Genomic DNA, 288,358 nt, shown 5'->3' with positions numbered 1-288,358 from the left:
AGGGCATGTCTTGGCTATCCCACAGCCATGCCAGACATGGCTCATTTATCACAACATTGTTATCATGGCCACCATCTTCCTGTCTTCTGCCGGCTATGACAGCTGCCAGTGCTGTGCAATAAGCTCAGGCATGCTCTGCAGAAGAACCGCACACCTCCGAGCAGGGTGACAAGACAAAGCATAGCTCTGTGCTGAGGCAGGCAGACTGCGCTCAGCTCACCAGCTGCAGCTCTTGCCATCAGCAGCACAGAGATGTCTGCCTCACACTCCTCCCAGACATGCCCTTGGGCAGTTCAGTCCTAACATCAGTGACTCTATAGGATCTGGTCCATGGGGCTCATCAGAGTTTTATCTTGGGCTGAGCCTTTAACAGGCTACTCAGTGAGGTACACTATAAAATTTCTACCTAAATAAAAATCCAGCTTCTTATATTGCCCATACTACCTCACACTTGCTTGGTTACATGGAGAAAGAAGTGAATAGTGAAAGGTTTTATGTTCCAGTTGTATGATTGAAGACTTTGTGCTTTAACACAAGCAACAGGGTCACAGGGCAGGAACACAGTGTTTTCTTTCCAGTCAGCATGAAACTGGCATTTATTAGATGAGTGGTTTTGTTATATTTGTTTTAAGTCAACTACATTTTAACCTAGTTCAACAATGCTGGAAAACCTCACAAAATATTCCAGAGTGTTTAATCAACATGAACATAATAGACACATGTTTGAAATGTAAAATAAGATAATATTGCAACAAAAATATGTTCTTTATAGCAGTAGGCCTGTCTTTTTGATTCCAGTCATTGCCAAGCATTAGCCTCTCTGCATCTGGGAAATGTGTTAAACACTTCTCTTATTTGAGAAAAGTCTTCCCCATGCCAGTGTTTCTTGTGATTAATTAGTGAAAAAACTGGCTTTGCTTTTTAATTTAACTGTAGAACTTTTGTCAGACTCATTAAACTGCCAAGTCCTTACCTGTTTAAGAGAACAAGCAACATGGATGTGGAAGAGGAGTCTAGGGCAGCAGAAGAGCGCTGAGGTACACACCAGTAGTATTTATGTACATTTCCTCCATAAGGATCCTATATTTTCCGTATATGTTTTCAGGTTTCATCATATTCAACCCAAACAAAAAAAGCAAAATTAAAAGACTGGCTCTTCTGCAGTCAAACGTGTATCTATATCAGCCACAAATAGGTTAAATGCCAAACTTCTGAATGCATTTCCCTGCATCCTCCCTTGGAGCCCCACTTACTACACAGGAGCAGGCTTCCTCTAGCTCCTTGTAAGCGCATTAGCCCCAGCCCCCCAGTGATTCAGTGCTGCCACCTCCCTCGCCGCAGTGAGGACATGAAAGAGTCCTGCGGCAGCTGAGGCCACCAAAAGTCACACACTTCTGCCAGCACCTGTGTGCAACCTGACTAGGACTAAAGCTCTTGGAGACAGGAGTTGTGGACAGTTTGGCACAGCTCAGAGCTGGCAGGTAGGACTCCAGCCAGACTGAGAGTTGCTCTACCCTACTCATCAACCAACCACATTTGTGACTTTTCTGCATTTAGACACCCATCTTCCCTTTCGTGAATTTTCCCACTGAAGGACAGGAATTCATCAACTACATATTAAAGCTTTGACTTGACTTCCTTTAGCTACAGGTTGTTACTTTTTAACCCCAACAGACGTGTTGCCACAGGTCAAGGAGCATCCTTCTCCATCTCAGAGCAAACTTTGCATTGAAATATCCAGTTTGCTATGGGGATACTAACTTCAGTCTGATCACTGCAGAAAAGACAAAGTCACTCTGAGAATCAATTCCAATGGCTAAGTGACTGTACAACAAAATGAATGTTTCCATTGTCCCTCTGGTCACTATCATTACCAAAAGAAAGCATATGCTTATACCTTTAATATTTTGACAATTCACCAGTTACACAGAAAAGTATTCTGAAGCCCATGGAGCCCTGACTTCATGTTTAAACCAAGGTCCAGAAAAAGTGATATAATCAACAAGCACCAGTTCAGTGAGAACTTCTGCAAAAATTAGAACCACTAAAGAAAATTTCACTAAAAAGAGTATTTTTTTTAATACAAAGCGATTTTAATTCACTTCTCACCTATTATTCAGTATATGACTCTTAACCCATTTACATCTTGTAAAAATACTCCTTACCAAGGAACAGAAAAATAGTTAAAAATTCTGCTTTTTCTGATAAGATTTTTTCATGAGCAGTAAAATATACAGTAGCTTTGTTTGATGGGTAGTATTCCAAAACAGTGAATAAAATTGGATACTTGATTTGCTTATATATACAAGAAAAATGAACCACCTATTAGAAAATATCTTACTTTCCCAGTCAGGACACTAGAAACAAAAACAGTCTCTCCAACATGAGCTTGATTATGTTAACACAAGCAGTATCTATTCATACAGGTAGTATTACCTGAGGGTAAAGCATTTTGCTGGGAAAACAAAACTAACTACTGATGATCCAGAAATTCCCTAGAGAACAAGCCTGGCCTCTTCATTTCAGTCACTGTTCAGGTTGAACAATTCTATCACTAGTTACTCAACACCAACAGATCATCCCTCTCAAAACATTATTCTATTTGCTGAAACTCTGCTGTGCATTGAGTTTGTGGTTTCAAGCTTTACTGCCAGAGACAGGAATTCCAGTGAAAGTCTTGCTTTGATGGTAAGTGGTTAATGTTATGCTCAGACTTCGAGTTAAGGAAAACACATACCTGAGTTAGAGAACGAGTCTCAGGTACAAAAGCTCGTGTTAACTGAAGCACTGGAGGCAGCCTCAAAGCATGGTGACTCAGATTTAATCTGCTGCTTGGGTTATTCTAATGAGAGCTGCACTGTTGCAATTAGATGGCTTCTCATATAAGATGTAGCTCACTTCCACCCAAGTCAGATATTTCTGAACTGCATCAGTTCTGCATGCATTCTCCAAACAGTGACTCAGTCCTGTTCCTACAGAGAAACTGCCCCTCAACATCACCATGCATGTGTGTTTAATGCTTTTAACAAGGATTCTACTGAAAGTAATAAATTCTGGTTTCAAATTTTCATTTCACCATAAGACTGCTGGGATATTCTAGCTAAACATCATACACTTTCCTTTACCAGAGATACTTATGGCTTTGCATTCTGGATCACGTTGCTTTTCTTCCATTGAGTGAACACCTTGTAAGGTTCTGAGTCTCCATTCTGATCATAGTTCACTGTATAATTTTCTTTGCACTTTTCAGAGATAGCCTGTGTTTTTGTTGCCTCTGAAAGGCAACTCTTTAGTCCTCTAAAAGGGACTAAACTCACTGGATGAAATACTAGCTCTCCAAGTGCAGTCACTTTCTTTGCATGTTTCCAGTTTCTTAGTCAAATATGTTTCTCCAAACTGCAGCTCTCAATTACTCAGATGTAAGAGCATTTCTATTTGAGGTGGAAAAGTCTTGTGTCTGGTGTAGGCAGAGTCAATATTCTAGAACTGTTGTGCTTGAAGGTATCAAAGGATGACAAAATCCAGGAAATCATGCTTGAAATACATTATGTTGAAAACTTAACTATGACCAACCCTAATTAAGTTTGTGTGACCACTACAAGGTCCCTAATGGTCTCTGAGCTACTGCCCTTTTCCACTAGTTCTCCCTGAGGGAGACCCAAGTTCCACTGTGATACATTTTAGCTTCTATGTGCAAAAGTTATTCATTTCCTCATGCTTTCAAGCTTGAAAACAGAACTTGATTTTTCTGGAAGGGAGGTTTATACCCCAGGTGGCGGTGGGGGGAAAGCAGCACTTCTTAATTGCCTTAATTATAATCTACTGCTCTAGAACACTAACACATGAGATACCATGCACATCAGATCCGTACACAGGCTATACTTCCACAGGTTTCTATTATACAATTCTCACAGTTCTCAGACATCATTTTGCTGCAAACATTTCAAGTTCAAAAAAGATCTGTAAACCCACTGATCTGATGAAACCAGGAGAAGAAGAGAATTAACTGCCTGACTTTACTCAGCAGGCCTGAGGTCAGATATTGAACAAAGCCTTCCTGACTCAGTTTCAACTACTATACCACCTTGCTTGATGAATCATCCATTAAGAGCTAGCTTTTTTAAGGTCCACTTAAAACATGTATGATTTAAACGCTGTAATAATCACTAATCAATTTGACAAACTTGAGCTTAGAGGGGGAAAGCTAGAAGCTTGGTATAAAAATACCTTTGACCAATCTTTTCCCTAGAGTTACACAAAGAAGTTTATATCTTTAAATTACTATATAAACATATGTAACTCTTGTTCAGAGAGGTCCTCAAAAATGGGTCTTAAACCGAATGTAACACAATATAGGTCAAACTACACCAAACACCACTGAACATGCTCTAGAGAGAAAAAATACCACTGTCTGCCATCCTGAAACAAACGGACAGCCTGTTCATTATTCTCTCTTATAGTGCCATTTCTTACAGTACTAGGTCGTTTTAGGAGGCAGATCCAGAGTTGCCTACCCTAAAAATCAAGTGCCTTCCTGAGCTCCAGTCTATTCTGTGGCACCAAGAGCAATCATTAAGCTCTGAACTATCTATTGTATGAGACAGATCACATTTCACTTGAATTTCAACATGCCAATCTGCATTTCTTCTAGGCAAACATGCTTGTTTTAGACTTAAAGTAATGGAAAATCCACACTGCCCTGTTGGTCACCAGTTCCACTGGTTAACTGTCTTCTTCTGAAGTTTCACTTTTGAACTTGGAAACTGGTCTAAACAAACCAAGTCAGCTTAGCCTGTAAGAAGCACTGTAAAGGTGTCAATTGGTCTGAAAGTCAGATTACATTTGACCTTGAACCTTCTTACACTACAGAACTTCAACATGAATAACCATAAGTCTCACAGGGCTAAACGTCCATTACACCTAAATTTAATTCCAAGGAATCCAAAGCCACAACTAACTGTGTTGAACTACTTTTAAAATAAAGGTATTTTGGCTTAAGTCTTGAATGTTTCCTTTTCCTCTTCTGAAGCTATAGCTTTGGTGGTTGTTTTTGTTATTGTCATTTGTGTTTGGGGTTTGTGTTTTTTATTTGGGTTTTGTTTGTTTGTGTTGGGTTTTTTTTTAATTTGTCTGTTTGGTTTGTTTATTTTTCTTTTAGGCTTTTCAAATGGTAAAAATATTCTGAAAGCAAGAACTTTTTAAATGGGTACCAAATGTAAAGCTACATGGAGCACTGGTAACACACATTGATTTATACTGTGAAAGTGAATGCCATCTACGCCTTCCAAAATTCGGTTTTAAGGTGTAGTTATTAATTTATAAGTGGTCAGATAGACACCTTAGAACAGGAACTTGTCCTTTCCATGCTAGCAGGGACTTAAGGTAAATGAAAGAAGTTACACATGTAAGTTAAGCTACTTTATACACATGTCCAATATGACCGACGTACCAGAATGCACAAATCTCCCATGGCTTTTCCTGCCATGAACATAGCTGAGCTTGATGTAACCTAACCTCAAGTCTTGCCCAAGAGCTGTAGCAAACTGCATCCCACCATCATTATCCTCTGAGCACAGGTAAACACTTGTCTTAGAACATTGTTGGAGGGCTGTTTGCTCTGTACCTGTGAACAAACACAAAGAGAACAGAAGATTACCTTTTTCATGGACTGTTTTCTCCTTTGCACTACTAAGGCTGTAGTAATGCACATGCATGACAAGCGGCAAACGAGCAGCCCAACCTCGCCACAAAGTGACCGTCACGGGGAGCCGCCCGGGGCCGCCAACCGCCGCCGCCCGCGCTTCTGCCTCAGCTAACGGCCGCCATGCCGCGAGCTCCGCCTCAGCCAACCGCCGCCGTCCCGCGAGCTCCGCCTCAGCCAACCGCCGCCGCCCGTGCTTCTGCCTCAGCCAACCGCCGCCGCCCGCGCTTCTGCCTCAGCCAACCGCCGCCGCCCGCGCTTCTGCCTCAGCCAACCGCCGCCGCCCGCGCTTCTGCCTCAGCCAACGGCCGCCGTCCCGCGAGCTCCGCCTCAGCCAACGGCCGCCGTCCCGCGAGCTCCGCCTCAGCCAACCGCCGCCGTCCCGCGAGCTCCGCCTCAGCCAACCGCCGCCGCCCGCGCTTCTGCCTCAGCCAACCGCCGCCGCTCGCGCTTCTGCCTCAGCCAACGGCCGCCGCCCCGCGAGCTCCGCCTCAGCGCTCGCCTCGCGCCGCTCATTAGCACCCGCTAATGAGGGGTCGGCCCCACCCGCCCTGCGGAACCCGTGAGGGGGCGAGTGCAGGTCGCTGTAACCGTTAATATCCCTCATAGCCCGATGCCCTGAGATCGCCCAGAAGCAGTGTGGGGGGCTGCTCCGGGGTGGGCCCGGGCTGAGGCGTGGTGGGGAGGGCGGCCAGGGCTGCCCCAGCTGTGCTGCTGGGGCTCCCTGTCACCCTCTGCCTCGGGCTGGGTTGTGCCCCTCACTGTGGGCAGGCTGCAGTGACACCTCCTTTCTTTTATAATTCTGAAGCACACATTTGCTGAAGTGTATTGAGAGCAGCTTGATCTTCAAAAACAAAGTTGTGGGGTATCTCCCACTCTGTAGACACCACTGGACTTTTCTGAGTGCTGATGATGGACAGGTGGCTTTCTCCTCCGTAAGTCACTCCCAACGCTACAAGTAAACACAAGTCTAGGTTCTGATTTTCCATCATACTCCACAGCATTCCCTTTGAACATATCACGTGCTTTCCTTCTCTAGATGATTTTTCTTTTTTCCTTTTTTTTTTTTAAGTCCATCTCTCTGATTCATTTGTATGCCATCATTGCAGTGGCCATGAAAAAATACTGCAAAGTGTTTTAAGAAAAGCAAAACACAGCTGCAGACTTGGTCTGTGAGGAAACAAATTTGTAATCCCAGGACTGAGGAACATCAGGAAGCGAAGAACCATTTCAAGATGTGAGACGGTCCATGAGGAAGGGAATGTGAAAAATTAACTACCTGCAGGTATGTGAGACTTTTGAATTACTTGAAGATAAAGACATATTTACTGTTGGAAGAGCATGAGAAACAGTAAATTTGCACCTTAATCAAAGAACACATTTCTTCTAACAAACCCAAATAGGAAAAACAGACATACATGCCCATAAGAATGATTTAATTAAAGTTTCCACTGTTCCAGAATAGGTATGTTTCACATCATAAAGAATTTTTCTGTCATGAAAATTATTTTTTTTAAGGGGAGGGAGAATTTTGTTTGCAGCAAGCTGACTTTATTGGTAGGCAATTAAATATTTCCTTGGATTGCTGTTCAAAATTAATTACTCATTGATGTGGAAAAACCAGCTATAGTCTTGCTGTGGATTCAGAGGCTTCCAACTGGGTGCTTCTAATTCCAAGAACAAAAATAATAAAAAGATCTAGAATGAATATTATAATTACTGTCATACGGAAACCTGCTTCAGTGCAGATGTAGAAGCTGATACTACAGAAATGTTAACATCTAGCAGTTTGCTGCTGGGCAATGACAAATGAATCTTACATATGTTTGCAGAATGGACAAATTACATCATCCTTCTAGAATCCCTTGGGTTTGTTTTTCTTTCTTCCAAAGATCCTACAGAAAATGCAAATCTACAATAATCTGAGGTTTTGGACAGTGTCACAGACACTTCTGTATAAAACTTGGATCTTAAACTTGCATGCCTAACCAACGTTGTCAACTCTGTACTCTGGCAAATAATTCCACTGAAAGTAATTACATTAGTGGTGTGAGTAAACGTCAGAGAACTGTTTCCTAATTTCAGGTTTTCCCTTTCAGTGTACAGAAAAAGCTTGTTGCTCTGTGATGACCAAGGGGCTTGCAGTGAGGATTGACAGAAGCATCAGGTGTTAGGAATCACATCTTCAGAAGTTCAGATCTATTTAGCAAGGGAGTTAATCCTCAGAAATCAGAACATTGATGACAAATGCTATGTGCAGAATTGCTACTGCATTCAGTAGCAGCTTGCATGCAAGAAAGATTTCATAAGCGGGTATCATAGCTAACTTTTTTCTCCCCAAGTTTTATGAATTTGACCGAAGTCTATGTGGCTTCAGCCTTAATAAAAACCAATAACTTTCTGGGACGATTTAGGCTGGAACAACCTCTGAGTGACTTGTCTAATCCAAATAATTCCATTTCTATCCAAATTGATTTCATTATCCCTAAGTCACTTATTCAAATAAATGGAGTTAGAAGAGATCACAGAGTTTAATTATTGGAAACACTGGTTGGCACTAACTTTGGAATTAAAATTATTCACTTTGAAGTCCTTAAGTGCATATTATGACAATGCCAGTTGTTAAGGAACATTTTTCCTTGGTTAAAAAGGACAAGCTGAGCATAAAATGGAAAAATGAAACTTTGAATTATTCACAGAACATAATTCTTCCTGTCAACTGGAGAGTCACTCACTTCAATTCTCTAACCAAGTCAGTAACTTTTCCATGCAGGGATAGGTGCAAGAACTTGGGGACAAATTTCCTAAAATGTAAAAATCTGAAATGGCACCAAACAAAGTTTGGCTGATGGATATGATTATGCATACGAAACAGTATTGGCCTCACTATTGATGCTCTAGGAAAGTCAATTGTACCTATTCAACTGTTAAGACTTTAGACTGGGGTAGATGCTGATCATTTCCTTACACAAGGCAATCGGGCTGCTCAGGGTGTCCTTCATGTGTATGGGCATCTACTTTGCCATAGCTGATATGATGTTCTAAAACTGAGTCATATCCTCCTTTAACTTTCTTCTCTGCAGACTGAAGACTCAACTCTAGTCTCCATCTCCTTGTTCAGTTTAGTTGCCTTTCTCTGGCTCTTCTTTAAACTTGCTATATCCCTCTGGAGATGAACACTGGTCTGCAGCAATGCAGTGAGAGAGATCCTACTGGAGTGTCATACCGTCGTTCAAACAGTCAAACTAAAGGCTTTGGTTCACTTACTGAGAGTTCAAAAAGATGGAGGAAAAGGAAAATAAGGAGATGGGCTTGGTAATTCAGAAGCAGTCACTGGCATGGCAAAACAGAGTGAAAGCAGTACTGTATGTGCAGTATATCTACAATGGCTGTGCATTGCAGTCAGTGAAATGGGCTGGAGTCCATCTTGCTTTGAGATTTAAGGAGTAATACAACACTGAATATGACTTTAGAAAAATATCTGGAAGGAACCTATTCAACTGTTCATCTTGCACATTACTATTTCCTTAAATCATTATGTTCTATATATAAAAAGCCCAACCCTCCATCCACAGAGGAAGCTGCTTTGTGGGTGCTGCTGGCATTTCTATTTGTAGATTATTTCATGTTGAGAAGAGCTTTGCTCTATCCAGACACCTTAAAGAATTATCCAGATTTTCTCAAACAGACAGCAGTTTTAGGAGGAGGTTTGGGACATTTCTAGGAGCAGAGAAACTGTTGTAAATCTAGTATAGAACAAGTTGTATATCAGATTATTTGCTATAGATACTTGTGGTTTTCAGTTTTTCCTCTTGGCAGTTCTCAGTTTGCCACTTTCACTTAGTGTCTCCCAAAACCTTGTGTGCTGGAAAGTATTCCAGCAGATCATCTACTACATTAAAAAAATATATATATCAGCTTAGTATTATTTCTTTATATCTTGCATTGAGCAAGTCTGTTACACAGAGCTGTTCAGGGCAACACTAGACATTTGGCTAGAAAAATTAAGTGTAGATATGCAAGCCTCAAATCATCAAAACCATACCAACAATTTAATGTATCTTTTTTAATTATACAAAAGCCTCCCCCTCAATTATTCAAACAGTAACAACCAATCCACTTAATACAAAACCAATTCCTCTAGGCAAAACAGTAATGTACCTTTCATTTTTAATTAAACATTATCATTGAAAATTCTAATATGTATGGATTTGACTAATTACTATTCTAAATGGTGTTTTGTCCTAGTTTCCTAGGCAATCTCTTCATACCTTCCATACGCCATAGTACCCTTCCAATATACATGAATGAGGCTGTCTATGTGAGCCCTTCAGAAACAAATACTACTGTTTAGTTTCCACTGTACTCAGTTAAACAACATTGAAATTATGTATAAACCATCAAGGACATTAAAAATCCTGAAGCCTCTGTGACGTGAAGTGATTCCAAATCAGCCTGTCCCCAACTTGAACAGAAGGTACCCTCAAGGCAGCTCACCCAGAAAACAAAACAGAGGCACTGGATTTGCGTCTGTACCAGCCCTTTCTGCAAATTCCTCCCATGCCCTTCTTGACAAGTCTGCCAAGCACCAACTGTTCCCTTACCCTGCTGAACCCAGTGAATCACATTCTTAGGCAGTCGAGTTAATCAGCAACCCAGACTGTCTTCCCATCCTCTCTGACTGAGTCTTCAGGCTCTACATCACTTAACTCTTCTGTAATACTCAGAACCAGGTTTTCTTTACAGCAAATTGATATACAAACAACACATTTTTGACTACTGTCATGAACATGAGGCGGCCACAGAATGTACATGGTCCAGAGACCTCACTCCAAAGTCAGGGAGCCATCTACCCTCAGCAAAGGAAACAAATTCAGAGTCATAATCATTTGCTGCTGCCACCTGCTAAAGGGGGAAGAGACTTACCATGTCTCTGGTAAACCTCTTTTAGGAACAAGGACTTTACAGTGGTAGGGAGGCAGAGCTGTGAGCCTGGTAGCATTAACGTGATCGCAAAGTGAGGCTGGGGACTAATCCCCTTCTTCTAGCTGTTGTGGCTGCTCAGTGACTAAGTGTCACTCTGCCCTCATATTAACTAACACTCAGTATGCAAATAGTGCTGCCAGCTATTCAGCTCTTTTCCAGCCCATTTACTGTTTAGAATACACAGATTGGTCTCTGCTTGTTTCTTCTGGGGAAGAAGACGGTTGACCAGGTTCACGAAGCACCCCTGAATCCTGACTGTCAGCTTCAGTAGCTGAAATAAAAATGAAGAATAGAAAAATGTCAGAGTTAAACACAAACAAGCAAAAACCCCCAAATGCTGTATTCCAGTTTCCGTTACACTGGCTATCAAACTCATTTCCAGAGGTAAATTCCAGTTTATTTTTCAACCCAGTTAATTCAAAGATGCTTGACATCAAGAGCTGCAGCTCTCTGAACTTCAGGCAGCAGTTGATTGTTTCAGCTGTGCTTAAAGAAATGTAGCAAGAACACTTCAAGGTGGCAAGTGTTGAAGCTGCCCTGGCAGACTGTTTTGCCTGCCTAACTGGAGTGAATCTATGCCATGCCTTTGTAACACTCCTGTGAATTCTCAAAGATCTTGACAGACTGAATAATCCCTTCTTAAAATCCAACCAGGGATTTTTATTTTATAAAGTATTTACTTGCCTATTTGCATGAAAAGCTCCCTCCTTTTCTCACAGGCAACTGGGGTTTTTGTTTTTCTGTAGCTTGCTCTTTTAGAAAGCAAACAATCTACAATCAGGCTCTATCCTCAGATGCTGTACTGGCTGTTTTACTGGACATACCTTGTGTTTATTTTGTCAAATCTCCAGAACATTACTAATCAATACTGCATGAAATTGTGTAACCACATGGCTTACACTTCACCATCGTAAACCTAACTGGCCTCAGTCATTCGACTGCAGCTAACTATTGACTCAAACCTTTCTGGTAGCAGCTTCTAGCCTTGAAAAATCTTTTTCAGATGGGACTTTTGTTTTGTTTTTTGGTGAGGGTTTCTTCATTTGTTTACTTGTTTGTTGTTTTTTATTTGTCTTCATCTTAGATTCCCTTTGGGGCAGAGATCACAGACATTTCGTCTCACTAGTTGTCCCCTGCTAGAGTTTTCCTCCATCCATTTTCCTGCAACAGTTTTGCCAGAAAGACGTTTTCAACTCAATTCTGGAGGTCTCTCTGGAGGAAGGATGTTCTCAAATCTAATTGCAGGTTTGAGTCTGCTCCTTTCTTGGGGCAAAAAGACATGATGCAACCCTAACACATCCCTATGCACTAAATGTTACAGCCTCTGTCTTTTTTCAAGCATCATACAAGAATCAAATAATTATTAGTTTCACTGTATCTTCCCTCTACATCTGCATCTTCTGCTGGCAGGCTATTTTCTACGTGACCTCATGCAGAAGTATCCCCCCTCACTAGGTCACAGTTGCAAATTCCTACATATCCTGGAGCACAAATACTATGTAGTGGAATTAATTTGTACTTTCTCCATAGTACTAAAGCAACTGGGTTGTTCTCTGAGCAGTACAATCCATGATGCATTGTTTCCTATGGCTTTGTGCCTGGGTTGTGATTTTTCTGGTGTGTAATAAAGGCTGAGGTCATTAGATGGCATTTTGCTCTCTGGGATGGGGGGGTGCTCTCATGAACTCTCTTCTCTATCCAGTTGCCTGTTTTCATGATTGTTTGGCCAGTACAACTTCACTCTACCAGTACAGGATGGGTTTTCTCCTGTTTTCCCTGCTCAATACTACCACTTCTCTCCATGTCCCACATGTTTGTCTGCTACTCTTAGTTCCTTCGCATTCTCACACAATTCAACAGAACAGCTGCAGCTCCCTATATGTTCTCTGCCACTGCAGTATCCCCCAGATCTCTTGTACCCTCCAAATCACAAAACCCATTTATCTTCACATACGCTTTCTGGTTTGCCGACAGACCTCATTTTCCTTTCTTCCCCACAAACTCAGTCCATGTTATTTTATCTACAGCACACCAGTATCTCCTACACACTGCATTCAAGTCCTAATGCCTTTGTCAGGATCTTAAAATAACTTTACATTTCTATGATGTCTGTACACCCCCGACACTGCCCTATTCTTCCTGTTCTCCTTGTCCACCACATCTTCTGCTTACTTTTCTTTGGCTCTCCAGCCAGACAAGCAGCAGGTATGCCCTAACTGCCCTATAGATATGTGCCCGCTGCTGGGCTGACTGGCAGGCACTTGGTTGTTGGCCAAGATACACACACGTCAGTCAGGAATTGAGTGCAAGCCGACTACCAGCCAAACACCATGACACGCCTGCAAACAAACCATTTTGTGGGAGGCATCTGCTTCCCTTGCAGATCAATATTATGTAGGCCTGTGATCACAACAGATATGTTTGGCTGAAAATAACTAATGGATTGAAAATTTATGAGAGGACTGACATTAAGAGAAAATGAGACTGCATGAGCCTTATGTTGTCAAGAAACCAGGCCAAAAAACTCCCAACTTATATTTTGTCCCACATAACCACCATCAACATCTCTTCAGTTCAAATGAGATAATTATACGCCTCTATTTCTCCCCCGTCTTATAAAAGAGATTTGATTTTTCACTGGGTGATTATTGTAATCTGTTTCATAAACAGTCAGATTAACACTTTTCCTCATGTTCAAGGAGAGAAATAAAGAAATAAAGTATTTATTTCTCTGCTTTTTCAAAAAGAACTTAAAACTGGCTATTTATTCATGCAGTGCTAGTGGTTCATTCTCTGAGCAGCTCTACCCTCTTGTGGTCACAGCTAGCTGCAGCCAAAGAAGAAACTTGCAAATATAATCACAATTATGTCCACGTGTAGGCACAATACATGAAAGAGACCCAAAAGAGGAGGGCATAAAGGTTTAACCTATGCCAGAAATTTAAATACTGTGAGATTCAATAAAACAACTTGAGATTTTGAAGAGTCAATCTTGCATTTACAGCAATTAAAATGTAGATTTTTCAGATGAACAAAAATTTCATATTATTCACGTTAGTCTGCATTTTTTTAACATTTTAACTAAATTGCAACAGAGTCAAATAATTTCAAACATCTGCATGAGACTGAGGTGCTTGTCAGTGGGAAAGCCCAAGCCTGCCAGGCTACTTCCCCCAAGTCAGCCCTTCCCAAAGCTGTACAAGCTGGCAACCTGTCCTGGGACTTCAGGATCTCAGTCCTGGCTCCATCACAGCGACCTGTGAAACTCTGAAAACCAGCTAGAATCAGGGTCTCTTGGGGGTTCCCCCTCTGTGGTTTGGTATTGAAACCCGGTTAAAACTGGATCTTCCCAGGGCTCATCTCATACTTCCTTACCATGTGCTTCCTTGGTTGTTTCAGCCAACACGTTCAGGGAAAGGGGAGGTGGAATGTAATGAATCCCTGGCAGAAAACTTGGTGGGATGAACTGAGGCAGGGGAGTGTAGTATCCTTGATGGAAATCTCCACTGCCATCTGGAATCTGCAGAAACACACAAAGTAAAGCATCTTCCATATAAAGACTCTCTCCAAGATTCATCTGGAGTATCAAACAATTTATTTTTCAATTTTTAGCAATTAATATAACATTTTTTATCCTTTTTGTGGCCACATGCTACCACTTCCATGCACGTATTAGCACGTGCAAAGCCTGGGCCAAGTGTAACACGCTGAAACTGAAAAGTAGCAGCTTCTGAGACCGTATCTCTGAGACCATATGTCACCTGTTCTGGCATGTCATTAGAGCAGTTGGCTTAAACCAGGAGCAGGTCACCTTCGCCACTGATCCCATGCACTTGCCACTGAACAAGTCTGAAAGTCTTCACGCAACAGAGAGGCAATCTAGGAAAATGCTTCTTGCAACCACCTCCTGGCGAGTTTTGGATTCTCCCCTCAGCCCAGTGAAATGAGTGGCTCTACCTACACTGAGGAGTCCGTGTCCACCACAGGCTGCCCCACAGCCCCAGTCTTCTGTGATCACTAGACCTGTTAGAGCATGCTAAAACTCATTCCATGAGCAAGGAGATATTTCTAGCCGTCAGAAACACTAGTATCGGAGAAACCAAAGCATTTTTCTCTTGGATCTGGCCATGCACCCTGGTACAGATAGAACTAGTAGAAGATCTTTCATTCTGTTTCAGGACAGTTAAAAATTAAGTATAAAACCACATGCAGTGATGTTCTAGACAAAGCATTTCTCAACCTGTGTAAATCCAGCCTACCAGGATAATTTATCAAGACATCAGACTGCTGCCAGCTACTCTCTTTCTCAATAACCCCTAAAATGTGACAAGGAATTTCTATACAAGATAACGAAATAAATCTAGTAGTCTTGAGGCAGCTCACTCTGCCTTAACGTGAACTGATGAACTGTACTCAAGGCAGACAGAATGGTGCATGACAGCTGGAAATCTGATAATGTGCCCAACTGTGGTACAAAAACTGGACACCACCAGTTTAAACCAACATGACTGACAGCACTGAAAGAAACTGAAAGTGCCCACACACACCATTCCAAGTGACAGGCAATTTAGCCTCTCGTTTCTTACCATCTCTGCGTGGTTTGAAGGTGTGGACCCTATGATGCTAAACATCATTTTTCATCTGAAAGTTCTGTTAACCACAAACATTTTCCACTGTTTTTGGAAAACCAAATGTTTCAAACCAGAAATACGTGACCATGCTGATTTGCCTCCCTGTGGGAGCTGACTTCCTTCCCCCTGCAGCTGTGGTGCCTTGGCCAAGCCCTGACACTCTCCTTCCCCATTAAATTTGTTCTGCATGGAAGAAGTGACACTGCCCAATGCCAATTCTGTGCCATCTGTGCTGGTACAATGTGACCGTATTAAGTGTTCAACAGCCATCATTCCCAAAGGCTGTTGCAGATGTTACCAAGATGTGTAAGCCCCAAAACACTTCACAAAATCTGGCCCCTTGCAAGTGCATGGGTTTGCTCCTCTGAGTTCAGGTCAGATTATTAACATCACCATTTGCTGATGTTTTCTTTAGCACAATATATCAAAATGCTGTGATGTAACTGATAAGCAGCATAACTTTTCACAGGTACTTTAACAGCAAGAAGGCAGCTAAAAGGAAAGACAGCAGCATTTGCAGGAGTAATTAAAAGACCACTACTTACTGCCACAGGAGCTGCGTTCCCTGGCCCATAGTTGCTAGGAATGTGTCGCAAACCTCTCTGAAGTGAGATTCCTGAAGGTGATGGTGCTCCTCTACAGCTTGACTGATTGATGGCAAATCCCATGGGAAATGGGTGGTAAGGATATACCCCAGAACACCCAGGGTACACTTTTGGAGGTTCTCTCTCCAGGTATTCTGGGTTGACCACATATTCTGGAGGAAAAGCAGAGTGAGCTAGGAAAACAATGAGAAAAGAACGAATAGAAGTATCCATGTCATTCTGTGGAGTTCAGTACAAGTAGCTGCAGGACCAAATTCCACCCTCAGGCAGGAGAATCTGTCCCTTTGATTTCATGCTTAACTCCTTGTGAACTTATTTTGTGGATTTTTTAGGAACTAAGGAAAGATGCAGCAGATGATATTGTAACACAGAATGATCTGCATTTTTTTCTGCCTTTTGCATTGTGCCTCTAGTCCTTAGTAAAGCACTGGCTGCAGAATCTTATTCTTTCAGTACATCAGCAACAGGAAAACAACCTGTTTTAAGACTCTTAACTCTAGCAGACTTTTAAAAAAATCTACAAAAATAACAGTTCTAATTTTAGTCCTATCTGTCACTTCTTAAGTTAATTTACAGACAAAAGCTCAATTTTAGTGACATACAGAGGTAATTTCAGATGCAGGAATCAGTTACTTCCTTTGTTTTTTATCTTGCATCTGGAATCTTATACAGCTTCTCCGAAGTCTTAAAAAAAAAGAGTGGTTATTTAAATAGGGTCCATCGCATATGCACATCTTCTTTTTGATAGAAAAATGGAAGAATTTGCTTCAAGAGTAGGTCAGCTCTTGGAGTGCTAGAATTATACTATTTGTCACTAACCTTTTTTTTAAACTGGTAAGCAGGTTAAAGATATTATTAAGGTAAGGACTGACAGGCATATGTATAGCTAGTGTCATCCATAAGCATAATTTTCTATGGAAACAAAGCTAAAAAAAAAAAGGGGAACAGTTATTGACAGATGGGTGCGAAGAAGAGATATCTGAAATTACTCTTTCCTCTGAGCTTCCCAGAACAGCATTTTGACTTGTAGGCTGTCCGCTCTCCAGAGCCTTAGACTAATGACTACTGTAGTCAGTATGGATTTCCGTAAAATTACTATAATAAATAGTAATAGTATGAAGTTACTGTAATAAATAGTAATAAACTAGACAAGCCACATGAAAGACTATATTAAGGGAAGCAATTTAAGAGGTGACAGACCATACAACTGTTCCACCTGCAAAATCCATGCTCTGGTCTTAAATACCAAATGCACTTTTACACCAAGTGATCCCAGCCAAGTTTAGTCTTTGCTACAGGAATTAAGGCCAAAAGGTCTCTTTCTTTTACAGTGCTATCATAAAATTCTAGCTTCAGGCAACTGCAGCAGTAACTTCCCCATTTACCTGCCATCTCGTGAGGTTTTTTAGCCTTTTTGTTGCTGGGGGCTTGTGCCTGTTAATTTATGAACAGTGGGACGGAAGTCAGAAACAGGCAGGAGCACCTGCAGTGCACAGTGCATTAGAGGTTGATTTCCCTCCCACACTAATTTCCCTCTCAGAGAAACACCACTTGCTTAATCTTCAACTTTGCAATGAGCGACAAGCCTGACGACATTGCTCCTGCCACCGCAGAACCGTGGGACCCATGCTGCAGATTCTGCAGAAGGAAAAATAAAAGCAGGGTTGCACATTCAAATGTGCAAGCTGAGTACTTGTTTGTGCTGAGCAAGGAAAGAGGGACAGACAGCAGGAATGGCTCTCTGGGGAGCTGGAGCCTGAGGAGCCAATGGGTGCAAACTGCGCAAGTGACAGTGTTAGATGGGAAAGAGGATGAACTCCAAAAGAAAGGCAGTGGGACAGGGGAAGAGTCTGGGGAGAGAGGCAAGGTGCTTACCATAGTCCCAGAAGGGAGGGCTGTTAGGCGGTGGCAGTCCTTTGCATGCTGTGCCTTTGCCATTGCTGCCTGCGGGCTGGGCACCCTTCACCCTGTCATGGCCGCTCTGCTCAGGGCCGCGGGCCACTCCAGGGCCTTCACCTGGGGGAGCCAAACCTGCAGCTGCCCCAGCCGGAGTGTCAGGCACCTGCTGCCTCAGGGCCTTCTGGGCCGCCATGATCTTCTGTCGCTCCGTGATGAGGGCACACTTGTCGCACAGGCAGAGCTTCCAGCGGCAGTGGCCAGCATGGCCCTTCACTGGCACCACAAAGCCGTGGTTACGGCAGCGGGAACACTTGGGTGTCCGCAGCGCCACTTTTGCCGCCACTGCTGCGGCCTCCTCAGCCTCCATAGCAGCCCAGTTCTGGCAACCCACCGTGGCATGGTGGGGTAGGCTCCTCATTGCTCTTATATAGGGTACGGCCACTGCTGCCACAGCATGTAGCAACCTGGGCAGGCGGGGCAGGAGAGCCCATGGCAGCGGGTGGGGAATGCCCCGATCTGGAGAGCTTGTGGCACAGGAGCCACCCTGGCCTCCCTCAGCCATGGCTGTACCTGCCCCCCTTTCCACCTCCCCCTGCAGCCTCTTGGTGCAGGCTGGAGCTGGAGAGACAGAGCAGGGAGGCACATGTCGCACAGTTTAGTACATTTCCCCCTGCTGGTGCATGCAGAGATGGGGAGTATTGGACGGGCGGGGGTGTGCACAGGAGAGAAATGCAGTGTCCTTTGCACTACAGCCTTAAGTTTTCCCTTTCAGCACTTTAACATCCACACTCACTTTCATCCTTCTCATGCATTCGCTTTCAATATGCACAGGATTTCTGTTCCGTTTTGTTTCCAATTTACAGTAGGCTTCTCTTGATCAAGAGGAGAATGACTGCCTCAGCAGAAAAAAAAAAAACAACGTTTCATCACTCTGTTTTTCAAAACAAGGTATTAAGATGAAGGCAGAAAGCATATGTCATTCAAAAGACCTGTCTCCTTTTCTCAAATTCCTTATTCTCTGGAAACAAAGACAGAATTAAGGTTAGAAATATGGGAATGCCCCAGTTCCAGTGTTGCTTAGAAAGCACTTGTTATTTGTTACTGCTGGTAGCTACAAACCCCTGGTTTACACAGTAGCCCATATCTAGGAAAAAACTCTCCACTTTGCAATGTAAGACACAACACTGCTGATTTTTCTCACATATGCAATATATAATTTTGTTGTAAAATCCTGAGATGCCAATAGTTTGTTCTACGTTAAAGAGAATTCCATAAACATAAACCATCAAGTAGCTGTGAAGTTTTTTAGTGAAGTTTTTTACTGGTTAGTTTCAAGAGAATCAGGTAACATCTCTCTTCTGCTGTGAAACAGATTATGCAACAGAGTATGTTCCACAACAGCGTTGTAGGAACCCTTTCTTGGAGCAAACCTTCTCCTGCAAGATTTGGGTGCACCCCTCAACATCTAGGGGGGTGAGGCCCCAGCATAGCAGGCCCTTTAGGAGTTTTGACAACTGTCTGGTTTGCCTTAGCAGTGAGCAGCCAGACCCTCTGCCCTGCAAGGCCCCGAGGCTCAGCCTAGATTCAGGCTTCTCACTTTGCAAAAGACCCAGTAGGATTTTGAGTGTGAGTCCTGCAGGTTTCCAGTAGGATTTTGTCTCCTGGGGAGATGTTTTCCTTAATGCAATGCTGACATACAAACCCAGAGTTGCTCTCAAAGGCAGTTCAGACCCAAATCCTCAAATGCATACAGTCCCTAGACCACCCAGTGCAGCAGCACCCCCAGCCTGCAGATTTTGCTATCCCAGGTGCAGACTGAGTCTTTGATAGCTGCTTTTTTGCTGGAGGGGCTCTCAGCCATGGCTTTGCACCCATGCATTTAGGGATCCTGTGCAGGAGCAAGGCCAAATCTGTGCAGGCAGGGAGTACCGTGGTCTGTAGAAACTGGGTGCTGGACTGCAAGCACAGCAGCTCCCTTTGTGAGCAAAGCACGCATGCAAATGTAATCAGCTCCCGGTCCTCAGTTGCAGGCCATTTTCTCCCAAAAATGCTGTCTAGAAAGCCAGCTTCACGTGCCTGGGCATTTGTGCATTGTGGCTAAATATCTTTGAAAATTTGACCTAAAAATGTTACCAGTTGTTCCTAGTCCAGAAAGCTACTTGGTTAATATGCCTTCAATGGGAGCTGGTCTTAAATGCAGTCTTCACATGCTGCTCATTCATGCCAGTGCCTCGGTGTTCCCCAAATCATTCTAAACATTGACTCTGGATTAAATACAGACAGACAATATACTTCTAATTTTATGCTCCATATTTTTGCTATATGTTGAGGATATGCATATTTAGCTGTAGAATGAAACAGGATGGATGAGACATTTTTAACAACTGTAATTATATCATTCCATAGATACACAATCTGTGTTCATTTGGATACTTAAGCAGTGCAAGAGAAAGGTAGCCTATGTACATTTTCCCCAGTAATTCTCTATTCTGAATCACGTAAAACTACTATTCAAGATATTTACTCAAACATACTTTACTTTATTACTCTTCTCTCTCAAAAAAGGTATTCCAGCCATGGGCTGTAAAAATTTCTCTATTAATGAACCATGTCTTTCAAAGTTATGTGGATTTTTCTTCTGAACATTGAACAGTTTTCTCCTAAGCATTCAGGATTTATTATACTCTTGATATAGTTTGTTTCAAACGTGACTAGACTTCCTTTTTATAGAAAAGTGAAGATTTTATTTTGCTTGTAAGGTAAATAGTTATTTCTGCAGACAGTTCAAAGAATTCTGCTATTCCAATCCTGTTATGTATTTATATATACATTTGAGTTAACTTATCACATACCATTAGCAAGACCATCACATAGAGAAGACAGAAAAATTTCAAAACAAGCTTTTGCAATGAGATGTAGAATTGTATGTGGATGCAGCTTCATGTGTATTATCATTTTCACCTTTACACATATTTGAAAGAAAATGAGGCATAATAAAGACTCTTTTCTCTAAAACTTACTCAGTTTACTCCAGCAATTTATGTAACATATGGTGGGACTGTAACATAAAGTATGTGCAGACACAGTTCTGTATTAAAGTAGCATTTATAAGAATTATTATTTTGACAAAATGAAAGGAAAGCAGCCTGCTGATTTCATGTTATTGAAATCAATAGCAATAATGTCTCTACTTCTTTCCAACTTCTGAATTGTATAAAGTATGTGGTTTTGGTATGCAGTTTGCTTTCTATATGAAACACTGAAGAAAAACAATTATTTTCCTAAAAGGGAACAGATCAAAAGACTGTCTGCCTTTCCACTGAATAGCACAAAACTGGGGTTTGTTTTTTTTCCTCCTTCTCAGACTTTCCAGATAACATTTTATGCAGTAAATATTTTTTTGCAAGGGAATTGTTCTGCTTAGATCTGACATTTCACAGGGCAATAGCAACATAATCAAGAAATTTGTTCAGTCTGAGATCTCCATTAACAAATATTTGCAAACTTGGTTCGAAATTGATGTTTTCGTATGCACAACAATGAAGAATATCTTTTGAATTTTTAAGACATTACATATGAAGAGAAAATCCTCTCTTCAAAACTTATCGTAGTAGTTTGGAAGTGTCCATTATGTACCGCCATAAGTCATTATACAAAAATCAATCTAGGGATAATATTATCAGCTCTTCTGCATTATAAATAATTAGTCCCGTGTTTATGGCTATCAGCTATTGTATAATTGACATGAAGATATTCACAGGCAGAACTTCTGAAGGAGGACTAGCCAGGTTTCAGATGTTCCTGCCACTCCACACCCAGGCCCCTCCTCTCATCCAGTCTTCACAAGTACCTTCACTCCACCTGTGGATTGGTAGCTGATCTCCTGGAATCACTCACCTTGGGGTTTACAGTGGCTTCCTGCACTGCCTGATGAGCTTGTAGATTAACTTCCCATCCCTTACTGATCCGTTACTCAGGTCTGGCCAACAGGCTGGCAAGAAATCTTCTCTAATCTGCCAAGGAATATCAGGACTCCCTTCCCTGTCTTGTTGCTGGAAATAAGCTGTTTTCACCTCTTTACAGGTGCCTTATGGATTTGTTCATTGAAATATAGCTTGGTTATCTCAATGCTGTTCTGCAGTCCTATATGTCTCTTCAGTCCATCCACATGGCTAGAAAAACAGGCTTCCTTCTCCTACTGTCTAAATTAGGTGACTGTAGTGTTCTTTCCTCTGAACTCCACATGTGCAATCTTTTCCCACTCCTGCACACTCAGAAACCTTCAGCAAGGATTGTTTTGGATTATGTCATGCACCCCTTCACCTTCCTCCCACTTCTCTTTTGGATTATTTACATCCTGCTTCCCTTTCACAAGGAAAGAAAAATCCCTTTCACATTTTATCCCCGTCATACCTCTCAGTTCACATTCACTGACAAGATGTGGACACTCACCTTCACCTGGCCCAGAATATCATTTTACTAAGTCACATTGATAACACACCTTCATGCGTTCTTCTGTAGTCACCCTCATATTTAGAAGATCCTTACAAAAAACATCTTCTGACTGACCTGCATGACAAAATGTCCCTTTCACCACTGAGCTAACGTTAGTGCATAACCATCAACGATGTCTGTCACAGAACTGCAAGGTTCAGCTATCTGCTGACACACTTATAAGGTTGTCTGATCCTGCCCAAAGCAAGCCTACGTGACAATGAACAAAGTTCTTTGGGTGGCTTCTGTAGATAGTATTTTTGACCTTTCTAATCACTGTGAAATTTTACTGTAGTAAACATTTTTTTTTTTAAATGTGAGGAAAAGTGCAGTATAGGAACAGCTTAATGTGATTAGATAGTATCTACCTTAAGATTTGAAATAGCTAAAATGTGTTCGGGCTGCACCATTTTTAAACCTGGTCCCAGTTAAGTTGTTCAAATGGATATAAACAAATTCTAATTTTCAATTCTCTGACAGTGTCAATTCCTTTACTTTAAAATGTTTGCTTCAGAAATTCAAACAGGAATGTCACTGAGGTGGATTTTGTTGTTGCTGTTATACAAGTTTTGGATGGAGCACAATTAGATGTTGATTTTCATCTGCTGTATCAAAAAGGTGAAACTCGATGCTGTGATCAGTGAAAACTGGATGGAGTTCATACATAAGTTTAAATCTTAACAATTTATAAAAGTTATATCAGGCACTTCTGGTTTCTTTACCAAACACAACTAAAATAAAGCTTGCATACTTAAAATTGGGGATCTTTTTAATATAGAACAGGAAAAGTTTGTTCTTAAACATTAACAATAGAGACTTTATTACTATGACTGCTGTATGTTTATTGTATCAAGCAATAGTGATTAAACTGGGAAGTCTGTGATCTGGTTACTTCATGAGTACCAGAAGGGCAGAGTGGACCAGGAGAGAAATCAAGCCCAGTAAGGAAAAAAACCACATAACAGTTCTTATCCTGCATTAATGTATCTCCCATATAAGCAGGAAATAAAATGTATTAAGGGGAAAAGAATGAGACAGACATAAATATGCACTCACAAATCTTTTCCCCAAATAAGTCATGGAGTGTTTAAAAATCTCTATCTAGAAAAAGTTGATCTACGCTAAAAACTTCCTGTGGAAGATATTCAGTCAATTCGCAATAAATAATGATCACTGTATCATCAAAATCTGATTGTTTCCTTACATTCCCCTGAGAAACTTAATAATTATTCCTTCAGAAGAAATCTTTTGTTTCTTTAGAAGGTCACCTTTGTAGACATTAATACAAAAGAGAAACTGGAAATCCACAGAATAGCCCACTCTGTTAGTGCTGTGGCAGCTGCAGGGATGCCTTAGTTACAACACCATTTTACTTTAGTAAGCTCCCAAATTTAGCGGGTTTTAGCCTGGATACCACTAGGCTTGTCAATCAGTCTTCTGCCTGGAGAAACAAACACATTTTTAATCCAGAGTCCTCATTCACTTTCCCCTCAGCTATAGTTCTTGTCATATTCTCTTAGACACAAAACCCACAAAATCACATTTGAATTCTTCCAAACAGCAAAAAAGAGATTTTATGCAGAAACAGTCATGCTTGCCACAGTAAGCAGGCGGCCTGTTTAGAGTCATCTTTGCTTAGCACCTATTTTGTACTGAAATTGTCATATTACCTTGTCAGCAAGCCTAAAGCAATTCTAATAGATGGATAAGGCAGGAGACAGCTGAAAGATTACTACAAACATCAAGCGTACTTGCTGTGGGCAGGATTCCATTTGTGATTGTCAGCAGTGGTATATATCCCACATTTTTAACTGCATTTCTCCACCTCACATCTGAATTAGATTTCAGAATATCTGAAGTAGCTTAAACAATGCAAAATAAATAAAAGCAGCTGTTTGCCATAGTTTTTTCCTCTTCAGCCTGGACTCTTCACAGATACTTCAATGAAGAAAATAAAAATGAAATGACCAAATGGTAGTTACTTATTCACACAGCATGAAGACTATCAGCAAAATGTTTACCTTGTAGATAGAACAGACAAGAGCAGTGATGATTAACCTCTGGCAGGCATGCTAGAACTGGTTTCTGGTATTCATACCAATAGCACATCATCTGCTCTTTGCCCATGATTCTCAGAGTTGACAGACTTGCAGTGAGGTGACAAAGCTTCTTCGTAGCTCCTTAATGCCTTATTTCAGAAACAAACTGTGGTTTGTAGTGGGGAAGAGAAAACAAGCACTAGCACTGATGAATTTGCATTAGCTAATTCCAGCCAGGTATACTGAAGGATGCTGTTCAGAAGCATTCCTTCTTTTCTATGTTATTTCCATAAAATTATCCTATGGACAATAACAACAGAATCTTTCCAGTTAACACAACGTAGAAAGTAAAAAATGGAATAGAAAATAAAATGGATTCATTGACAGGGCATCCTCCTCTTCTGCCTCCTTGATGCAGGAAATTAAAAAGTATAGACTTACTCAACAGTGGGCAGCAAATCACCTATGGCAGCACAGATTATAGACAAAGAAAACATGAAAGTTGTGGAGGGCTGACCAGCAGCTTTGACTGGTATAATGATAAGAAGATGCTGGTATGAAGCCATACTTAAGTACTTTCACCATGGAAGCAAGAAGGAAACAAAAAAGGCCCATTTTCTTGGCATTTCATACTTTGTGATCATAAAATCAGACTATTTTTCATCACAATAAATGGAACTAGTTACATGATAAGTTATTATGAAGCATAAAAAAAACAGAATCAGACCACAGGTTGTTAGCAATATTTCCTTGGAATCTAAAACAAAGCTGATTTTCAGTCAGGAAAGTTTAGTTTGATCAACTCCAGAGAACAAATAGAAAAAGACACCAAATCATCTTTTGGTTTCCCTGAAGCTGTGGGACCTAACTGTCACAAAAGGTTGCCTTTTGCTACAGGGCTGTGCTGTTGGAAAGCTTGACCTACACAGCAGTGGCTCCTCTGGGCAGACCCTCTTTAGCTTTTTTCTCAGCAAGGGGCTGCTTCCCTGGGCGGCTGCTCTGCTCCAAAGCACCATGCTCCGGGCAGCCAGAGCAGCCATCAGTGTGCACATGCTCCCAACAACGGCAGCGAGAAACAAAAGGGCAGCTGAATGCCCAGCAGCAGAGCAAGCAGCCTTCACCCACCCAGCATGCTGGTGTAACGTAGCTGCTCAAAAACTTTTCAGACTTAAGCTTATCTCCTATGCCTTTTATGTACAAATATATATACTTATATATAAAATACACATGTAAGGTCACCAGTGCTGAGAAGTCATTCCTACCCGATGGCTGATAGTAATGGTCCCAGTTAATGTCCTAGTTTTGGCTGAACAACAGCAGTCCTTCATCTTTCTACACATGTATCTTTATCTTTAAAACAACACCACCTGTTGTTATTTTGTTTAAAATAAAATACTGAAGGGTTGAGTGTCATCAAAATTACTTCCATTACCTATTTAAACTGATGACAGGAGCTGCTATTCTGGAAGAAGGCAAATAAAACCATCATTATCTATATGAGTTTCCATTATGGTAAAAAATAGAGATTATCATGAATATTTTTGTTGAGACAGGAAATCAAGTATGATATGGGTACTAATGGTTGATCACACAGGGCCAATAATTACACAGCCATCTTCCCAAAATTATATATTTTAGACTTAATTTATTTGCTACATTATCATGACTGCAATCTATCCATCAGTCTTATAATTCAAAATGGTGAACTGGTGAATATTATAGATTGCTATCAACCAGTAATAAGCCTGGGGAAAAAAAAAAGCTTAACTATCTCCATTATCTCAGTAAGACAAGCTTTCTTATTTTTTATAGCAGACTTTTCCACCTGTCCTAGCACTCAAACATGCAGAATAAAAATGAGTATTTGACATACAATTTCAGGAAAGCCTTGTACAATGGTATTAATGTTTTTGTACATCTACTAGCAATACCAAACCCAAAATGTTTTAGGATTATGTCTTCACAGTAGTGACTCATAGGGAACCTGCGTTCAACTAATGTATCTCTTCTTTGTTTGGTTTCCCAGTGCTGAGCTCCTGCTGTTGGTTTTTTGTGCATACATTGTATGCTGTTAAATTTCATTCTATTTCTCTTATTCCGATTGTCACAACATCTATTTCTTTCTTATATGAGCCTTTAATCCTCTTCTGTATTAGTAATATCTCTCAGTGTTTGCTTTCAGCAAAATTTCATTAGCATACTCCTTTTGTGTCACAGTCATTACTAGAAATATTTAATAAGGCAGATTCCAATACCAGTCCTTTAATAATTGTAATAATACCCTTCTTCCAGACCACAGTTCCTCTTCTAGCACAACCAAGGGTTTTTCCTGCTTTAGCATTTTATTCACCACTTACTTTCCAGAAGCCTAATAGATCGTATCTACAGCATTTTCTACTGATTGAAACAGTGGTTTTAATCAACAGAAATAGATTCACTCAACCTGCTTTACCTTTGGCAAACCTAGGTTGCATTTTGTGCCATTTCCCGTTTATATCTACTTCATAGATGTTTTTCTAAAAAATACCTTCTAGAGCTTTGAATATTGTCAAGGTCACTCTGATATTCTCTGATTATTCTTCTATTCCCTTTCTGGAATACAGACAAGAGGTTTGCTTTTCAGTAGTGACATGCTACCAGTTGGCAGCTTTATTCAAAATCCTTGCTGCTGGACATACAATTTCATGTGCCAGTTCTTTCAGAACCCAGGGAGAGAGATTATCCTGTCCCTCCAATTTCAGTGGTTTAAGCTCTTTGAGTTTTTCTTCTACCTCACATATGATAATTTCCATCTCTATGTCCTCATTCCATTTGCATCTTTCATCTCTCTTGCCTGGACAGTGTTATCTTTAATTGCAAAGTGCTTGGCAAAGCAATTCTTATTAGGATTTATTTCATCATAAAGGTCCTTTGATAAATCACAGATCCATGTTAATTATTATACTTTGCCAAAATAAATAAATTAAAATATTTATGGTTTGGAGGTTTGTGGGGGCTTTAACAGCCAATTCTATGTATAAACTTCACTGTGAAAGGAAATAAACAGTTATGCATGCATGCATGTAATAGTGCGATGACAGTGTTACTACTATCAGACCATGTACTGTTTACAATACAAATACATCTGAAAATGTAAAGTGCATATGGCAGAACAGAATAGAAAACATTGCAATTAAATTACTTGCAGGATTAGGGATTTCAGTCTGTTATTAGATTATTTAGTTCAGGAGCCTCCGTCACATCCCTCTGAGCTCTACAGGATGGAGTTAGGTTTTTTGGGAATTAACAGAACTTCACAGACTAGAGTTTAGGATTGTGGGGGACGTCTCCTGGACTAAAGTGAGGTACTTCCCAGGGCAGGATGAGTTCCTGTGGGCTGTTTAGGAAATGGTTATAATTACTCTGAGAATTTTCTACAGTAAGACTCATAAGAGTCACTGGGCTAGGGCTGTGAGTTAGGACAATGTAATGTTTAGCGATTTGTCCTGACAAATGGTCAATTGATAAACAGTCTGTTTCTTTTGTATTTGTCATATGATAACTTGCTTCCACCTTGAGCTACCTGTATAATAGTGCTAGATACTCAGAAAGTGGATGTGGGCAAATGGTTATTCCACCAGCCTTGAGTTATCAGAGAAACCGATGTAAAGAATGTGATGTAAAGAAAAAATGAAATACAGACCTTATAAGGAGATCCTGGGGTATCCTGATTTGTTTTCTCTCAAATTGTGCCTGTATCTGATTTTGTGTGTGCAAATTATTGAGTAGCTATAATGGCATGGACAAAGTTTATATACTGTATACCTGATAATGAGGAAATAAGGAAAAATTGCAAGTCTATGTTGCTTGACAGAAAATTACATATAAGTCTCAAAGTAAAATCTATAGTAATTATATTAAAGAAAAGGAAATATTAATTTTCTCAGTTTGAACTCTGTGCACTTGTGTATGAAAAATGATGAAGCAAAGTGTCTCCCTTTTACACTCATTTCCACGATGAAAGTGGAGTTCATAGGGAGAAAAGCATGAGAACAAGAAGTTGAAGAACAGACCAGAAATTGAATGATTGAGGAATAATTTAGAAAGAAAATGTATACCCGAGAAAAAAATGAAAGAGGGGGAATGAATATGTGTAGGAACAGAAAAAAGAATGGAGATTAGATTCACAAAATGAAAATGAGCGATATTGTACTCAAGGTTTTCAGCCTGATTTTGATCAGTCCTACAGTGGCTGATCAATAGAAAAATGAAATTTATGTGGGGCTCTCAAGGAGGAGAGAATTTTTATTTTTAATTTCTTTATGATCCTAATAAGGCTTTCAGCATATGGCAATGTATTGTTAATCCAGTTACTATAGATGATCTTAATTCGTTGGGCAGAAAGCCTTTGCATTCTTCACATGGAACTGTGTAACTATAGAAGCATTTTAGCAATTCGTGAAAAAAATAGACTTGTTCCTTAGAAAGAACTCCCCTCTACAGCATGTTACCTGGTGTCAAATGAGAGCAATCATCATTTAATTCTATATAGCAGTCCTGGTGCTGTTAATACTTACACATGCAACTGAGGCAGTCTTAAACCAAGCAGAAGCAAGGACAAACTTCTTCCAAGGAAGATTCTAAGTCTGAACTTGTTGATATGCGTCTCTTTCAGTGAAGACTGTTGGAAGCAAAAACAATTGAAGATGAAATCTGGCCTTGTTTATGATCAGTTTAGACTGACATAATGCAGAAGAGTATGCTCTGATTTTTTCATCAGAGGAAAAAAAAAGGAAAACCTCTGCTTATTTAAATGAAATTATGCTAAATTGATATCAGTATAGTCAACAGCACATGAAAACCCATAAAAGGATCATACCAGTGTGTTTTCCAACAGAGCAGAATCTGGCTTACAGATGTTCACGTGCAGGCAGATGGCGTGCATACGTAGTGCATGTGCAAGACAGATATTCAGGCACATACAATGAGTATTAAAAGCATAACTGCATTTCCCAGAAGACTTAAAAGGAGGGTTTCAGTTGGAGGGTTCCAAACTGCTGCATCACTAAATCTTTTCAGATATCAGAGTGACTTGACTGTAAAGACAAGAAATGTCCTGAACTGTGGTGTTTTCTGAAAGAAAAGACTCCTCCTATGTAAACATGGAACTGGAGCATAGATTACCTGGAAATTTTAGTCCAAATGCTGTGGAGGAAACCACAAGGGCAGCTGGCTCCTCCTCAGCTTCAGCACCCCAAAATCATCTGGGACAAGCACAGGTCCTGCCTTTCATGTCGCTGCTTCACCGCCTGGGTCCCCTCACTCCCTGCTGTTCTTTGTGTCTGAACAGTGAAAGCCTGAAGTAAACAAATACAGTATTTCCATTTAAAGAAAACAGCACTGTAGCAGCAGAAAGCTCTGCCCAACACCCTGTGCCCCCATCTCCCTCACAGTGCTCCTTTCAGCAGCCATTTTGCTGTGTAGAAGGAGGTGTGATGATGGTGCACCCACAGCCTTCAGCTGAGTCTCCCTGGTGTCTGGGGACTGGTGTGTTCTTCAGGGCAAAGTGATGGAGATTTTCATGGCCGCTTTCTCGCTCATGTGCAGGCTGGGCTTGCTCAGGGGTCCCTGTATACCTGGTGCCTTGGTACCTGGTGCCCTGCTCCCAATCCTGCCCCTGCACCACAGCAAAGGGGCTGAGGCGGGAAAAATAAAACAACTGCCTCAGCGGGAGCATGGAGCCCAGTACTGCAGTTGGAGAGGATAGCTTTGTGTGGCACCCCCGAAGTGAAAAATGTCGAGGAAGAAAGGAAAAAATAGAAAGAAAAAAGACAGCAAAATATGAGGTAGCTATAGTGCCTCCTTCTTCTTGTCTTTCCCCCTGTGTCTCTGCCCGGTGCAAATGGATCAAGAGAAGGGCACCAAGGGCCACCCTAGCGTGTCAAGCAGCAGCTGCCACTGCTGGAGATGTGTGCAGGAAGTGTGAGTCCATCCTTCATGGAGCTGATGCCCCAGGTAACCACAACATGGCTGTCCCTGGGGTGGCAAGAGAAGAGCTCACCAGCCTGGCAGAGAGTGGAGGGCAGCAGCATACAGCAGGAGCAGGCACAGCGCTCCGAGGATTCCAGGCCTCAAGGACAGAAACTGCTGAGGAAAAGGTTAGTTTTCTTAACTAAGAAGAGTTTGTTTGCTGGCCGTTCTTGCATTACAGAAGTCTCAGATGCAGTTAAGAACTTGGCACTGCCACGGCACCTGGTATTCTTGTAGTACCTGGGGTTGTGGCAGCAGCTGGTGACTCCTGTGGCTCATGCTGAGCAAAACTCAGGGGCAAAAATTAGAGTGAGAGAGGAAGGTGGGCTGAACCTCTCAAAAAATAAGTCTCCTAGAGCCCTCTGCTGCGTAGTCCTTTCTTGAGCCAGGAGTCTACTTCAGCCCCCTTAGCCTACCGCTGCGGAGTTTTTATGTGCTGTGGTTACAAACTTTGCCTCTGTGAAATTAAAAGGGCAGGAGGGCTAACAGGCCTTGGCACCACTAGCCCTACGCGGGAGCCCAGCACTGACAGCTTTGTCCATGGCATTGCTGGATTTTATTTGCCAGCCAGGGCCCTTCCTGGTTGAAACTGATGTGCTGCCACTTGCTGTCTCTTAAAACTCATTACAAAATTTTGCTGTGTTGCGGGTGGATCTAGATAAATCATTCATGAAATGGGTTTTGAGTGTGTGTGTATGTGTGTTTTTTCAACAGAGTGCTGTTTCTAGAAATTCAAATTAAACTAGACAGTTCTGTCAAGAAAATGTTATAAGCTTGTGCTAGGTCTTCTTCCTTTACTTCAGGCATTTATGCATTGTTTCTGTCACAGTGGCATGTGGAAGTTTCATATGGATAAAAGTAGTCTTGGCAAGGACTAATTAGCAGGATATTATGGATTAGGTGGGTGTTTTCTGTGCAAGGGCAGAACTAAAGCAAAATTCGTGATGAGAAAGAAAAGGCTGCAGTGATTAATTTGTCCTACTGCTGGTTCTGTTCTTAGTGTAAAATCAACACAGCTTTTAGTGTTTACGGTGCATCAGGCATATTAATAAAGAAATATGTAAATGCACAATACATGTGGAAAGAATTGAGTTGAAAGCACTCTTTCAGGAAGGGCAGCCAGGTCCAAAACAAGCTGCTGCATTGTGCCTCATGCTGCATGTCCATGGGCCTGATTTTCAGAGTATAGTACATATGCCTGAGGGCCTTCGATTTACTGGGTTCTTGTGATGGCTGAAAATCATCTAGTTAATGTCATTATTGATAGCAAAAGAAACATTCTTAAATTGCTTTTCAGAGAGGATGAAACACATAATTAAACATTTTTCAGACTTCTTTTTAATTATATGGGGTCTACTTTTTATCTTTTACTTGAGCCCCTGGATGTCTTTGTCTCTATAAACAGACAATATGATTTTAATTAATAGCCAATAAAGACCTCAGGATAGAAATAGAATCCCACAAAAAAAAAAGATTTCTATTGTGCTTTATTACATGAACAAATCTCCAAAGGAGACTTACAATGTCCTAGTTTTTCCCTTTAAATATTCTTATTCCTCTGGGTGGAATCCAGTTTGGACAGAGGTTATTACACATGATATCTAGCTGGGTCATTTTGCTGGCAGGTGTCACTGCACTTGCCTGTAGCATTCTTTCTCTTTGTTGGCAAAATGGTGTATTTTTGACCCTGCAAATTCCATTTTGTCTCAGCTGCCAGCAGGCTGTGTGCAGTGCTAGCACAGCCAGAGTAATTCCAGAGGTTTTCCTGCAGTGAATTCCTCATGAAATTCAGAGTCCAGCAGGGCACCCCAGGCTATAAACCCAAGTGTGGCTGCTGTCTCCGTATTATGTACTGCAATGTTCCATATTCCTTTCTAGAGACCACTCTTACTCCGGGAACCGTGTTTAGGATGTGTTAAGTACACTGGGGCACTTTGCTTTATGTAGAGGTCTAGGGGCACAAGCAACGGATTTGCAAAATGAAGCAGCTCTCTGAACTTCTCTAATCAGTGGCAGGTCAGGGGGGTAAAAGTCACATCTCATCCATCTTTTCTCAATAATAGGGAGACAATTTGATAAATTTAGCTTCAAATCCCAATATACACTCATGGGTCTGTTTCTACACAGTTAATTTTACCAAGTGTCTGTTCTGCCTGCACTGTTCCCAGTGTTTGGAATTTCAGATGCAGCCTATTTCCAAGGACCCTGTTTTTCTTCATACAGGTTTAATTTTCCTTGGTCTCGCTGTAAGCTATCTGGCATAGATTATTTGAAAAAAAACAATTCAGTTCTTTTTAAAGTGAGTTGGCATTAAACCTATTTTGAGTGCTTTTCATGCTGAATACCCAATGTGATGGCTTGAGTGACTTCTCTTTTCTAGAACAGAGTGCTGAATAGCTTTTATAAAAATGATAATGGACCAAAGGGCAATGATTTTACTTTGGTATATCTCATTTAGTCCTACTGAAGGTGGAACCGTCTGAGCAAAATTTTAGGCAAAGATACTTGGCTTTCTACAGAAAGAGAATCTATTTGTATTCATTTTCTAAAGATGCATGACAGTACATGACATACATTATTTCAATTTGAATATGCTGAGTCTGTGCAGTGCTTTTCTGTAACCTGGGACAGGGGATGTGCACTAGCCCAAAAGAAGGTTGCCTTCATCCCATAACCTGGGATATTTTCTGAGTTAGTCCCCTCTGTTTCTATACAAAGCCTTGAAAGTAGCTTTACAGTGTGACTAGCAGTGTGGGACTGGGAGGTATGAGAACAGGGCATGTGCAATTGGGGGAAGGGAGCGTTTGTGCTGACACTACAAAGATTGATGCTTGTCAAACTGCAGTATGAATTACCTGCAGCCACAGAATATAGATATAGCCCTGCTATATGCACCAGCAGTTCCCAGACCTGGTTATTTGGCGCTTACAATGGAATTTATTGTGGTTTGAACCAGAGCCAAGATGTGTCTGAAGGCTGAATGGGATGGTTTCTAACACGTTCTGCCACCTTCGAATCAGTAGATGGAGCTCCAAGATAAATCGTTCAAGCCCTGGAGCATTGCACTCAATTACACATACAGCTGTTCAGAGACGACAGTAATTACAAGACTAAATTATATCCTTAAATAATCACTAGGGATTTATATATATAATTCTAAAAATCTTATCATACATACGTAGAGGTTTGTTAGAGAGAGAAAAAAAATATTCATTACTTGCCTCTCTGCCAGATCTCTCAGGTGTCTTTCCAAGTGTTTAGAAGGTTCTGAATGACAGCCAAAGCCGTACCTGTACTCTCGGCTTCAGTGCTTTTTCTTCAAAAACCTCTTACAGTCTAGTTTGCAGAAACCTACTTTTGATAACGTGCTTTAATTTTCACCCTCTTAAATTAATTGCATTTTTCCCATATAATGTGAGCAGTTAGTGCTGACTTCCATGATTTCTTCACTTTACCATTTTGGTCCTTGGTCTCCCTAATTACAGTCTGTATCTAGTGCTGTAATCATTGTTCAAAAATATTACCTTCTACTTTAGTGCACTTTTCATTATTCTTTGAGTTGTCTTTGGCCTATACTGTTCATATATTTGCTAATTGTTCCCACCGTTCAAATGCATCACTGAGAACTTCGAGAAGTGGAGGCTGCTGAGAGCCTGATCAAAAGTGTTTTCAGTAAAACAGAAGAAACATCAACGATAAGAATTGCCCCTAAAATTGTGGTGCCTATAAAAGATGCCGTTTTCCAATAGTATTTTTATTGTGGCAGCAGTAGAATATAAAATGTTAGAGCACAAATAAATGGTCTTAAAGTTATTAATTAAATGATTGAGGATATGATAGGAATGACAATTTGTTTTATGAGAATTTGAGCTTCAGTAAAGTCATTGGCAAAGAGATACAAACTCATTAGGACATAGCAAGAAGATTGCCGTGCAGCTTCTTTCCTGGTAAGTGAAATTGGGAAGGATTAGGAGGTTATGAGAACAAGACCAGCTTTTTGGAGATGAAAGTCAAGATAATGATTGACTCTTGTAGGAAACTTGGATTAAGTCTGAATTAATGTCCTGTTGTTCACAGTGTGGGACGGGAAATGCTGCTGGGTTTTTCTTGTATTTGACTGTCTGGTAACTTGAAGAAGTACCAGTGAAGCCAGGGTTACTGTACTAATTTATTGGGACTTTGGCTGCATCCTGTTAGTTAAATAAATATGTATTTGCTTCTACTGATGTGTGAGAAATCCACAGAGAAGCATTAGCAATATTATATATTAATGTAAAGTGAAATTAATAGTGATGTGAGCTAATAGGCTGGGCTCTGAACGCTGCCTGCAGTAGGGAAGATTTCTTGCTCGTTCTTCCAACTCCGATAGAGGGGTAGTAATCTTCAGGCAGGTAATAGAAAAATACTGGAAAAATTTACTAGCATTGTGAATCCCAGTAAAATGAATTGTCAGAGATGATGAATCACACACCTTGGGGACCTGATTCCATCTTCACTTAGATTCCTCCTGGTGATTTTCCCAAGGCTGCACCTCATGCGCATCCCAGTTTACCTTCTTGTACCCTTAGAAGAATGAAACCCAGCTTCATGAGAAGAGCAGACTGACAGTGAAAATGATCAGGCACAGATTTATCACAGATATTTCTTGGAAAGGGCAATCATTAGAATGCACATCTGACCGTGAAAGTGGAGATAACTTTCCTCCCATGGGAACGATCCTGTGATGCAGAGGACAGAACCCCTCACTTTTCTCTGTGCTCCACCATGCTGCAGGCCCTGCTGCAGGAAAATGCAGATTTGTCGCCTTCTACAAGTCTCTGCTGCAAAATGTTGGTGCTTTAGGGGACCAGCTCCTTCTCCTTCCACTGACGTTGGAGGATGCTGGAGAGTCTGTGAATATAAAGAGCTTGGCATAAGCTATATTATTTGCTAGAGTTTTGCAGTGGAAATTTTCTCTGAGGTTCTGCAATGTTCCCCTGCTGTGACCTCCTTGCAATATTTATGGAAATGTTTGGCTAAGCTTGTGGGGCCCTGTAAATCCTCAAGAGATCTGCATGCAGGATTTCCATTGATGCCCCTCGCAGTTAGCTTTCAGCAAAATCCTCGAGTATCCCTCCCCCTGCCCCACTCCCCCCAAAAAAAAAAGACCTTAAAGGGGAAACTTTTTAAAAAAAGGAAATTAATTAGGTGGAAAAAGCAAAACACCTTCTGCTGTTTGAAAATTTAATTCTAGGTAACTGCAACCCTTGGTACTCAGAGCAGCGACTTTAATCAGAACTGTGGCTGATTGGTTTAGCGATGTTCTGTACTGCAGTCCAGCTTTGCTATTAAAACCCACTCTTCCGTTATGCCTTGAAGGAGAAATGGCTCTGTTGGGAATAACACAAAACATGCATATTCGATTTCTTTTTTTAAAGAAGAGGTTAAAATAGCAATAGCCACCTTGTCACATAGCACTGGCTGGGGAGCAGCTTGTGGAAGCTAATAGCCCTTGACCTTGCCTTCAGTGATACAGTCTCATAGGTGGTTACGATCCTTTGGAAATACTCTCAGTGTTGATTATTATTTCTAATTACTAAGGTAGACATTGTAAATTAGATGAGAGCTAAGAAGTATAGCTTTCCAGTTCAACTCATATCTGAAATACATGGATGGTGAAACATCCATCATCTGAAATCCTTTGGGAATTTTTGAAAGAAAGGAAAGGACAGACATGGAAATGATGGAGTTTAAGCAGAGATGCCATACAGTTTTGATAAGAAAGTGCTATGAAACACAACCTATTCTTAAGCCAGCACTGATGGGAATGAATTTGGCTGTGAACTCCATGATCAGAACTAGTTCAGTCTCCATGTTCCTACTGAACAGCACCAGCAGGGAGAAAAGTAGGTAGTGAGATAGTTTCTGTGTAAAATATTTCATTCCTTCAAGTTGACTGTGGTTGCATAAAGTAGAGAAGTAAGCTGGATGAGAATGATGTGGAGAAGTTTCAGAGGAAAAAAAGGAAATGAAGGATAAATCAGGAGTCTTTGACATTTCCCTTTCTGCCTGGCATAAACCACCAGGTAGCAAGCATTCATTAGGAACAGTGCTCTAGGAGAAATTCTCCTGGAAAGATACTGAATGTTCACTTTTTTTTTCATAGCACCACCTGCCCCAAGGCCAAACCTGTCCAAAATTTTAAACAAGCAACCCCAGCCAAAAGTGTCAAAACCAACTACAGCTTATTTGTTTTTTTCTTTAATTGGTGAGTTTGCTCACAGACACTGAAGTTTCAGGGAGCTTGTTTTCATATGTTTGTTAATGTGAGCAAATATGTAGTACTGAGTCAAAATACAGAAGCAAAAGGAGGGAAAAGCTAAGGGGAGGGGATCCATGTGCTACTGATAGAAGAAAAAATTACACTATATACCATGTCCTTTCTTCTACACCCTATCAGCAGGACCCACAGACATTGGATGCTCTCAGGCCAGAAGGCAAGAGAGGCAAAGAGCTGTAGCACAAAACTACGTAACAGAACCGTCGCTCCTTCTTCGTGCTTTGTTTTTCTGCAGCTTCTGCCTGGGAATCCTAGAGCCCTCTGGTCATTTCCTCATTTATCATCCTTCACGACTGCAGTCTCTCCCTGGAAAGATTTCAAAGAAATTATGGAAGAGCAAAGAAATAAGGAAACAAAGGAAATAAGGAAACAAATCTAGCAACAGAATTCCATCTCCTCTCATAAATTGCTTGCTGGCCTAAGCTTTAGCTGGAATTTCAGGGCAAATGCTAATGGTCTGATAAGATTTATAGGCCTGCGAGTTTTTGTTGTATTTTTTTTTAATAGAATAGCGTAGATAATACAGTGAATGATTCAGGAAATGATCCACTTTAGACTAGAACTTCAAAGATAGACAGGCTAGGCTCATTTACAGGAGAAACTGCCCATGTAAAATAATATGCCTGAAATCCCTCTGACCAAGGAGTCAGCTTATTTCAGAGACAGTCAGCCAAGACCTCAGCCAGTGTAAATCAGCATAGCCTGACTGATTGAATCCTGTGAAAACATAATTGGGTAGTGTATCCCCTCCACTCCTTTTCTTGGAGAGAGGTAAGGACAGGCCCAGTTCTTGTGTCTAAGAGGTAAGAAGCTGTCACAAGTAGAAGTCTGCAGTAGTGACATAATGAAAGAGAAATAAATTTATCTGTGAAAGGATTCAAAACAGTTTGGAACAATAAAAAAATGCAATATAGCTGCTCATTTTCAAGAAGGTGTCATAAAAAGGCTGATCAAAAACTCCATCCTACTGTGCAGTACAAAAGATTAAGTAAAATGATACCATGTTCAGTGGAAAATTGTGGGGAGAAAAAAGCAAAAGGCCTCAGCTCTCGCTCTGTAGAGTAATTACTAAGAGATGTCTAGTAAATAGCTTTGTTCTGTCAGATATCATGATAACATATACAAAGATAAAGCCAGGCAGTCTGTTTGGCTAGACATCATTAATGTTAACCCCATAATTTAGAAAATACCTTTCCAGATTCCCTCTCCAGATAGAAATCTGCTAATGAACCATGATTCGATTATCTTCCTAATCAGGAGAATTTCTTTCGAGCTGTATTCTGACTGGGCAGTATTTTGTTTCATACATCCCAAAGACCAATTAAGCATTTTCTCTGCAGCTATGTTATAGATAATGATTGTACAAGACAAAAATGCTTAACTCAGTTTTGAAGAGAAAATAGCTTATGTTCTGCTCATTTCAGTAAAAAGCCAAACTGAATGCTTTACCTCTCTAAAATGCAGTTCTACAAGGAAGAGAGCTGGGCAATAGTAAGTCTGAGTGGCAGCATGACAGTGAGATGGGCCAGGGAAGAAGTGGGTGCCCAATCTGATTTTGCAGCATGTCAGTCACAGTATGCTAACACCACAGTCTTTAGTGGGCCTCCACCAGAGAGATTTGGCCCGCTTAACTTAGCTAGAAGGTTCGGAAAGGGTAAAGTCCTGTCAGTAACAACTGGAGATAGCTGGGAAGCATAAACTCATCCACTAATAGTAGGCAGGACTTTGTAACACTCTTCTCTCATCACAGCCACATGGATGTACTCTAGGCAGCTTTTTTTTGCCAGGCCTGAACTCTGCATTAAAATCTTCACTGCCCGAGTTTAAATTAAATCCTATCCGTACTTGCAAAGAGAAAATACAGAAGAAATCCTAAAGCAAAAATATCCATATGGTTCAGAATAGGAACAGAATCCTACCTCTGCACCAGACTTCAAACAGTGAACTAGTATTTTAATAAAATAGCATTTTGCAGGAAGATTGGTAAAAAGCTTTCACAAAGGTTCTCTGTCTCTCCTGGCATAAGCATGCAAGCTGTTTCACTTCAGTCAGAGAAGAATCATCATATCAGCACCTTAATATTAGGGCTTAATTGACATCAGACTATTTATCAGTCAGGTTTCTCCCCAAAGATAACTGGTTTTATATCTTTGCCCATTAAAGATTAGAAAGAATGTGTGAAAGACAGAGAAAAAAAAAGCCAACTCTTTGTTTATGCCTGTGAAGATCTTTTGTTGCCAGATATTTTGGAGCATCTTACTTTTTAGGCTGTTTCCTGATGACTTGAATTCTGATTACTTATCCTCAGGAAGTCAGGATGGTATTAGTTCCACTGATCTTGTTGACTTTGCTTTCATGTGCAGCAGGTAACGGTGGGGAAAAGCAAGAAAGATGGAGTCATTATGAATTCTGAAAGAAGTAAAAACAAACATCCACCACAGAGCCCTTCGAAGAACATAGGAGACCCTGCAGCACAGTTCTGCCATAACAACTCACTCATCCCCACAGGCTATATCCTTCTCAGTGGAAAATTTGCATGGCAATGCAGGCAAGCTTGTGTGAGAGGTGCACACTAAGCCTCCAGGTATAGGCAAGTAAGTCAGTGCTTTCCAGCAAAAGAAAAGACAACTAGGAAATGCACAGTGCTGGACAGAAAATCTTTATGGATTCCAGTTCCTTGATCTATCCAGTCTCGAGGGAAATGTCACTCTAGATAAACATTAGTCTCTGTCCCCATGTACTCAGTCCATATTTGAGTTTTATGAAGCAGCTGTAGAATGGGCAAGTTTTGCAGTGGTATTTAGATGCAGGAAGCTGCTGCTAGGTAGATGGTAAATTTTTCTGGATGCCTATGGAGAGGAGATATTTAGTTCCAGTGGAAGTCAGGCACGTCTTTCCTACTAGGAAATCTATGACACTAGATACATATGTCTGTGTTCTGAAATGATTTTGAAAGTCTGATCCTTGTTTTGTTTAGCTCAAGCTGCCAAAACCCTTGTCCTAAACACTGCAGCTCCCAGGCTGGACTGAGTAAAATCTAAGTTAATCAAAACTGATTGGTAAACTGGCCATCAGGAAATAGCAAGCAGACACACTCCCTCCTATTCCCACACCTCTCTTGTCAGATCTGCATGGAGCTTGCCACATACTTAGCTATATTTCTTCCTATATATAAGTGTAAGGCAAGAGGAGATACCTCACCTGGAGATGTCTGGGATTTTTCTTCCTTATTATGCTCTATAGGATGTAGCAAATTTGATCTTTTTCAATTGTGAGCTCAGCACTGCAACTTCTTATTAGGGAACTGTTCCTCTTTCCTGAAGCAGCCAGAGATTTCCTGGCATGAGAAGGTTCCTGTCTGTGATAAGTTTTTTAACAAACTGAGGCTTCTTTCTATTGCAAAGGAAAACCCGTTTCATCCATTTCCTTCTTCAGCTTGTTTGTTACATGGTAGAAAGCTTAGAACACAAGGGAGAGAACAAGAGCTCTGGTTCTTAGGGGAAAGCATGTGGATGACCTTAAATTTGCAGATTTCAAAGATTTTACAGCAAAAAGCATGGCACTAACATATCAATGGATCCAAAGGGGAATAGCCCAACAGTTATTAGATATCTTTCCCATGCAGGAAAAGCTGCTAAAAAGCTAAGGCACTGCTACTGAAAAAACAGCATCGGAAGTCAGAGAGAGAAAACATGCACACACATTTATGCATATATCAGCGGGAGTGGAATATCTTATTCATGGCACATGCTATAATTGCTATTTTACAGCTCTCCAAACTACATGAGGGTTTGCACTGATGCATTTGCATATTGATAGCGTTTTACTGATGTCCTCTAAATGCTGCATTTCCCCCAAAACCTAATATTGCAAAGGAAAGCCTTGCCAAGCTGTGCTAGTAAATAGCTCTGCAACCTCAGATGCTGACATTCGCGTGACCCATTGATGATCTGATTGGCTAAGTGCCATGTTAAGAGATTGTGTGCCGATTTGATAGAACCAGAAGATGAAAACAGGTGTCCAGGCTTTGATACTTGTATTTGACTGCTGCATCATAAGATTTGTCTGGTAAAAGATATGAGTGTCTCGCAGTGAAGAAAAATTCAAAAAGACAAGGGCAGAACTTCTTTTGAGAGGAGAAAGGTGAAGCAAAGACAATAAAATATTTTGCCTGGCTAATGTAACGGATGCAGAATAATTGGATTTGAATTCAGAATGGCACGTCTAAACCCAGGACAGAATGATCAGGTATTTTGGGGGCTTTTTCCATGCCAGCTTGTCAGAAAAGCTGAAGCAGGCAGGCAGGTGCATGGTCATCTCTACCACTGCGGGGAGAGCAGCTATGAGGGGAAAACTGAATTCGTGTTGACTTGTATTTACTAACCCTCCCCTACCTGGCAGGGTTCCTCTGCTGAATGTAACACGAATATTTTTATTTCCTCTGAGACATGATTTAAGGCTCCTGCAGATTTCAGAACAGCTGTACAATGTGAAAAAGAGAAGGGACTGTACAAAATGCAAGGAAAAGGCAGAATAAGTGAAAATAAAGCTGAGTGGGACAATAGTGGTGAATGTAAGGAAATGCAAGCATGACCCTTGCTAAGGCTGCTAAGGCTGTATTATTAATTTCTACGGATATTTTCCCTTATATTCAGTGTTCTTTTAACCAACTCCATGTCTGGGGTTAGGATCAACAGAGCTTCTTTTTACCAGTTTCCCAGTGTATAAACACTACTGGTACTAAGAACCAGAAATTGAGGATGTAATAATATTGTGCCCCACACAGAAGTGTGCTCTGTACCACTGGGAACAGCCCATCAGGCTACTCAATGTGATTTGTAAAGAGGTGTAATGCAGTGTCAGCATAGCTGCATATCAGAGAATGGAAGGACAGTGTGTATTATTGAGACAGACGTGCAAAATTTGCCTGAAGAACTACCTTAACTAGCCACTTACGATTTGTTATATGGCAGATACACTCGTCTGAAAAGACAATCTGGAAGAATACTGATAAATTGCTAAAAGAATGGCTTTTTGATGCACTGTGGATCCCCATATCCTCTACCTTATCCCAGGTACCGGATCATTCTAGATTCCTCTGAAAGATCCATAGAGAACAAATACATAAATCTAGAAACTTTGCCAAGAAAGGACTCATCAGCTTATGTATAGAGGCTTTGTAATTGATTTAAGATCCTTAGCAAAAACAGCACATGCTTTCCTCCCCCTGTCCAGGACATCTTCTCTAGAAGAAACTATCAAAACCAAAGATGATGCCTGATTATTTTCAAATGGATAAATACTATTATTAAAGGGGCCATATAGTTCACAGGCAATGCTATTACTCAATTTTTATATGTCTCAAGAGTAGTTTTTAGCTGCAAGTGTGCAAGTAAAGAATTGCACTTGCAATCCTCTGTGAAAGTAAAGCAACCAAAACAAACAAACAAACAAACAAATAAAAATTGCAATGTTGTCTAGCAGTTCCTAAAGGTCCTGTCACTGTGGTTATAGTCAGACAGGTGGGCTTGCAAAACACCTGGAGCTCGACTTGGATATTAACGTTTCTCTGCTCTGGCACGACAGCAATCCTGGGGCAGAGCCACCTTGAAACATCCATGGCACTGAGTGACAGGAAGGCAGTTGCTGCAGAAATCCCCAGCATGGTTTTCATAGCAGGTCATCTCTTGAGAATCATAGACTGGTTTGAGTTGGAAGGGACCTTCAAAGGTATCTAGTCCAAGAAGCCCCCTGCAATGAGCAGGGACATCTTTACCCAGATCAGGTTGCTGAGGAAATATGCACTCTTACTGTAGGAGTGACTGTGTCGGAGTGCAGTTCCTAGTACTAGCCTCTTTCCACCAGCCTTGCTTTGAAACAAAATAAAAATGACAGACAGCCTAGCTCTGTATTAGAAATTAGTACAGCCAAGGAAATAACGTTTTCTAGAAATTAAAGGGAAGAATAACTAGAAAAGCTGGTCACCAGTCTTGACTATGCTTTTTGCCACCAAAACAGCTTAATGTCTTTCTTTAAGTTCTTCATGTAGTGAGATACAGACACTAGAGAGAGAAAGAGAAGAACTGAAAAATCATTCCAGTTGTGAGACGATGATAGGCTGATAAATCAGTCCATGAGAAGCAGAACCATAGATGTACAGTGCAAAGCTGTGTATGCTACAGACCATCTGAAAGTACATAGGGAGTAGATTTGGCTGTGTTCTGCACAGCAGAGCCTGAAACAGTCAAAAATCTGTTGTAGTTATTCTCTATTTTAGAAGTAGCCATTAAACATTCCGATGTGAGTTTTCACAAGCAGTATTCTGTGAAGGAAAGATCCTTCAGTAGTGGGGAAGGAGGACTTAAACAGTTTTTAAGTCACGTGGCAAAGGCACAAGTGGCTTACGATGCATACGGCTTTTAACTCAGTGCCCCCTCTGCTCATTTCTGGTGTGAGCTTCAAAAAGATGTGACAGACTGCCCTGAGAAACTCTTCTTTGGCTGGTTGTAGCAGTCACTGCTGGAGGTGCTCACATTTACTCCTATCTGCCTCAAGAACAAACTCTGTGAGGTTGGAGCACTCATGGTGTCCACATGCTTTGCGTTCCACAGCAGACCCTGATCTCAGCAGGGGCTTGACGTATCACTGATAGTGAAAACCATAGCCAGTAGATGTGCTGAGTATAAGTAGGAATACTCTGACCTTGTTCCATCCCAAGGCAGAGGTGACATTCAGTACTTTCCTTAAATGCATGTGATAAAATCTGAGGCAAGCAGTAACATGAATTTCCTTTGGGGAGAAGCCTTGATTTTTTTCTTCCCACGAGATGCATGTTTAACAAAATATAGACTCCTCAATCCTGTGTTTGACAAGCTGCAGCAAAAACTGCTAGGACTTTGGTTTCCAGGAAAAAGAGCAGAGGCTGCTTTTAACTGAGACAGACTTGCATGCACAGGAATTTCCAGGGACTCTGTCCCTCCTCCTATATTTTGCAGCCCCTTTTCACTGCTTTGTCTTAGGTTTGCACTGATAGTACCACTGGAGTGGTCCGGGGAGAGTTGGTGTATGTGCAGTCTTTTTACCTGAAAGACCACCATGTCAGCACATCCTTTGCAAATGTTGGTGCGACAAGAATGCCTTGAAAAGCACTCATCTGTATGCTTACAGTGGCTGCTGTGCGCAAATATGTAAGAAATTTTGATCATTGGTATTGAAATGGTGATCCTGAATATAAACTAGGATGCTTCAAAATATGTTGAATTTCTGTTAAATGGGAACCAAGGAAATACTGCATTTTAAAATTATAGTTGTATTACATTTTAAAAAGGGAAATCTTATATTAGTTGGTTCCTCAGGCTAGGTAAAGCCCTTTAGGGAATGTAAAAAATATTTAAATTTGAAAAATAATTGCCTAGGCATAAGCAAGCCTTTTATCATGCATGTGAAGCTTTTAAATCTTCGGATGTTGTTAAGATATTGCAGACATAAAAATGCTTACCCGTGCAATGTCTGTCCATTCTCTGCTCAGGGAATACATTCTCAGATAATTTGATTATCCTAAACAAACAAACAAACAAACATACCCTAAACAGAGAGAGAATGTACTGTACCTGGTTCCACCTACCACCTGTGAGGAATTCGTCTTTACAGCTTGCTTGTTATGGCAGCTCTCTGAAAACTGTTGAACATTGGACATCTTAATCTTCCCCCAACATTAAAGAAGAGAGAATTCCTGTCATCAGGGGTGTAGAAAAGCCAACATCAAATTTTCCTCAATACCTTTTGCACGGTAGCTGAAATGCACCTTCCATTTGTGTTGTCAGCTGTAATCCTGCAAGCAGCTTTTCATAGTCAATATAGAGCCCCACACATGGAAGACACCCAGAATTTTTTCTTTATCAGTCCTCATCTAGCAAACCCTCTTTAATTAACTATCTCTGTATCAGAAGTTTTTAACTCAACCAGTGAGAATTGCTTGGATCAACAGTGCAATCTTTCCGGTTTGTAAACAGTACACTTGTGGTTTTGAAACAAAGGTTTTCTATTCTGAAAGCACCAAGAATTATCTAGCAAGGTCCCGGTGCTTCTCCCGATTTAGGAGCTGTTATTGCCTTCATTCCAAACTGCACTTGAACAGCAAATCTGTGTGTGATATGATTTGCAGTGTGTTCAGTCATGCTCTGTAGCTTCTGTGTGTTTTCCCTGTATGAGAAACACACAGTATGTTAGTACTGCACTTGTTCAGATCACTGTGATGTAAATATTTGATTAGTTATCTGTTCATCTTAAGCTAGCCTGTGCTTAGCACATCAAATACCTATGCTTTAATTGTGGGAAAAAAAAAAAAAAGGCAATGAATAGTAAAAGAAATAATGGGAAAGAGTGTCAAAAATTCAAAATCAGTTTGGAATAGCAGTGCAAAAGGCAAGTACGTTACTGGTAGAATATTATCTCAGTCTCCAAAGTAACACTGGTACAAGATGCCTCTGTGAAATAGAGTCACTATCTTGTGGTGAAACTGTAAGTGTAGCTACTTCAAATATTTATAGTGTAACATTATTTGAAGTGTATTAAGCATGATGTACAGCACTCTGTCCTGCTGCTGTACATTTGGGATTGTGTACAAGCTCAGCTTGTCAAAAATGACTATTGCTTTCTAGTGTTTCCCCATTCTGGAAGCACTGAGTATGTTGAGCATCCATAGAAGCTCAAGATGGGACCACAAACACTAAGAAATCCAACAACTGTAGTTATCCTGACAGTCTCAGATATAGCTCATGGATCTGCTGAAGACTATCCTCTTTGCTTTCAGACATATTCGATATTTAATCCTGGGAGAAGGGGCAGTGAATGTTTTTTCATGCTCTGCTGAGTACACTTTCCTCTTACACTGCATGTTATTGTTGTCATCTACATGTGTTTTCTCTGACTTCCTGCAAACTCACTGTGGCCTGAGCATGTTGTTTGGTGTTCACATATCTTGCCATATGTGCTGCCACATGCCTGTACTGCACACTAAGCAATGCCATTTTGTGTTCCAATACCTCCAACATGCCCCTGTTACAGCTTTTGACTGTGAAATTACAGCAAAAGGGAACTTCTCATTTTCAGTTGCCTCAGAAATCTAGTTGTATAGGTATAATCAATAAAATCAATCAATCAATGACTGACAACTGCCTATCAACTATTTTGGCATCACAAATAGTTTTGAACTATATGGAAAAGAGTGAAATTAGTGCCGTCTTATATACCTTTGACTGTCCTTCTGAACCATCTTCATCAGATTGTATCGGAGACTGTATTTTTGACCTGACATGATCTTCATTTTCTCCCCACCACAGCAAGGTCCAAGCTATGATCCTGACAAACACTCTGTCCTGGCTCCCAGTGCAAACACAGCACCTGAGATAACTCCTTATTTAATTGGTGTAAGTGGAGCAACTCCACAGAAACCAATGAAAGTATGTGAGTGCAGAAGTTGTGCTACATTAAGTCTGAGAGCACTGCAAAAAAAAACCCAAAAGCAATTTTTTCTTAACCTGATACACCTGCTTAACCTCATGTCCTGCTGTATGTGTAGCTATGCCGTTCAATCAGGATTGTTATGTACAGTATCATTTCCGAACAGAAGTCCTTTTAAAATGATGTGTAAATGAATTTTTAATGATATTAATTCTGTTTCGTGATATGGACTCTTATTTCTGGCATGAACTAGACTTCAAATAAGAATTTACCTGGGGCTCTGAGGATTTATCAAGCAGCAATTAAAACCATTATTTTCTGATGCTGAGTATCTGGTCTTTGTGATATTTAACATCCCAATATTTTATGACAATATAGTTCCTCTTTCAAGTCGGAGTATTCAGTTAGAAGAAAAATCAGAAGCCTTTCAAAAGGTGAATTATTTTGGGTGGGTGAAAATCATCCCTCTAAGAGACAAGTACTTAGAAGTGTAAATCCAACTCATGCCTTACTGAAAATAAGGAAACACTGCAGACACTTTGTGCTAGCCCTAGGAGGGCATCTGATATGTATTTCTTTGTGCTTTTTTATTTAATGATGATAATATTTATACAATCAGTAAGCATATATAAGAAGAGAAGGCTTGCAAAAAGTAACGACATTTCAGTGGAATGGCACTTCCACTTGCAGCTGACATAGTTAATGTTTTATTGATAAGATGCAGGTTTTGCTGACTACTATACATATAATTTACTTCATTTCCTTTGAAGGCAGCAGGAAATCTGTCATTCACAGTTTTCTTTTGGCATACACCTGTCTTGGGCAGTATTCTCAGTCTATAGTATTGTAACAGCATCATCTCTCATATTATTAACGTGATGGGTAATTGCCTGATCCTGCTGTTCAAGCCCTTTCAGTGGGCAGAGACTTCCACAAAATTTTGGAGGTCTGTGAATATCAGACTCTTGAGTTAGGAAGGAAAAGGTGCTGATAAGCTGCAAAAGCCATCAATTCCTTTTGTACCCTTTCCCGCTTCTTCCTTACCACAGTGCAAGGGTGAAGGAGGAGACTGAACAGTGATACAGGTGACAGAAATGTTCATGTGCAAAGCAAAGTCCCACTTCTTTCCAAAGTTGATAGGATGGAAATTAAAACGCAATGAAATAGTGTGTTCTCCATTTCCAGTGAGTGAGCATCTGTTCACTTCTGTGCAAAGACCCACACGCTATTTCAGTATTACTTGGGCTCAGTATTGGCCCTTTTGGTAGGAATAAATCTGTTCTTTAGTACACTTTCATTCTCATTTATAATTCATGGACTCAAGTCTCTGGTCACAGTCATCTTTTGTTTCTTTCTGGGCATCAGAACTATGCCTTACTCATATGACACTCCTATTAACTGAATCCTTTTTGCAATAAATATGGAAAACAAGTTATTTTTGATGTGGGTATAAAGAGATGCCTGACTTTAGGTACAACATGGAAACCTAGACTTCTGCCACTGATGGGTAACTTGATGAAACTGCTCGTTGGATTTTTCTATTTGTTTGTATCCCTGTCACTCTAAATCAAAACTGACAATGGGAAATATACATACTCATATCTTGTTTTTTCTTTAATATGTTATAAAGTTATTTACTAATGTTGGGTACTATAACACCATATCCTGTATCTCACACCTAAATTTGATGATGTTAAAAAAAGAACCAACTTCATGATGCATAAAATCAGAAGTAGAAACAGCTCAATAAAATAAAGCAATGATTGCTGCAATGTACAAACATGAAAGCTGCCCTGCAGAGGTCCCTTAAACACATTGTTAGAAGAAATGCTTACAAATTGAGTTTTCCATGTCACTAAAGTCTACTGCTACAAAATATGCTGTCACTCAAAGCAAAACTGGAAAGATGCCTTCTGGCACAGTGGAATCGCTCAATAGTGTGGGGATAGATCGTGCCAGCCAGTAAAAGACAACAAAGAAATGTTTCTGTGTCCATTCTGGGTCACTACTCTTTTCCTATTAGCCAGCAGCTCCAGAACTCTTACTTACTTTTATTAGCCCTGCTTCCACTGTAAATTCTGTCTTTATTCACATGTGTAATTTTAATTCCATATTTGTGAAGTAGATCTGGTGGCTCTTTGCTTTGAAAGCACAGTGCTGAGGTCTTGCCTGGTTGGTGCTCTTTTTTCTCCAGCGTTTACTCATGCAATTATGTGTGAGTGTGTGTGTGTAAGAAAGAGCAAGAGATCAGACAGGGAAGAACAGAATGAACAAGCAAGCATTAGTCCTGTCTTTAAATTACATTCTCAAAGATGCTTTGATTTTTTTTTTTTCAGTAGTGTAGGCCCTTTCTCCAGAGTTTTCACCCTGTTTTACAGGTCAGGGAATCTTATTTTACCCTTCAGAGACAGAAAAATTGAGATACACGCAGTTAATGCCTGAAGTTATTCAGCAATGTCTCTGGTTCTATTAGTTTGTTTGTTTTAATTGTCTTGTTCACCAAAAATATTCCCTTGTCTAATTCATACGTCCTAAAGTTCAATCCCTTCAGTGCAGGGACTGAGTCTATTGCAAAAAAGCAGCCAGGTGAACTGCCAATTCAAGACTCAATATAATAATGCTTTCTGAGGGAGCTTTTGAAAAAAAAAAAAAATATCTTGCTCCTAGATTTCTATTTGAATCTATACATTCTCATCTTTGGGAAGTTCTAGGAATGTTTAGTTATAAGTTTTGCTTTTCTGTTGCACATACCACAAAGTGATATTTTAAAGCAGGCCAGTAAAACTTTGATCTCCAATTTTCTTTTGCCTGACATAGAGTAACATAAAGATATGATTCACGGATGGTGCAGGATCAGCACTTTCAGAAGGCCAAGTCCCCCTCTTGCCTTTCAAGTTGAATGTTCAAAAAGGGAAGAATCCAAAAACATGAGACACATTTTGGAAGTCGAAGTGAATCTTTGCTGTAGCATATTTGGTGTCACTGACTGGTTTACTTTTTCTCCTCTACTTTTTCAGGCATCAAATACAGAGATTGCTAAGACAGAGGTTGTAGCCCAGGTATGCAGAGTAGAATAGGTGGTCCTATAAAAGGAACTCTCACGTTATGTTAATTATTTTCAAGAGCTCAAGCTATTTAGGTTTCCGAAAATAAGCATTGAGCAGAATTAGAAGTTCTCCGTATAGCAAGTCTGTTCCATTACACTGGAGCACCCAGCCTGAAGGAAGATGCCTGATCAAACTATTATCTGCATCTTTCAGACTTCACACCTGCTTGGAGTCAAGACAGCTTTTCATTCATAGACTTTCTCCCCCACATCACGCTGGCCAAAGCAATTCTTAATAGTGGTACTGAGCTGCAACAGCAGGTAATTCATACTTTAAATAAAGGACCAGCTTCTACTGATGCAGATGCATGCAAAACAACACAGTTCTTACACTGAAACCTTTTCACTGCTAATACAGACTCAAAGACAGAGTCTTACTTCCTTCCATAATATGCGTTTACTCATTCCTTTATCATCACAGAGCAAAAGTGGTTTTCACCTGTCACAGAACTACTGGAACTCATCTTCATGTGCCACTAGCATAAGGGTTTCTTTGAACATTTCACGGGAGAGCCATTTGCATGCAGTACGTTGTGGGCGTACTCCAAATGCTGCTGCACCAGAAGCATACAAATGTAGAAGTCTTATAAAACAGGGTTTGTCGTGGCTAGTCCTTGAGAGGCAGCATATTGGAAAGAGAAAAAAAAATTATAAATTGAGACCAAAGCCATTCTTTCCTTATGAGAAGCGTGTCATCTGTCCTCCATTGGTACTGCTAGTCAATGCCAACTTTACAGAAACCTTCACATGAAGAGTCTCTGGAAAGACAAGTGAGAGAGTACGTGGACTTCAGGATTGATATGGAGCAACTGCAAGATTTGCAAATAAAAATTCTAAGACCCTTCTTTATTCAAGACATACAGATGTGCAAATTATCATAGAATCATAGAATGGTTTGGGTTGGAAGGGACCTTCCAAGCTCATCCAGTGCCACTCCTGCCATGAAGCAGGGACATCTTCACCCAGATCAGGTTGCTCAGAGCCCCGTCCAGCCTGGCCTGGGATGTCTCCAGGGATGGGGCATCCACCACCTCTCTGGGCAACCTGGGCCAGGGTTTCACCATCCTCAGTGTAAAAAACTTCTTCCTCATGTCCAGCCTGAATCTCCCCTCCTTTAGTTTAAAACCATCACCTCTTGTCCTGTTGTATTAGGGCATTTATAGCTTAGTTTACATCTAGTAAGTAATGAAGTGGCAACAACGGGCAAAAAAAGGAAAGGTCTTTTGCAACACAGAAAGAACTTGCATAGCATGGTACAGAACACATACAAATGCAGGGATTAATGGACAGAAAGGCATAGAGTTGAAGGGCATACTGTACATTTTCAGCATCTTGCTGTTTTGCTATCACAGACCCTGTAGTTAGCAGAAATAACCAGTAGTGCAATTCATGATTTTGCTGTATAGTATATCTTTTGCTTTTATCTTCTTTAACTGATGTGATATATAAAACTTGGTGATTTCTGGATATTTTATTTTCTATTCAATAAAATATGTTTACTGTAGTCTTAAGGTATGAGCAACTTATAATCAACAATTAAAACATAAGGAACTGACATAGCGGTTCAAAATTAACTTACCAGACAGCAGGAAAGACAAATGTTTGTGGTTTTATCAGTTATCTAACTGGCATAAAAATATATTGAATCTTTCATTGTTTATTCCCTCCCTATTTGATCACAAATTCACTGTGGAACAGCATCAGTGGTTCCACTCTAGGATCTAAGACTCTAATACTGAAAAGAAGACACTATTACAAGTTCATCAGAAGAGAAAAGTCACACATGGGTTGAGAATAGAGCTCTGAGTCAGGATCCTGCAGTATTTCCTGTAGAATATACTTCAAATTGGGAGATGAGAAAGGTAGCTAAAAAAACCCCTTACTATCAGGAAGCTTACATTTACCATACATGAAGCTACATCCCCATGTCAAACAGGGCTACTCAATTTGAAAATATTGTTTAATAACTTCATGAATGATTTTAATGAATGATTAGAGAACATGATAATTAAATTTGCAGATGAACACCAGGATTGAAGGGCTGCAAGCATTTTGGAGGATGGGATTGGTTTTCAAAGCAATGTTTATAAATTAGAGAAATTAACTGGAGAAATATGAAGACAACTTGATATGAACAAGTGCAACACAGGTAGGAAAGATTGCTCCAGCATCAGAAATACAGGATGACTGGCTAGAGAGAGTTCTGCAGAACAGAGTCTAGAGGACCTATGCGGATCAGAAATCAGATTTCAGTCAACAGTGTTGTACTCTTGTGCAAATAATAAACACCATTCGAGCTGTCCAGACTGAAGCACAGCAGATAAGGTGTGTAAATATTTCATTCATGCTTCCTTCACCTCCGCTGGAACAATTTGACTATTTGGCACATTGCATTTAATGAAAGATTTGGACCAGCTAGTCCTGAATGCTGGTAGCCAGAAAGATCACAGGTCTAAAAAGCCATGGCTTTGAGGAAAGACTAGAGAAATTGGGATAGTCCAAGGATGTCAGGGCTGATGGGGGTAGGGAAGAGAGAAAACAAATTGCCATGTAGTAATAACAATCTTCTTTCTTGTATCTGTATTCTGTCAGTAATGTTCTGTTATCATTGAACTTCTAAAGAAATATCTCTAGACAGCAGCATTTAGGGTTTTTTTCTTACCTGCAGTATAAAAATATTTATATCACTTTTCCTAGCTAAATAGATAGGAGGATGTCAAATAAGTCCCATTTTTCTAGGCCAGTTTGACAGAAATAATCATTCTGTGATTCTTTGATTCTGTGAAATATTGTTGTTTATTGTTACCCAGTATGGCTTTAAAGTTGAAATTCAGTAAAAATGACTTTGTGGTGGAAATATCAAAGTTGGAATTAGACTTTGTATTTAGCTGCCTCTAATAAAAGAGGTTTCCCATACTTACTTTCAAGTATCTAGCTCAGCAGGAACAGGAAAATTATTAATGCTGTTAGTATGTGACCTGTTAGCATTTCACATTATTTTAACTGTTTATTTTATTATATTGCTTAGAACATTCTGGGATCCACACCAACTAGGGCATTAGTGATTTTCCTTTTCTTTGTCTTTTCCAGAAGAAGATGGAATTGAGCGTCTTTCGCAGACACCAGAGTGGGAGGCTAGCAAGACACGCTTTGGACACTAGCACTTCATTCTCCCCCTTTAACAAACAAAATATTTTCCTTGGTTTATGTCTCTAAACTAAGTGCAGAATAAAGAAAACAAAAACAACAAAAACCCAAACAAACAAACAAGAAGGGGGAACACCGTTGCTCTACATTTCTGATACCTTGCTAATGCTAATTTTCAGATTAAGAAAAAACATTTCTCTTGGCAGGAGATCATGCCATTCTTCAGACATAGGTGGACTCTTCTCCCAGAGCATTGTAGTCATTCTGCCCTTGAACATTTGTATTGGCACAAGCATGTGGAGACATCTATGATTGTGGAGCTATGTAATTTTAAAAATATTTTTAATGGAGTGATATGTAATTCATTTAACTATTTTTCAAACATCAGCTGTTTCGCCACCAAATCTCTGACACTTATCTAGCATTTAAAGAATCAGCCCAAGCAATGTAGAAGTGCTGCAGAGCCAGCTTCTGTCTGTCAGTGTCTATTGGTGGTCCTCAGCCCCTTCTCTATGCATTCACATTACAGGTGAGTTGTTAGCACAGAGAGAGACAGTGCCCTTCATTGATAAACTAGTCATTTATTTTCCAAGGTCAGCTATTAGGGGCATAGCTAACACTTCTGGGGTATTATATTAAGAACTGTCTGTGTCAAAGTTGTAAGATTCAAACAGCTAGGAATGGATAATACTTTGCAGGGCACCTCCAGTAATTACAGCAGTTTTCACAGAATAACATTCTCTTCCATGAAGTGCATCTGTAATTATTTATCTCATTAATTGGATAATCTGCTTTTATCAGCATGACCATGTGAAAATACATTTGAACATATAATACAATGCTAATGCCTTGTGTATGTTTTTATCAGTATTTCAGCCTTTTACATGTCTCAAAAATGTATCTGTGCAGTGAAGATACTAAAATAATTGTCTATCCCCATACTAGGACTAGTATGCATATCATATTTACAGGTGCATCCAACTTCAGTGTACTATACTGCCTTGATATCTGTCATGCTGTACTTACTTGATGAACCTTTCTCCACCCCAATACTCCTTTTAGGAAAATTATTCTTTTCTTATGTTCTGGTTTGATCTTTTCCCTTTTTTAGTCTTTCATTTTACTCACTAAACTAACTTAATAATCTTCAAGGACAAATGAATCTAGACCTTGATACTGGATTTTGCCTTCCTGTAGCTGAATGAGGTCGGGAAATTTTACATGAGCAATTGCTGGTTCTTCAGTTCTTCCTTGAGAACATGCTCTGATATTTTCATGAACTTAAATGAGGCTGACTGGCCTATATTTCCTTGAATCCTCCTTTTTGTCTTTCACTTTAAGCAGGTTAACTATGTCTTCTCACAGCATGGGGCTCCCCCAGGCCATCCACTACACCAGACCAAACTGGTGCAGGTAGCCACTTGAGCCACTGGACCCCAGGGACCGGCAAAAGAGTATAAGGGAAAAATAATTAAGGAATTGTTCACTCTCCCCTTTCAGCAGTGCTTGCAAGCAGCCCAGACAGGCCTGCATGGGCTCAAATAATGCAACAGCCATTGTACTTCATGTTACTGTAAATACCTCAGCTGCCTTGAACCGGGAGTCAGTGGTGCAGGAGTGGAACCCAGGGCATTTCCTTCCAGCATGATTCCTGCTGTCACACTGCATAAATTTGCTATTCGTCTAAAGAAAGGCTTATAGTGTTCTTGCTAATGACTCAAGAAAGGAACAAAAAGCTGGCTTGAAGTGTTCTACTCTTAAATAGTTAACTGCTGCTTTCTAATATGGGTAAGTTTGAATAAGTAAAAAGTCATTCAACAGGCTATTCAGCAAAGGAATAATATTTGCAAAGAGCATTAAAGCTGTTGTTCGTCTCCAAGAGCTGCTTCTTAGGGAGGCTCTGAGTTTGGATACTGGATGCTTGTCCACTTTGGCACCTTTTCATCTTTCCCTCTTAGCTTTATCTCACAAAACTAATCCTACTTCAAATAAGTTCCTGTAAGACGTATACAAACCTGTCCCAAATAACTCAGGAAGAGGGATTGGTACAGGAGACAAGGAAGCTGCGAGGGTGAATTGAATAGATGTGACATCTCTGCTTCCACTTCTGCATTATGGTTCTTATTTTCCTTGAGGAACGAGACAAATGGGGCTTGTTTCCAAGCTAGTGAGTATAAAGTTGAAGTAATTGCATCCACAAATACGTGGTCATGGTTTATATGGTTGAAATAAGTGACATTGTGTCTCAGTGCTCAATGATGTAGAAAACACAGTTAGAGATGGAAACATTTTTTTTTTTCTTTTTACTTTTTTCTTCTCCCTGATTACCAACATGTCACATCTTTCTTTTATCTGAGCTCTACCTTCTGTGGTGATAATCAACTGTGTGTTCATCAGGCTAGAATCTGCAGCAAAACACCTGTGACATGGTCATTAGCAAGGGATTTTAATGGTGCTCCTCCAACATTAAACATGGTCTGATTGGTTCTTCACTTTGTGAAATCCTGAGTGTACAGCACAAGGAGAAACATATACATTTGTTATGCTTTAGCAAACAGTGCTTGTGAAAGATCCAAAACAAGGCTGCTACTAGCCATGTCTTATGTATAGGTTGTTATCTTAAAAGTATGGAGCTTTCCTTTAGTGGGCTCCTGTAGAGTTTGAGTTAATACTCTAGTAGGTAAATTTTATCAACTTAATATCTAATACATACTTTGACACAGTTCAATTAAGTTAAAATTCAAAGAAAATTTACTGCAGTTTTGTCTGTTATTTTAGATGAAAATTATCCTGGTTTTCAGGAGTCATGTTGCTATACTTGCTATTTGATTCATGGCTGTGTTTTATGAATGAAAACACCATTTCTCTCAAACAATATTTGGGCTGATAATAAAATTTAATCTTGCTGTTGTATTTATGGGAAGGAGCTCTTAGATGCTGTTGTAGTAAGACCAACCTGCCACAGGGCAAGAGCTGCCTGTTGTAATAAAAGGCTGGACTGGTCACATCCGTGTTCTGCAATGGGAAGAGAGTATCCCCTAGTGCAACTGTTCTCAAATCTCCTTGCTTACTTGAAGTGGTGCCTGGGGTCTCCACTGCAGATTCAGGGTTTGCTGGCTGCTTTAAAACACGAAGTGAAAGCACTGTCTGTACCAAAGAAGGACACACATGGGGGAGAATGTACTTGAATACATACAAAGATGCAGTGGTATATCCAAGGATCACTCTACTGGATTGGCAAACTGCTTCTGTAGACAAGTGTGTTCTGGGGGACAGTGGGCAAGAGGTTGGAAGGAGTGGTTTAGAAGGAGGCTCTCGATGGAGAATTGCCAAATCCACATCCCCCTAACAGTAGTAAAAGTGCTGGTAGAGCCTCCTTCATGCTGCTGGCATGTTCGTCTGGTTTGACGAAAGCCAAAAGGGAGAAGACAGCAAAAGAAAGGGTGAACAGAGAACAGGAAAGAACACAGGGTTTGGAAATCACTGACAGAAAAGGCAGGAGGCTTGTTAGAATGTAGAAGACATTCCCAGATTGACAGAGCTTGGCGTGTCAAGAGAAGGTGCCAGGGCCTGGCAGAGAAGTGAGATGGCTTTTCAGAAGAACAAGGAGAAATCATAGGGCGGCTGAGACGTGGTGATGGAGGGGGACATGGAGAAGAAGTGGGGAATTCTCAGCCCAAGAAGGAATGGTGGAGTGCAGCAAAACAGAGGTTGTGGGAATCGATGTGGGAGAAGGAAGGGGAAAGAAGGATTCGCAGGAGAGATTCAGTTTTTCTGTGTGGATCCTGCCTTGCTAGTGTTGAGAAAGCCTCACTAAAACTCAGCAGACATTCTGTGTTACAGGCCTTGCACCCTTCACTTCCTTCTCATCCAATCTGGGAATTTTCTTCAAGCTTCACCAGCCAAGAAACTTTGTGACCTCAATCAAGGAGGCATATAAAAGCTTATGTAGGAGTGATATAATGTTTTACATTAATATTTTGAACCTTTAGGCTGTTTCTTTTCATGAGATGATTTAAACTCTGCCCCAGTCAAAGAAAGGCAGCTGGTGCCATGCAATGGCACGGTCATACTGTGAGGGACACATGTGCATTAGCACATTCTCCCATCAAGGTGACTCCAGATTCACTTCTGTACCCCAGTGGAGCTCACTGCTCCCTTTGTGCTGGACTGAACACTTGCCCCAAACAGTTGCTGCCTGACCAGTGAGGAGGAAAAGTCCTAAGCAGCCAGGATTAATCTTTGAAAACATTTCCTGAGTTGAAGACATTTGCCACGTAACTCAGCCTCCCTGAGTTGTGGGTTTAGCTCTCATGGTCTTTGAGCACCCAGGCTTCAGCCCACGCCTGGAGCAGAGGTCCCCACTGAGGAAAGCACAGGGAGGCTGCACAGCTGGCTGTGTAATGGTTATTTAAATTACTGATTAACACTAAGTCTGGCCAGGGCAACAGAGGTTTAACAGTGAACAGAAGAGGAAACCAGTACTAAAAATACAGATGCTTTTCCTCCTTCTTCCCACCTGCCCTTTTTACAGACCAACAAATGCATCTAAGTCTGCATTCTGGAGACCCCTCTTTCTGCCCCTCTCATTTCCCACACAACAATTCCTCCCACCTGGCCATCTGAGTCTCTATAGTTTTTCTTATGCTAAAGTATACTCCTTTAACTTCAGCTGGAGAAAGAGTACTGCTTCTTCTCAGTCTTAGATTTTGTCAGAGGAAATACAGCCACCATAAATTTATTAAAGTATTCAAGTATGTGCTCAGATTTACTGATATTAGGCAGAGGAGAGTTGTGCACAGGTAACTTCAAAAACCCCTCCTTTTTTAGACTGTTCTCATTTGGCGTGTTATACTGCACACACAGTTTTTATAAGCTCTTACTAACAAAGCTCAATGTAGTCTTGCATGCAGTCTGAAAAGAATCATCATCTCAATAAATGCTGTTTTTCCCTTCACTGCTGTAGCATTATCTAGTGTGTTGGAGGTACTGCCATTGACCACGATGTATCAGCTTCAGAACTATATAATTATTGAACTCAGTGCGGGATTCAGGGAAGGTTGGGCTGAATTGTATTTATTTTTTGGACACAAATTCACCATTAATTCTTGACCCTTATATGGTACACTCTGCTCATTTTATTGAGGATTCTCATCAGAATCCAGATTGCACCATGTACTTAACAAAGGGGATTTCTGGGTCTCAGATAAAGTTGAGGTACAGTTCTAGGTTTATCTGCTTAAAAATGAGTTCTTCAAGAAAATACATATTAGTAGCTAACCACTGCTGATTGCCCTAAGGGTCTCTCCTACCTTCAGGTTATAAACAGACAATTTTTTGGAGAATAGGGAAGAGCATCTCAATGTGGGCACACAGTCCACATCTACACTTCTACAGTTGAAACAGATGAACTGGAGAATCCTTCCATATTCTGTAGGAAGGGTCATGGTGTAGTGGATAAGAGAGAGATGCACAAACAGCAATAGCTACCGTGAAAATACATTCCTCCTCTTTCTTAGCCTATTTGCTAAAGACAGCTGGAGAGAGTGCAGCCTGGGAACCCTGAGCACTTCTGCATAATTTTGCACTTAGTAATGATTAAAAATGTGCTCATTTACTGATTTCTAAGGAGTTAGTTCCAGTTCAGCTGTGGATAAGTTATTTTTCCAGCTGCATCTAAATTATTGTTTTCATATTCAGCACCATGATTAATGATTTCAGAAACAATAAGAAAAAGTATAGTTTTCATAGGCATTTCTCTAATCCTTGTGAATCTGGAAAGTTCCTGTAAATAACGTTGTCTTATCTCTATTTGTGTTGGTTTCTTTTCCTCTTTGTTGCCTTACCTGAACACAGTATAAAGGCTTTGAAATGAGTGTCACATGTTTAAGTAGCCAGTGTCCTAGTTTATACTGCTCATATGATGTAGTTCAAAGCAATCCTGTCTTCAATGCAAATCTGGAGTAATCCCACTATTTTTAATGAAAATACTCCCGAATGATAGCAGTTCAAATGAGAATAGAATATAGTGCTGTGATACAAATCCAAAGCAATCCAGCTGAACTTGGCCCTTCAAGTAACCACCAAAAATATGCTGTAGGGCTATGGCCACACAAAATCACCAGTTCTCAATTGTTGATTTTAGATGTGTTTATTTTTCTTACCAGCAAATCTGAAATTCCAGTAAATTGTAAATAAAATTCCCTCCTCCAGGATGTGACATCTTTAAATACTCAGAATTGCCATTTTGCATTCAAATACTTGATTCCAAATTGTAATTCTTCTTGCACTTTTATGAACAGGTGAAACTAGTCTCATTAATTAAAGCACCAGACTTCGGTCACACATTCCTGGCTTCCCCCCAAGAAGTTCTGTGTCCTTTGCTTCAGCTTGTATTTTGGCCTGGGCTGGAAGACTATAGCAAGCACCTGTGAGGACACTCATATATCTCCTTTGGACTGTTAGATTAGTAGGAGGAGATAGGTATATGAAACCCACCTGGATGTGGTCCGTGTGCGCAGGGCATCATTTCATGTGAACATGGTAGAAGAATTTGGTGCCACCTGGAAGAAGTTTGCCAGCTTTGTGAAAACAGAGGGCAAGACATGCTACCCGCCTTGATTTGTATGAAGGATAGACACGAGGTGCCTCTGGCCTTTGGAAAAATCAGTTCTTTTAGCAGTTTAAACTGACAGGATTCAAGAAGCATTTGGCCAATGCCCTAAGGAAACACGGTGTGAACTGTGGGGTTGTCCTATGCAGGGACAGGAGTTGGATGGATGAGCTTTGTGGGTCCCTTTCAACTCAGGACATTCTATGATTACCAATGAAAACTACTAAGAGTATTTTATTAAAGAATTCCTATTTTTTATGCGTCAGGTTTGCTAAGCGTCTCTCATAAAAGAAAGTGCATTCAAAATGGTGAGCCATCTTGTATGGATTCATTTGCTGAAGTCAGTTTGGATAAATATAAATAGACGTAGGTTCTGATCCAGTGATCCATTGATCCTGTGATCCATTGGCAACTCCACTGAATTTAATCCATAAAAGAACAGAACCCTATATGGCTCCCTGCAGAACACCTTTCTTCCTCATGTTTCAGAAGTTAATTTCAAATGTGTTTCAACAGGCTTTTACCAGATCTGATAACTTCTGTCATGTCTTGTACAAGAGCTTTTCTAGGTATGGAGGATTTGAGCATGAGTTTCATTTCCAGGACTTTCATCCTTGGCTTTTCTGAAGCTAATCTGAGTTCCTAGCACCATATGTGTTTCTGTTGGCATTTGGGGGATAATGTGTTACTTAACACTGCTACTTATTAGGCAGTCATCATTAAAATAACTTGCCTTACTTGGTTTTGTCTTAACAAATGCTTATTAGTAGGTGTGCTAGCATGATAAGTTTTTTTGGCAAGCTGCAAGCTAAATCTTATATCTCAGGCAGCATTTCTGTATTTGAAAGCTGTCCTTGCTGCAGACTGACTCTGTGGGCAGAACCACTTCCTTGAGCACCCCAGATAGAGGAGTTGTGGCTGACAATTTGTTTTCAAAATGTGCTGTTTTCTTTAAGGAGGCTTGTTATAAATAGATCCCTTTAGCACACAGTGAATCTTTTTATTGCCAATTTCCAGTCTGTAAAAATCGCTCACACTTCATCACAGTGATAGTCATCACTACCTTGTAAAGACCTTTTGTTTGCTTCTGTCATGAGCTCATTGTCATCGCACCCATTAATCTGAATAAACTGCATGTTGTTTATCTCCATCATTTCTGCAAGCTGGTGATGAGCTCTGCCAGTCCCACAGATATCGAGATGAATGAGTTTCCTTGGAAAACCAATACCAGGGCAGGGAACAACAATGACAATGGAAAGAACAAAGTGCTGAGGAAAAGAAAGGTAAAACTTTAAAACTGGGTGTAAAATTGAATCTCCTGGATTTAAAAATAAAATCAAAATCTCTTTGGCTAAACCGTTGGTAGGTTGACTTTGAATTCTCTGAAATTAGCAGGAGTTTTGCCTGTCTTCCATTGGAGCACGATCCCATGTGAAAATGGGTAGATATTTCTTACCAGGTAATTTCTCAGCAGAAACAGAGTCCTTTGAGATGACTGAGCCCATTGATTAAGCTAAATATAATGTGAGCCTGCAGACCAGGCAGTTGATAAGACACACATGACAGCCAGCGTGGTGGCATAGAGCCCAGGGCTCTAACCCAGATCTATGTTCATCGTGCAAGCAAAATCAATGTGACCGATCTGCTGGGGAAACTTTTCCATTTCCACAGAATTGTAACGAGGCTGTTTCTTTGAAACTCGGAAGCTATGAGAGAATATACATTTTAACCAGGAAGGGAAACTTCTGTAGCTATGTTTGGTGTGTATTTGGAGAGAAAATGCAAATGAATAAATCATTATGTTAGACTGCCCAAATTATTTCAGTGGGTCACTTTAAGAGGTACGGCATTATTTTTATTGTTACACTGACAGTTCAAAGTGTTTAATGCTGGTGTGGAGTGGCTGTGAAGAGACACCAGTGCTCACATGCTATTCTGAGTCTTGTTGTGCTGAAACACCTTTTAACAAATTGAAGCCCCTTGTAGTCGCTATGGGAGAATCACCATCTTATTGTGTAAAGTGCAGTGCAGGAAAGAATGGAATTGCAGTACAGAAATCCTTTGTCTCTAGCAGCAGAGAGGGAGAAAAGCTTCTTCCAGGTTTATTTTTGAGAACTGAATCATGTGAAAAACTTGATAAAGCTGAAAATCTTTGGATCCAGATAAGCTTTTTCCATATATTTCTTATCTTCCATGGCTGCTGATAATGACTGGCCTTTTCACCTGCAGAACTGCTCAAGAGCACATTAGAATGTCAAGTGCTAGATGAAAGCAGGCGGCACATATTCATGAATGCAAGCGGTAGCTTATGTCCCAATTTCCAATGAGCAGTTTCATTTGATGTGACAGAAAGCATGCAAATTGGGATATTGGCATGGACAAAAAAAAGTTTTTTGTGCATACGGTGTTACAAAAGAAAGCGTCAGTGTCTACTTATATTAAAACTAATCTGCTTTTAAGGTAGCAGTACTGTGGGGAACAGCTCTTCTTGCATTCAGTTTTTCAAAAACAGAATTGGGATTACACAACAATTTACAGGGAGAGTTTTCATACTAAAGAAAATTTAATTCCTGAGGGTGACAATCCACAAATGCTATCAGTGGACAGCCTACAACTGTAACTCCCAAACCACAAGTTATTAATGGATACAATGCTGTCTGGTCATGTACCTAATGCTAATCAAATACTGGGCATTCAGATTTTTCTGACCTAAAACCTTAATTAGTGTTTAAAACACCCAAGCAAACAAACAAGCAAACAAAACCAACCAACCAAACAACCAAAAACAAACAACAAAAACACAAACAAACAAAGAAAACCCACAAACAAACAAAACCACAAATAAACTAAGAAACTCAAAACCTAGAGGTCAGGCAAGTTCAGAAGTTGTTTGATTTTATTTTTTTCTTCTTAAAAGTTTATGTAGATTTAAATAAAAAATGTCACTGTTGGCATGTTTATAGTTTTCTCTTTGGGTTGTGAGGTCATTGAATTTATGTTATAACTGACAAAGCAGAGGAGTGAAAGCTCTGCAGAACATTTTTGCCAAGTATTGGCAGTAAGGAAATACCGAGGAGCAGAAATACAGGCAGATTTGGTAGTCCACTCCTGCTTTTTGCCTCTTTTCCTGCTCTATTTGCTTGGCCTCTTCCTGTCTTCCTTGAGGCACATATTCATCTTGTATGTCGTTGCTTATATTACAAAGCTCCGCATTCCTCTTCAATTATACAGGCAGATCCAAACCCACATGACTGATGTGGCAGTATGTTTGATCCCCTGTATACAGGTCAGCTGCTGGCATGTGTGCTCAGTGCGTTTGTGGTTGTTCTCATCCTTAGTGCTGACACTGCAACAGGGCTTCAGTCCTCTACTAAATGGTCATGTTAAGCAAATTCCATTTCTTGGCCATTTCAGATGTGACTTCTGGAGTGGGACTTGCAATGATAACAGTTTTCTGACGTTGGACTGTCTATATGGTGATACACTCCCCCAAATACCGTCTGCCAACTCCAGCTTCAGACATGCTCAGTTTTCTATATGTTGCTCTGTCTACCTCCAGACATGTGATATCTGCTGATATCCCAAAGGGACCGTGTGAGACTGAAACTCAGCAGTGGTCTTATTGGCAGAAGAAGAAAAAAATCTAATCTTCTACTGGCTATTTGCAAGATGATAGAGTGGAAAATTTGATGTTTTGTCAGTGTTTAAAAGTGGGAGGAGCTGGAGGCAGAATGGAGCTTCAACTTTTGATAGCTTATGTTCTGCAGATGGGTATCTTGGAAAAGGCTAATCTTACATTGTAATGCTGGACTATGGTCCAGATGGAGAGAATAAATTGAGTTGGCAGAAGAGATGAGCTGTACTTTGTTTCTGTAACTAACTTACTGGCCTGAAATGAAAGGCATAAGGGCTGGTATGTGTACCCTGCCAACCTGAGCCTCCAGCAATTTGGAGACACCTACTTCCCTGCAATGACTCTTCAAGTCGTCTGTGCCACGCAGGCAGGGCATCCAGAACTGCCCTTTGTCAGCTGTCTGCAGCCAGTGAAGAGGTTTCCACTCCAAAAAGACAGGCTCTAGCCACGCCACCTGGAATAATTCAGAAAGAAAAAAATGTGGGAAATGTTTTCTTTTCCCATTTATTTTTCACTTAGACTACTGTTCTTGAGGGCTTGATCCATGCCCATAGTCTTTCTCTCATTCCTGGCAGCTTGAAGCTCTTCATGTTTCTGAAATATTTGGCCATCTTCTTGCATCTTAGATTTTTTCCCCCCTTCTTACTCCTTGAATAGTTTGTTTGCAATTTTGACAACCAAATTGTTTTATAGCTAGTGTCTTTTATTAATTTAGCTTCTCACCATATTCAAAAGGCAAGTAAAAATTTTGCAAGAAGTCTGGTATAATACGGCAACCTATAGTCCATCCTGGACAGCAGGACTCGCTTTGCTTTTGTGTTTTTCTCTCTTTAGCTCTTTTACACTTTTAAATGATTCCTTGCTGTCAGCTTCCCTGTTTATGTCCTTTATTTCTCCTGGTTGCTTCTGCCAGCATTCTGGCCTGCCACCTATCGTAAGTTTGGAGATGTCATCACTTCTCCCTAAGCCATGTTTGCACTGAGCACACACATTTAAATATGGATGAGCCTGGAGAGATTCCACTTTGTCTTTTGCCTGGCACTGTTATAAGCTTGTCATAAACACTTCCTAAAGGATTGCCACATTGAAATATTTAAGAAGCTGTTTAATCTAGTCACACTGATTAAAATTATTTAGTTCTTTAATGCACCTCTCTTGCTTGCTTGTATTTGTTATATTTACTGTGCTAGTTTCCAAATTTGCTGAGAAAAAAGATCAACAAATAATGATACTAATCTTAGCAACTTGCACACTTTTCTCATGAAAGGCTTCTCTTTTGCTGCTTTCTGCAAAGGAGGAGTTGGCAGGAAAGAAATACACAAAAGAAATATAAATATAAAATATTTATAAAATATAAAAGAAAAATAGTGGCGGTGGTATTCAATATTTGCTTAGACAGGAAAAAAGCTATAACTGAAAAGACTTTCAAATCATTTGATTCTAGGACTTCAAGCCTGAATTATAGTACCAGTTGCAGTTATGCCACTTCTGTCATTAGGGAAAACTTTTCACTGCCCTTCAATGTCTGGCAAAATCAGCAGTCATCTGAGAAGTGTCAAATTATTTGTGACTTTGGTTTGGAATGCAGTAAGCTCCTGTTTTATGTGTCACTAGTTCAAAGCCAGGAAGGACAACCAGGTTCTGCCTGTTCTTTGTCGGTTATTCGCCTGGATAGCTTGCCATATCTAATTAATGTTTTGTCATCCATCACTACACAAGTCCTCAATGCTGTCTTCCATATGAAATGTTTTAATTTATTTTGCTCTTTGTACCATGTGTTGTAAAACAGGGTCTAGCCAGTAGATAGTAGAAGCAGCTGCCTCTGGTGCTAAAATGTGTGGCAAACATGTCCTGTTCCTTCCTGGGCTGCTTTGAAGCTCAAACCCAATGGTAACGCTCAAAACTCAGAAGCATGAAATAAAAATTAATCTAGAGAGAAAAAAATCTCATCATCACCAGAAAGTATCAAGACTCCATGTTACCTTGTTCCATGTTCTGTGAGTCAACTTATGTATATGTTGTTGGTGCTGAAGAAATAAATAATAGAAAAAAAAAAAAGTTTAAAGTATTTTCACGATACATATTTGTAAAAAGACATAGCTGTAGGTTTCTGGAAGCGTTTATGAGTTTGGAGATAACCAGCAAGCGCTTTTTGAGCCTTAAAGAATTTGTCCAGGAATCTGTGAAGGAATAAGCTGCTTGGGAAAAGTTTAATATTGTTTTTTCTTGATTTTTTTCAGAGATTTATCTACTTCTGCATATCGGCACTTCTCTGGTATCATATGACAGGGGGAAACACAAAACATTACCTTAAATTGTGGGTAAAAGAGCTAACCTTGATCAAGGCTATTGAAATGTGCCCTCTACTAATTTTTTCCACTCTTGTTAAATTGGGCAGCTTCCTCCTCATCCAGAAAATCCCTTCAAATGTCTTCCAAATGCTTTGTGAGATAAGGCTGGGTGCATGAAAGGCAGGTCTGCAAAAGTCATATGATTTAGCGAAGCACTGAGTGACCATCCTTTAAAATTTTTTAAGCTGTCACACATTAGTCTTCTAATTTTTTCTTTACTTTTATTCTAACATGATGGCTATAACTATTCTAAAATTATTGCTAATTTCTGCAAAATCTTGGCTGACATTACTTTGACCTAATAGATTTCTAATTCTTTAAATCTGTTACAGTGTTTATGTGAATATTCCTCATCTACTTCACAGGTTTTAATGCTACTGAGCTTATTACCCTGGTATTTATCTCAGCACTTCCATGTAACTGATATTTTTTGAGCCAAATCCTCTATTTCAGTTGAGAACAGAAAGGCAGAATGATTGGAAACAACTTCCAGAGTATTTTTGCGTTGTCAGGAAGCCTCAATATGCTGTAAAGCATCTCAGCACTGTCTGTGTGCCAGCACTCGCTCTCTGCCTCTGTCATTGCACAGGTGATGGTGCACAGACAGGCTGTACTGACCTCTTAGAATAAGATAATTTATCTTTTTATTTATGTTGCCTACTTTGTGCCCTCCCTTGTAGCACTTTACAGGTGAAGAGATAGAAACTTAACTGACACTGAATTGTCCTTTCCCTATCTCTTTTTTTGGGTTTGCACAAAACGATTGTAGTTTAACAGGAACCTGCATCTGGATGTTCACAGCAAGCTCAGTACTTCTTTCTTTATCCTTTCTTGGGAATCCAAGAGCAGAGCAGGGTAAACCAGAGTGACATTTAGGCCGATGTTGCCTCCAGGGAGCACTTTGCTCAGGGGGGCGCAGTGCAGGTAAGTGCTGGCACATCTGCAGCTGGTTTACTGAGACTCACCTCCATGCATCCAACTCCTGGACTCCCAGTTCCCACGAAGGTGCCAGCATGCCTGGGCTGCCCTCCCTCCTGATGCCTTCCACAGCTGAATCCTGTGCTGTGGAGCTCCTGGTAAGCTGCTCAGCAGGCAGAAGGTTCAGAGGTTGTCTTCCTTGCCTGCCTCTGGCCTACCAGATGCTTATGCAGATGTTCTGCAGCCCCACTGCAGCAGCATTTGGCGCTGAGCTGAGGGACGTGTGGCAAACCAAACCTTAACTGAGCCGGCACAGTGCTAAGTGTGGCGTGGGCATGATCTACCCCATCCTGTGTGCAACTCAGAAGGCATTTCCAGATCCCTCCTCCCTCATTTGATCTGAAGGGATTTTTTATATTTTACTTTTCCTTGGGAGGAAACTTCAGAACTGAAATCCTGGAATATACTGTTTTGCAATCAATATAAATACGCTTATCAGTAGCCTTGGGCTTGAGAGGCACACAGACTGCAGCAGTACCTCTCTATTGACTCTATATCTTCATTCCTGTTGCTCAGAGATATGGATGCTGAAGCATGCAAAAGATGAGAATTTTACCCTTCTAATTAAGCCATCCCCATTTTTCTTTGGCTCTCCAGCCCCATCTCAGCGTGATGTACACCTTCTACCTAACTGGTAAACAGAATTGGAAATTTGTGAAAATAGCTGGATTGTTATAGTAGAAAAGCCTTTCCCTTTCTAGTTGGGGTGTAAGAACTGCAGCCCTTGCTTGCCTCAAGAGCTTTTATTTGGGGAAAGCTACAGTGACAATAAATTCCAGTCTGAGCTTTCATCTAAAGGGGGCTAGAATACCAAATCTGCTGCAAAAGGTGTCAACAGGGCCAGCTGCTCTGATGACCCCAGACTGCTTCTGGTTGATGGACAGAAGCCAAAAATGATCAGGATTTTTTTTAGTTTGTTCTTTGAGGTTCAGGTCATGTTTCCTGTGGATCTTTGGGTCTGAGTTCTATTTTAAGGTATTTCTTTGTAAGGAATCTGTAACAGTGACCTGTGTTATTATTGTATCACAAAAGCTATTGACAGTGGGGCTATAACATGGGTCCTACCATATTTACTGATAGTTGCTGAGTAGGTTAAACATCAATGACACTTTAAAGCAGTCTTTAGCTTTCAAAGGCTTGGATGTCTGTGGGATTGAAGAGGGATTTAAACTTTTAATTAAGTTAGAAGGGAGTGGCAGAACTATTTAAAAAAAATGGACAATAATAATATAAAGGTGAATTGAGCAGGGTAAGGATGTGAGGCTGTTGCATTGGATGAAATAGTGGCATTAAATTATTTCAGTTCTTATACTGAAACATAACTGGCATCTTGGTTCTTTATGTTAGAAGCTGGGGTCTCGCTAGTGCTGGTATATTCATTTTCTGGAATGAATGTAGGGGTCTTTTTCTGAACATAAAGAATCTTTCTTTTGAAGCCCTTTCTTGCTTGACGGACAAGGGCATTTGTTTATGCTTATTAAGCCAGATTTTGCCATGCACACTGCATAAGAAGTCCCACTGAAATCAATTAAAGAATGTATGTCATAAGTGACCATTCTGTATGAGTAAGGATGGTAAAATCTGGTCTTGAGATAAACCACAGAAGGAGAAAAGTCTGGTTTAATACTTTATTTTTATAAATTATGAAGAAAACACAAGACAGATCAGTACAAACATGTTGCAGACATTGAGGTGAGCAGGATTTCTTCGAAACAGCCTGATAGCTGAGTTACACCCCGCAAGGGTGATCTTGTGATGAATACAGAAATAAACTAATTAGCAGCATTTTCTGTGAGAGACTGATACCCTGCTATAGCAGCCCAAAATACTGGGAACCAAAGAAAAAAGAAATGGATGAAAGGATGGGAAATAAAGGCCTTTAAAGGAAAAGACAAAAGGAAAAATAATCTGCCTCTGAGTAGATTCCAAATGGATGATTGACATAAAGGATCCTGGTATTGTCTCCCACCTTCTGTTAGAGCTGTCTTATGGCTTGAACTGAGAAAATCTTAATTTTCTAGACCGGTGTAAAAGGAAAAGCATCTTGAATTCCCTGGCCTGATGCCCCACTGAAGCATCAATTCATATGCAGTTTCAGAATGGGCCTGGCTAACAAGTGTCTCTGTTTGAATCCTGAAAAGCTTTCAAGGACATGCAGGGGCTGTTGCCTGGCAGAGAGGAGCTGTCTGCTGAAACCCAGAGCTGGTGCACATCTGAAGAGCCGGACCAACTGAAAATCATACCTGCTCTACTTACATGTATGAATAGATCAGCAGGTTGATGTGGAAGGGTGCAGTACTCAGACAGAATTCATGTGGTCTGTGAAATTATGGTTAGCAACAGCAAAAGGCTGACAAAGGGATGTGTTCACTTGTCAAGTAACAGCTAAAGGCAGAAAGATTTAACTAATTTATTTCTGATTTAAATTTCTTAAAAGCGACTGCTGTGATTACTGTACATCTGGATGACTTTTAAACAAAAGTACATAGTTGTAACTAATATTACAATATTTAAAAGAGCACTTGTTCTTTTAAGAGTATTCAAATAAAACTAGAGAATGCACATGCCACACTAAGAAGAGAAAGGAGAAAAAGGAAGAAGAAAAAGGTGAAAAAGAAGAAAAAGGAGAAAAAGAAGAAAAGAGAGGGATTTATTCATGGTCCTCAAGACAAACATGAAGGAAGGGCACATGCAGCCATCATCTGGCTCATGGTGACAATGGGCAATTGAAACTGAGGTAGATGGTGGTGGGCACTGAACAGTGCTCACGTGGGACAAACACCAAAAGCTCCAAAAAATCCCAGGCAACCTCAGCCTTTATGTTTTTTGCAGTGAGACAGCAGAGGGGAGTGTGCCATCCTCGTGTGTGCCACGATGAGGTTACCAGCTGTGGCTGTGTAAGGAACAGGTTGTGGAATGTTGAATGAACTGCTTGGCTCTGCTGGCTTCCTGTACCCTGGCAGGGGTACCCACACTTGGCTCATGGTTTATTTACATAGAAGGGTGTACTGAGATGTAAAGATGCCATTTTTTTACAACTACAGGTGACTAAATGTAATAAAGTGCTAGTAGTGCTCTGTTCTAACAATGCCCTTCACATTCAAAGGATCTTGCTTTCAAGAATTTTGAAACATTTCAGATTAATCAAGGGCGATCTTAAATCTGTGCAGTTTTCTGTGATGCTATTTATGCAGTCTTCCATGCTGAAGCCATCTCTGGTTGCTCACTGATGATTCCCTCAGATTTTATTGATCAGGCCATGGCAGAGAACATTTCTCTAGCTACTTTTCTGTATACACTACTTGAAAACTTCAGGCTGCTCTCAGCTCCTGCAGCCACACCAGCAGATGACCAGGGCAAGTAAGCCAGTGTTTTGGAATGCAAAAATGAGTTCTCCCCTTTTCTCGGGGAAGTAGTGCGGAGGAGAGGAAGGAGGAGGGATACATTTCCAATTTACTGGACTTGCAGATGTAGTCATTTCTTTGTAGTTCATAAGCTCTTCTGAGATACCTTTCCATGAATTCATAGGAAAGAGAGCACAGTGATTTTTGCATGATTGATGATAGTGAATACTTCATCCAGAGTTTTAAACACTACAACCTTATGTCCCGAGCAGTTTTTCCATATCACTTTTCATAGGACAGATAAAAATTATCTTGAAGCCTCCTTTGTGTGTTTTATTAGTGTTATTAAGATATTTTGCTGCCATTTCAGTCCCAATAAAGTCATAACTTCAAGCACATTCACTGCTGAATATCTCATCACAGAGCTATATATTTATAATCTCTGTTAAGAGCTTGCCAGTCATATGGTCTTTTTCCCTCCTTCAGAACTCTTTCATTTTTCAGTTTATCAATAGCTCTGACAGTAGAAGTAATGGGTGCTCTATTCCAGACTGTTTGCTTTTACATGACTGCTTCTTAACATGTTATGTGGTGGTTTAATCTTTCTATCTCCTCCATTCCTTTGCTTATGGCATCACTGTAAATGTGTGTTCTGTAACCTATCGTTTTGTACAAGCCTGGGAAAACCACGAGCAATAAAAGTCTCATTCTCTGCTCTTCAGGGGGACAGGCAGGCAAACCATAGCAATTATTAGCACAGAGGACAAAAAGAATTTAGATCTAAGTAGCTGGGTGGGAAGAATAGATACTTTATTATTCCATTAGGTATTTTGTGTGATAGTCATATTGCTTTATCATCCCACTCCTCTATCACTTCTATTAATAATCATGTTTATTTTCTATTAAATTGTTCCTGGAACTTACATCCCTGGAGCCATAAATTGTGCTGAAGTATGTTGAGATTGTGTACTTGTTTATGCATTTTTCTACATCCAAACTGGATAACAATGGCTAAAAGTGATGCTCAGGATTTAGTTCCATTGAATACTTTCTCAAAACCATAAAATAATAGATAGTAATTAAATGGTGTGAGCAACTGATTAAAGCTTTGTGAAGCTGTGTATGTATTCTGCCCTATTGTTGCTGTTTTCAAACAAAGGGCTATGACAGTCCCTCTGTGCTTCATTGACTTGTGTGAAAAAAATGGAACTTGTTATACAGCAAGGCCACTTGCATGGTCATTTCACTGCTGACATCTTGATACAAACCCCTTTGGGGTCCAACAGAGATCAGTCTATCAGTACAGTAATAACCTCATTAAGTGCCAGGGAAATCATAAAGCATTAATGTTATAATGCCTTTGGATCTTAGCCATTATGTTACAAAAGCATTATTAATAATATTTATGCCTCTTTATAGGAATTCTTATGAGCAATTTGAGATGCTGTATGGAAGGTGGATCAGTCGTGCTCTCTTAAATCAGAGAGCTTTTGGATGAGAAGACAGGGACTCTTCCACTCTCTTACCACTGCAGACCTGTGGAGCACGGGACCAGTCCATGTGGTGCCCTGACACTGCGTTACCTTGCAAGGCTCTTGATACACACGTCAGCATTCCTATCTGTCCCAAACACTGTTAAGAACTTCAGCTTTAATCCTTTAAATATAACTATTGAAGACATCTATAGCTGAATATTATTGTCTTGTGGTTCACGTATAGCTCAATTGCGCCATAAGAAAGGTGACTCATCCAAGCTTTCATAAGGTGCTCCTCCCTTGCTATAATCATTTTAACTGCCTCTAAAGCACTGTGACAGGTGAGCTCAGCCTAATGCCAGGTGTCTTAGCTGCAAGTGTGAGGGGCAGCTGTGTATTTGCATCCCCTCAGGAGATGTTATAGCTGGTATTCCTATCTATGGCTGTTATTAACATCTGACGCCACCTGGCACCTCAGCAAATGGTGATCAGCATGAGTTTCTTCAACTCTTTAGGAAAATTGCATAGTGCTTTATGCACAGTAGCTCTTTTTGCAATGTTTCTGGGTGATGGTGATTTCTCCTTAGAAGACACTGGAATATGTCACTAATTCTGTGGAAGATACTTGTTGGAGATTCACAGTGCCCTGTAATTTTACTAATGAAACTGTAAGGCACACAAAAGGCATTTCCAATTGTCTTCTGTAATATAACCTTAGGACATGTCGGAACCATGAGTACTGAGATACTAAACTTTACCTGGACTCCTGATACCCAACCAGACTTTGCATTTTAAAGCACACAAATATGTATGATATTCAGAGGTTTGAAGTTAGACATGCAGGTACCCAGGAGCTAGTCACATCATCAAAGAAGTTTTTTTAGGATAGAATGTAAGTTCTATTTAATCTGCTTTTGGGGCTTGAGGATTTTGTTTGTTTAAAAAAGCAGCTTGGTGTAGAAGGAGGACAGACGCAGGCTCTTCTCACTGGTTCCCAATGACAGAGACAATGAGCACAAATTGAAATGCAGGAAATTCCACAGGGATATAAGAACCCTTTTTACTATGAGCTGGTGGAACACTGGAACATGTAACCAGAGTGTCTGTGGTGTCTCCATCCTTTGAGATACTCGGAACTTGACTGGACATAGCCCAGCACAACCTGCTCTAGCTGGCTCTGATCTGAGCAGAGGGTTGGAACAGGTGACCTCCAGAGGTTCCTTCCCACCTCAACTGTCCTGTGATTCCTCAAAGAACAAAAATTTGGTGCAGATTACATAATGTTGTGGAAATAAGGAAATACTAAATATAGCTATGTGAATACAGGACAGAAGACAGACTCTCCAAAAGGTATAGCAAAAAGAAATTACACACTTATTATCACAGCTGATGTATAAGCTCCCAGAGAGTATGCAGAGCTTCTCTCACCTCTGAGAGGAAGGCCAGGATGTGAGCTAATACACCAGTCAGTGCTTAATTAACCAAGGAAAAAATATCAATAGAGGTGCATCTGAATGTCACAGATAATATGGAAATACAGTTTCTAATTTAATGCAGTAAAGTCTCTTGACATGCCCACCCCATATAAATGAGATCTAGGCCATTATTAAATAGAAATGATGATAAAGCAGGGAAAGAAGGCTAACTGAAACAGCTTGCTGCAACTTTCATCAGAGATGTGCTGATAGGAATCCTCCGTGTTTCTGAACGAGTGTTCTTTCAGTTTAATAAAGAATCGTTTTAAAGGGGTTAATTTGTCATTCAGACTGTTGTTTATAAATCAGTGCTCCACTATGGTTCAAACAAACAAGTCTACCATCCATGAAGCCATTGGATTGGTAATATAGTGTAGCTTGCAGAGCAGGGGCATCTTTTTCAGAGCTGCAGCCAGGCCTGCCGGCCGAATGCCAGCTAAAGAGGGTGCCCAGACGCGGCCTGATATCTGGAGTATCTGAAGCAAACAAGCCCTTGCCTTTTCACTGCAGATCCTGTGCTACTCCATTCCTGAGAGTGGTGCTGGCATATGGATTTGAAAGGTGTCTTCTGTGCCATGGTATTAGGAAACCTGGTATGGCAGCTGACATTGTCATTGGCAAGATGTCCTGTTTTCAGATGGGATAGAGTTAGTTTTCTTCCCAGTAGCTGCTATAGTTCTGTTTTGGATTTAGTATGAGCACAATGTTGAACACACTGGTGTTTTAGTTGTTGCTGTGCAATCAAGGACTTTTCACCTTCAAATACTGACCTGTCAGTTAGAAGGTGGGAAGTGCACAAAAGGTTGGAAGGAGACACAGCCAGGACAGCCGAGCCCAACTGACCAAAGGGATATTCCACACCACATGATGCCATGCTCAGTATATAAAGCTGGGGGAAGAAGGAGGAAGGAGGGGATGTTCAGAGTTATGGCATTTGTCCTCCAAAGTAACCGTTACATGTGATGGAGCCCGGCTGTCCTGGAGATGGCTGAACAGCTGCCTGCCCATGGGAAGCGCTGAATGAATCCCTTGGTTTGTTTTGCTTTTGTGTGTAGCTTTGCTTTACCTATTAACTTGCCTTTATTTCAACCCATAAGTTTTCTCACTTTCACCCCTCTGATTCTCTCCCCATCACACCAGAGGAGGGAGCAAGCAGCTGTGTGGTGCTTAGTTGCCAGCTGAGGTCAAAGCATAACACAAGAGTACCTGTTAACAGCCGAATCATTCAAACTGAGCTAAATCTTGATGTGTGCAATGCAGAACTTCATTTTCTTGGACTGAAATAACTCCAATAAATTGTGTACTGCTGTTTCTTAGCAGGTCTGTAACAGCAGGTTATTCCTAAGTCAGATATGCTTCTGTGGCATGGATTTACACTGAATTTCTGGGATGTCGACACTGCAGTCTGAAAGGAAATGGTTCTAAAGTAATATCCAAGGTATTATGTTTTTCTTTTCTCCTGCTGCCTAAATGATCTATCCTACTTTAGTTGTATCCTTATTTTCCTGCACTTGAGCTCTAAGATTTGCACAGCAGCCACAATGCTTTCTGCACAGCATATCAAATGGCTTGTGTAGTCCATAGCAACATCATCAGTTTCAGTTCTTGCTATAAGCCTCCTGCATTCACCCAACTTCATCCTTCACTGTGACTTTTGGGGACTTGTATGACAACAAAACAGTAAATTGTCTTTGATTTGATAAATCTCTCTGTAAGCATGTGTTCTGTTCATGAATGGTACTGGGAAGTCCTGAAAACTGTACATGCTTTCCTTATCAAACACAGGTAGTACAGACAGTGATGATGGATATTCTTCTCAACCTCTTGCACAGTGGTCCAGAATCTTCCAAAAACAATGTTGTTATTATAATACCAGCTGGGGAGCAAAGACTTTCTGTAGTTCAGGTGCTTTTCTAGTATCAGTTATTATCTAACATTACATAAATCAACAGTTTCTACTTCAAAGTAAATCCACTGGTGGTAGTGCTTATAATGGTCTAGAGAAAACCCGTAGACCCATAATTCCCTGAAGTGTTGTTTCATCAAAGCCTACACCACACAGGATATGTTCTTTCCCCAAGCATCTGCTGCTGACCACAGCTGGAAGGAAGATACTGTGCTATGCAGATTCTTGCCTGGCCCAGTGCAGAAGTGATGTCCTCAAATCAGCTGCCTGCTGAGGATAACTTCTTGTTTCAGGTGATCTAAATTAATTTGAGCCAGCAATATGATTTTTAAACGCTCCTTGTTCCATGGCTCTAACGGATAGTTCTCTGGTTGTGTTAATGATGACTATATTCAGTAAAAAAGAGTATCTAAAAGAAATAACCATGGAGAGTGGAGGGAATGTGTCAGCAAGAAAGCATCAATATTATAGAAAATAATATGATTGTTTAGACTTACTAATAAGAAATACAATAACACAGAGAAGCTTTTGCTCTCTTTTATGAAAAGAGAGGAAATATATAGATGGCTGAATCCATTCTGTTAGGAGAATAAGTAATCATCATTGAGTACCTCTGTCTTTCACAGCATGCAATTGATTTTTAACTAATCCTATGCCGAGAGAAGCTAATCCTTGTGTGGAAAAAAAAAAAAAAATAAAAATAATTGGATCTAAATCAGTTCTTATTTGAACAAGCAGGTCAACATCTGCTCAACCAAATATTGTCCCAGGGAAGCATATACTGTATTACCACTGGACAGGTACGTTAGTCTGCACAGTTTTGAGTAAGGAGTCTGATTGTTCACCACCTCCACGGAAATCATTGCAGTTGTGTAGAGAGCTCAGTCAGGACAAAATCACACATCCTAGGAGAAGCACAAGCAGCAGTTTAAGGAAGCCCAGACCAGGATGTTGCTTTTTGTGCCGCAGTACTTCTTAAGCAACAACACAACCTGCCTATTAAGATGCCCTGCTGTGTGTTCCTTATTGCACTGCATGCCAGCTACTGGCCAGGAATATCGCATCACGGCACGGTAATGTTTCCATTAATGTAAGTGCGATTTCCTGGTGCTCCACATCCCTTTATCGTGTGCTCACATGCACAACTGCCTGTATCTGTGCTGTGCAGAAGGATGCATCCAGAATTCATTTTCTTTCTCATGGAATATGAAAGGTATTTCTGAAAGAGTAACTAGTGAAGTGATGAGAATCCTCCAGGCTTTGAAGTCTAAGCTTTGCTGTTGTGATTAGTTTAAATGACTCATGTGCCATATAGGCAAGGGGTATGGATGGGTTTGGGTTTCTTCTCCCCCCTCTTCTGTTTTGAAACTTCATATCTCTGAACAAGGGCTATTTGGAGCAAGCTCAAAGCTGCTGTTGTGTTTCCCAACAGGAGCCCTCCAATAGATGTGCAAAGAGGAAATTATCTGGCATTTCTGAGCTGTGCTTTGGTTGTCCATGTGCTACTTTATGATGAACTAGTTTGAGACGATGGTGGTGGGTGTATAATACAAGCTTAGTTGGAGGCTTTCCTCTCCAGCAGCCTAGGACACTTCTCAAGATACAAGTTTCTGACTCATAGACCGTGGCAAATGCTTATAAGAGCAGATCCAGGTTCTCTATGCACCCAGCCGTACCTTTTCTGAAAAAGCTATTCAGCTCATCAGATAGTCTCCTACAAGGAGGACTAATCTTGGTGTTTGTTGCATCAGTCTCATCTCCTCCTTGTCAAAATGAGTTCTCAGCCATCATAACCAAGGCACATCTGCCATTTATGCGATCAAAACTTCCCCGTGGCTGGGTATTAAGATGGACTGTATAATGAGAAGACTCACTTATGCTGAAGACTGACTTGATTTACCAACAAGCAAAACAATCTTAGAATTCATAATAAAAAAACATTTTAGTCTCTCAAACCTACTTGTTACTCAGGTACTCTGTTTCTGCTTTCAGCCCAGGAACAGAGAGGACAGCAGGATCCAGAGATAGCTATAAACTGTAGAGGCATTGAGGGACCAGCATATTTCTGGCATCATTCAAAGTCCGGCTGGAGTGTTAGTTTTATGTGTTTGAATTTTCCTGTGGATAATCATCCACATGCTGAGAGCCCAACAACTATACGGATTGGGTCCAAACTGTCTTGCCAGATCATCACTGTTGAAACCTCCTATGACTCTCTGTGCTGTGACCATGGTCTGCTCTAGCTGAGCAGGGTTTAATTGCAATCATAGGATCCTTTAAGTCAACCTGGGCACTCATCCTCGCTCTTTGTCTTACAGTCTGACAACTGCAAAACAAGCTGTCTAACCGAGAGTCTGAGTAAGTAACAGCTGAACCTATGGTTTGTGCTAAAAATGAGCACAGACTTTACATAAATTTGTTTAGAAAAGCTATGACAAAGGAGTGTTAAAATGGCAAAGTTAAGTTCACAGAAGTTGAGCTTTCCTATGTTTCCAGTGCAGTCTTAATTCAGCTATTTTACACAATTGAATTTTGTTAGTCTTCCAAACTAATCTTCTTTGTTAATATTCCACACTATATTTTTTGCTTCACTCTTTGCTTTGCTTCGTTTAAAAAGCAGCATAATGAAGTGTGCTCTGGAGTGAAATCAACAACTATAGTGAAAGAGCATCAAAGCCTTTCCCATTGCAGAAAGTGAAGAGCACACAGCCAGTGATGCAAGGATCTTGTGTACCCAAGTTTAGCTGGTACTTCTTATTCAGTTCATATTCCATAAAAATGGTAAAAACTATAACCTTAACGTCTCAGAAAGTTTATAAAAATGAATGCATTGATGTCTGAAGCATTCATACTATTCTGATAAGCACCACAGAAAAGCCTATGAAGAAATGAATAATTCTGTTTTCAAAGCAGAATCTGAATAGTGTGAAATAAATAATGCCTGGTGAGAGTGAATAATGAAGGGAAAATAAACTATTGAAAGCTACACATTAGTTGAACATTGTTCATTCTGCACACTGAATGAGGTAAGAGTCTTATGGAAAACAGCATATGTGACAGTGTCATTTACAATGCTATCGTGGTGCCTGTGCATGAAGCACATAAATTACTTTTTCACAGGCAACCACACCATTTTATGTGCTTGATTAGCAGCCTTTATAATGTAAGCATAGCATAGTTTTTGTGTGCAATAAATAAGTTACATGGTTTTTGGCCCATTTGAAATCCCAGCTTCAAGATCTGAAGCCTTTTCAGTTAAACGGTACTAGGATTATTCTATTCTTTCATGCGGGCGAACAATACATTCTCCCTGCTTTAGGTCTCTGAAATAAGTGAACTATTTTGTCTGAAACTAAGAAAGAAAATAAAGAGTCGGCCTTGTGCAGGTATCTCACATGATAAATTTTATTAATACTGTAAGTGAAAACAGAATTCAATCATGGAAAATACTGGGCATGGGCTAAGAGATCCGTTGGTGACTTGAGCTTTTCTTGCTGTACCATTGTCACTCAGGAACATGGTGGTGGTTCCTGCACCTCACACCAGCAGTGACTGGAGATGCCAGACTGGTCTTTTCAATGGTGGACTCACCAGTCTTGTTTATATTTACATTCTATGCTGCTGTTACTCAAAAAAATCTGTGTAATTATCCACCTTCAAGGCAAGAAGGGCAGTCTGGTTAGCCTCCAGGTGGTAAGGATGAATTGCCTGGTTTCATAAGTGGTTTTTGTAAACAAATACTGGTTAAAACCGATAGGATTTCAAGGAGACTCGACATGGGCGACATCAATGCAGTGTATAGAGATCTGAGCTAGATGGAAATGAATCGTGATGTGTTCAGGTTCCTCACAAGGCTGTGTGAGGATGCATTTATATCAAGTTCACTGCCTAGATAAATATTAATGCTGATGACACAGGAAGGTGTCAGAAGATGATGGTCAGTCTGATTTCCCATACAGTGGAAGACAGAGAGTTTGGGATCCACTGACAGCCATGAACAGCCTTAGTAAGCAATTACTGCTCACAGCAATAATTTTAAAAAGGTTATAATTCAACTTAAACTTTACTTTTCAGCCTTCTTTAGGGGTACTCTTCAGTTTTTGTCCACTGACAAATTCCCTTTCTGCAGTGCAGGACTCAGACATTGGCTTATTTCAAGATAAATTCTATTAAGTACTGGTATCTCTTATAGCTGAATCCTTGTGCACTTGGTTAAAAAAATCCAAAACAACAAACCACACCCTCCACCCCCAACCAATCAACCAACCAACCAAAGCCAACAACAAAACAAAAACACAAACCCACCATGTTCTCCTGTGTTCATTGTTTGCTCTTGCATTTAATCACAGGAACGCTGTCTTGTCTTTTGAGTTTCCTTTGAAGATGGATGAATTCCCAGAGATGTCTAAAGCAAACATGGGGGCTTTAACTTAACATCAGAACAATGACAATTTAAAAATTTTATAAGAGTGCCAAGCGTGCTGGTTTAATTTTTGATAAGGGATGATACTATGTTTCTGCATTTTTAATAAAGAGACTGAGTAAAGAGTCGTTTAAGCTACCTAGAGAGACAAACTTTTCCAGCAGGACTGTAACCAGTTCAGATGTTAATGGTAAGGACATCAGGATCATCTGTCTGAAAATATTGCCATACAATGCTCACTAGTGTTGCTGCATCAAAATCAAAAGATTAGTTTTGATTTGCAGACACATAATATGATGCTTTCAGATTTGGAAATAATTTTGATATTGCAAAAAACTGATGCAATAAAATCCATTAAATTACCACCCCACACTGCAGGTTAAACAAGAGAGAAATTTATTGGATTTCTGTTTGTTAAGGGAAAACTTTGATTTTGTATTACCACAATTTTTTATGTTTCAGAAAGATAAGTAACCTCAGGTTACTAAATTCTTAAGAATATACAAGAAAATATTTCATTTTCAAGTGTATGCTGATCAGTAGATCATAACACAAGCATATAAAGCACAATAATTTTTTGTTTGTTTGTTTGCACAGCCTAGCTTTACAGATTATCCCTGCTTGAGAGCGATGTTTATCCATGAACCTTTTATACTATGACTACCACTGCAAGAAACATGACTGAACACTTTTTCTCAAGGTTGCATTTGTGCACTTTGGCTATTTTAGGGGGAAGTGAGTAATGAATTGAGACCTCTCACCATCCATGCATTAGATATGCTGGGTGGACTGAATGGTAAGAAAAAGATCTCAGTTGATGGGGAACAGGGCTGTTGATGGTGCTTCAGTGCACACAGGACCTGATACGCTCCCTAGTTGTAAGGCAGTGCCATGGCCTATATACCATGTGTTCTCTGCAGTGTGTGTGACCACAGATGGAGAGAGAGGTCACAGGGCAGAGCTGCGTGTGGGTTTGATATGAGCCTCACTGTGGGCACCGTGCAACAGGAGATAACTGCATTGCTCTCAGCTCTCTGGGTGAAGAATAGAATAGAATAGAATAGAATAGAATAGAATAGAATAGAATAGAATAGAATAGAATAGAATAGAATAGAATAGAATAGAATAGAATAGAATAGAATATTTTAGTTGGAAGGGTCCCACAATGATAATCTAATCCAACTGCTTAGTTGTACAAAGCTGTTGGTTGCCTTTTGTGGGCCTGTTCAGGCCTGTCTCATTTTCCCTCCCTCTCTAAAATGGATCCTGCCTGTGTTTTCCTGGCCTGGCAAATTTTTGAGAGGCTAATAATGCTGTTAGACCCTAGATGAACATGAATAATAGCCTGTTTGCACAGCTGATAGCTGAGCTGTAAAAACGAATCTGCTCCCAGATGAAACTTTTGACATACAAAATTTAAGCTTGGGGAGCAATTCTTCATACAAATTCTGAAAACAAAAAGGCTTAGAGTGCTTAATTTTTATTCATCCTTAAAATAAAATAAAAAAAACCCTACAGGAGGGTCAGCAGAGAAAGCTTCTGTGTTTTGACATAGCCCTTGGAATTAGCTTTAAGCATAAAATACAGCAAATATTTAATCTGTAATGAAGTTGAATCTGCTTATTTTGGAGAACAATGGCTGAAGGTCGAAGCTTTGGGTTCTGCAGTTGCCAGATGGGATCATTTCCAAAAGGGAATTTGGATGGTAATCAGTGTCCTCTGGGATCCATGCCCACCGCTCCGAGTCCGCGTGCCACAAAGGAGAGATTAGGGGCAGAATGAGAATGTGCAGGGCTGGCATGAATCAAAGGGACTCCCTGTAAAACCTATTACATCTGCGCTTTAAAAAATGCATAGAGAAACTGACAGTCAGGAAAATGCAGTTTTGATTGTGCTTTGATGGCTGGGAAGCTAAAATTGTGTGGGTGGGTGGCTAAGTGTAACTTCATGTCCATGCCAGCTTTATTTGACTGAGACAGCCAGAGTCAGGCCAGTTTCCATTGTCCTGTCAGGACTTTCAGAGCAGCAGGATAAATAAAGGAATGAAATGGGGAAATGAATTTATAGACTTAGGTTGTCAAATGATTAACAAAAGGCCCAAATCTTGGTGTTTTGTTCTATTGATTGTGTTTTGGCAAGGCAAAGATAAGATTGTGAACCGGTACAAAGGGAGGTGGCCTTTACTTCCCTCTGTGTCTTTGTGATGGCTGGGTGATTTGCTGAATTGAAGTTTTACTTTCAGACTGAAAGCAGGTGTTACTCTACTCTGAATTATGAGCTACAAACACTATGCCATGCTTTTGGGACTCACAGAGCTGGCTAATATTAAATCAAAACAGACTCCAAATGTTTGGATGGGAATATCTGAATGTCTCTGAGGTCTGTTTTGTAATGGCAAAGAAAACAATCCACTTCACAAAGCAAGCTTCAGGTGAACTACAAAGGACTTGTCATGATCTTTGGGAACCCACTTTATCCCTCGAGGCCTACACCCTCTAGCAGGGTTCTAGCCTTCTAAACCAGCTGAAAAACATGAGCTGCTTGAACCTGATGTGGCCATGGGATGTATGATTTTCCAGGGCAGAGGGAGCAGCTGTGCAGGACTGTGATGTTGGCTGCAGCCCCACAGTGCTCTCCAGTGCTTTGTGTTGGCCTGGTGCTGCCCTTGTGTCCTCCTAGAGATCATGGGCCTCCTTCACAAGTACCAAGACCAGCCTTTGATGACTAGTGGGCAACAAGTATGTGGCAATTGTACTGAGTGGCACAGCTTATATTGAAACAGAAAAGTTATTTTAAAAAAATAACTCTGAGATTAGCTTGGACATGTTTAAGCTTTCTAAAGAATGAATGCAAGGGAGACAGGGTCTATCGGAGACAACAGCAGGAGTGTCATGAGTGAAAATTAAAGTGCTTTAACCAAATGCTGTGGGAAGTGCTTGTGGAGGTTCAAACTGCATAAGCCTGACAAGATCTGTGCAGACATACAAATGCATAAATACTGTACTTTATTAGAGCCATAGGAGAACCCAGGGCTGAAGCACAAGAGGTGCAGCAAATCAAGGACCAGCTGAATTAGTAGGAGTTGGTTTAGATGACATGCATCTGTCTGTTTGTATTCTTTCAGGCTTGGTCCATCTTGGTTAGAATTTAACATCTGTGGAACTGAGAGACATTTCTGCTTTTGAAAGAAGAACTGGGGATGGAGGAATATTTTGAAGAGTGTACTACTACGGGTAGGACAAGAGCTGTTTTGTGCTTCTGGAAACTATGTCTCTAGGACATGTTATTCTGAAATGCATCTATCACTTGGTGCTTTATGTGATATGACAAAATGCCACAGGGATTGATCCATCAACTGGTGCTGTTGCAACATGGTATAGTAGGCAGGAAATCTGAAAGGACATGTTTTCTGAAACTGTTTAAAAGATCTGTAGCTCTGGGAGTGCACACACACACGTCTGTCACTTATACAAGCACGGATTCTACACGTCGTCAGCTCTGTCCTAACATTTGTGAGAAAAGGTTTCTCGACTTCAAAAAACCAAGTTTTTCACAGCTCAGTTACATTGATAACTCTTCTCAAATGTATGGACAAATGTAAACACGGCTGCATTTATGTGACTGTCGTGTATCTCTAATGAAGCTGTGCACAGAGACACCCAGAAGTATTTAATCATTGAATAAGCAAAACACTTTGCAAAGTGAAGGCATATTTGAGCATCAGGCCTACATTTGCAAAATAATAATTGGATTATTTTTCTCTCCTGGAAAAACATATCTCCCAGTGTTTCCCTTCTCTTCCATCTGGTTCTATTTTGGGGAGATTTTTAAGATTAATTTCTTTCTTATCCACTTTGAAAAAGAAATAATACCTCTCTGGCCAAGCTCATATGTTTTGGTTATGCACAATACTCCATTCATTCTCTTGTTATTTAAGAAATGAAGGTGATGAGATGACAATATCTAACAGGATAAAAAAAAAATATTAAAGACCAGCTAGTAAATCAAAAGAGAAAGCAAGAAAAAATATTCATAATCCAACCTTGAAAAATTTGCTTTTAATAAGCTCTCAAATAAAAAAGGAAAACAAATATTTAGTTCATATTCCTTCATAAAGAAAGACAACCTTGTGTAGCAGCTATAAGTATTTACAAATTAGATGCTTTTTTAATTTTTAAATTTTAGACAAATTTATTAATTTACAGATTAGACTCTGCCTGCTGCTTAGCACAAATGCATAGATTCAGCACTAGCTTGAAAGCAAGATGGGTTTTAAAGTGTTCTGCTGTCATACAAAATCCATACAAATATAATGAGAGACATTCCATGCAGACATCATCCTAAATTCCCATTTGGGTATTATTTTCTCATTGATGTTGTAATTAATGCTAAAATAATTTGTCTGCGAGCCTTCAAGATGCTTAGAGCTTTCCAGAGGGCTGCCAGGAGCTGAGGGAATTTTGCACCTCACAGAACCAAACCTTGTCTCTGTTTCTGCCATCCACACACAATACACCACTTCTTTGTAGCACTGATGCCTAAACAAATAAGGTGTGGGAGACAAATGGAGTGTCTAGCTTACAGAATTTTTGTAAAGAAAAGAAAAATCCAGGCTTGGTGCTGCTACTATGTTTCACTGTTTGTGTCTGAGCCCTTTGGGAGCTATAGAGCAAACAGCGGTCTGTGGTACTAATCTGCTACTTTACAGCATTGGTATATGGTCACTGTAGAGCTACACGAGACACTGTCAACTTCAGTTTTGCTCCAGTTCATGATTCCTTTGTTAGTAGTAATAGGATAAATAGTTTGAAGTGAAACATCTTGAAAAAATCCCACTGTACTTGTTACTCACTATAGCCTCGACTCTGCATTTCTGTTCACTTTCACAGTCATTAGTCACTGTACAACAGCAAAGAGCAGATCGGTCTATGGCAGCGCTCCTCCAGCATGCAAAAGATCTTGCCAGACACCTAATCCTCATTTTTTTTCTTCTTGGTCCCTTCATTTCTATGCTCATTAAAATTAATGGGAAAAGTCCCTATAGTGCTTGTAGGTTTGGTTGCACTCAAAGATCTATTGTCTAGGGATACTGCTATGGCTGGGTGTTCAGCCTTGGGATGGGAGAGAAGGGCAGAAGCCTTCTGTGTTAACTCCTCTCTAGCTGAATAAAAACTTTACCGAAGGACTGCAAAGCATCTCTTCTCTTCCCTCTACACCCTTGAAAGAGCTTCTTTAGAGGGGCGGGAGCAAGAGCGTGAAGTGGAAAAAGATGGATTTGAAGCCACACTGGAAAAGCCTTGTGAGTAACACAGCTCTCTTCTGGAAGCCACGTTCCCAGGGAGCTGCTCTTCCCAGTTACTTTTACACAGCCAGAATACTGCTGAATGGCACTGGGTAATATTTAACTTCATTTGCTAAGGAAAACCAGGAGGTGGTAGTCAAGGTGGACTAACTTAGGTTCACAGTTAGCTACATATATATATATATATATATATATATATATATAAGTTTAAGAGAGTAGCTCTAAGTCAGAATTGCTCTGAAGACAAGAATCCTTGAGTGTGAGATACGGCCTGTTATCTGTGCATGTGTAAATGCAGTTAGTGAATGTGTGATGCAGTGTGGTTTACATTTATGTGGAAGCTTTGGTCTCTGAATGTTTCAGTCTCATACCTGGAAAATAAGCACCACTAAGATTTTGTTTGGCCAGCAGTGTGGCAGTGTTGTACCATAGTGCTTCTCATGCTTGAACAAAGTAGAACTGAGTGACAGTTTTAGGACAAAGAATTACGGCTATGGAAGTGAGAGATTCTGACTTGTAGGAGAGAGAATTTTTGGATTATAAACTGATGGGGTTTGTACTTTGATTTGAGTCTGATTATGCGATGTCTTCCTTTCTTTAGCAGGCCATAAGCTAACTGAAAATAAGGATGTCATCACAAGACTTAGAGTGTGCTAAAGGAGTTAAATTGACCTTTTAGGCATGAAACAAGTAAACAAGCAAACAAGTAGAAACAAGTGAAAGGAAAGTCCCAGTGGCTGTCCATAGAATGTGAAAGGGGAAGATGGATCCAATAGACAAAGTAGTACGAAGCATGGATTTAAATAAGAGATACGAAAAGCAAATCAGCAAACAGCTGAGTTAGTGGATTGGAGTCATCTGGAAAGAAGTCAAAGTTAAAAGAGATAAAAATTAAGCTAAGTAACGAAAGAGATTGTAGAAGATATTGAACAAAGCATTTTAAAACAATAAAAATTGCAAAAATAAAAGCATAGAAAAGGAACCTAATGTGTAGACACCACATAGTCAGATACAGATAAAAATAAGAATTGGAAAAAAGCATTAAGACTTAGAGCCCTAAGTTGCTTTCACACACACGAAAGAGGATTTGTGCAAATGAAAAGTAATAATACCTGCCATGAAGACTCCCTTAACGAAGAGAGAGATGGGGATTGTCACAATGATGTAACGGGGCTGGAGGGTAAAATGTGAATGAACACTGATGCTACAGTAACAGTGGTCAGGTGCATGAATTTGGGTGAAATTCCTATGGCCACATGGACTAGAGTGGAAGTTTTTAAGGAAGTTAGTAAGGGAACATTTTTAATTGGGAGAAATCAGTCTCAGTAAATCTATGAAAACAGGGGAAATAGAAGAAAATTTTCTGTGCAGTTTAAAATGGAAAAATTTTGAAGAATTAATTAAAAGCAAAAGACTGACGTGTCTTAACAGAGAAAAACAGTACACAGAACATTTTTAGAAATGAGTATTAAACAAGATACAAACAAAAGTAGTTTTGTTAATCTCAAACATAAGAAGACAGGCTGTGAAAAGTGTTAGTAATTTTGAGGACAGTAGGTAAAAAACAGAAGCTGTGTAAATGTCTCAGGGACAAGTCCTGATCAGAAGTGAACCTGTATTTATACTCCACTGAGTTTGAGGCTGGATTTGTGCCTCACTTGATAGAAGCAGCAGAAAATACATTTTAGTCTTAAATGTAATATACGATACTATGTATAGCTGAAAACTCACAGTAGTAATGTAAGTAATATTCCAGGCACCTACATATCAGTTGTCAGTTTAAGGGATGTGGCTGCTAGTGCATTGGTTCAACTAACTTTTAATCAAAGTTTAATTAAAATATCTCTTTGCAAAATATATTGCATTAGCATATCTAAAAGCTATGGGGGAACTGAAGGAATTAGATTTGTCTGGTTGAAAGACAAGACTGAAAAAGTCAGCCTAATGGACAGGGGATATTTTCAAAGGTTATTCTACAAATAGAGGAGGGCAGTTTTTTAAACGTCCATTTGAAAGACAAAAAAAGATTGTAGAAGGACATTACGTTGTTTGGAGGAAAATAAGGCAGGGGGATGGTGTTAGTACAAATAGCTTGAGAAACTTGGTCTCTATGGTTTGAAGGGTTTCAGCAGACAGACTGGAGACTTCTCAGTGGAAGTACATGGACACTAGTCCTGTTCTTTTTCTTCCCTGACAGTTTTGTTGGTGTATTTTTTTTTTTTTAAGCAAAGATTTTATTGAAAAAAAAAAAATGAAACACCTGCCATTCTTCCGTACTTCAGCTGTCTTTGGATGTCAGTCTGTGTCTCAGACAGTGGTCACAGGGCAGGGACGTCCACAGCTTGCTGGCATTCTCAACTGCCAGTGGCAGTAAAGAAGCCAGGGTAACTCTGATACTTCTCTAATCTGGCACCATCATGCTCAGGTTCTCAGTGTTAAGCTACATGAAACCTGTTGCCCATCTTTATGTCATTGTGGTTGGTGCTGGTCACCTTATCTTGCACAGGTCACTTTGTCTTGCACAGGTAGTCTGTGGCCTCTTCAGCTGTAATGTGGTGAACACTGAAATGCGCCTGGGTATTGTACACCAGGTGGAAGTGCTTGCAGCATATTGCTCTAGATGGACTTTCGGTCTGAACCTGTGTAGTGTTCTTCTGCAAAACATGGGCAAGTGTATGTACAGTGGACAAAAGCTGGAAACATCAGATAAAGCCGCATTAAAATAAGTTCAGTGCATTGCTTTTTACATCCTTCTGAATGACATTTCCAGTTCCAGACTAATCTGTGGCTGGGAGGGTTGTAGATGCACACTGGTGTGAGTAAACAACAAAAGAACCCAGTATACTAATGCAAACCTGCAGAAAATCCAGTGTGCAGAACACCAGTTATTCATCACAACACTGGAGAGACTTCCCTGATCTATAAACTGTAGCTATCATGAGATACTTATGGATCTAAGCAACCAATTGTTGCAAAATGTATGGAAAAAAAAGATCTGGATTCTGTGCTAGGGGAAAAAAAAGTTATCTAGCTATAAATCTCTGTAAAATAGATCAAATAAATTGTATGGATGATGAAAGACACAGAGCTAGCTGATGTTAAGCTCCATCTGGATGGAACTCTATAGATGTACTTCCTTGCTCTGTCAGTGGCAGGCTAGTGCTAGTTTATGTTTTAAAAAAATGCAGAGGTATGTGACCAGAAGCAGAAGCAAATTAGGAAATTACACATAGAGCAGGTCAGTGACCTGCCCCTTCCTTCACAGCACTTTGACACGGTCTGAGCGCCTCCTGCCCTTGTCTTCTTTGTGCCTTGGGACTGAGGCCGTCCCATTGCTGGTTGGTCTGCTGGAACTTTTTGGATGACCTTGAATGTTTATTTAGTAGATAGAAGTAGAACATACCAGTCACTTGAAGAGAAAAAAGAGTTGGCACAGCAGCCTGAGGCTAATTCCTAATAAAAACTATACATATTATAACACCCACCAGAGAAACAGTCTGCTACAGCAGGAGCCCTGTACTAGGCAGAGAAGTGTTGAATAAAGCTGGTCACCCTTATGCTACAGGTCAAGCAAAAATAAGGAACATGTAGTTCAACTCTGTGCTGGTCTTCTAAAAATCATTAGGATGGCACTGTCTTCCTAAGTTTACTCATGTTACTTCTAAGCTGAAATCGTTCCACGCATGGCAAGAACACACTATATACATGGAGTCACTAAGGACCAAGCAGGGGCAGAGCAACGTGAAGCAGAGGTCCTTCACACAACCTGTAGAAATCGGGAACTCCCTGCTTCAGGCTGTGATGCCTGCTAAAACTTTTACTTACATTATGTTTGAAAAGGAACTGATATTAATGAAAACTTTTTCGGGACTATTTTAATACAAAACCACTACCACTGGCTTAGGAAGTTCTCAAGCCACTGATGGGTGGAATTGTCTTCTAGGCAAACGTTGCTGTAGCTGGCTCTAGTCTCACAGTCATTCTCAGACATCTATCAGCTGCAGTGTGGGTCAGAATGAGCTCAAGAGACCTGTGGTCTCATCTACCATAACCAGTCTTGTGATTAGGAGCACACTGGTTTATCAGTTTCCAATCTACAAGCAAATTCAATTGCCAACCAGCAAATGGCTATTAGAATGTATTTTGTATATGAGGGTTACTAAACATTGCATATTAGGTGTTGGAGTCTGTTTGGCCCAATATGTCTGTGCTGTTGCTTTACAGGTTTCCATACAGTCTGAATAAACAAAGCATGAATTCCTTTTCTAGTTTCTGACTCAAGAGGTGAGCACCTTGGGAGGAAAATTAAGAGCTTTAATTAACTATTGGAATATCATGGATAAAATTAGATTTCTCTTAATACCAAATGGTTGCCCTTGCCCAATTTACTTCCTCTTTAGCACCTCTAGTTTCCTTCTTGCCTCTGCAATTCCTGGGAGACATATATGTCCACAAGATGGTACTAGGCTACAAGTAGCCCTACAATGGCTGGTCAGTGAAGGCTGGTGAAATTACAGTTGGTCAGGTGTCATCATAGCAATTTACTCAAAAAAAGCTTATTGTTTTCTGTGGGAGGCATTCAGGCCAAAATAATTGGTGTGATTTTTTTGGTTGGTTGGTTTTGGTTACTTTTATTTATTTATTTATTTATTTATTTATTTATTTATTTATTTATTTATTTAACTGATACACAGTTCTGTTAGGAATCAGAGCAAATCATTGCTGTGACTGATGCTCTACACACTCGCACCTGTTTCATATTGGGTAGCTTCATTATTGCCTTTGGAGCCGCTTCCAATTTAAATTAATTTAGAAAAGACAAGAATGAGGCCAGGAATTATAGTAGCTTTATGAATCTGTGTTTTGGCACATTAAAAAAAGGGAAATTTGACCTAATGTATTATAAATACCTCATTTGCTTTAAGCAATTACTGTAATCTATCACATTGAACCAAACAACACAAACATGCACCACATTTTGCATGCTAAAAAAATTGTTCAAAAAGGCTTGAATAAATTGTTAATACTCCATAAGCTGCTAGGGAAATAGCTCAATGATTAGCTCTTCTCCTCTTCACATGATTCATACGCAATAGTGACACTACTAATGACTTGCAAAATTTTTGTTAAAGGCACAGACACATTTTTAAGTGGTGGACCAGTGCTGAAATTAATGGCATTTCAGGGTTTGAAATGGAAAAGTTTTAGTACATTGGTTTATGTAAAACTAGTGCTTGATTTTCCTTTCTAATAACACTCCACCTATATAATAATGCTAATCCTGTTGTGATGTTAAATGCAAGTTACTCCCGAAAAATATCTTTTCATAATAAGATTACTGAAACACTCTTAATCCTGACCGTATGAACAACACTGTGGTGTTAATAAAAGACAGTGAACCGCTGTCTCATTAGCACTGTACAAATGGAGCGATGAACACAGCCCCTGAGAGCTTATAAAGTATTTCCTTTGTAGTCACTGATCAAACTGCATCTGCTTAGGCAAGAGCAAGGACGAGCTGCTCCTGTGCAGGGTGGTTGCCACGTTTCCGATACTTTGTTTCATTAATTTGAACACAATTAATTGGAGATGACCACATCAGTGTGCTCGTAATCAAATCCCTCTGTGGGAGATCTATAGTAATGAGAGGAGGACACAATTTGTGATGCAGGTTCCATTTAAAAGAGTCCATGTGTTTAATCGACTTAATAAAATTAAGATCATGAACTATCATTGCAGCAGGGCATATGGAGGGGGATTCATAACGGAAGGGCCGGCCCTAAGTGCCAAAGCGGCGCAGGCCCGGGCCCCGTTAAGAGCTCCGGGATTTATCACGGCGGGGCCCGGGCCTGCGCCGCTATCCCAGCGCCCCTTGCGAGGCGGCAGCAGGTGAGCTCGGCCGCCGCCATCCCGACAGCCGACGCGGCGAAGGCCATCGGCCTCCGCACACAGGCCTGGAGCGCGGCGTGTGCCACCCGCTGCGCGGCCGCTCGCACAGCCGTGCCGGGAGCGCTGTTCCGCAGGTGTCCCCCCGGGTACGGCGCCAGGCGGGCGGGGCGGGGGCCGCGCTCTCCAGGGCGGCGGCAGCGGGGGCCGTGCCGAGCGGTGCGCGCGGGGCCCGCCCAGCGGGGCGCGTCACGGCGCGGCGGCGGCGCGCGGCGGGGCGGGGGCGGCGCCGGCCGCAGTCGGCACGGGGCAGCGAGCGGCGCGCCGGCTGCGCGCACCCCGCACACGGCGCGCTGCCTCGGAGGGAGCGAGCACCATGTGCCGGCCAGCGCTCGCCCGGCTGCTGCTCCTCCAGCTGCTGCTGCTGAAGCTGCACCTCGGCAAAGGTGGGTCTGGCGCGGCGCGGTCCGGCGGCTTTTCCCTCCCTGCTGGGGCGGCCGCGGCATGTGGCAAGTGCACGCCGCTCCCGGGGAGCGGGTGAGCGTCCTGCCTGCCTGGGCACCTAGGGGTGCGGGGCCGCGGGCAGACACTCGCCGCGGTGTCCCGCGGGAGGGCTGGACCTGCAGAGGGTCGGGTACGCTCGGGGCTTGCGACCTGCGGGGGCCGGGCACGCTCTGCAGCGAGCGAATGCAACGCGACCGCTGGTGACAGGAGCTGCCACCTTTAATCCCTTTCTGAGGAGATTTGTGCCTCATGAAAGCAGTGTTGTACTGTGTCTGCAAAGCAGATTTGCTCCATGTCCCCCCCGCCCTCAACTTTAGTTGGGTCAGTTCCCTTTTCCCGGGACGGCACTGGTGCGCGTTGCCGCCCGCGTCCCCGGGTATCTGTGCGTTTTGCACCCGTAAAGGATGCGGAGGAGGTCCCAGCATCGGTGTCCTTTATAATTTTTCTTTGTCTTTTGCGTTTCGAGTTTAACTGTCTTCAATTCCCAGGCTCCTTTCCCCTCTGTCTTTAAAACAATGCGGGGAAGCACGGGAACGGTCCCTTTTATCCCCGCACAAAGCGGCTTCGGGATCATCGCCGTCTTCCCGCGGAGGCGCGTCTCCCCCCGCTCCGCACCGAGCCGCTCTGCCCTGGCGAGCCCAGCCCCAGCCCACACCCTCGGCCGCCGGCTCCCGGCGCCCTGCCCGGCTTGTGCGGGGCCGGTTGGGGAGGCGGCCTCGGGGTGTCCCCGCCACCCCGTTGTGGGAGCGCGCCCCGCTGACCCAAGCGCGGTCCCGTGTCTCGCAGGCGCCGTCAAGGAGTGCGAGAAGGACCAGTTCCAGTGCCGGAACGGGCGATGCATCCCCGCCATCTGGAAATGCGACGAGGACGACGACTGCTCGGATAACAGCGACGAGGCGGATTGCCGTGAGTGTCCGTGCGCTGGCACGGTGGGGCGGGGACCGGGGCCCTCCCCGCGCCCAGCCTGGCAGGGCGCGCTTCCCAGCTGCGCTGCGTTTCTTTTTTATGAATGAATGAATGAAGTCGCGCCGGCTCCGGCTCCGGCGCCGATTGGCTGCCGGGAGCAGCCGATCAGTGACGCGGCGGCCGGGCCCGCCGTGGGCAGAGCTCCGCGCCGCGTGTAGCGGCTCCTCGCTGCCGTCCTGGCCGGGCTAACCCGGCCGGGGACACCCGGAGAACGATGCGGAAAGGCGAGTCCCGCGGAAGGGAGCACCTGGCAGCTCCCTGCCCGCTCCCTCTCCGCCCTGAGGTTCCACCCTCGCCTCCGGCAGCGTTTCTGCTGTGAGCGCCTAAAGGGAGCGGCACAGTTTGTGTTCTCAGGGGAGTTGGGAGAGATGTTTGGCCCCGAGGGAGTCCCTTCGTAGGGTCATTAACAGGTGCTCATGTGAAACGCTGCTTACTTTTAAGCATCACCACAAGATGTGGAATTGGTGTGAATTTTGTGTTTAAATATATGTTTGCAGTCATGGTGAGGAGAAGGGAAATGAACAAGTAGCACTGCTTGGCAGTGTCAGCCACATAACACTGACTGATTCCCTGGTAGTGCAAGGGAAGAGAGAGCAGGGAGACATGTATCCTGGGAAAACAGCAGCCTTGCCTTCTCCTGTGGTGTGGCCCTCGTGCATGTGAGTGGCACTTAATAAACTTTGGGTAGTTTGTGGAGTTGTGCTGTTGTTATATCTATCTCTGTTATCTTGCTGACCGTTTCTGACAGCCTAGGAGAATTTAGCTCAACTATGGAGAAGCATCTGTAAAAGAAGTTATGGAGCTTAAGTCTTAGAAAAGTATCTTTGATTTGGAGTTTTAAGTTGCAGATATTTTAGCAAGTACCATGTCTCTTGAATTATCTCTGTAGGATAAAAGACATTGAATGTGCATCAGGTTATAATTCACTGAAGCTCTTGAAAGTTCATAGACATGGGGGATACATCAAGAAAAGAAGAGTCACTGGTTATGCATTTTCCAGTGTGCGATTGTCCTGTTACCAGCTTCACTGATAAATCTGTTTCAGGTGATACTCAGAGTGATGTCATAAGTAGATTAGTTTAAGGAGAGGAGGCATACCCAATCTCTTGTTCACGGGAAACATTGTGGTGTTACAAGATAAAACATAAACCCCTTATTTCTGGTGCTTTTATATTCAGAGGGCTTGCTAGGCTTTATATAGGCCTAAGGTTATGATCTGGGGAGTTAGCAGCATTACTTAATTCAGATATAAAAATGGTTTATGCAGGAAATATACCGGCACTAGGTAGAGGCAACTTAGATTTGGAATGTTTCAAATTACGGAAGGCTCAGGGAAGCCAGGGCTGACTGAGAACCAGTTTGGACATGTGTTTAGTCGTAACTGGGCAAGTTTTCTCAGAAGTGTAAGAGTTTCCAGAGACAGACACTAATCTGTGGAAATGCTGGCAATCTCTGAGCAGGCCGATAATTGAAATAGAAGGCTTCAATAATACAAAGTCTCTCTGTGTGCTGTTGTACAAAGGCTTGTTGAGCTGCAGGTGACATATGGGCTGTGCTTTGGGAGCGGCTGTTTTGGAGGCTGGGATCATGGCTGGAGCAGCATCTTTTTCTAACAGATTCTGCAGCCTGCACTCCACAGGTTTGTGCCTGAGCTCCTTGCCTAGTGTGAGTGAATGGGTCAGTATCTGGGCTGCTTTTTTGTCTTTCCGTTTTTCTTGTGATCCACCCTCTAAGCATTTTGTCAGAAAAAGTGTAAAACAACATCGTGTTGCATAACAACTCTATGTGAATTGTGCTGTATTACAATGGCTAGACGGATAATTGAATCTGATGTAGTTTTATTTTAGAGGGTTTTTACAGTTGTTGGGTTGGGGGTGGTGAAAATACGATCGCTAAATTGTCATAGAATGGTGACTTTTGAGATGTTAGGAAAGAGCATTTTTGGATGTGGGGGTGAAGAGCTTGTTGCTTTATTCTGAATTTGGCAATTATTATTGACAGGGGTGTGTACTACAGAAATGACTCATGGGCTGTTAATTTAGTTCATAGAATGATTGGGGTTGGAAGGGACCTCTGGAGATCATCTAGTCCAACCCACCATATGTATATTGACTTAGCAGTTGCTTCTCCAAGCAGCCTGAGAGACGTTTAAATGGCATTTTTCACACAGTTTTTTTCCCCTCACTTATATTGTTCTGAACACTGTTTTCTTTTAAAATGCACACTACTTTTCAGCATATGTGATGTTTAGAGTTATATCCACTAGGTGAAATAATATGTTCCATGTGGTTTCGCTTCCAGATATCACCTCTGTTGTCACTGCTGTAATAAACAGATATTTATTTAAAAACTATTTTATAAACATATACAATGGAAGAAACTGTTCCAGAAAACTCATCATGCTGGGGTGGTGATGGAGAGGGAAAAGAAAATGCAGGTAGCCTGCTGGCAATGAGTACTGATATGGGACCTAGTCACCCCTGTAATTACTTGCTGATGCTTTTTCCAGAGTTGATAACAGGTTTGTAATAGCTCATTGCTGCTTATATGTATCCTCCTGTGTTGAAGGGAGAGGATAGTCTTTATCTGCTTTAAGAATTGGTTTATGAAACAAACTTGTCCTTGTGGTAGATCATGGGTGTCAAACTCATTTTCGCCAGGGGCCACATCAGCCTCACAGTTGCCTTCAAAGGGCTGAATGTCATTTAAAGACTGTATAAATATAACTGCTCCTACAGTCTTAAAATTCCATTCAGCCCTTTGAAGGTACCCTGAGGCTGATGTGGCCTCCAGTGAAAATGAGTTTAACACCCCTGTTGTATGATGGTCTATAAACCTGGGAAGATTTTGTAACCAAGGTAATCTTAGGCAGTTCTGGAAGAAGTTAAGTTTTGTTTGTGCAAAACAGGGACTTTATAACCTGGCAGTTTGTGTGCTTCATGTTGGAAGCTAGCTTTGCATAAAAACTGATGTTGGGTTTTTTTGGGGGGGAGGGATTGTTTTTTGTGTGTGGGTTTTGTGGTTGGTTGGTTGGTTGTGGGTTGGTGTTGGTTGTTGTTGTTTGTTTGGGGGTTGGTTTGTTTGTTTGTTTTGTTTTGTTTTTCCTTATCCCTCCTCTAGAGCTTTCCTGATATGATGTTGGCTTTTTTAAAGGAGCTTTAGACTCTTAAGGAGAACATCTCAGTAGTCACCCTGTATGGTCTCCATGGAACTTGCTTTCCATTCAATAGTTCTTTTCTGTAGTGGCTGCTAGTTCAAGTTATCTGCCATAGGATTGATGTGTGAGTGAAAATGGAACTGGAGCATGTAAAAGTAATGATCTCAGCGCTCACACAAATCAGATTACCCAGCAGTGGTCTGTAAGGTATGTCAAGTTTATCTTAGGTTGCTCAATAACCTTTTTGTGTATCACAAGGCCAAATTCTTTCTTGGTATGTGGCAGTTGACTTTAGAGGTTTTACTTGTGGGAAATGAATGAAATGAAAGGAATCCAGTTAGGTTTTTTCTTTAAGAAAAAAAGGTGTTTAACTTTTTTTTTTTACTTCGACTGATGTTACTGACGAAGGCAGAATTTATGAGCTCTCTGACCACCTAGTTCACTTGTGATAGCATGCAGTAGAGACTAGGGGCACGGCAGAGAAATGGGGTTTGTTGCTTGCGCTACTTGGGTTATCATTTGTGAGATACACACTGCAGTAAGGACTAGACTGTGTATGTTGCTTTGGTTCAATTTAAATTATCTTTACAATTTTAGCATATTCCAAGAAGCATCTCTAGAGTTGAAACTTCATGCCTCTGCTTGTCCTCATTTGAGCAAGTATCAGTTCTGCATATGGTGCGTATTTCATGTTGCATATTTCAATGTTATCAAGTCCTTTTAGTACTGTTGATGATTTAAAAAAGTCGAATGGCCACTATAAAAAAAAATAGATGACTTATCACAGTATGAAGATAAAAGTGCTGAGGATTTAGGGAAGAGCAGGAAAATAGGGATTGCAGAAAGTGCCTCACCCATTGGGGAAAGGTAAGAAAAGAACCAAATAGATGTGTAGGTAGCAAGTAAGAATGAATGTAGTTACTGCCTTACAAGAAGCAAAAGGAAACAAATCCTGGTGGCAAAGAACTGTAGCAAAGGAGGCTGCCAGGAAGAACAGAGACAGTGCTCATTTGTCTGTAGGCATGGGGCTTGTGAAGCTGTAACAAGAGAGGAGATACTAATTTGTGTGCATGATGCAAATACATAAAGCTGTATACAAATTGCTGAAATATGAAGATGCCTTCTTCCTGTCGTGTTTTTAAAAAGTTACAGCATTTTATGGGAGAGAAAACAAAAAGGGAGAAGTTCCTTAAAACGTTACTGTGTATCTACTAAAAGGCAACTAAACACCCAAGAGAAATATAGTGCAAGTGACTTTGGACTGCTGGGGAAACTAAGTCTTAAGCCCTAGAATTAGAAATCGTAGGTAACTCTTGCAGACTTTAAATCTGTATAAGACTATTGATGCTGCTCTATGCAAAAATGTGTTTTCAGCTCAATCCACTCTGCCTAGGCTTGAGAAGACAGAAACCCAGTCGCAATTTACAGTTTGCACCGTCATGATCTGTACTAAATGTGATGCACTCAGTGAGGATGGGGCTTCAGGATGGTTTTGAACATGATTTTTAGATGCATTTTACTCCTTCCCTATACAAGCAATGCTTTTTCCTCTTGGGAATCTCTGGAAAGTCAAGGCTGAATGTTTGCAGGTACAGAGTCATTGAGGCTTTCCCTTAACGGTGTAGCAGCAACATTATAAAGCACCAAAGCTATTTTTTATAATGGGGGAAGATGTCCATTTTCTGAGGCACAGTGTTTTGGCAAAGGATCACTTGTTGCTGAAATACTCAGAATGTGGGATACTGGGTTTTGTTCTATGTCTCCCTTGGGACAGGTGGACACTGCAGGGCCAGGTTGGCCCCAGGGCCCACAAACCGTGTGCCTGGGGTCCCTGCTGCTGTGGGACACGTTCCCAGAATGGAAAATCCTAGAGAGCTGCTGTGATGGGGGAGCGGCTCTCGGAGACTTTTTGCCCAGTTTTGCAAGTTTCTCCTTGCTTGCCACTGCAGCCAGCAGAAAACAAGGAAGAACTTGCAAATTGCAGCCAGACATGATACAGTTGACACAAGGTAAGAGCTCTGAGTTTGATGGTTGTGTTTGGTAGGATTTTATTTTTTCACTGTAAGTAGGGTTCACATTATCTTAACCCAGGCCTGAGGGTGGGTCAAAGAGCCTGGAAGACCTCTGCTTGAGTGTTTCTCTGGTGGTAGATCCTTAAACACGGCAAAGAGTATAGTTGCAAAAAGCTTAATGATTTTCCTAAAATGAAACACAAGCTTCAATGCCGTTTCAGCAGAGGGACGCAGACAAATGCAGAGTTACTATTCTCTTTCAAAGCTCTCTTTTCCATGTATTTGGATCCTTTCTGGTAAGTACTATTGATAGGGATGTTTTATACTGGACAGGATTGAGGTTGCCTCAGGTATGAAATGCAGTGTGTAAGGAGTTGCTGTTTCACAGACTATTACTGCATGTCCAGAATTAAGGGTAAACAGGTAGTATAAGCAGACTTTTCCGTACCTCAGCCCTTGTCCTGCCTTGGGGCAACAGTATGTGACTGTAGAGCTGGGAAAACTTCCCTTGCTGTCTGGAGGAAGCAAGACAGCACTACTGGCGTTGTGCTAGAGAATCTCCAGAGTTTGATTCCTGCCGCCTATGTGAAAGCCCAGGAGGTAGCCTGATATTCTCCTTGCTTTTCAGTTCAAGTTTCAGTAGAGCTGGAATTTGGGAATAAAAATATATCAAAAGCCTATCTGAGAATTAAAATCTAGATCCTCTGAAGAGTTAAATATGGCCCAAGTGGCTTTGAAACACAGGAGTATAATGGTGTGCCCTGCTTGCAGGTTTTGGGACATGAGAAAGGGAAACAGCAGGCAGTCACAATTGCCGCATATATTCTGTGACTTTTTTGTCCTCTGTTATCTGTTGCTTCAATTTTTCTTCATGTTCAGTGTTGAAACAGTATTCTCTGTGCTGAGTGATAGATGTGTCTTACTGTGGAGGTGCCTGCATGTCGTCGATATGTGCACATGACCGTGGAGTGAGTTTTAGGTTTTCTTGACATGTGCATGGTCATATGCTCTTGATTACGTCAGTGAGCTTGCATGCTGGAAGCACTGGGAAGAGTGCTGGCCATTTGCTTGCCTGTTGCCTGCCTGTCCTGGTTGGTACTGTGTTAATATGAAAACCAGGCTCAAAAACAGTTTACTGTTCTCTTGTGTTCCACACTGAATGTTATTTGCTTATCTTTCATTTTTTCATTATATTCTCATTGTCTGTTCTGAGAAAACTAACTTGCATGTGGTTTGGGTTATCTTCCCTGTGCTGCATCCTTTGTGCAGAAAATCAAGCACTAAGTACATGTGGGAAACATGCTGTTCTCCATTTCCCCGTTTCCTGGCACATTTGCTTAAGGAGTTTCATTAGATACAAACTGTTTTCCAGGAGGTAGTGTTTTTCTATCAGTCCTGCTCATGGTTTGGGAAAGAAAGAGAGATAGAACTGGAATAGGACCACTGGAAAGACAGGAGAGGGAGCTCAGGTATATGAGATAGCCGGGGACATTATGGCTACAGAGGGAAGAGAACTTGATTTTTATGGAGCACTGCTGTGCTATAGCAAGAAAGCACATGGGTTGCTCTAGATACAGTTACAGGAACAAGCTGTGATCTGAAAAGCTTCCCTAAGGTCAAGAAGAATGGGAAGATTGAAAATAATGATGAAGTTCAAGGAGGAAAGTGCAGTCAAAACTGTCAGTATCTTGGATTGTTTATCAAAGAGCTCAGAGGTCTCATTTCAGAGGATATGAAAATGTTCTATATTTTGAGCCAAGGCAGGCAAGCTTCATCCAGAGCATTTTCATGTATGAAAAGGTAAAACAAAAGTCAATGTAGACCAGTTCTCTTTCATCTGCAGTGTTATAGACCTGGGATTAGCACAGGTTTGAGGTGTGATTTCTTACTGGTTGATTTTAGAGTGGAAGATACTTAAGATAATTTAATCTTAATCAGAAGATGTGTAGAGAACTTCAAATGAACAAATTACAATTATGAGACTGGACGAACCAAGTGTAATGTTTTTATCTGACACATTTAGACTAAGAGATTGACAGTGCTAGAAATGGTGAGTTTTGACTTCCATGTCTACCTAAAGGGCCATTAAACACTTGGTAAAGACTGAAAATGTCTGATAATTATTGATTCTCAGCTGTTCCTAATAGAGTAGGCACTCAGATTTGTTTCTGCTGGCTTTTTTAATGGCACCAACTTTTTTAATTCACTGGCAAATTTACTATGTCTTTGGTGTGCCTTAGAGACTGTGATGTTGTATTAGAGATGTGTTTGTGGTCGATTTGATTTGGTGTGAAATTCTCCTGGTCTCTCTACTATTTTCCTGATGGCCTTTTCCTCTCTACACCTTTCCCATTTACCAGCAGCTTTCCCCAGGTAATTCCAAAGATGTTCCCAAAGCATTTTACTTTACTGCTCAGCTCTGCTTTTCTGTGTCATTTCATGCCTTATAAAATGCCATAAGATGTCATTGTTTTCTTTCTTTGCTTTTCCCAAGAAGACAAATCAGTAAGCTGAGTTTGAGGGATGGGGATGAAGATTTGTGTTGCTGCTTGTTTTCTTGTGCCGTGGCACATCCTTGGTAGAAACGCAGACTGGCTGCTCCAGTGCATTCAGCTGCCAGTGACCAGCTGGTTCTAGCCACAGGGAACCCAATGCTATTTCTCTCTGTTCCTCTCTATTTCCTGTTAAAATTATTAATGCTTGACCACAAGGGAACGGAAGAGGGTAAAAGGCCCTGTGATAAAATTAATGCAGATTTTCTGCTCTGTGAAAAAATTCTGGTTGAAAGCCAAGAGATAGCAAACTGATTAGACTTTAGAAGTTATAATAATGCTGTAAGATAGATGAAAAATAAAACTAAACCTGTCCAGACTGAAAAAGCCAGATTTTAACCAAAGAGAAGCCAGAAGAATTTTAAAGCAGGCACGTGAGCTCCATCTCTGACGGTCTCTCAGGGTGAGAGAAACTCTATGTCTTGCCCTAGTAATGATGCCCTGGTAGACTGTGGTTCTCTGTGCCTGGCAAGAGCAGTGACTTTTTACGCCGAGCTGAGGCTAATCTGGTAGCCCTACGCCTTGCTCCTCATTAAGAGGTGAATAAATGGTCTTAGAGCTCTTGTACAGGTGGGACCTGGCCCCGAGGGACCTGTGGCTGTACAGGTAGTCGGCAGCAGAGCCAAGAACAGAAATGAGGACTCATACCTACCGCTCCAGCGCTCAATCCGTACAACCATGTTGCTTACTGCAGAGGGGCACATCACACTGGTGGAACTGTTTTGATTTTTCCTCCAGGTTTCCTGGCTTTTTTCAGTCTAAAACCAAGGCCTGACGCTAAGTTTAACCTTACAGTTAATGCCAAGAACAAGTGTTAGAAACTAGGAGAGACCAGGCTTTACAGTTGGCTTAGCGTAAGGCTAGCAGTCTTTGGGCTGCAGCCATGTAAAGTGAGCTTTATTGCCTTTTTTTTTTCTTAGATGTTCTGTTTCTGATACATCCATATTATTTTTTCATTATTAATATTTATTAAGTGCTTGAGAGCATGTGTGGCACTGTACCAGGACCAGAGCAGCCAGGGACTCAGTTTCCATGGCAGCAGGAGCACAGTCCTGTACTTGCCCAACTAGAAGGGCTCTTTTTGGCAACTGCTTTCTGTGCTGTGATTACTTTTTCTTCTTAAATAAGGATATATAATTTAAAATATAATTCGTTAGTGCTGCAGAATCTTGTCCATCCTGAGTGAGAATTTTGCCTGCTGTAAGTTTCTTTATCTTTTCTGGAGTTCTGGCTTGGTTTCTGTAGCTTCTGTGGGTGTGATTTCTTTTACTTGCAAAACACTGGAAGGGGGGGAAAAATGTGTTTAAAATCAATTGAAATAATTGGAAATTTCCTCTTGATTTTGTTAAAATTTGGAATATGTTATGTTGTTGTAGATTTATCTCCCTTTCCAAGTAGCCTATAGCACAATTTTATCGATTTTAAAAAACTAATTGTTGAAGAAACTAGTGTTTACAACTGACAAGAAACTCTTAACTGTACTTGTTATCTGTAGTATGGTGTACATTGAGGTGACATTTTTCTTCATTTCAAAAGGTGAATTAAAATTTTCTTTTGATCCCAGGTCTTTGTTCAGCTGTGTGTTACCCAGTAGAGGTTTTCTGTCTGTCTTTGCTTTCTGTGTATAAAGTTAATGCAACAAATTTATTTGGTGACTTTTCAGGCTTATTCTGGTTTTGTTGATCTAGATGAGTAAGGCTGTACATATCTTTCCAGATGTGTTGGGTCTCCTCTGACACCAGCTGATTGGCTTGCTGATTTAGCAGTGACTGTTTCAGTAAAGTTTGCTGGACCTGTTCCATCCAGATAGGATGCTGCTCTGTGTGATCCGGTGGGTAGTTAAGAGCACAAAAATCAGCAATAGCAGGAGTAGTGAATATACTTGCACTGAGAATAAGAATTTCACATGTAAGCTTACAACTGTTCCTGTAGCCTTCTCATCCTCAATCACAATTGCATCTATGCAGCTACTTATAAAGAAATGCCCTGGTTTCTTTGATAACAAATGTCAGTGTTGACTGATATAGGCCAAGAAATGTACCTCCTGTCTCTGAGTGGTTTTGGTCTTGTTAGTGTGGTTGTGTTACGCTTACTACGCATTTGTCATCCAGTGGCTGGTTAGCTGTGTAGCTTTCTGTAAATCTTCACCATTCGAGTAGACTAAATATTATATTGTGCTGGTTTGAAAACTCGTGCTTAGAGAAGTTATCCATTGCCCAAGGCTACAGAGTGATTCAGCGAGTCATTGTCAACATTGGTGACTCATAAAGAATGTTCCCAATTTCTTGTTTTCTCATCCATTATCGCATTGTTTTCCACAGATAATCATGTTCCTTGGATTAAGCGACTGCTCAAGGGTTTAGACTTTGTCATATACAGTTTGTAAAATATTTAGGAAAATCTCAATGTTTAGATAACTCATTGTTTCAAAATTTTAGTGTTGGGTCAAGTGCAAGAAGTACTTCAAATGGATCACTTCTTATAATCAGACATACAAAATGCAGGTGTTTAAGGGGGAACATAGTTTTGCTTTTCAAAACTGACTTATTTTTGTACATTCTAATATATCCTAAACAATAATAGAGTGCAGCCTATCTGCAGGCAGTCACCACTGCAGCCACCTTTTCAGCAGGCCAAAAGTCCTGGCTTTGGGACTGTACATGACTGACTCTTTTTTAATTGCTAAAGAGGCTCTTTCCAGTTCACATGGGGACACTGTCTCTCGACCTCCTTTGCCTACATGCCTATACATTGCTGTTATCTGAGCACTAACTACTGAAGTCATTTATCACTAGTGCCTCCTTGCCTTGATAAATTATTTGTAATGTAGCCTTGGCTGACAAGAACCAAGGAGACTAGGGAAGTATAATTTGCAGTTATATATTTTATTGCTGCCTTTCTTTTCCCTTTTCCTCTGTAAAACAATAGAGATACAATGTAGGTTGCACAACTCTAAAGTTTGTGCAACAATATTAATTTCTGCTCACTTGATAAGCAAAGCTGCAGTGGCAGTAACAGGTAGTATTTAAATTAGCTGGGTCCTACTGGGTGATCCCATTGGGCTTGTTATACAATTTAAAAGGCGTGCCTATATGGGCACAAATGTTTGGTGGGTGATAAATAACAAGTTTCAAAGGGAAGCTCTGGAGCAGTCTCTGCCAGGATCATATTGGTGCATTGAAATTGCAAGTGATACTTCAAGGAATTGCTCTTTTTGCTGTAATTTGTGTTCCTCTTTACACAAGAGCTCTTTAACACAGAATTTTGTCCTATTTTTTATAAAATAATATGTTATGTATGTTTGCCTAAGGTGCCAGTGCACGCTGATCCCTGGAGTTAAATCAAGATTAAGGAGCTGCATTGACAGGTGCTGTAAAGAATTGCATCTGTCCGGCTCTTGACTGGAGGGACTCTGATTGTGGCTTGGCACTTCAGAGGGTGAGTGCAGAGCAGGGGAGAAGCCCTGGGGCTTGCAGCATAAACCCAGGCACCCTCTTCTAGAGGGAAATGCCAAGTAACATAGTTAATTTTTCTCTGTGGTTATGGATGAACACCTGCCTGAGCAATGTGGAGCCTTTCCCAGGCTTGCATACAGCATCTCATTGCCTTGCTAGAATCCTTTTCCTTCAGGTCCTGCATGAGTTTAGCCGTTAATTCCCTTGACCCTGTTTCGCAGAGTGCCTGTCCGCAACAGCAATGCACAAAGCCGTTGTTAACACCGTCTCTCGCTCGGGCATTGAAGGAGACTCTGCAAAGCTTGGCTGAGAGCAGCATGCATTTCTTCACATCTGATTATGCACACAATCATGTGAATGCTGTCAGGCTTATTGTGTGCAAATACTTGTAGGAAGGATTAATAGCTCCTGCACAAATGCTGTACTTCAGCTGGCTAGAAACTGCTAAGTTCACCCTGCCCAGACCTATTTAGTTTGCTTACAGTATTTTTAAACTTTGAGGCTGAAATGCAGGTTGAAGCTGCCAGGGTGACAGTGCTGGAGAGACCGGAGCTGACATGGAGCTTCACACCTACCCACTCCTGACTCTAATTCAATTTGGGGCAGTTGTGCACCAAATTGTTGGGCATATTGTGAAGTGTATTGGCAAACAAAACCCAGAAGATGTGTGTTTGCAGAACAGAAGCCATCACCTGTTACCAAGCGCTTCTGATGCTCCAGTTTTCAAGGTCAGGACTGAGATATTCAGCACCATGGGAAACGTTGCATTCCTGCAGCAGGAGTCAGATTTGTGCTGGGGTTCACAGGGTCCTTGGCTCAGAGGACTGTTGCCCTGGCAGCTTCATCTCTGCCCGCTCACCGTACTGTAGAAGTATTTCAAGAAAACTTGAAACCAAAATATCTTTCAGGAGACTGGTTGTTTTTTTTTTTCTTTCACTGTGCAAGCAGTCAGTGGGTTGTCCATAATAGTAAGGGTTGAGCAGTCAGTGACCTTTATTACTTACAGGTTCCTTTTCTGTACTGTGTTGTGCAGGCTTCATTTTCATATCACAGGGGTAATTTTAGAGTGCAAAAAAGATGCTTCTCTGGCAGTGAGAGGCAGAGGGGGCGAAAGGCAGCCACCTACTGGACCTACTTTGCCCCTTTCCCACAAGATTTTTTTTTTTTCTCTTTCTGTGGGGGAGTGTGAGTTTGAATGTGGCATTAGAAACGTATTCAATTACTGGTTTAGGGCAGAATCTTGCTGTATCATTTTTGAATAGGGTTTTTTCCCTGCTGCTTGTTTTTACTGAAATATTGTGAGATTAGGCTTCTTGGGGGGAAGAAACAAGCTTGATGAAACCTAGAACAACAAACCAAAATTCTCTAAAGCTTTTCTTTAAAAATGATGATCGATTTTTGTGACTCTGGTACACCTGATAGCTGGTGTCATCGTTCCTTGAGCTGGTTGGAGGTGAATTTCCTGTAGAGGAAGCTTTTTGGTGCATTGGCTTGACCTTTAAGATAGAAAAAGGGCATATGTAAATGTCATTTTTCTACAGTAATCGGCTGGGATTATCTGTTACTGGGTTTTGCATTGTTTTTTTTTTCCTCTGCCTTTTTAATAGTAGAGACTTTTATATCAGTTTGACATACAAGGATGATGCAGGTTTCACTGTCTTACATTGGATAAATTCTGATCAGTAGATGGAAAGGAAAAGATTCATACCTGTTAGCACTGTGTGTGTGAGACTTATCTTTCTCGTTGGATATTAATTGGAAAATTGAGGATCTCATTTCATTCTGAAGCATTAGAAATCAAAATATTAAACAATGAGTATCTCAGGATTTGGGGAAGATATTTGCTGTGCATTCTGCTCTAATTATTTGTGGCGTTTTGTGGGGTTTCCTTATTACTTCACTCCATGGACAGCACTGTTCCTTGATGCTGGAATTTGAAGAAAACTTGTTGTCTGTGTGGCCTCAGCCTGATCTTGCCGCTGCAGAAGCCTCTGAGGAAACGTGGATCCGTTATTACACATTGCTGACTAAACTTGGTCCTGTATCTTCATAGCATGTGCCAGACCTTGCTGGTTTAGCTGTTGAGATTGATGCCTCTTAGCTGGACAAACGGCTGCTGTGGGCCCAGAAAGGCTGAAAGGAGACAGGTTTGTATGGAGTGTGAGGCTCTGTTTTTAAGTGATGTTTCAAGGGTTCTTTTCTCCTCCACAGTGATACAGTCACAGCTGAAAATGAAGAACCTTTCCAGATTAAAAAAATCGATGGTTTCAGTCCTGTTTTGTTCACAGAAAAATGTTTTCTGCAGTAGTTTTCACTAGGGTATTGCCTTGTTTTCTTTTAGCCTCCAGAAGTACATGGGGCATCATTGTGGATACTCAAAAAAAAAAATCAAGGTCCAGTCCTGGTTTCTGATGTGTGCTTTGCAGTACAGACTGAAGTACTGCAAACAGGAGGAACGGTGTGCAGGAAGAAGAGCAGGTTTGCTGGGGAGATACCATGTTTGATGGTAACTCCTTGGCCACCGTCAACTTGTCATTTCCCACCTAGTTACGTGCAGAGTGGACTCGACAAAGCAGGCAGCAGTTTCTGGGCTTGGCCCACTGTTTTGTTCCAAGTGACGTTTAACTCCTCTGTAATTCTGTCTTGGAATATAGAGTTTCATTACGTTCCTGATCATGTGCGTTCCTCAGCTACACTGCTGTATGAAGACTTGCCATAGGCAAGCTGTGAAAATAGAAACCATCCTTATTTTATTAACTGTTAATTCAGTCTGTATCCAGTATATCTTTTGTCTGTGTTTTCCAGTGTCCTGCTGAAGGGAAGATCAGTCACAGGTATATTTTATATTGTGATATCCCTGTTTGAAGGATGATCTTGCTTTCAATTTGGAGACTGTAAAATTGCCCCATCACCTGCTGGTAGGCTGTGTAGTCTGCATTTACAGCTCTGCCCTTTTGTGGAAGGGACCAAGCTGACTCTAACATATGGTATGTTATTCCTACAGCTAAAACACATTTTTCATGTACTAAACCTCAGGTTGCTCTGCTTTTTGGAGCAGAAAGACCTAGAGTTCTCAGTGTGGTATAGGTGTGCATAGCTCTGAACTTTGAGACAGGAACGCTAGAAGAGCAGGAAATCATGAGGGCTGGTCGTATTGAGAGTAAAATCCTCACAGTTGCTTTGACTTGCCAGTGTCTCTGGTGTTCACCCTGCCCTAGACAGTGAACACTGCAGCAGCTGAGGTGTCTCCAGGCTTGGCCCACAGTTTGAAGCTTTATCTGTCGCAGCAGGGATGGACCTCAGGGAAGCGAGCAGCATTTCTCGGTCCTACAAGGTGGTGTGCAGGCTACGCTCCTACCACCACTTGGGTTGAGTATCCCCAGTCAAAGCTCCTTGTCCTTCCTGATGGTCTTATACCTGGCCTTAATATGGTTTGGAAAGCCTTAATATGAATGCTTTAATTCAATTACTTATGAAAAACCTTTATGTTCTGGATATTGTGCAATATATTCAACTGACAAAAAGACCCACACCAAACTAAAAAAGCCCCCAAAAAACCCAACTCAAGACAAACAAACAAAAACCCACCAAAAAACCGAAACCCGAACCATTGGAGAGGCAGTTTCTCTTGCTAAGCTGCACGCTATTACATTGCACAGCAGAACTCTTGGTGAGTTCAAAGTGAGTTTATTGTTGCTGTGTGTTTAGTGAGTCATTGTAAAACTCTCTAGTTGTGTTATGTCAGTATTTTAACTTACATCCTGCTTTTTCAGTACCCATTCCTCAGCTATAACATTAATAGCACTTTCCTGTAATACACAGATACTAAACCACTTCCAGAGTATTAGATTTTTAGTTCGACTGCAGAAAATGGCCAGGCACAATTGCCAAATGTGAGAGTGCACTCTGCATTTCTATCCCTGATGTGCACTTGTTTATATGTGTATAAATTTGATGGAGATTTGTTTTGATGAGCTTTTGCCAGCTTGGAATTTTGTTCAAACAGCATTATACCTGAATGAGTGAGGCAAATAAACTTCCTTGGTGTTTTGCAGCACGCTGGATGAAGAGCAGGTAACTGTGATTGACTCCTGCTGAATCTATTGTATTGCAAAGCTTTTCTAGGAGGATGACTAGACAGCAAAATTGTGCTGCTCTTGCAAGGATCCTTGAGTCAGGGGATGCTGCGCACCAAGGCTTCATGCAGCCCCATGGGACAACAGTTCTGGGGGAGGATGCCAGTGAGATCCAGGCCTGCCCAAGGGTTCCAGAGCAGCCCCTGGCTGTGGAATTTGGCTGCTTGGGACGGTTTTGTCTGCTGTTCTGCACTGTGCTTGTAGTGTAAGCCTGCCTGATTGGGCTCAGACACTGGAAGACAAGGAAAACTTAAAGAGAAATAAAATGTCACTAGGGCTAAGAATGAAACCCTTGTGCAAATTCTGGTGAGCTACCCGGAAACTCAGCCTTACCTGAACTTTGTGGTTTTGATAAACAGAGCTTTTGTGATGCCTGTTGAGAAAATATGTCTGATTTGTAAAACCCATAAAAGGCAGAAAGAGGATGTGATGGGGAAGGCATGCTGAATGCATGACAAAACATGCCTGTGCTTCAACAGGCTCTGTGGCATGCTCTCCCCTCCTCAACCGAAAAAACTGTGTAAACTTAAACTCAGATGTCATCAGAGGACATCGTCATCTGGAAATGAACAACTGCTTGTGCTCAGGCATGTTAATTCCTTGGCCTCAGACTGCTGACAATAATTGTGATGGTGTGTTCTGCATCATGCAGAGCTCACCACTTCTTTGGGAGGGGGTAACTCCCTTCCAGCATCAGATGGTGATGGTTTGATTGCAGCTGCCGTGCTCTAAAGGTGAGTGGCTTTCCCCAGCTCCTGACTGAGTCTGGGGTGATGGTGCAGTTACTGAAACTTGCCATGCAGCAGATACACAACAGGAAAGCAGGAGACCTTTGAATTGATTTATTGTGGCTATTTCCTGTGGAAATGGCTTTGTGTACAGAAAACTATTGCTGTCAATGCAGAGAACTGGAAAGGTGCAACTGCACGTCAGTGAAGTGTTTTTCTGCTGCAATAAGTAGCAATAGGAAAATAAAAATGTCTACCTTACTCATTTGGGGCAGATAGGCCCCAAAAGTAATATTTGGGTTATTCACTAAATGCCCTGTTTTTTAAAATGAAAACAAGAAGTCTCATTATAACCATCAAGAGATGCAGGGTACTTAGGTCTATTAAAATGTGGGCTATTTATTCAGGCAGGGGCAGGTACTTGGTATAAAACACCTTTTTATTTTATATTGGTGCCTTTCCGAGTTTGCATTGACAAGCCCTTTCAGCTGTCATTTTCCCAATTTACCTTCTCATAAGATGGGGAAATGGTTTGTCTTTATTTTTGTAGAATAGTGCAGTTGATAATGGTCAAAAGAGTGGAATAGGATCTTGGTGTTGGTGTTAAATGTGTGTGCTTGCAAACAAAATCAGTGCATTGGCACTTGGTCAAGAGAAGCAGCTTTCAAGTTTAGAGGGACGGACTTCTGAATCCAGAAAGAATATTGAATGCAACCCAGATGGCATCCTGGAGGGAAGTTTTGTGGCATCAATTAGCTTGTAGGTGACGGTGCTTCCAGCCAACTGCGAGTTCTTTGGCAGCTTGCCACTTGACTCTTAGTGAAAATTCAAGAGCAATGAGATGAAATAGAGTTCCTGAGAGACAAAGAGGAAGATGTCTTCACTTGAGAAAATAGATTTGTGGATACTGTTTCTTAAATGATTTAAGCTGTCTGCTCCTACACAGCCGCATATCTCAGCCTCTTTTATACACGTTTACTTGCCACATGTATATAAATAAACCTGTTTAAAACTTCTCTCAAATTTCACATGTAATCTGTTCTCAGGAAGGAATCTGCAAAAAAAGGGCCACCCGTAGCTAGACCAGTGCCCTTGTACCTGTTATCAGGTGAACTTAATTTAACATTTCTTTCAGGAAATGATGTTTTTTTATCTAGATTTTAGAACTGGGTATTTCTATGGCAGGTTAAGACTAAATGTTGTTGCACTCTGGACTCAAAAGGAGCTGCCAAATCCCTGAAAAACTGGCTGCATTGTAGTAGATTGTAGTACCACAGTAGAAACCACAGTTTCATATCATCCCACTGAGAACTTAGTCTAAAGAGCAGTAAGAGTCATCACTTGTTATGGGGCAGCTGTGGGAATGTGTTGTATCTCATAGTACAATAGAACGAAATGAGACCAGTTTTTATTGACTTACAGGATGTGCAGCAGCTTACAGAAATATCTTTTTTCTTTTTTTTTTTTTTTAAAGTCCATCTTAAAAGGACTTAAAATCATCTCTGTGTCTCAGGTGATAACATTTTGGATGACTTTTGCGTCTGTGCAATGAGGGATAATTAGGTTTGTAGAGCAGCTGTTCTGGAAGCCAGCACTGCAATATGCTGAGCTCTTGCTGGCTACAGAGATTTACTCCTGGGTGCACTTGTTTCCTTTTTATGTAGGAGAACTGCAAATTCCCAAACACTCTTCTGTATCCAGTAAGGACTTAAAGATCTCATACCAGATTTGATCAGTATATGCTTTGCTAAGAGCTTTAGAAAGGAACAGTTTTGCTCCCAATAATTTATTTCAGCTGCTTAATACTGAGTTTTTGCTCTGTGCTGAAATGTGTTATGGCTTTTTCAAAATGAGCAGAAGTGTTTGCAAAGAAGTAATGATGGTGAGATTTTTTTTTTCATTCCATTCTCCTGAGGCATAGCAATTAAAAAAAAGCAAGCCCCCAGGGAAAGGAGAATGAGACCATTATCTCAGAATTGCATTCTGTTGTGTGCTACATTGTGCTGTGCTGCCTGTTGGAGGAAGAAATGGTATTTTGTAAATAGCCAGATAGGAACAAGGATGTGAATGGTGAATACGGATGTGTGCTAAGAGTTACCTAGGACTAGCTTTATGAAATAAAAAATGTTCTTCATGGCACTTTTAGGTATAGAGATGTGGTTTTGCTCAGTTTTATCACATCACACAAGGTTGCATACTTCTCCCAGTGTAGCTGTTAAGAACAAAACAGTGTTTTGCCTTTGAAGAGGATTAAATGCAAAAAAGCTATTAAATTGAGTTAACCTTTTTTTTTTCAAAAAGTTAATCTGACTTTTTACTGTACAGATATTATATGCACATGTGCCTTTCTTCATAATTTTGTCAGGTATTCCTGCTTTCTATAGACAAAGGCTTAGGCAGCTGATGTGCTTTTCAAAGGCCACCAGTTTGCTTCCATTCCAGAGGGGACAGTTCTCTTTCAAAAACGGCTTTGCTAGGTCATTCCTTCTGGCATTAGTCCAATACAGCACACGCATTTGGTTTTACAACTTCAAAAAAGTGTGGCATGAGAAACACAAATAGCTTCAAGGAAGGACCTGGAGACACAGCACTGGAGTTGGGGTCAGTGACGTTGCAATTCTGAGCAAACTCATCTCCAGTTCGAAGTCAATGTAAGTCGCAGGGATTTCCTCTATCTAGTTCATGTGTTTCACAGTGACTGCTGAGGAAACATGGGCATGCACTCTCAGGCATTTCACAAGTAAAGCCAAAGCATAATGTTGTTTTTAGATCTGATTTTTTAAATAATGCCTGCTGAAAGAGCTTTCTCTCTCTGCTTTGCATAAGAATGAACCTGGCAATCAGATCCTTATGTAAATAAAACTTGCGGCTCAGTCAATCAATATTTTGTTCTTTTCTTGGCTCATATAGAATATAAATCACAGAAGACCTAGTTAATTTTCACAATTAATGCTGATCTTGCAACAGCAGTCACAATTTTAAGAGTTACCTGAAATCTAAGTCTGTGCAAAAACCTGATCAGAGAACTTTTTTCTTTCTCCAGAGCTTGCATTGTCACAGCACTCTTCTGTTCTGAGCCCTCTAATTTTCCTATCACTTTTGGCAGACTCACGTTCAAGAGCTGCACGTTTCCTCTCTTTAAATACTGCAATAATTAGGAAGACATCCTGACAACTGTGTCATCTGAGTGACTCCCCCCTCATCTTCAATGCAGGATGAATCCTCCTTGTTCCTGATGCACAGGAAGGTTAAATTCCTTCCTCTCAATTACTTCCAGTAGTTTATGCAGTGATCTATCAGCTGCTGCTGCAACAGAGAGGAAGCAATAAATATGGCAGAGGGTTGCTATGTATATACAATTTCTGTTGCTGGCACAGTTCAAAGTCTGTTTCGATCTTCCCTTGATTCCTTCCAAAGAATCCCTCCAAAGTGTTCTAATATCTTGTCAGGGCTGCGCTCCAAGGATGCTGGATGAACTGTCAAAACCCAAAGTGCTACAACGCTTCCCGTATGCTGCAGCAGCTGCTGCAAGGAGGAGAGGGAACAGTTCACCGTTCCCTTCTGCTGGCAACAGCAGGAAAATCTTGTAAGGGGCACTGTAATATTGTAGTACCTGCTGGGACAGTTTATTTTCTTTTTATCTCGGAGGCAGAAAAGTCTCACCAAGCTGTGAGGCACTTATAATTTGGAAAGTCAGCTGCTGGTCATCAGCACTGAGAGCTGAACTTTAAATCTGATGCAGCCAAAGGTGTCTGAGGCCAACACAGTCATTTTGAAGGCAGTGGGATGTTTCCAGACACAAGATTGTTAATCTTCAGAGCAGACAAGACCTTGACTTAGCCTCTGGGCCCTCTGCAGTGTCTGTTGTTGTGTTGATATGTTGTTGGTCAGTAGAAGTCCAGTTGGATGCTCAGTCAAAATTTGAACTTGCATGGCTTTCATGGTTTGAAGTCGGCACTGCTGCCCGTATGGGATCATGTGGTTGTGGGTTTACGCAGGAGTTGTGAGGACATTAGTTTTTCCACTAACACATGGCATATGCTCTCCTCTCCCTCCTCAAGGCTTTTGGCATGGGACTGCATTCCTATCAAGTCATTTTAGGCTCCTGACTTTCCTATACTCATGGGTCGTGTTAAATTTAGTTTTTCCATTTCATCATGGTGGGTACTACTTGGGCGTTTTGTTGGATGTCTCATCTGATTATTTTTTTAATGCTTTTCATATTTTGTAGAAATTACAAAAGGACTTGCCTCTTCCCCTTCGGTCTTGTGGTGACTCAGCAACCTAACAGGTTTACACACCTGCCGGGAATTCAGCTCAAGTGGCCCAGGGTGGTTTGTGCTGGTAGTCCCAGGTATAGCCAGACCAGAAAAGATAACGAGTGTGTGGCCTGAAGGAGGACAGCTGTGTTCCTGCTCCCTTCCTGTGTTTAGGATTTTTTGGCCTTTGTACCATCTTCACCTTTATGTCTACAAACAAAGTGGTGACAAAAATCTTCTTTACAGACTTGTTTTGACAGCACCAAAACTGAAGGGGAAAAAAAGGTTTGTTTTCTTTGCTTTTAAGATCCTCCTGCAGAAAGGGTGTAAACATTGTGGCAGAACTTACAAAATAAACAGCTGTTGGGTGAATTCAGACCCTGATGATTTCCCTCCCAAGTAGGAATAATATTTTGTGGTCACTATTTATGTTGACTTGAGATGAAGCAGCATTTTAGGGGCAAAATACTTCACAGGTATTTACTGAACCAAAGCTATCCACCTTTTGGGTGTTAAGTCTTCAACTGGATCCCCGTCTTTCTGGTCCAAGCCCTATCACCCACAGAAAGGTTGCTTTTAGGATTCCTAACCGTTTTCTCTTCTATTTGCCTTTTGTATTTTGCAATAAATTGTACAAACCTTCGGTCTGATGCCTCATCTGATTACCTCCTGTTCACTATCCTTCTGAGATGAGTACCTGAAAAGCGTAACCATCCATGATACTAATGAATTATGGCTAATGAGTGTTTTTTAAAACATTCTCACAAGCAAATGCAAACACAGCCTAGCAAAGTTTCAAGCTACTGCTTGTTTTTTTTAATTGCTTTTTATTTTTTTATTAAGTTTTAAAATTAAATGTTTCAAAGTTTGGCCATAGACATCAGATTTTCCTTAGGTCTCTGAGCCCCCTGTCCTTGCCTGGAAGCATAAAGTCTTTAAGTCACACATGAACACAGAGTGAATCTTTTCCATTTCACAAAATTAAATAAATTGTCTGAGTTTCTGCTCTCATTGTAGGTTTGTGTCTCATTGTCTGTTTTTGCTTGGTTTGTTTGGCTTGGTCATATAGAGGTCTAACAGACAAAGCACCAGCATGATCCTGTAATCATTTTGTCTTTAAGATACCAGTCTACAAACAGAGTAGATGTTTCCCTGACTGGAGTTCCAGCTTTGTCTCTGCCAGTACTGGGGTAAATTACAGATATATAACACAGACATCTAGTGGCTGAACGCTGTACTGTGAATAGAGGCACCACTGCCAGATCCTGGCTCTGTGGGTGCCGTACAGAGAAGATATTTCCAAAATGTGAGTCCTATCAATGCTCACAGCTCCAGAATAATGAAAAATTGAAGCTGCTTCATAGGTGCAGTTGGTTGCACTCCGAAGAGTGGGAATCAAGGCAGAAATCTCCTAATTTAGTTTTGAAAAAAGGCCAGATTGATTGTGGTGTTGGGTAGCTTGGGTCCGGGGATGTGCCTGCCTGCTGCCAGGCTACGTCTAAGGGGGCTGTTAACTCTATGCTGGGATTTTCTGGTGTCTGTCAGTGCTGCAATGTGTTCATTAAAGGAGATGGTGATGGTGTCAGACATCCACGTGCAGGGTTGTCAGAGTCTGGTTATTCTGCAAAGATTAGTTCTTTTACTGACTTTTTGTGAAGATTGGCATGCATTTCCTAAGGAAAATCTGGACACCCAGCCCTAAAAATAGCCGAAGACAACTGGTTTCTGAGTAGTTTGCAGCCAGTCTGTGGCCTTAGAGGAAACAAATCTGTTCATGAGCTTCTGGTGAGCCAACCCAAACTGTGACTCTGTCCAGTCTTCTACATGTTGTCTTAGCCCAAAGCTTTGACCAGTTCAAAAAATCACCCAAAGTGCAACCTCTCAAATTTGGGTAGGATTTAGGAGGTCAGTGTGGCACTGTGCCCTTGTGCTGGATATGGCTGCTCCAGGTAAATCTCACGGCTGGATTTAGGATATGGAACTTTGAGTAGCCCATGGCTTGGTCTGAGCTGTCAAAGCAGTTGAAGCTCTGCTGGACTGGGCTGTGTTCACAAAATTATGATGTGTCTATGTAATCAATGAGAAAAATCAACAGGACTTAGTGTGTGTACACAAGTGGATGGGATTGATGGTTGTATAACTCGCTCTCCTGTTACAGGTCTGCATGCCAGGGAAAGGTACTAAGTAGCAGCACATCCAGATGTAGAGGGAGGTGTAAATCGTTTGCAACCTCTCCTAGCTTTTGGAAGAAGGGAGACTCCAACTGAGTGGGAATGGTTGTGATGGCAGAGCTTTCAGTGATTTGAGGCAAAGTATCTGGGCTTCGCTGCTTTTCAGAAATTGTTCTGTCCTTGGCTTCAGCTTCAGTTTTAATGTGACACTGGACAAATTGCTTAACCTCTCTGGGCATTGTTGCTTAAAATGGAAACATCAATATTCTTGCCAACCTTTGCGAGTTATCACTGGATTAATGGATAAAAAATGCTGTATAAAGTGTAAGCATCATTTATGATGTGCTTTATCTTGTTTGCTTGCAAAGCAGCTGGGCTACCTTGAAGTGTCACAACTGCCAGTAGTGTGAGAGGGGACGTACCATGTTTGCCTGAGTCAAGATAGCCCCAAACTAAGATTACCTACACATTCTTGAGACTGGCGTAGAAGTATATTTTAAATAGGGTTTATTTAGTGTTCCAAACTGACATAATACAGAACTTCACTTTCTCTAATGGACTCTCTGAGCTCCATGCTTTCAAAAATTGTTTAGGAAGATGACAGCATAGCCACTGGCAACCATAGCTAACAAGAGCAAACCTGTGTAGGCAGAGGAAGAGAAAATACGTTGTTGTACTTCCAAATAACCCATTTTCTGCTTTATTCATTGAATTCCTTGGATTTTTGTCTTTAGCCTCTTATTTTTAAGCAAGCTCTTCCTGTGCATTTTCGTGATAATTACAATACTTAGAATTACAATAAGTATAATATCTAACTACTTTTTGGCTGCCTTTGCTGAGAAAAATAACCTTAGTTTGAAAAATAACAAATTGTTGCAAGGAAAGAAAAAGTATTTTAAAGGGAAGGTAATTCAGATTACTTCACATAGGAGGAGCAGCATACATGGACAGTTACTGAAGATCAGTTGATGTGATGGCATTTCCCTGTGATGAAGTGTTTCTTCACCCGCCTCCAACATAGACATTTAAGACAGTGTTTAGATTTAGACCACTAAGAATTGGGGAGGGGGGGAGTAATCTTGGATTCTGTTCAAGATCTTTGGTTATGCACACATGTACTTAGAATTAGCAGTCCACACTGAACCCTGCCCATTGGACTTGTTTGTTTCTGAGGGTGCCCCTACCCTGTTTTTCTGGCATGTAACTGTCCTCTTGCTTTGCTGCTGTGGAACCATCACCCGGCCCTCCTGCTTACAGCTGCTCTGCTTCCACCCCTGAGCTGATGTTCAGCCCCCAGACAGTTCTTGGAAGCAATAGATTGGGTTGTTTCATGTCTACAGAATTTGTACTGAAATGGTGGTTTGCTGTGCTGTCAGACATACCTTGCCATATCAGACAGTCACTGTTTCAGAGTGACTTGAAGATGTTGCAGCATTGTTCTGGGGGGCAGTTACACCAGAAAAACACGTGGCCTGCAATTCTCGGCTGTTCTCAGCCAAAACAGTCCGTGGAAATAAGGAGCCCATGAGGGAGAGTAGTGAACACGAGTCGGGGCAACATGTCTGAGAAATCTGGCTCATATGGTACCGCTTGGCAGCTCTGCATTGAACAGGGGCACCATGGGTTTCAGCACTTTGCAAATGCAAAGTGAAGACCTGTCTCTGAGGTTTGAGGCTGATAGCCCAAAAGTGAGAAGAGGCACAAAGACACAGTGTCTTGCAGGAGCGGGGTACAACGAGAGCAGCACAAATACCTGTTAATCTCAGTCCATCTCCTTGTCTGTGTCACCGTTTGCTATTTCTTCATCAAGCCTCTTGGAAGTACTGGTAGAATCATGTTTGTTCACTGCTGGAAAAACTTAGTGTGGCAAATGTGGTGTAACTCAAGCTGTGATTGGCAAGGACTGTCTGAGATCGCCCTTCAAAAGCTTGTTGAGGGTCGCCTGGGACTCAGAAGTGAAGAACAGGAAGGGCTGAGGCAGGAAAGAATCTGTAGCTGGCAGTGTTGTCTTAGGCCAAGCACTGTTACAGTAAAAGCCTCGCACTAAGCTGGGAGGAAGATGTTGGGGTGTTCATTTTGCTTCCTTAGGCCACAACGGCTGTCTGCTTTTGTTAGCAGGCCTCCCTGTTATCCCGTAATCCCTTCAGACACTTGAATTTGTCTGCTTTTCTGCCTGGATGGTGGGGGGTGTTGGGAGACTTCTTGTTTCAGAGGCAGTTGTGGTCTTTGAATGCAACTTTTTACCCTAATGTGACAAAAAGGAGGCACAAAGCCAGAAATAGCATGCTGTGCTGTTTATTGCTTGATTTATTTGTGGCCATGTCTGTCACACAGATGCCAACATGTTTTATCTTCATTTACAGTAGCCCAAAATGTTTCACCTGGGCTGATATACAGTCGTAGTCCAGACAGGAAGGTTCCATAGGGAGATTTTTCTTAGCATGTAGCTTGTTGCTGTGATTTTTTTTTATTTTTTTATTTTTTTATTAACCCCTGCTTGTTTCTCTGACCGTAAGTTCTCTTGTAAAGCTGTGCATGTTTTCAGTGCACAGTTTGGATAATTAAAAATAGCTGCTTGCAGCGCTTGGCTTCTGTGCAGTCTTTTATCAATAGTGCCTCTGAGAATACCTTGTGTTTGGTTGAATGGTTTTAAATAGAGTGGTGAGAACTGCATGGCAGACAAATCAAAAAGGCCTCTTGCACAGCAATCTTTTTCACTTTCCAATGCCTAGAAATGATTTTTAAACTCGAAACAAAATATACCAATATTTGAAATTTAATGTATCCTTGTTAATCTTTATTTCTAATTATTATTAGATTATTTTATTTTAAGTGTGGAAAAGTTGTGATAACAGAAATTAGTCATCAGTGGGTCATCCTAGGAGTGGTGCAGGACATGCAGGACTTGTCACAGCAAGTCTGCCGCAGGGGCTCATCCTCTATTATGCCCTGTGAAGAAAGAGCCCAGGATGGTGGGCTTAAAGGGACGGTGCCAGAAGCCAGTTAGCAACTTTCACTGGTGGTTTTCTATCTAATCTCCTTCAGTGATTATCTGAGGCTCTGAAACTGAAGACATGATATCCTATTAAAACTAGAATTCCTATCGAAAACTTACAAAAGTACTTATGGTCAATATAACCATCTAATTTCTTTTCACCCTTTCCACAGAAACCTCCTCCTTCCTCTTACATCAAATCTTGGAGATACGTGGTCATGATTTCTTCTGGAAATCCACATGATGTTTAAAATCTTTCACTGATTTATTTGTGGCTCTTCAGCTTCATAGTCTGCTGTGATCCACCCATTGTAAGAGCCTGCAGAGTTCCTAATTTTCTTTGTTTTCTGTGCCATTTACTTTATTAAAGTACTTTCCCATGCTTTCCCTTCTTAATCTCCCTTCTACAGTAAACAGTTCAGGCTCGCTGGAGGAAATGCGGAGATGTATGAATTGCTGTTGTCTGCGGTGTACTTAGCCTGGGAAGTTAAATTTTCAAAACCCTGGTTCTGGTCCGTTTCATGAACGCTGCATACTCTTCTGAGCATGCAGAACATTGCATGAATGTTTGTGTGGAGTTTTTTGTGCTTTCTTAAAAGAAAACAAACAAAAATCCCAAACAGATAACACAAAACCAAACCAAACACACGCAACTTCCCACCACTACCCCCCCAAAAAAACCAACAAAAACCACCAAAAACAGATAGCCTCCTAATAGAGGTAGGATAAACCTGTACCCAGTAAGGTTACATTGTAATCATGACTTGCAAATTTGCACATGCAACCTGGCCCAGGGCAAAGCAAACTGACTTTCTAGGAAGTGTCTGTCCTGAGGAGCTTGAAATCAAAGGTTGCAGGTTTTCTTTAAGTATGTACACACTTGAAAGTAAACAACAGCACTGAGGGGGTGTGTGCCTTTGTTATGACAGGTAGTTACGTGTTACTACAATATTGATTTTTCATCATTGACAGTGATGTCTGAGCCATTGATATTTCGAGTCCTGGAGTTATAGCTGGATAACACCACAGGTTTGATGCTGTCCTAAGTCATCATGAAAATGCTTTAATTTTACCTCCGGTTAATTTGTGATGCTGACTTTGTTGACTTATACTTTGGGGGAGACAGGTAACCAAAAAGTGAAAGCATGAAAGGGAAAAAAATAATGAAGCCTAGTATCTTGGTGACTTTTTTCTGCATTTTTCTTCCATGTCCTCTGTTTTGCAGTCATACTCTGAAGTGAAATGAGAATTTGGTTGTTGGTGAACAACTGCAGAAATAAATTCTCAGGGAGGACAAAGTCTTCATGTGTGTGTACAGATACATGTGAGGATGTGGACCGGGTTGTCTCCAAAACTTTGCTTCCTAGAGAGAAGCTCACTGAAGTATATACATACTCACTGATGGTATAGGGGTTTCTTTTAGATGGATGAGCTTCCCAGCACTGCTTACACTCAGGAGCAGACAGCAGAGTCTCAAGATACCTCTGTGGTGACTCTTGTGCATGTGTTAATTAGCAGGTAACCATCAGTCTGGTGTGGATGTGGTTTTCAATGTTGGTCTTTCTGGCTTCACTGTTTATCTTGAATTTGAAAGGGAATTCAATATATAATCGAGACCTAAAACCTGCTAAGCGCTGACATAGCAGCAATGCCCAGCTCTTCTGATCTGACCAGCAGTATATAAAAGCTAAATGAATATTAATGCATTCCGGTCGACTAGCAGCTTGGTTTACTTGTCCTTTTCATCTTCTGCAATGAAGTATGAGATTTCTGGCTGGGTCATTAATAGAACAGCTAGTGGGTGATTTATTTCACCCAGAGTACTAGTTGGCCGTTGTGTCTCCAGTGTCAGCAGTGAATGGCTTTTCTGCTGTTGTCATGGTCCCTCCCCTAGCAATTGCAAGGATTCAGGAGAATGCGAAGGACTAGTATCGAGGGGAACTTGCTTACCACATGTCTTGTTCCTATTGTTTCCATTGTGTAGTTTTCAACAGAATGTAAATCCTCTTTTCCTGGGAGACACCAAGACCTCCTAGGCCTCTTGGTAAGAATGCAGGGGCCTTGTCACTTCCCTCATGGTGCAGGGCAGATTAAACAGCTGTAGCTCCTACAGAAGAATATATATCTTTCTCCAGACTGCTGAAGATAGATGGTGTCTGTCCTTCTTCCTGATCTGGAGCCTGTCTTACCAACCATCTCTGCATGTCTGATGTCTTCATGGCTCCAAGTCTTGGCTTTGTTTGGGCTGCCATGGAAAAAAGTGCTGCTTACCTGTCAGTCTTAGAAAAATATATTACGTAGAGGAACAAACTTGCTATATAGTCTCATACAAGTGTAAACCAGATGATTTTGATGCAGCGAGCAGAAGAACTTGATCCACCTACTCTGAATGAAGATCCATTGAGGAGAGGGAATCTTTCTCTAGAGAGTGTCAGAAATGGGCCAAAGTTAATTGTTCTGGATTTGGACCACTGTTCAGCTCAGTTAGCAGGCCTTAGTTAGCAGAAGAATTTGGTTCAAAGCTAAGTAGCTCAGCAGTGAGCTATGATGTGGCAAAAACTGCCCCGGCACATCTAGACACATAAACTTGTGAAACAGAGCTGAGGATTGTAACATATGTATGGCTTAGACCAGCAGATTTTATTAGGAAAATAAATGGGCTCCCCTTCTCTGCTGATTTTGGTATGTAAGAATGTTTACCGCTTTTTTGAAGCCATTAGAGAAATCTGGATCAAGCACATTCATTCCCTCTCCTGTCATTTTAGTGGAAGCCGTACCATGGATTTGCTGGTTACTGCTGAACTAGGCAACAGAGTTGCGCAAATTCCTGCTCCTGGATACCCTCTTGCAAGCAGCTGATCACAGGTCTGAAGGGACAAGTCTATACTCTCAAAGGCTTCTGTACAATGTGCATTTCTATGAATGCAGATAAATTTTTCTCTTTCCTGTGGTTCCTTCTCCTCTCCCAATTTTTTGTTTATAATTTATTTATCTATTTTTACCTCCCAGGCATAGTTTTGGCATGCTGTCAAAAAAATGTGCCCATTCATTAAGATACCAACTTTAAAAGACACTGGAATGCTCAAATAATCATCTTAGCTGGTATAAGCAATTACAGATATTTCCATACAGCAAAATGACAACATCAGTGAAGCTTGGACAATTGCTACATAGAAGTTAATCAAGAGGGACACCAGCAGATTCCTGAATCATTAAAAATGCAGTAATGTTTCTGAAGTCTTGATATGCCCTGATGAACCACGCTTAGGGAACAGATTTTGCCCATCTTAAGTTCTCTTATGTGGTACAGCAGAGTAAGAACTGAGCAGCCTCCTCTCGTTGCCTTTCATCAGTTGAAGCATCTTTTCAGCTTTGAATTTCTGAGGCTGTTTCATTGCTTGTGCTGCCATCCCCCCTCCCACCCTTCCGCTTTGTTTGCTTGACAAGAAGAAAAGACAGAAAATGAAGCACACAGCAACATTTCCATAAGCTTAAACAAACTAGTTCTTTCTTTTTCTTTCTGCCCCAGACAGGGTGCTTATAATTAGCCATCCCTGCTGTGGTTGAAGCAGAGTTTTGAGAAGAAAGCTTCAGTGGTTTCTTACCAGCAAGAGCAACAAATAAAATGAATACTGTTCATGATTGATTTGGGGAATACTTGTTGGCCTCATAATCCAGGCAAATAATTTTCTTCAGCCATGTTTGTTATAAATACCGGAGCAGAGACCTAGTGGTACTTTTCTCTGTCATGCTGAGTTCAGACAGTGCTGGCTGCATTTGCTGTCTTGAAGCTGAATGCAGAATTAAAAGCTTCTTTAAAAAAGCAGGCTATTAAAGTGGCGCTAAGAAAACTCGTTACACTGCTTAGTGGTTGAGTGGGATAATCTGAGCGTCTGCTTTTAATTAAAAGTGGACCCATGATGCAGAATGCAGGCCAGGGTTGAGAGCGTGTTTTTTGTGTGTATTTTGCGTTCTCCTGAAACTGGCAGTATTGAGCTCTGGGGTTTGGCCAATGAGCAGTTCTAGTGCAGAAACTGAGAAGAGAGAGAAATTATGAAATAAAACTTAAAGGAAATTTTTCTTCCTACTAGGCAAGTCTACAGTGTTAATGGTATTGCAGACGCTTCCTCGTAAGAATTTTAAAGCAACTCTTTGGTGGTAAGATCTGAAATACATGATTATTAACCTTTCAGTCTGTCACTGTTTTTAATAGTTGCTGTGTCACTATCCCATCTTGGAAGGAGCGAAGATGTGATCCCATCTTCTCTCACCCTGCAAAACTTATTCTCTCATCCTTTTTTGTAGAAAAGGAAATACACATTGAAAAATATGTACATAGGCCCTGGTTGTGACAGTCATGTTGTGTTGGAGCAGCTAAAGGGACCAGGCCTTGTAACTAATGCGCAAAATTTCCCTTTGATTTCATTTAGACAGTTGAGTGCACAAAGCTTGTTGGTGTACAAAGTTGGATGTACAAAGGTGAGCTGCAAATACAACTCCGATGAAGTGTGAATTCGGGACTTGTTTGCACATAACAGCAAGGACTGGCATACTAGAACGTAATCTATTTGTGCAAAAATTGGGCCCTCGCTACTATTTTTGCCATGCAATAGATTCTTAGAACTGTTGATTCCCTTTTAATAGACATAATATGAACACCAATTCATTAAATCTGTCATATTTTCTTTTTTGGTAATCAGAGATAAGTTTGGTTATTTACTGCCGTAAACATGAAATTGCATTTTAAAGTTCTATGTTAATTATTATGGAAAACCAATTCTTTCTGGAAACTTATACCACTGTTGAACTGAGAAATGGTTCAGAATTGCTTGATCATTCTTGGGGGAGGAACAGGGATGTAAAAAAGGAGTAGACTTTTTTTAAGCAATAGAGATTCAAACTTTGGGCAGGTAACCAGTGCTATGCTCAGTATTAGTTTTTATTGAAGTAACTGAAATTTTCTTTTAAAGTCAGTCTACTACAAAAAGATTTACCACTTAACTGAGTTTTAATTGACCCTTTTATTATTATAATGAGGGGGATACTGCTCTGGTAAATGTATTTTCCAGTTGGTGATTTTGGTAATAAAACCAGCTCTAGATTGCAAAAGCGAGAGAAACTCAGTTTCATGGAAATAGGGTGCCTTTCCATTTGAAGATAACAGGGTCTTCTTTTGACCTCGGCTGGCACTCCCTAACTTGTTTCCTGTCTTTTCTTCATTATGTTGGCTCCTTGCCTTGAAGAGGAGATGGCTTTTTAATACAGCCACTAAATTCCACCGACTCAGAATCTTTCAATCCAATTACTATGGTAGATTAGTTCTTGACTGTCTCCCTCTCCAACTATAGCACTTGTGAATCAAGTGTTTGTTTTTCATTGCAAGTTTTCTGCTATAATCAAAAGATTTTCTTCTTTTTCCTGATGACTTAGCTCGCATTGTTAGCACGGCTCTCAAATGTTAATGATAATGGTTTTACATAAAACATCAGCTAGGCCCTGGCTGCTGTGTTTTGTAAGATAAAGCTTACTGTGAAGTTGTGCTCCGAGGCAAAGCAAAGGTTCACACCCTGGAGCTGTGAACATGGCTGGAAAACGGGTAATCATTGCTGGTGTTCAGTGCTGCCCCAGAGAACAACCCTGCCACTTTTTTCACCCTAGGAATGTAGTGTTAGTAGAGTACAAGATTTTGTAGCATATTCACCAGTTTGAGGACAAAGCTCAGAATGATAAACATAACAATGGGGAGTCTTAGCTGTATTCTAGGGAATGGGCCATAAATTCTGAGGAAAATAATCTTCTTGTCTGGAAAGGTTAAGAATCCTTTATTCTAAAATGCCAGTTGGGCTTGGGCTGACATAGCTTGTTGGTGAACAAAAGATATGTATTAGAAATTATTGTGGGATTTGCTTTTGAATTCTGACCTCTCAGTGTATTCCACTGAGTGCCTTATATTAGATTTACAGCACTTTTCTCTGGCTCTGGGAAGGGAGGGTTTAGCCTTTACATTACACTCATCCTCAAGCGGCATCAGAGCCTCCTGGCTCCTGCTGGGCCTTTAGGTGAGGGCTGCTCCACTCTGCCATCTGGAAAAGTCAGTTGTCTGTCCAGAAATCACTGTAGAGCTGTCTAATGTCATCCCTGCACATCTCTGGTGTACTTGGTCTTCTCCTTCCCTTCCCCAGTTGCTCCCCTGCCCCCAGCAGGACTTCACAGCCATTGCTGTATTACACATCAGCCCCAAAATTATTGAGCTCTTCTTGGTCATGACCACTTTTGAGATGTAATACTTGCTTTCTGTGACCCATTCTAATTTAATCTCTCTAGTCTAGCAGAGAAAACTGTAGTTATGAAAACATGTTTACCTGCCTAGGTATTTCTTTTAGTGCAAAACATGGTTTTTGTTTAAGTATACAGATTTTTGCCTCTAAAGTACCTTGCTCTGTGCTATCTTCCAAATAGGAACTTGTTTTCTAAGGCAGTTTGTGCTGCAATTTATACTGAAAAGTCTCGGAAGTAGTTGGGGCTGGATGTGCTGTGAATACATTAAAGCAAATCCTGTATTTGTGCTCCATTCCCTGGTACAGGAATTGAGCATCTGTTTTGACTGGCGAGTGTCCCTCAGCTATATTCACACATAACATAACATGGGAGTTTGTGGACAAAAGTGATGCAGACGAGATCTCTTGTACATTCAACAACTTATAAATATCCTTACTGCTGGTAATAGAAAGAAATGAACAAAATATGCCAAAAGATATAGAGTAAATTCCAGGTATTATGGCATTTTTAGCATGAGCAATATATCAAATTTATAGCCTGCTGACTATAAATTGAAAGTTTTGAAAACCTCTTTTGTTATATAAATTTAATGAGGATTAAATACTAAATGAAAGGTAAGTGATTTGCAGGCGATCAGAACAGAGCTAGGCTGGTTACTGGTGGTGCCACAGGCAGTTAATGTGATTTAGCTGAAGATGTTGAGAGGCTTTATAGATAACCCTTTTCACAGTCTTTTTAAAAAGAATTCAGTTATCAGAGTGCTGTTACCGTTCTCTTTATAACTGCTCTTAGGAATATCAAAATAATGAAAGTTACAGATGAAGGGTCTGGGAGAGGACTCTGGTTCCAAGGGACAGGCCGTTCTGGTAGCTGCTCCACGTCCGTCGGGCCTCACGCAGCGGCCGTGCTTGTCAGCACTGCGGGACTGCTGGAGACTTCACCTGCTTCAAAGGGGAGCCTTGGAATCCTTCATGGATTCTGCAGTGGATTATACCATGAAAAATGTAATGGGAATAAACACTCTTAATCCTTCAAACCAGTAGTATGTCTTTGAATTACTAAGCAGCAGCTAGATATTAAAAAAGTCTAGAAACATCTTGGAAAAAACTGTATAAAGTTGGTGCTTGTATTTTAAATGTACAGCAGAAGTTTCAGGAAAATATTGTAAAGAATTAATTTAAAACTAAAAGAGTTTTTAAAAAGACTGTATTTAACAAAATTTGAACTTTGAATGTAACAAAATGCAAATTTGAGGGAACTCAACACTGTTATTCTGAGACCTTAAGTGTTATTTAATTTCTGCACTTTACACACATTTAATGGATTTAGTACAGCTGGAGTTTTATACACTTATAGCGTTCACTGTTCTCAAGCAGGATGCTGCTGGTTTTTGGATAAACTAAAGCACACTTTGTTTGCACACTTCCAATAAGTAACCTGCCTGAGCAGGCCTCCCTGAGTTTCCTTTGAGGCAGATTACAGCTTTGTACAGTCTTTTACTCTGTGGCTGCATCACAGCTGCAGAAAAGTGGGATTTTTTAAATTTTTTGGTAGTCTTTTATTTTTATTTTTATTTTTTTTATGCAACAAGACACGATTTATTTTTGTAGGTAGGCAAGCTTTATGCATATACTCAGTCTAGCACATGGGAAAACCAAGCCCTTCTACATTTTACAATGAAACGTGTTGTGTGTTAACCGTCTTGCCTTGCAAGGAAGAAAATATTCTGACCACCTTGCCTTTTCTTCAGGTTTTTTTAATTGTATTTATCCTGTGGATTAAATTCCCATTTAAGCTTGACTTTCTGTGTTCCACTGTTTAATTCAAATTAAAAGTATCATATACTTCAAGTACTGATGTCAAACTGTCCTACCTTTATAAGGGAGAAGACTATCCATATGTATGTACATACACACAAACATACTAATTACCTAATCAGTCTGTTTTCAGAGTGATTTTGAATATATGCTTTTCCTTGTTTTGCTTTATTTTAAGTTGTGTTTTCTTCTGGATATTGATCTGTACTGTGATTTTCATTATTTTGGTGTTCCTAAGAGCAGTTATAAGGAGAACGGCAACAGCACACTGATAATTGAATTCTTTTTGAAAAGAAGAACCATGAAAAGAAAGAAGAGCAAATTAATGTTTTCTCATTAAGTGTGTTTTGCAGATTTTTCCAGGTTTTTAAGACCAGTTCAGCTCCATCACTTTCTCCCGAATTGGGAATTTTGATGTACCCATTGTTTCTATTGTACTACTTACCTAATCTTGTTGCTCGATGCTTAGTATAATAAGAGGGAGCTGGTACATTAAGGCTTTCAACATTACTAACTTGGAATTTTGACACCAAAGAACAAGTTGCACAATTTTCCCAGGTTTAGTTAAGAGTATGAAAGGAAGTGTGTTTTAAAATAACGGTAAGTAAAGCAAATACATGTTGGAGAGAAATGTGCTCTTTAGATAGGATTTTATTCACCACTTTGCAGTAAAGATCGAAGGGTATGCAAAATCTCTGAACAAGTATCTCGCCAGGTTCTGTGTCATGCTCACATTTCTTTACCTTAGGGCATAAGCTGTCAATGCAGCATACAGAACGTATTCTAATTTGAAAACATCTAGGAAAGAAAAACTTCTTTGGATGCATCACTATGCAGTTGTCTTTATAATTTATGCCTCTTTCTAGCTTCATTTCAAGCTGCCGTCAGCTCTGGTGGTGGCAGGGAGCTGAATCCCATTTCGTTCCTCCTGTCTCATTTGAGGCTCTGCTTTCAGCACGCGGTGACGGGGTGACCCAGATTCCCAGGGGTGTCTCGTGAATGAAATGCTGATGCACAGCTTTCAATGTCCTTGCTTGGCAAGCCTTATCCCAGCTAGACAATGTTATTTTCTTTCCAGCTCATCACTTTCTGATAGGTGCATCTAGCAGTAGTGGCTTAATATAGTTAGTATTAACTAGCAGCATGTGTGCTTGGATACTTGTATGAATACAAATGGCAGTAACAGTTGGATGAAGAGGCACACAGGTGTGTTTAATAAAATAGATCAGTGGGAGGGGGTGGAGAGAAAGGGAAAAAAAGCCCACAGGCATAGGAGCCTCATGGTGAAGCCTGAGAAGTCACAAACCGGGTAAGCTGGGGAGGGCTGGAAAAGCCAAGTGGAAATAAGGTGAGGATGGCGGATGGTTTCTCCCTGGCCATGAGCAAAAGGGTGTGGGAACAGATGGCTCTAAAGTGTATAGCCCCCCAATGCTCTGTGCCTTTCTGGGATCAAACTGTGATTTATGTCTTATTTGAAGGTGGAACTGAAGCTTTTACAGTTGATCTCTAGCAAAATCAGATCTTTAAAAGGCAAACCTACAATTTTGGTAGTTCCTGAGAAGAAGCTCATGAGTGTGTGCCTTTGTTGCAACAGAGTGAGGCAGAAACAGTCATGAGCCTTTTCTGATGCATCATCATATTTAAAAGACACCAATTTGTTCATCTTAGATGGTTGTAGTTCATTGTGCCTTCCCCACCCCCCTGTTTTAGTAACAATAAAAGCAAGGTAGATTGAGGGATTGTTTTCAGCAGCTTTCTCATGTTAGACACTGTTCTAGAGCTGTTTTACCAGGAGTCCTTACTGCTGCCTGTATGCTCAGTATGTTTAAACTTGTTTTTTGTTGTTGGGTTGGTTTGTTTTTAAAAATACTTGAATCCTACAACAGACATATAATGATGTTGCCTGTTAATGCAGCAGGCTGTAGCTTACCGGAGGAATGCCACGTGAGTGGGGCACTGCAGGGACACCAATGAAACTCGAGATCCTAAACTAGATTTTAGTTTTTCTTTTCTGTGAAATAAATCATTGGTGCTTTTAGGAAAGCCCAGTCTGAGTCAAGAGAGAGGGTAAAGGTGCCTCCCAGTTTATACCAGGCAAGCAACGAGCAGAAATGGAAAAATGAAACCTGTATGAAATCTCCCATGACTGAGATCCAGGGATCCCGATGCACAGTGTATAGTGTGGTCTTTCTTTTCTGTGTGCTGCTTTTTTTCTGTTAACTGAAAGGACAACTTTTAGCAACTAGATTGATTCCTGGCTGTCCATTAGGCAGAAAATCTTTTGCTGTGTGATGTATTTTTTACTGCATGATGTACTGCTCTCTGGGGACGCTGCAAAACACTCTTCAGGTCTAAAAAGCTTTTAATAAGGAGGGAAACTACTAGAAAAAATGAATAGCTTTGAGTGAGAGTCTGGAACACTACTACATTTTCTGTCACTTCTCAGGTATTTGGGTTTTTTTGTGTGTATTCAGAAGAATGTTGGTTGTTTTTTTTTAAGTTTCAAGATTCTTTCTGCTCAGTGTCAGACATATACCTACTCGTTGTACTGTATGAATTTAGAGGCTGTTTAAGTCTTGGAAGCACTGTTCTTTGCTTTACAATCTTGTTCCCTTTTGTAAGTGAGTGCTTCAAAACCTGCCAGTAACTACTGAATTTGGTTTCAAAAGAATTATTAAAGGGTCCCCCATTTTTTTTTTAATTATACCTTCTATGGCCAGATCTTCATCTCTACGTTGTATATCCTGTGCTGCTCCGAAATGTTTAATTCACTTGGTTCACTTTTGTTGTTTATTGTCAAGACTGTAGTCAAGCCAAGAGTTTGTTGAGAAAAAACAAGCCATGGATCTTCAAACCCTGCTGGTTTGAATGCACTTGGCCAAAGGGGCTGAAAATCTTACTGCTGTGCAAGCAGCGTGTGTTTGCAGCTGCACAGGAATGTGGGTGTGCAAGTTCTGAACTCTCAGGCTGGAAGACAATCCCGTATCTTCAGCCTGTGCTGGGCTTGGTTGGCATAACCCAACTGAAATGTTGCTTTAGGATGGGCAGTTTTATAGTCTGTTTGCAGGGCTGCTGGTCTCTGTTGGGTTTTCTTTCCCTTGGCTGTCTTACTCTGTTGGCCCTTCAGGGAGGATAAATGTACATCTGTCATGATAATTGGAGCCATGAGAAATACTGAGGGAATTTCATGTCCTTTTTCACTACCTCCTGCTTTTGGAGATAGCAGCAGCTTTCTGGGCATCCCTGGGATGCAATCTGGAATCTGACTGTTTTGGCTCAGCCTAGTTGTTGGGAATAGGATAATTATGGTTTTGGGAGAGCAGCATGAGAGGACATAAAGTGCAGCTTGGTAAAAAGTTAAGAGGACACCTTGGTTTCAGTTTGTGGAGTCCATCCCGTTGGATTGGTGACAGATGGAGTGAATGGAAATTGGCTGTGTCAGGAGACTGCTTTGGCAACCAGAAAGAAATCTGAGGAGACAGACACAGCAAGATAGGAGCTGGGACAAGAGCAGAGGGTGTTTAATGTTGGAGAAGAGGGGACAGGTGGAGGACTATGGTGTCTGCAGCTTTAGTTACACATCTTGATGTTCCACCTTCTTATGCAGTTCCTTGAGAATCAGAAAAATTGCATGTTTGGTACAACTCGTGACCAAAAGTATCAAATTAGCTGTTAAAGGCAAAAGAGAACCTGCTTGCTGTGGCATTTCTGGAACCGAGTTATTGTTCGCTGTCAGATCACAGCCCAGCCTTAGGATTTACTGCAAGGAGTTCATTCTGGGAAAACCCAGCCAGGTGAAGGCAGTAGCAGTGGGAGCGTGGAACACCTGATGATTCTGGGTTGCCTGGTGTAGCATGTCTCTGGCCGTGGCCTGCAGAGAGCTGTCTGCTGCTGAACTGGAAGAGCAGAGAAGGAAAAACTCTTGTGGCAGCAGGACAAAGAAGCTGCAGAACATTGCAAGTCTGCTGTAGGAAGCCCAGCAGAAGTTCCTCTGTTCTGAACGCCTAATGCTTTTCAATTTAATTTAAAAGATTCCCATGGTTTGTGGGAAGGGTGCTAATGACCTTTCCCTCTTCCTCTGTTTGTGGTAGGCATTTGAAATCTAACAGGAAGAAAGCCTGCAGACCGAAAAAGTCCAACTATAAAATTCTTTTCAAGTTTTGTTGAGATAAAAAATTGTATTTTCCTTTTGTTGTGTTTTTTTATAAGACTAGCAGGATGTTTCTCAAATGCTGGCCTATGTTGCTGCCAAAGGAACAAACACATATGCAAGAATGTCTGTGTGCTTGTGAATACTCTTGCAATTACATGTTCTCCTATTCTGGTATTATTATATTCTTCAATTATATGATGCGTCTTGATCTGTCCCATAAAATTCCTGTGTTTGCTGGTGAATGTATTGGACACCCAAGAGGACAGAACTAAGATTGTATAAGTCTTGTGTGTTGCTTGATGCTGCAATACAACTTTAAAAAAATATATATATAGTCTAGATAATGCAGTGTGTACTATTTATGGCTGCACATATTTCAAGATTATGCCCAGGCAATAGGAGTAGGAAGAGTTATAAGAATTTGCAGATTGTAGTATGCAAAGCTAAAAGATACAGTCATATCTATGACGCTTAGGGGAAGTCTCTTTGCTGTCAGAGAGCTGAAAATGATGGGGACAAAATAGGGGTGGACTCTGAAATGCCTTGAAATTGGCACTTGAAAGCAGTTATGTGCTAAAGAGAAAGTTTCCTGCATCCTTGCCAGGAATGACAAAATGGGCAAACTCTTCACTGCCCCTGGCAGATCTGGAGGGTACTGGTTGATTATGAGGGAGGATGTGGTTAGAGGTGAGTAACAGCTACATGTGCTATATCTTAAAGTTCAATTCAGTTTTACATTAATATTAAGCAACTGCTTCTATCAGTGGTGAGGATCTGTCTTGTAACTTCATTGGTCTAAGAGAAAGCTGTAGATAGTTCAGTTTGTATTCTCCGGTTAGACAGAAGTTCTGTTCTCTCTGGCATGAAAACTGCCTGAAGAAAGCAGAAAGATGTGAAGATGTGAATAGGTATCTTTTTCTCCATCTTCCTGTGCAGCCTTGAGGCTGGGTGAAAGTTACAGCTGGGTGGAAGAAAATGCTGTTGGTTTCCATACTATGAATCCTGAATGCTATAAAAATAAACTTGAACAAATATATGCTCTTCTAACTGTCAAAAATTGCAAAAACATGCGCTGGGTTTGATGAGTACTTGTCTAGGCATTGTAAATATATTCCTAAGAAATTGGGTTTGACAGACAGGGGAGGACATGCAAGCTGCAGGATTTCAGCAGTTTTGAAATCTTATTTTCATTTCTGGACTCTTTCTTCTTTTGTGTGCACGCTCACAAATACCCATGAAGGCAATGTTGTCATTGCAAACTAGTTTCCAACTTCGATGGTTTAGAAGTCTAAAATGGTGCTGTTTGCATTTCAAACAATATCAGATTTTCTGTAGCATAGGGATACCCTGTGCAACAGCATCCCCAGAGGGATATCTGTTGACTGCTGTCTCTAGAAGAGGCAAGTTTTTGAAGTAACCCAGAGTTTGTCCAGTTAAGGGGCAGGTTGTGTTTTAAAAAATCTGTGATAGTTTTTCTGGAATAAGTATTTTGAGAGAACTGTTTTGGTAAACTTCCAAGTGCAGATTACTTCTGGGTATCTTATTTTCCTTCTTCACTAATTGCCTTAGGCTCCTGCTAACAATTGCCCATCCCTTGCATATGAGAGGGCAGCTGGGGGTGATGGGACGGACAGTGACAGATCTGGTGGGTGTTACAGCCCGGCTGCCGTGCAGCTCTGCAGAAGGGCTGGGGTGGGAAGCTCCATGGGGTGCAGGCAATGCTTTGCCATCCAATTCAAGGGATTAATACTGCTTTTTGTTCCTTGGACGCTGCAGCCAGTTGGCCTAGTGCTCATATTCAGTTGGCCCACTTCTTGAGTGCACTTACTTGTGTAAATCTGCTCAAGCATTTTAGTCCGAAAGAGCAAACAAACAGGGAAATGAACAGACGGCTCTGGAGGGGTTGCTTGCTTCTCTTTCCTTGTTTCCATGAATGTGGCCCCTTGCAGTACATACAATGCCGTCTGCCAGCTCTCCTTTCCCAGAGGAGGGCTTTGCCGTGAAGTGTAAAGCGCCGTCTGTGCGCCCAGCATCTCTGCTCCCTTACAAATGCTTGTAGGAAACTGGACGCACACTTGTTCCTCTTCTCCAACGCTCAGTTCCTCTGCTGCTGCCTGTTTGTGCCACGGTACCAGGGGCAGGATGGATGATGGAGCCCCCAGGATGTGTCTTGAAACACTCGCATAGAGGAGGGTACACGTGGGAAGAGATTGTGTGCTTTGTACAAAATGGCATGTGGGGTTATACTGAGGGAGGTCAGAGGCCTTTGGCCACGCATTTTCAAACACTGTGGCTTGTCCCATAAGTGATGGACCTCTACTTTATTAAGCAACGTGCTGAGGATTGGCCTGTTTCATATGCTGATCATACCACACAGCTATTAATTAAGTCAGGCTTGTGTCATCTAATAGATTTTCTCTCACAAAAGTGCCAGTGCTGTTTTATTGTAGGTTATGGCTTGGTTCGATACATGCATACACACATATTACTGAATAAATCTGACCATGTTTGAGATTCTCGAGATTAAATGGTTTTGTTAATCTCTCGCTGGTCATCCACTGAATATTGATTGTTTTGGATGTTTTGATCTCCCAAGTTATTGCAGGGGTTCTTAGAAACACCTTGCTCTTGCAGAGATCCTGTGCTAGATTTTAGCATATACAGTATTGCACCTTCTGCATTTTGGCATGTGCTTTCTCTCTACTACCCTGCATGCGTTGTTGTTTGTATTCTCTTAACCTTTGTGGTTTTTGGTCTTGCACTGAATGCCTAGCTCCTGATTTGAGTAAGCTGGACAAAGCAAACTTTCTGAGCAAATTCTGGTCAGGGTTTCACGCTGCTGGATTTCTCATGGGTAATTTAATTTTGCCTGCTTTAAGTCTCCATGCAACCACCTCAGATGTGACACATATTCCAGCATCTAACTCTTCTCTGGCAATGTCTGTACTGTTTTTGAAGGCTGCCACAGTCCATCCTGGAGTATCTGGTGTTACAAAGGTTAAAGGACTGACTTAAGAGTGCAAACAGGTCCTGGCAGTATATTCTCAATGGAAGGAAAGCTGTAATGATGGTAATTATGTCATGGAAATTCTGTGGTCTTGTTGTCAAACAAAGGAATGTCGTCAGGCAAAACAGAAAAATATCTAAGGTCTGCAATGTGCTTTAATAGTAATTAGTAATTAAGCCTGCTTTACTCAGTTTAGTGCTACATAATGTATTTTGGACATTTGATGACAGTTTCCCAGGAAGATTGTGGTTCATATCCTTTGGTGCCAGCCAGATGTGATAGGGATCCCAGACAGCAGTGTAAGAAAGTGAACTGAGCAGGTTCTGGACTCTTCTGTATAGAGAGTCTGTTTCCTCTGTGCTGCTCTGTAAGTATCTGGTTTGGTGTGCCATCCATTTCAACATATGTTTCCCTAAGCTGTCTGGTTCATTTAAAATCCAATGCTTTGTTGGAAAGCCAGTTCTCCAGGCATTTTGCAGTCTATTGTGTTTCAAAAGCTGATGGACTTTTTGCTTTTTTATTTGAGCTATGATCGTTTTTTCAGTGGAAGATTTGTACGAATGTGGCTCTCAAACTCCTTGGCTTGTGTCTCCATTTTCTGTTGCAAACTCTTGTACTGCAGTTGAATTTCATCTGACTTGTGATCCAACCTGGGATTCTTGCCCCTGTTTGAGGAGCTACTTGCCTAGACATTCATAAAAGTATATTACTTTCTGCAGGCTCCAGCTGCTGCTCAAATCCTGACAGGCATTTTGGTGATACTTACTCTTGCTTTAGGTGCAGAATGTTGGGCCAAAATTGTGCCTGGCATATGTGCATCAAAAGCAGGGCCTTACTTGCCCTATTACTGCTGATTTTATTGTTATCGCAGAGTGTTTGGCTTTAGTTTAAAACGTCAGCCTTAATCAAACACAGATATTCCCTGTTGACCATATCTAAGGTTTCCTACAAGTGTTGTTTATTTATAAATGATATCTGACCTTCCTCTTCAAGTCCTGCGTGAACTCCAGTGAAGATATCACACCACTGATTATTCTCTTTATCTGCTCTTTCAACAAAATATTTTCTCTGTTTTTTTAAAAGTGCTGTTAGACTCAGTCCTCCATCCAGGCAATGTGCCCTGCTGCTTTGTGTTCATCCAGGTTTCTATCCCTTGCTATTAAACAGATGTTTAAAATGTCACAGAACTCACCAGCCTGCCTTTTGCACAGTTCATTTCTGATTATTTATTTGCCTCCTGGTGACAACCTGCTGCAAGACTGGAGAGGAAGGGAAGCGGGTGAATCGTGTGAGACCTGAGGTCACCTCCCAGATGGAAGGTCACTAGCAGAGCAAGAGCATTGAGAGAGTCTTACTGGTGGGAGCTGCTGCAGAACCGTGCTGGTGTGTAGACTTGTCTGTATGTCTCTCGCTGAAGGGGACTAATGTCCGTTGAGGCAGACTGGCTCCATGGACAGAGGCTTGTCCTGTGAAGATTCGCCATGTGTAAGACAGCCAGGTAGAGACATATATTATGGGACACCAGGGAGCCTTGTCACAGAAGCTTTATGGGACAGGGTAGGACGAGAAAGAAGGGGGAAGATTTCAGGAACTACCAGTGTGGTAATGGTTCTGTGCTAGAATAAATGTACTTCTTAAGCCCTTGTAGCTCTCTAGAGGGTAACAAGAGTGTAGGAGCCTGGGACAAAGAGACTGATGGTTCGTTCTGCTCTGACCATTTGTCTCTTCTTGGTTGTCTTTGCTGTGTTAAATTCAGTGACTAATTGCACTAGCAATACGTCCTGTTCCAGATCAGGGAATTCCCTTGTGCTAATACGTTGCTTGACATATGAGTCATGTTATCTTTTTCTCTGAAACAGAGTAGAATTTTACATCCCCATCAAATGGGTTGCCAAATCCAAACTTGCAGTAAGCCAGAGCTTTGACTAAATTCTGCCATCGATCTTGGGTCTTGACTTGCAGTATCCAAGTTCCAGTCCAGACACCATGTTCGGTGTGCTGCAGAAGTGGCCTAGATTGCCTTTCCTGCACACCTTTGAGATATCTGGAAATACATCATTGCTTACCTGCCCTGGACTGTGTCTTTGGGAGATATGCCATGGTACTGTGCTCCCCTCCTTGGCGTTTGAGCAGATCTCTTGATCTTGTGCATGGGTCTTGGATCTCACTTGTGTTGAAAAGCCAATGTCCTTCTGAGTTGGGACACTTTGGACAAAAGTAAAGAGATGGCAGCATTAAAGCAGCTCAATTAATTTGCATTTTACCTCAAATGCAGGTTTCTTTCCATCTGGGGAAGGGATGAGAGAAGCAGAGCTGATTCCTGGGAGCCCTTAGGAAAAAAATATTGTGCCTTGTAAAAATGAGTGATTTTACTTATTGCAATTGAGGAGTCAATTACTGGCTAATTAAAGCAATTTCTCATTACATAATTGAATTCTAGTTCATCACTGTTTCTACTGCAAGCCTGCCCCAGAGAGCAAAGCCATTTCTGAGTGCCCTGCGTCACAAACAGCAGAAACAACCTCTCAGCATTAAGATGCGGCACAGAGCTACTTGTGAATCCGGGAAAGGGAAAGGTGGTTGGGTGGGACTTCCCTTGATTGCTTGTGGAAAAAAGCAGCGGGATATCATCCAGGTGGTTAAGAAAAAGGCAGTTTTCTCAGACATGTTTCTAGTGCCAAATATACATGAAGAAAGGAGGTGACAAATACTGGAGACCTAGTGGTAGCGCAGAAAACATAAGGTTTACGATGTCCAGGATTGTGGGACTCAAGGTTACACTCTAGAATATGCAGAATGTCTCAGGCTCAAAGCATTATGCTGGGTTTGGATGTGCCAGTGCTCATCAAATATACTCTTAAATTGGCTGAGAGGAGAGTGAGCTTTTAAATTCTGGCAGCTTCATCCCGTGCAGAAAGATAGACTCAAGATGGAGTTATTTTTTAATGAAGGATAAATTAGAAAAGTGTTGATATATTGAAATATTGTATGGTAATGGAAGGTATATGGAAAAAATGAACGATAAGAATTTGAAATCTACGGTACGGTATTTTAGTGGACATACCTAAAAGCAAGCGTGGTGTCATGCCATCTGAAGAAGAGGAGGGAGGGCAGGTTAATGACACTTGTTGCTGCTGAGCCATGATTTGACAATGAGGGATTGTGGCAGAGATATTTTTGAAGTTGGGATAAAAGTACTTCAAAGCTTTGGAGAAATTGCATTTGGCAGCTGATGTGGACTTTGAAGACTGAATGAGACAAAATTAAAAGAGCTGTATTTAACGTGTTCAGCTTCCCTTGCTAGTGTAGTACCCAGCGACTCCGAATGCCCTGATCATGCTCTACCTTGGAAATCGAACTCAGGTGGAGCAGAAAGCATCTTCTTGCTGAAGGGGGAAACTAGCTACAATTAGTGAATGATGTGGATTTAATTAGAATTCAGGTATTTTAACTGGTGTCTTATTAGTGAACACAAGATGCTTGAGAGAAAATTATTCTGTGAATGTTTTTTGAAATGATTTGGTTTTGTTTTAAATATTATTTTCAGACTACAAACCTGGACTCCTTCCTGTATGAGACATCAATCAGATACCTCGTTCCCTGACCCCAAATTCCTCATTTAGAAACAGCATACTTTAAAAATATTTAGCCAGAAGCTGGATTCTAAAAAGCCCTCAGATGTGTTGTGGGGAGCTGCCTAGCACTGGTAGAAATAAATCACCTGTAGAAATAAATCTTCTATGGGTTTAATTTAGATGCATTTTGTTGTGGGTTGAATGTGAAGGGGTTTGGTTTTGTTTTGTGGCTTGGGTTTGTTTGTTTGTTTGTTTGTTTGTTTTTCCTATGGCTGGTGTATTTTTATTTTTTAATACATGATATTTCAGTTCCAGCTAGCACCGCTTGGTATCATGACCCTGGTGAAGCTTAATTCCCACCCTTGACCAATGGCATCAGCCTCCATATGTTCCTGATGTCACGGGTGAAATGAGCATTCCTGATTTTGCACGGTCTGCCAGATGCTGGTTTTTACAGTGGCAGTCGTTTCCTTTTCCGATCAAGTTATTAGTGTCATTGTTGTGAAGCACTCAACATCTTTCAGCCCTTAGGGAAGAGCAGCCCAGTTTGGAACAGGAACCTGTGCCTCCTGACAGCACACATTGAAGCACTGTGGAGTTAAAATGTACTTGTGTTCCTTGTCCCTTTGGAAGCAGCCTAATTCCCAGGCTGATGCTTCTGACATAGCTCAATTATGGAATCATAAATAAACAATTGACATAGGCCAGGGAACTTCAAAGCAATCAGTACTGTCATAATAGGTTCTAGCTTGATAAATAAACCATGCTGAAACAGTCTAAAGGATTTTTTTTTCCCTGTCTTAGATCAAAGCTTTGTCCTTGAACTGCAACCTGGCAACTCTCCCGCACCTTTCCTTCCCCACCTCCCCTGCTGATCGCTCCGTACAGGCATCGCTAGCCATGGGGCTGTTTTCTTTGCAAGGTGTACTCAGTCTCCTAAATTAATTTGATCCTGATACACACTTGCATGCAAAGTAGTTCTTGGAGAATGATTCTTAACCAGCTTTTTTGGGTATTTTTTGTTGTTGATTTGACGTGCACAGCCTGGCTTCTTAGGTAATGAGGGTCACTTTTCTGTTGACCATAACAGTTAGGTCCGTGTTGTGTACTCTTTTAGTTGCCTGTGTTGCAGTTTGTACCCACATAGTGGGCTTTTGTTCCCAACAAGACCAGGGCACAGGTAGGTGGTGGCTGAGATGGTGTTGCTTTTGCAGCTTGAAGGGGTTGCCAGCACAATTTCCCCAGACCATTTATTACACTTAGAGGCAGTTGGTTGATGCATCTCTCCTTCACTGAGCCCAAGGCCGTCTTTGATCTATCTCATCTTCCAGTAACAGACTGAAAACATCATGAGACCATCTGAATGTCCTGTGAATCGCTGGCAAGCCTTGTGATCGATTGGCCCCGGGTCCAACGCCCTCTTTTTGTGCTACCCCTTTTCTTTGCGCGTGGGCTGTCAGCAGCAAGCCGACTGCAGGAAGGTGTGGAGGGGAGCAGGTTCCTACGTGGGCTCTGCGGACTTTGCAGCGAGCATGTGTTATGTAAAAATGTCCAGTCTAATATATGATGACTCATGTCTGATTTCATAGTGTTAACTTTATTCACAAAGTGCAAACCCAGTCAGTGAAATATATCCATAACACCTTTCCTGTTTGTCCTCAGCAGCGGCGTGGCACTGACTCCAAGAAAAAGGTGGCTTTTCATTCTGTGTCATGGTGCTGAATCCAGTGCTGCCTCTGGGATGGTGAGGGGGACAAAGGGACGGGGGAGGGCAGCAGGCACAAACAGGCTCCTGCCATAAGCGTTTAAATGCTGATGTGTCAGAACTGGGAAACTGCGAGAGACCTGGATCCAGAGAGCTTAAGGAGGTCTGACTTTTTTTTTTTTTTTTTAAAAAAAAAACCAAGTTGATGCATTAATAAAAAGCCTATTGTGTGCATATGTGGGAGGGTGGCAGGCTTTTGCATGCGAAGATCTGACTTTGAGAAATTCCATGTGATACCTGGGCGTTGACACACAATACCACATATTACTGTCCTGCCTCTTGTCGGCAGGAGGAAATTGCGAGAATTTTCTGAGAAGAAATGAAACACCCCCTTCCCTCTAACTCCAAATAAAAAGGGAAGAAGTCGCTAGTGTTGTTAGGTTTCTAACAGCTGCATTTACAATGAATCTCATCAGTGAGGACAAATAAAATCTTGAGTTTTGCATTAACAAGAAGAGCTCAATCTATGATGAGCTGATGATTTCAGATGTATCAAGAACTCCGCAGTCTTCTGCAAGAGACCCATGTCAAAATAGTGCAGAGCCCTTGTGTGGGTCTTTGGCCTAAAATTGCTTGATAAATATTTTAGTGGTTTGCATGTTGTGTTGCCGAGAATTCAGAGTCTGTCTTCTAGGGAAAGGGATCTTTATGCGTGCTCATGTCTGACTCAAGCACTTGCTCTTACTGTGTGTGGTACAAAAAGGCAAGCTTTAAAATCAGTTCTCTACTCCATTAGCATCCTCAAAGGATGTTTCTGGTCACATCAGAGACAATCCGCTCTCTCTTTTATATTATTATTTGTTTTGTTTAAAACTTCATTGCCTATGAAATCAGCTGTCGCCCTCTGCAGAGGCCTGTCAGGGCATTGTATATATCTGCCTGGGAATAACACAGGATTTTCTGTTGCAGGCTGCCTGTCTGCCACCCCCTCAGCTGTTGGAGAAGTGATTTTGCTGAAATTTCGTGGCCCATTTGGTCCTTGGCCTCTTTGCTCTCGCTGCCATCAAGGATGCCAATTAATGTTAGTCTGAAGGTACACGCTTCTGTACGAGATCCTGGAATAATGCCATCAGCTAGTCTCCTGTGGGTCACCAAGCAGCTACCAAGCAATAATACTTATTGCATTTTTACTTCATATCCTTCACTTCATGATTGATCACCGTGGCTTACATAAAGCTAAGAAAATTGACAAAAATTTAAACTATTCTGAAAGCAAGTAAGGGAAATGTGGTCAGAGAGCAGAGAGTTTCTAGCTAGTAGCTTTTGTACAGTTGTTGAGAATACCGAGGAAGGAGAGACAGAGAAAATTAAGTGCAAATAAGGGGGTGTTTTGTTTAGATTTCACTGAGGAACTTTGGAAATTTTCCTTGTCGTGTAAGGACATGATGTTCAGTAGCACACTTCTAATTAGTGTATTTTTCCTTGTCCTTAACGATGCTGTATTTTCTGTCTGCCCTTGCATCCTCACCACCAGATAGGAACAACTGTCAGGGTGATATTTGGCTGTCTTGGGAACAGTAAGATACAGCATCCTATTTATGCTGATCCTCATGGGATTTATATTTGTTTAACCAGTGAGCTGGACAAGTTGAATCCAGTGCTGGTTAATTGCTGCCACGTACTAAGTTACCTTATTTGTCCTGTAATACTTCTGCTAAGGGTTAGCTTGGCATACAGGAGCTGTGCTACGGTGCTGACGAGCTCTCCAGCACATCTCTGCAGCGTGTGCCCGGCTGTGAGCGGAGCTGTGGCCATGGAGCCTGCCGTGCCTCAGATGGAGTGCTCTGCTAGACTCAATCCACAGGCCTCTTTTTGGTTGTTTACAGTCGAGTAAATCAGGCCTGTCCCCATGGAAGTTAATGGGATCAATCCTGGCGTGACAGCAGAGTGAAACCTTGCATGCTTGAATCTTGCATGCTCAATACAGTCCATTTTTTCCTGGTTCAGGTCCTTTACTCTTTCTCACGTGTCTTGCTTCATAAATGCATTTCTTTAAACGTGTCATGGATCAAGACTGTAAAATACCATCTGTCAGCATGGGTGCAATCTGTAATCCCTGTGCTGTTCAGGTAACCAGCAAATTGACATTAGTTTATTTGGAAGTGGGTCACTGAACCGTTTTACTAATGTTATGGATTTTTTTTGTTGTTGTGGGTTTTTTTTTTTTCCCTCCAGATTATTACTTACATAACGCATGGACTAATAGTTGCTGTATGGTTTACATGTAGGTTGCTTTCTAGAAGCCATGTATAGGCAGGGAGCTCAAGATGGCATAATGTAGGATTAAGTAATTGTGATATCATGTTGTGGTGCAAAAAAGGGGGGTGATACGTGAATGATACTGTTGTTAAACTGTGTCCAGGCAGAATGGGGAGGAGTGGTACAGATGGATGGGTCCTGCTTGGCTTGTGTTGTCAGCAACTAGAATCCTTCCTGCTGTTTGTTGGATAGATTGGGGAGGACAGAGCTTTCCTAGTGATGCCACTGTAAACTGAGACTGAAATTATCCTAGTGTCACTGAGCTCTGAGCCTAGACCATTGTACTGGTATTTACTAGAGCCTCGTGATTGTGCATAGCTTAGTTTGGTATCCCCCATCAGTAAATATTGGTAATATTCCACAGATTAAAAATGTTTTGACTCCATTATCCCCCTACTCAGCACCAGCTCTTTAGATCAACAGTTTGTAGCTTTAAATAAGCATCTGAGATTTTGTTGTTGACTTCGGTTGTTTATCTTTTTTTATTCTGTTTGGAACTGTTTGTGCCTGAACTCCCTGTGACGCAGCATGGGGTCTTGCTGCCTTTGCTCAGAAATGCACATTTGCTGAATGCAGCTGAAAGAGATTTTTGTCAATAGAGAATGGAAAGGTAAAGAGAGGTGCTGGAAAAATTCACTTAACACTTCATTGCAGTGCTTATAGCCCAGCTATTACCATGTCTTAGGAATGTGAAAATGAGTGTAGAATATAAACACAGTTTTGTAATATCCAAGATGAACCAAAAAGAAGCTAAAACCATAGATGTGGGCTGGTATGTTACAATTGAAAATAATTTCCCTTACAGATAACCAGAAGTTCCTACTAAATACAACAAAGGTGGGTTTTTTCTTTTTTCAAGGAATATATATTTTCATTTATTTATTTACCCAGGGAAACCCTTAAAGAACTGTGCCATGTCTTAGTTTCCATGAGGGCAGCAAGTTTCTGCTGAGGACTAGAAAAGGTCAAGCCTAAGCCTAAGCCTCAACACAAATGTATAAGAACAAATATGTGAGCAGAGACACAGGTGTGCTCTGTCTCCAGAAGTGTCTGCAGGCTTTCCTGATACTCCAGGACAGTTGCCTGTCATTGTATGCCATGAAGTAATATGTTTGCTATCAAACTAAAGTGGTTGGAGTGGCAGAGCCTTTGGGCTCATTATCCTTTGCAGACAATGCAGTGTGACAGTGAAATGGCTGATGAAATCTAATGCTGTCTTTTCAGTTAAAAGACAGTGTGATGATGGCAGATGTTAATTTCCTGAAGGGAAGGCAGGGATTAAGGAGGACAAGGCAACTGTACTACATCTAATGACCAAGGGTTGTTCTGTAGTGTGGAACCCACTTTCCCCGAAGCAGCCAGACAGGCCTTGGCCTCAGCCCACAGGGTTTGGGGTGGCCTGCGTGTTGCTGTGATCATTGAGGTCTGAGATAAATTCAAAGAAAAATGTATGCAGAAGGCAATTAGGTTAACAGCACAGGATGATGAGTAGATGAATGTGTGTGGTCAGTGTGACTGTTTATTCAGGCTGGGTACTACCTTGTGAGCTTCTGTGTGTGCAAGAATGGTGAAGTTTCCCTGAGCTCTTGATGCTTGTGTTGCTCTGCAAACCAGAGAATGCTGCTTTTGTATGGGTTGTGGCTGCTGTTTCATGCATGGAAGTGTCTTGTCTTTTCTTGGGAACTAGGAGGGTTAGTTATAAACATCGGTGGCCGTTAGAAGACCAGCTGAAGGTCTTGGGGAGAGCCTTGGCTTGGTGCTGTGATTGTGTGGTGGGAGAGGTGCTTAATAAGGTCCACCTGGAGGCAAGATTGAATTTTATCTGCATTTGGTTTCAGACCAGCTGCCTGTGCTGTTGGAGGGAGTAGATCATTCGTGTCAGCCTAAGTCATGTTCTTTTCTTAGTGCAGACTTTCCTGTGCATTGATCTGCTGTAGGATGTATTGCCAAACTGCAAATGTCACTGTCTGTAGGAATGATCAGACACTTCACTGTCACTGGGAACAGGCAGGTGAAGCTTCAGTCAGCTCAAGTCTTGAGTTAGGACTTCTCAGACTTGCTGTTGAGCATCCTCTGCTGATGTCCTGGGGATCTGGCTTTGTCACTGGTTCTTTGCCAGGTGGTTACAGGCAGTGTCTCTTACGCTTGGAGCAATTCGGTCTTTCGTGATTTTAAGGATACTTGTGCAGTCCAGTGGAGATGCACCTTAACTCCCCATCCAGCCCTGCCAGGGCATGCTTTGGTGAGCCTATGCTGACATCTCCAAACAGCGAAGCATTTGCATAGCTGCTGCATCGCCTGGTGCTGCTATGCTGTCAGCCAAGGGGGTGCTGACTGCTGAAATTAATGCTGCCCATCTAATTAGTATGCATAGCAGCAGAAGGTTTTAATTATATGGTTAAATACACAGAAATATAGGATTGTCACATGGGATCAGTCTACTGGCCCTTTGTGGCTGACACCCTGCCTCCAGCAGTAGCCAGTGCTGGATATATTAGTGCAAAACATATTTCTTTTTGCCCTTGGAGTAATATGCACAGACTGTTACAGAAAAATTTCCCCTCGTGCTTTGTTGAAGCTATTTTGTGTCCAGAAGAATGATTTCTCCTCTGTGAACCCTTTCACTCCACTGTGGTTCATGTTAACCCATGGACTATATTTTATGTTTTCTAGGCAAAGTATGTAAGATGAATGAGCTCTTTTTTATATATATATATATATATATATTCTTGGCTTTAACAGGAGACTTGGTCTCTGCAGAATTTCCTGAAGTTTGTGGTTTCTCCAGATCTTTCAGTGCTTTCTTGTGCCTAGTGGAAATTCATTTATTAGATGACCAAATGGCGAGTTTCCAGAGTATTTACACTCATGTTATTCTTTCCTTATCATTTTTTCTTGTGAATATTTTTCATCCAAATCAATGTTGCAAATTTTGTTAGTAATTATAGGTTGGTTTAGGTTGTTAGGTCTTTTTCTTATGATTTTTTTTTTTTTTTTTTAATTAGGCATTGAATGCTGGCAACTAATTATACAGATCTGATCTTGAGATGCATAAAATGGTAAACTTAAAATTGTATTTTGGTTCACATGGGATGTGATGTGTGGTCTCTCTCTCAGTTTGAGCAGGTGAGTATGAGAAGGATGAAGAGAGCCAAGCATCCTTCCTGGTGGTAATGCAGGGGATGCTCCACCACGTGGATGCTGTGTGATGGGGAGAGCTTCTGCTCCTTTAGCATTGTGACTATTCTACCTGCCTGGCATACAGGAGGAGAGGTGTGAAGCAGCTATTGCCACATGATGTAGAAGGATCCCAGCCCACTGAATTTTTATTTTTCCTCCATGTTTCTTTTCTGTCATATGGAAAGCTTGTTCATTCAGCTATGTTGGAGTTAGCATTCATGGTAAACTCTCTCACTGGGAGTCAAAAGGTCTCCAGATTTCATTCACAGAGGTCACTGAGTGTGTGAATACCAGTCTGCATAACAAATTTTAATCTGTGGCCATCTGGGAGCCTCAGACCAAGGCTCTGTGGAGTCAGAATGACTCATTGCTGAGCCCGGGCAACCTTTGGTACCGATGCAGCTGATGTCAGCAAAGGAGTATTATTGCTTCTGCAGTGTTTTCTGATATCACGCCAAGAGAAATCAGTAACACCCGCAAAAGCTGCAGTCTTACGTGAATTTAAGTGACACAAGGGTTTTTCCAGAATGCAAATATTATCATAAAGCCCCCATGGCCTTGGCAGTTTGTGTTTCTCAAGCTATAGACCAATAACACATTTACCTTGAAGAGCGCAGGTGGGGGAGGGGGTGTGTGTCATACACCAGTGGATGAAATGCAGATTATAACAAGGGTCACTGAAGGTCTCTGGAAACTGTTAGATGCTGTTGGTCCTCTGGATGCTTATGTGCAAAATTCAGCACAGTGACGGTGCAGGAAGATTCCTTGGAAACTGCGTTACTGCAAGATGTAAATTCCAGTCTCTCAGTGAATGCATATTAGAATATGTCATAATCTGGGCTAAACAAGTGTGGGTGTTATCTTATTTTTCATTGTGAATGCTGGTAAATGATTTAGAGATCCCACTGGACTGAGAGATAAGCCTAACAGGAATTTTCCTGATCACTCATTACTCTTTTGACACTAACTAAATTGGAAGGGGGAGGGTGGAAAGACATGGCTCTGATGGTTTCTAGATATGATTGGTTTAGACGTGGTTGTGGGGGCTCATTTCCCCTAATTTGGGAGATGCTGTGTGGGACTTGAAGTAATGGATGTTCTCTGTATGTGAAATACACTGGAGGCTAAATGGTTATGGGCAATTTAAATGTTACATTTTCACAGGTGGAAAAAATTACCTTAAGTTTCTGTCCCACCAGATTCCCACCAGCTGCGCAAACCCCACACCTGGGCCCACAGCACTTTTGTTTGGGCTGTTGCGGCAGAGTTAGAACCACATCACCACAATGAATGTGTTTTGGGGTTTTGTGGGTTGTTTGGTATGGTATGTTTTTGATGGGCTGTGTGTGGTTTTTTGTTTGCTTGGTTTTTTTTTTTGTTTGTTTTTTTTTTTTTTTAAAAAGGCAGTGGAGAAAGTGTAATAATGTAATGCAAGACCCTACTCTTGGCTGCATGAGTTTATATGAGGTCTCTGATAACAGTGTTTGGACTGTAGATTATGTGAATGAAGTAATCATCCAATACTGCAAAAAGCATACTGCTGTACTAGGCTAAGGTAAGAGGAGCAGTAGTGTTGAGGAGTTGTAGTTTGCAGTCTGAGAATAAAGGAGTACAAGGGGTTGATACATGTCTGTCTTTCTGGGCATAGTGACTTTTCCTAGGTGGTTTACGCTATGCGTATGGGTATTGTTTATTTAATGATCCTGCTGGGTATTTACAGCAGCCCATGGAACACACTGCTGCCTGTGTAAGGTTTTCTGTGCAGTCTGCGTCCAGCTCTCCTGCCTGCCCCCAAAGGAAGGGAATGAGGAGAATGAGTATAATGAAGGTAGCTGGGTACTGTTCTTATTCTGTCATGACCCTGTCTTTGTGTTGAGGATGTGCTTTTAATAGCCCCATTAAAATCTGGATGGGCATGGACCTTTGTGCAAGTCTCTGTAGATGTATGTTTAGCTTGCATCCTGGAATTGTAATTTTTCTGTCTGATTTTTTCTTTTCTTTACAAAACCTGAGAATAATCTTCAAGTATTTCTATTAAAAGAACATTGAAGACATAGTCAAGCGCTTAAAAATTACGTATTGTCAGAACTGACAATAGGAGCTGTTTTTTGCAGCCTCCAATACTATTTTAATCTAAGTCTTTATCTGCACGTTAGGTATCTTACATGTGATCTGAACCTGGAGACAGAGTTGCACAATTTCTGGCTCCTTAAAAGGAATTGTACTTTGCTAGAATAGAGTATGACAGATGATTTAGGGGGAAAAAATAGACAGAATTTTTTTGTGACATTTACTTGAAAAACTAGACTGTAAAAAGAAACATCTCTCTAGCTTGTGGTAGCACATGATGGGAACAAGCAAGCAGCTCCTGCTTCTGGTCTGGCAATGAGCTCAGAGTCCAAAAGCCTGTGAGTGAGTTGAAATTGTAACAAAAATTTAGCAATTCAGTAGACATCTTTTGGTTTTTTAATAATGGATGATGTTATTGAAAATCTCAAGTATAGAACACATTGAACATCACCTTTATATAATTTTGACTGGTAATTGTTCACGAAGGATATATCTAAACAAAGCTATTGTGTTATTTAGCTGGTTTTTTGTTTTGTTTTTTGGTTGTTTTTTTTTAAAAAAACTACAATATCTGGGTGTGTTCTTTTTTTTGAGAAGCGCTCAGACAGTTATTGTTAAGATTTTGTGCAGCACCTGCTAAAGGGTATCATTTACTGCCAACAGAAGCGATTGTTTGCTGTACCTCCCATTGTAAGTGCAGAGACTGCCATAAATCTCGAAACAAAATAAGATAGAGCAGCACAGCAAATGTTGTTCCTGTTGATTCACAGGTAGCGCAAACCTGATTCTGTTATTAACACTTTTTTCTTGCAGTGTGATTACTCTGATTCCACTGTAACTTTTTATATCACTGTAGTTGAGAACAAATCAGGCCCCCTGTGTTTACTGATTATATAATGATTCCAGAATACAGCTTTTTGGCTCTGCTGGTATCTCCACAGTTATCCGTATTCCAGTTGTTTAGGAAATGCCATTGCTTTCACATGTGTTTCTGTGCATCCCTGTTGTTGCTGTACTGTGAGACAGGACCACACTAAAATCTGCTTCATAGTTCCATCTGCTGCAGGAGCTGCTGGACGCATCTGTCACACAGTGAGGATTTCTCGTCTGCACTCACATTAAAAGAGCGGCTCTAGCTGTGCATGATGCTTAAATGTCACATCTGGCTGCCAGCAGCAATTGGCTTTGTCTTTTTTAGTTTTCATTACAATAACAGGTTAATTTGTATATCTTATGTACTATGATTAATTTGTTCCACACTATATTTAATTTTCACGTGGGATACTAGAAGTAATAAACCTTGCTAAGAGAAGCATTTCCACAGCAGGAGAGCTGAAGCAGTAGGATGGACTTGGGCTACAGAGGCGTTTTTGTAGAAAAATTTTCTAGAAATTATGTGTTCTGAAGTAGCAAGGGAGAAATTTCCTTCAGCAAATGCTGCCTGGTCGCAGAACTTGATTTTGAAGGTGGATTGTGTTTGCATGCTGCGGCGTTCATGGTCAGATGATTTGGATTTGGGTTCGGGAAAGCAGCTTAAGTGCGGCTTGAATTGTGAGTCCAGGATCATGTGTCTGCAGGGCTGGTGTGTGTGTGAGCCGCTGGAAGTGCTGGTACACGGGGGACTTGGGTGAACTTGAGGAAAAGAGAATGTAGTTTATGCAAGTGGAAGTGAACAGCTCTGTCAGTGCAGGAACAGCTGAGGAAATGTTGCCAGAAACAGAGTGAATACAGACTGTATAACCCAAATTTAGTATTATCTAAGATAATTCTCTGGAAGGTGGAAGAGGAGAAAAGGGGTTGAGATTTTTGCTTGTCCCCATGGAGCGGGATTATAGAGGACTAGAGAGCTGGGGTAAAGCAATAAAAACCGTGTTGGGTGAAATTGGATCATTGCGATTTTCAAGAAGGCAGCGGAGTATGTTGTGGACATCAAGGGGCTTTGTGAAAGAGCGGGAAGAAAAAAAAACTTGAAAAGAAATGTTAATCTTCTGAACATTGAATTTAATCTAAAACCAGCCTTCCAGACTTTGAAGCCAAGGGATCATAAAGAGTGAGCTTTAGTCTGAATATAATAAATCCTTTCCTCCACAAAGAAACCACCAGGTTTTGTGTTGGATCATGGAAAGCTGCCCGCTGTGCCCACTGCAGAGTCCCAGCATTATTTGGGCTGTAATGACTAATCAGCCACTTCATTAGCCATGGACTTTGGAGGGTCTCCTGTCACGTTATGTCTCCCTTACACTGCCCTCCAGGTTTGTTTGCTGCTTCTTGCTTTTGCTGCTTTGCACTCTCTTTGTGGGGGGCTGGAAATAAAGGGAGAGTGATCTTCTGACTTGGTTCTTGAGACAGCTGGACTTGCCTTTCCCCAGTAATGGGGCTTTGAAATGTGCTACTTTCACACTGCTTTAAGTGACTTGATGACAACAAAGCCCAGGAACCACAATGAGCATCTCTCCTCAAAGCAGAGGCTCATATGGCTGAATTGCAGTTCTTGTTGCTGCTTTAGGTGCCATCCAGACTTCATGAAATCATGTCACGGGAGTGTTTAAAAGGTAGAAATTGTCAGCTTGCTATGAAGTTTCACTGAAAGTAGAAATAATAGGCTAAAAATGCATTATTAATACTGAGATTCCTGGATACAAATGGAAAACATTTGACAGATTTCTAGTGTTCTGTGAGTTTCAGGTAGAGGAAAGGAGTAGAAAGCTGCCAGGGAGGGAAGTGGGGGGAGACAGCACAGGTTGTGGTGGTTACTGTGAGACAGAATTAAAGATATGCTCATTGCTTTGGGTGACAAGGTGGAAGATTTGTGTTAATGCTCTTGTGCCATGGGCAGCGGCCCTTTCCTCCTCCCAGCTTTCCTCTTCCTGCCAAGGAGGTCACAGCAAAACACACCCAGCAGGTCCACCCCGCTGCAGGGGACACAGCAGATCTGCGGGCAGGTGAGATGGAAGGGCAGCGTTGCAATATACATGCTGGGAGAAAAGGACTTGAGCTTACTGAAGATAACAGCAGGTCTCTATATGGAGAGCAAGCGTGGACCATACCATAAAGTGTTGGTTACCTCCCCAGCAGCCTCCATTTGGAATCCATCCTTTGGAGATCTCCACAAAATGTATACATGATTAGCTATTGCCATTGCTGTGTGCAGAAAGGAGGGCAGTGGTTTTGGCCAGGGAGGTAAATACAGTCATTGTCTCTTGGCACCAGAAACAGGTATCTTCCACCCAAGCTGGTAAAGCCCTGACCTATAGGTATGTCTTTCTCTTTCATTGTTATGGCAATTCTTTACCCTTTTATTATCTTTAAGACTCCACTAAAAGTGCAAAGATCCCAGTGAAAGTTTATTGCTGAGTTCCTGGTAAATGAAAGTTCCTTGCTGTGTTCCTGGTACGCTAACAGCTCTCCTGAGGTTCCCTTCACCCAGTTCACATGCTCTGTTCCAAGCTTTTGTTTTAATGTGGATCAAGGTTGCATGTGTGTGGTGTGTTTTGTTTTTTTTTTCCTTTTCTCTTGGTGTACATTTTGACCTAATAATTTCCAATATGAATGGAAGGCCAATCTCTTGAATGGATAAGTTAAGTTTTCATTGTAACATCTGAGTTGGCATTTAGTGAATGCTGAGTATCCTTAGAAACTGAGAGCTGGATTCGTTTTTCGTTGGGGTATCACTATTGTCTTCATTGGAGCTTGTTCCTGATTTACCCTGCAGCAAGAATGGCCCCCAGCCCAGCAAAGCAAGCTGAGCGAAAACCACAGCAAGAGAAAGAAACCCCGAGAGAAAAATGCTAATTATATATTTTGACCTTGTTATGTTAGAGATGGCATCACCCACATTAGCCACTGTTCATGATCACTCCTCAGGGCTTGAATTGCTTCTGGAGAAGGAGAGAAGTCTGGGGCTTTTATTGTGCCTGCCTCCTTAAGTTACAGAATGAAATAGATACCATGTAATGCTTTTGGACAAATTCAGTGGTTCTTAGCTGCTTTTGCCTGCTATTTGTCTTCTGTAGCTGTAAGTATCTCCTGTAGCAGACAACAATTACAAGACAAAAATAAAATCCTGGGCAGGGGATGGGAGTGAGCTGCCCAAAGAGGGCAGGGATGGAGCACAGTGTTCCTTTTGTGGAGGAGGAGGGAAGTTAGTCAGTAAATTCACAATTTGTTCTACCCATTTGCTTTAAGTGTTGGCAGGTGGCTTAGTTGTCTGCGTGCATGACTGAGAGCCAGAATTTGTGTCGCAATGTTGTCCTGCTCAGGGATCCGATTAAAAGGTTCCTGAGCCCCCAGCTCTTGCTCTTTGGTATTATACCTTGTACAAGGCAAGATTTCTCCCAAATGAGAGCCGGTGATAGATCGAGTTAAGTCTGCTCGTGCTCTAAGGGTAGGAAGGGAGTGGGCAGAGGCAAGTGGGAAAAGAGACACTCTGTGAAGGAAGGCGAGAACAAGTTATTTTCTATAAACCTGCTTAGATTAAATCAGTGCTGTGTTTGAGAGAGGCAGAACTTAGTGCCTAGACATGGACATAGCTGGCATCATCTGACTGACCCAGTACACACTACAGCTTCCCTTCCTGGGAGTGGTGGCCTGTCTACAATTAATCTGATTAGGATTATGTCCAGTTTGTCACAAGGTGTCTTCAGCTGCTTTACTTTGTTTTCTTGTGAAATCAAGACTTGCGTACGCTCACTCTTGGCATGTAGGTGTCTGACTTCTTTTATTTGTGGACTGATTTTAAAGGCATTTGAATGAGAGTTGGAGCTCTCACAGATGTAAGGAAGTAGGTCTCCTGCCTCTCTTTTTTAAGTTTCTTGAGTTTTTAGGGGGTTGGAGAAAAGGATCTTATGTAACTGCATAAAACATCACAGAATCTGCACAAAGGGGTTATATTCTGGTCTTTGTTCCTTTCTTGAACACCTTTTCCACATTTAAAATGGAGCTTCAAGAAGTACAGGAAACTGATTTGCTTTCTACACCTGAAACCAAAGTTCTTGTTCCTGGGCAAGGACCGGTGCCCCAGTGGTGAGCAGTCAGCTTTACCTCAGTCAGATGCCTGCTCACTTTGCAGTCAGCAATGACGAGACTCACCGTGCTGGCCAGTCCTTCAGCTCTACTTCACAAGCCACAACCTGAATGAGCAGAACAGGTAGTAACACACAAAATAGGATGCTGGGCTATTTCCTTTGGGACTGCCTGTCTTGGGCTTCCCAGACTTTGGAAAAGAAATGCACGCTTTAAAGTAAAACATTAGCTGTATGGATTAGATCTACCTTTATCTTTTGGGTGTTCCCATTTAATCTTCTTACATTAAGCATGCATCATCCATCTCTGGATCCAGTCTCTTTAAAAGTACTGATGATGTCTTTCCTGCCTGTAGAACAAGTTGCCTCAGTGTGCCCTCATCTAATTTGTCATCACTTCACCTAATTTTTGGAGACTATATTTTATATTGCGTTGTTTTCAAACCTGGACAAAGGACAGATATTCTAAGCCAATGCCTCATTTTTATTTATTTAAGTCCCATGCTGCCAATTTGACCCTTTTTTTTTTTTTAAAATTTTTTTTTCCATTCTACCGACTGTTCAGATCTCACAGATTAATTAGTCAAGGAAGGCACAGCTGATCCTGGAGCGAAATCCATACCCACACATTCTGCCTTTCTGTGATCCAACAGTCTTGATTTTTGTGTGTTTGGTTGTTGTGTTTGGTTTTTTGTTTGGTTTTGGTTTTTTTTTTTCCTGATTCTGGGATGTAGGCTGTCAGTATTACACTGTGCTGTAATAGACCTGACTAGCCATTATCATTAGCAGTGGGTACCAGCTTAAAAACCCAGTCATCAAAGAACAAAAATGCTGGCAGCTAAATTGAGAAATCCAGCCAGGAGGAAAACAACCCCAAGCATGAGCCAGACGGTGCTGCTCCCTGTACAGAAGAGAAGGACCATGCAAGACAAGTCAACTAAATGTTGCCTGACATTTAAAATCAACTGTTCTGTTGTATTTGACAACATTGTTAAGAAACCCCAACCCAATGCAAATTGCTGTCAGTGCACCTAAAATGACCACAAACTGGCTGAACCCCCTTTCCTCTGTGTGTATTTGTGTGTATATATAGGCAGCCAGTTCTTTCACATATTGTATGGGGGCCATGTCTCTTATTTATTCAAGCCCTAGGATGTCTCTAAGCTTGCTTTCTCAAACCTTGGCAAATCTTGTTATACCTGAGAGCCATTGTGCTCCCTATTTGTGTTCACATACTACTGAATTTATATTTTTCTCTTTTTTTCTCCACTTCCCCCCACCTTTTTTTTCTTTTCTTTGAAAATGTTATTAACTAGAGCATTAAATGCTGGCCTCCGGCAGGGCGTCTCCATATGTTTACAACAAATGTTTCCTCCATAGAGGGAGGATGTATGTGTGTGAGAGAGGATGCAGATATAATGGGGCAGCTCTCAGATACAGTCTCCCTGGGAGGCGAAACTCAGGCACTTGAAAATGCTTATCAGTTCAAGTAATTCAGATGGAAACAGATTGTAACATCTCCGATGCACCTTTCACCCGTGGCAAGGAGAGGACTGCAAGCACGGCGACCAGATTTGTCTCCCTTGCGATGCATGAAGATCGGCCTCTCCTGGGGGAACACAAAGCATTATTTGGTGTGGCAGAAACTGCTTTATCAGGCAGGTCAGACTTCAAAGCCAGTTGGACTGACTTGCCCCTCTCCACTCGTCTTTCAATCCAAGTTTTGTGCATAAAACGTGTTTCTTATCAAACTGTGTCTAGCTCCCCCTGTGAGCAGCTGGGAGGATGTTGAACATCTGCCTCCAGCGTTCCTGAACATCTCTCTGAGATGCTGGCTGGTACAGCATGGAGGGCTGGGGCTTATGTGGCTGCTGCACGGCGTGAGCTGCAGCATTCCCCAAAAACAGCCCCTTCGTGTCAGAGGCAGGTTAGAGATGCTGCTGAAAGTTACTTTTGTAATGCAAATCCCATGGTTATTGCTTGGACTGGCCACCACCATGTTGTTACCTAGTGTCACTACTGTGTAGATTAACCACTCAGGTAATAGCAAAGACAGAGTTAATTGCAGCCACTTTGACCTGAAAATAGCAAGTAATATTTATCAGTCATATCCCTGTTTTGGTTTGTAAATAATTCATAAGCTGACCATTATTTTACACACGTTTGTGGTGTTCACAGGCATGTGCTTTGAAGGTCTTACTCATTGCATGCTCATCAGCTCCTTCACCTTCATAATTTGTTCTACTGTGGTGAAGGTTTTGTTTCGGCTTCCTGCTCAGCAATTGAAATTTAAATGGGGAGAAGCAAATAGAGTAACAAATAATACGCTTTCGTACACATTTTCATGAGGAATAATTGTTTGAACTAAAAGCTTTCAGGATTCATTAACTACTGGGTATTTGTGAAAATGCTTTCAGAGCATTTATGAATAATGGAACTTGAGTGACTATTGCACACTGAACTCTGCCCTTTTAGATTATGCAAATATTTGTGACACAACTGTGTATATTGTTACTTCTCTTGAATTGGCCCCTCATTATTGCAAGGAGAGGAGTGGAAGCAAAGTCTGGTTTTCATCCTTAGTTTGTTCATAAGTACTTGTAAAAACACAGAAAATAGTTGTTAAAATTGAATTTGAAACGTTAATTTTAAAACTTTTTTTAACTGGGAGAACCCCACTTCTTCTGACTTTACAGACTAATGTGGCAAAATTGTAAATGGTGGGAAGTCCAGACCACAATACATACACTACAGGTGATGAAACATCAAGGTTTTATCAACATCCCTTTGGGGAAGCTGCAATAGTTACTACATTAGCCATAAGTTATGTATGGCATTTCAAACAAGTTCAAGTAAAAATAACTCTGTACTGTAAGATACCCACTCGTGTTCGCAAGTTTTTATATATGTTACAGAGAAACTGCATTAATGTTCCAAACACATGGAAAGATGAGGCAAAATGTAACCTAAAGCTAGCAATGCCTCAAACATGCCTTTGGCCGTATTTCTGTTTATTGGGGCACTATTGATACCTATAGGTAGCTTTATTTCATATTTCCTCAGAAATTCTTTAGTGTTACCTGGTTAGTATTTTACAAAGGCTGCTCAGTAGTTCTGGAGCCGCCGTGGCCTGATTCTGGTAAAAACACCTCTGAATTCTGCTAGTATTGGTGTCTGAGGGCATTTTGCAGCATACCTGGTGCATAGACAAATATTCTGGACATCTTCAAGGAGTTTGAAGCTGAAAGAGGGGCAGCAGAGCAGCTGAGAGGTGGTACAGGGGGAATAGCTTTTGCTTGTGTCCCACTACAACACACGCTCACTGTCGTCTTTGTAAGTGGATGGGAGACGCGATATTCTCTGATAATGTTTGCGAGCCTTTCCACACGAAAATCAATGGCAAATACTCTGGTGACTTCAGTGGAAGCGAAAATGGGCCAGTCCTTTGGAAACTTGTGTTCTTTAAGGATATTCCTGAAAGTGTAACTAGGTTAATTGCGTAATCTTTTGAATTACTGTCAGATATTAACAATTAAATATTTTCCTTATATTAACAGCATCTTCCACTTGTTGTCCCAAAACAGTCTCAGCCCCATCTCCCCCAGCTGTGTTGCTCCCTGTGCACTGGCCTGCGAGTATCTGAAGAGGTTTCATGTCACTCAGGGCGTGATGCTTTTCGAGCTGGATTCACTCAGTTGGGTTGATGTTTTATGCTCTGCTGCAGGGGCTTTCTGTCTTGTGCCCAGCCTAGTGTGACACTAGCACTGTCGCTTCTGCCTTTCTAAACATCGCGGGGTCTATCAGTGCTGCTCTGCTTGATAGCGTTTGATGGCAAGTACTGTGGTTATGCCTGTTACATGTGATGCCCGTGGAGATGCATTTTCACCTATTTATTTTCCATCTCGGGTTTCCTGGGCATTTTGATGTGATAGACGGTGAGTTTTGCTCGACGAGGCTGGCTGGTCACTGCTTTGCCTAATTGGGGCCTGGGCTCAACAGTTGGTTCGTTTATCTTCCAGTAATCATTCCCTGACTACTTTGATAGTGACCTCACTACATCTTGATATTTAATGGCTTATGAAGCACGTGAAATTTTGTAATAACTTCCAGATTCATTTTCATAATATCAATTTGCCATAACTAGATAACTATTCATTTTCATTTTATTGCTTTAATAATTGTTCTAGAAGGCTAATACCAGTAGTCTGGCAGCACTAGTGGTGCATTAGCATCTGTTTCTCATTGAAGCGCGTGTCCTGTCTGTGGGGGCCTGTTCTTGCTCTCGATCTGGGCATGAACAACCTAAGGAGGAAGCACATGTGGAAATATAAATCTTTCTTGAACGCTTATATTTTGAAATGGGTTTGGGCACAGGTGAGAGCAGAGCTGTCATATGTCATTGCCCAGGATTTGCTCTTTGCTTCATGGACAGGTAGTTCCCCTTGCTTCACCTTTCCATCCCTTCAAAAATCTGAATTTCATTTAACAGGTTATTGCTGCAGAACCAGTAGTGGACTCTGCAACACTGTTCTGAGATTTATTAGCTCCTAGAAATGATGTTGTACTTCCAGCCTGAACTTACCTTCAACCTAAAGTCACTGGACCATGGTAGACTTGCCTGCTAGGCCTAATGAACCTTCTAATACCCCAGTTTTGTTTGCCAGGCAGTAATCAAATCACTTTTAATGTCTGCTTTGATAAGCTGGAAAAACAAAAAAAGTTATTTCTGTAGTGCTTGTAGCCCTCTAAGGAAAACAACTGGTTAATTTGACAGATCTAAGTTTTATAAACTTATGTTGGTTGTCTTAAAACTAAAGATGAATGTAATTCACTTCCTAGACTAGCTAGAACTGATATTAGGTTGACAGGTTGATAAGCACTCATTCATTGTGTTTAAATTCTGACATAGCATTAGCTTACCTTGAGTCTCCTGGAATAACATGAGTATTCTAAGATTTAATGAAAATAAACGGTATTTTTATTGCCTTCCCACAGCCAGTTCTCTTAAATTTGTGAGTGCAGGTTACTGGCCTTAAAGGTCTAAATTTAATAACTACTGTTTAACAGCTTTGTGTTACTTGTTAAAATTCATGTATTTTGTTATCTTTTGCTGTTGAGCACTTTCTATGTTATTACTGTCACTTTTAGCATATTTTAAAGTGTCTTTAGTCTTGAGTTTTGCTGCTGGGAGTATTTCTTCTTGTATCATATTGTTCGAATGTTGCTTTCAGGAGTTCCTGCCCTGTATTTATTGCTATCAGCTTTGCTTTTTGGTTTTCCTCTCTTTCTGTATAGGTTAAGGGTTTTAAAAAAAAAAAATGAAAAAAATATCCTCGTTCTGCATTTTTATTGACTATAGAATGTGTATCAGAAAAATGCTGTAGCCTTTCAGTGTGAGGCAAAGATTTCAGTTCATCTCTGCTTTCTAAGTAGTTTTCAAGCGAAGTGTCCTGTGTGCTCTGAAGCAAGTTAATATGCATTTACTGAGTTAGCTGTCTGAGGGATAAGGACCACTTTATTATCAAAAACATGCTGAGGATGGCATGTATGTCCAAGGGCTGCTAATAACTATTTCATTATTATTAATTTTCCAGGGAAGTGATTTACTAACAGACCTTTACCACAAAATAATTGAGCTCCTAAATTGTATTTAAATTACATGTGCACTTCCACTCTGTACACAGCCTATTACCACTTCTGTTGAAAACAGATAAAGTTGGAATACATATTATAAGGGAAAGCACATTATAGAACAGAAATTAGTTTAATTCTGCTTGTGACTGGGGAAAAAAATAAACCACAAAGAAAAAACAAACCCAAATAAACAAAACAAAAAAACCCCACCACACCAACCTTTTAAATATTTTATAAGTTTTTTTCTTTTTAATTTTCATTGTCTAACTTTTGCAGTTTCACCCCCCACGGCACCTTGAACTAGCTGGGCTGTTGCTGGTTCATCTTTTCTTTGTGGGAGGGTTTCTTTGTGTCATCCATGGTTATGGATTAGGAGCTTTCAGTGCATTACTGATGACGCAGTGCTGCTGAATAGTGAGCAACAAGCTGCTTCTCTCGAGTGTTTTTAATGAAACAGAAGTTTTTTGTTGCCATCCAATAGGTTTAAATACTATTAAAAAGAAGTCCTCTCCATTTCAGTTAATCATATTTTGTTTGCTACCCATGATAAGATAAGCTTTCTAATTCTGACATGTTCAGAGTGAGATGAGACTTGAACGTTTCATTTGAAAAAGAAAGGCGGAAAAAAATGGGCTTTGTGTGATAAAACTTCCTTTTGTGGTTCATAAAAGCAAGAAGAGGGAGAAAAAGGTTGCGGCAATACATTTTCTTCCTTTAAAGTTCATCTTTAAGCAGAATGCATGGAAAAAAAAATCTTCTAAATTTGTAAACTGTAATGTGATTATATTGTCACAACAGTATGATTTTACTTCAAAATTTATTACAGAAATTTGCTTTCTGATTTATTTTTTTTTGAAGACCTATAGCAAGAATATTGTTTGCCAAACACACTCTCCAAGGGTTATCATATCGCTGACCTCAGCAAAAAATAGAGAGCACAAAGAAATGTATTTGCAATCAAGGCAGTGAGAGAAGAACGAATCCCAAGTGGCTGTGGGAGCTGCTGACACTGGATTGCTCGGAAACGTGTTGTTTGGTGCATTTTGGGTTTGAGTGCAGAGCCTGTCGCATCTCCTCGGCAAAAGCTGGAATTGTCTCTGCCTCAAGTCTCACAGGTCATCATTTTTTAAAATTGCACATAGTTGGTAGTAGTTTTATAACAAGGACTTGCCTGATGCTTCTGATTTATACAATGAACTTTCTTGTGTTTCAACATTTGCCAAACTCTGACCTTTTAGTCTGACCTTTTCCGTGTGTGCAGTTGATGTGTTTTTTCAAGCATTTTATTATTTATTTGTTACATATAAATTTTGAGTTGAAATGAGTTAAAGGGTTCTGGGAGAGCACTAGAAAATGTCTCAAGGGAATTGGCAGCTTTGCATTCAGTGGAGAGGTTGGATATTTCCTGAAGATTGAATAACCAGGTATAAAATTAAAATGGTGAAGATAAATATTCAGTAACTCCCTGCTCTGTAAATGAGGCATGGCTGATAGGGAAATAAAATAGCTCACAGAAGTCTGTGTTATACTGTAAATACACAAGGGAGCTCAATTAAGGTTGTTCAGGAACTCTTGCTTGACAGTTTGCTTTGAATGTGTGATTTTTATAAACTTAATGTGCTTTTAGAACAGTAGTTTCTAAACTACTGTGTGTTTTCTAAAGAAATGTATAATGTACTTGCTTCAGGGGGAACCTGCAAGCAAGAACTGTGAGATGTGGGCAGATCTCACGAGACACTGATGTTGCGCTAGGGAAGTCTGAGTTGTGCTGGAGGCTGGTACGTCCAGTGCCAGTCCTGGCATGTGCAGGTCTCTGGCTGTCGGGAGAGGACCCATCGTGTGGTCCCTGATCGTACCTGGGTCCTGCTGAGCAGGGAAATCTCAGCACTGAATTTATTCAAGTGGTTTGCTCTTGCAAACCTGTGTGTTGTAGTAATGGGAGTGGAAAGGGGCTATGTAGAGCTTTGGTGGTAGCAGCAATTGGGTGGTTTGTGTAGCCCAGCCACTGCTGCTGCCACCGCTGCTTCATCCACGGGGTATTTTAAAACCTTGTGTGCGTGAAAGGTGGTGGCCTGGATCTTCCCTACCCCTGTGAAGGCAGCAGATTAAGGCATTCAATGTCATGCCTTTAGCAAGACCTGGCTGTTGGCATCCAGCTCCCTGGTAGGAGCATCTCTGGATGGCAAACGAGGACTCTGGCCCGTTTGTTTTCCAAGGCGTTGCAGTGACAGGTATGTTGGGCTGTGTCTGTCATAGCTGCAACTGTGTGCATTGCTTAAAGGTGACCCTGTCCTCCCTTTATGGATTTCCTTCACCTGGAAGGGCAGTGAGGGGTGACACCCTTCAAATCGTTAATAACACAGAGTTCTGTTATCGCGGAATAATACAAAATACCAAACAAGTATTGCACCAGCAAGTGTTGTCCTATTGTGTATTTTGAACACAGGATTAGTGAAATGTCCATATTTCTGACTTTTGTATTCAGTCCCTGAGGTCACAAAGGGGAAGTACCTACATGTGTGGATTCTTACATATTTATACACGTGTGTTTTACAAAAGTAGGTGGTTGCTTCCATTAACTACAGTAGAGTGTTTCTCCTCTCACATTTCTGCAGAGAAAAGTAGTGTGCTTGTGATCCAGTTATGGGCAATGTAGCCTTTCAAATGCTTGATTTCTTTATTCTTATTTTTGTTTGCTTTTTAAACTGGCATTTTGAAACCGGGTGCCAGTTGGCATTCTGCATAGGGGAGCAGAATCAACTGCTTTGTCAATATTTTACCTTGATGTATCTCATTCAATGTAAGTTGAAATTAATTGTTGCCTCCTTTCCTTCACAAAACCAATTATAGTTGTGTCATCTATTTAGAATTAATACAGCTAAATGTTTCCCTTTTTTTCCAGATAAATATTCCACTTAGCACAGAAGTATTCTACTTACCCTAGGCTTATGCATAGGCAGAAGTTACATCCATTTCAATTAAATCCCTCTAGCCAATTGTTTTAGAAGTTTGTGTTTATGTCCGTAATTGGAATTAAATGTGGCTTATATTGATGTAGTTTAAATAATTTCCTCACTGAACATAATTAAAATACTGCAAAATCAAGATTACAAGTGTCCAGTTGAGTGGGCTTTTTCCCCACTGAATTTTATGCTGAGATATTCATACTAGATTCATTTACACATTTTAAATGCGTTAAGACAGCACAAGAGTGAGAACCTTCGATAAAACTGATGGTGGTGAGGATGGGAGGAAAGAGGGATCAGGGATCTACTCATGCAAAGATGCTCCTACCTGGGTTTTGAATAACAGTTACTGTTTGAATACTTTGGGCATTTCAAGTGGACTGACTTTACTGATGGTGGGAGTGACAGGTTGAATATACTTCAGGTTTTTTGTTGTGTTTGGGTTGGTTTGGTTTTGTTTATTATTTTTATTTTTTTTTCCACACTTTGGGAGGAATGGGGGTGCGATAGGAAAGTAAAGTTAAGCAATGGCCATTGAAACCAGACACAGATTTCAAATGTCACTCGACTCTGAGGATGCTTGGCTTTTCCAAACAATAGGGGATATATATGTGAGTCCCAGGATTTATCACTTCCCGAGGTATCACAGCTTGTCAGAACTGCCACTAATTGTTGTCCCCTTGTACCTCTGCCTGCTGTCCTGTCTCACCCCAGGACCTCTTCTGGCCTCAAGAGACACATAGAGTGCTGAGCAAGAATTTGTCCTGATTATGCACTATTGATTCACACAAGCAGGTAAAATGGAAAATGCTGAAGGCTTTTGCAAGGACTCAAGTCTGTCAAACTCTGTAGGGTTCTGTGATTCATTCTGTTGTAGTTTTGACTGAGTTTAGCCCTTTGATAGGTCATCATTTTGTTTTGAATTCACTAAGTACAAGATTTGGCCTTCAGCCCTGAGTACTTTCCATCCACATGGAGTATGGTTTTTACAGGGCTGTGATGTAAACTCCCCAATAATTGGTCTCACCAATATGGAAGATTTTTTTTTATTCCCCCCTGCCATGCTGTGGATGTCAAACCTGGAGATTTTCCTTTTGTTTTTAGTGTGGTCAAACAAAATGTGGGTAAAGTTTGCATGAAAATAGAAATATATAAATTATCTGTCTGCTCCCAAAGTGATCAAAAGTGATCTAATACTGTTGTGGGGGAAAAAACCAAAAGTATTCTCTAATCTATGTGCACATTGAAGAATACTTTTATTTGGCTCAGGAAAGCACTCAGCATGAACTCCATCCTACCCAAATACTCCAAGAGCTGGTGTTACACCGAACCATTCATGTGGCAAATTAAAAAGTCTGGTGGACGGATGATACGGTTCTGAGAACTCAATAAAACTTACTACCTACGAGACTGATCTTTCTATTCCAGTGACATATGTGCTGGTAGTTTTGCAACAGCAGGAATAATTAAGGAAAAAAATACAATTTTAGTATTTTGAGGCTTCATTTTAATAGAGCAAAAGAACTAATTTCTACCTCAATATGTGCAGGATTAAGTGGAAATCACCCTTCCATTGCCATCACAAAAAGTGCAGAGCTTCCTAATCAAAGTCGTATTTGTTAAGCTCAAATGGCGATGGAGGTAGGAATATATTAAGATAAAACCTTGAGAGGGCTGAAGTAAACAGGATTGATTTGACTTGCATCTTCAGGGATATGAATTTATCAGTTTAATCTGGAAAAGAGCATCATTTCATTTAGATGCAATGGCAGTAGAGAAACACACAGCTGGTCTTTCCTGTGAGTTAGCTGACCTTATAAAAATTCTCTGTAAGGTCATTTAAAAACAAAGCAGGTGGTATCATGCATCAGTTTGGTCCACGAACTGGTTGATGTTTGCTAGTGATTCTTCAGCATAGGAAACAATAAGGAGAACCTTCAAATCCAGCATCCAAAGTAAGGCAGACCCCTGAATAAGAGTTGTTTTAAACATAAGTATAATGAGAGATAATGTAGTAAATCACAGCTACACTTCAAGAGTGCTTGTCTGCTGCTTCTGCCAACCTGTCTTCCATGTGGCCCAGAGGTACCAGTGAGAGCTGCAGAGGTGATGCTCTCTTTTCCATTTTGAGAGTGTATTTGGAAGTTCAGTCTGGAATAGGAACAGCAACTGAAGCACTAAAATCACTTGGGTGCCTGCTTGGTCAGTCACTGTCTGAGCAGTAAGAATTGTGTGTAAGGTTGGGAACCGAAACCACCATGTTTCTTTCTATACTCTTTTCACAAGTGAATGTCAGATAACTCCTGAAGTTGAACGAGTGGGCTATCTGTAGTGGAAACGTGCAGAAGCCAGCTGGCAGCGTCACAAGTATTATAAGCATCCTCCTGTTTCTGGGATAGTATCAAATCATTTTAGTTCCATCTCCTTTTAATTTGGGGCTGGGGAGGGGGTAGATTATCAGTGCTCTGAACCAGAAATCTTACTTGGATAGTCCTATGGTTTCGTGTCAGAATTGCAGTATACTTTCAGATCCTAGTGAAAAAAGCACTATTTTTTGTCATATTAATATAGATTTAGGCCTATGCCGGAGCATATGCTTCTCCACGAGTCAATTGAAAACAATTGCCATTATTTGGTATAGGCCTTAAAATCAATAGGTAATTCAAACTCTAGGCAGAATTCTTTTTATTTCCATTTCCCCTTACAGCAGTGTCGTGAGAAATCCTCATTATATACTAGTTCTATTTCAGCATTTTGATGCCAGCGGCACAGCTGCGTGGGTCCTTGATCTTCTTTTTCTTCCCTCTGAGCCAAGGAACCACAAGCACCATTTTGAGCTAATGATGACCGTGCAGTAACAGTGACTGTGCAGTTCTGGTAGCTCGCAGTTTTACATGTGAAATCAGGAGGTAGACTGTAAGAAGTATTTTGGGATGTTCCTTTTGTTCTGTTGCCTTAGCTTTCTCCCCTCATTTGCTTATATTGTCTTTGGAAGGATGTGTTTCCTTCATTTGACTAGTAGGAAGGGCCTTCGTTGCTGGATGTGATTCTTTCTGTAGTCAGTTGTGCTCTTCAGCAGGATTTGCAGGTGGAGTAGTTGCTGTGCACGTGGCACCGACTGCCTTTGTTACTGCCCTGACAGGTTGCTTTTCAGTTGACTTTGAAGTTCTGAGTTCTCGTTTCGAAGAAATTTGTTGCAGATTTTTGGCATTATTTCTTGTATGTTTACGAAGCCTTCCATTCACATTCACTTCTTGTCACTGCCTTTGCACTGGCTGGTTATGAGGGAGATTTGAGGTGTTATAAGTAATAAAACAGAATGAGAGAGTTCTGTTCCTTGTTCTGTTCAGCAAAGCTCTTGGGAAGCAGCATTCTTATTAATTTTCATCTTTTTGCTGGTGACACAAGAAAGGAGATGGACATGCATGGTTAAGTGGATGGCATTGTTGTGTTTTCATCTGTTTTGTCTCAATGTGTGCTTGTGTTGGGCAGAGATTGGCGTGAGTTTTCCAGCTCTGACACAAGATCATTGTGGAAGCAGTTCATGTCTGTTAGTTGTGAACAGATGGTAATGCATTATTTTTGGCATGGGGAAGGAAAAGGAGACCTCACATTGCATATGAATAGACATCTCTGGGGATAGTCCTACCAAAATGAGGATGTAAAAGTAAAAGCAGAATGAAATGTACCCTGCATTTCATGCCCCATGGTATTGGACTTCAGTCAGTCTTGGCTTTAGCTGTTGCTTCTGGAATTTCTTCATACTCATGGTGGATGCAGACATAGACTGATAAGCATATTTATTTTAGTTAGTCAAAAAGATATTACAATTTTTGGAGAAGTATTAGAAATGGGTAGATAGATGGGCCAGCAGTAAAGATCAGAGATTTGGTTTAGACATACAAACTCCATGGTGAAAACCTGAACGTGTGCAAGGAGGAACAAAGAAACAAGGCTTATTCTTCACCATAGGAAGCTTTGTGATTCCTCCGTCTCCACACACACCACACTTGCTCCATTTCCCACCATGTTCAGTCACTGTTCAACTTTGCATCTAGCTCTCAGGCCGTGTGAGGACTGTAACACAGCTGCCTAATTACCTCCAAAATAATTTGCAGAAAGCTCCATAGTGAGGAGCAAACCTAGGGTGTGAAAGGATAAGACCAGGGGATTTGAAATTGGGGTTGCTGGGCATTTAGGATGGGTGCTGAAAGGGCCACATCTTAGGAGGAAAGTGCTGTCAGCAGATGGAGGAAAATCTCAGGAGCTAGGGATCTTCAAGAAGGAAGGCACCCCTAGTGAGATGTGGCCCCATTGGTTCATGTCATCCGTCACTGGACTCTGAGCGGAAGGTAACCATCCTCTGCCGTATCTGCTGATATCCATGGAAACAAGGCGTGAACCAAGACAGAAAACAGAGTTATTAGAAACTTTTGTTTTCTTTGTGTTTAATAACTTGTATTTGGCTTCAAATGCCAATCACTGAAGCTCCCAACAGCATTCTCCCAGGTTGGGGAATTAAGGATTTGTGTGGGAAGTGCAAAGCTCTTTGTATTCCTGTGCAGAGTCCAGCCTGGGCTTTCAGAGTGAGTGATTGCTCAGCAGCACAAAGCCTGCAAGACTGAGATGTGAGTGCTGCCTGGTTCCCTTTAGTTTCTTAGTTGTCTGGCTTTTAACTTGTTTAAATAAAACTTGACTTGCAAGCATGAGAAAATTGCTTCTTGAATGCATTTTTAATGAGCTCTTCTGCAGCTGGTGGGACCCAAAGGTAGTTCAGTGGCTTCTGCTCAGTGCTGCTGATCCTTGTTGGAAATGTGTATTTGGCAACGCTTGGTGATTTTAAAAACAATTGAAACACTGATATATTTTATTTTTCATTCTGAATGTTTTGCAATGATAGGTTTGGTTTGGGTCACTGCCACTTTGGCTTTTGGCCATGCATTCTTTCACAGGGCTGATGTGATAGCAAATGTTTTCAGGTCAGATCAGACTAATTAAATACTAAGACACAATCGTACGTGAGTGTCTGGGCAGGTCAACTCTGAGGTTTGCCTTTAGTCTTCTCCCGAGAGAGTAATTATATCGTATCTCACCCTTTGGGCTAAAGAGAGCTGCTCTATTCCCGAGCCCAGTCAAGTTAATCGTGCTGCTCCGAACAGACACGTAAACAAGGGTTGTACTGTGTATAAAGAAGATGTGGCTCTTCTTGTGAAGACCACTTAAATATAACAGCACTTAGTATGTGCAGATGTCTATATTAGCTTTTGACACAACTGTGCTATTGCCTTTTAATTCTCTTGCTGTTAATGTAATGGATCATCACAAGGCATCGATATGCTGAGATGATAAAAAATGACGCTTTTATATTTTACTACAGTGTGAGTAATAAACAGCTATAAAACAACTTTTGGTTTAAGTTCTTTGTATAAATGACCAAAACTGTGCACTCTAAAAATAATCAAAGTTACGGCACTGTAAGTTTACAGGGCCGAGGAGCTAGGGACATGTTTTAACCACTTGATGAATGCAGCTTGCATTTTAGTTTCAGTCCAAGTGATTTAGAAGCTGAAATACAGATTTGATTCAGCTTGATTTCTTTGTAGCAGGTGTAACTTGATGTGATCTTAGAGCGGTGGGTAGAGTGTTCATTTGGAACCAGGGGCAAAAATATTTTTGGACCAAAAAGACTAATTTGGGAGTAATATTGGAAGAGATGAGAGAAGAGCTTTCTTTGGCTTCACAATGTCTTAACTGATCAAGACTTGCTGGCAGTCAGCTGGGCTGAAAACCACCCAACTCTCTGACCTGCCATTTAAAGTACTTTTGCACATCGAAATTGATATATCTTTAATTACTTGCTGTTGCTTATGGTGAGCTTGTTTCTTCCCTCCTTTCTAAGTAGCATGGGATCAAGAGGCAGGGGCTGCATGGTGGTGGTTCCTGGTGATTTTAAAGCTCTGTGAGAAAGCTGGAAATCTCTAGGATGCTGCAGTTTAAATAAACACTGCCCCTTTGCTAGCTGTGATAAACTTGTGAACCTGGTGTCTTCATAGAGTATGAATTCTGTGTGAAAAGTGATTATTATCTGCCTAAATTAACTCTATAAGCAAGCATCCTGTTTTAACAAGTGTGGTTTCTGCTGAAATACAGATGCTGTATTTGAGGAGAGAAAAGGTTTTATTTTATGGATTGAAAACATACAGGAATTTACTTTCCTAGTGTATATACTCCATCATATTTAACAGTAAGTAGGTATTACATATCTTAGTCTAGTAACTGTAAGGAAACAGAACATGCTACCAGCAGCAATGGATCTGGCAAAGCTTATGTCGCTTGTGGCTTTGATGATAAATTTCCTATCTCAGACTTACTCTCAAGTCAAAAGGGACAGGAGATAGTTTGCTATGGTTGCATCCTAACAGCTGAAATGCCACTTGGGGCCGGAGCGAGGGGGAAACAGCCACAAACATCTCAAAGTTTAAGAGGGCTCTATGTCTGATTGCTGATGTGCAGGTTGAATTTACACTGACATATACTGCTTTCAGAAAACATCTAACATTTCAAAGCAGTATCACTTCCGTGTAGATTTTGTTCACCTGTTTTTGGGTCTGCATTTGGCTCAGGTCTGAATTTTGTACAAAATCTGCCTGCTGTTTTCTGTATTTTATTTAAGTGGTTGTGGTTCTATGGCTGTCACTGGCACTGTCCAGACAGAGGTATGTTTATAATTTGTCCCTTTTTTCTATGATAAATGTGACAAATATAGATATTTTTTTTTTTTCAGGAGGGGAGTTGGTTGTTTTTAAGCAGAAATTCAGCTCATTTGGCCAACTGGAAATACCAGGAGAGCCAAGGTGCACAGATCTGTTTTGCAGACTCAGGAGCAAAAGCTCTGTGCTTTTGTCTTACCATTAGGTAAGGAAAGAGTCAAATTCTCACCTGGTGTATGTTGACACAGGCTCTGAAGTCAGTGAACCTTTCCAGTGATCTCTGGTTCATACAGTGTGACCCTGTAATAACCATAGGCAAACACAGATGGTTGTCATTACTTCCAGGGGTCACAACATCTAAGCTCATCAAAGAGCGGAATGATAAAGCTGTTTCTTGATTTCTGGGTCCTAACGGATGACAGGACTAATGACTGTCTCTGCACCCCCTGTGACAGTGGAGAGCTGTACAGCATTGAAAAGCTGGATGGATGTACCTATGGCTTTGTGCTTTCACCAGCAGAATTGAATGCTATTTATATCTGTAGCAAAAAAGACACTGACGTCTTTGTTGTGAAGACCTTGGATTCTAGGAATGTGAAGTGAATGAAATAAATAAGAAAATAAAAATGATGCAAATATAAGCTGATGTGATTGGAATTGACCTTAAGAAGATAAAACCCCTGTTTTATTTACATGAAAATACAGAGACCAGTCACTGAGAGCATTTGTCATGTCTAGTGCCATATTTATATCAGAAGGCGATACGATGACTTGTCATGAGTGCCCCAAGCGCATCTCTGATGCTGAGTTTGGCTTCAGTGTTGGTAGTTTGCTGTTTGCAATGAAAACTCTTGTTTGGTATGACCTCTACCAGGTTTTTGTTCAGTGCTATGATACATCAATGGCTTTTGGAGGGATTTGAATGGGAATACTAGAGCAGGCATAAACTTAATGGAGGCTTTCTGAGAATGGGGAAACACAGAAAATAGTACCCGAGATCCTTAGATTTGTTGGCAGATTGGAGCAGATAAGAGAGATCAGGAGACTCCAGTAAGCAGTCTGATAGCTGAACATTAAAGGAAGGGCAGGAAACTTTTGGTTGGTGCAAAAATGCAGTTAAAGGATGATTTAGCAAGACTCATGTGGAGGCATTGGGGCTGCATTCAGCATGGTTCAAAGACAGAGTAGAAAGGAAAAGGCTCTGTGTCACCTGGGGTGAAAAATAACATGATCCAGTACATTTGCTCTAGAGAAAATCTTCCCAAGGAGCCAGGATGTTCCTTTGGAAATTTCCTCTTCAAATCTGGAAGCATCAGCTCTGTGTGCGTTGCACGTTTGCAGACCAGCCCTGGCTGTGCTGCCTCTTGCAAGTGGCTTCTTGATTCTGTGGGAGACATTAATGGAAAAAGACTTGGAGGAATAGTTGTGCTTGGGATTTGCAGGAGATTTTAAGGTGGCCAACTACATTGCAGAGGTGACTTTCTGAAGGCAGGTGGAGGAACAAAGGCCAGTTAGTAGTGGCTGTGCTGGAGTAGATGCAGTTCTGCTCTTGTCAGCAGTCTCAGCTCTAGGTGCAAGGATGTGAAACAGCATTCTGCAAAAACCTCCGCAGTGCATCACTTGGCAGGTTCACGTGCTTCCTCTGAGTAGTTCTGCTCTCACTAAGCCCAGACTGACAGTTCCAGCTATTTTTTTAATGCTGTGCAAATAGTCTTTGTGTTTCAAAGTGGGTTTTAGATTTTGACAACAGTGCTTTCTGCAAGAGCTAATATTTCTCAGTGTTCGCACAGCATCCAAAATGTCAGGACCCTTGGGAAACAGCAAGCCTAATGTACAGTGGTCAGCGCTAATTAAACTTCTAAATATTTCCTCTTGTGTCAGGGTGTTGAAAATTCTTTGCTTTTGTTTCACTTGCTTTGTGATTTCCATGCTCTGATTATTTTTCCCCTCCCCCCACCTTGCTGGTTAGTGCCTTCCATAACCAGAACACTTGTTTCTCTGTCTAGAAAACATACTATTTCTCGGGGAGGGGGGAGATGCAGAACTTGTAACCAAAGTGCTTGCCTCTTCTTAATTAGATTTGTCTTTTATTCTAACTATTGTTGTCTCTGCTGATAATTGTCAGGTGGTCTCAACACTCACTGTTTAAATAGTGAGCTTTTTTTAGTGTTGTTAGAGAGGGTTGCTTAACACAAACAGAAAAGTAATTCTTTGTAATCTGGTGTTAGCTTTGGAGTCTGTGCTTGTGGAACTGGCAGACTGACTTACAGCTTTCTATTGCTTCTTTTTGGCACTTTGGCAAAGAACATGTCTCTGGCACACTGGGTACCCTCTCCTTCCTGTACAGGAGGCTGATCTTCCTGAGAAATAGACCTTCTTCTATTTTTCTCTACAACTGCTCTCAGCCCGAGTTGCTCTTAAAGTTGTGGAGGCTCTTTCAAAGAGCCGGTTGTGTTACTCTGAGCCAGCGGCATGGGGGGTAAGGTCACCCATCGCCCTGGCCCTCTGCTCAGGAGTGCTGCTGCTTTTCCATGCCTCGGATTCCCGTGTGTGTCTGGGGGATGTACAGGTTTCCTTGTTGCACCATAAGGATGCAAGTACTAGAGCCTGGCCAGGTTTGTCTCTCCCTTTGGAAACTTCGAGGATTCAAGGGCACTGGAACTGCACATCTGTGTGTTGGTGCTGTGGGATGATTTCTGGTGTGTGTATGCCTTCTCTGCAATAAACAAGAAATAAAACATTGGCTGAAGTGTCAGCAAAGGAGCCCTAAGAACCAGCAGTGAATTTTAGTACATTAAGACAGCTGCTGTGACTGTTAGCTGAAGCTATGTATATGATGGGTAATTTTCACAAGGATTTTTAAAAGGTTTTCAAAGGCTGTTTATATAGCCCCAAGCAGCCTTTACTAAAGTTGTGTTTCTTCACCCAACTTTGTTTCGGATAAGAGGATGATTCCTTTTAGGGTGACTATCAGCCAGCGCTTGTTGGGAAACTCCTGTCCTGTTGCAACACAGGATCGTCCTCTGGGCCTTTGCATTTTATTCCTGGTAGGTATTATAGTATAAACTGGCACTGAAGAGAGGGAGCAACAGTGAGTGCAGTTTGTTGGTGTAAAGCCTGCCATCCGAAGTGTGAAGGTTGGCAGAAAAGGCACTGAAGTAGGAAGCTAGAGAGCAATTGGATCTCCAGAAGTGGTGTTCATGGAAATTAGGTAGAAATAATGAAGCTCTTTTAGGATTGTAGTGAAACAAGGTAAAGATACAGTGATTCAACAGGCTGTTGCTCATCTAACAAGCAGAAATGGTATCTTTATGCTAACTTGACCTATCCAGTTAGGTAGAGAAATACTCTGGCATAACACACTATGAAAAGAGTCTGTGTTTCAGCTTGTGAGTCTGCATTGTCTGAGCAGTTATTAATATTATTGTTCTTTATTTCTGTCCTTTAAAAGGTATGACTTAATTTATAGGCTCTGTCTCTCAGTTGCTTATGTCTGATACATAAACATACATGTGTTTGAAGCAAAAAGAAAAGGGCAAATGTCTGACTTTCATGTTCATGTCTGACTTTCAGCAGCGCGCTCTGTCATAACCCAGCACAAACAGCAACAGCCTTGGCCTTGTCATGGCTTTTTTAGTATTTTTTAATTGGTCCTTGAAACTCTTGAATATGATTGCTAAACAAAATTTTTCTGGGCCCTTTATGCATGTCACTTAATCTCCATCTGTTTCAGTTCAAAAGTATGGAAATCCATTCCAAATACACAAATGGTATGGGGGCCTACAAAATCTTTTTAGGGAAGGGGATATGTTTGAGTGTGGAAGCTTGACTGCTCTTTTAAGTCCCTGAGTAGCTGCTAGGAAATTTGTCAGTGCCACTTCTTTAAACCGGAGGAGAACAGTCTGTATTTTCTGGGACTCGGTGACTCCAGAAGATCGGCACTCTTCCTTCTCTTTATCAGGGAACTGATGCAACATTATTCCAAACAAGACAAGCAGTGCAAGCAAAACCTAATCAAGATCCCAGTAAAAGTCATTAAAATCCTTTTGCATCTCAGCATCTCCTTTACTGTTGTCTGTTTGCACAGTGCTTATTCCTTTATAATGGCAGCGAGAAGGAAAACTATTCTGCTCTGGGACTGAGTCTGTAGGCAGCACCATCCTAGTTGGTAGGTGTTTCTGTCCTCATTCCTTTTCATCTCACTGTTGTGCATATGACCCTGTGATATTTGCATATGGCAGGAGTCAGAGAAAATATGGTGAAGGCTTTAGCCTGAAGGAAAATAGACTTTGATAAGAAAATGTGGCTTTCATCCTGGGCTATGTGCACACAGTCTGATGGGGTGAGACTGGCTGGCTCTAGTTATTAGTCACTGTGGACACACGTGACACTGAAGTGATGGTCCCTGTCTCATGGCAGTGACAATGTAGATGGTCGCTGAAAGGCTGGGAGGTTTCTGGCATAACATACTTCCCATTGCTGCTTCCAACTCTCATTTCCTATAAAGCAGGACATTTTATTGCCCCCCCCCCCCCCCCCCCCCCCAACTCCTGCATTTTTCATGGGATGAGAAGATATCTCAGGTGTTAGACTTGTTCAGATAAAGGCTCGGTGCCTCTATACTTCTGGTTTCCAATAGTTTCCTTCAAATAATTCAGACAGCATCCTTCTTAGTGTTACGCTGTCAAGGTCCCCTCGGGCTTGCTGAAGTCTCATGTACTGTTTTCTGGGCTCTGAGTCAGTAGTGCAGTTCTTTATCTTTTCATCTTCAGCACTTCCTTCTTAAATTCTATGATTTAGACTTTAACGTTTTCTGCAAGACAGACTCCGTGACATTGCTAGGGTTCACTTAGGTGCAAAACGACACTATATATTAGAAGAAAGAATTGGGAAAAGGATTAAAACTAAGAAGAGTTGACATGTTTGCATTCCTTGATCTTTTGTCTTAGTGCTGCCCAGACAAACAGAAATGTCGCCAGTGGCTGTGTCTCAGCAAGGAACAAAATCAGGAAATGTTTTTCTTGGAGTCTTTCTCTTTGTATATGCATATGTGGCCATATACACATATGTGGCCATACACATGAGATCTAGAAGCCTAATAGATTTGTTGGTGATTAATAACTGTTAATTTTTATGGATGCAGCCTCCAAGGGAACTGTTGTGAGGGATGAGGGCCCTGTAGTTCAGGGCTTTGTGCAGACATGTGATAAGGGTGAACGTGTCCCCCAGCCGTGACCGTGCTGGGTGAGACAGGGTGCAGGGACCCAATGATTTGGGCAAAGGGGGTGCTGGAGTGGGGGGGGGCAGTGAGGAACAGAAGAGAACAGAGGATGAGATGATCACATTAAAACTGAGCTCCCTCCCAGTCCCTGCAGAACTTGTGTTTCTATATTGGTATTTCTGAGGGCTTTAGAGATAATGCAGACATTGCTAATTTTAAGCCTTTCCATGTAAAGGTGGCAGCTGGAAGAAGAATCCGCAGCTAGGTTGATCTTTCTAATAACCTGTAATGGCTTTTCCTTCTAATAGCAGCTGTTAATCTTCCAGATTCAACAATGCAGCTGTTTTTTGAAGCATTTATGCACTGCTATATTGTGCTAATACGTTTTTCCTCCTCCATAATATCCCTATTACATAATATAACCATCCATCAATTTGGTGGTGAAAAGAAGCAGAATTGCATTATGTTTCCATGTTTGGTGCAGAAACCTAGTTTAACTTAAATAGATGTAGCCAATATATCTTTGTCTTTAAATTGTCTATTACCAGTCAACTTAATACCTGACACAAATAATCATTAAAGCAAAACTACAGGATAAACTCTTTGTGTAAGCAAAGAATGGAAAGTATTCCAACTGTTTAATGAATTAACCTGTTTAAAGAATAATTTCCAGAACGTTATGGCATATTAGGAAGGGCTTTGAAGTGAATAATAGTGCTGCATATTTGAGAGAATGTGTTTCATTGCATCAGGGCTGCATGCGCGATAGAATTTCTTGACGTGAGTATGAACACAGGACTGCTATAAGGGAACATAGTTCAACTTAGATTTCTAGAAGTGCACCTGCCACAGTGGATTCGATCCATTGCATCTCCACTAATGTGCTTTTAACTTTATTTCTCATCCCAGCCCTTCTCGTGAGTGGCATTCAGGGCTCTACCAGGTACCTTGTTATTGTCCTAGAAGTATGTCTAGGTCTCAAAAGCATTTTTTTAATGCTGGAAGGGACCCTGGCATCTAGACTGAACTTCACTTATTTTTGCTTGCTCTTCTGTTCTAAACAGGGAGAAATTTTGTTTGGGATTTTCCTTTCTCAACCAGCCCCAAAAACAGTTTCCACAGCAGTAGAAGAGGAGGAATCCCATCTTCCCCAAGAAAAGACTTATGTTCTCCTTGCCTCTGAATGGTTTTAGGGATAAAAGAACTGGATCCTAAAATAACAATATCGACCTGGAGATATTCCGTAGCGCTATTGCATTTTCAGAATGAATTTTAAATCCTTGTTCTGATGCTTAGTACTTTGTCCCAGCCTTAGATGCAGCATTGCAGAAAAGGTCAAATGGGAGGAGACATGTGAAAGGGAGAAAAATGTGAGCCTTTGTTCCTACTCTCTTTTCTTACATATTTCACTTAAACATGAAAAATAGGTCCCTTTTTTGCTTTAAAGGTCTTCCTGCAAAGCTGTGAGTCCGTGACCAAGCTCAAGTACTTTGGCTAATAATCCAGTGAATCGCTCTCAGACTTGAGATGGAGCATGAGACGCAAGAAGTGGCAGGGAGAGGTGACCAGGCTGGTTATGCATGAAATCGGGTAGTCAGGAACTGATGCCTCAGAAGTTCTCAAAGTGACACAGTTGATGTCAAAGGCTGAAATGACTGTTGTGATAGAGATAACAATGCTTTGGGAAAAAAGGAAAGAGTGTTAGGGACAAGACTATTGAAGGAGAATTAACATCCTGTGAGATGTGAGAGCCACTCAGGTTACCGGGTGTGAAGTGTGTTTCTCTGCTCAACTTGCCCTGGTGTGACTTCTGTCGTTGCTGAGCTGTGGTTGATCTTACAAATACACCTGATAACAGCACATATAATACACACGCTCATTATTTATAAGCTTACAACGTTCACATATTGCTTTTGTGTGAATGGTACTGGTTGATGATTGTATTGGAAGATTTTGTGGTGACTGTTTTAAAGCTTGTACAGTAATAAGCAAACACAAATCCTGCAGAGCTATATGTTTTTAAATCCCTGGTCTCAAACTGATGTGATGTTGAAGGACTGAATTGTTAGCAGCAGTGAACGTAAACAGCTGTGTTGATCTCCGTAAAGCTACGCTAGTTTACGTCAACTAGGGTTGCGCTCTAAACTACTTAGGTATGTTTAACACAGTGCATTTGTCCAAGAATATAATGACAAGTCTCTCGGCAGTGCCAAGAAAATTGTCCCACAAGCAGTGGAGCGCACTCAGTACATCATGCCAGTTCGGTCAAGGCTGAATAGCAAACAACAAGCCCCAGAACTGGGTAAATGCCTCTGTAATTTGTCTTCTGACATTGTACTGCTTGCAGCTTTGCCAAGGAAATGGAAAAATGTAGAGAGCCCAGAGCAACCCATCACAACACAATGAATCCAGCTTCCAAAACTATTGTAACTGGGATGCTGCTCTCCTCACACATGCCAGCAGCTACAACAAATTAAACAAAACAAAAGCAAATCCTCTATTTGAAAGAAAGAGATGGGATAAAAAGAAAAATCACATGATGTCATATTTTGTGGTAGTAGCATAAACTTGGCAGTTTGTACAGCGGGATTGGGTCAGTGTATGGAAACAACAGGCAAGTCTAAATCCTTGTAGCCTCCTTGCTTCAGGCCCCAGCTGTCATATGCCTCTGACCTGCAAGAAGTCAAGGAAGCATACAAGATATTCCTTTTGGCCACATTCTGTAGCATGCACTTTATTATGGCAATATGTACTGATGCAACTTTGAAGTGGAACCCACTTAAAGAGCAAGAACTGCTCATCCAGATAGAAAAATCTCTCTTGACACAAGTAGGTGAGGTTCTGACTTCACAGGGAAGATCTGCTATGTTATTGGCCTAAGTATGAAGTGAGGAGAACTAAGCAAAAAGCAAGTAGTTCTTGATGCTTGGGACCCTGAGGTTTGATGCAATACAGTTGCCTGCTCTGGCTGTTGTCGTGGCTATGTTGGATCACTCCAGGGATCCCCTAAATCTCCAGGGTGCTTTGGAGAGACAATGCAGCTTTCTGAACCTGCCAACATTCCTGTTGTGACATGTTTCCTCCTTTTTTTTTTTTTTTTTTTTTTTTTAAGACATGTTAAATACAATTCTTTGTATAAAATAGATTTTTCTCTAGATAAGTACATTCTTCAAACAGAACTCAATGGCAGAAATTTCCCCAGCAAAAATAAACAACATCTCTCTGTTGAAGTTGTGCTAGTGACAAAACTTACCCCTTTTCATCTTCAAAGCACCACGCAAACTTTGAATAATGGAATAATGGACTCTTTTTTTTTTTTCTTTTTTTCTTTTTTTTTTTTTTAAGTCAGGACTGTGAAGTATATATTAATCCTCCAGATGAAAGATGGGAAACCACGAAGAAAGGTTAAGTGATTCAGTTAAAGTTGTTGGGATCAGGGCCAGCTTAGAGTGCAGACTCTCTGGACTGTCTGGACCCAGAACATGACATTTGTGCCTGTTCACACTTCTGCCAGTCTGAGATCTGGATGTAATAAACTTAGTGAAGTCAGTGGAGATGCCCTAGGTATAAGTTTTAGTCTTATCCTTGTGCTGAGGTGCTGCACCATTGAGCAAATGGTCTTAATTATTCAAGGGTAGGTAATAAAATGAAGCTTTCTACTTACTAGAAAGAAGGTAAAACACAGAAGCTTCCTGTATGCCTCACACTACAACCTGAGACAATCTGTGCAATCATAGAACCATTTTGGTTGGAAAAGACCTTTGAGATCATCCAATCCAACCGTTAACAGAACACTGCCAAGTGCACCTCTAAACAATGTCCCTAAGAACCTCATCTGTGTGTCTTTTAAACCCCTCCAGGGACAGTGACTCAACCACTGCTCCAGAATTTCATGGTGGTTTATGTGTTATAGATTCTTGTGGTTGTATTATGAACTCTGCTGCTTATAGCTCTGTACAATATCATACAGCTCTCAGTGGCTGTGCATAGTGTGTACTATACATGCTGTGTGGCAAGGGAGTTGGAGAGAGAGGTGAGTGGCTCCAAACTTGAGCCAATATGCATCAATAAGGCTAGATCATAGTGGGGGGTGATCTTTTCTGTGAAATGTGTTTATTTGCTTGATTTCATTGAGAAAATACTTTTATTGTTTTGACATTAGATGCTGTGCTGTCCTTCTCTACAGCAAAGGCATGAATGTAGCCTTGATGCTACATTAATGATTGATTTGCAGAATTACAAGTACAGACCAGTGAACATGATACATTGTAAGTGAACGAGAACTCATAATTGATGTTAGTAGAACATGAAAGTCTAAACATTGCTCAGTTCTGATAGAGACAGACGTTTCTGGCAGTGTGTCCATCACACTGTTACTCAGAATGTCCTGTGAGTTAGAGGGGGCAGTTGAGTAAATGTTTTCAATAAATGTCTTAGAAGCAGAGAGTGTTCTTAGGAGTAGAGTTAAACTTGTTTGGCTTCACCATTAGTATTGACTGTTCATAGGAAGTGTTCACAGGATAATGACATCTCAAGGGATGTTAAAAAAAAATGTGTATTGAGAGTTTTCAGGCTTTGAAGAAACCTCAGCCTGTACCCTTAGGAAGGGATGTGTGATAGTGCAGTATGGTGAGTTTATGGAGTGCCGATGGCTGTTAGGGTGGCTCAGCCTGTTGTGATGGTAAGGTCTATTTGTTCCAAGCACAGTAACAGAAGCAGTACTGTGACTGAACGGGTCTTTTTCATGATTTGTTCTTGCAAATGAGAAGGAAATATAATATTAGGATAAGACCTGGGGTGTCTGAAGTGAGAGCCTTTTAGTCCCAAATACTATGCGGATGCTGGGTAAATATGAAAGCTTTTGAACCAAATGAAAATATTATTTGGATAAGTGACTGTTGTTTATACACAGGTCACAAAAGGAGCACATTATGGAAATAGGCAATAAATTAAGATGAGCTGAAAGCAGGAGATGGGTTGAAAGGGTTGAGCCTACCACAATAGTTCAAGCACAACCCAGCTGAAAGGTCACATTACTGAGTGGTAGCTACTGTTCCCATGAGATGAGGGTAGGGGAAGGCAGACCAGATGCTTCCCAGTTCCTCATTATTGCCAGAAAGATTTCTTACTAAGGAGCAGGATTCCCATCTGCAATTTCAAATGGATGAGAGGGTGATCAAAATGCAGGGCATGGTCTGAACCCAGCTTCAGATATTATTTATTTTCATAAAGATATTATTCACTTTCATCAAGCGGGGCTCAGCAGTCCGTGCCCTCAGTGCTGTACCAGCGTGTCAGTTTGTGGGAGCAGGGGAGGAAGAAGCACTAACCTCAGGTCTCTGAATTCCCCAGACTTCCAGTGAAATCTGGTTTCTTCAGTGCTCAGATACCTGCTGCCATTAGCATCAGGCTGAGGCTTCTGGCAGCTCTTCTAAATAGTATATTTTAAAAGAGTAATCTGTTACTTGGGTGATTTGAATTGTTGAGAAAGACCCCTGCAAAGTTTCTAATGGCGTGTCACAAAGACTGAATATTCCTACATCCTCAGTCCTGCCTTGTTTTGTGTATAGTTGTTTGAGTGACTTTTGACAACTCAAAGTGGAGCCCAGGTTTCCATTCATCAGAGCATGACGTTCCAGAAGTGACAAGGAGGGGCTGCCAAGGCACAGGAGCCGGGAGGTTCTCTGCATATGTCATATCTGCATCCTTTGGTTGTAAGGTTGCAGTTCTGGTCACTCAACTTTTGAATCAATAAGGAGTAACAGGTGCTTGAGTGTTATAAACGGTGACAAGATATATGTTTATTGGCTCATAAGTAGACCATATCTCCTGGAAAACAAGGAGATAAAACCACCTAAGTAATATTTTGGAGTTTAAGGATGCTTGGAAGGGTGTATTTCTGCTAAATAGGTGGTTGTAGCAGTTAGGAGTTGCATACTTTCCAAATAACTGAGGATGGGCAGTGAATACCATAATAAATATGTATATGTATATTTATGCACGTGTGCAAGCACACATGTACTAGATGATTGATTTCCAGCAAGCAGGTTAGAACTTTTCAGGAAGTATTGTGTTTTCTGCTAATGCGTTGTTCCCCTTTTAAGGTGTGGACTGTGCTGTCACACAAAATAGTGACCAACCTCAGTCCTAAAGTTTGCAGCATTTTGTACTTGTTAGCAGCTGTGAAATGCTGTTTGGATAAGACATTGCTTGAAAAGTTGGTGCTTTTTTTAAATTTTTATTTTTACTTTTTTTTTTTCTTTTGAATTCAACATCTGATTTGCCACACTGCCTTCTGGTGTGTTTTGAATTAAATCTTTCAAACTAATCAGGAACGAACTAGTTATTAATCTCTTTTTTAAAAAAAATAAGCTTTAGGAATTGCTGTTAAATATTGTTTATGTGTCTCCATTTTTCTTATCCTTTCTCCTGGGGAAAAATCAATATTGTTTTGTACTGACAAAAGAGAGTAAAGCTATGTCAGGTGTTGAATCTCCAATACATATAGCTGATGGGGGAAAGAGAAGTGACAATTTGGGATCGATCTTTTCTCAGTTTCAGATGAATGCTGGATTATTCCATCTGCATGGGCTGTTTGGTGCTTTGGTATCTCATAAAAAATTCAGCTGGTTCTAATCTATTTACACAGGTAGATTGATTTCTTGCTTGTTCCTTACAATTCACATGGGAAGATTTCTGGAGCATCTTAATACTTTTGGATAGAGGGTCGTATGTGTTAAAATGAGAGATTACAATGTTAGTTGTATAATGTAGACAAATTTAAATAAAAATGGTTATTTTAGGGCTAAAATAGAAATATAAGGCATTGCCTTATTTAGCATCTTTTTCTTCTATGCTTGACTTTGAATTGTTGCCCTTGACACAGAATATATAATAATTCCCTATGTAGCATGCTGCCCTTGCTGCCCAGCCCTGTGGGAGGGCCTGGAGCAAGTAGGTGATTCCTAAAAACTTCTAATAATGTATTAATAACATTAAAGTAAATGCAGGTAAAGTTTTAACCTTTTGAATCTGTAAAATTACAGATGCACACATTCTAGAAGAGGGGTTGTGATTTATAGGTGCCCTGGGGGCAGGCAGGGGGCATTATCACTGTTTTAACGTGATGTTACGACACTCCTGATTTATTATCTTGTCATAATATAAATTGCAAAGCACTACAGTGTGGGAATGGCATCTCATCCTGATTCTGTCCAGCACCACGCAGTATTTGGTTGGGACCTGGGAGCTGCTGAGTGTGGCTGTTTGCAGAGTGGTCAGCTTGGTGACACCTGTGATGTGGCTCTCCAGAGGAGGTTTGTCCCTGCAACATATATATTTATATAACAATACACAACCAACAGGTTATATATGAATCCTGGCAAGGAAAGGTGTCTGGGGAATGTGCAGACTGGCTTGACTCATTCCTTTCCACCTCTCCCAGCTTATTTTGGAGCTGGCAACACATTGCTCTGGAACAGTAGAGGTTGTGGGCAGATGTGTGTGTGCTCACATGCCTGTTCCATCTTACACTGAGATTTCTTCCTGAGGACACTTGGGGTCCAGAGAAGGAAGGCAGCCATAGGACAGTTAGCCACAGAATGGGCATTCCGCTGAATGTGATGCACCCCAGGTGTCACTATTTAGGATTCTGCTGTTTCCTACCAAGGTTAGGAAGAGGTTTTCATTTTTTGTTTCTTTTTCACTTTCATTGTTATAAAATATTTTATGGATTTTTATAAAATAAGATCACAAGAATACAGACTAATAATAAGAGGACTAGGCTTAAAACTAAAGCTCTTTCCTGTCAGCCTCTTTGCTGCATGAATAAAAAAAGATTCTGCAGTGTGGCAAGTTGTAGAGTAAAATCACCCTGCGAAACAGCAGTGAAAACAACTAATAAAAACTGACATAAATATCCAGTTTTAAGAATGAATTCAAATAAAGCAGAAAACAATACATATCTTTCAAAGTGGTGATTCGGAAGGGGATGGAAATATCACTGCAGGCTGAACATTTTCCACAATTTTATGTTTACATAAATCAAATTGAAGTAGTCTCATTGCTGACTATGGAAAAATATTTCAAGTTGTACTTTTGTTGTGTTTGTTCTGAATGTTTTTATTAGTTTTTAGATAATACTGAATCTCAAAGGACAAGCCCGAAGCTAAAATAACTGCAGATTTTCCATTTCTATGCTATTTAAAAACCTGTCAACTGTTTGGGTCTCAAAGGAGAAAAGCTGGTGCAGAGGAAATCTGGCCTGTGACTACAAGGGCAACAGCAGGCATCTTTTTTCTTGTTTTACTGCAGCTGGAACATAGAAGACCAGATTTTGCTCTCTGTTTGAGCTGGCGTAAATTTGGATTAACCCATTAGGAGAGCTTTTGCAGGCTTTGTTTGGAAGCAGCGCTCGACTTGGGGAAGCAGGAGGTTTTTGTCTTCTGATTTAGATTTTAATCTGTGAGGATTTCTGGAGAGGATATAATTTTGAACTTGTTCTCTAAGCAGCCAGTAGCCATCATCAGTTATGTTTTAAATATTAATGACTGGTCTCCATTTGGTCTTGGATGACTTGTGGAAGAGATGATGAGGGTTTGATCTAAATCTTGAGCCTGTGTTTGAATTTGTTAGTAAAGGACTTGCTGTTTTCACAGAAAACTGGCATGAGCCTGAAGATTTCTAAGCAACTAGTTATAAAATTGTCTGTCTCCAAAATAACTTTGTACTCTTGTACATGGTGCATCTGCCTTTAGCAGAGAGTCAAATTTAGTCTTCAGGAGACTGCCAACAAACCAGTAAATCTTTGCTGTGCTGGACAGGCCACTCTAAGTCCTTAATGTGGATTTGGGCGCTTCTGTGTGTTGTAGCCTTAGACCTGTGGCTGGTCCTTGCTCACCATGCAACATCCTTGTAGGGACCGTGAGCAGCTTCTGTCCTGCACATGCAAAGGAACACAACCCCTGTGGGTGCAGGACCCAGAGGGTGTGGTTCTTGCAGTCTACCCTATTTCCAGGCATTATATACATTCACCCATCTTAGCCCTTGATAGACAGCTATGCCCCTGTTAGCAAACCTTGACTTTGTTGCTTCCATGGAAAAAAATAAAAAATAAGTGTAAGGCAGCTCAATTGCATAATGAAGGTTACCTGGAGACACAGATACTCTGAAAGTCCCCTTTGTTCTTTCCTATTCCCAGGGACCATCAGCTTATTTTCATTTTAGCAACTTACTATCAGTTCTGACCCATTTAAAATTCACCTGCCAATTGAATTTTATGACAGGACCTCCCTGACCCAGGAACAAAGTGAGACATCCACAACTTCATAATGAACTGCCACGGACCGAGACCTGAGAAGTAAAAACGAAAAGAATGGAACCAGATCTATGAGAAACAAAACTTCCCCCCTCCCCCCCTCCCCAAGGCAGGGCATGAAAGCTTTCTTACTAAAATATTGTAAGTGGTTTTGCTCTGCTACGTGTTGGCAGTTTCACATCCTTGAGTCGTTTATTTTTTCACGAGGAAGGAAGTTTTCAAGGTGGTGTATGTGCACATGTAGGCCCCTTCCCGTACCTCATAATTATTTTACCACCTCTGTCCCAGTGAAGAGCCGAAGGCAGAGGAGGAGGACGGGTCAGCCTGTGTGTTACCTGCTTCTACTGACGCACTTTTGAGCTGTATTTGCTCTATATTTGATTTCAGTCAGAGTTGGGTTTTTTGTTAGCTTCTTGAGGGGGAGGGGTGTGTGGTTGGTTTTTAGACATCTGTCCTCATTAATAATTCATTTCATGATAAAGTCCCACATGCATGGCCAGGGATACCTGTTAGGTGATTACCTGAGCTGGGATTGAGCTGCTATTGCCTTGGCAAGGGGTTTAACTACGTATTGATTATTTTGCTCAGCAAATTTGGCCTGAAACATCCATTTGTCTCTCCTAGCTCTGGTGATCACACAAGGTGAGGCACAGACTGGAGTAACTGTGGGATTTGCAGAGGAAGGTCTGCATGGCATGGCCAGTTCAGCACATTGTCATTAAGATTGATGATTGTCATACTCAGTTGTGTTCCTTCTCTCCAGTTTCACTTTACTTAGTATTCAAGTTATACTGTGCTCATGTAGCCCAGCATGGTAGTTAGATCTCATTTTTATCTTCTCTTTTCACTAAAAACCTGGGTTTCCATCAGATCCACCATTTCTGTCATGGTGACCACTGTGTGCTGGCACAGCTGCCTTTCCTGGCTCCTCACACAAGCAGTGAAGGCTTCAGAGTTTACAGAATTTGGGGAAATATAGTCTGTTTCTTTTACTGTCAAGTTGAGTATCGAGTTGGATTTTAACTGAAAACTCATTTTTTAGTGTCTGTGACATCTCTTTGACAAAAAAAATATCAGAGATTTCCTGATGACTGTGTGCTTTGACCCCTTGGAACCCTCTCTATTTAGCATACTTTGGGCAAGGCAATGTCATATGTGGTAGGCTCTAAAAATATTTTTCAGAATCTTAATATACTATAAAACATGAGGATTTTTTAATGCATAGACACGAAGAGAGTTCTTGATTTTTGAAGTAAACTCTTCTGGGATTTAATCAATTGCTCCCAGCTGGGCAAGGAAAGGCCTGTAATGGGAGGTCATATTCCATGTCATCTTCTATGGAATGATCAATGTCTCAAGTGATTGTAGCTGCCCAGAGGGTCCCACCAGGCAGATTGTTATACTTCAACAGAAGCTCCTGCTTGGTCATACAGACTATCCAACAGTAATTTAAGCTGTCAGGAGAATGAGAATTTTTACTTGAAAGCTGCACTTTATTAATTTGGTAGAGAGAACTTTACCTCAGCAAAAGGAAAGGTGAAACAAAGCGGTCAGACTCGCATTGCCTTGCTTTTGCCTCTGCAGTTGAGCTGCTTGCACTTCATCCTTTAATCAGTAAATCCTCTTGTAGCCAAGTGCTTGATAAAGTGTCACTGTAGGAGGAAAAATACAGGAGTGTGAACACTTCAGCAGCACCCAAGCAGCTACATGAGTGGCGGACAGCAGGACTTGTGAGCTGGCTTCCGTTTGTCTGGGGATCTGCAAAGCTGCCAGAAGGTCCAGACCTCCTGTCAGGAATATTTTAAGAGTCTTACCGGAGCAATATGGAGCCTAATAATAAATCTTATTTATTCTATATATTTAACATAACAAGTAACAACTTAAATGGCTGTTGATGCTGTGGTAGCTGAGTAGTTTGTTTCACTTATCTGTCTTTCTCATTCGTATTGCCCCACTGTTTGCTCTTGAGGGATGGATCCAGTTTAGCATGCTCTCACCAGAATGCAGGACTTTGGGGTTTTCACTGTCTTTTTTTGATGGTTTTTGTTTCTTTGTTACACTCTGCATGAAGATGGGATGGAAGGGTAAGGAGGGAGTTACCCAGAACTCCCCTGAGTCTCTTTGGTCATGAGAGGCATCAGGTGAAGTTACCTTCTGATGGAAACCTAAAATTAAGGGCACCACCAATCTCCTCCTGAAAATCTGGCTGTAACTATTCTGCTTGTAAAGTGTTCGTGACTTTCCAATGAAAATTATTTTGACAGGATAAAAAAATTACTGTATGTTACTCAGCTTTAATGGGAGTGCAGCTTTTAGTGTTTCCCATCCCTCTCTCGATCTCATATTTCAGTCTCTGAGCTTGTCACGCATCTTAAAATTCTTGGTTATGTTGCCTAGGTCCTTAGAATTGCACTCAGTGAAGCTATTTACTAACTTAATTTTTCAGGCCAGTAACGTAACTACCGCTGAGCTTGGTTTGTCAGCATTTCTGCAGTACAACTAGTGCATCCAGAGCATTTCTTTAACACTCTTGGGTTTTAAGATTGCTTCACACTTCAGTGCCAAAGGCAAAAGAAGGTATATTTATTTTTTGCCATTTTCCCTTTTTTTGTTGTTGCCTTTTGTTTGTTTGTTTTTGTTGTTTTGTTTTGGTGGCATTTTTGTTTGTTTGTTTGTTTTCCCGTTATCGGAAATAGAGCAATTGAATTGCATAGCTCCAGGGTTCTTTATAATCAGACATCTCTCAACAGCTTGCTTACGCATAAAGTTTTGCCCCAACATCGGGACTTATTTATGGTCGATATCCAGGACAAGAAGAAGTCAAAGAAAAAGTGATGTTTCCTAGGGAATGAGAAGCCCTTGCCTGGCACCCATGAATTACAAGGCTGAACTTTTTTATGTGTGTGTCTCCTCCTCCTTTTGCTCTGTTTTGTTGCTGCCTCCAGTAACATTTTTCCTGACTATAGTACCATTGACTCCTGTGATAGTTTAATAGTTTCTGCTGTTTACACAGTTGTCATTTAAATTGTTGTGATTTAAATTTGTATGCAGAGTTGCTAAGCCCTGGAGTTTACCTTTGGTACCCCAAAGGTAATTTGTATTCTGGTTGCTGGAGTTGTCTTGGTAACACTTAGGTGACTGGAAACCATTTGCAGAGGGGAAGTTTTAATTCTGATATTGCTCACTGGTCCCAAGTCTGGTGGTGACAAGCTGGACAGTATTTAGTAGTTACAAAACCTTTTAACTTTGCCTTGTGGCCACAGTCTTCATATAGGGTCTTACCTGTGCTGCTATTTGGAGAACACATGAAAATGGTTCTTCTGCTAGTTTCTTAATTTCTGACATGCTGAGTTTGGGGACGCTGCCCTTCCTACTGGAGACAGAATTCTCAGCCCTGAATCTTACTTTTTTGTTCTGCTACTTTTCAGTTTCTGGAGGGTATTGATTAGCTGGGGGCTAGAGATCATTTGCTGTACTGCAGTGGTAGCCACAGTTAACTTGAAAAAAAAATCTTGTTGAATTAAAATTGTACACGTAGATTAATGTTTTTAGTGTATGTTATGGCTGGTGACCCAGAAAATTACTGAAGGTACTGCAAGCTTAGGACTCCATACGCTAAGAGCTAGGCTCTTAGAAAATTCTCTTTTGAACAGTCTAAAAACATATTGCTGACTTTCTTGTTAGAAGGTGTCTGACGTTTCATTCTGTCTGCCCTGAACAGAAGACGTTGATACTTTATTTTATCCTTTTACTACTTTTATCCTTGTAGTCCTTTACTACAAGGACCCAGTACAGAATGGGCAATGCTGGAAAAGAGAGAAAACAGTTACCTGGGGACATTTTCATGGTCACTGATCTCCTATAAATCCATTCATAGCTGTTCTTATGAAAATCACAGTAACAAAAGACTTAATCAGGTGCCAAATAGTAATATAAAGTCCTGTGTTTCTGGGCTTCTTGTGGTTTAAAATAAACAAACAAACAACAAAAAAAACCCCACCTCTTCTGTAGTACATTTAACTCTGGACTTAACACCAATTCACCATTGCAATACATCTTGGTGAAATAGGCTTTTAGAGCTAATCTGCATTAGAGAAGCTACAGTGACTTCAGAAAAGATAAGCCATTTCTCACACCAGCTAAGGGTCTGATGCAGGCAGGTGGGTTATTTGGAATTACAGACTGAAATCTGCAGAGCTGCTTCTGCATCATGCAAGAAATGCTTTCTCCACTTTTTGCTGCCTTTCCTATTGTGAATATACCAGCAGAGAATGAGGCCGAAATCCACTTTTATATTGCTGAAAGACAGCTATTAGGCTTTGATAGTGGCTTATTTTCACAGAGTTTTTTGCTTTTTATGTCTCATTGAAGATGATTTCTATAGGTTTTACATAGGTAATTCACTGACCTCATAAAAAAAAAAGTTAAAAACACATGGACGAGGGAAAGTAATAATCATTGGGGAATTATATGTTTGTGTGTCTTGGGCTTATGGTGCTTGATCTTTCACCATTGTTCATGTGGGACTCTTTAAGCAATAAATAGTTCATTGTTCAATAGAACTTTATGTTCCCTTTATTCTCATAAAACACCTTTGGAAATCAGTTCAAAGACATAGTAGACTTTGTTATGCTTGTCAGTCATATCTTGTAATGTATGTTTTAAGATGCTTTTTTCTTACCAAGACAAGGGAATTGCTGATTAGCGTGACTACTTAATAATGGAGTAAAAAAAGAAAATCTCCTTCTGAAAGTAAAGATCTGCCTGCAGCTGATGGTGTGGTATGAGTGACATGGGGATTGCTTATTAAGTAAGTTAAACTACCCATCCTCCAGTTTGCTTTGGGATCAACTCGTTACCGATGTTTCACCACAAATGACTAATGGATGGACAGCTATGTAGGACTGCAGGTAGGATTCTCCATCTACCCAGCCTGGTTGCACTTGGCTGGAAGGGCTCAGTTTCTTAAATGAGGAGAACACTCGATTCATCAACATCTCCTTGCACAAAGAGAGTGGGTCCCTCACTGAAGGTGAGGGACTTGCGGTTCTTCTGTTGGCTCCTACTCCTTTCTGGGGCAGCCGATCTTGCTGTGGCTGCTCCAGGCCAAATGGTACCTTGGGGAAGAAAATAGCCAAGTGTGAGAGCAGAGGAGAGCAAGAATGGATCCTGTCGCTAGGACTGACTATGTAATTGCATAAATTCCATCAAGTGCATCCCATGGTTTCAAGCTCCTGAAAGCTGTAAATAATGCGTTTTTAATTAATGGGTTGTCAGGAGCTTTAAAGAAAATCAGATTGGATCGAGTGCTGCAGAATTCAGCAGATAGAGCAGACGTGCAGTTTGACTAACTGCTGGTGGTTCATTTTATTTTAATTAAATGACTTCCAGAGCTGAAAGCTCCTGCCATCCTCACCTGGGTACCGTTGAAATCCACGAGGTATGGAGCTGGGGAACTGGGCAGAACTGGTTGACAGTAAGCGCAGAAAAGACTGTCTGAAGACTGTGCAGGGCTGTTTCTTCAAAGTCATAAAAATTCACAGTGTTTCCTGTATTGTATTTCTTTGTGTGATCCTTCTGGTTTGGGTTTTACATGTGCTATGCATCCAGTGTGATTGGTGGTAAACCAGAAGGCCTTCATTCCTGTCCTGTGTTAACTGAGCAAGTAAGAAGCATCAGAGGAACAGTCGCTCTTTCCAAATGTATAAAATACTTTGGAATGACATGTTCTGTAGCTGCACTGTGCAAGTGAATCATATGGTGTTTGGTAACTCATTTGACTGCAGAAATGAGCAGAATGACCAGTGCAATGGCCACTCAAGGTGTATTTTTAATGCCTTTCCCTGTCAGCATCTCCCAGCACAACCAGGGTTAGAGACTGTCTGTCTCTCTTTGCCTCAGTTTCCCTCTGTGTGCAGTGAAGTTAATGGTGCTGCCCTGTGGCGTGGGGATGTGGTGGAGAGAAGGTGTTGAAAGATGGGAGCTATGCCAGTAGAGGTGGGAACACACAGGTACCTTGGATGGGTGGATAAAAGGGTAACATTGGTCCCTGGTGTGGTCTGGGCTATCGGCAACCTGCCTGCTGCTCCCTACTGACCTCAGTTCACAGCAACTCGAGAGTAAGAGGAAATGTGCCCACTAAAGATGTTGACATGGTTCCGCCATCTGCTTCTACTGTATTAACTTTCCTGACTAATTGCATGTGTGATGCTGTGCCACATGGTAGCTTTGTTCTTTACATCAAAAGACAAAGCCGCTTTATGTTTCTTATGGACCTTTTAACCACACTTGCCTGAAGGTCCTGCTTGAAGGTCCTGTCAGTGTGACACAGTAGCTGTTGATGTCTTCTTGCCTTGGTGATCAGAGAGCTCGGAATAAGTAAGCTTCGTCATACTTGTTAATAGGTTAAAGGCTATTATTGCATGCATCATAATTTCCATGTTGTGCCTATTCATTTCCCATCCCCAGGGTACTAGTATTTAATATTGCAACACACAAAAGCATTTGACAACACACAGTGATGGGTGAAGAGGAGAAACCGTATGACCAATGCCTAACTCTTAACCTGACCACTTCCCTTAATGTAATGCAAGAGCCCATCCGCTCTTGCTTCCTGGCAGAATATTAATAGACGTTTGTTTGGCGCTGTTCCGCCTTAACAGACTTGGATCAGAGGATGAACCTGCTGTTCAGTCTGAAACGATTCTGGCTTTGGAGACATTTTTGAAAATGCTTTTGTGTGCAATCCCTTACAATTCGCAGAGCTCTGATTCAGTGGTCTTAAAAAGCAAGATTCCTGGCAAATTAGTCATTGGATGCAATTCATGTCTTCTTTACAGAGCACTAACAGAGCTGTAGAAAATACATCTTCACAGGTACATAACGCAGGGACATCTGTGGCACTGGTTTCTCTAAAGATCATTAAGAGCCAGGATCTAAATCATTTTTATCACGTTGGACATTCCTGATGTGTTGTTACCAAGTTAATTTGATGAAAGTTCCTATACCATACGTATTGGTGTGACATAAGAATGCTTTATGGTAGTGTTTATTATGGCACAGGGGTTTTCTGTGTATATTTTTTTTCTTCTGTGGTATACCAATTATTACTTTCCATTTTCTATTCCAAATGTTGGTGTCTGAAGCAGGTAAAGAATGCAGGACAATGAATGCATGGTCAGAAAGGGGATCTTCCAATAATCCTAGCAATGAATTTTGACTACAAAAAGGACCATAATTTTGCTAAAAATAAAATGGAAAAAGAGGATAAAGCTGAAAACACTGGATTAAGTCTTCAGAAAAATCCGCACTCCTTTCATTGCTATTGACTCTTCATTCTTCCAAGACTATGCAGTGGTTATTTTAATTGTAGTATTTTAGCCTCCCAGAGAAGTAAACCATTCCATGTGGGTTTTTTTTAACTGCATAGAGCATTTCTTGCATTTTTCACCCTGCAACTTATTGATTTAAGGAAGAATAGGAGAAAAAGAACAAACATTGATCCAATACTAAGCAACTGGACCATGTATAGAAGTGACATAAAAAGCAGTGTTGCTTCTAATGAAAAAATAAATGCAGCAGAGCCAAGTATAGTAGCAGCTTCATTTCCACTGTTATTGGCTGCCAAACAGAAAGCTCAGGTGTGTTGCTACACATGTAATTCCCTAACTGGGAGTGCAGACCTGGGTTGCCTTTCCCTGCTGGCCACCCACATGGATTTTTGCTCAGAAACGGCAATATATGATCAGTCATCCCACATCTGTTGTGCTTCTCTTGTCCCCTCTCCAAAGTTCCTACCAACAGAAAGCATCCTCTTGCTACTGAAAGGGTTGAGTCTTCAAGTATGTGATTTAGGTCATTCATCCTGATTCTTGAAGAGCCTTTGCTTTTTTCCTTTCCTGTCCCCTTATTTTGTTACAGACTGTAAGTTTTGCACTGAGTTCCGTTGGGTTCCTGGTGCATCATTGGATTTGGGAAATTTATATTACAGGTCAGAGATACCTGGGTTGTTAGCAGCTAATGCATTTTGGGGAATGTATAATGCTTGTTCATAGGAATGGGGTATGCATGTGTTGTACCACAGTTACACAGAGCTTGCAGGTGCAAGTTGTCAGGTTACTGTTTTCCGCGCAGTTGCAGTATGCAACCTGGACCCATGCCAAGTTCTGCAAAAACGGCTTTAAATGGTATATATTTCCCTTCTGGCTGTGTTAAGGCTGAGATGCAGGGGAAGGGACTTTGCCTGCAATTTTGGAGACTCCTGGTGTGTAATCACACGGTCGGCTGTCGGTGGCAAAGGTGACGGGTAAAATTGCGCTGTGTCCCAGCAGATGTGTTTTACATGCGCAGCTGTGTGAGGGCAGAGTCTGGCGGTGAAGCGGCAAACACAGCCAGGGCCTGAGGGCTGCCAGGGATGCCTCGTGCTGATTTTGACCCCAAACACAGCATAATGTTGTGCAACTACAGCTGGAGCATAACACGATTGTTGCCACACAATCTGAGCAGAGCTTAGCACTTCTGGATTTACCTGCCATGCGCAAACTTAAGTTTCGTCAAACTTAGCACGAAATTCTGCTGAAGGTGCTATGTTTTACTGTGATGTGCTTTAACCTTGCAAGTTTGTATACTAAATTCAGGCAATGAGAACTTAAGTGTTGTGTCCAAGCTGTGAAAGACAACTTCTGCAATGTGGTGTCTCAGCTACGAACTCTGGTGTTTTAACATTCCAATACAACAGCATAACCTAGGCAAGAAATTGTAGCCTTTCAGGCTTTGGGGTTGTTCTTTGCTGTCCTCTCCACTGGTCTTGGATATTTTGTTACCATCACCTGTGCAAACATGAAATAGAGCAGAAATCTTCAATGGTGACAATGTGGGGAGGCTCTCCTTTTCCTTGTAGCCCTTCTCAGTATCACTTAGTGAAAGGATCTCTGTTCCCATGTCTTAGTCTCTTACTTTCTCTTATTTTCTGAATAACTGAAGGCGAATTCAACCTTAAAGTATGGCTCTGCTGTTTCCCTGCTGCCTATCTGATGAGCTATGGGCACATTTGTAGGTAGGAAGCAAAATGGCTTCATGAACTTGAATTAACAGCTTCTGCTTTTCTGCTTTAATATAGTTTCTCATAGAAATGTCCTTCAATATGTTTTGTCCTTGGGAAGCCTGGCTTTGTTCATCAGGAGGTTGATTGTTTAGCCTCTCTAAGGAGAGTGTTAGCCATTGATAACTTGGGTGTATCGAGAGTTTTCAGGTTCCAGGACCTGGCTGGAGAGTCCAATGCTTGTGATCACTCCCAAGTTTCAAAGTCCAGGGAGTTTTTCTCTATTTTCACCTTTCTGTCTGGGAATGTTTTTGTATCTCTGTGACCATCCTGTTGAGCAGCAGTATTTAAAGCTGCCTCTCTGAGGCCCATAGTTCTGACTTAGGTGAGGGTTATAAAACCTACATTGAAAACAGACATCATAGAGTGTCATAAAAACATCTGCATCCAATTTTGCACAAAGACCACTGAGGCCAATAATTATTCATGGGCTCTGGTTGTGTTTCATGAGGGTAGAATATGGCCCCTAGTGTTTAATTCCCAGAAACAGAAAGACAGAATAACGTCAAGTGCCTCTTGGGGAGTTTGCAGACATCTCTCATTGCGAAATAACACACATGTAGGTGCCACCCAAGAGCCTGTGCCCGCAATGATGTCTTGGTGCTTCTTAAGAGAAAACAAAACAAAATCCAGAACAGGCAGACAAAGCTGCATATTCTGTCAGCAAAAGACAGTGTGGATGAGTTTTAGTCAAAGAAACATTTAGAAACAAACTGGAAGCTCAGATCATACCAAATCCTTTCAAGGGGTCTTGACTGCAGCAATATGGAGTTCTGGAAAGATGTTTCACTTCCACAGCAGAGTGATGGCTGCTCTTTTCTGTAAAGAAGAAATTTTGATGTGAGCTTAAGGTACCTCACTAGCAGATGTGGCCGAAAGATGCGGGTCAGGTCCTTGCCTGTGCCACAGATTTGCAGCGTGACTTTTGGCATGCCATTTAATCTCTCTGCGTTCATGTACCTGTAACCAAGAACATGAGTGCCTTGTGCATGTCAAGTCCTCATGTCCCTTAAGTAAGAGGAGCAAGCTTTTTGATAGTCCTTTTGCACAGCGCTTTTGTATTCATATAATCTTTGCTGTGATAAGGATTACATTTGCTGAAGCCTGACCCTGTCTGTACACTTGCCAGCCTCCTTGTCACTGTTGCTGCTGTATGAGTGTCAGTGAGATTTTGTTGGTGGGCATGTTTTGACACTGAATGGCAGGTACTTTTTTGCACCTGCCAACTTGCCACATTGCAGCAAGGTTGATCCAGAGGTGACTGCTGGCTGGACAGGGTTGTCAGCCTATTTCTGAGCAAAGCTGGGGGTGTATTTTAGATACTGGTAGGAAAATCTGTCCCTTCTTTCCCTTTCCTCTTCAGAAGGGCACGATTTTCTCGTTTACAAGCAGAATAGGTGGGAGCTTGGTTGGTTTTCTTTTGGGTTCGTTTTTTGTTTTTAAACACCACAGACTCGAATGCTGAGGTGATGTGGCTTCTTGGAGAACTGCAGTAAGAAAATTGTCACAAAACCTGCTTTTGCACAGACTAGAAGATCCCTGATGCTTTATGAGTAGAACTTAACAAACTTGAGAAAGCTAAAGGAAAAGTGGAGAGAGCGTTGCCTGAAGGAGCGTGGAGCACATTCCTGTGGCCGGGCAGTGCTGGAGCTCTGCACGGGCTGTTCCCAGCTGCCAGGCTCCCTGAGATAAAGGATAAAAGCCGTGCTGGAGCCTCAAAGGAGAACTTCTCTTAAACACCCACAAAGTACACTTCACAGAACTCTCATGCCCTCAAAGGAGCATGCCAGTCCAAGCGGTAATTTTGCCCTTGGATTCTTGTCTGGGATTCCTGCTTTTCTTACTGATGAAACATGTTTTGTAAGGACAAATGCTGCATTCATTGGACCAACTTGTATATTCGGAAAAAAACAGAGCGACTTTTGAGTGTACAGCCCCTTCATTAAAGTCTGAAATGGCAGCAGCAAACAGAGGACAGGTTGGGGAAAAAATTTGTTCAGTTTTGCTTTGATTACATGACTAAATTTAGCAATGAAGGCAAGTATTTGTTAGTTGAAGTCATTCATTTCATACATGAGAACAAAACTTGCAATTAGGTGCTGTCATTTTCCTCACGTTAAACTCAGCATTAAACATGAAAATGTTAAACATTTTTAAATGTTTAGATGTTAAACATAATTTAAAATTGTTTAAATAATTCTAAATAGGGGGCTTACACCTATTATCATTTAAAATGCAGAAAGGTGCATACCTTTGATACTAATGAAAATTGCAGGTGCTATCTCTTTTACACCCTTTAACTGATTGGATTTGGTTTGATTTGATTTGGTGGATGAGAGGGGCTAGTTTAGGCTCAGCAGCTTCATGTTTATGTTTTGGTTACTGTAATAGCAGCCTCAAGCAGTCCCAAGCCCTCAGTTGAGTGTTGTTTACTGGGGCTGGTTCAGAGGGTCTTGGGGAGAAGTTTCTTTAAAATATATTTCTGGTGGAGTATCAAAGGGACCATGGTCTGTGTCTGAGCATCGGCTGTTTGAGGGGATCTGATTGATCTTGCTTTATAAATGTAATTGCCTACTGAGATGGCAGCATGAAAAAAAAGTGGCCAGATTCAGAGAGCGGTTAAATATTCCCTTTCATAACTTCAAGGTGTCCCTTTTGAAGCGCAGGGACACTGACAAGGTACTTGGTTAGGGCTCAGTCTCCTGCTCCAGGAGTTTTTCGTGTTTGGGAGTACATACCAAGTTTGCAGTGAACATAATGTAATATTTCAAAAATAACTTGCTTTCTTGTATTGCTGGGAATTGTTGTTTGGGAGTGACATTTGTAGCCCAGAACCTCTCTCAAGAGCTGAATAACGAGCCCAGCCCCTACCTTTCTCTTGGTAAGCAAAAACCTTATTGCCCAAGCAAATTATTCAGCTAGGGTATATTTTGCTCTCTGCAAGACTGGATTAATTGGGGTCCTTAAGCAGTGCAGAGTGAGCCACAATGATGATGTATTTTGTTCTGGGACGAGCTCACTTGTGTCCCATGTTACACTTCAAGCTGCCGTTGGCACCTCGGGGCTGAGCGATGGCGATGGTCTGTGTTAAGCTCCTGAACTCGTGTGATGCTACTTTTCTTCTTCTCATATGGAGTCTTGTCAGCGGCTCTGATAAGCCACTGATCAAAGTTGCCATTGAAGTTTCCCAGCATGAAATGAAACCCTGTTTTACAAATTTCAATTTCTCTTTCTGGCCTACCATTATCTCCCCATTCTCTCATCCTACAGGGTTGTGCTATGTAACTGCTGCAGAAGGATCATAGCAAAAAGTCCATTTTATGGTCTTTTAGTGTATTTTATTTTATTTTTAAAGCAGCTTGTGTGAAACTGTTTTCTGCAAGAGTGCTGAATACTGGCTGCAAATGAGAATAGTTTGACGGGAGGTTTGGTGTTGATTCAAAAGTTGAAATAGGAGCAGGACCTGTGTAAAGGGATGAGGGTAGCATAACAAATGAAACCGAAGTTTCCAATGGTTTTAGTGTCTGGGGTTTTTTGCTTATTTGTTTTTCAGTCTAATTGCCTTCTTCCCTCTACAGTAAACCTGCCTTGAGTATATGAGGTGCAGAAGCTGCGCAGCCCCAACTGGCAGCACGTGCCAGAGACCAGCCCAATGGCCACTTTCTGCCCTCATCTCCCTCTGCAAAGCTGCAATTTTGACTGTTCTCCATTCAGCTACCAATTCTGTGAAACTTGTAGGAGTAGGCTTGTTTTTCACATCCTTTCGTCCCCTTTTAGAATTGGTGGAAATTGGACGACAGTTACTGAAGGGAGAAAACAGGGAGAGAGCACTGTCTGTGGGGTCTTCATGGTTTAACGTTCGAGGATGCTCTTGTCAGCCTGGTTTTCTGTTTGGATACAGATGCAGAGATTGAGCAAAACTCTTAACCTAAAAGTCCTGCATTTAGAGTCTGTTATTACTACAAAGAAGTTCATTTGGAGTGGGGGGGACAGGGAATCTTTGTATTAATTGTCCTTTACAGGCGAGTTGTAAACAGAAAATGTGCTTTTGCATGTGCTTTTATATTGCCACTGCTGTTGAACAACTACAGCTTTGTTCACAGAACTGTTGATGATAAGAGAGGAAACATATTCAATCTGCTCGTCAGCTGTGTTGGTCTGGAAAAATTAGGAGTAGCAATAAAAGAAGCTATTGTAGAGTGCTTAATGTTACAGATGTGCAAAATAGGAATAAACAGGAGGCATGAAGTGGAAATTGAATCCCAGAGGTCCTGGTATCTTCTAAAGAGTAACTGTAACGATATTCCTGGCCCATAAAGCCTCTAGAGCTGAGGCAAAAGTTAAGTGAGGTTAAATGAAGTGACCGAAGGGTTGTGAGGGTGGTAGGAGGATGTTGGGTTTTATTAGAAAAAGGAGGAAAGAATAAATCCTGGACCATTCTATTAGATTCAAATACCTATTTGGCTTTAGGGTCAGGGATCTGACCCTTCAAAGAGAGGTATTTTTGGAAGCTAGAAGTCACATTTAGATCATCCGTTCCCTGTTCCTAGCCAGTACAAGATTTGTTCCTTTCAATATATATTTATTTTCTCCAGTCTAATTATACATATCCCCAGTGACTGCTTTTTTATGAATTTCCTCTATAAATGTTCATATTCCTAACCAGTCTCCCTGGGTTCTCTGCTTTTAATTTGCTGCAGGGATGAACCCTGAATCCTTACTTGCAGTTCAGGATAAGAGATGTGAGTAATGGAAAGGAAAAGGACATTTTTGCAAAATGAGACGCTACACTGGTGTGATGCAGTTTAGTTTAAAATTCAGTGTATTAGGGTATTTTTCTGTTATGGCTGGATAAATTTGAAACCTGCGTTCTCCCCCTTGCCTTTCTTTCTGAGAGAAGCAGGAATGTAGCCCCACGGTTGCACAGTCACCAGCTTCCACCCTGGAGTTTCTGACACATCTGTCCAGCTGCAGATGTGAGAGAGGAAAAGCAGGTACCAAAGGCAAATCGAGCAAGAGTCAAAAGAAAGACAGTCCCTTTGGTGTCACTCTCTGCATCCACGCAGGAGAGGAGATGAAAGGCTCTGTGAACGCTTGGGTAGCCGCCTCTTTCCTTGTTCCAGGTACGGGTTTACCCCCCAGGAGCAGAGACACAGGGATGCTGTGACTACTTACTCTTGTTTGTTTATGTTCATTTTGAGGAGACATGGGAGCGGAGCTGCCTGGGCTGCTTACAGCAAAGGAAATGGATCTCAGGGGAACAATAAATTTTGCTTGGCTGTTTCGGAGCCAGGTGAAACCGTAAAATTGAACCTTTGTCCTCCCCATTGTCTAAAAGGGATGTATTTATTTATTTTACATTTTACTGCATCACTGAGAATTTATGGTGTGAGCCTCAATGAATTTTTAATAGAGAATTGATAGAAGAAAGGTGTATAACATGGGAGATTAATAGAAAAGGTTATCAGACTTGAAAGAGAAAAAGGAAGAAAAAGACAGAGAGCTGATATTTTAATTAACTGCTCCCTGCCTGCATTGTGATGCCAGAGACATGACAATTGAGTGCCAGAAGGTAAGTCTGGTTAGAAATAAAGTGATTCCAGTCTTGCGTTAGAGGTGAGAAATAAGGTAGTGCTTCAGTGTCCTCGCAGTTTGAATAATACGAGGCGCTATTTGTAACACAAAGCAGAATTTATTGGAATTAAGACAGTCTCCAAAGCTGTGACCTGATGTGTTGGAGAGTAGTAGTAAAAAGTAATAACAAATAGAGTATAGTATATATAATATAAATGATAAAAAGTAGAAACCATAAAAACAAAGAAAGAAATAGTAGAGGTAAATACAAAAAAAGCACATAGGTTTGAGCTTCCCTTGTCTTCCTTAATGCTGCTCCTTTAAGAGATTAGACAGCTTAGATTCAAACAAAGGACCAAATGTGTTTGCATCCTGCTGCTCTATCTGTTGATCTGGCAGGGGACTGTTGGACCTTTGGGTGGGCATGTGGATGGGGATGACACTTTTCCGATGGGCCGCAGTCGAGGAGCACATTAACACCTTCCAAATGATGCCCTGGGACTGTCAGTAATGCTTTTCTCCCCCTTTTGTGAATCTTGGCAATCTATTAATTGTGCTGCAGCGTCAGGGGAACAAAGCTATCGGTGCCACCATCTGCTGTGAGCAGGTTGGCTATGCTGAAGGGAATGCCTGTTAGGCTCCCTTCTCCTGCTGACCCCCTCGCTCGAGCTTCTGTCCACATGTCCTGGAAATATCAGTGATTAGGGAAAAAGGGGACATTTATTTTGAGGTGGGAAAGTAGTTGTGTTGCTCTCTGGATCTCTAGAAAATAAGTCAGGGGGCAGTTTTGCTATGGAAAACATGATATTAAGACATTGAGAGAGCTAGCATAAATCTAGATACATTTTAAAATTTACGTTTCTTATGTCTTCAGTGTTAAACTAGTCTCTGCTTTCTGGATGAAGATTTGATTATTTCATTTGTAGATGCCATAATCTTCCTCTAAGAGCAGACACCAATATTTTACCCAGTCAGCCTCATTGTGAGCTGTGGAGTGCTCTGACTTTGCTTATGTGTGCATATCCCATCTGTATCTGGTCAGAGTTTCTGACTGTTATATATATCAGATTGATTAAATCAGAAGTGACACTCGATAGCCATTTTCACAAGTTTTGGTGTTCTCACCAGAGATGTTCAGGAGAAGGTCTGTTCCCTCTGATAACGGATGTGCAACATCTTTGGAAGATCAGACTGGATTCTTAGTATGACTGATCTCTTGTAAAACTCTTGGTCTATATGGGATTGGGGTTTATTTTTCTATATTAGTTCATAATATCTGGTTCTGAATGACTGAAGGAAAATTTTCTTTTTCTTTTTTTTTTTTTTTTTCTAAATAGAATCTGGCTCATTTAGCAACAGAAGCAGAGTAAATGTATGTTCTCTTTATAAAGTGCATCCTGATAGCTTGTACAGCTGCTTAGCGATGCTTTGCAGTGTTTTCCTGCTGGATGCCTGTTCAGGGAAGCTGCATATTTTGTGCATTAGGACATGAATACTTGATTTGTGCCATGTAGACCTCTCCAGTACCTCAGCCAGTAATGCTCTTTGTTTCCTGCATGGGCATGTGATCGATGTCTGACACGGCTCCCTCCCTGACAGCAGCTCATGTAAGAAGAAAAGAAAGGAAAAAAGATCAAAACGTGGACACTTTCTTTGTTTAATGCTTTGAAAATGTTTGCTGGAAGAAACATTGATGTAGCAGTGGTGTGTGCACATGACTTACGTTAGAGAATAGATATGAAGTTGACACCTCGCTGTGAGAGGGCAGCTAAGCGGTGGAACAGATTGCCATGGGAGGTTGTGCTGTCTCCATCTAGAGGCTTTTTAAGACCAGACTAAATAAAACCCAAAGTAACCTGGTCTGACCTCAGAGCTGACCCTGTCCTGAGCAGGAGGTTGGACTTGATGACCTCCTGAGGTCCATTGCTACCTGAATTTTCCTGTGATCTTATTAAGTTGTGAGCAGCTTTGCAGAGGGAAGAAACAAATTTCACCACCACCACCACTTCCTATGTAAATTGATGGCTAACAAAGATAGAGAGCAGTTAGTCACAGGGTCTTGTACTTCGAGGGTGCTTACACTGAGCCATTGCTCGTGACTCCCATGGCATGGTGGTCCCATCCAGTTCCTGGCAGAAAGGCCATGGAATTCACTGTTGCAAAAGCAGTGAGTGATGGGTAATCACACTGAGGCCATGGACTGAAGGGGACAAATATCTGTAGATCACTCACTTTCTGCTGCAGTGGAAAGATGCTGATTTGTAGTACAGGGCACTGGTGGTGCTGCGCCACTGGCACAGAAGAACTGACTAATTAGTTGCTTGAGTTCATGTCTTGCATCTTTTTCAAGCCGTACATTAGTGCAAGCAAAGCAAAAAGCACCGAGTGGTTGACATTTAATGAAATGATTTTTAGTGTTTGGAGGACTGCTTTATGATCATCTACTATAGTGACAGATGTACTAAAAAGCCATGAATAGATTGCATAGATAAAAAACATTATTGCATAGATTACAGTACTCCAAAGGTGAGACTTGTTTATCTTACTGGTCTGTGAATCATGCAGAATGCTTTCTGCTCCACCTAGGCAGCAACTTTTTGTAGTAAAAGCCTTAGAAAATTATTTCGGAAAAGAACATCCCTGTCTTTGAATGTCTGGAAAGAGACATAGAAAAGTAAATCTGTTTTAAATAATAGAGGGATAAGAGTTCTAGCAAGAAGAAACACCCATCTTTTATACCTGTTTGACTGTCACGAAGAAGCAATATTGAACATGGGATGAATCCTCTCAATACAGGGTAGTCGGTATGGTACTTAGTGGGAACGCGTGCAGTGGAGGTCTTCTGCAGTGCTTATATTCATGCTAAGTACTTATTTTTTTATTCTTGCAGCAAAGAAAACTTGTGCCGAGTCAGATTTCACTTGTGACAACGGCCACTGCATCCCAGCCAGGTGGAAATGCGATGGTGAAGAAGAATGTCCCGATGGCTCAGATGAATCAGAAGCAGCATGCAGTGAGTAGCACACAAAAGTGTCATTCAAATCAGATGTTTTCTAAACTTTCAAATGTACTAGTTTTTCAGACTATGGTACAGGCAGCACTTTCTAGTGTGTACTTCTGTCTGTAATGGAATTGAAACATCTCTAGTTCTGTTGCAGTTTGTCTGGTTGTAAAGCCCATGATCAGCAGCAGTGCACAAAGATCCACAGTCACCTGGGGTCAGGGCTTTTGGAAACTCAGATTTGCAGTGTTTACATGGTAGCATATTGAGACCTGTCATCACTGCAGACAGCACTTCTGTCATTACAGAGGAACTTTGCAATGTTAGAGTATTGCTCTTTCTTTTTTTTGCCTTTGAGAACAGATGAAAGATGAACAATGTAATATAACTAAAGCTGAGAGTAAGTATGACAGATGTTAACTGCAGGTAACACCTTTTAAAAACCCATTGATTCAGTCAGTAAAAGGACATGCTTGATTTTTGTGTAGTGCATTTTATCTTGTTCTTTTGACTCTCTGAGGAGGTCTGTTTGGGCTCTGTTGTTCTAGAACTGTGAAGGGTTGTCTGATGTTGAGTTGAAGGGAATCCCAGGAATATTTTAATGAAAACACTAACTGAAATGTAGACTTCTATTTATGTGCTTACTTACATCTGCAGATTTGTTCTTAGACCAACAAACTAGTACAAACCATTCTATTGAATTTCCAGTCATTTACTTAACAAATACATCCCCATGAGCCAGAAGTGATAGTGGAAGAAGTATTTTAGTAGATTTCACCAGAGTGGGGCACATAGGGGACTTAAAATTTAACCATACTTGTATTTTTAAGACTAGTGCCAGTCCTGCTTTCTCGTTAATTAAGAAAGATGAATGCTCTTCTCTTGCATAAAATGAATGGAATCATTTTTGCAGCCATATATGGGCTACAGAAAAAATGACTTCAGTAACTACATTAACATATTTCTGTACTGTATGTGTTGGTCTTTCACCCTGCATCCTCCTTAGTCAAGAACTATCTTATTAATGCTGCTTCCACTACCTGATTGCCTGGAGGAGGGCTGCATAACGAAGCAGCTCCATTCCCTGCAGGTTCTGTCTACAAATCTATTGTCAGAGCACATAGCCTGGACCGTGCAGAGCTAAAATCCCCAACAATTTCTCTTAATCATCCTTCATTCCTTTTCTAGCCATTTTACCTTCAATTTTGCCCCCATTTTTATTCACCCTCTGGGGAAATCATCCTTAAAACTTAAGTATGTTGACCTGTGCCTCTGATTGTTGCAGCACGGGACTCCCATCCTGTGAGGAAAGTAATTTCTTCAGTTTTGTATGATTTTGCTGCTTGAAACCTTCTGAGAGACTGAAGTCTGCATTTCTGTGGTGGTTGTTCACCTTTTCAAAAAAATAGAGGGTCCTTGAAAATCTCCTTGGTGCTAATGGGAGTGGGCCAGTGTCACCTTGACCCAGGGGGAAGTTTGTTCCCATTCTGTAGTATATGCCTAACAGGTGAACTGGGAATTCCTTGTGAAACTAGCAGTACCTGTATGGACCAATTCTTAATTTGTTTTTTAAATAGAAGGACCTTGAAACCAGGTCAAAGACTATGGCATATGACATGTCATATTTTGTTTGTTTATAGCTGTCTCAAGCAAATCTACTATGCTTTGCCTCAGTATAAGATATTTAGGTTTTGTTGTGAGTTTTAGCCAAAATAGATCACTTTTTGTGTGATGGATGCTTGAACTTGTGTTTGACATTCACAGGATACTTATACAAGCCTTTGTCTGACTTGTGGCTAGCTCACAGGAGAAGCCAACGTTTCTGTGCCAGTTAAAAGCTTGCCTTCAAATCTTAAACATTTCTGCAACTAGAACTTGGAAGATTACTTGTTTTATAGGATTATTCAGATTTGAAGTTCATGCTTAATCAGATGAATATCAAGTAGTTTTAATCTTATGATTGTTGATAGATATAGGCTTTAATTTGCATGTTGAGGACATTCTTTCCAGATGTTTTGTGTCCTAGTCAAAGTACATGTCATCTCAAAGGCTGATCTCATCTGCTCTGCGAGGAAACAGAATCAACCTGGTAATACATAATCCCAGTGCTGGTTGTGAGTTTAATTCACATGTGTTTGGTGGTTTTCATTCCATCACTGGTCAAGACAGCAGTGAGTCATAAACCTGGTGGACTATTAATCAAGAAACTGGAGTGTTATGCTTTGCTCTTAGTTTGTGCCCTTAACGTAAAATGCTTAGTTCTTTGTGTGTGTAAATATTATTTAAGGACAAAGAAGAGGCTGTAATGACAGAAAATGTAGCGAGAGGCAAAATGTATAGTCGGACATTCCTGCATGGTCACTTCCTCCAGTCCCATGTTCTCTGTCCCTGGTGAAAGCAAGGCTGAGCTCCCTCCGTGTGGCTGAGAAACCACTGCAGGCCCTCAGGACTCTCTCATTTTCTGCTTTGAAGGAGTCTGCACTTGCAGACTTTCCCTGGGGAAGGGGCAGGTTGGGAAATAGAGATTTCTCACCTCTGGCAAGATCAAACTGCTTTATGAAATCAATTCATTTCAGACAGGCCATATAATTGCCAGAACTTCTGCCAGGATCTAGGGTTATTCCTCGATTAATGCAACACTGGGACACTGTCCATAGTCCATTCAAACCGGGGAGGTTAAGAGCATTGATAATGCTTACTGTTGCATTTTAGGAGTATTTCCAGCATAGAATGTGATGAAAACAAGGCAGTTCCTTGCAGCCTTTAGCCATCTGCTAAATGTCTTCTTATTTTCTGAATGTTTTGTAGTGTGTGTTTAAATATGCTCTCTGATTGGTAGTTAGGGATCTTTTATCTCCATCTCTAGTGCACAGTTAAAGGTAACAGTTTGTGGGTTTTGTTGGTTTTATTTGGGGTTTATTGGTGTGGTGGTTTTTGTGTATGTGTTTTGTTGTGGTTTTGTTTGCTTGTTTGGGGGTTTTTGTTGTTGTTGGTTGGTTTGGGGTTTTTGTTGTTATTTGTTTTAGATAAACCTGCCATAAAACCGAAACAGGACTTTGCATTTTCTGTTTCCCAGATCACTGAAGTTGCTCAGCTTTGTACCTAACAATATCCTCTCTAGGGATGTTACCGATTCCCAGGTATTTGAGACAACACGCCCTGTCTCCTGTTGGATACATTAGACAGCATCACAGCAGGCCTGACTTCTGTTGGACCTGTGATGTCTATGGCGTTTTCTGCTATTCGTGCAATTGTGTTTTTCAGACTGCATTTTCCTCAAGCCACTGACTCTGGCTGAGAGTGGTTGCTGTTCAATTCTCAACTGATGAGACTTGTCCCTGTTGTGAGTGCTGGTGCTAGTTGAAGGTTGGTTAATTTCTAGCATGGGCCGATTTTGGAAAAGTTGGTTACCCAGGCTTTTGGTTTGAAATGGGTTGTTATGAGTAAGAAACTGCTTGTATTTCTTTATTTTTCTTCAAGGCAGATCCTTAACCTAAACATGCTCTCGTATCCATAGGTTTGTCCAAGTGAATTATTCATGTAACATGTGAGTGTCACCACTAAACCTCAGTGTTCTGCCATCTGTCAGTTTTCAGTGCTATTATCTGGCTGCTAAATTTATTTTGTCTCATTTAATTTATTTTAAGGTTTCAAAGAAATGTGTCCCCTTTTTCTATGAGATGATCTATTCAGGGGCATCTTGTGGGCTGGATCTGTTGTCTCTGAAGTCACCATTAGAGATATTGTCTGTTTGAGGGGGGAAATGTGGTGGGTTTTTTTTCTGTGTAGAAGCAGAATGAGCCCCTAAATCAAGTGAAGCAAAACTGTGTGAACTCAGAAATTAGTGCTGTGTACAAGGCACAGAAGGGACTGAATTCACAATTTACGAAGTTGTGTTGACTGAGCCTAGGGAATGAAGGAGAGGTGAGGAGGAATTTAATATTGAAGAGAAGAAAGTTATTTCGAGAAACATACTTAATAAATGAAAAGAAATGGAATTGTGGGTGAGAGGGAACAAAGAAACACCATTTAGCTGCCCTGCAGCGGTGCTGCTGGTGGGGAAGGGGAAGAATTAGTACTTGGACATGCTAGCTTCCAGCTTTGTCTTCCTTGAGAAAGCCTTTTTGGATTCAGTGATTGCCTGACCCAAGCCTCTGTTGAGGACAGGTTGGCTGCTTGCGTGTAGAGCAAATGGCCCTGCAGGTTACATGCCGTGCAAATAGCCGGGGGAGAAGCAGGCTTGTCCTGACTGACATCGACCATGGCTGCTTCTTCTGCCTGCCAGGAGGAATTGTGCACAGCGGGTGCAAAACTGCCGTCGTTGGAAGGTGCTCGGAAATGATAATGGATTTAATCTTCCTCGTGCCAGCTTGTTAGTATGCAAGGAGCTCCCCACAAATCCTCAAAAAGGAGAGCAAAGTATCTGGAAGTAGTGGGAGTAGAGTTAGTGCCTCTGTCAGCCCAACACCTGTGACTCCCACGTACCTCACCAGCAGCTGTTTTGAGATACAGAAAATATTCTTGACCTCAGCGTAGGCTCAAACGCTGCGAATCTTATAATTGTTTGCTGCAGGGTTATACAGCAGTGAAGTGCCAGCTGCAGGGAGATCTTTCATAGCCTACATGTACTGTGCCATCGGAGAGTCCTCCATGGCCAGGGCCCCAGACTTATTTGTCATTGCTCTCACTAAAAGCAACTCAGTGTGACTTGGTGATCACGCACTGCTGATCTCCACAGGCTTTGCTTATGCATATGTAAAGATTCCTCACTATTTTCCTATCTAGTTTATTGAAGCTGAGGGAGGGGGAAGGGAAGTCATTTTCCTTACTGAGCTAACAGATACCTCCAGCAAAATGAATGGTATCCACCCAATGCTGTTACAGCACAGGTACTGAATCATTCTGCTTTTCTACAAGAAATTAACTTTAAATTTCCCTCTGAAGTACTTTGATTATTTAACCAGAGAAAAATAAAAACAAATGCTAACAAACAGTAACAGCACTGATGGGAACACAAATTAAAGGGATAGAGCAAGTGAAAATCTGGGCTGGCAAACTCTTGCCTTAGGACATTGTACGTATAATGAGATAGAGGAATGCAGGCAGCATAAACTCACCGCTTATTTCTTTATCAGATATGTGACATTTTCCTAGTTAAGAGCAGAAATTATTACACAGAAAGGTGTAGCAGAGTGTTATGAGGAAGAAAAAGAGAAGGAGAGACCTGAATTCATATTGCATTTAATAGAGGAATGATTTAGTAGGGCAGGTTTAATAAGCAGCAGTCCTGGAAACAGATTTTTAAATGGAAATGGAATATAAAAATCAAATCCTGAGTGTTGGTTTGAAATATACTGCCAGTTCATGCAGTCCCTTTTATTTTGAAGTACTTGTCACGAGTTCTTCAGGAAGATGTATCCAAACTCGACAATTGTATTTTTTTAATGGGTTATTTTCCATAGTCCTAGGTACTATATATGCTGATCTCTCACAGTGGTAATCAGTTATGCCCTCATTTTCTACTAAGTTGCCCAAATGCAAAATTCTGTAATTGTTGGTATTGCTCACCCTTCAATGCACAGCCCTCTCCTAGCTCCACGTTCACCCCAAAGGATATTATATCTCCATTATTCTTCTTTGATCCAGATCTCCTGCATGACTGAATTTGGTGACATTACTTCACTTTTGTGGAAAGTGACTTAATAAACTGTTCCTTGCCCTTGGATGATTTTTTTCTGGAGAAGGGTGCACTGTCTCATTCAGGGCATCACAGACACTGGGCCACTGAACTTCAAGAAACAAAATTAAAAAAAACAATTGGCCAAATCAACCAGGCACAGCCAAATCTCACGTTCTAGGACGTGGGGCAGTAACAGAGAGGATTCTTTTTTTTCTTATTTTTTTCCCCCCTAACGTTAAGAGCGGATTCGTTTGTGTATATGTGTTAAGATGGTGGGAGATCTGTAAATTAAAGACCATTCTGATGGATTAATTTGTTACAGATCATTCAGGGGATTGAATAAGGTGGTGATAATGTCAGATGTATAGCTGTGCATTTTAACAACACTCTCACTACACTAACTGGCTATTGCCAGTATAGAATACAGCAGCTTTGATAGCATTGTCACTGTCCCCCTGCAATTGTCCCCTCATCACTGTCCGTGACAGGAGGGTGGGAGCACTGCCAAATAAATATAGGACAAGGTACAGGATGTGGGGACACTTCTAGAGCTACTGGTGACAAGGCACAAAAGAGGCAATCTCATTTTCCAGATGCCCAGACTGGTTTGTAGGGCTAATAATGAACGCTTTGTTTTGTCGAGGTAATCAAATTTATCGAGACAGAATAAAATTAAAACACCCCACGATCATCTCTCCATGAAGTCATGGAATAATTTAAGATGGAAGGAACCTCTGGTGTTCATCTAGTCCAATTCCCTGGTCAAAGTGGACCCCTGTCTTCATGTTTGACTAACCTTGTTAATGGTAAAAAAAATATCCCAGTGTCTCACCAGAACTTCCTTTATGGCAGGACGTGTCTGTCACCTCCCATGCTGTCAGTATGCACCTCTGAGAACAGCCTGGCTCCTTCTTCTCTAGTCTCTCTCATTTTGTAGCTGAAGGCAGCAATGAAATCTTCCTTTAGTCTTCTCTTCTGATGGCTGAACAAATGTTGTTCCCTTAAACTCTCCTTCTATGTAGTCTTTCTTTTCAGATTATTTTGTCAGATAATTGGCAATGACACTGCTACAACCAGGATACAGTTTTTGCATTGTTCACTCACCTCTGTTAAAGCTTTAGCATATGCAAAATATAACTTAATTAATTTTATGCCTCTCGTATGCTCCTTAACTTCCAGGTTTGCTTAGCAGAGGGTTTGTCCTGGTTTTGTTAAAAAACAAGTTTCTCTTTCAGTGAATTTTGCCTGTCAGCTAAAGCCTTCATATTAACTGCATTTTCCTGGAGAACCAGACACATGTTTTGGTAAACCTAGCAATGGAATGCAAACTTATTGATAAGCATGGATGAACATCTCGCGAGAGGGGCGACGAGAAACAACTGACCAACTGTGTATAACATTCCATTCACGTGAATACTTCATATAAAATGGGAGATCACGAGGATCTCGTCCCTTTTTCCTCTTTTCCCTATGGCCGACATTAGGAGAGGACCTTGCTAGTCGTCCCTGCGAACTGAGGCCTAGTGACAGACTGAATCCAGCTCTGGTTGGCTGTGGAGTCTAATCCAGGACTTTGGGTGCTGGCTCTGCAGTTGCTGAGACTTTCAAGATTGGTTTTGTATATTTTGTATTATTTTCTCTATTCTTATTAGTAGCATTAGTAAAACATCTTTAATTTTTTCCAACTCTCTTCTCTCTGTCCTTCTTTTTCTCTCCCGATCACCTGTCCTGAGTGGAAGGGGGGAGAGGGAGGGGCAAAAGGGGGAAGTGGGGGGAAGAGGGGGTTAACAATACATCTGCCAGGGTTTTATTGTCACCCCGCAATCTTAACCCTCGACAGAGTTCCAGACTCTTGAAAACCCCTTTCCATGGAAGTGTTGAACAGGACACTAGAGATGGATAAGACTTGTTGAGGCCTGTTAGCAGACTAGTAATTCCCTACAGATTTTGGTTTATAGTCCAGTGCATATTTTTAAAATCCTTTTTATCCTAAGTGTATATCACTCTTTAAATTCTCACAAACGTACCTTTATCTGTGATTTAATCATCCTATCTCAGCCAGTGTACACTTGCTTCCCAAGTGCCTCTGATTCCTTAACCACTGAAACTGCATTGCATGCCTCCAGGTGTGTCCTTGTTGAGCAACCCCAAAGTGACCTCAGTGTCCCAAAGGATGCAAAAACATAGGGACTGACACAAGCAGTCCTTGTCAGGGTAAGGAACCAAATCCATTTTTTTTCCTGCATCCTGTTCCTTTTCTTGAAGCATGAAATTATCCTTTTACATCAAAGGAAATGCAGCGAACTCAAAGCCTAGCTGTTTATCCCTAGCCGTCAGACAACTTGATCTGTGGCTCATGGGCAGTGAACTACATCTCCTTTTTGATGATTATATTGCTTTGGTGGTCTCAGCATTTTAAATACCTAGAGATGTAAATTAATTTAGGGTATGTAATGATTGTGCTCCAATTCTACCAGTGCTAAAGAGTTTTAAGTAATACTTGTTCAAAACAAAATGTATTTTTCCTTCAAGGGAAGATGTTTAGAGCTTACATCTCAGAAGTGACCTTTTTAGAGGGCTCAGTTCTATAAGAAAACCAATAGAAAATAGCTATTGAGTCCTTTCTAACATTTTTATTGTTCTTTTCCTAAGCAATGTTACCTTGTGGGAAAGTCACTTTTTCATGTAGCATGGCAACATTTGCAGTGTTCCTGTACCTCAGAATGACTTTGACCTTTTGCTAGTTGACTGCTACAAATATTTAATCACTAGCATTTAAATATTTTCCCGATTGGTCTAATGCATTCATGAAGTTCATAAACAGGAACGGTCATAAAAGAGTTTGATGCTGCCTTTTTATGGCTATCATTAGTCTTGCAGTTATTTCAATAGGAGAGAATAGCAGGAAGATGAAAGTTGAGTATGTGAAGTTCTTGTATGTGTAATTATTTAATAGGCCATAAATACTGAACTAGTAAAAAATGAAGAGATACTCAAACATCTTTTCATTGCCTCACGCTTTCATTTTATCCATTCTCTTGCTGCTTGCTTTCTGAAATTCAGATTATCTGATTTTTACATTTATGTTTTTGCTTGTTTATTGGGGGCAGGGAGGGAGGGGATGGGATCACATTCAGTTTACTTACTATGGCTGGTGTGGAAAGGAAGTAATTTCTGGGAATAAAAAGCAATATAATTTGAAAATGTTTTGCAAACCGAATGAAGCACTGCAAAGCAAACCTTTTCTCCTTTCTTAAATGGGTAAATTATGGTGTGAGGAAAGTAGGTTAGTATCAAATGGCATTATTTTAACACGTTTCACATTTAAGTACCTTTTGTGTTTTAGTATCAATGAATTGTATGTTGAAGCTGTGATTCCTAGTTCCATCACCTTATCCTTGATAGGTATTTTTCTTCTCTTTCTGTTTGTGTTTTCATTCAAGACAAACTCCCACTGAAATCATTTGCAGTTTTAATAAGGGTCTCGTGATAACGCCATTCTGCTTCCTTGAGGATTAGGATCATGATTAAGACTGGTTTAATATGCAGTCTCTGCATGCTTTGGTAGATAATTTATGTAATTTAAACCTTGCACTGGAGATGTTTAATTCTCTGAAATGCTTCCAGTCAGATTGCTCTCTGGGGTGAGGAATGGTCGCTGACGGTGCGATCTGCACATGTGAGGGTGGTGGGGATCTTCACCCCGTGCATTTGTGGGACGCAATGAGCTTCCATTGCTGCCGAGGGCCTTAATGAGGGCTTTGCTTTAGCAACAGCTTCTGGCCTCCTTTCCAGGGACACTGTATTCGATGGCTGTATTTGAAGTGACAGATTTCAGCTCACCCTTTCCGACCTGTATTTTAACATATTAAAACATGTTAAGAGTCCTTTCCATTAAAATGCAGAGGACTTTGCTTAGTAGCTTTATTAGACCACATGCTTATGTGTTCCCATCTGAATGGACTGATGCCAGTTATTGCACCATGTTTCTGGCTTATACTGCTGGGTTAGTCATCTTACTGTGTCATTTGAGTTCTCTAAGTGTGCTGTTGTACAAGATTCAAGTTACTGTATGAAGACTGAATTCTCTGATTTGGCATAGAGGTTGCAAACACTAGTTGTTTTAGCACAAACATAACCATGCTTCTCCCCCTTTTCCTTTTTTGTATAGGGAGGAACATGTCTACCATGTTTGACAATCAGCAATTTCATCTCTAGTCATTGTGTGTGTGTTTATATAGGTAAAATTATACATGTGTATTTAGAAATGCACATACACACACAAAAAAAATTAAAGGTGTGCTGTTCAAGCATTTCAGCAAGTATATTGGGCCTCTATGGACTGTGAATGAGAAATAGTGCTTAACATACTGAATTCTGCTAGAATTTGTTTCTGCGTCAGTTCCTGCCTCTAGACATGTTGCAAGTGTGAAACTTGGAGCTGAGCTGTGTGAACCAGCAGGGATATTTGTAATGAAGTAAAGGTGTAGGTGGTAGGGGAAAGCCTTTTCTTCTCCGCCACAGGTCTGCACACCACTGTTCTTGTGCAACAGCCTGAACACGTTCAATTAAATCTGCCATCTAAGCTGCCTGCTCCGTCCTCTGAAAAAGAAAACAGGTGGGGGTTTCTTTATGTGTATATAAAAGATGAAATGCTCACTCCAAGATAAGAAACACAATTATTTAATAGCAGCGGAGCCTTTTCAGGCTTACTTTTGCACACATAAGAATGAGGACATATTAGAAATTATTAAGTCTGCCTTTGTCTACTGAAACCTTTTCTTTTTCTTTTTTTTTTTTTTCATTGAGTTCTTGATGTTCTTTTGGTCCCTTAGAGCAGCAATTCATTTATTGATACTTTTAACGCCTCAGAAAAGTTGTCACCTTAGTGAGAAAAAGCAGCGTCTTCCCTTGGTGTGAGCTGGGCTCTCCACAAAGCCCCTGCCCCTCTGTGGCCGTGCAAGGTGGCTTCCCCTCGGCCGCAGTGCTTGCTGGAGGTGGCACAACACGGGGTGTGACACTGCTCTCCATTTTTCCTCTACAGCATGAATTATTGAAAAGTCCTGGATGCTGCTTGGTATACTTGATACTTTGATAGAACAGAGAACATATATTGTAATGGCAGATACAAGGTGAAATACCAATGTGCTTACCTGTGTAAGCTTTTCATTTGGATTTTTAAAAGGGCAGACTTCAAGTAGCAGGAAAAAAAGTGTTTAAAATTAATTCTGACAGTTTCCTGGAGACCTGTATAGTTTTTCTTTCTGAGTGATAATTTTTATCACTCATCTTGGTAGCTTTCGTCATGTTTGCTCATCTAGGGACCTTTTGTGCCTTTATTTTCCCTACTGGTAAGAAGCACTTTTGCAACAATAATCTCTTTTACAAATGGACATGGTCTCAATGCTACTCGACTCCTTTATCCTTTGCATTATTTTGTCCCCCTAGTGTTTTGTGGAGCTTTTTCCTTCCTGTTTTGATTAGAATAGGAGTAATCTCTGTGAACGACAAAAAGAAAAGAGCCTGGAAAGAGGGAAAATGAAAGAGCAGCTGCTGATGCAGAGGCTCAGAGAGCCCCACGGGTGAGTGCTGGACTCCTCGCCACAGCTGAGAGACTTCTGAAGAGGCTGTGTTTTCATCACTGCTTGTAACCGGCGGGCTCTCAGTGAAGCCTGGCGTGTGGTCTGTGAGCATTCCTTCTGCCCAGCAGCCAGGGCACAGAATTGCTTCTTGATTAGCCAGAGAAAGCAAGGGCAGGAGCCGGCAGGCACACGTGCACTTGTACATGACCCCCCCCAGTCTCTTTTGTACTTGAGCATCTGCAGAAGTGGCGCCGCCTCCCCTGGATTCCATCTCCCCTGAAATATTGACACATATGTGGCTGCCCTGGGCTGGTATCAACGGCAGAGCTCCTGCTCCACTGACAAAACAGATGTGTTTGGGGAAAAGGTGGTGACTTTTCAATTATAATGGTAGCCTGACACGGTAGATAACTCCAGTTACAGACTCCTCCCTATGAGTGACCTCTCTGGCCAAGTGCTTAATGTTATTCCAGCTTTGCCGAGCAGGAACTGAAAAGTTGCTCTGCTTATCACGTACCTGTAAGTGCAACTACTGATGTTTCACTTTTAAAATATTTGATTGCTGGCATGCTTGAAAACAGCACGTTAATCAAACAGGTTGCTTCAGCTGAAAATGCCTGGGAAAAAATAAAGATAAAAAGCTATTGTTAAAATTAGTTGTCTAGATTTCTCAGAGTACACTAAGCTTTTATATAGTTTATGTAAAATGAAAAAAAACCACCTTGTAATAGTAGATTTAATTAAATTAATCTGTGAGGAAAAATTAAAATGGGCTTTGGAAGAGGTAATTCAAATTTCTCAATCAGTCAGATACAACATTTTGTTTTTTACAAAGGAAAAACATGTCTAAGTTTCTAGTAGGGCTTTTCATTATTTTAATCAATAATTTCTTCCAAGCTTGCACAATATGTTCAGTTACAAGTAACAGCAATGCTGTTGAAGATCACAATAGAACTCTCTATGGTTTTCCCCATAATTAAAGCTCCATTCTGTTTCCATAATTACCTAAATGCTTATCTGATGTGAAATTTGGAGAAACAGTTCCTGATTCACTACATTCAAGCCAGATGGCAAACTGAACTGCTTTTAAGGGATTAAAGAAACATTGTCAACCTTAAAATCATATTTTAAAATCCTTTTTGCACTTAACTACGCTACTATGTGCCCCTTCTGAATTGTGCTTGAATCCAATAACCACCAAGCACTTTACAAACCATGATTAAACTTGGTGGTTATTTCAACACCAAGAGGTGCATGAGGCACTTCAGAAAAGATCAAATGTTTGTCCTGTAATAATGTTCACCATTTCCTTTATAATTAAGTAATTATTCTACATTTGCAGCAGAGCATTGCTGAAGCCAGTGGGGTTCTGCCCAGCCCTGTGCAGCTGCCTTCTAGCGCGGAGCTTGCAGCTGTGGTGAAGTTATCGATACAGGCACTTACAGAGTGGATTTGTATCAGAACAGACCCAAGTGAAGCAAGAAGACTAATGAAACAGTAATAGCAGAAGGAGTGGAATGAAGATTATAGTAATAATATCAAAGGGGTCCCTCATCTGAGGCCAAGCATGGTTTGCCATATACATTTTATATACATATATATCTATGTATCTATTATATATCTAATTCTATTAACAAGACTATTATAGATTTGGCAAAAGGAGCCTGTGAGGATGGATTTGAGAAAGAGCAGGAGCAAGTACGAGAGGATGCTCTCTGCAAAGGGGTGAAAGGATGGGGTGGGAGAAACAGGAGTCTGGTGCCAGCAGTGGAGCACAACTACTGCTTTCCGCACTGAGCTAATGGTAGGAAATTAAGATTGGTATGTGCTTCTTAGGGGACTTGCCTGACTTTGCTCAGGAAAGTTGGTGAAATGTGGGCCTGGCAGTCAAGAAAGCCGGGTTTGAGTTTTGGCTCTGCTTCTGCCTCACGGTGAAGCCATAGGTGAGTGAAGTGACTCGAAGTGTCACCATCTGCAAAAACAGAGTGGTGTAATTTTGGTGAAGCTGCTCACTGGGGTGCTCTGTATCTTAGGAGGTGGCTAGAGTAAGTCTCTTGACTGTATTCCTGTTTGAACAGGCACCAGTTAATAACAGGGCTATGAATTGTGGTTCAATTTTATCACGGGGTTAAAAGCTTTTAACTTCAGTACTCTTCTTGGTCTAATTTCTTGCCAGTTTTTTTAATTAACTGAGTAAAAATTGAGAACGTGGGGACATTTTTAATATTGCTCTCTCACAATCCCTTACTTACTTTTTCTTCATACATCTTTAGTAAGGTTTTTTTTAAAATTTATTTTCTAAGAAATGAAGTCAAGGAGTAAAGCCTAGACTTGCAGAAGTGTGCAAGAAAATATCTGTAGGCTCTGAGCCTTTGGAAAAGATTACCATTTTTTAAATGCACCTTTTTTGGATGTTTCAGTGCAGGCAGTTTCTTCTAAGCTGAATGCCCTCCATTAATGGCTTCTAGGAAGCAATTTATTTTGCAGAGTTTACCTCTGTAGTGCTAGTGGGAAGTGGGGCATCTGGCCATGCCCAGGCTTTAATATCATGTGTACACACATCAGTAGTTTAGTGAAGGCAGTGAGATGCACAGGCTCTGACAAAAACTGAGCTTAAGCAACTTCTTCAAAACCATCCGTGTGAAAGGTTTGGGGATTTTTTGTGGTGCATGTGGTGTTTTTTTGAAGTAGAATTTTCAATCTGTGTGACCTTCAGGCACAGATCATCCCATCCATATGTGTTCTCAGATTTTGCATCTCGCTGGGCTACTGCTTGCTGTAGCTGGACTTTATTTGCTGAAATTTAAAGGTCATTATTGCAACTTCCAACTGCTGTTGGACTGAGAGTATGGATTTTTGGGTCGTCTGGAACCCAGCACGTCATTGCAAAATAGCAGTATGGTGTTGTCTAAGTACCAATCCTATGCCATTGTTTAGTGTGCTTTGAACTATTCCTTTTTACTTGTCATGAGCCAGTAATTTTGGCTGTGAAGGTTTATGGAGAAATGTTTAAGCAGTATTGTATGTCAAGATTATGGAGGAAAGGCAGAATGTTGATTGTTCTTTTTCCTTCCTTTCATTGCCAGACTGTGCTGGTGTAAACATTACACCTTGTTTTATGTGAGATGCAGAATTATCCTTTTAGATGATACTTGCAATGAAAAAGAGGAAAAAGTAGCAGATCTAAACTGTTGGTAGCCTCAGATCACTGGTGGCCTGAACTCTGAGCACAGTTTGAGTCTAATGAGTCTGTTTATCTAATAGTGGTGATTGTATTGTGCTTATGCATACCAACTTATATCCATGTGTGTGTCTAAGTTCTGCATTACAGTTTCTTTCCACAGACTAGTCAGCAAGCAGTTTCCATGTGCGTGACTGTTTTCTTTATGAGATGGGAGTCTGTGATACTTTCATCATATGGTTTAAAATATTTATTATTGTTCTTATAGGTCAACTAGGAGACAGTCTGTGATGGGACTGTACTTAGTAACAGAAATTAAAGTCCTTTTCTTTTTGCATACCTTTAAGAAGCTGCGAGAAGTTAGACATGGCGATTTCTAAATATCAGGGAGACGGCTGCTGTGAAAACATTTCAAAGGGAAATAGCTTGAAGCTGTAGAATGATGTTTAGAAAAGGCCAATTTAAACTAAATAAAAAAGTAATCCCCGATATATGTAATAAATGGAGGAGAGATCTCAAAAATTGTGCAAAAGAATTTAAAAAAAAAAAAGTGTTTGGGTTCCTGAGAAAAGTGTGTTCTAATAATTGTGCAAAAATCAGGAACTTTGCAATTGTGGGATCAGTTCTTGCCCTTTTGTAGCTGAACAACAATTCTGCATATTCTTCTGCATCACTTGGATGCTCTCATTCATCTCCTATAGTCCTGGCTTGGAAGAAGTGTGTTTTTCTGGAGTGTAAAGCAGCTGCCACTGGAAGCTGTTGTGTAACATATGTCCCAGAAGGAGTGAATACATCCCTATCTGCTCATCAAATATTATGAGAACTTGGGCTGATGTTTCTGGCTTTCAACACACATTTTCTCTCCCTACTGAGCCAAAAGAAAGATTTTGATAGTTCAAACCTGCATATGTGATGACTTATTTCCTCCGTAATGTAATTACTTAACCACTTTGCCAAACCCCAGAGATCTTTAGAGATCAAAACTGTCTGGATGGAGACAATGGAGACGTTTGAGAGGAGGAGAAGGCAGAACAGTAACATGCAGTCCTTGAGTGTGATTATTCAGTTCACAATTATGGTAGCCATGGATGACACATATCAATATATGCAAACATAGATGCATGACTCTGTCTTTTAAAAAATATTTGTTCCTGCACGTCATGTAGTCCGTAGGTGTTGTCAGCTAAAACCATATTATGAACTGGACCTACACAGCAGAGAGGCTGGACAGAGCAAGTCAGGTTATTCTGTTGATTTAAAATAAAAAAAAAAAAAGTGTGTTATATTCTCTTCTTGAATATGCTCACAGAATTTAGATTTTGTTTTCTGGCTCATTGAGACTAGGTGCTATTCCAAAACAGTGCTGGACTCTGGGTACTGGGGCAACTGGTAGGTTTGTTGTTTTCTGTTCTGTGGCCTCACAGTGTTACCTTCATTGGAAAGGCTGATGGAGCCACAAACCAATTTGAACACTGTTATGAGCGTGCTTCCCCATGCATAGTCAATCAAGATACTGGGGTTATTTCAAACAGCAAGAAATCGATATTTCGTTTTGCTGATTTCACGTGGCTGCTGTGATATGGTTTGTTTTATTTTTAACCCAACAGAATAAAGTAGGTATTCCATTTAGGTTTAGGTATTCAGACAGTTTTTGTACTTCCAGTTGCTTTTTAGGGGGAAATGTAAGATATTATTTCCTTTACATTTTGAAGGTTATACTGGTTGAGCTCAGCCTTTGTTATTAACTCTAGCCTGGGATGATCACAGTTGTGTGTTGTTCCAGAACTACACTGTAACTGTGACACATCAAAATCTCTGCCAGGCTATTCTTTCCCTCTTCTAAAAGCAGATTTAGCTGACTGGCATCTGTGTTCTTTGGGAGAGATGGCACAGATGCCTGTATTGCAGAGGAGCTGACTCAGTGGTACAGCTGACCTTTCTGCAAGGTGTGGGATGGTTGATGGAAGGTGTGTGTGTGTCTGCCAGTCATCCCGTGTCCCTGATGTCAGCAGACAGGGGTATGGTGGCTTCTTGCCGCTCCTGCCTTCAGTGTGAAGCAGGGCTTCACACTCAGGTGCTCTGAGTCTCACAGCAAAGCTCTTAGAGTCTGCCAGACCCTTGCCCCTTGAGCTCCATGTGTCTTCTGCAGTTGGCAGATGGAAAAACCTACATAAAGAGAACTCTGTCTTGTCGTCAGAGAAGGTTTTGGGAAGGTTAGACACTGCGAGGGCACTGAGTTATTTAAAGTTCTGACATCAGACTCCCTCAAGTCTCAGGTGGCTGTGTAGGAAATTATAGCTGACCTGCATAGGAAATGAGGTGTACTTTCAACTTGAAAGTCATAAAAATTACTTTATCTAGACCAAATGCAATCTTAACTACTCTACAGGCAACAGAACATTGTTTCGGAGACCTATTCTACCTCTTTTAGTTAAGCTAGGGCTCAAAAATGTCTTGCTGCTGGAAAAGTTCAAAAGCCATGTACCAGCCTTTAAGAACCAGTGCATTGACCTGTATTTCTGAGAGCTTTTCCCCCCTTGCTGTGTGGGTGGGATTCTTGCAAATAAAGATAATCCAGTCACAGGACAGCAGCTTCAGGAGCCACCAAAACTAGGGAAGTTTGATTTTTTTTCTCCCCTCCCCGCTCATTTACATCCTGGGCTTGATTGACTTTTTGATGCATAAGACAGTAAGAATTCCAGTTAATAGTTTTCCTCAGTTTCCTCCTGCATGGATTCTTTGTCTTCCACTATAGACTGAGCTCAGATGGTTGAGCTCGTTCTGTCAGAGTATTCTGCCCAGTCATGTATTTTCATTGACCTTATAGGAGCTTTCCCTGATACCTCTTACCTTTTTGTTATTTTCTTTGATTTGGCCACTGCATTTAAAATCTGTGAGGGCAGAGAAATAGATTCTTGTGGGTTTTTTTAAAAATCATGTATGGAAGCTTTGTTTCCATAGGAAATCAGTATAAGAACCTGTAGGGGAAACAGGGGTTATCTCACTTCTCAGTATCTCTATATTGAATCATGACCTTGTGAATAAGATATTCTGTGTGTTAATAAGCTACTGTGTTTATTTTGTGCTATGCAACTTAAGCATAAAGGTTATAAAAATGTAGTTAACAGAATAATTAGAGGCCATACTAAACACATTGAAGACCAGGTGACTGAGAGGTGGTAAAAGACATGGGTAACTGCTATAAAATGGAAAGGATATTAGACAAGGGCTTGTGAACAATCTTACAAGGCTCATATTATTGTAGAGCTGCAAAATATGCCTTATTAGAAGGGTATTAGATTTATTGGAGAGGGTTGAGAGTTGTTTTTATCAGCTTACACCTGTCTCCTTAGATAAGAGGTTTCATCACACAGTTATTTCTTTATCTTAGCAATAAACAGTGTAATTTGATCCAATAAAGAGAAGATGCAACTAGATGAAAGACTAGAGATAAGATACAGCTCTTAACAGTAGTGGTAAATGAACAGGTGGATTCAATGGATTAACTTCTCCAAATATCATTACGAATTAAATTCTTTAAATCAAAAGGCATACCTGTCTTAAAGATATGCTGTCTTTTAAATGAGATGTTGGTATAGAAATGCCAACCTTTTGCTGTGCAAACATTCAGCTGATTTTACTGGTCCTGTAGCTTTTAAACTTGGTTAAGTTCTCTCAGCTGGGGCAAACAAATGTCGGCTAATCTGCACAGTTTTTACGTAAAGACGTTTGGCCCAGGTGCTGCAAGCCAGCTAAGCTCTGTCACTGGGAGGTATTCCAGCTGGGAATAATTAGCTGGGAATCCAGATCATGGGGAAGGAATTTTCAGGGCAAAAATAACCTTGTTTAGTTAAGAGAAAATAGTTTGCTCATGGGTGTAAGGGAGGGCTGCTCTCCTTCTGCCTCCCCAGCCATGGATCATTTGGAGATCTCCATAGACAGCCATGGGTATCAGGAAACCTGTTTTCTGTTCTGTGCTCCTTGGGAGATTGGACTTCCCTCAATAAATGGAAACTGGGAGGAACCTCTGAGAGAGGACACAGCACATGGATGGAAAATGCAGTTGCTGAGATTTTGCACAGCTTACTGCCTGTTAGACAGATTGATGGCAGACTTTTCATGGAGTTAATTATTCTTCACCAAGCAGAAGCTATCTACTATGTATCTTTATATACTCTCTTCTATATACCATCTATATCTAATATATCCATATATATTTCTTTTCATCTCTGATCTGCACAGAATATCCCCAGAGATAGACAGACACTATGTTTTAGATAGGGGAAGGTGTTTTCTGCCGCTGGCAGGTTTTGCTGCTTGAAACAGGCTTGCTGCCGTTCAGGATTGGGCCTGCTGGGAAGCTGACAGCCACACTTAAAGCAGGCTCTGTTGTCTGAACAAACTGTAGCTCATTTTCTTCTGATCAAAAGCACTTGGTGAAAGGTGCAGCTTGGATTCTTTAAGGCGTCTCATTACAGGTTATATTTAGAAGTGGGGAGAATATATTATTAATTACAAGGATGCTCTAGAGCAGAGAAGCTATTTAATCTATGCCCTTGATGAACAGAAAAGTTGCTGTACTAAAGGAAGTTTACGCAATTAAGAGTATGTTCATCAGATACCAAACTATGCTTATCTTCAGGATAGTAGTAGAATATCTGACAATTTCCTAGTTATTTCTTAAGAGATAAGAGAGAGATACAGGAACCACCACAGGAAAATTTATATAATAGAGTTTATATATCTTTTAATCGGTCAGTTTATATATTATTCTACATCTCAGTTTACAGGCTAAATACTTTCCTCTTGCCCTGGTGGAAGTGGGGTCTACTGGGAGGAACTCAAGATGCATGTTGGCACCACATGTTTCTTGGCATATGTGGTTCTTAAATGGGAACAGTATACAGCTATTTACTATGAGGATCATGACAGGGTTTTTTCTATCTTTTGTTGCCAGAACACCCCTTTTACCAAGCTAGCTGGTCAGTGGGTTCATCCCAGTCTCATTCTGGATGTTTGCTTTGATCTGTTTAGCATTCTCAACTCCAGTCTATGTACTGGCCCTGTAAAGCAGGGCGACCTTTGCAGCAGCATTTCTCTAACTTAAGTGATTTTAATTTTTTTTTAATTACTTTCAGTATTTACCAAACATGGTATTTTTTCTGTGTTCAAGTTCACACTGACATCTGGTAACAGATTTTTGCCGATTGTGTGATATATTCTGGTGATCTGTTGTTTCAAATGTGCTTAAAAACCTAATTTTGAGTTAGGCATTAAATTGTTTCAAAAGAAGTGGAGAAGTCAAGAGCTTAAATGTGCCAGAATTAGTATGAAATAAGCCGCCTTCTGGAATTTGTTTCTGGATTTGCTGTAATAGGAATGGATGCATATTATGGGGAATCAAGAAATAAATATATGGGGAGAGGAGTAGATAAATCAGCCCTGCTGCTGTTCTCGATTGCTGGTATAATAATTTGACAAGTGACCAAGGTGATTGTGGCTGGTAGGTTTGTGCTAAGCAAGATTACTACTAGTGAAAATAATCAGTTCTTTTTAGAAACTAATTTTAAGAGGGTCACAGTGCCACAGATTTGAAGAGCGTCTCCATTTGTATCGGTAAACCAAAACCAGTCAAATAAAGTTTGATTCAATAAAAAGTGTGTCTCTTGTCTACAAGTATCTGTGTAGAAATTGTTCCAAGATTCTTTCAAACTGCTGACTTACAAATCACACAGGGAGGTATGATTGATTTATTGTGTGCTGCAATCTGGAGTATTTTATCACTGAATCTTCAGTGAAGAAGGTTGATGTTAATAAAGCTGTAGTGTATGAAGAAGACCAAAAGCCTAGGAATAAAGAAAGAAGCATTACTGTATTACTACCAATCAGGAGAATATAGTTATTGCCCATGTTTCTGTAGAGAGCAGCTCATCCTGTGCTCTCTGCTATGTCAGGCCCTGAGGGTTGTGCTTCAGGGCTTGAGAGTGGGGTCTGGAGTGCCCATGGGATGCTCAGGTAATGGGAATTAAGTTGTGCTGCTTCGGCACATGGCTGACATGGCCAGGCTGACACCTGAATCGATGACAAAAGACTTGTAGTAAGTCACACTTAGGTGGAGGAAGGCTCAGGCAGTTGTTCCGCAGCTGTGCACTTTTGCTCAGCGAGGCCATCGCAGGCCCCGCGAGCTGCATTTGGCAGCTCAGTGCATCAATTTGTCGGATGTGTGGCTGCGTGAGAAAGTTGGAAAGCTGTTTAAGTAAATCTGTTTGTCCACAGGGCTTCGGATTCACCGATGTGGGGCAGTGAACAAGTTTTCCTTTCAAAACTTGCATTTCTCAGGGTTAATTAGCTGACTTCCATTCAAGCCTAGCTTGTGCCGCCTTAACCTCCTGACTCTCATTTCTTCCTTGACACTCTTCTTTCTTCCCACAGCGTGTCTGTGTTTGAACTTCGCTGCTTCCCAGCTACGTTGCTGCCAGTGTGTGCTGGGTCAGCTGTTACCTTTGAGTGTTTTATTCTCTTAAGGCTTGTCTGAATCAGAATTGCCTTGAAAGCATCATGCATCACTAATCATGGGGGAACACACTGGATCATGATAGATTTTAAAGGCTGGCTGTAGCCAGACTTCGCTTTTCACAGGAGGCGTCCCTGGATATAAGCAGAGGTTGAGGAATAGAGCTCTCAACCATGCCAAAGACTGGAGATCAGTTAAATTTCTGGGTGACAGGAAAGGCGGAAAGGCTTTCCCTCTTCTTTTTCTTCTTCTTTTTTTTTTCTTTTCTTTTTTTTTCTTTCTTTCACCTTACTCATTACTGTTAATGTGAGAAGGGAGGGAGACTGAACTGCATTACAACTGACAATGTGTACACAGACCGACAGGGTAATTATTGATGTAGACAGTGGTGGGATAGGAGGTTTAACAGGACAATGTTGTACATCACTCACTCTCAAACTAGCTCTAAAAGCAATACAGCTTAAAGTTATGTCAAGGATAGAAAAAAAAGGAGAGTAGTTTAACTGACCTTCTTAAACAAAGCCATGTCATAGTTGGATTTTTTTGTCTTTGTTTTCAAGCATGAAAGATGCCTCTCACAAGAGGGAATATTTAATAGCTTTGCTATTAGAAAACTATCTCTAAAGAAAATTGTGAGTCCTGGGTTTTGCTAACAGGCCTATGTATTTGCTAACTAACAAAGTCAACTATCGGTTTATTAAATTATTAAACTGTTTGAGATCAGCATTGCACATTGCTGCTTTAGATATACCAAGAACAAGTGGTTCTTCAGCTGTTCTTGTTTCTTACTTGGATGTCTCAAGTTTTTCCCCTGTATTTATTACTAATATCTTTTCTCCTTTCCTCTGCACCAAGATGAGGGCATGACCAGCTGATCTTTGAGATCAGAGGTGCTCATCAGTGAAGAGAAAATAAAATTTTAAGTAGTGCAAAATGGTCTGAAGAACTGTAATCTGGAATCTCGGGTTTCCAGTAGCTAGAATAATGGCTTAGTGTCACAATTTGAACTTGTCTTTTGAAGACAAGTTCTGCCCTGGTGTACAGGTGGAGCAGAGACAAGAGCAAAAGGTTTGGTGGTTTCACAGGGAGGGACCACATTGGGGTGTCAGTGGGACAGAGTGAAGCATCCAGCTACTGAGACTCTTGCCCATTCCTCCTGCTTGGCTACGTGATGGGCTTCAGTGGCATTTGTAGCACCAACCTGTTTCAAGTCTCTGGCATTGCACTTTTTTGCCTGTGAATACCAACAGAGGCTACTTTTGTGCTGATTTAAATGAGAACCTTGAACTCTTCCTGGAAGCAGATATAAGTTAGGGTTTTATCCTGCTTCAGTTTAAAAGGGTAGTCTGCCTTATGACTGCTGATAAAAGTACAAAACTAATCTTCTGTATAGCTACTCTCCTATTAAAAATCACCATAGCAGTAATATCCTTTTGTGACTTAATATAAGGAAGTAAATAGCATAATTGGCAAGGGTATATTTTGTTTGGTGTCCATATTTAATGTTTGCCTTCAGGACACTGGCTACGATGGAGCATTTACTGGATACATTTCGGCAAATGCTCAATGTGATCTGCGATGTGATTCCTGATTCAGTTGAAGTCAGCAGCTGATTCCTTGGGCCAGGCTTTTTCTGTTGATGCTTGAACATTTCTCCATTTTAAGTCCAGGGAAAATCATGGGTTTGTCTGATCCATAGAGAAGGCATGCAAAGGGCCAAAGTTGGTAGAAATATGGGGGGAAAGTTGGCAGATGGCTTCAGATTTCAGTTTGTCAAAATCCCAGTTTTGTTCCCCTAAACAATGAGGGCTGTGCTTCATAGTGATTAAGCTAGGCATTTGCCTGGCATTACTTACAGGGCTGTATTAATTTCTTCTCTGGATTAATCTGAGTAAATGTTTCTAGTGACCATATGGCTGGGGTGTCAGGAAAGATATAAAACTCTGCAGAGTTAAAGGACTTTAGTTGTCAGCAGCAGGGCCTGTTGGGCATATCAGGTAGAGAACAGAAGTGTCATCAAAACAGTATCTTTCAAAGCTATGAAATGAATTAGGTGAGACATTCCCACAACTGCAGTGAATGAGCATTTGCTGTGTTTGCAGAAAGACAGAATCAGCTGAAGTCCTGCCAGTCTGAGGGAAGGAAATGCTTTTCTTATCCAAGTTTGATGGGCATTTTTATTTTCAAAATGGGTGAGATATAGCAGTCAGGAATCTAAGAAAAATTACATACTGGAGCCCAAGAGTACTGGTATTTTCTGTCCAGCATGCTATCGTGAGCTGTACCAATATTCAGTATTCTGAGAAAGGTTTGACAACAAACCAGGATAGCTCTGAACTTGGCTAAAGAATCCCTTCCTGACCCATGTGGGTGACTCAGGTTATGGGACATGAAGCCTAGTTATTCATAGAATTATAGAATAGTTTGGGTTGAAAGGGACCTTCAAAGGTCATCTAGTCCAGCCTCCTGCAATGAGCAGGGACACCTTCAACTATATTCATTACTATAAAACCTGATGCCATTTGTCTTTTCAGCCTACTATGGAAATATCTTACCTCTTTATACTGCATTCAAATACAGTTTATATTGCCTGTTGAAACTATTGGCACTACCCTGAAAATAATTTTCTTTATTGAGGTTGTTTGTAGTGTCTGTGTTTGAAACATGCTTTTCCTAGAAAAGCTGCCTTTTATTCTGACAGTGAGCCTATATTTCAGTAATTAGAATTAGTTCTGGGATTTTTGAATTCCTGATTATTTCATTCTGATCTCAGAGGTGATGATCACCAACTTGGTAATCTGCACAAAAGCCAGGTACATGTCAGACCCGCTGAATCCTTTGTATACTAAGCTTATTTTATCCCTCCAGTTTCTAGGTAGAGGAGTTGGATATTAATTGAAGCCTCCTAACCTATGGTGTTGTAAAGAAGCCTTTCTTACAGGCACGTGAGAAAGGACTTAATAAGGGCTGTACTATGCAGTGCAATGGCGTTAAATCTGTGTAAATCCTTTTCCATTTCCCTGGGAACTTCTGAACATAAGTCGCCATCAAACAAATCACACCACATAATCTAACTTTTTATCAGATGTATCAACTGTTAACACTGTTTATGACATGACTTCTTGACCTTTATATAGTGTAGTTTCTTAATAGTCTTTCCTAATCTGTCTTTTTAGTCACTTCTAGTAATTTATGTTCAGAGTTTAATGGTAACGGCCATAAGTTAATGATATTTTTGTGCAGAAAGAACAAATTTTCACTATTTCTCTGCCTTTACGTGCTCGCAGAAAGGTTATTGAACATGAGTGTGTACTTACTCAAAAATGTAGAGTCAGGTAGCAGCAATCCAAGCTCCCAGGTCCTGGGAAACAGTGTTGTCAGCATGTCCCAGTTCTGACCTGGACAGGCCATCCTGTGCAAGCAGATGGATGAGTCGGCCTCCTCTGTCAACAAAGGCATCAATTGTGGTGGTGGTTTGGTCTCATTCCAAGTCTCCGGGTGCTGTAATCTTAATTCACTTAAGCCACTAACCATGACATTCATTTTGGACTGGGCTGGTTTCAATTGGAAATGTAAAATTGCCTTTATTTTCTCAGTGATCTCAAGTATATGCATAATACAGAAATGGTGAGTAAACCAAATACTGCTACTGAATGCAGTTGCACCAGCTTTAGAAGGTACAAGTTTGTGTAAAGCCTGCTATCCCAGCAGGCTGGTGCTTGTAGCGTGTTGCTTTACATGATGGAAAGGGAAGTTCACTGCAGAATCCTAACCTTTGTGGAAACAATTGTTTGATTAACGTTCCCTGTAACGTGTTCTGTCTTTGTATTGCTAACACAAGTGAAGCTGGGGGCTCAGGGGAGTCCCTCTGTAGTCACAGTGTGTGTGCTCCGTACTCTGGTGCCAATGAAATTCCTGAGACGCATCCACTGTGGATGTTGCTGCCTCCATGCAAACGCTTCACACTGTAAATGAGGCTTTTGTTTGGTTTGGCCTCGGCTTGGCACAAGGAGGAGCTGAGGGAGATTAACTAAATATAACAAATATGATTATATAACGCTCCTTAGCAGAAAATCTGATGTATCTTGGAGGGTTAAATGAAGCAAACTAAGGCAACAGCAACCTGCCCTGAGCTACGGGGTGAACTAGTGGGTGAATAGTGCAGAAACCAGTGTTCCCAGCACTGCACTGGGGTGGGAGAAGAGGCAAGGGGAGGAAAATACCAGTGCAGACACACCTTCAGCTCTGATAGTAATTTAAGTCACAAGATGGATTTTGAAACGCGTTTCTTATGCACTCTAAATACTTCAGTGCAAAAGTATCAGATAGAAGGCAGTAGTGAATGTAGGCTGGGTTATACATTCATATATATACACACACACACACATATATATAAATGACTATATATGCAAACTTGTGACTGAGGCATTTTTCTTAATTGCAAATCTCCAGGAACTGGGTATTCTGAGTTCTGAATTTCGCTAAGGAACCTCTCTACCTGTCAGCTCCCTTTCTCTTTTGAACAGTTGCTCATTTAACAATTATGCCTGTTTTGGCTGGAAATATAAATGTAGTAGTCCTGTACGTGGACAGGTATGAACATTTATTTTGTTCTTGGTACATCTCTGAGACAGGACTGCCAGCTATGACAAAAGAAGATTTAAGGGCAATATTTGAGGAGGAGAGTTCTTGTTAAAAAACATGCCTTTAAAAAAAAAAAAAATATGATGAGTAAACCATTGCTGGAGAAAAGAGAGAGGTAGGAATTTTAAGTTCCATAATAAAGGTAGTAGTGGAAGTTTTGCAGGAACAATTTATTGGCATGTAAGAAATGAATTAAACCATATTACTATGGCATTGTCTGTGTCTCAGGATGAAGTTTTGGGTTGGAATTTTTCTTCTGAAGAACCTGGGAAAAACACGGGGTCATTCTGGAGAGAATAGGGAGCTATTTCAGCAGAGATAGAGAAACTGTTCAGACCTGTAAGATGATGTATTTTCACAAAGGGCATTCTTTTCAGTCTGCTCATGAAAAGTTTTGAGGGTTTCCCACCAGTAGAAGCTGCTTAATTACATTTTGTGTATGCTCTTAGAGTACCTGTTTGGTGAGAACCTGACAAATGGCCTTCTGAAAGTAAATCAATTCTGTTTTCTTGGGCTTTCTTGAATATACATGATGTCTGGAGCATGAAAAGCACAGCAGTGGCACAAGAGGAAGCAAACAGTGGGGCGCCAGTTAGGCTCTATGGTTCTCTGAAAGACTTTGTAGCCTCCTGTAAAGAGAAAGAAGAATGTGCCATTGGCGGTAGTGAGTAAATGGAACCTTCTTGTCTTCTTTGCTCTTGTCTCCATATAAATAAACCATTGTTGTCCATCCTTGGCATTTGCAGTTCATTGTGATAAATTGGTCTTGATGTGTCTGACATTACAACCAAGTTGTTTAATGGTGCCTTCCTGAAAAGGCAAATCTTGCTATAACTTGCATTGGTCCAGAATACATCCAGGGCAAGAGCAGTCACCATCATGTACAGCGCTAACTCTTTCCTTTCTGGGTTGATGACAAGGAAAGTAAGAAGTAAACATTTTGGTCACAGAAGCCCAAAAGACATGGATTTGTGTAAGCAGCATGCAGAAAAAGAAACATTAAGTCTGGATTGCAGTTGCTAAAAGTCTGTTTCGTAGCATGGACAACACTATCAAGTCCACTTGCAATGCTGCAGCATCTTGAAGGGGAAGGTAAAAAAAGCCCCGACTTTCTGAAATAAAGCAGAAGTATTTTCATCAAAATCTTTCTTTGAGTTTTATGCAAGATCCTCTACCTGTTTTCAGCCAGTGCTTACAAGTTGCTGGCTTCCTTGCAACGACGGCTTGGTTGTGGAAACCACTGTAACGCAGAGATTTGATGAACCGTGACCAACAGCAGCTTCTCTTGCTGCTTCCCTGCGAGTTCAAGCTTTGATTTACATTTTTTTAAATGTCTGTAGTTACTCTGTCAGCAAGATGATTAACACAGAGATTGCTTTCCATAAACAGGAGTCTTCTGTCCATACTTTTCCAAACCTTTCAGCTTCCTAAAGCTATTAAGCATCTGTGCCCACAGCAGCCAAGTGAAAGTAATGCCTATACTTAAACTGTGCCCAATAAATAACCTTTTTGCTGGTTAATGATCTCGCTGGTTTATGATACCAATTTACAATTATATTTCACCTTCTTCAAAATCAGGTGTGTGGAAAGTGTTCTCACCTGTCTTGACACACTTAGTTCTTAATGGAGATGTACTGTGAGAATAAAAAAACTGGTCCTACTTGCCATCAAAACAAATATTTCTTTCCATCACCATAGCCTGAGCAAGAAGAACAAGAACAATTTTGTGAGGATGTGGACCAATAAGCTGATGAACAAATGTCTCGGTGACTATTTTTCATCTCCCAGTTTTCCCAGTACACTTGTCCAGTACAAACCTTGTCCTTGAACGCACAGCACAAATGCAGTCAGGGGACAAACTTTTGAAGTGCAAAAGCATGGAAATCTATATGGAGTAATGAATCTGGTGAGGAAAGTTATTTTTGTCTTGTGTGCTTATGGTAAAAACTTGGTTTAGGGCATGGGGTGGCCTAGAAGCAAACCTCATCACAGGGCCCAACCTTGGATTGAATGGGGAGAGTAGAGGGGTGCAGGGTGTGCAAGTGCTCTGCCTCACACAACCAGGTGCAGCGGGGGAGCAGCCACCTCCTTCCCCCAGCAGCAAAGTCCCATCTACCCAACCCTCTGAAGTGGCTCCTCAGCAGCCAGGGCTTGGAAGTGAAGACATTTGGGAGGGGACAGCTGGCTTTTGGTGGCCATGGAGCTGTGCACCTCAGAGCTGGGAGGCTATGGAAGCCTTGATGGAGGAATGCAAAGCCCAGGTAGCTTCTGGAGACCCTAGTCGCATCACCTCTCTGTCCACTGTTTGTGGCAAAAAGCCCTGTTTTCACTGATGCTGCTTGATGGGTATTTCAAAAAACAAGGCAGCCTCTGTGCTGAGGGGTTGTGGGGCTTCTAGGCCAAATGGGCCGTTTTAGCTCCATTTTTTTCTTGAGGGAGCTGCTGTTTTCCAGTCAGCAGCCACAGAATTTGTTTTTCCCTCTGTATCTGTGAATTATTTTGGCACATTGAAAGATGATATGCCCTGTCACACAGCTCTGGGGATGGTGTCCAGAGCTGCTTGGCTGCAATGAGGCAATGCCAGCTTCCTTGAGAGTGAGGGAAAGCACCTTATTTGGTGCCATTTTGCCCAGCTGGCAAGCGACCTGTTTTTCAGATGTGCTGTCTGACTTCTGTGGAAGGACACAAGTGCTCAGTGCCACCAAGTGTCCCTGTGGTCATGCATTATAAACCTGCAGCTTAGAGGGGCAGGGGCTGAGGGGAGAATGCAGGACATGGGTCCCGGCCTGGGGCAGAGCAGCCGCCTGAGCTGGCAGACATGTTGATCCTGGTGGGGTGGTGTTGTGGAGCCTTTCCAATATCAGGTGATTTTTATTACTGACCTGCTGGTAAAATTATCAAAAACCTAAGTAAGGATCTGTTTTTCCCCCCACTCAATAGATTGTGTAACATTCATAAATGTTATTTAGGTATGCAGTGAGCAAATTTCAACAAAAATGCTGTCTTGCCTCAGGGTTATAAAACTTCATTGCATCTATTTATTAACTGTCTGTGGCAGGACCTAATTTTTCTTGATATATTGGTTGCCCACAGCTTCTAGAAACTGCTTCTTATAGCTCTTCAAGGGGCTAAGTCAGAGCAATCTTGAGATTAAATGGTACTGCTTCCTAAGTGTCTGATTGATGCTCTGGGGCTGTAAGATGTCCCTCTGCAGCCTTCTTGTGCGGGTGGAAATGGAGGGCTGTAATTTTCATCTGCTTTTGCTCAGCCCTTGGGAAGCTGAGTGACTTTGTGTTAAGCACCTTCACCAGAGCAGGCTAATGTGAAAGTTTGAATATAGAATTTAGGTTCCTCCCTTTTCAGTAGATCTGCAGCCACATAGAGCATTATCATCATTAATACCAATGAAAGAACTATTTGAAAACATCTACTTTTTTTAAAGAGAGAAATTGGTCTGTGTAATAAGCAAATCCTGCCAAACCGAATGATGATTTCCAGAATACTAAACAATTGTTTAAACTCTGGAACATTATGCATTCGAGCAGCCTTGTCACAATAAATGTAGTTCTGTTGCTCTTTACACTAGTATGACGAAAAAAAATTGGCAATGCACAACAGTTATGAGAGAACTAGCTTCACAGCTTATTTGCTTCCAGATAAATTTGGCAGATTTTTTTTTTTCCATAGTTGTATTCTTGCACATGCTGGGGGTTTTGCTTCTGTGGGTCTTCCTGTGTCTCCGTGTCTTAGATCACAGTTGTATTTAATTTAGGCAGTTAAAGTTTGTTCGAGATGTGTGAGTTCATGCTTATGCTTGCCACTTTTTCCCCAAGTTTACTGACCCTAATCTGCCTAGATGATTGAATTGAGAAGTTTCCTTGCAGTACCAAACATGAAGTAAACCCTTATACTAAAATTAGGCAGTTCATTTTTCCTGACTGAATTTGAGATCGTATTTTGAGGGTAGTTTGTCCAGTACTGCTGCTCCTGTGTGCAGGGTGACAGTGTTTTAATAGCAAAAGCACAGTTTTGGGGAGTTGAGGCGGTCACAGACAGGTGAGATATTAGTTTTATTTGCACGTTCCTGTAGTTACATTCCTGGAAGGGACTGGCCGAGTCAGGCACAGGCAGGAAGGACAGAAGGTCCTTGGTCCTGGAGAAGCCTGTGCAAGGAGAGTCAAGAGGCAGCAGCCCAAAGCTGGCACCTCTAGCCCAGGTACATGAGGTGCCAAGAGAAAGTGGGAAAGGGCCACCAGCCCCCAAGAGTGTGTGAAGAGCCATGGGGCCTGTGCGCAGTTTGTTGCAACTTGAGGTCACTGAGGTGGCCAGAGAGAAGCAGGAGCCTGCCTGCAGGGAAATGCTAGCTAGAAGTTGCATACGAATGTGCTTTCTGTTCTTCTCCCTTAATTTCTTTGAGTTTAAAGTTAACTTTCTGGGATTTTGTTGAAATAAACAGTGATGCTGCCTTTTTTTTTCTTTTTCTTTTTTCTTTTTTTTTTTTTTTTTTTAAATGTATAAGCATTGTGATCTCTTTGGGGATCTCATATGGGACATGTAATCAGCCATACCTTAACATCAGTCTTGACTTGGGATTTCATTGCCATATGTCTCAGGATTGAGCCACACAAAATAAAAGTAACTTTAAAAGTATAAATGATGTTAGTAATGTCTAGAATTATGTTTAACTTGTTTGGGGTTTTTTTTTGTGTTTATTTTATTCTTCCAGCCAAGCAAGTATGTCCAGCTGAAAAAATTAGCTGTGGAGACTTGAGCAACAAATGTATCCCATTGTCCTGGAGATGTGATGGACAGAAGAATTGTGAAAGTGGTATCGATGAAGCTGGTTGCACTCCTGGTGAGTTAGAATAATACTTTAATACATATGCAACATCTCCCTTTAAAACTATAAAAGTTCTAGAGCAAATGTTACAAATTGCATGTCAAGGGATGAGTTTACCTGCCAACAAACTCATTCACTCTATCCTTGCAGCACTAAGTAGTGAATTTTAGAAAAAGGAAAGAAGGATTCCCCAGTTGGAGCTGGCTGGAGAATAGAAACTGAGCTCTATGGAGAATTAAGTATTCTTTTACTACTGTAGCAGAATAGTCAGTTTGAAATGTGATTATCAGGGTAAAAACCCAGACGATGCAGTAAGGACTTAAATAACTGTTCAAATCTTCCTCTGATAGCTCAGCAGCTTATGGCCTTGTCCTTCCTCCTGGAAAGTGCAGCCTCAGAGACCAAGGCTAGTTTCTCTTGGGATATAGGCCATTTCTTTATTAATAGCTTGTTGGTTTCTCTGGACAGAGAGAAAATAATATACTATTTACTGTAACTGTTTTAAATTCAGTCCCTAAATGGCCATTGCCTTTTATTAGGCTTATCTCTGCTGAATGAGAAAGCTCTTTAACAGTGTTTTCACTCTGTGAAAACTCCTACACTGTGTAATCAAGCTGTTTCTCAAATTGTCTTTTTGACAGACTAAACATATTTAGTTCTTTATGCTTCTTGTTGTCAAATATTTTGTTTTGAATGGATACTCAACTCGTTTTTTGTTGCTCCCTTGGGTATTCCAGATGATTTTCAAATTCTTATTTTATACAGACCACCAGAACATAAGGAATATCAGTCTTACCAGTCTGTGCAGAAGTAAAATCACCTTTTTTACTGCTGTTCTTATGTAGCTCTGTCATTATTAAATTATTTGTGTGCAAACAGTCTCAGGCTATTAAGAACCTATCTCATGCTCCGTGTAGTTATTCACCCATCCATCAATATTTCTAGTGTTGCACATGATATCAACAATGTTATTTTTACTTCCAGATCAGTGGTGAAAGGGTTGACTGATCACATGCAAGCACGCATTGATGCTTCTTCACTTGAAAACTGAATTTTAGTCTCTAATACCTAGTCAGTTCTTAATCCATATTATGTCTTTTCATTGAGGTTGTGTAACGAAATATGTTTTATGTGAACATTTTGTGGTTCTGAGTAGCACCCTGTAGGTAGGTTTATTTCTTTGCAGTCAGCTAGATCAAACAAAATATTACCAAATATTTTACTGTCTGAGCAACCTGTTACAGTGTTTAACCACTCACTGTAATTATATTTTTTTACTTTTTCCTTTGTCATAACTTGTGCCCATTGTCCCTTCTCCTTTTTCTGTGCACTTCTGAGAAGAGTTTGTCTCCAGCTTCACTGTATCACCCCTTTAGATATCGGAACATCGCAACAAGATTTCCTTCTAACCTTGTCCACGTTAACCAGACTTGTTTCCCTCAGCCCCGCCCTGTATATCATGTGCAGCAGCACCATAACCATCTTGCTAATGAAAGCCAGTGTGCAGTTCGTTAGGTATGAAGCTCAACGTGAAGGTTCCATGCAACTCACTAATTCAGTTAACTACAGATAAGACACAAAGTTTTACAAAGCATTTCCATTCCATACTGCACGTGAGTCAGAGGTCCAGGGCTGATCTGGGGCTGATGGTAACAGGTTACTGTGCTTGCGCTGAGCCTGCACAGCATAGTTCCATTTAGGCTGGCTCACAAGGAGGAGGCATAAATTGCCTTATGTTACCTCCTGTTTCATGGGGAATTAAGTGCACGTGCATGGAGAATTCCTGAGTAATAAATTATTGTGATGTGGTAAGTTGCTGATGTGCTTAGACCCCTGGTCTTGTGTCCTTTACACTCATCATGTTTTGGCAGTTTTCAAAAGTCTTTGTTTTCTGTATGAAACTCTTAATGTTCTCGCTTTAGCATATGCATTTTTTTTTCCTTTGAATAGGAGGCTTGAATTAGAGACAAGTTTGGAAGGTAATTGTAACTGCTATTGAAAAAATTATTCTTTTCCCAATATGAGTTAGTGAAATGAAAACAATTTTTACATTGATGGCTTCCTCCACTTATCTAATACTGCTGCTGCTTATACCAGTAGAAGTTGTCTCAGAGTCTTTTATTTATAATAAAAGTCTACTTGAAATTGCTTTGAACTTTTTTCAAGGCTCTAGGTAACCCCCAAAATTGATGTAAATATGTTCTGAGTGCCACATAATTTTAGCATAATGATGTCCTTAATGGATTTAGAAACAGCTGAGTGCTTCTCTTCTGTATGTTTCAGTGTCTCTAGTCTTGCTTATCTTCCACATTTTTAGCACACATGCAGGTTTTTAAAATGGAAATTTAATCCAAGGACATTTTACCGTCTTCTGATTGTTGTTGGGTAAGTCGTGTGACATGAATTAATGATTTTCATCTAGTTCCTTATGACTGAATGTTGTCCCCACAGAGGCTGCACCTCGGTGGGTGCAAGTTGGCAATTTCTGCTGCTGAGTCTGGATGTGGGATGGGCTGTTCTCTGGCCAGTGGACCAGGCAGAAAGGCACTGACAGGCAAACGTGGAGCTTTCTGGGGGGTGCAGACATCGGAACCTTTCAGTCCTAAAATCTGTTGCCTCTTCACCTTTCAGAGGCATTGAACTCACTTTGAGGAGGAGACAGGAGGCACTGCTGAATGGCTGTAGTGGGAGCGTTTTTAGTGTGGTTGCTTGTCAAATTAAAGTGTTTTCCTCTTGGATGAGAACAAACGTGTTGGCCGTTTAAACTCTGAGAGCTTGTGGAGGATTGATAGCTATCCTCTCTTTTATCCAAATCTGATAAACTTCACTAAGCCTATCCACTGATACTCTGTTAACATTCCCATTTCTTCTCTGTTTAGAATCCTCCTTTACCTGTTTTCTTTTCTCTCAGCAGCACACAGTATCCTGATCAAAAAAAAAAAAAAAAAAAGTCTGTTCCTAGGTTCACACCTTTTTTTTTTTTTTTTAACCTCTGCACTTGCATGTTTTTTCCCATTTTGAAAGAAGCTACAGCACCACTTTTCACCTGCAGCCCCTTGCCAGAGCTGAGGCTGCACTTCTCACAGAGCTGACCAGCTTGTCTATATATAACACATCTTCCTGGATAAATGTTTGGAAGGGAGTTTGTTTGTGCTCAGGATAATTTCTGTGTTGAGAGCCAGCGTGTGCAATAAACTAGTGGAATATGACTTGAAGCTATTGTGAGGGCATCCAGAAGAAAAACCCTAAGCTCTTTCTAAATCTACATTGATCAAGCTATTACTTCAAGCTATTATAACACTTTAAACCTATTTTAACTACAGGTACTCTTATTTCTAGATAGGAATAACTGTCTCTTTGTATTATAATTCTTCAAAATAACTTAATATGGAGTTTATTCATGTTATTTGAGCCTGCATTTCTGCATCGGTAGTTTGTACCACTAACAATATCGTGCTGGTATGAAGATACAGGAGCAGGGCTTGGTTGTGCTGAGGCTGTGCAAGCGCCTGTCCCTATGTCAAAATATTCACAGTCCAAGTTAAGAGAGGCTCTACTGCAGGAGAGTGCAGGGGAGGAAAACAGTGGTTATAGTAGCAGAATCATCCAAGACTGTACGAACAGTGCAAGTGTATTATGAGGCTTCCTCCTATGTCCGCTTCTGGCCTCCAAGAGCTTGCTTTTCAGATGCTATTCTGGATTTTGTAATTTTTGATGGATTTTTCTTCTCTGAATTATGTAATTGTTTTTGGAATCAATGTGTAATTTAACAAGCGTAGTCAGTGTAGGCACTGGCATGGCCAGCTAGAGGGAGAAAGCTGCTGTTCAGAAATTTGGGGACAAAAGTATAGAATATGAATAAGAGAATCTTCTCTTTAGGTTGGGTTCACCCTTGTGCTTTGTATCAGCCACATCCCTGGTGCATCCTCTTGCACAAATGGAAACAGAGTGATGCTCTGTATCCCTCTCCTTTGCTTTTGGTCACTGTTGAAGATGTGCTGTTTTGATTGGCACACTGTGTGACCTGAAAAAGGTTTATCACAGCAGTGCTCAGAGGATCTTTCCTTCAAGGAAGCAGAGAATTTGCAGTCTCGTACGCTGTCCTTGTGTAAACTCCTTTAGACAAAGGGTTCCGCTGCAGTTTGCAACCTCTGGAATTACATGAGTGTAGCTGTACTGAAAAAAAGAATACATCATCTCAAACAATGGATAAGTCAAATATATCTTCTGAGTTTCTCATCTCTCCCTGCACAATCTAGCCCTATCATACTCTAATGTTAGGAGTAAGCAAAGCATCTGAAATAAGGGTCCCGTTTGCCATGTCTGAAGTGAGAAACAATAATTTGATGGGGGAAGTCCATTAAAATAAAACTTCCAGAGAGGTGTATAAAACTGCCTTTGCTGGCCTGTTAGGCCTGGTCTGGTACCAGTATTAAGAAAGCAGTTATTCTCATAAGCAGTCCAGGCACTGGCCCCATCATACTGCTTGGAAGCCGTTATCAATGGATAGTAAGGCACTTTATTGTTGTTCACCCATGAACAAGGCAGAAAAATGTGATTTACACCCTGTGGAAAAACTTCCCAAGGAAGCAATGGAAGCTGTGAATTATTTAACCTGCAGTGGTTAAAGCACCAGCGATTAGGCATCCAGATTTGTGTCTGCACAGGCTGTAATTGCACCAGGGATTAATTGTGGGTTTTAATCCTTGCGTATAGGTAGCTAAGCACCTGTCTGCCTAAATAATTTGCTTCCAGCAAGTAGGCTTTAAGTCCACTGCAAACCTCTAGTGCACAAATGATTTTTGAAAATGCAAATGTCTGCCTTTTAAAAAATAAATGAGTATATAAAAACAAAAATAACTTATTTTTCAGTTCTTTGGAGCAAAAATAATTTGTGTCTTTACTAAGTGTTTTGCAGTCATAGGTCAGGTTTAGTCCTCAAAAATAGATATCACCCGTTAATAATGTAAGAGCAGTCTTGAATTTGCTGGCTTGGTAGTGCTGGCTTCCTTTTTCTTACTCCCCTGGTTGAGGTTTTGTGCTCCCAGTGTACCTAACCTTCGTCACAATTGATTGGACAAGCTTAGAAATGCATTTACTGAGACTAAAAAGAGAAATTTAATATGGGAGACTCTAATTAAAGCGTCACAACTCAGGGTCAGTCTGGGCTTTACTAACTACTGCAGAACTTGTTAAATCTCTGCCAACAGAGAGATTTTCTAACAAGTGTTTTTTCAGCCGCTTGGGAATGCGGAGAGCATTTCATCCTGGCTTTAAAACAGAAGAGCTACCATCCTGGAAAAGCCGAAATGGGCATTGCTTGGCTTCAATGTGCACATGGCTTGTTCCCTCTGGTGGGACTCTGGGATGGTCAACAGAGAGCGCAACACTCTGGCCCTGTCTCAGAATTCTGACTGTGTTACTGGTGCTCACCTGGACCGCTTCTTGCACCTGGTATGAAAATTGTGTCCTGCAGATGAGGAGTTGCAGGTGCACAATTTTCCCCTTCCCAATAGTGAGACACATTGAAATTATGTATTCATTGATACAATGATGGCACAAGAAGTTATTTTCCCATACCATTATTTATTCTGCTTAACTGTGGTACAGAGACAGCGATCGGTGGGAACCTGTGCAGGTAACAGACATACTTACACTGATCTCATACAGTTGTCCAAGAGTGAGAGCCAGTAAATTCTGCAGAAGCCCCATGACAGTGACAGCCTCATTAGCGAGAGCATCTTCTTTTGGACCCTCATCTTCCAGCTTTTCATTGCTGACCATATATCTCAGAATTAGTTCTAGATTTTCAGCCCTATGATACAATATGCCAGATTAAAACAGACTGGTAAAGTTCTTTTTAAATTAATAAGGGAAACAACAGTAAGCACAGTCTTGCTCAGCTGTAAGCCACATGTCCTTGCTGTCATAGCTCACAGCCTTCAAATATCCATAGTGTATATATCACTTACAAGATCCTCAGGGCAGGAGCTTTTCACTTTTTCCTGGCAAAGCTCCAGGCACAGATGTGATTCTCCATAAAAACCATCAGTGAGGGGTCCTTTTCTTGTAAGGTCCAAGCGCAGAAAACTTTTGGAGGCAACTGTTTCCAGTGCCTTCCTCAATAGCCCTCAAGTCACCCCAGAACTATTGGCAGAAAGCAGAATTTAAAGAAGGCTAAAGCTGGTCTGATCCCTCTGGCAGATCCACCTGATGATGAGCCAGCTGAAGTGGGGAAATTACAAAGCTGATTTAAAGTCACCTTCCTCCACGCTGCTCCTGCACCTACACCCACAGGAAGTGACCTTTCTGTTGACAGTTAAATTCTTTTACCATCTTTTATCCTTGTCCTGTAGCAATGAGGAGCATCATGTTGTCTCAGCCTCATTCTCTTCTTCATGCCGTAAAAGGTACCTGTGTTTTGCATGAGTTGCACTTCAAGTGCTACCTATGGGGAGCTGACCATGCTGATTCTGTTGATTTCAAATCTCCACAGATCCTACTGAGAGATTTTTACTTGGTGATAATGTAGCACTAATTTTATCTTCCTTTGCAGCCTAATACATGTTTTCATCAGTTACAAATTCTGTTCATTACCTTCATTAGCAGGCCAGGTGCACAATGATGTGCTGTTTCTCAGTCAACTCAGACAGAAATCAAACCCAAAGGCTCAGATTTTGCCATGTGTTCTTCCTGAGATTGGGGTTAAAGCCCATAGTATTGCATTTGTGCCTGTACAGAAAATATTTTTGTGCTATCGCTATTCATTATTATTTCAGCATGTGATGAAAAGATGTGGCTAGCCTGAAATTCCTGTCATTTTATAGAAGGTAGCTGTAACTTGAGTACACTTGCCACGGTGGAGGAATCTGCAATTTTTTCCAAGAATGGAAAGAAAATGACCGTAGATTTAACAAATGAAAGTCCTTCATAAGTAAGATAAGGTAGCACAGCAATGATATCCTCTGGGCTTTACATGATGTTTAATTACTGGACAGCTGGAGGGATTAGTGCTTGTGCATTATGCCCTGGCTCTCAGAAATTAAACATGTACAGCTGCCACTTTATCACTGCTTAAAGTATTAGAGCTCCTTCGAAAGCAGTAGTAATTGCAGAAAAATCCCCATTGTTATTTTGGAAAAATCTCAGCCCATCATCATATTTGTTCTGAGTTCCTTCAGAATGAAACAGCAAGGAAAATGAGATTGATAGTTAACCTTTAATTGCACTCTTACAGGGAAAATGAAGGTATTTGCATTTTTAATATATTGCATGCTTGTACTACTTAAATGTAAAATACTGCATGAATTTATGGTTAGAGGTGAGATAGTCATTGTTTAAGTCAAGAATTAAATCCTAAAGCCACAACTTAAGCTCTGTCAGAGCTCTACCTGCAGAAGGTTATGGCAAAATGGCTTGGATTTCCCTCCTGCTGTCTCTTGAGCTTACGTTTAAAAAAGAACAGACACACAGACACACACACGAATCCTACCCACCCCAAATGATAATTTTTCAGAGAGTTGTGGAAAAGTGGTATGAAAGAACTGTTTTTATACAAAGATTTGTGGATAATTAACACAAGCCTAGTAGTGCTGGACTGCATGTTACCTGTGCACACACACAAAAGCTTTACCCTGCTGTTCTTTCTGTACTTTAGCTGGAGAAGTTGTCTCTGATTCTTCTTTCCAGTTTCCCATGTTGTACTGTCAAAGGAGCAAAAATTGGCCCGTAGTAATGTTTATCTTCTGGGCAGTCTACCTTTCAACAGTTAGAGCTCTTTGCATTGAAATAGTCAATAAATTGCATCTTTTATTGCCAAATATGATTGTATTTCATGTCCCTGAAGTGCTTTCTTAATAAGAATGGAGCTATAATTCTGAGCCTATTCATCCAAAAAGCAAGGATCTGTATAGTTTTAGTAAGAGAAATCTTCTGCAGCCGTCAGTGCCAATGATTGTGTTACAATGGCAGATACGTGGGTAGGAGTTCCATCCTTCAGTGGCCACGAGTACATATGCGTTACGCTAATTAACGAGTGCTTAACAGTTATGCTTCCTGAGCATGTGATCTGAAGACTGAATCAAAATCAATTCACTTGAACTCAGTGCAGTCCTACGCAGGAGAGGACCGCGTAATGCTTGATGCACAATCAACAAAAAAATCTGTTTTATGAGTCATGTTAATGGATAAAACACCATCTGAAAGTTATCTTAGTGTCTGAGACACGTTATTTTCGTACAGAGGAAAATATAATGGTTTGATTAACTTTGCTCATATGCTGCAAATAAATTATTTTATTTGATAAAATCTAACTGGGAAGGTTTAGGTCACAATAAAATGCACTTCAATACACTTCGTTTTTTACCGCAAGTTTAAAATAATTGCTCATGTCATACAATTGATTCTTCATCTCAGCCCAGATCTAGCAAAGTGCTGCTTTCTGTTTCAAAGCTGTAGAAACTGAAGGGCAGATCCTAATGCCATAGAAATCTCACTACTAATAAAATGAGTGCACTTAAGACACGACCCTTACACTTTTAATTACAGTGACTGTCACTCAGTGCTTAAATTTTCTGTTTGATTTGGAAATCTAAAGCATTTTTTCTAAAAATTATTGTCATTCTTTTGTGGAATTGTGGCTACATTATGTGGGTACATTTTTTACAACAAATAATAGTTGTACCCCTTCATATCACGTAACTGAAAATAATTAGGGGCTCTTTGTTTCCTGAAAAGTCTGTCAGTCTCTCCCCCTCCCAAAACCACCACAGTGCTCTTGTCTTTATAGACTTGGTCAATATAGTATGTGCTTATATTTGTAACCCTGAATCTACACTGAATTCTGCAGGTTGTCTCATTGTATCCTTGATGCTTCTTTTTTAAGGTACTTCTCCCTTCAGATCAGTTGCCTTGCAAACTGTTTTATTTCAAAAGCATCTTCTTCATTGTTACTGAACCTACATTCAAATTCACTTTGGATAGGTGTTCCTACAGAAATGTGATAAACAGTTGGGTAAACTAGAGGAAGCAAGGAGAGATGTGACAGCTCTCAGTGTTGCTTTGTCTTGTCTGTGCTCCAGAAGAGTTGATAGTGCCGTGTTCTAAATGTAATGAACATTTAACTCTAGTAGTGAAGCAAACTGCAATAAGAGGAAATCTCTCCTCTTACAGAGAATTCCCATCAAGCACAGTAAATTAGTGGAAGTGGAAATTTTATGGGGCAGTGACCGCATTGTTTGCAATGTGAGCACTGCTTTGTCCCTTGTAACTCAGCTGAGTTAAAACCCGAGAGCCCTCGGCTGCTGTAGCTGTGAGATAATCACGCTGCAGCCCGGCTTTTCTCTCTGCCTTACCTCTTTGGCCCATTGGTTCAGAAACATATCCTAAGGGTGGCCAGTGTGGGTTTTCTTTGCTCTATTTTTCACAGATGGGCCTGTGCAGTGATTCCATCAACATAGAATTTTACTTAATTCTGAGATTTTTTTTCTTCCTATGAGTGTATTTGAGGTATGTGCAGTTTTCATGATATAAGAGTAGCTGCACAAGTATTAGCAGTGCATGTAGCTTTGTTGTGTGACTTGCTGCTCCCTAGTCCCTTACCTGTGTTCAATAAAGTATTGTAGGTTGTTACAAAACTCCAGGATTCCCTTCTTAGTTATGGCAGTGTAAAAGACCTGATTGATACTGGTGCAATGGTTGAGCTTTCCAGCTGGTTAAACTGGGGCCATCCCTGTAGCTTTTAAGATTTTGATGAAGTCTCTCTCCTGAGCTGGACATAAGAAACCAGAAAGTGATGGAAGGTGACATATATGGAACAGGCTTTTCCTAGCAAAGTGTCTGTGCTTTAAACTCTGCAATGGCAAAATTAGCTCCTGGTCATGCCGAAAGTTCTGTTCAGGCAATCCTCATAACCGCAGGGAGTCCCGCTGGATCCGAGAGGTCTGTGTACACAGTAATGTGGGGTTTGTGTATGCTGTCACAGGACCAAGGCCCTCCTCAGTGATGTTTGTATATTCCTCAGAAATACAGAATCTTGTGTGTTAATATTAGAGCAGCTGTTAGTTTTATGGATGTTATCAGATGTTTCTGAGGGATTTGCCAAATTGGTATAATTTGTAAAATTGCCATTTTAATAAGCAAGTCATGTCGAAGGGAATAGGACTGATCTAGTCCCATACAGGTTCCAATTTTCAGTCAGAAAAGAAACCCACTGAACACATCCCAGCATACTTTTTTTCTATTTAAATTCTGGCTAGTACCAAACGTCTCCAATCTGATTCAGCTGATTATATTCCTATCAGGATATAAAAGACTAATAATGATGTCTTTATCCCCACAAGATCCCCATGGGGTGTCTTGGATTTTATCAAAAAGCAGCACAGTATCAACTTTAGGCATTCTGACCAGACTCTTTTTTTCTCCCAAGCTGCTTTATTTTACCTCTAAACCCACTACACTGCACTCACTCGTTCTTATTTTGAGGTCATTTTCAGTCACCTGCAATAAACTTCATAACACTTTCCTGGTATGAAGAAAATTAAGGAGACTGCAAGTATGAGTTAGCAACCTTATTGCACATAATTAAGATTAAAGACAGCAAAGAAATTCAGAGCGTGCATACCTTTTGTACAGAAGCTGCTTCTCTCCATAAATTGTGGGGTAATAATTAATTAGATTTTCAGAAAATTAAACCACTTTGAATGAATATGTGATTCTCAGGAAATATATTCTAAATCAGTAAATACACTTTTGAACCAACTATTATTTGTCAGCAGGGTCTTTGGCATCTGGTGGCTCCATTATAATTAACTAATATTATGCAAATACTACTGCAGAGAATGGAAAAATAACTCATTTTTGTTTGAGGGGAGCAGTGTGGCAAAGGCAGTGAGCACATGCAAATACTAATTTGCAAAAGTGCGTGAGGTGGCTCCTTAGCTACATTAGTGATTCGAACAATATCAGGAATTACTATTCCTTCTGCAGTCTTCATCTGTATGGGCTTTTCAGAATCAATCACCATAGCAACAACCACTGTTAGTAGTGAGACTGCAGTTCAGCTGCATTATTCCCTCCATGGGAGGCCTGTCATTTTTTCAGAGCAATATGCTTCAAGGTCATCTTCATTTACCTCCATCCCTTTTGCTGTCACAGAATCACAGAATGTCAGGGATTGGAAGGGACCTCGAAAGATCATCCAGTCCAATCCCCCTGCCAGAGCAGGAACACACGTATGAGGTTACACAGGAAGGTGTCCAGACGGGTTTTGAATGTCTCCAGAGAAGGAGACTCCACAACCTCCCTGGGCAGCCTGTTCCAGGCTCTGTCACCCTTACTGAGAAGAAGTTTCTTCTCATATTTAAGTGGAACTTAAAGTGGATCTTTGCTGTCCTTCCTGGAGGGCAGCTTTCTGTGGGGAAACTTGTCCTTCTAGGCATGAATTCATGCCTTAAAGACTGGCATTTGACTGAAGAGCTGTATGAAATATTCAGGTATTTGGTAAGCACACCAATTGTCTGCAGACAAAACAAATCATTTAGATATCATTAAACCTCATAATAAATACTAGTTAAATAAAACCAACATGATGACAGCAGTGGTAACTAGCCTGTGAGTTCCAGCTTAATTTAGCTTGTCTGGACTTTGTGACCTCCTTATCCATAGTCCAGCTCAGGGATTAATGTATGTGGGCTGTGGTGGCTGGGTTTGCACTTGGTGCAGAATACCTGGGCAGCTGGAGCTCAGGCATTCCGCTCCTGCAGCCACGCGGAGGTCAGATACTAAACCCCGCAGCTGAGGTGATTTCTGAAGTGCACCAGCATCTCCTGGCAGCATTGAAGGGGTGATAATTTGGCAGATCTCTCCCTCCCCAATGCAAATGTTAGTATGAGCAGATCATCCTTTGCCTTCTTTAGATGATCCATTATCAGATTTAAGCAAACAAGAAATTTTGAGCCACGCGTTTTTTTTAAGTTGCTTTGGGGAGTGTCTCAGAAAAATGCAGAGTAATAATTCATCTTCTTGTCTTCAGCATCAATAATTGCTGTTATCCACCTCACCACAGATTTTACCACAAATTAGCATTCTTTAAGCCATTTATGTAATTTCAAGTGGAACTGACTTTTTTTGGAGAAGAGAGATGAATTAAATATCCAACTCTTATGGGAAAGCTAGAAAATCTTTAATTAAAGATTAGCAGTGGCAGCAGTTACAGTCCATTGTACATAATTCCCAACTCCTATTAATGATGGATATCCTGTTTAATGAATATTTTGTGATTTATCCAGATTTAAGGATCCATGCTTGGTAGAAATGTTCATTGTAGAAACGTTGTTATGTACAAATATATATTTTTTGGAATTACGATTCTCAAAGACTGCCCTGTATCTTTAGAGTGTTCTACTTTTCTCTATAAGCACTTAAAAAGCATGTGGTAGAATTATCTTAGCTCAGGCACTGCACCAAAAAATTACGATTGTCCCTGCTGCACCAGACTGCTCACTAAAGCCTCTGGTTAAATCCTGGCTTCAGGCAGAAGAGAACCAGCCAGTTCTGAAACGCCAACTCCACAACTGCAGTATATCCCCCCTTTTTTTTTTAACTTCCTCCATCCACAGTCTGCTTCTGCTCCGCTCTCCTCAAGACATGTGACAAGATTGCAGCTGGAAGCTATGAGGCAAAAGCTGACATTTGTGCTCTATGTTTTGGCATATAGTACAAAGCAAAAATTAATGCAGAGCACCTGTGGTATATATTGTCTATAGGCCAAAGCACATGTATGGTATCATTTAGATGTGATATTTTGCTTCCTAAAACTGTGAAGAACCCTAACAGGTTACAGTACTCTGCAAATCTGCTTTTTGTAATTATTCTTGTTTACCTCTTTGAAGCCTGTTGGTTAAATACTTCTTCCTGACAAGCATTTCCAGGATTTCTACTGGGATAACTTTGTATTTGAAGTAGGTTTTGCACCTTAGAGTACAACTTTTATTAATTTCTTTGGCACTAGGGAAAACAAGCTAATATTTGTTTCCTTTGTTTTGCACAAAAAAGCTTACAATAGGACAGGTAGCAAAATCAGAGAATGCAAACAAATTGCTGAAGTCAAAGAAGAAATACCCCAGTGATCATTTGATTGCTATTCACACATTTTGTACTGAAATGCTCTAAAGGCAGCAAAATGCTGTAGTGATGGGAGTACGTAGGTACGCTGACAGATTTATGAAAGGAGAAGTGAAGTAAACTGTCCCTGGGACTCTACTTCTCCATCCTCATCTCTCCAGGTGCTACGAAAGATAATTTGTTGTGCTGCTTTTTATTAGATTCTTCAAACCAGCACCAAACCGTGCAGCAGGGATTCTGATGAGCACGATTGTGCTGGCTCTTGCCTAGGTACAGGGGGATTGTAAGCAGCTTTTCTCCTCTCTTGCCTGCCTGTGCCAGAGCAAGTCCCTGCGTGGCTGGAAGCTGCAGACTTTGCTTTATCCTGGCATGCCCCACGGATTTTAGCTGTTAGAGAGGATAATGGAAGGGTGAGAGGAATTGGGACGTTATCTGCCTTCCCATGGCCATCAGGACAGCCAGCTGCCCATGGAGACGGAAGCCTCTCCTGTAAGCACGTGTGACCCAGAAGGAACTGTCCCATTTGAGCTGGCCTAAAGATGGTCATTAGGTCTGTAAATGAAGAAAAGGGCATTTTTATTTCTTGAGTTCACCAGGAGGTGCTTTGAGCAGCCTTCTGTAGTGAGGGACCACTATTTGGCACTGCCACTGTCTGCCAGTGCACGCACTGCAGTAGCCCCTGACAGCTGTGGTGGTTGTCCAGTGGCCTCCTTGTCATGGCCCAGTGGTAGCTGCCCATCAGTCTTACTGGTTGCCCCAGCAGCGTATGGCTGCTGTAATTGCAGGCAGGAAGACCTGAGCACAAATAGTTGCTCTTGTCCCAGTGACAGTGATGTCCCATCGGTGTCGGTGCCGCTGCCCCTGGCTTTAGCTGCTCAAGTGAGTTGCAAATTGATCCCACCTGAGGGCTGCAGTGGTGGGAAGGGGGAGTTAGCAATAGCCAGACTGCTGTGCGTGTTCAGCAGAGAGAACTTGTATTCTCTAGTGCTGTCATCACACTAAATTTAATTTTTAAAAAGAAATAAAATAATCATGACCACACGATTTTTCTAGCTAGTAATTCACAAGCTTCACTGAGAAAGTCCTCGTGAGAGGTTACAAAAGCTGAACTGCTTCTATTTTCTGGCTGCGATTATCAGTAATTTTATATCTGTACTGGGATTAGTAGGTGCAGAGGAGGAGCTTTTCGCAAACTTGCATTGTCTGGATCCCACACATATGTTTGTCAGTCACTAATTTGCCAATGCAGCAGATTTCTGAAAAGGAATGCCTACAGACAGAAGGAGGGGTGGAGGTGGGACCAGGGGAACAACAAGGGAGAAAACGATGGGCTCATTACAGTTGGGAGAAAGGAAATTAATGCACATTTGGAGTGTGCATTTCATTACAGCCTTGCCCAAAAATTAGGCATCAAAGGACTATGCAAAATTTTGCTCACCGATCTGTTTCTGAGTTTCATCAAAATAATGCCAGAAAAGCAATTTTGTCTCAGCCTTGATCTGTTACAGAAAATGTACATAGCCTTAGAAATATTCCTGTTTCTCACTTACTTTTTAAAATAGATTGGTAAGATTACAACTGTTCTCTACTTGGCAGTTCCATATTGTGCATCATCTGAAGAAAGTGTGAGGTTATACAGCTGTGTACTTATCAGTAGGGTTAATAGATTATATCTAGTTATTAGGATAAGGTTAGAAAATTATGCTCAATGCAGAAAAAATAGCAGAATTTCTATAAAAACCAGAACATCTAAATGGTCTCAATTCTGCCATGCAAAAGTGGGGTTTTTTAGATGCTCCTCCACCAGACTGCTTGTATTTCAGGTCATAATGAGAGGTATTTATCACCTAATATTAGTTGTCTGATCTCAGTTCCCTCTCTTTGGAGAGCAGAAACATTAGCCCCTCCAAGGGACAGTTCTTATCCCAAGGCAGGTGGCAGGAGTTGCCTGCTGAGAGCATCTCTCTCGTTCCAAAATACTCTACCTAGTACAGAGGGAGCCTGAGTAACCCACCTGGACCAGACTATACTTTGCTGTCTAACACTAGGTGCTCCTTCAATGACCACACTCTGTTGCATTTAATTGTTGATGTCAAGTTGGGCACAGAGGAGTGTGCACCTGAGATTTCTTATTGACATTTATCCCTTTTGGAGGGAGCTTGGGTTGTAGCCAGTTCATGGTAGTATTGTACCAAGAAAGGCAAACCTCTCTTCTAATTTGGCAGATTGTTACTTTGGTAGACAGAGTAATATCTGGGAAACAGAGCACAGGCCCAGGGCAGGGGAGAAGTATGTATATTGTCACACTGATGTAAAACTACAGGCTGCTTAGGTTAACAGATAGAGCCCAGAAAGTTTGCAAGCTAGAATGTAAATAAGTATCCATGTACAAGTGAACATATTCGTAACTGCTAGGTAACTAGGGTTTCATTCCCAGGTATAAAACAGACATCATATTTTGGTAGAATACCACTGTGTTCCTGGTTGGCTGAAAGCTGGGATATGACAACTCCTTTACAGAAATTCTGCTGTTTTCCCTTTGAACTGTGTGGTTTGTCATAGCAGCTCTGCAGATCTGACAGTAAATATTTCTGCTTCTGAAGACAAAAAGACTCCCAAGGGCAATGGAAAAAAAAAAAGTAATTTATTTGTATATATTTATTGTAATTTATTAAAGCCTTCAGTTTCCTGTAGATAACTGAAACTGCAGAAGCAGGATTCTTTTTTAAGTAACTACTTAAAAGTGGTTATGGAGAATTTCTTCCTGGGCTTTGGTTCCCCCACACCTTGATGAAATCAAGGGACCATGAACTGCATATTGTTGGAGTACCTGAAAGCTTCATTTGAGCAGGCTTCTCTGGTTCAGCTGTCCATTAGGCTTGCAGAGGAGAGTACTCCACTCAGCTTCCAATCTGATAAACGCCTCATTTGTATGTTAATGCTGAGTTGTGATTTCCAGGGAAGGCATTCAGTGTGTTGTAAAGGGCCTTACTGGCAGATTGCAGCTAAATTGATGCTTGTCTCACTAAATATTTACCCTACACATCCCACTTAATATGTCCAAAACCAGGCACACTGTGAAATCCTGAAACCTGATTCTGTGCTTGTGAAAGTCAGGAAAGCTGGTAATGTCAGCGCGGAGCAAAGCAAAGCGCTATGCGAGACCCCCAGCGTGTGCCAGCACCTCCAGCACGCACTGCGATCTCTCCGCTCTTTCCGTGCCGTCACCCCGTGCACTGGGCCTTGCCTGGCTGCTCTTGCCCCAACACCAGCAGCAGCTGGCCCCCTGCTTTTCCTGCCTGCAGTTTTCACAGCCCTGCTGCCCCTTCTTCTTTAGGGCTGCCCATGGCCCATAGAGGTTGCATACTCTGGCGCAGCAGTGAGAAAACCACTGTGTCTCCACCTGCTTCTTGCCATGTAGTTTACTGTTGGGAAAAATGTTTTGGGTTAGGACAGCCAAGGTAATGCTTTTATGCCCTCGCCCTCCTCCTGTCTCAGTCATGCCTGAAGCTGGCATGGTGGGGATGGGGAGATTGGAGACCTCACAGCTCACCTGTTTGTTTTTATTCCCAAGCTTGTTCTCCCAATGAGTTCCAGTGCAGCAACAAGTCATGCATCTCCATCATCTTCGTGTGTGATGGTGACAATGACTGCGGGGATGGCAGCGATGAAAGAAAATGCTCTCCTCTGACCTGCAACCCCAATGAGTTCCAGTGCAACAACAGCGTGTGCATCCCAGAGCTGTGGGTCTGCGATAACCAGCCGGACTGTGAGGATCAGTCAGACGAGTCCGTAGAGAAATGTGGCTACGATGCCAAGGCCCTCAACACCTGCGCGGCTCATGAGTTCCAGTGCAGCAATGGTGAATGCATCCATCTGAACTGGAAGTGTGATGGGGACGAAGACTGCAAGGACAAGTCTGATGAGCAGGATTGCTGTGAGTGTCTGCAGGGGCAGGGCTGAGGGCTCTCCTTTTGGGGGGAGAGGGGCCAGAAGGCTGCTGTGGGCTGTGTTTTAAGGCAAGTCTTCAATGTCTATGCAGCACCTCTGCACCTGACAAGGAGCGTTTTTTTCCCAAATGGCACAGCTGGGTGCCCAACCAGCAGGGTCAGGTATATTCCAGACTCCTCTTATGATTTTTCCTTATAGGATTCAGAGAGGAGGTGTGAGAGTTGTTGGATGGTACCATGCCTCAGATGAGATCTGTTTCACTAGAAAGACAAGGAATGGAAAATGGGAAAAATGTTCAAAGCCCTCAGGCTGCATGGTGGGGTCACAACCTGGAGGCTGGGAGCTGCAATGCTAAAGGGAATATATGATCAGCAGAAAAAAAATAATGAATTTTCTGCCTCTGAAGTTAGAGTATACTGAACAAGGCAGCCAAGAGCAGCACCTCTGAAGAATCCAGTTTGAAATGTGCTTTGAGCTTGGCTTGATAAAGGCACAGAACTAATAAATAATGGATTTCTTTTCAGCTGGTTTTATGCATTTAACATGGTAGTGTTGGTGTGCTTGGCGTTTTGAATGTTTCATCCATTTTTAGCCACTAAACTGTTCAAGCTGGTCACTTATCTGAGGAGGGGGAGAGAGAGAAAGACAAGAAAATAAGAGCAAAATGTTTTGCTAAAATATTCATAATCATAAGATTGAAATGAAATAAAATATTTACATAGCTGTGTATACTTAGCAGCTCTGACATTAGGCCACCTCTGGGGAGAAAGGCACTAACCAGCTGCAGAAACCAGACATTTTTGCAAAGGTACCTAAAAAAATTTACCACTTCAGGCAGCACTGTCTTTTCATACCCATGACAACACTGAGTCTGGACTGGTGAGCAGCTGTGTGGGAATACCCTTCAAAGAGCAGATGATCAGAATCTTTCCCAGGCAGAGAGAGACAGATGTAAATTCAGTGGCTTGTTTATCAAGAGGAGGAGGATTCGGTAAGTTCTGGACACCACTGGTTACACTGCAGGAGAGCAGGGGGATGAGCCACAGGTAACCTTGGATCTGCTGTGCCTTTAGTAGGGCCAAGGAGTCTTTTAAAAAAGAGAGCTGAGAGCAGAGTAGGAGAAGCCAAACATGTTTTGTTAGGAAGAGAGCAGTGTTGACTTCTAGGTATAAGGATATCATCGCTGTCAGCCTCCTTCCAAGTAGGGATGGATTAGGTAGGATGTCTTTTTCTTCATCTCCAAGGTGATACAGGAGCTGACAGAGCTCTTGGGCAGCAGGTGCCCAGGCAGTACTCCCAGGGTCGGAAGCATTGCAGGAAGAGTGAAGCCAGGAGACAAAGTTGGCTCCTGGCATCCGTTTCAGTGTGTCTTTAAGAAAGACGGGCAGGAGCATGTTTGGTGGAGATGTTCAGCACTGCCTGGGGCAGCCCCTGTTGTTTGGTGCCTGTTTTTATTCTGAGACCTCCTGTACTCAATCCTGTACTTGTGTCCCCTCTGAAACAGAAGGCTGTGGCTAAACCCACATTTCAAATACAGGTGAAGAACCAGTGTCTGGCGCAGGGGATTCTCTGTCCCGCAGGTTGCTTTCCCTGCAGTGATGGCAACCTGGCAGGATGGCTGAGCTTAGACAACTCAGGAGAGGGAAAGGTGAGCTCCCTTCTGCTTCCAAGTGATGGAAGAGGGTAGCAGCTTACAGGTAGCACTTTCAGATGAAATGTCTCTAAAATTTCAACCCCCGTTGTTCAACTTGAAAGGAATTTTTTGAAGTCTTTTACATGCTCGGTTTACTTCGACACTCTGCTGGGTGAGAGAAGTGGGACTGTGCCCATGTACCTTGCTGAGGCAGAGGGAGCATCTGTTCCCCAGCTTCTTTCCTTGATCTGACATGCACCAGCAATATCCAGCCGAGCTCAAACTGCAGAGATGTGAGGCCCAAAAGAAGCACGGCTCTGACAGCATCCCTCAGCTACAGAGCAGCTTCACCAAGTAGCACCTCCAGATACACCAAGGGCAGCCTCCCTGGGGCAGAGGACGCAGCTGGACACCACTGCAGCACAGCACAGTGCTGACAACCACTGGAGGAAGGAGGAAGTGTGGCAGAAGTGACTTGAGGCAATTATATCTCTGACTAGCAGAGATTTAGCACCCCGAGTGTTTTTTCCAGTAAGTCTCACTACAGCACAATGTGCAGATTATCTACCCGGGAAAAACAAGCACATGAGCTGCTTCTGCTTCTTTCAGTTCTGTGGGTCAGGTAACAGTGGGATTCAAAGCCCTGTGTTTTAGCTACCGCAGTGCTGCTCCGTCAGAGTGCCTGGTTCTGCCCTTTAAACCTGTGCAAACTAGGAGTCACCCCGTTGTCACAGAGGTGTGTAAGCTTGCTGCTGTTTACACTGCTGGGAGGGGAATGTGTAAGGTAGTAGCCAGGAGAGGACTTGTGGCACTGAGCACTCGTGTAGCTGATGGGTTGACTAGGTCAGAGTCAAAAATGATGTTGCTTCCTGATCCTAAATGCAGCTGCTGCTCGGGTGCACATGCCTGCAGTAAGAAAGTGACATTTGAGAGCTCTGGAAACTCAACATCACTGTTCATCTGTTGGACTGAAGCATTTAGGGATTGACCTTTATTATTGTTTTTCCTCTCCAGAAATTCTCCTTTTGAGATCAGTATCGCACGGCACTCAGGGAGTTACAGGTGCATGGCACTGCTCCATCCCCTTAGCAACAGGGGTGGCACAAGTACAACTAGGTTTGACTTGATTAAAACCGCAGATATCAGCACTGTGTCTTCTCTTGCAAATGGGAATTGTGTGGGGTTTGCCTTGTATAAAATAGAGGGATGGGAGCTAATGCTTTAAAGGAAAAATGTCATGAGGCTATCACCAGTCCTTTGTTATAATCATTTTGGGGTGATAAGCAAATAAAGCAGAAATAAAGGGTGACAACTGATGAACAGGTTTTGGCAGCAAGACAGAAAATAAATAGGAAGGAATGAGTCATTTCAGGAAAGCTGTGTGAGAACACCGAGTGGTTGGGTTTTTTTCCCTAGCATATATATTCAAATATGTATATATATTTATAAAATGAACATTAGGTTAATTAGTCTCCAAATCTGGAATGGTTATATTTTAAAAGGTCCTTTGCAACTCACATTACAGCATCCAGGAAGGAAAATAAATAATGCCTACAACTGTCAGTCAGAAAACAGATCGCTTGGGACCTGACCTCACGCTTTTGTGCCTCTGCCTCCCCATCTATAAAGTGGGATTGATGCATTTTGCAAATGCTGGGGTTTTCTTGAGATTAAGTTCATTTAAGGGGGGCGGGGTGGGAGGGGAAACAAGAAGAAGATAGACTCAGACTTGGCATCTGGAATATTGCTGCTGAATTCGAGCTATACTGCTTTGTGCCCAGTATTTGTAAATGGGAAGTGTTTCTGTTTGAGCGTGTCTGTTAATTTAGCAGGGCTTTGGTAAATTGTTTCATATTTGATTTGCGGAACAGGGGAGCTGGCTATAAAACTGCTAAGATTTCACTGATTTAAACCCTCCAAAATAGCACAGCAGTTTTCTGAACATCTTGTGCAAATAAACAGCACAGCTCTTCTCTGTCCTTGGGATATTGCTCTGCTTTGGGAAGGGCCCTGATGGCAGCCTGCTCTCGGCTCTGCCAGCGCCGCTGAGATGGGTTTGTGTCCCGGCTTCAGGATAACAAAGTTCCTAGCCCTCTCCCCTCAAACTTATGCTCTCCAGGCCAGGTATAAATACAGCATTCTCTCTCTTCCTACTGAAAAATGCACACTGAAAAAACAGAAATGCGATATATGCATTTGAATTATCTTTGTGATCAGTAAGAGTTCTTACTGTATCTGCTCTTTTAAAATGTCTCAGGCGGGTCAGTGGCCATTTCTCAAAGGTCTGAAGTTCCACAGCTCTGCTGGAGTTTGAAGTGAGCCAGGAAACCAAGCCAGGTCTCCAAACTTCTCTCTCTTGAAGCAAAAGCGTTGTGCAATGATGTTGTACAGTCCCACACCTGTGTTTTGCAGTCCCTGTAGCAACCAAGCTAAGGGCTGTGCTGTCATTTTTTCCTCAGTCTTATGGTGCTTGTGCAACATTGTCTTTTCAGTTCCTGCAAAATTCTCCTTCATTTCTATTTGTTTTAGGATTAGAAACCTTTCTATTCTTAGCATCTAGCTATAACTGCTTTTTAGAAGAGCTGTGAAGGTTATAATTGAGGACAATTAGTAGGTTTTGTCACAGCTGCCTTCCAAATATGTAGCTGTCGTAAAGCAGATTTATTTGATAAACTGGAGACCTGTTTCTGCTCAAGGAAAACAAGATCCCCATTGGCTTTAATACATGTTACCGTTTTTGGGGGCATTAATACTTATAGTCAGCAATGGACGACAATCCTTTCCTGTCTCCACATATGAAAGTTCCTACAGAAAAGGTGAAGTAAAACTGTTTTCCATGTTGGGGGTGAAGACAAGAAATAATTGCAGCAAGGGATTTTTCCGGTAGACAGTAGCAGAAGGTTTGCAATGGCCAAGGTTTAGCCTGGAAGAGGTCAAGATTGCCTGGGGGGAAGGTGGTCTCTCCATCGTCAGGGCTTCTCCAAGCGGGTGGTTGTAGGTGGCAGGAAGAGTTCAAGCAGGAGCACCTATGCCTCCCTGCAGGAGCTCTCAGAGCCACTTCCAGATCGGTGCTTGGTGATTCTCACAGACCACAGCTTGCTTTCTTCCTCTCCTTCATTTTTCTCCTTTGGAAGCAGCAGTTCCTGCATGCTCAGTTGTGGTCCCAGATGTCCCACTGAGGTTTCCCATTTCTGTGCCTGGGTTTATTAGCTGAAATGTGGCGACACAGCTGGTCCCATAACTAAGTTTATTGCTTGGGATTTTTTTCTGACTTTGTTGCTTTTTATGAATATAGTGCACATGGTTTTCCTCTCAGAGGAGCAGTGCTATTTCCAAACTTTCCTCATGTGAATACTGTATATTGCTAAAGGCAAGATTTCCCCCTTGCCCCACCAGCCCTGCAGTTGTGGCTTTTCCTGTCTCTTGTGCCCTTCGCCAGCTGAAGATGCACTAGAGCTAAGTCCAATGAAGCAGTCATGAATCTGGATCCTACATCCTGTGGGATGCAGTCACCAGTAATGCTGAGCCTTTGTGCAGCTAATACTTTTTGGTATCGATACTAACTCACTTCATGTCTGTGGCTCTTCCTGGGTCATCTGAAAGTCGTAATTTTTATATTAGAACCATTTTGTCAAATTGTCAGGGAAGGTTTGCCACATAGCTCTCATCTCCCATGTAGTAACATCAGTGCTGACCTCCTCTAGCTATTCAGAGGCAGTGATTTTATGTTGTATGATACTAGGATGCAATCAGCAAGATGGAAAGGCTAGAATCAAGAGCTCTCCAGGGCATGCTGTCTTAATAGGATTTTAAGAAAACATCTGTAAGACGGTCCCCTCAGCAGTAAGCTACACAATGTCTCCCAGGAATGAGAAGCCTGTATAACCAGTGAATACAGGCTGCAGCCCAGTGCCTATGCCCTTTGTCAGCACAAGGCTGGTCCCAGCTAGGGAGGCCTCTTCCTCACTGTGGCCTTGGCAAGGGAAACATGACTGCTTTTAGTATGGGCAGTGCAGCTGGCTTATCTTTTTCCCCAGCTTTGGTGTTCATCAGATCTGTATCTTTAATAATTTGACCTGGGCAAATGAGCTTCAGGCTTGAAACCTGGCCTGACACTGTGGAGGTGTTTTTGGCCAGTAATCCCAAGAAACACCGAGCCACAGTGCAGTGAAACTCTTCTGTCTTCCTGTGGGCTGTTAGATCATGGGCATTTAGTAATCCAGTGATCATGTCTGTGTTGCTAGTGTTCTCCCTGTTGTGACCACACTGGCTTTAGTAGAGAGGGTCAATACATGTCTCTTGCCCGTGCCCTTAGCATGGACATGTTTTGAAATATATCTGAAAATATATATTTCTGAAGGAAGGAGAGCTGGGAAGCACTTGCCTTTGCCTACCCAGTGCCACTCTGCATGCCTAGTTGGAAAGCAGCCTGGCCTCCTACATAAGACTGAAGACGCAGAGGGGCTCCACTGCTGATTGTTTGCTGCCTGCTTGCTTTCTTGTCTCATCTGAGAAGCTTCACTGCCTGCACCAATTCTGTTTGGACTAATTCTGCTCATATGAGCTTTAGGGTGCTTTTCCCAAGGACACAGAGGGTGATCTGGGATGCCACAGGACACGGGAGCACAGTGGCTGAGGCAGCTGCTGCCACTGTTGCTTTGGTGGAAGCAGCCAGAGCTCTGTGCCATTTGCTGACAGAGGATGCGAAACTCCAGCAGTGTCAGCGGTATGTGGCTAAAAGGGACTGCACAGAAGATTCAAGTCCTTTGTGGCTAATGCTTGAATGTGTTGTCTTAAAGCTCTGGTAACCTGCCGGCCAGATGAATTCCAGTGTGGTGATGGGACCTGTATCCATGGAGCAAAGCAGTGTGACAAGGTGCACGACTGTCCTGACAACAGCGACGAGGCAGGCTGCGTCCAAGGTGCGTACAGACAGCTTTGCACTCCTCATGCTCCATGGTAGAAGCCTGCGAGAGCTGGAAAGGGCAGAGGCCTGTTCTACTCCTCCGGGCCATAGCAGGCTGCTTCTGTGTGGAGTTTCAAGCTGTTCCAGCAGTGGGGTTGCTTGGGAGAGATGATTGTGCTGACCAGGTAGACTGCATGACTTGGAAAGTTCCTTGCATGATACTCAGGCTTAATGTTCATTTGCTTAATCCCATCCCATTTCTGCTAATGACACTCTCTTGAAGCTTTATGTCAAGCTTTTTGTTGTCATGAGCCTCGTCTAACTTAGTTGCTTTCCTCTCTTGCCCGACATGACAGAGTCAGCATGTGAAAGTCCCAGCAAGTTTCAGTGTAAGAGTGGAGAGTGCATTGACGGAGGCAAAGTGTGCGATTCACATAGAGACTGCAGGGACTGGTCTGACGAGCCTCTGAAAGAATGTGGTACAGTACTTGCTTTCTACGTGTTGCTCCTGTTGTAACTGTTTCCCCTCTCCTCCATCTGGTGCTCACAGCTTTGAGTGTAACCACATGTAGCTGCTAATGCTATTTCTCACTCTGCTTCTCTTTCCTTGCCTTTATTCTCTCATCACTCTGCATATGAATATAATTAGTAGCCTTGTCTGATCATCTGTAAGTTTGAACTGTGCCCTTCTCAGCTCAGCTTTTATTCTTGGAGGGATGTATGAATTGAGCATGGGACTAGGAACCAGGAATTCACCCTCTCCCCAGATACCAGTGTCCTCCACAGCACAGATGAGTTTATTTAGCCTCATTGCCTAAATTATGTTGGAATCGTAAAGTGATGATAACATCATAAAAATTTAGCACTGGGAACGTGCTTTGAAGGTGAAAACACATAGAGTGGCAGCAATCACTGAGAGATTACTTTACCCATTTCAGGGTTTTACATGTTGTCGCTGCTTCCCTTAGAAATGACAGCAGGTTGCTCTCTGCAGCATCCTGCCAGCTTTGGGATGGTGAGAATGCACGAGCTGCAAGAGCCAGGTCTGCATCAGGCCTGTCAGAGTCAGCAGAACAGAAAGCCTGGTCCAGGGAGCTGTGCAACTCTCCCCAGGGCAGCCCTTCTCTCTTTTCCCACCAGGCATTGTGGGCACTAGCCCCAGTCTGGAGCATTGCTCAAACACACTTGGTTTTCTCCACAGTGCAGAAAAGTCTCAGACAGGCATCTCTTCCAGGACATGGAGCACCAGTAGCATGGAGCTCAGTGCCTGCCACTTAAATAACTCACGTTCAGGAAGAACTGTCAGTCTCTCCTCTGTGTCAGACAAGAAGTGTGTGTGCATGCCTCGTGAAGACACTCTTACCTTGTGCTTTCAGTATGCCCTCGCTTTCTTCCATGCTAATCTACATCTCCCTGTCTTTCTGAGTGGGTGTTGCAACTTGCCTGTCTGTGAAGGTCTCCCAATAAAGCTGGCAGCCCAGTTCATCTTAGGAGACTGGGCACAGCTGGGCCTCGTCCTCAGCTTTACAGTGGTTCCATGGCTGACTTGGTGCAGTGCCAGGCTGACAGCGAAATGTAATTTGAGTTAGGAAACTAAACAGAGAATAGCCCCCAAAGGACACTTTAAGAGTGCAGAATGATATGGATTGTTGTGAATGTAACACCCACGCACAAGTAAACCACACATGACATGTAGGACATGCTCCTCATCATGGTGTGCCTGTCTGGCTGTGTGTTAGACACTGCTGTGCCCTCTGAGATTCCCCAAAATAGCAGAGAAGACAGAACATCACCTGTCATGTTTTAGGCAGGCAGTGAGGGTACTGCTGAAGTTTGGCTAATGGGCAGCGGCTGCCCCGCACAAAGAGAACAGGCCGATGTTGCTGCCTGGCTCCTCCTCAGCTGCCATTGAGAAATGCAGCAAGTGAATCAGCACTTGTGGTCTCTAAATCCATTCCACAAAGCACCTCTGAAACCATGAGAATCATCTGAGCGAGGGTTTGCTTGTTAGTCAAAATAGCCTTTGCAGTATTTTGCAGAGAGCAGTTGTACATGTTTATGACCCAATTTCCTAGAGACCTAGGCAAGTGTAGGAATGGGTGGTAGCCCTTAAACATAATTGAACAGTGACAACACACAGTGTGACTCTGTGAACACCTTCTTGGAGCCTAGTGAACTTGCTGTGTTAATAATGTATTGATACCTGTATGTGTGTGTCTCTGACAGAAAGGTGAAAGCATCCCAGAGCTGAGATGGGGTTCCTTCTGGCATGGTCCTACTGACTTAATTGGCTTGTGGTTGTTTTCATTTTCTTCCAAGACCACTGGTTTAGTGCCTCTGCTGTACTGTTCACCTGCAGTGTGCGAGGAAGCAAGGAGTAAAAAATAAATGAAAAATTTTCCTTTAAAATGCATTATAGATTGAAGCAAATTGGTTTTGTTTGTTCTAGAGAGCTCACTATCCCTGAAATCCCACAGCTTCTGTTCAGCAGTCTTACTTAGGGAGAGGACTTTCTCTTCACCTTGTGTAGGTTAATTACAAGAAGAAATGTTATTTCTGACAGGAAAACAGCTTTCCTCAACCTCTCATTCAGTTCTAGCTACAAGGATCCATTTAGTCTGTTTTTCATTTCAGCACTTGAAAGCAGGATCAGAGAGGTGGCCTTGGATTAGACAGGGACCCGGGAGAGGATGGGGGCTCTTGCTTCACAAATGGCACACTTGGGCTGCTGCAGGCTGCCAGCAGTGTCGCGTGGGAGGTGTTTGTGGGAGCACTCTATCCCAGTGCTAATGGAATAATATCTCTGCCAGACTGTACTTTGGTGTTTTCTGGAATTTTCACATAGATCATTCCTTGAAGCTGGATGGGAAAATAGTACAGTATTTCAAAATAGCTAGCCTCTGGGAGATGAGACTCCCCTAGCATGAATTATTAAAGCTCAGAGAGACTGTTCAGAAAAGTCAACATGAAGCAGCGCATGGGGAAGAAGGAGTCTCCTGGAGAGAGCCCTAGGTCCCTTGGAAGTTTCTCAGATATGGCAGAACATGCTCAAAGCAGCAGCTCTCTGATGAGATGAGATGCAGAGATTCGCGTACGCTGTATCTCCAGGGCTCCCTGTTCATTTAGCCACTAGCTTTCAGTCCAAATGATCCTGCCGCGGTGATTTGGAATAACAAAGAGCAAGAAAGTGAGGTAGTGGTGGCTTCTATCTGTGAAGTCACTCATATGCTCTGTGGGGCCAGCTCCTGGCTACCAAAAGCTGATAGATACGGGAAAATTTCTGAGGACCTCTCTTAATTTTATTTGGTCTCACAACTAAAATCCCTTCTTTGTCATAGATAATCTGTATATCCCTTCCAGGTATTAATGAATGCTCTATGAACAACGGTGGTTGCTCACACATATGCAAAGACTTGAAGATCGGTTATGAATGCGAATGCCCGCCCGGATACAAGCTTCTGGATAAAAAAACGTGTGGAGGTAATTTACATGCAAACAGCAGTCCCTTGTGTTTCACCATACAGAGATGTGATTATATTCACTTCAGCATTGCTCCATCACAGATGGTTTGATTTCAAGTTATTGATGGGTTTCAAACACTCCTTTCAGACATAGATGAATGTGAGAATCCAGACGCTTGTAGCCAGATCTGCATTAATTACAAGGGGGACTACAAATGCGAGTGCTACGAGGGATATGAGATGGACACCCTGTCCAAGAACTGCAAAGCTGTAGGTAAGACAACGCTACAGGCACTTAAACTCTGCTTGCTCAACATCACAACTCTGATAAGAAAACATGCTTGCAGAGCTTGAGGCTAGGGGAACAGAAACAAAAGGAAACTAGCAAAGCAAGCAAGGGAAGACATTTCATTTCAAGTAGCACAGAACTGCTGCAGCAATAGCAGATGCATCTCTAGGCAAGAACTACTGATCATGCAGATCAGAATATTTTAACTGTACAGAGCAAGATTACAGTCACTAGTTGGCTGTTTGAAGTTGAAACTAGAAAAGAAAGTCTCTTGACTGGTGTTATTAAAAACGTTCAGTGGTAGTCGTATTAAAGGAGGAAAACATCCTGGGTAAAGCATGGCAGTTTAGCCACCTCTCCACTCTCCCAGCCTCTTAGGCAGATACCAACGTGAACAGCAGCAGTTTGCTCAGCACTATTGCAAAAATGACTGTTAGAGGGACAGGAAGTTGAACTGTGCAAGACTCAGCATTAGCAATGCTGCGGGTTTTTTTAATGGAAATAGTGGGTCTCTTGGAGAAGGGTGAGTTACCTGCAATACAGAATTGCTTCTCTAGTGTTACCCTGCACACCCATGTAACCTCTTTCTTCCCAGGTTCTATATGGTGTGCACAGAGTCCTGCTGTGCTGCCACAGAGGTAGTGTGGTCCTCCATGTCCATCTGATAGCTCTGCCTCTGGAAGCCATTTACACTTGCTTCTTGTGTGGTGTAAAGCTTCCCTACAAAGCAGAAATATCAGTGACTGGTAGTTCTGTTGTTGTTTGAGAAATGAAAGCTGAATCCAGCTCTTGGGTTAGCTGCTAAAATGACAAACGCACTTCTTTTCTGTGGTAGGCCAGAGTCCCTACCTGATCTTCACCAATCGCCATGAGGTCCGTAAGATAGACCTGGTGAAAAGGGACTACTCTCGCATCATTCCCATGCTGAAGAATGTTGTGGCACTGGATGTGGAGGTCGCAACAAACAGAATATATTGGTGTGATTTGTTCTACCGAAAAATCTACAGGTAAGGAGCACAAGACAATGTGTGTTTTGATACCTCTCCAAAGCTACAGTTCAATCTGTGCCCCTTAAGGACAGTCTGCAGAGAACAATGCAGGGTATGATGAACCTGAGGGCTTTTCTTCCCTTACCAGATTAGCTGTTGTGGCCTAGACTTTATAAGCTTTTTTTAGGAATTGATAAAGAAATCAGGGGTTTGTGCAGTTATCTAGTGTGATCACAGAGGAAGGCTTTTCATCAGTAGCAGATCCTGCTGCATTTGTGCACTTACACAGACTCTTGCTTACAGAATCATAATATTGCTAAGCGATGCTGCATGAGACTGCTGCTGTGCTGTGTGCTTGCTGTACATGAAACCACAAAGAACTTGGCATCTGAAGCACAAAGGATGCAAATGGTGGGAGCAAGGAGGTAGCAATGCAGATACTAGCTGTCCACAGTAGCCTCTGGTAGACTGGATTTAAATTCACAGCATTTGACCACAATGCACATTCTGTAATTCTCGTTCTCCTTCCTCCTTCAGTTCTTTTTATGGCGTCCATCACAATATTATGTACCGGGGCTTGTGAGTGTGCCTATTCAAAAATGCGTTTAATTTATGCACTGAAAATCCCCCATGTATATTCTGATTTGCATAGCTATTGCACTCTATTGCAGCTTCTACAGTGATTTGTTCTGGATTTTAGGTAACGATCAGGCAGAGGTTGATTGGTTTCAGTGCATGGGAGCCAAGCTGGGGTTTCTGCAGGCTGTGGTGGCTCCCATGCCCTTGGCAGGGAAACTTGCCCACGCTGTGCTGAGTATTCAGCACGCAAGTAGTAGTAGAGCAAGCTGTGCAATTATAACTTCTTACAATTCATGTTCCTGTTAAAGATACTGCTACTATCACTAATATCAAACACTTCTAAACAAAAGGCTACTGGGTCCTTCCAGCAGAGAATGGGACTCCACCTGCAGGAGTCCTCTGGGGAAGAGAAGTCTATAGTTGTGAGAGGCTATCACAAGGGGAAAACAATGGTACAGCAGGTAATTGCTGGCAAGAGATCCCATCTTTCTTAATGTTCACCTCACTTGCCTTTCCACATCCTCTCCTATTGAGATGATGTCCCCATTCAGGTGTCAGAAGATATTTTACAGTATTTAGTTACTTGGGAGGATTGAAATGTCACCTGTATTTCAGCCCTCCCATTCTGAAAGCCACAAGAGCCTCTCTCGTCTTCCCCACCAGTGCAGCAGATCACACTGAGGGTACCGCACAGCAGCTCACCGCAGTGGGGATGGGAAGTATTGAACACGGCTGTTTCACTGGGGAGGAATTAACTGACCTGGAGTTGTGTAGTTAGAACATGTGGTGCTCATCAGACTGAAATAACAGAGTTTGGGGAATATTGTCACATGCTCTGCAGAACCCCAGTGACACCGTTCGTCTGGTGTTGGGTCATAGAGAAACCAAACCCATCCCTTATAGTGAAGATGCAGTAGCGTCCTGTTAATCCAGGCTGACTCTGCATAGCCATTCCAGCCTGGGCCACAGACCATAAACCAGTGTCCAGAATTCCTGGGTTTAGACATTCATTTCCAAGTCTCTAATCTGATACTTGAGAGCTCAGCTCCTGTATGAGTTACCTTCCCATTCCATGAGCAAAGGCAGGATGGCCAGTGAATGGGAAATGGGAACCATCTTGCAGTTTCAGACATTCAGGGGGGCAGAAACTTTCTGCTGTTCTGTAACTTTAAGATGTACCAAGTTATTTTAAGAGCCAGGCTAAGCTCTTAGAAATTCTGATTTAAACTCAGAATAACTCCAGCTTCAGTTCACTCAGCGTGACTGATATTGATGCTGGGGCAACAGAGCAGAATCAGCCTGTGTGCTTGTAGGAGCAACATTGAGTTATTTATGAAACATCCATGTGGCATTTGCTGCCTTACATAAGCGTTTTGAAAGATTTTGAGGCTGCCCCTGGTATTTAGTGACCATTTTCTTTGTATCTAATGAGATCACTTGCCAAATTAGTACAGCTCCATGAATTCCTTTGATGAATCATAATTAGTTACACAGGTCCTAATTCTGCAATACATTTAAGCACATTTATTTGCATGCTGAGTTCAACTCTGTTCAGTAGAACACTGGAGATTATATTTCTAATGTCTATAAATCCCATTAATTGATGCTGTTGAAGTTAGCATGCCTGACATCAAATGTTTTGCCGAACTGGGCAGTTACAGGAGGAAGTAGGTAGACAATAAAATGACAGTTCCCTGTTGCAGAAACACCTGTCGTGCAGATATAGGGAGATACGAACAGGTTGCAGGAGAAAGCAGCAGGCTGCAGCATGCAGCCGTAAGGGTTTCTGTGTCAGTCATGCTGCCACATGTGCACGTTGTTTCTGGAAGGTTGCAGTGGTGCTACTCAGCACTCGGCTGTCCGAGGTCCGCTCTGTGCCACCTGTCAGTCCAGTGACAGTCCTGTCTTTGCAGTGCCTACATTGACAAAGCGAGTGACACAGCCGAGCAGGTGATTTTGATAGACAGCCAGCTGAACTCTCCTGAAGGTCTGGCAATAGACTGGGTTCATAAAAACATCTACTGGACAGATTCCGGAAACAAGACCATCTCAGTGGCCACTGCAGATGGAAGCAGGAGGAGGACGCTTTTCAACAGAGACCTCAGTGAGCCAAGAGCCATTGCTGTCGATCCCACGCGGAGGTAGGTGTAAAGCCCACAGACACTCAGTTCATGTACAAAGATGTTCCAGTCTTCTTTCTGCCTCTCCTACAAACTTGTGGGTGGTTCCCATGTCATGAAGACTTCAGATGCCCTTTAAGATGCATTCATTGAACTTAACTGGGACTGCTGAGGTGGTTCAACTACCTCTTTGCAAGGCCACTGTGCTAAAGAAAGTTCTGAAAGGAACAGTCAGGTCATGTGTTGAGTGTGTCTGAGCTGGTCCAGGCACACAGGCTGTGCTGGGAAATGAAGTAGTCTGTCTGACATGAGTACGGGCTGCTTGGAGAAGTGACGTCCCCATACCTAGGAGACACAGCAGGACATAGTTTGCATAGGGTTACTAAGGTGAGATTTTGCATTCTGGTGCAAGTTTTGTGGCAGAGTAACCTGAAGTGCCCGAGAGGCTATAATCAGAGAACAGGGCACCTCCTACTCTGACTAGTAGTGCAGATTTCTCCCACTAGACTCCAGTTTACTGTTTCCTTGCATCTCTTTCAGGTTCATGTACTGGTCTGACTGGGGAGACAAAGCTAAGATTGAGAAAGCTGGCCTGAACGGCGTGGGACGGCAGGTGCTGGTGACTGACAACATTGAGTGGCCAAATGGCATCACACTTGGTAAGTGCCCAGGTTAGAGCTACAGCATCCACTGTGGCTGGCATAAATTGATTTTTATTGTTAAATAAGAAAACAAAATTGTAAATGCGCAAAGGCACCTGCACACAAATCCTGCAAATACGCTGGCACTTACTGCTCACCAACATGAGCAATGCTTTTTCAGGAGCAAGCGTAGACAATAAGGTTTACCAGAGTCAGAATCTCATACTGCAGAAGATCCGAGTTGCTTTTAGGTGTATCTTAAGGCAATGGGAAGTTTTAGGGGAGGATGCAGAGCTGCAACCCTTTGGAAGTCCAGGAAGCATCAGAGTCCTCATTGCTGGTGTCTCTGGACCTGGACCTGTCTCAGAAGCAGCATCAAGATACTTCATTGGACTGATCAATGCACGGTACATCAGAGACACAGCCTGCAGAGCCCGTTCCCCATCCACATGCCTGCCCAGCCGCTCCTGGTGGGAGTAGCGAGAGGGAACCCATCTTGGCCCGTGTCCTGCATCCTGCAGTCGTTCTTGCTGCTCCTCCAAGTTGCAGGCATGGAAAGGAGGATTCCTGCCCTCCTGGGGCAGGAGGGAACAGCCTCCTTTGGAGTTACAGCCGTAGGTGTTTGACGCTGTGCAGATGTGAGGTTCTCTGCTTGGTTTTATATGTGAAAATTTTGGCCATGACAAGGATGTAGGAGAAAATGCTGCTACCATTGTGTAGTGTTGAAGTGCTACTGCTGTGAGCAAATAATGTTATCCTTTAGTAATTAAGAAATTAATTAATGACTGGTTTAATTACAGAACTTGTTTTGTGTTGGCACTCACCCACTTGCATTCTGTTTAGTGAATGTCATCCAAAATGAGTGAATTTGCTCTGGGAAGAGAAATTCAGTGCTTAGCATTCTATATAACATGGAATCCTTCCCTCCCCAAAACCCTGCTGGTTGTGGTGGGAGTGTCCCCATCGCCAGTGCCCCCCAGACTGCAGCACAAGAAGGGTTTCTGGACCCAGGATTCTTCTTCACTGAACATGTGTGAATCACACAGCTCCTTCAGAGAGATCTTTCATTTGAATCACAGTAGTTGTTCTCCAGCAAGGGGCCGAGGACTGAATAGTCTTGAGAGAGATGAAGCTTCTTGCTCAGGCATTGATGGAGTCACTCTGGGAAGCCCAAGCTGCTGCTGGCCGGCTCCTCCTGGTAACAAAAGAACCTCATGGTACAAAGCTGTCAGTCAGGCATTCCCCACACACACACCTCAGAATGTTCCTCCTTTTTAATCTTATTTATAGGGTCTTATCCCAGCATATCTGGGCACTGATTCAAAATCAGAACTAGTGTTTAAAAAAAAAAGCCCAATAATAAAGAGATTAGTCATGCTGCCAGCAGGAAAAAGATGCTGGGCAAGAGAAAGAGAGTTGCAGGAGCTGTGTGTAATTTTGCTTCATTGTGTTTCACTTCAGATTTGCTGAATCAGCGTCTCTACTGGGTAGACTCCAAACTGCATTCACTGTCCTGCATTGATGTCAATGGCAGCAACAGAAAAGTTCTGATCTCTTCTGCTGATGATCTGAGCCATCCTTTTGGCTTGGCCGTGTTTGAGGTAAGAGTCAAAAACCGATGCAGAGCAGACTGGAGACTGCAAGAGGTCTCAAAGCTCCTCAAAATGAAAAGCTCTGCCTTTTGCATAGCACAGAAAGCTCAGAGAGGGTGTTTGGTGTGGGTTCATCCAGGAAAATTGTTTTCTAAAGCCCTTCATCAGGAGCAATGCACTGTCTTTATGATTTTACCTCATGTAGTACCAGTGCATCTGTGGCGGGCAGGTGGTGCCCAGTGTAACACCTCCCACGGAACTGGAAGATGGGTTTCCCTTGATTTGAATTGAGCCAACTGTCCATACAAAGGCCAAAACTATTAGCAAGGGAAGGGAGAAGCCACCTGCAGTGGAGATACCGAAAGTTTCTAGTATGGCCTTTTGGTTCTTTTCAAAATCCACACTATCTTTTGTACTTAACCAAATTTCTGCTCCCTCATCTTGGTCTCATAGCTCCTCAGAATTACTAAGCACTTTATAAACATGTAGGATTGCTGTGCTTTGGAACCTTAGAAATGACAGTGCCCCCAAAAAAAGGAAAAGAGCTGTAGATAGAGGTAGCATGAACTGAAGGTGTCCCGGGTAGGAACACAGCACATTGACTTTGTGACTGCTGGGGTTTAATCCAACTTGAGTTGGATTAGGTCAGAAATCCTGTGCATTTCCTGCAGGACAGAGTCTTCTGGACTGACCTGGAGAATGAAGCGATCTTCAGCGCAAACAGGCTGAGTGGCTTGGACATCTCTGTTTTGGCAGAAAATCTCAATAATCCTCATGACATCGTGGTATTTCATGAATTAAAGCAGCCCAAAGGTAAGACATGTCCTCAGGGCATACTGGCCCTATATCGGGTTTATTGGAGCTACTGAATTAAATGCTTCCTGGTGGTTCTTGATGAGAGAGAAAGCACAGGTAATGATGTGAAATCATTGCCTAATGTTTGAAGTTCTTGCATAATTAATTCAGGAGCAGCATTAACTGAAAAGCCTGCAATTTGTTAATAGCTTTTTAATCAGCATCTTTGATAACAGTGAGTTAGTCCTGTCACTGTGATGCTTGCCATTCATTATATATATTATATATGTATTTGGGCAGTTTTTATAGTAGTGTGTGAGGTTTCACTCCAATGTAAAGATGTTTAACCAGCCCTATTGGTTGAGGTAGGGAGTGAAAGAGTCATTTTAGAGGACCTGATGTTTTTTTGCCAAGAACAAGAAAATAATAATTAGAAAAATCTCTTTTCTTCCATCCTTCCACAGCCCCAGATTCCTGTGAGCTCAGCCCCCAGCCAAACGGAGGCTGCGAGTATTTGTGTCTTCCTGCGCCTCAGATCTCTCCCCATTCTCCCAAGTACACATGTGCCTGTCCTGACAACATGTGGCTGGGTCCTGACATGAAAAAATGTTACAAAGGTAAAGACAATCACATCACTATTGCACAAAATCATACTTAGAGTGGATATACTTCCTGATGGTGGAACACAAACGTTAGCCTTTGTATTCCGCAGACTTGCTGCCTTCTGAACACAGCATTGTGGTACCCTTTATTGAAAACTTGACTAGTTTTGAAAGTGTAAGCAGAGAAAAATACAGCAGGAAGAGGAAAAAAAAACAAGGGGGGGGATAAGGCCCAGCACTAAAATGGTGAATGGTCAGTAAATCATTGAAATTTGTCACATTATTGCCCTATAGATACTGGATCTGGAGAGGCCACGGTCATTGCTGATAATACCCCGAAGAGGCGGGTGGCTTCAATGTGCTTTTCTCTAACATGCAAATAGTTTCTGGTACAAATTCATTATCTTCTGAGGTACTGAAGGTAACAAAACAAAAAAATGTGTTTTAACTTCTGAAGTGCTTTCCATCTAGAGTACTTTATTACTTTATTATGATTAATAAATAAAGCTTGACTTCAGGAAGTTGTTTCCATAGCTCTAGGCAGTGAACTGTCGATAGTCTGACTACCTGGTAAATAGTGTTGGAATCTGGTTTCTGCTTCTAATCAGTAAACACAACAGTCCTCGCAGATTTATCTCACTATTTGTGATTTGATTTGTATACTTGATTTTACCAAATTTCATGTTTGCTCTTGTTTTTCAGATCTTCCAACTACTTCAACTACCGTACTGGTTTCTACAACCGCAGCACCTCGTGCTGGCAGTACCACGACCATTACAGCTGTACTTGGCAGTGCAAATAACACCACCGAGGCTGTCCCCAACACTTCATCAGAAGCTACGATTACCACCCCAAGTTTTCATTTACCTTCCACCACATCCATCCTTCTAGATTCTGAGATGACCACTGGAAACAGCAATTTATCACAGCACTGTAAGTGACGGAGAGTCCTCTTTTCTTTTCCGATGTAGACCACATCACAAAAACTCATGCGCTGGTGGGGACCTGACCTGCCACGTGTGTTACAAACAGGTGAGGTGCAGGCACGTCCTGTGGCACAGACAGCAGGTTCTCTCCCTGCAGACACCTCTACTGTGATGGCTGATGTGATTCCAGCCACTCAGGATGTTAAGAAACTGATGTCAGGTTTTCATCCAAAGCACGTAAAGCTGACTCTAGAGATCAGGCTCTGAGGGTTCACACTAGTCCTTGCCATGTGCCTAATACTAGTTAATCCCAGCTTCAGTGCTGTTTGTAGTGCTGCATACTGTAATATGGATGATTCTACATGTGCTTCACCTGTTTTGTTTAATTATTAATGTGTTTGAGCACAAATTGTGGGTGAAAAACACCTCCTGTCCAGGTTTAGCCCTGCTGAACATTTGGGATTACTCCAGCCCAAGAGGAGCTGTGTCTGTTCTACATGGCCGTGCTCTGCACGTTCATGGGGCCTGATCCCTGACATAGGTTTGAACTTTTGCATTATACTTCAGAAGAGTTTCCCAATGGAGAGCAGGAACAGACTCTCCTCAAGTTACCCTACATCATGGGTGAGTAATGACACACCAACCTCCCATCTCAGAGCTAACAGATAACCCCTCTAGATGGAGCTTCCAAGGCAAAGCAGAAAAGCTGAACTGCTTTCCCCACCCTAAAAAAAAAATCTAGTCCAGAGTGAAGACATTTACGCTTCAGGACTGTCATTCAAGACCTCAAACACATCTAGATGACTTTAAAACCAGGAAAATACTTTTTTTTTTCCCCCCCTCAACATTTCACTGAGCAGAACAGGCGATTTCCATTGCATCTGGAAAGCAAAAATAAACCACCCCTGTTGGAGGGGGTGCCTGTTAGCAGTGACAGTGGTGCAGCACACTCTGGACTGCACGTGGGGAAGCAGAATCCAGTCTCTAAAATCCCTTCTTCTAAGTTGTTTTTGTGCAAATTTCTTTCAAATGCAGTACTTAGCTTTTTAATAAGCCATGGAAACAAGGTGCGTCAATTGTCCACATTTGAAATAGTCTGGCTTATTATTAAGTAAATAACTATGTAATAGTACAATCTGCCACAGGCAAGTATATAAAATGATAAATGGCCTTTTAAGTTCAATGAATTGGTGTATCAAAAGACAAACTACAGTTAGTTCCCCCTCTCTCAATGCCTTATATTTTAGCAAAAATAAATATTATGTGCTGATCCCCTATTATAAGAGCTCAGAGCAAGCATTTTTAGCTATATAACTTGAAAGGTATATTCATGGGGCTTTTAATTATTTCTCCCGATAATTGTTTTTTTTCCTCTTCTAAGTACAATATCGAGTTTTGGGGTCGTTCTTGCATGCTGAGGCAGACTGCAGCAATGAGTGATTTATGTGTAGGAAAACTCCTTAGCTGTAAATAAATTTTAAAATAATTAAAAAGCAAAGCTGTGCAGATGGCTTTGAACTACATTCTTCTTCTGACAGCTCAATACATCATTAATTGTGTCAGTACTAGGTGGTGTTCTACTGTGGATTTTTAAGAGCACTATTTAGCATCCCCTGATACGTGAATGGAATTTCCATTAAATGTCACATTTTTTAAAGCTGGCCTCCTTTTTTGTGCTTGAAAATTAGAGGCGCAAGTACAGTTAGTTACTGGTTTCTAGTTAGAGCTCCTCTCTGGAGACGCTCCCTGAGCAGCTCCCTTACCTGCCCACGCTCCGCGTTCCCAAGACGAAACAGCTCAGCTTAGCTCATATTTGTGTGTAATAATTTTATTAGAAAACTTTTCGCAGACTCTTTGATTACAAAAGCTTCCTCATAGGCAGAACAACATGGTTACTATCATAAAACATTCTTTAGACATAGCTTCAAATCCAGCAAATGAATTAAGTGATCAGAACTATTTCTGTAATTACAGATGCAAATAATGACCAAGGCTTTGATTCGACTGTGACAGCGGCTGTTATTGGAATAGTCATTCCTGTTGGTAAGCGGATGTGGTTTAACCTTTGAAGACAATACGAAATGCTGCCATAAATACACTCTTCTGACTCTCAGGGCTGGGGGTGGGAAGGAGTTCAGAACTGCTGAGCTGGGGAGAAGTAGCCTGGCTGCCACAAAATTGTCCTAGGGTGGGTAGGTATTTGGGAACAGCCCAGCAGATCCACATACTCCCTGCAAACTGGCTAACAGCCCTTCTTTTCACCTTTCCTTAGTGGTCATGGGCTTGCTGTGCATGGGGGGATACCTCATCTGGAGGAACTGGAAACGGAAGAATACCAAAAGCATGAATTTTGATAATCCAGTGTACAGGAAGACAACAGAAGAGGAAGATGAAGATGAAATCCACATTGGGCGGACTGCCCAAATTGGACATGTCTACCCAGCAGTAAGTATCTGAGGAAACTGCTTATGAAGAAGATTAATTTTATTGAGAGTTTAGATACAGAATTCTCTCCAGACAAATACAGTGTCAGTTATTTTCTATATAAATACAAAATCCAGAACTTCTTTAATAATCATTGAATAGGCAGAAGTCTAAACTTCCAGGCAGCTCATGTAATTGTTTTAGAATATAGTAGTCTATATAATAAGATATTATGTTAAAATGAAGAATAATTGTCCCAATCAATGTAGCTCATAAGCTAGCAAGAGTAAACCAGCTATCTCAAGAGCTCAGTACGTGACAGCTGATGACTCACCATCTACTGGATTCCATTAGATCTGCGCTTAGACTGCTACCAGGTACCTAAACTATCTGAAGGATAACTTGAGGCTCCCTACAAACCAGGAGAATATTTTTTTATAACATAGCAGTGTACAGAAGAGTCAGATTCCTCAGGCGGAAGAATGAATGAGGTTCTGTAAGAAGTTAAGGAAATTTGCCTTGGCAAGACTAAGCTTTACAAAAAGCAAATGCTTATTTATTTTGATGTTAATAGCAAGTCCTGTGTATGAACCTGTTCTGCACAGCAGTTTGTCTGTAAAGGAGCCTCCTTCAAAGCAGCAGCCCTGACGAGATGAAGCACTGGCAGTTTTTTATAACTGCACTGTTTTTCTAGAAGAGACCATAAAGATCCATAAGTAATGAGTGAAGGCAGTATAGCTTCTATAGGCAGGCAAGCATATAGGTAATGCCCTGTATTAACTAAAGATCCTGCTAGAGATCACAGCAGAGCAGCTGTTATCCTGTACAAGGAGCTTTTTCCATGTAATACATGGGTGGAGTAAACTTCCCAACACCTCTTTAGTGACACCTGAGTGGGTGAGCCTGTTTGGACGTAAAAAAATCAGTATATAAAATAGATTTGTCACCAATACACCAGGGACAACAATGAGATTTTGAACAAGAAGGTCAGGTTAGCAACAGTAGCACAAATCAGAGATTTTCTCAAGTGTGGTTCTTTTTCCTTCACAGCGTGTAGCATTAAGCTTAGAAGATGATGGGCTGCCATGAGGATGAAGTTGCTGCCCCAAACACCACACTGAACAAGTTTGCTTTGGATCACAGAACCTGCTTCTTCTTTGTAATCGTTATTTATGTTGCAGAAGGGTAACCACAAAGTTATAATGAACTGCAAACATCCAAAGGATGTGAGAGTTTTGTATGTATAATCTTTTATACACGTTTTAACTTGTTGCACTACCCATTTGTGATAGTGAATAAGCAACAGCTGAGCTACTAACTCAATGTACATAACCAGCCAGGCTGAAGGTTCAGTAGCTATTGCTTTATTTTAAGATTATATTTATAGATATTTTGTAAATATGTTGAATATGCTTTGTGGCTATCCATCAACATAAGTAAAACTACTTCTGTACAGGCAGTTTAGAAATATTTATTAACAAAATCTGGACTACAAGATCTGTTCTGTAAATATAGTAGAGGAGTGAGAGTATTTATTTTTTGTATGTTTGGCTTGCTGTGCATAGTTTATCTGTGTATATATCTATCTAGACTAGATAGATATATAGGCATATAAATATATACATATATATAAATATATATATACATATATTTTAAAACTACTAGCCTATGTTTATGAAAATTAGGGATAATTGAATTTTTACTGGATGTTTGAGAAGTTTGCTTTGAAATCTAAAGACACTAAGTAAGAGAGAGCCATACTGTATCCCATAACAAACAGAGCTCATGTTTCCAAACTGCTTTGTAAGGGTTGCGTTTACATTTCCCGGTCTATCCAGGAAAATTCCTCTGCAGCGCTTTTAACTGAAGAGCTACTTACAGCATCGCAGCCAGGAGGAACTCCTAAAGCACCCAATTCTTTGTTTGTTTTGTATTGCTGCTTTTCACGGCTTGGTACAAATCTGATTTTGGTTGGTTGGTTGTTTCTAAATGAAAATCTAAATGTTTTCCCCCAGTGGAAATCTTCCATCTCTCAAAGTAGCTTAGAATTAGTAGAAACTAAGACTTAGCACACTCACCTGGCTCATCAGGAAAAAAACCCAACACAAAAACAAGAACATTAATTCCTTTCCTCCTTGCCCCTGCTCCCACTGATTAGTCCAAGTTTAGGTGATGCTTCAGGGCAGTGTTTTCATTCACCATGGGTAGAATTCTTTGAAGCATTGTAATTATCTTCCAAGTTACTGCCACTGGAACAACCTGCACCGTGTTAGGTCTCATAGCACAGAGTGCTGGGCAAGGAGGTGAGAGGCGGTTACAAATCCACATGCTCATCAATATCTTTGGCTGGGTCATCCTGCACCTTGCAGAAAAAACAGGTGTTTCTCATCCTTCTATAAGATTCCCAGGGAATTCTATGGGAAATGAGTACTTACCTAACATTGAATCATGGACCAGAACCTCCCTGAACTGTACCAAAACCTGGAGAAACCCTCCTGCTGTTCTTACACCAGTCCAAGCTTTTCTATTCAAGTGAGCAGAAGAAACTCAGCCTGAACAGGTTTGGTTGGGTTTTTTTCCTTTTGTTTTTCTTTCTTTTAGAATAAATTCACAGTGTAATATGGGCTGGAAGTTGATTCTTGACTAAGAAAAGGAAGGAAGTGTCTAAAGACTTAGTACACATTAAACATAATAAACAACACTCAAAACACTTCATGGCCTGCATAGACAATACATAAATAATCGAGCATCCTTCTATTCAAATTTTAGATTTTGACGCAGTGAAAAACTGATCGAGATAGATACCCAGTTATGGAGGTTTGAAGCCCTGTTTCTACAAATCCATGCACTGTGTGTGTGGAGAAAAAAAACACGAAAAAAGGCTGTATGTGATAACACTGTAACTAACAGATGAATGTAAATATATTTGAAAGTTCTACAGTTTTGATACTTTTTTAAGAACACATACACACAAATGAACCTGTATAAACCATGTATAAAAGGCTGCAGTTTTTTTCAAACCATTGTAAATGAACTCGATGTGCAGTGCTGATTTCAACCTTTACAGATTTATAACTACTGAGAAGTCAAACACCAAATTTGTTTTTTAAGAAATTAATTATTTTAAATAACGGTTCAGAGTGTTAGGATGATATTTAACACTGTAATCATTTCTGATCGCTGTCTTGTCATATTGAAGTTCTGTTAGAGTAAGTTCTTGCTTGGTGCCTTTTGCGTTCCAGATTTATGTTATGACAAAAGGACAAGGGTGGGGCGGGGGAGGGATCTGCGCTGTGTAACACTTGCTGTACTTACATCGATGAGGATTACTGAAAACCAAATGAACACATTTGTAAAACAGTGCACTGTTTCTAGAGAAAGATTAAATTTTTTTATCTGGGACTATGGAACTAATTACTTTACGGTGCTTCAAATGCTCTCCTAGACCTGGGACTGTGTCCTATTTTGATTTGAGTTTTCCTTAACTCTTAATTGTCCAAACCCAAAGCGGGACATGGAAATGTTGTTGTATAATTGCAGCTTCACAACAGCAACACTGAGACCAGTTCACATTGTACATGTAAACAAAGAGACAGTTGTGTTCTTACTTACCTTTCTCTGCCACTTTGGCTCTGGTCATCTTCAAATCCCATGGAAAGCAGTACCAGTTCATTATTTCCTTGAGCTGAACAATTATATCAGTGATGTAACTGAAATGAGTAAAATTTCCAGTGGTACAAGCACTTTAGCCCTTGTGAGACAATGTCTCAGGAGTGAACAGTACATACAACAAAACTGGTCTTGTTTTTAAACCAAACTATGTCAGACTATTCAAGGGCCAGTTGTAAACCACTAAATTTCTTTGTACAAGTTTTTGGTAAAGCAAATCTACAGAAGCGGAACCACTTGTTACAGCCAAATATGCACTCTGTTGGCATTCTGGGGAAAAAAAAAAAAAGAGAGAGAGAGAAATACAGCTATTCGTGGAATCACAACAGGCAGGCTTTTTTTTTTTTTTTAAACATACAAACAATCTCTTCTGTGGGACTAGAGCTGAAATGAGATCCACTGTGCTGGAAGTACAATGACACCTTTGGTTGGAGACATGAGTGAGTCAGCTTGTACTCTCTTCCCTTTCTCTTGTACACATGAAATCCTAGATAAGAAACAAGGATATTGTGAACAAGGAACAACAGGAGGCATTTTCTGAAACGGGTGGTTTAGCTGCTATTGAACTTATATACAACATTTCCCCATGCAGAGAGATGCTTGAGCAGGCAGGCAAATGCTTGAAAGACTCTTCTTTTAGGTATTCTGGTATGTGCTCTTTGGTCTGGTTTTTTTTTTTTTTGTGGGAAATCTACTGCATAACAACTTAAAATTTCAGTTATCAGCCAGGGGAATAAAACAGCCATAAACACCACTATCTAGGTACCTCTTGAAAACCAAGACAACCAAACTGTGCACTGAGTGACCATTCTTTTTCCTACCCCGGGTCATTTGCAGGATACACTCAAGCATTAGAAATGCGAGTGCTGAAGATAAAAACAACCTTTCACTGTCACATGTTGTTATAAAGCCTTTTGAAGCAGAGCTTTTATTGAAAATAACTAACTTTGAACACTGCCAAGCAGCCAACACTTTCCAGACACAAATAGTTAGTACCAAACTTACAGACTGGAGGTGGTTTAGTTTTCTATTTGACTTAAAATAGGTTTCTCTCACTTTAAAATATCTCTGTTTCAGTTAAATATTTTAGCAGAGTAATAAGGTAGGAAATAGAAAAGCTGATGATAACAACAACAACAAATCTCTCTAGGTCTAAATAGAGAGGACAGCACAAACATAAAGAAGTGAAAGAGCCTCATAACAGAATCCCAAAGCTACCTGTGGCCCTGAGGTACGCCTGCCAGAACAAGAAGTTTTGGGGTTTTTTTCTTTTTTTTAATTCTATGCTGTAATTCTTTTTGTTACTGTTGTTGCTTTACTTTTTATGTATAGTAATTGTACAGTGTAATCCATACTATACAGCCTACTTTCATTAAGATGCTGTATATGCGCTCAGTATAAATCCCTTTAGTGTCTATATAACACATGTAGTGCTGTTACCTTCTGCCTTCTGCAGGAGGATGTGCACATCATTATTTCCTCACACTGAGTTTGTTTTCCATCAAATCAGTCTTTTAACTTTGTGAAACAGTTTTACATCTGTCTTCCTAATTTCCATCCTTGCCTTCAAGACAGGAGCTAATAGCCATGCTCCACAGGGAGCTTTTTCACTGCTCCCATGCAGGGGTTTTATACGGCAGTGCCAGTTTCGGTTGTCTCCTGAATGCACAGTGTCAACACAGGAAGGATTCAAAGGAAGAAAAGCAGCAACAGAAAGGAATTTAGACATGGGATACATAAGCCACCTTTGAGATTCCAGCCACAGCCCATTTGCACATTAACATGCTTGGAGCTCAGTGGCCAGATCAAAACCACTAATTAACAAAACACCCACACTCACTCGCTCACTCTCAGGTCCTGGTGCCTCTGTTCAAACAGCTGTAACAAGAGCACTGCTCATAAGAGTTTGCAGCACACTGATAGATTAATGTATCAGCACGTCCTCAAGTCTCACAGAATCAAATTTACACAGAAAAATATGAACTTGTGGCTTTTGCTATCACAGCAGCAGACACAGTAACACAGAAGATGAGCTTTGCAAAAGATGAGCTCACACCAGCATCCCTAGAAGTGAGGCCACCTGCCCCAGGACAGCGGACTTGTGTATCTCGTACCCACAGTGGTTGCATCTACCAGAAGAAACCAGCAAGCACCAGTTAAGGCTGTTCTTAGGTCTCACAGAAGGTTAGTCATGCTAACATGTGTCTGTCCCTAAGCAGCAACAAGCAGAATGAGAATTAACATGATTTAAAAAATAATCTTTTTCAAATTATTTGCAGCATTCAAGTTTCACTGCATACCTCAGTGGGAGAACATTTTCCTAAGGGGTTATCTGCAGCTGTTTGCTAAATTCTCCAGACTCTTAAGGAAACCATTGTAATCTTGTCAGTCATGGGAAGGCAGCCATCTTAGCAGGAGCTCAAGTTAGGACAGCACAACAACCAAATCTCCCCAAAACTTTTACAGGCCCCAGCCTGGTTCCACGCATGGTTCACTTTTTTGTCAGTTCAGTTCTTCTGTCCGTGCCTAAACGCTACAAAGTCAGGTGAAAGAATAAATGTTAAAATGACAGTTCTTGGTCAGATACAGCTGAGGCCAAATACCAAAAGACATTTCACATTACCCTATGCAGGATTTTATCTGCTGAATCTGCCAATCAAGGAATTAATTAGTTCCAACTGCAGTAATTTATTTTCATGCATATATTCCCCCACTGGGCCTTAGCTGAAAGCACATACATTCAGTTAATTCAAGCCATTACACACAAAGGATAATGGAAAGCCTTATGACCAAACATTCAAGAAAAATCCCTGAATCTACGTATTTTGCTAATAAGGCACAGACCTAAGATCTAAAAAAAGGTAACAACATCTTGCAATAATGCTTAGAAAACAAAAGATACTTGGAAAGTAATATTTAGATCTAAGTTTTGATGACAGCAATTTTCTTACAAAAGCTAAGATGACTTTTAGACTTAGCATAATAATAAAAAACTGACACAAAATTACTGGAAATTTACATTAAATTATTATTACCAATACCTGAAATGTGTGCCACATTTTAAAAGCCTAACCTCATACATGGACTTCACATTACTTCTATGCTAAGGGCATTGGCAGCAGTAAAAGTTGTGAAGAAGATAATAAATAATAACTTTTTCAAACACCCGAGAGGCTGGACGGCTGCAGAAGAGCAGGGGAGCTTAACAGAATCTGTTGCTGAAGGGGAAACTCACAGTTAATATGTATTTTTAATTTTGCATACAGCCTTGATCTTCGCATCTTTTAAAAGGCCTAATGCAGTGAGAAAAGACCCTGAGAAGGTCAACAAGGATAACTGGGGAAAAGTTTATATTTTTGAAAGCTTCAACTTGGAAAGACACAACTGAGAAGATGTACAATACTTATATATAAAATCATTATTGGTGCAGAGAAAAGACATAATTATTTTTCTAAGTATCCATTACCACCTGCTATCAGATAGGAGATGGGGTAAATGGAATTAGTCTGGTCCAATACAACAGTCCTGATGATCAGATGAGTAATTTCTCATATTCACTTTTTTTTATTAAACATTGCCTTATTTACAATGTAACATGCACATTTTTTTAGAAAATACAATAACTGAAGCTGATCAGACTTAGTCTATAGGAACAAAGCAGTTCAGGAACCTCAAAGGCAGCTCTGGTTCCATGTGGAGCCACACTAGACAATTACACACCGCTCCTTCCTTTATTCCTTAATATTTACAAGAGAAGGGAAACCTGCACAGTTTACCTCCTTCAGGTAACACCCAACCAACGGCCTTTATCTCTAGGCTGCCATTCAGGTCCCAGCAGCACTTGTACAGCTCTGCCTGCCTTCCTGCTCCTCTCCATTACCCCCCTGTGCTTCTTCTAGAGCACCTTTCACCAATAAATACACAACATTCCTTGTTTAAAAGGCAATAGAGCCACTTGGACCACAGAGTATTGTTAATCATACCCCTATGAAATGAATGAGAAAGATACCCTGGCTGGGATGGTGAACTTTCCTTTAATACAGTTCTGTGAAACTGCAAAAGAAATAGTAGCAGTCTTCAAAACAGAAGCATCCTGACCCAAAAAGACACACAGAGATTTGCTCAACCACTAAAACTGACAGTGCTTAACAAACAATTGAGTTTTTAAAAAACCTCGGTAATTCCAAAATAGATATTTCAGTATTATTTGTTGTTCACACAGGCCTTTTTAGTATCAATATTAGAGCAAAGGGGAACAGCAACATTTTCAGGGCAATGGACTTGAGAAAAAAAAGAGCATCTGTTTACTAAAGGAATTTAAAAAAAAAAAAAACAGTGTGTGCAATCTCAACATTACAAAACATGGTTGAATATGCACAGCAGAGATTTTAAAGAACTGTGCAATTTTTTTTTCCTCCAAAACTGACAGATAAACACAAGCTTCCCAGATCTGTATCACTGTACCATGAACACAAGCATGGTAAGAACAAGAAATTTTAAATAGTTTCAGGTTTGTGGGGTTCTGTTTGTTGTTAGGGGAAGGTGGGGGGGGTTAGTTTGCGTTCTTTGTTGGTTCGGAAGGGGGGATGGTTGTTGGCAATTTAAGAGCTAGCCATTAAGATTGTTCCTGTGCCTTAGCTATCCCTCTTTACCCAGGGCATAACTACAAATTAACAGTGATGTCCTAAGCATTACAACTTACACAGACAACCATCAAATACAGAATATTTTGGCTGTTAATTCAGTCATTATATCAGTTTACAGCAGCTCATATAACTTCAATACATATGGCACCAAAACAATTAGAGTAGGTATGATATTCAAAGTATGACCACTGGCCTAGATTCAAACTCTAAGCAACACAAATATACACAGAAAGGGATGCACCCCAAACCTGATTTATAAACAACCTAAGACATGGGCCCATCTGTAGACCTAGATAAATTAATTGAGAAGCTGTGACAGAAGCATCTAGTGATGATGCTGCATTTGTTTGTCATTTATTACTCCGGACTTTCAGCTACACTATTCCAGGCATTAGCTACAGTCACTGTTTCCCACAGCAACAAGTTACGTGGGACTAATTGTGCAAAAAAAACCAGCTGAGTGGGAGTTGTACCTCCCTCCCTGCAGTGAGCTTGGCCAAGAGGTTCCTTGGTTTGCAAGAAAACTGAAACAAAGCTCCTTTACATGCATCTGAAATACAGCCTGAATTCAGCCAAAATGTCCTCCTGCTCACAGCAGTGCGTGTTAGATCATTGCCACGCTGTTCCAGACCCTGCAGACAAGCCTGGTCAAGTCCAGGAAAAATGGACTAAAACCACTAAACCTTCCCCCAGATTCCTCCATCCTCACTGATTTAGAAAGAAATTAACACAGGTACATCTATGTCTCTGCAAGAGGATAAGACAGCACATTAACCTTCACAAGCAATTATATTTTACAATAAAAATGTTTATTCTTAAGTGAAACTGCATTGTTTGAAAAACCATATCAGGACAGTCACAGGTACTTACACCATAGAAGAGCTAATATGCTGTAACAAGTGTACCTGTCAGAGTTGTGACCTATCTTAATAGTAACCATTATTTTTCCAAGTATTAAGTATCCCATAGTACATTAATGCAACCTATACACACACCAGTAAGTATTTAAGATTTGTTAGGAATGGTCAAAACAAGCAACCTCATAATAACACATTCTCTTAAACTCCTCACACAAGCCTAAAACAAACTAACAAATCCAGCCTGGATGGACTTCCCCATTAAATTCTCAGCAAGTTACCATTTGAAACAATAAACCAACAATTTCTAGTTTCCCACTGTGCCTTCAAAGCATAAAAAGCAAATGGTTTCATTTGGGATCCCCTGCACAGGTGGGAACACTATCTTGAATTAACTGAGGTGGGGCAAAAAGCATTAGCTGCCAAGATAAGAAAGGTGACAAACCAGACTGCAGTGGCTGGCATATGGAAAACAAAAGACAAATTTCCAAAATAATCATGTGCAAAATGATATAAACTGTAGTTTCATCAAGTATTTTACTAAGTCTTGTGCAAAGGAACCGCGCTTACAAAATCCCTATCATTCAGTTCACTTCCCCTGCACAGTGATCATGCAAACTGGTTCTAGATAGACTGCACTTTGAATTGTGACTGCACAGCAAACTATTACAGGTAATATGAACAAGTCTGTGCAAATCTCTCTGAACAGGGCAAGGATTGGCCAGAAGGGCAAACTGGACCTTCCTGAGGGAAGCACAAATAGCAGAGTGTCAAACATCCACTCACATCTTAACTAAAACAATAAAATAGTATTTATATTTTTAATTAAGGCACAGTTATTTCCTTCTTTCCTGAGGAACCTATGCACTGCTTGTGCTGCCTATACAGCAGCCTACAAAAGGCTCAATTAAATCCTAAATACTGGAGCAGAGCCTTCTAATCAGCAGGTATGCAGAAGCCGCTTAGTTTCAGTTCAAGGCAAAAATCCTAATGAAGACAACATGATTTGTAGAGTCAATAGCTGTTAGTGCTAGGAAGGCTATAAAATACCCTGAGCTTTGATTTAGTATCTCCACTCTACCTTCATAACAAGAATAAGGCCAAAGAGGAGTAACCTGCAGCTGCTCCTGCACATCAGGAGTCTACAGCCATAGATTATTTTGATTAACGTTTTCTTCAAGAAAAATCAACACACAGTGCTATCAGAATATTTATGTAATCAGATTCAATAAGTACCACATAAGATGTCAGATTATATTCATGCAGTACTAGCTACTGTTTTTACTCAAGAGACTTAGCAATGTGTTTTCTCTCAGTCTGTTGAAGAATATTCTAGGTACCTCACGCTCTTTTGCGCTGCAGAGCAGCTCTGACCCCAGTCAATTATCCTTTCTGAATCCAGCAGAAATTTTGCTGCATCTTAGGCAATGTCTGCTTTGTGTACTTACCCACCTCTGCAGCAGCAGGCCTCAGCTATCTCCTCTTCTCCACTAAAAATTTTAAAAAGAAAGAAAACCAGTCCAAATTATAATCAAAGCACAAAGAGAGTTTGCTTCCAGAGAGGATGAGAGGAACTGGTAAAGAGAGAGCATGAAATGTGAGCAATTTGAGACCAAGAGCAATTAAAAGAAGTGAAGGGCAGCTGGGCTGGAACTCTAGGAGGGGAATGACCCCAGGTGACACCTATTCAGATAATGCTCTAAGGAGAAATTTTAACCTTCAAGTGCATACACACAGGAGCTACTGACAGAAGAAACACAAGCAACTACAAGAAAAAAAATACACAGGATAACTTTTTATATGTGAATTTGTGTCAGCATTTGGCACCTGATCATTAGTACTAGTACTTAGTATAAAGCAAAAATATTTGGCAGTTTGGAAACTGTGCTCACATATAATTATTGGGCTGGCATTCACTATATTCAACAAGACTATGCAAAGAACTGCATGGTAATTTCTGATAAAAAGACAGGCAGCTCCTCAAGCCATTACTTTATGCTACTATGGCAACACAGGAAAACCAAAGATGATTGCTTTTTTTTTTCCTACCTCTACCCTAAAATTAAGCCCTTCCACACTGACACTCATTTGGCTAACACCTCTGATTTGGTAAGTGTATTGAAGTCTTTTTTAGTTCCTCTTTAATCACATCAAAGACTGCTGGAATAAACCTGAAGTCAGACAAGTGGCCAGGGATGAGCTGGTTGTAAAGAAAACACTGTTTCCTTTGTAGAAGATTCACATTATAAATTTCACATCAGACCTCTATATTTTTAAACATCTTCATTTGATTTTCATTCTTACAATATGCAAAAAACATTGCCTTAGTCAAAGACCAATTGCTTTGTATTCAGTCTTCTTTACTCCACACTCACTCTTTTTATAATTAATGTCATAAAATCTCCACCTTAAACCGTAAGTCTTCACCTCACTAACCTTACAAGTTTTGAGGTTCTTAGCAAAAAATGCACACGGTTCTCTACTACACTACTCCCTCTGTAGTCTTTAAAAACATGAAAAAATATGAATTAATGAGTTGCAATGTAAACCTAAGCATTTCAGGCTTCTGACTAGTGTAGAAAATAATGTTCAACACAGGATTTGTTGAGCTCTATTAAGGACTATGTGCTGTTCGTACTTACAGGTATCTTATGATTACGTCTGTTGTGATGACCAAACCATGCTCTGCAGCCACCAGTTTACACTCTAGTTCAGCAACATCAGCTGACAGATCCAGAGAGAGGACATTTTCCAAGGTGTCTAGAGGCACCACACTAAATAATTTCAAAGGAAGTTACAGTGGGAATCAACATAGGAAAGAAACAAACATTCAAGTCAATAGTTCTAAAACCAAGAAGTTGTTCAGGCTAAGACCTTGAAACACTTAATTAGGTGTTACTTTTTTCATTCACAGGATATACAAGGATGTCTTGTAATTTTTCTGGCACAAGACTTAGAAATCTTGTACACCAGAGGAAAAGAAAAAAAGGTATCGGCATATGATTACCTGCACCATTCCCGAGAGTATACAATGATAACACCTACCTTGAATAAAGAATTAATTTTCAAGGACTACATTGACTCTCAGTAAAATGTGTTTGCTATATATTAGCAATGCTAAAAAAAAATATGTTAGAGGTAGCTGCAGAGAAGACATTTGGAAGCCTCATAACTTCATCTGAAATGGAAGCGGCAATGATAAACTCAAAGTAGGTATAAATGCATTTTATCACTGTAAGGAATCCTTCATCATGGCTAAAAACTGTGAAATGCCCCAGACTTTTAAAATCAAGCATTTCTATTGAAAATTTAAAACCTGTACTGTTAAGACCTGGTGAAATACAGGCTTTTAAAGATATTTCAAGTAAATATTTCTCCCTTTCAGGAAGCTCTTTAGTGATCTTACAACAGAACTACTATCCAATTGTTTATAATACAACTGACAGTTTTGATCAAAGGTTAGCAGCCATGCTACAGGGGAGCATGATGTATTCATGGAGTTACAAGCAGAAGAGTGTAATATACACACACTTCACTGCTGCTCTGTATCAGTTCTTCCACGGCTACACGCTGGAGAATGGTCAGTTGGTTGAATGTGCTGCCCGCAGCTGATGGTCCATCCCAGCGGAGGCTCCGATTATTTTCTGTTCTAGCAGGTATTCCTGATTACCAGAGGTAATAAGTTACTTGCATATTGAGCCAGCTCCACCTAATATGCATTTCCTTTCTCCTGCAAAAATATGCTATCTCCTACCTCCTCTATATTTTAATCCACACTGGGCATTTTACTTTGCATTACTTTATCACAGACTAAACTTTCTGTCTTGGTCCACAAGGCAGATTACAGAGAGCTATTCTTACCTCTCTACAGACCTCTGAAGAAATCAGGTGAAAATGTACACAAGCAGAGGGGAAAAAAGAGGAAAAAAAAGAAAGAGAAAAAAAAAAAACAAGAAAAAAGAAAAAACAAGAAAAGAAGAAAAAACAAAAGAGAAAAAAGAATAAGGAAAAAAATAAGAGGAAAAAAAAAAGGAAAAAAAAACCAACCAAACACACACACACCAAAAACCCCCAAACAAAACAAACAAACAAACCAAACCAAAACAGAAAACCAAACACTGTCAACTTCAATTCCAGTATGCAGATACTTTTCTTCTAGACTGTTCCACTTTTTCATCAACTTGCATACTTTGAACTACATTTAAAACTGAAGTGAACTTGAAATTGTAGTCGCTTTGCATTAAGAACAGAAAAGGCCACCCTTCTGGTGAAAAGATTTAATGTTTATTCAGTTTGTAAATTGCTCAAGACTGGAATAATGTCTTTATCTGTTGCTATTATCGTAACAGATGCTTGTATTACCCCCCTATGACAAAATCAACAAAAAAGCCTCAAAAAAAACCAAAACAAAACAACCCAAAAATTCCTCTTACATTTTATAAATGCCACATTAAAAAGCTTCTAATAGGAACTAAAGTGTCATCCTACAGAATATCATTGTATTAATAACGGTAATATAGTTTTATTTTGTTTTGTGCTTCTGTGAATCCAGATAGTATTTTCTGAGTATACAGAGAAAAATATGAAGGGAAAGAAGCCTCTCAGAGGCTTTCATAGAATCACAGAATCATTTAGGTTGGAAAAGACCTTTAAGATCAAGTCCAACTGTTAACCTAACACTGCCAAATCCACCACTAAAACGTATCCCCAAGAACCTAATCTACGTATCTTTTAAAGCTCTCCAGGAATGGTGACTCCACCACTGTCCTGGGCAGCCTGTTCAAATGCCTGACAGCCCTTTCAGTGAACAAATGTTTCCCGATATCCAATCTAAACCTCTCCTGGTGCAACTTGAGGCCATCTCCTCTCATCCTGTCACTTGCTACTTAGGAGAAGAGCCCAACACCCTCCCTGCTACAACCTCCTTTCAGGTAGTTGTAGACAGCGATAAGGTCTCCCCTCAGCCTCCTGTTCTCCAGGCTGAACCCCCCAGTTCCCTCAACTGCTCCTTATAAAACTTGTTCTCCAGACCCCTCACCAGCCTCATTGCCCTTCTCTGAACTCTCCAGCACCTCAAGGTCTTTCTTGTAGTGAGGGGCCCAGAACTGAATACAGGATTTGAGGTGCGGCCTCACCAGTGCTGAGCACAGTGGGACGGTCACTGCCCTGGTCCTGCTGGCCACACTATTCCTGATACAAGCCAGGATGCTGTTGGCCTTTTTGGCCAACTGGGCACACTGCTGAGTCACATTCAGCTGCTGTCCACCAACACCTCCAGGTCCACCAGGCAGCTTTCCAACCACTCTTCCCTGAGCCTGTAGCACTGCCTGGGGTTGTGAGTTGGACTCCACAGATGCCCTCGTATTTTCTTAGTTAGATCTCTACTAGAAATCAGGGAGAGTTTATTTTTTTAAAAAAGAGGAAACAGATGGAATTGCTAGAAAGGCTTTCAGTTCTTAGAGCAACTTCATGTTGAGAAGTTAGAGGTCAATGAAATAATAAAAATGGCAATACTCAGTCACTGTCTTCTGCTAACACTTAAGAGACAAATAATGTGGTTCACTCCTCTAAGGAAAGATATTAAAATGCATAGTGAACAAAACATTAAAAAAATCTATGTTAATCTAAATGGCATATCAGGCTAGCATAGCCAAGACATTCAAGTTTCTATAACCCAAATAAAACAAAGATATAATCATATACAGGTACCTTTGATAAACTAGACAGCATGACAAAGTACCCAGTTGGACCTGGGTTGACTTGGCACATGTGAAGTTAGGAGAAAAAAATGCAAGAAAAAAAAGAAAAAGAACTTCAGCCTCATCAGAAATAATGCAATTTTAATGGACCATGGAATATCAGGTGCCCACTAAGAAGATGACCTTTTCTCCAGTACTGAAATAACACAGCCATAGAACACAAACAGTGATAAACCAACTTCAACTTTACAAAATCAATTTATTTGAGAATAAAAGAACAAAAGACATGACCTTTTCTTTACTATTAAATAAACCTAACCCATTCTGCTGAAGTCTGGTTTTTGAACATAACTTATTGCCTGACCTTTCTTATTCCACTGCACGATGCAAAATGATTGGGCATGCACTCAGCCTCTTTTGTTCTTCCTAAATCAGAGTTTTGGGTGACCATGGAGGAGACTGTCCAACGTGCCCACCTTTCCTAACCTCAGCACAGGAGCTTCTGCAGGTAACATCTCCCTCAAAGCTGGTCAAAGACTACACAGACTAGCAAGCCACAAAGGCTTGGATGTGACTGTCCATCCAACCCAGACCTTGCATCTCCCCAGGATCCTACAATGATCCTGAACAACAAAGATCATTAAAAGTGAGATATGTTTATGGGATATTATATCCATTATGTCAACACTGAGGTATTATACCCAATACTGATAGCAGTTTTTATACTGTTCTCCAAGAATCAGAAGCGCAAAATATATTTCCTGAAATTATCCTTTTCTGTGGTATTACCATGAGGTGAGGTCTCAATCATTTATTGAATTCTCTACACAATTATAGACAGCATGAAATCAAAATACGATATAAATTAACAATAATTACATAATTAGTGTAAATATAGTCTAAAAATCATTTTACCTGTGATTTTTCTCTTGTGGGGGCAGTGCACAAATAATGTTCACCAGATGGATGCTGCTGACTGGGATAACTGCAAAATAGGTTCATTCATTGAAAATAGAAATGTGTTATTATTTCAAATCCTTTTAATCCCGAGAGCCATCTGTGAGCAAGATATTTTATTTGAAGTAGAAAAAAACCATATGCATATGCACTTGAGTATACAAAATATATAAAAATATTTACATAAATTCATTAAGCTGCCATCCACCACTCTGTAAAACCGTTGTCAATAGGTACTGCTTATCCATCAGCCCCATGGTCGAATGGGATAGACTTAGAGTCACAGTAATCCTGACTGACTGTATATCAAGAATAATTTTCTGAGAGAATAAAATCAGTTTGTTATGAGATCTACACACAGAGAAATATCTCCTTCGCTTCTGGAAGGAGATTAGTTTATTACAGTCAGTTTCATCATTTTCATCTTGGTTTGGGTTTCCATCCTCCTATTTTCTTTTTTATCACTGAAAAATTGCCAGTGATGTGAAAGAGAACCAGGCTCCTAGGGGCAGGAGAGCAGTTATGCACAACAAAGTAGACTCTTGGAAAATATGACCAAGAACTCTGTGAGATCAGGGAAACTGGACAGGAGGACAGCAGGACTGAGAATTATATCTCCTCGCTATAGAATAACAGAATCTCAAATTATATGCCCACAAGAAGTAGAGAAGGTGGAGGGAATAAATACTGGTATATTTACAGATGAAGGATAAAGAGCATTAGTGAGCAAAGATGCATAAGGGACCTATGATGCTGCTGATTCCAGGGCCCCCCTATCTATCGCTTCTAATAGCTATGAGAGCCCTGAACAAAAGTCACAGGGTACTGTGAAAGGGCGCATTTACTGATAAAGCAGTCTTCTTCTGGATAAAGAAGGGTTGCCATGGCAACCCTGAATGAATTCAGCACATCACCTGCACATCAAGTCTATCTGCACGGGCTGTCTTGAAAGTTGAGGGTTTGTCTGCATCTTGCTAGGGATCCCTGAAAATCATACAAAGTTTTAACAAATCGGGATTGCACAGGCAATGGATGGTACTTTTACATCCACTAGATCAAAGGCTGCCCGAAGGTACAATTATCTATGTGAAATGAAAGCAACATAATTTTTCCTGACATAAGTTTTCAAATGGCTGTAAAGAGTGGAAAATCTGATGCCTGCAGGGGACAAGTAAGGCCTGGCAGTTTTCTGTAAGAAAACAGGACATGTCAGAGGTCTCTCTACCTTTTGCTAGTGAACCCTTATGTCTGTATCTCCTGATCTACGAGACTAGTTTCCTTATTTCTAGAATAAGGGAAAAGCAAAGAACTAAATATCAGCATCAATGATGTTGGAAGACCAGGGGCTGTTTAGAGGAAATGATAAGCATGAGGAAAAATGAAATGCAAAACCAATAAAAATGTATGCAGAAATTAAGGTTACAATGTGAGAAATAAATAAAATTCAATTCAGCTTCATGTCAAAGTGTACCCGAGAATGTAAGGTCCACTGAGAGCAGCATAAGCATGTCTCTAAAGGTAAAATTAAAATGTTTCTGTCATATGTGCACTGCCCCAGCTCTCTCACTGCTGTAAAGTTTGTGACATTATGGTGTGTCAACAAGCTCTGTCAGGTGATCAAAACTTTTGGTAAACCACTACAAATAAAAGAAAAAAAAAAGAGCACAATGTTTATTGAAGACAAAGCAAGGCCACATGGAAGCAAGCAAAAGTTGCTTAGTAGCCCAGGTCTGAAGTATCATCTTGAGCAGCTCAACGCAACTACTATGCCCTTTCAAGTGACATGGACCAGAACCTGAACATTCCAAGCAAAGAGGTAAAATGTTCAACACTCCTTTGATTATTTCCACAGACATACAGCCCTTTTGTAGACATAACCCATCCCTATAGGAAGGTCATGGGGTAAAGGTTAAATAAATACCTTTGCTCCCTGTCACTTGGGGCACTTTCCAAGAGCTTGGGAGATTTGTTTAAACAAAATAAGATTTCACATAAATACATTAATAGAATACAGCACTTGACTAATTTCTAAATGCAGAGCTTGAAACGGGCACTGGCATAAGATACCTCTTTCTTACATAATACTAACATTTTGGGAAACTACTTGGAGGAGAGTTCACAAACACCAATTTCAGTCAAGTTGTGCCAGATTCTTTCTGCATCTCAGGAGAAACCTGGCACTGGAGACAAGCCTCTCCATGTCAGCCCTCATCAATATCTCTGCAAAATTTTGAAGTGAGAATTAACACACATCTATTTTTAAATAAGAGCAAATAATATTTTGTGTAAGTTGAAGCCACAGTTCTACCATGAAAAAACACCCAATTTAAATCAGTAATGTTTATTTTCTTGTTTGTGGAAATAAACTCTAATGAGGTGGATTCATCTGTACTGCACCCCTGTTACTCCTCAAGGCTAGCAGTTCTAATACATTGGACTTCCAGCATTGCCAAACCAAACAGGTTAGAACCAAACAGATTTATATGGGGGCTGACTTTTCACATGAGAAAGTAAATTGCATTATAAACTTGTATTTGCTACAAAAACAACCTAGAGAAAAGCAGAGAATCAAAAGCAATCAAAAGCAATCAAAATCTCAAAAAGCTTCATTAGAATTCACAAAAAGATTCACATGAAGGAGAGCTGATCTTTGTATGGGGACAGGGGGATGAGCAGGGCCACTGTGACAGTCCCTCCCAGCCCTGTTTTCTATTAATTTCCATTAATTCTTCTCCTTTTCAGACACTCATTTACACATCTGAGTCTGTGCTAGGCTTAGGAGTTTTTTTCTTGTAATACAGATGTCAATACACCACATTTCTATTTACTTTGTCATCTTCGGCGAGTATTGTCTTGCAAGCAAGGATGTGCATTTGCAAAGAAAGTCTTTCAGTCGGTGGCTGGCAATGGCGGCACAGCACAGCAGGGAAAACCTCACCTCAGACAGTAGTAACGTCATTTTATGTGGCACCAAAACAGTACTTCTTACAGAGCTACCTTTTTAACCAAGTAGATAAAATTTATCCATATTGCAATGTAAAGATACAAAACGTGATGTCTTTTCTAAACAGCACATTAGCTTAGTATTGACATCGGAACTCACAGTCAGTTTGTCTCTAGCAGCCACACCGGAATGCTGACTCAGCTCTATTTTGATACTAATTATCTTTCACACAATGCAGAGGCATAAAAATTAATATTCTTCAAAACTAGAATATAATACTCTTCTCAGCAACTAAAGAAGTAACACAGATACAACAGGGATCTACATGCAAAGTCAAGATCCACACCACAGAACACATTAAATGCCATCAAAAACATTTTTAAAAAAATATGACTTTATTAACTTCCAAAGATTATATTGTCTTAAGTTAGTCAGTGAAAGTAGTTTATTTGATAAGGGAATCAAGACGAATTAAAGAAAAAGCAACTGCATTAAATTCTGCAGTTTAGAACAGTTTCCCAAGCTACAGATTCAAAAAAGATCAGACTATGTGTCTTATTTGGAATTTGTGAAAAAAAAATCTGTCACCCGATTCTCCAAAGTGTTCAACATTTCTAGTGAAGAGAAAAAAATAACAGAAATACAACTATTTCAATGGCATAAGCAGGTTTTTCAAAAAAATATCAGACTCATATATCTCGCAACCTTAAAACTAAGTTAAATTAGGGATTCAAAGTAGGTTGATTTATTAGAGTTTTCTGCCAGACATGAGAAAATAAATAAATAAATACTCAGAGCATGTTTACCTGATGTCTCCTGCTTCACCAAGTCCCATAGATACCTGCTCCCCATACATCAGAAGTTAAAATCATGTGAATTTTGCTCTTCTTAACAAAACAACAAAACCCACCTTATAAACCAGTATCAGTAACAAGATTTGATATGCACATTGTTACATTACAGTCTTTCTATAATGCTAAAAATGTGGATTTATACAGCTGTTTTCTTCAGAGACAGAACAATTACTGTTTGTACATGCTGTTAAGCAGAATGAAAAGCAGTACAATTCACACATTTCTGTCTTTCACAAACACAGCCCTAAGCCAACGCATTCAAGCGTGGCATGCCTTTTGATTATAAATATGTCAAGATAACCCAAACACTACCCTGGTAGCAAAATGCTATCTATTGTAATGCCATCAGACATGACATCTATTTTAAGAAGACAAAAAGCTAATATACACACAGCAAAGAAAACATTTTTATCTCACCCACAATATGCACTTGTCATAAAATATGTTAATATTATTATACAGAACTCAAAGACAGTTGACACCTCCCAGATGAATTTAAATGTAGGTTGGTTCTTGGGATAACTCATATTCCAGTTTGCTCTTTCTTCCAACACAGTAATTTAAACAACAATGCATTAAGAACTGATATTCCTGAAAAGGCTTATAAAACAATTTAGACAATTACAGTAGAGACATTCTCTCACAAAAAAACCAAACAAACAAAAAACAAACAAAACCCCCACAGCCAGCCAAACAAAAATCCCTCTGAACCAGACAGTACTTAAGAGGAACATATAAAGTTTATACCTGGTATTATCTTTAGATTGGATAACCAAGTTCATCTAATAAGCAGGGTAATAGTTCTGCAAAAAATCCTTCAATCTAGTATAAATATGAATGTTACTTTCTTTAGGCTCATGTTTCAATTTCTTTGCGCTACTTGGAAATGTTAAGAACGCAACTGGTTAGCTACTGCTGTATTAGTAGGACTCTTCTACAGACAGGCCAACTTTCAGATATTTTAGACGATGGAAATTCATAAAGAATGCAGAATGCAACTGTGGATATTCAAGCCCTAAGATATTAAAAATAATGAATCCTTTTTCACATTTATATAGCTACTACCAAGAATCTGCCTAAACCCAGGAAACTATGGCCAAGAAGCCTGTGGTTTTTAACTATAAAGAGCCCTTTGAGATTCCAAAAGAACACTCTTTTCTTGAATGAATACACTTTGGATACTTATCTATAGCCAGTTAAATTGTAAGAGGACTGCAGAAAAACTCAAAAATGTTACCAGAAAGGTGCTATAAGTGACAGAACGATAGACAGATAGATTTATGGTGATGGGAAAGATATGGAGACCTTTGATTCAACAGCCGAAGCGACTAAGCCCAGCAGGACAGGCACAACTTTGTCCTGGTCAGACACAACTCGCCCCAGAAAAACTTTCTCATCAGATGCCCAGGTCTGGAACGGCTTCCTAGTGGGAGCTCCCATCTCTTTGCATCAGAGGGCTTTGCTGGCTGATACTCTGATTGCGTTAAAGAATTGAACTGTATTAAGGGATCAGTTTCACAACAATATGCCTATAAAATACAATACTATTTAAACAAAGATTCACACCGTACATGGAGTGGCAATGAAAGAGCTTCTTACTGGACAGATGAACGGCAATGAACCACATCAACTCCCTGTATGTGCTAGAAGTGGATAGACAGTAACAGAATAAGGCAATATAACCACACTAGATCGTTTTCACATGGAATAACTCAGGAAAAAATAAAGTAAAAAAAACATGTTTGATCCTTACATGCTGTGAGAGACTATAACTCCAATTTACTTTTAACAGGAAAAAAGGACTCCCAACATTTCCTGCAAAAAAGGAGCTTCTGCACACACATTAATATGCAGAACACAGTAATTACTAACCTTTTAAATTCACAGAAGTTGAGGTCTTTCTTACTGTAACTGCTTTAGTGGGAATATGACACCCAAAGAGACTGAACATTAGGAAGCTGTAAACCAGAGGAGTCTATGAGGCTTATGGAAAGTCATTCAGTTGGATTAGTATAACATCAGTCTTTGTTAAACAGGAGAGAGTGTAGTACATATCGTGCACATGTGCCAGTCACTTAACCCTGAGAAGGAAACTAGATGTAAATCCAGGCAAAGTACATACACGAACTGCCTTGTGCGGGTCAGCTTTTCATTAAAGTTCTGCTTTTGCCTCCAAGCATCTCAACTGTGAACAGAAAAGACTCATGTATGTTCTGAAGCCAAATACATTTTCCAGTGAAACCTGGTCAGATTTAATATCCCCAGTATTCCTAACCATAATGTAAATGCAAGAAGAAAAGTCATTTAACATTTATATTAAAATTTACACTCTTAAACTCCAAAACTTATAGAAAAACCTTTTAGTTTCTTTAGTGAACATCTTTAACCGAATGTCATTTCAGTTCACGAAACTTCTGTCTTGTTTCATTGACACCTCTGAGGTGCTTCTGTGGAATCTGCTTCAAAATGAATCACAATTCTGATTTTCTATAGAAAAAACTCTAATTTCTAAAGATGTCTTTACTTTTGTAATGACATCTGGCAGAATTCTGAAGATGTTGTTCCATTAACTACAGGTAAGGATTACATTTACTCCCAACAGACACAGGACATCACAGTGTGTCACAAGCCAGATCACACTGAACAATCCAACTCCAATACAAATGCAATGTGTACTACCATATCAGACTGAAGAGTGTTGTGCTTCATAATTTAGCTGAGTTGTACATATTTTGTTTTAAATCTTTATTTGTAAACAGATTCTCCAGACTACTGATCATTGTCCCTCAATATCCTTCAAATTCCTTGGGAAAAGCATGACTAACTTAGGCAGAGGAGAAGGAGCTTGACCTCTTACCACACAGTGAATGAGTTCATTAGCTGTTCAAGAGTG

At 41.1% G+C, this 288,358-nt stretch overlaps 2 protein-coding genes across 2 annotated transcripts; one reads left to right on the top strand and one right to left on the bottom strand.

The window, feature by feature from the left end:
• Nucleotides 1-10,851: 10,851 nt before the first annotated feature.
• On the bottom strand, nt 10,852-18,189 carry DMRTB1 (DMRT like family B with proline rich C-terminal 1; the record flags this gene model as incomplete). Its single annotated transcript, XM_080348481.1, has 4 exons — nt 10,852-10,958; nt 14,063-14,207; nt 15,864-16,096; nt 17,799-18,189. 4 exons carry the CDS (start codon nt 18,187-18,189, stop codon nt 10,852-10,854), a joined length of 876 nt encoding a protein of 291 aa, XP_080204607.1.
• A 71,802-nt stretch (nt 18,190-89,991) lies between these two features.
• LRP8 (LDL receptor related protein 8) lies at nt 89,992-266,928 on the top strand (the record flags this gene model as incomplete). The annotated part of the gene is made up of 19 exons (XM_080348443.1): nt 89,992-90,231; nt 91,076-91,195; nt 197,258-197,380; nt 227,696-227,824; nt 244,506-244,868; nt 251,315-251,437; nt 251,778-251,900; nt 254,782-254,901; nt 255,031-255,156; nt 256,007-256,178; nt 258,653-258,880; nt 259,400-259,518; nt 260,962-261,101; nt 261,764-261,905; nt 262,352-262,504; nt 263,192-263,422; nt 265,390-265,458; nt 265,688-265,860; nt 266,890-266,928. Exons 1-19 carry the CDS (start codon nt 90,162-90,164, stop codon nt 266,926-266,928), a joined length of 2,763 nt encoding a protein of 920 aa, XP_080204569.1. The 5' UTR covers nt 89,992-90,161.
• Nucleotides 266,929-288,358: the final 21,430 nt, after the last annotated feature.

The sequence above is a fragment of the Nesoenas mayeri genome (assembly GCF_963082525.1).
Source record: "Nesoenas mayeri genome assembly, chromosome: 8".
NCBI classification, from domain to species: Eukaryota; Metazoa; Chordata; class Aves; order Columbiformes; family Columbidae; genus Nesoenas; species Nesoenas mayeri.
This window is presented reverse-complemented; position numbering and strand designations above follow the sequence as displayed.